Below are 288358 nucleotides of genomic sequence, written 5' to 3' on the forward strand. Positions count from 1 at the left end.
AAGAGTCAGATTTCTTGACTGATGGATTCCAGAAATACAGGAAAATAAAAGGTATTTGAATACAGATCATCAAATTATATTAAAAAATCAATTAAAATATATGTCAGAGTTGGTTCTAGACTGCAGACAAAGATTTGAGGGTGAGGAAAACTGGGAGGGTAAGACATACCATGTGTTTATCTGAACCTAACATGCAAAGTAGATTCACATCTGGTATTTCCATCTACTAATATAACTCCAGTCTAAAGCTCACAACACATGCACAGTAGTCAGCACATGTTAAATGAAAAAGTTTCTGCTCTATACATTGAACTGACTACATCCCTCCACCCAAGTACCTGGAAGTGTTGTTAACTAAAGCAAAGCATGCCCTGAATAAGGAATTACTGTTACTGGATCTGAGCAAGGCCACTGGGATCTTTTGTTTTGAATCAAACCTAAATTAAACCATACAAGTGGACCATATTATGATGTTCATTTCAAATACCTACAGATTCTAGATCTTAATTCAGAATACAATCCATTATATAAGAAGACATTAAACATGCAGCTTTTGGACCATACATGCTTTGATTGCCAGGTTATACTCAGTACTTAAAGCTGGTAAACCCTATCAGCAGAGATAAACAGCATGGGGGGACTGGTGGGAAAAGGAAACTCTACTGTGAGCTTTTCCCTTCCTATCCTTTCTGGTCACGTCTTTGCAGCTAAACAGTTCTCTCTTTCAGTAAGTCACATGACAGATGTTAGCTGTTAACCCAATTTAAACTATTTTTCTTTCCTTTCCAGTACATTCCAATCAGCAGCATGAACCACAAAGAGTGCCCAGCAACTGGTGAGTGGCAGATGCCCGAATACCACGTTTTTCATCTCCTTTCAATATCCTTGACTCATGCATCCTGTCTGAGCTAATGTTAGTTTCCTGATTGCAGTGTGTCTGTACCCTTGGACTCTAAACAAGGACCTGGACCATCCCAGAAAGCTCACTCTTCCTTGCTAGACTTCAGCTACACTGTGCTTTTTGTGACTGTTTCAAAACTACCTTGTTTTGCCAATTCACATCTGTAATTTCTAAGTTTGCATTGATATAGCAGTCCATTTCTTTTCCTCTAATTTTAAAGTAATCCTAAGTCATCGTATAAAAAAAAATACTATTCAGTTCTGACTTTATTTGGCCTCTAAGAAGACAATGAACTGCCACCACCAGTTATACTCACCACACTCCCATTATTACATTATCACGTTATCACATTCTTCCACTCGAACAAAATGCCCCCAAAACAGATCTGAACCAGAAAAAAAGCATTCCTTGTTTGCAATGTACTTGTGCCTTTATTTGACCAATACTCTGAAATTCTCCTCTCCAAGTTACTGTCATTTTCTAGGTACTGTAGCAGTGATTTCACAACACTTAAGACCATTTAATATTTCTATGGGTATGAAGATGAAGTGCAATGACACCTAGTCCAAGGACCTGAGTTTTAAGGTAAAAGGATGCCTTTTAGAACAGAAGGCAAAATGGAAAAAAAGGGGGGAAAAAAGGACAGGAAAAAAAGTAGCTTTAATTTTAACTCTGATTCAGGAATATCAGCCAGGAACAGAAAGAAAAGAAGAGAGTTGCCGAGTACTAATTTTTCTTAAGTACCCTAGCTGTGATTAAAGTACAAAGAGTTACAGTTCTGTAGCAAAGTCATTAATAGAATTAACTAAGGGTGCAAAGCAGTTGTCTTTTTTCATCCTTTTATGCCACACAGTTAATACAAAACTCAAATTAGGGTCATTGCCTTTATTTTTGCATGCTACAGCAGCAGGCCATATAAATTATATGACAGTTGGACAAATGCTTTATCAAGCTACTAATTTTAAACTTCATCTGCATACATTTCCACATTCAGTTATTAACCATGGAGTCCTTTTTCTTTCACATTAAAACTTGTCACTATTTCCTTAACATTAAAAATATTTCCCCCAGACCTTGTGACAGGGAAATACTCTTACCTCTGTTTTACAGAAGGAACCAAGATACAAGGTCCATACAGAAAGTCTGTGGCCCAGCCAAGACTCCAGATTTCCTGAGACTCAGTCCAACACTTTCTCCTCTGTAGCCTTTTGATCTTTTCTTTCCTTCGTGAATGACTAAGCTATAAAAGACCTCTGTCTGAAGAATAGGCTTTAAGAACAAATACACACTTTACATTATTTAGAAAAACTGATCAAACAAGCTTTTTAAACAAGACTTGAGTCTTACCCAATTCCAACTACATATTCAGCACGTGCAAGCTTATATTGCACCTAATGTTGCAAACATGTTCAAAAGTTCAGCAAATATGATTTTGTGGCCAATGAATTGTGCTCAAACAGCCTACAAAAAAGCACATAGCCATCTTTAGTTCTCAAAAGATCAGTGCATGTACATTATTTGAGCAATGAGAAAATGTACAAGGCCAAAAGCCTGCAGGGTTCCAATTCAACTGTATTTACTCAAGTAACATCTAAGCAGTAATTGCCTCAATAATTAGTGGATGGAGGACAGTGTCTCACCTTAAACTATGACAACAAAGGAAGAAATAGTAATAACAGCAGCACCTGTATAATCTAGCACTTTGATCAGAAAGTTTAGGCAACAGATATAGATTTGTTTGGTCTGTTGTGTTTTTAAAATCAAGAATATTGCTATCATCCCAAGGTGCTGTCCACCCAAAAGAAACAAACTCAAAAGATGAGGAAAGTGAAGGATAAATGTGAAGGCAGGAAGTGGCAAAGCATATTTTGCAAGGTATAAAATCATACCTTACTTCTTCATAGACTTCCGGTTGGGAAAGAAAGTTATCATATTTTCCTTTTTCTGCTGATTACTCACAGTGTTTATTCTCCCTACCAAATGGCTCTGAAGGCATTAACCACTTTACCACCAGGCAGAGTGGTCACACACAAAGTAGAATCCCACTGCAAAATTGTGGGTGAACAAGACTCTCTTCTGCACCAAAATAATTCAGTAGCAATGCTACTGTTGAGACATTCAAAATCATCTCCTGGTGATTCTATGATGACCATGAAAAGTAGCTTTTTCCTCATTTCTGTTTTAAAGCACTGGGCACTCTCCTTTATTTGTGAAAACAAACAAGCACGTGACCAACCTAAGCCCAACTTTTAAATAATGGCATTTGTTTCTGATTGCGTTAGCTTTATAAAATAATACAAAATTACTGATGTCACAGTTCAGTTTACAATAATGCAGTTCAACACTGAAGAAATGCTGAGCAGAGTAAGGTGGTAAGTATCACAAGTTCACCCCAAGAAACTGTATAGGTTGTGCAATGCACAGCAGATTTCTATTGTGATTTTCACACTGTTGATAACAAAGACAGTGAAAAAAACCAAATGAGTGATTTTCATTCTGATTTAAAATTGTTCAGAAAAGTCTATAGTGGAATCCATCCTGTGAATCTGCATTATTCAGATGGCATTTAATTGCTCAATTTGTGGAAGGAAATGATAGCTCATAGCCCTTTTGATAGCTGCAAGGAAGCCATCGAAGATGTAGGAGACAGAACTCATTATACTCCTCACAGTATTTTTAAACTTCTCTATTCTTGAACCAAAGCATAGACTGCTCTTGATTATCTGTTCAGCCCATTTATAATGCATATTGTGCAGATTAAGACATGAAATCTCTTCTTCCCGGCTGTGCAAGCATTGATCACAATAGCAGTCCCTCAGACCCATAATTTTCAGCCTCATTCACCAGTTTTTTCCAAGCTGTATTTACAGATCTCATAGTTATGCACATCAAAAGTTGATTCTCTGCCCTCTGAAGTGAGCACAGCATGGTGTGCAGGCAGGGAAGAAGTCTTCCTAAAATAAGCATTTAAGAAAAAAAAAAGGTATTTTACCTTCACTGAGAAGTAACTATAAGGTTAAGTTTATAAAAAAGTGCTTTAACATTGGTGTATCTACACATCTTATTGTATAGGTTTATCATGATAGGTGTGATACCAAAATGGATACAAAACCTATAGAAATTAAATATCTTGCCAGCTTTTGTGGTTTTTTGTTTTGGTTTGGTTTGGGGTTTTTTTGTTTGTTTGTTTGTTTGTTTTTGGGGTTGGTTTTTGGTATGGGTATGTGGAGCTGGTTTGGTTGGTTCATTTTTGCCTCTACTGACTGTAATCCTTTTTAAACTATTGCTACGCTTCCTTGACAAACCTTTGCTGAAGATGCCCTTTGGATGTAGAAGTGTTTTGAATTAAATGTAAGAATTAAGTGATTAGGAACATCACAATTTTACTTCTTGGACATATTTGGCAATCATATTTCTTCAAATCAAAGGTCAATAGTTTCTTCTTGGAAGCTGTTTATAGTCCAGTGCAGTTTTCCAGGAACTGGGTTGCGCTGATATTATACAGATATTTCTCCAGTATACAATATGACTTACTAAGAACCCAATTCAAGTATCCTGCAGTTGCAAATGCAAAATGACAGAAGGTGACAGAAGTGTGACATTTCACATAAGCTAAACTCACAGTAGAGAATAAAGTACTACTGAAATTATTCTGAAACAGTCTGAATGTTAGAACTGACCACAGTTATTTGTATTACTGCTAGCTTTTAAAGATATATTTTATCTTGCACTTATCAGGGAATGCAAAGGTAAAAAGATACAGAATGCCCACATTCATGATATTAAAAGAGCTTAGAGTATATCTTTCTGGGGGTTGTTATGAAATATTTGTATGTTTCCAGACACAGCTGATCTGATTGTTGGTAGCGAGTTGCACTGATGAAGTTGTGGCAGACTGGTGGCAGAAGCACACGTCAGACTGAGAAGAGCTTACTGGCCATGTATTCACATGGTACTGCATGCAGCACTAATTCAACCAGGTGTAGCCCAAGCAGGCCTGAATATAAACTACTGTTTTCAACTGAGTCTCAAGAATGCAAAGAATTTAATTTTTAAGATTTATACCTTGTTCTTGTCCACAGGGAGCAGGAGCCCTAACGGTCTATTGCTCTGGATTCCAAGATTCCTCTCATATCATCTTATTAATAAAACTGTGAGTCACAAAACTGGCTTACATTTTGTTGCAGATTTCTTTATTTTACCATGGCAAGAAGCTCACAAAGACTATTAATTGCTTTTATTTGATCACCTACTCTATTAAAATGAAACTATATCTGTCTAAGGGAAGAGTGCATTTAAAAATCCAGTTACATTTTAAAATCCTGCATGGAAACAACATGAAGTGGTTTGAGACAGTGAAAGTTTCTAGCACATAGAAGACTAATTTGTGGTTGGTATCTGATATGCATTCTTCACTGCTTATCACCAAATTCAGAAGGACTCCCTCTAAAAATGAAAGTCACCATGTGAATTTCAGTAAAGTCACACCAATAATCATCTTTTGGAGGAACAAAATAAAGGTTTGTTCACCATTCTATAACAAAGGGGATTTCTTTGGCAAATGGAGTCAGGCAAATCTGTCAGACACATGATATGATCCTTGGAGCTGTCCTGTGCAAGGTCAGGAGTTGGTTGCTTCCAACTCAGGATAATCTATGATTCTATTAAAAAAAAAAAAAAAAAAAAAAAGGAAGGAATATTGATTTGCATTTATATCTACATTTCAAGGCAGACAAGGGAGGACTGCAAATTCAAGTGCCTTAGTCACATCACATTTTACTAAAGCTGTACCCCGGCTGATCATGTATGACACTGTGCAGCAGTACTTAAAAGTCTAAACTAAACATCTTGCCACAGTGCCTTCAAATTATTTATATCAGCAGAGTTTGCATCTTCATTACCTCTCTGGTTGTTATGCTGCAGGACAATGGTGATCTCTCCCAATCTGCTGGAAGGTTTTGTAACACTGGTGGTGAACTCAGTTCAGGCTTATTTTTACCAGCATAATTCAAAATATTTCCTGGCAGACTCAAGTTTGCTTGCCAGCATTTTTGTTTTGAGCAGTCTTCCCACTAGACTTGAGAACCTACTCCAGTAAAGCCCCAAATCTGTACAGATATCTCCTTTTTTTTTTTGTCTGTTTTGCATAGACTCACTGAATTTGAAGAAATCTAAATTTCTGCTGTTATTGCCACATTCGCACCTCAGATATTTTATAACCAATTCACCCATCATTTTATTTTCTTCAAAACAACATTCATGAACTTTTAATTGGGCTAAATAAAATCAATTGGTATAGACAACAGCACAGTAAGCCTAAGACATTTGTTATGGCAAGAAAAGAATTAGAGAAAGTAAGAGGATATACCCATTTTTAAAAATGTCCAGGTACTTCAACTAGGTTAATTCAGGAAGATATCCAAATTTTAATATAGGAACAAACTTATGGACAATAATGGGCGTTTGTTACATATGTCGTCCCTGTTACTCGGCTGGCACGTAGACTTAAAAGTGTAACAGCAGATTTGAATCCAAATAGGACAACAGTTGTTCTATTCTCAATGTTCTGAACTATCTTGTCTCCCATATCTTCTACCCACAAGATTTACAAATCATTCCATCAGAACCTGCCTCATTTTGGGGAGAGGGGGGGGAAGGGAAGGGGAGGAGCAAGGGGGAGAATGAGGAAGATGTTTAAGAAGTTGCCACTGTTTGAATTAGCTGCATCTCACACGATTTGCTCATGAATTTGGCTTGTGAAACTGAAGTGACTCCTGCTCCCCCTTCCCCACACAGAAATGATTGCCTCCTTTCCTTACTCTGTGTGTGTATGCAGAGTTTCACAGCTCAAGCCCCAACTACCCTTTGTACACAACCCAGCCTAGGTTCACAGCTTCAAGGCTTCAGTGACATCCACTGAATAGTTCAAAATCCAGAAGTACATGCAATTATCATTCAGCTACTGTGAGGAAAGACAGAAGATTCAATTCACCATAATTTATGAGTTTCTCAAGACAGCATGATGAAGTTACATAGACATCTTGGACTGATTTCTTTGGGCGTGAATGCAGAACTTCCTTAGGCATATTCATAGGGACTGGCAGTTACCTGCTGGATTGGCCCTAAACCTATTCTTTTAATAAGTAAACCTTTTTTTTTTGCATGTGTGGATGAGCACAGAGATCTAAGCACATTTAGAAGCTTACCCCCAATAATCCAAGATTTGTTCTCAGTACTGGTTATCTACCGTTTTTTTTACGAGAAGAAATAGCATCATTATGTATGATGAGGAAAGGAACTCTTCCTACCTTAAAAATAGTTTTTAACCCAATAGGTACATGAAAATATTCTGTAGATGTGATTAGAAAACATGTCCTGACTCATTATTTATCACTGCTGGACTTAAGTCATACTTTTTTCCTTTCAAGCCTTAAAGACAGTGTTGATGCCAAAATGTTTTTGTTGCTTAAGAAATAATTAAACCATCTACTCCCTTAATAATACATTGCTACTATTCTGAAGAAACTGAATTTTAATTTGAAACCAGCTTCGGATGCTGGGGTTTTTTTCAGTCTAGTGCTGACACTAGCAATTAATCCATTCCTGTTCTTTTTTATTTCCATTCTCATCAAAGCTCCCAAGCTCCTGACTATAGACTCTGAGTAATTTGTTATTGAAAAACTGCTTCTTATGCTGTTCCTGTGACTTCTGTGAGAAAGAAACATTAGGAGTTTCTGGGCAAGAACTGACCCTAAAAGCAGTGTTTATTCTAATTTTTAAAGTGGGCTGCACCAGCATTATCAGAATCTGTCTAACAACAAAGTCTAAACACATCTTCAAGAGAATAATATAATTACAAAAAAATGGCTACAACATTTTCTGTGGAGTTGCCAAATTATAATCCTAGTAAGACATGTTTACAACACTTGCTAAATCTTCCAATTATCATCATATTGTTTGGGGGGTTTTTGTCTTGTGTGCTTTTGCAACCATATGTTTTTTATTTGCAGGTGAAACTGTAAAGGCATTTACATACAAAGTGCAGATTATCGACAAATAATAGAAACCATGAATTCTATTGAAGAAATATTCATGAGAAAGGATTCTGTCCTCTTAGCTCAGCCTACATACTGTAGCCGAACTCAGAATATAACACAATTTGAAGCAATGGAGATTTTTTATACTATCTTCTCCTAAAATGTTGCCAGCCTGGAATATTCCTTATAACAAATGTAATGATTCCTATGCTATTCCTTTTTATATGCTTTAATTTTGAGCTCTAAACATTAATGTTTTCAGCTGGTCTGCAGTTTCTTGCAGTCCTTTTTGCTGCACATAATATGCACCTTTAAAGTCTCAAGCCTTCAGCCACAACACATCATCAAAACTAGCAAGACTACTGTTGATCCCACACATCTGGAAACCATAGCTTCAGGACAAAAAACAAAACACAACAAAACCCAAACAAAATGAAACAAACAGAAAACCACACAAAATGTCACCGCAGCAAAACCAACCAGAAATTCCCACTGCTAGTTTTACTTGGTCATACACAACATATGTTTAAGTAGTTTTATATGTCAGGATTGCACAGCTAACTTTGCAGTTCATTTCCATTTTTTTTATAGTATGCATAATACTGATTTAAACTGTCTCTCTATTGAGCAATCTAAAAACCCACAATTTGCCATCAGAAAAAAAGTGTTTTGTACAACTAAAATGGACTTCAACTTATGATAAGAATTATGATTTTTAGTGATTCTTTACAAACTAAATTTTTGTAAAAATAGGTATTTTCACTTAACTTGTAAACAACAGAGGAGAAATGAACTCAGACAGTTCCCATACTCTTTTTGGTATTGTTTCAGAGTATGCTATATTCCTAGATCAGGATGGCAAGAATATTTTGATTTCCATTATTAAATAATGCAATTATTTCTGATAGCAAATGCTATCACTGAAGAGAAAGGGCACTGATCACCAGAGGAAAGATTTGCTCCTGCAGCATTCTGCATGTCCACAGTTCACTAGTCAAATGTCTGTAGCAATATGGATTTGATTAAGTACATTTCTGGGGAGTGTTTTGATATGCATGGTGAGAGGGATGCTTGTGAATGGCCGAGCAAGTGCTGGCTCGTAAATAACCCTAAAATAGAGATCTGTCCAGAAAATATATACAAGTAGCTATTTCTGTATTTTTACTAAATAAACAAGCAGTTGGTTAGCTCCTGACACCCCAGTGCTTGGTAGAAATACACACACAAGTAGTCTCTTCCACCAAAACCCAAATATATATATATAAAATCCATTTATCCAAGATATAAAACAATGGACAGATGCATATAGGTACATTCCCTGCTGGCTGTCATCCAGGGTTATTATGTGGGGCAGGAGCCAACCTCCAGAGCTAGTCAGCTCCCCTCACTGTACGCATTCAGTAACATCAGCCCAGTGTTTGAGCTGGGAGCCTCTGCTGTGGCAGCAACCGTGAATCCTTAAATAAGTCAGGCAAGGTTAATTACCAGTGTGTTTATGTATAAAGAGGATCTGTGACAAGAAAGATTAAATACAGGTTGTTTGTTTAAGCTTTTAATTGCTGTAGAAGTAATTTTCTATCTCATGATCACAGCTATCAGAGCAAAGCTCTTTATTTTATTTGAGAAGCCGATTCCCTCAATGTTGCTTTATTTGATCAAAAATCAGCATCCACACAGCACATATTTCCCCCCCTCACAGGCTATCTAAGTCGCTAGGTTGGGCAGTAACTGAACAGCTCTCACATGCAGACGTATTGCAGACCTATAAAACATTACCACAATTTACTGAGCCTGGTAAGGATGCTTTTGTTACAGCTTTTGTTTTAAATCCAGTACTGTGTCTGCCTCCTAGGGTCATAAAGTAAGTCTCTTTAAAAAGAGCTAGAGATTTATTCTTCCACTTTGAATAAGTGAAAGTGTGTTTTGTTGAAAACTCCTGCGAATAAATGGATTTCCTATAGAATCCCCTTTTGTTTATGGCTTTGATGAAAGCATTTGGCACTTGATGGTTCCCAGGCTATCCCCAGCTTAAAAAAGAAGAAATCAAGTGGGCTGAGTGTTAAAATGTTTTCAACTAACCTCAAAGCAAGTGTAATATAAAGACTTGCATCAGGTGTCAAATTAGTATGGAAGGGTGGTGCCTCCTGTCTTGCCTCCCCGATATTTACACTCAGTATACTGTCCAATTTTGTTCTTAAAGGAGACCTACGGGCTGAACCTATTCAGGCAGCCACCTGAAAGCCAAACCTTTTCCTCCCAGTTTTATCATCTACTACTTCTTCCATTTCAATTTCTTCACAAAACTATGCAAAAATTGTTGAGCTTACAGGCAGGTGCTGACTCCCCACAACCAGCCCCATTACAGAAAGAACTGCAGAGTGAATAAGACTGAAACTTATTTGAACACAATGAACTTCTATTAAACTCCTCATAAGAGATTATGTTCCACTAGCAGAGTGGTTCAGAATAAAATTTCTAACAGAGAGCTATTGACACTATAAATACACAGAGGACACAATAAATTGGCACATCTAAGAGGCTTTCTGTAGGATTGGTTAACAGCAGACCCAGCTTTTGGTGAGCAAACATTATTTACACTGAAGCAGAGAAATATTAAACAAATCTACATAAACTTTTGGGACAATACTAATTATTCATAATAAATTACCATGAATTAGTAAGATCTTTAACCCATAATACATCACATGCAAATCTCAGAACTACCTATTCCCATTTGGAATAGCCAGGACTTTTTCCATTAATTATTTTGAGAAAAAAAATACTTATAATTCTAATCTAATTCATTGTAATTATAACATTGAACTTAACATTGTCTCTTGTTTCATTGCACTTTTTGTTACTGTTCTTTAAAATAGATATGACGCAGTCATGGTAAATTCATCCTAACTAGCAAATATCCACCTGATTGGATCAACTGTCACTGAATGGTCTAAACAGCATGGTTCAAAGTCATTGGTTTTAGAGTAATTTGCAAAAATGCCACAGGCTTATGACCTCTTGTTTGATGCACGTTTCTATACTTCATTTATCCCCTGCTCTATGTCTAAAATAACTTCACCTTTCATGTGCTTTGAAACACAGTAACATAACTGAGCTCATAATAATTTCTACACTTCAAGAAATAAGCAAATTAAGCATCATTTCCAGTCCATGTGATCTCATTTCACCCTCATATCTCCTATGATACAGTTTAAACCTCCTGCCCAGAGACCACTACCAGCCCCCAACTTCGGTGTAAGAGATGTGTGAAAAATAATCATGGACACAGTTTTTTCAGCCCAGTTGACAATCAAAAGGACTTCATCCTTCCCTTCAGAGAGCTTGGGTTCCCAGTGCTCCCTTCTGTGAATCACTAAGTCAGATATTGTGTAAAATAACTATTTCTTCAGCTTAGTTTCCTGTAGTAGCAAGTAACATCAGCTCACGGGAAGGGCCTGTATCCCAGTGCCAACACAGGCAAGTGATGCGAGTAGCACTTCTTATTTACAGTACAGTGAAAATGGTCCATAGCATAACTCTGCAAAATGCAGAAAGAGAAGGAAAGCAAGCCAGCATCTTAAAGATACAGTGAATAACCCTATGAAGACATCAGGTCTGTGCAAACACGCCTATATTTTCATTTTGAAGCACAAGTACAAGGGAAGCACAAGAGTATGAAGAGAGTAGTAGAATTAATAAGTGATAAAGTGATTGCAAAAAAGATTTTCAGTATTTGTTTCCACATAAGAAATTACTAAATCAATTGTTTTCATCCTGGCAAGGATAAAATTGAAGGGTAATGTGGCAGAGGCTCATAAAACCCCCTGTACTGTGACAAAATAAGGGGAAAAAGTAATTCACTGCCTGTTTTAAAATAAGGGTTAAAGAAAGATGAGACTAGGATCAGAGCAGTCAAAACAAACCAAAATGAGGCTTCTTCTTAAAATACAGTGTATAGTTAAGCTTGATGTCACCAAACTAACATGTATGTTTGTTGTTGTGCTTTATTGCTTGGGTTTTTTTGGTGGGTTTTTTGAGGGTTTTTGTTTGCATGGGTTGGGTTTTTTCTTACATTCATCTGTGTAAGAAAATTAATTAAATCCAAAACCACTCCCTCTGCTTTGGGTAGTCCCTGAACCAGGTATTTGCCTAATCTGTAAGAGTATTCAGAGAAATACCACGTCCACCAACACTGTGCTCTGCCCTGATAATTTTTCATAATAACATTTTTAGGGAGAGAAGAATAAGATTAGCACAGCTCTCATTGGTCTGAAACACTGCTCACTATTGGCAGGCCTATGCAGAAAAAAGCACACTTTCACTGGAGGACATCCCCAAATCTGAAAATCAACAAGCTGAAAGTTACTTACTGAAGCAAAGCTCTTATGGAACATGAATTATTTGCATCATCTTAACAAACACTTATTAACAATGGTTCCTTTTTTCTTCTTTGTTTTCTCCTACCATTTTCTCTTAATCATCAAAAAAAAAAGATGGTTCTTCCTACTGCAAGCTGAAATAAGGGGCATACTACATGCCCCTTATTGAATAAGGAGCGTACTAGATTCCTAGATTACATTTCTCACTTTAATATGTTTGGAGTCTATTTTATATGCTTGCCAACAACCCTTCCCTCCTGCTCTCCTCTCACCATAATTTAATCCAAACTGGGGACAATCCAGAGATTTGCTTCAAAAGCACATCCCTAACTTGAAATGCTAGTGCAGTCCAATGTGCCAACAGCATCAGGAACATTATAAGATAAAACTGTAGGAAAATAAGGAAAGAATTTAGAGAGTACAAAATTGGACTTCTTAAATAACAATTGGACTTTTAAATAACAGCTTAGATACCCAAGAGAACCCTGTCAGTTCTGTTCTGTTGCCTCGTTCTCATACTTTATGTTCAAACAGTCATGAAGAAGAACTAGGAGCAGGCATATTCTGGGGATGCATGAAAATATCTCAGGCAAACAAAGTTGGACATTCAAGCGCTGCCCCTTTAGGAATCCTCTTACCTGTGGTAGCAAAGAATGCAAGTAGGTAGCTGCCTCTCACTCACTCACTTGTCCTAATGTCACAGAGGACAAAGACAAGGATAAACACAAGGTGAACTTTTCAGTTCATCTATTCTTTTATGTTTTGCATTAAGGTTAATGTTTTAAAGAAAATTGAATGGAAATGTTTTTCCTGTACTTTAAGCCAGTACTGAGTAATATTTCAATCTGTGTACCTGCTTAACCATGGTCTGAAAGTATCTGTCAGTATAGCTTTAAACAATGTTTAACAAATATTACCTTCATGAATCAGGCTCATAGCCAGAATATTTTATCTAGTGCTGACTAAAATTGGATATTTCTGAGGAAGGTACAAAATGGATACTTACAAAATAGCATGTTCAGAAGACGACTTTCCCTGGGTTCTGTTAACATCTCACCACTTAAAATCTAATCCATTTCTGTTCTGTGCCCCTTTGCCAAGTACCTCTGGCACTTTCATACTTGAGTATAAGCTAAAGAAAAGCTACTGGCTACTTTCTGGATTGTGTTTCCAGTCTCCAAGGAAAAGGCTAGGGAAAAAAACTGAGAAATGCTTGCAAGCAACTCTTAGTGTGTTACACTAACTACATCTGCTTGGAGAGCAGCAGCCATCAGACCACATTAGCCTTTTTTGGCATCCCATCTCTTCTGCCTCCTTTTTCCTGTTGCTTTTTCCCACCTAAGAAGAATGCCGTCTCAGCCTAAGTTAAAAAATTAAATCCCATTATATCTTCTTGCCGTTTATGCTGTTCCTGTCTCCTCTTTCTCCATTTGGTTCTGGATATCAACATGACAAAGCAGCAGCTGTATACATTAGCTGAAAACATTTCAGTTGTAATTGATCTGAGACATAACTATACTAATGTTCTCATTTGCAGTGCTCTCATCAGAGCTTCAGGTACAAAAAGATTTTTGCAATTTTACAGATTAATTCCCTTCAATCTTGGTGCAACTTTCCAAGTGGCTTCTGAGAAGTCAGTCTGTGCATTCACTGAGGTAAGTCCTAGTACATAGCAATAGTCAGTAGTTATATGGGAAGGAGAGCCATTAGAACAAAGACAGGAACAAAGTGAACACAGATATCCCATATGGCAGGAATTCTCCTTTCCAATACTGTCACGGACAAAGCACGATGACCACAAGTTTTAACAGTCCCAAAATGTAAATTGCTGTTTGTAATCAACTTCGTGCTCACTGATATAAGGCTTTCCAGGCAGTTCTTAGTTTTTGATTGTCATTCTGGGCCTACTACATGTGTAAGACATATTAAAACAATTTTCTCCTAAAATCACTCCAGTGACTTTAAATTTAATACATTCTTTATTTTGTTACATTTATCATTAAGCACAGGTACTGTTCATCCTGTATGGGCACTTACCCTCTTAAAACATTATAGCTACAGGCTATTTACCAGACTACTGCTGGATCACTCAAGTTTGCAGTCATTACACACAGCTGTCATAGCAGAACAAGTTCAAGACATAAAGTGTGAAGGTATTCATGTTCACCTCTACCAGGATGCAGAGTCCAGCCAACAGAAACGCCTGCAGTTTGGGAAATTATAAAGTGAGTAGGAAAATCTCCTCTCATGCTCAAGAGTGGCAGCAAAGCCCCTATTTTCTCTGTTTTAAAGGACTCCTCTCTCTCCTTCTGACTGTGCCTATCACAATCCTACCTGAACGCACTAACAGGATGGCCAGGGACAGCTCAGTGATGAAGACATTCACTTCAACAACACTGAATCCGTTCCACTGTCAAAGAAAATGGACCAGATTCACTCTCAGAAAACCTACACCAGTGCCTAGGCCTCCTTGTCCAGACATGAAAGAGAAGTGCCACAGCTGGTTAAATAATTCTGCTCAGAAGATTAAGTACGTAAGGCAGGCTGTCATGCTTCCCGTTGTCCTGATAGCCATGCACTTCACAAAAGATGCCAAGCGCTATTGCAAACACAGTTTGTACTTCCATGACAGTAAGTGCTTCTCTGTGTCTTTTCATTGCCACAGACCAGTGCTTTTGATCCATCAGCAGTTCTCAGGGCACATTCCCAAGGGAAATTCTTTGAAATGTACCTTCATTTTGATCACTGACCTCAAGCTGGTCTGCACCGTAAGCACTAGTGCAAAGAGCTGCAGTTGCTTTGTGCAGAACTTTATCTGATTACCAGATTTCAAAGAAGCTAAACCCAGGCTAATCCACCACATAAAAGAGTCAAACTATTTTTAATGCACGTTCTCTCTTTCAAACCTTACAAGCGACCTAAAATTCAGACCGCAATTTAGCACAGCTTTTTTTTTTTTGTCCCAGAGCCAGTCTGCTACAGTTTATCACAGAAGATTATGCTGTATTAAGAATATTATTCTAGAGATAATAGAGCATTAGAAATACTTAGAAAAATCAAACATACATACAGATCCAAGAAATAAACCCCCACAAACACATAAAGAAGATGAAAATGTAACAGCTTAATCCATTCATAAACAATTAGCTGTTATTACGTTATTCTGATATTACTAATATCTCTTGCAAAGACATATATTTTGCTCAAATTAATGACTAACAAAGACTTCATGTAAAGACTAATTCGTCTACTACATTTGTCACAGAAGTTCCTTCATACTAAGTTGTGTGGATGTTTTTACACATAACATCTGCAACACTTTAAAAAAATATAAATGCTTATAATATATTGAGAGGCCCAGCTGTTGTGAGAATGAAGAAATCCTAATGATATCAGAAAGCAGGAATTATATTTCATTCACCCTTTTTGCCATGGTGAAAAGTCTGCCAACATGATCCAGATGTTTGTTCTGGGTGTTAGAGAGTGTCTATGTGGTAATTGTTGTGTGACACACGAGCCTTTGCTTTATCGTGCTGAAATAATTGATTTAACCCAGAAGTAAAGAATTCAGAAATACAGCAGCCCTCTTCCATTATTTTTCAGAGTGGAGGACGTGGTTTAACATTTTTTACACATTTTGATACTTAACATGAAATCTCATGAAATTTTCCAGTGCCCAAACAAATCAAAAGGATAATGATAGAAGTAAAGAATGAAGTATTAGAATGGCAAGTTAGGTTTCCTAAGAAGTTGAATGAAATCCTAATTTTTGGTAATACATGCCATTTGTCACTAAAGTTACAACTTTTTTTTGTAATTCTTTTCAGTTCTATATGACAATGATTCTACTTTTTTTACTGGGGGGAAATATTGAAGTTTAGCTATTGAAAGCACACTGTTCCTCTAGAGCAGCTTAGGCTTTTGGAAATTCACCAAACAGTCAGAGATTTAAATCAGCCATTAGTATTAACATTTATGGTGACATTACAAAAGAGCTTTAGCACTGCTACTCTCAGAAGCATCAGGTGAAGTGACAACTATTCCTGAGTTCCAGAAAAGAGAGGAGCAGTAAATAGCTATACTTGCACTTGCATACAAGTTTCCATCATTACATTATAATGGACTGAAAGAGTGTATATTTACATCACATCCCCTTTCTTAATCTGCTTTACAATACCAGCTGTATAAATAAAAAAAATTTACAGAAACCACATAACATTTTCCATTGATTTCCCCAGTTGATGATCAATGCTTCTGTGACAGACAACCATCACGTTGCACAGCCTATGCAAAGTCAAAAGCAGCATAAAAACAATTGTACTTGCAAAATTATTGGAGCTCTTGAGGCAGGAGAAAATGCAGTATTTTTACAAAAGGTCTGCTTCCCCTTGAACAGGCTTAGGATAAAATGAATGTATTCAACTGCAGGATCCAGAGAGATCTACTAAGAGAAGCACCCAGGGAATGCTCTGGCCTTGCTTCTTTTCGCTTTAATCTCCTTGCTGTTATCTTAGCATCACAGGCATAAATTAAAAGCCTTTTTATTATTATTTATTTAAATTAAGGTGGCAATGATAACTACAAAACTATCCCCCTCGATAGTGGACAATCAACTGTGATGTCCATAAAGTCTTCTCAACTGTAGCATAGTGACAATACAGTGCAAATATTTAACACAACCCACCAGAGTGATGCCAATCTTATGTGCAACACCTGACTTCAAAGACTACACCAGTTGGAAAAAAATAATGTGATCCATAAAATGAAGAAATTTACAGCTGCAGTTAACTGAGTATTTATTGACAAATACTATTTGCTTCTTGTGCACCTGTGTTATGCACCAGATAGCAATTAGTCAGAAATTCTGGTCTTCAGATGCTACTTAAGTGAACAAGTTTGGATTGGCTATTTATTTTGTAATGCATAATTTATTGACAAATGCTTCAGATCCAAAAAAGCTGCAATGGTGTTTGCTCACATCCAGCTTACAGTATTGGAATTAATCACACTTCTGCAAAGCCAGACACAAGCCTGGTTTCCTCTGGAAAGAGTTAGCATACATGGCGCAAAACTTAAAATCCTCTCAAGCAAGTCCTACTGAAACTTCCCTGAGGTGATCAGGAAAACTAGAAACTTACAGTGAAGCTTTAATCTCTATCACACATCACATTCATGTATTAGCAATGAAAGGAGCTCTCCTAGGAAGATAGACAATGTCTGACCTCTTTTTTGGTACCAAAAATCTGTAACACCACACTGAAGTTGGACTGGGGGCAGTGTAGGTATGAACCCAAAATACAGACACCACATTCAGAAAGCTGGCTGGAGAGTCACAACTCAACTAAGATGCAGAACATTTCAGGAAAGTAGCTAAAACACAGATGAAATTCAAGCAATAAATTTCATTAAGAAGTTGGAACAACAGTGTCCTTTGCAAAAAAAGGTCTTGAATAAACTTCCAAAAAAGAAAGACAGGCAAACAAAACACATTAAACACTATTTATTTTTGAGGTGTTCCTTGACTAGTGATTTCTTCAGAGCTTCTTAGATGAGGAAAACTTTGGGTTAAATCTCTTGTTATTTACATTAAAAAAAAAAAATCCAGTCTGTAACAGCCTTTGCATATGAATAAGATAAAGAATGAAGGGAAAACCCAAAAAGAATGCAAACAAAACCCAATACCTAAAATTACTTAAACTACTAAATTGCCTAGATTATTCTAAACATTTCTAATATTTTTATGGAGAATGGAAAAAACAGGAACATGCCAGTTGGCTAGAAGACTGAAATTTCTAAACAAATTGTTCATGTAAACACTCTACTTCCAGTGGTAGTGGTTAATATATCAAGACAAAGTTTTCTGTCTTGATAAAATACCAATTTTATACTTATTTATTTATTTATTTGTTAAAGTAGCAGCGAAGGATCCTGGGTGTCTACAATTGTGTCACTAAATGTATCAGTCTAGTTTTGAAATAATCTCTCTTTACAGACAACAGAAAGAAATATTTCTGGGTAATTCTTTTTTTTTTTTTTTTTTTTTTTTGCCTTGAAGAAGGCATCTGGAACAGGTCAGAAGAATCACACCCTAAAGTTTTCTCTTTCTCTTCAAAGATTTTTGCAAGAGCTTGATGAGAAGCTGAGGGGTAGGCACCTACATCAGGAAACTCCTATGCCCCATTTCTGACAAAGCCTCTAGGGTTGGAGTCACCCCAGCTCTTAGGTGCAAGGTTCACACCATTATAATTTTGGGATTTTTTCCCTCACTATGCATACAAGCCATCTCAGTGCCACTACAAACACCTTGTATCCTGTTTCTCTCACCAGAAGTGCAAAGAATAAAAAGCTCAAAAAGTAGAGCATGACAAGTTTGCTCAGAGGACATTGAAATAAAATAAAAACTTCCCAGAAAAATAGGACTCTCTCATATTGTTTCCTCCCTGTTAAAAGACCCATAGTAACCTCCAGTTATTCTGTCATAATAGTTATCTGGAAGTTTAGAGAACTGTAAGTGTTGCAAAATGGAGATTCTGTTTCAGCACATAAAACCATCTCTGAAATGAAAGAGGCTAAGGATCTACTTATGCTAATGAAATTCCCCAAACGAATATTTACACAAGTGAAGATAAGTCTTCATACAGGTTTAGCTTTGCAGGAACCTGGGGAAAGAGAGAAGTATGTTTTTTGCCAAACTAAAGACATCACATTTTGCTTTTGTGGAAATTTTCCCCCAGATTCCCCACCCTGACTGCTAATATAGGGCCTACATACGTTGGTAGGAAGAGAAGTCAAGGAAAGAAGGCAAGTGACATTTGGGCTCAAAGTGCAGCAAGTTCTTGTTCACTTCAGTGGAACTGAAATTCATCAGGATCATTATTCTTGTGTCTCATATTCTTGACAAACCACATTTTCCTTGTTTAATTGTTCAGCATTTCCTGCAGACCAGCAGGCACACGAGACAGTCAGGGAAGCTACATGGTCACAGTGAGCTGAGTCCTTGTGAATACAGAGCTGATATTTTATTTTCATGGTTGTGAAGGCCACGTACCACAGCCTGACAGTTCGGAGCATGCGAACCACCATCCTAGCCCTTCATTATAAATACCACAGTTATCAAATATAGCCAGCAATGAAGTTCACAACAGACCACAAAATGATACTTTCTACAAAAGGCATAGTGGTCCTCCATTTCCACTCACATCTGGTTTTGATCAAAATATTTGCATGGATTTTTGGCTAGTTGAAGCCATGTACTGGAGATGATACTATACACAGCTCACAATCCTGGAACAGGGGACCACAGAAGCAGCAGCCCTGCCAGCACTGCACTCCCCAGCTATTTTTCTACACTATTAGCTTTGTGCCTATACACAGGATTTTTTCCTCCCCACATTTTTATAGGTAAAGACTAGGAATTCTGCATTTAAAAGTCCAAGGTAAACTAGGTCATGATAACTAGTCAACTATCAAGGACACTATGATGCAGGTTATTATTAAAAATCTGATTAACAAATAAGTATTGTCCTCAGGAAAGAAATACTAAACAAAAATAAAGTGAAATAAGCTGAGGTCAAATAAGTCAACTCACTAAAATTTAGACGTGTTTGCTACAAATATATTTTAACATGGCTTTTGTGCCTTTAGGTTTTCGCTGTGCAGAGACAGATCCTACAGGGGGATTCATTCAAAAAAGGTGCATCTTAGTTCTTACAAAATGTGGTTGTAACAGATTGCACCAGGGGTGGTATAAGAAAAAGAGGAGAAGGAGAAAGGAGGGAGGCAAAACTCTGAACTGCTACTAAAGTCAGGAGAAGTCTCCACTGCCAGCATGACTTGGGTCAAACAGCAAAGGGTTCTTCAGTTGCTGACACAGGAGCAGCCTGAAGCCAATGTGATATAAATGTCAAGGTTACCCCAGGCCCATAAGCACCCTCTCATGGCTGTTGACTAATTTCAGGACCTTAGCAACCTCTGTCCTGCCAGGGAAATGGTTCTTTTCCCACCTAATGTCCTGGTTGGTCTAGAGCTTCATGGATGACCATAGGTCTTGTTGTGACTTAGTCACACAGAAAAATAATCTGCATTTTCACCCATACCCATCCACTGTTTATATGTTGAGTGGGCAGTGCCAAATGCTTACATTCAGGAGAGGACAGCATTAGACACATTAGTTGACCTCAACACTATTTTAAAAGTTAAAAGTTTGGTAGTGTTTTCTCTCTTATGCATTTTGACACTTCCTAATTGAAGGAAGGCAAAAATAAGTAAAAAGAAATTGAAACCACCTCTGGTGGTTTTCAAACTGTGTGATATTTTACTGTTGCAAAAGCTTTTGAAGTTTGATTGCCAATTACATACATCACTGACTCCTGCAAGACTTTGTAAAAGAAGACAATAAATTTCCCTTTTCCAAGACTAATAAAAATTGTAACAGTGTCACATAGGATTGCAGATGACTTTTCATACAAAGTATTGGAATGTTGATTTTGGCTCCATAGAATATATAGCTGTATCATTATAGTTTACTAGAGCATGGAGGTGGAGGGCAAATCATACCCCACTTCATCACCCTGCTGTTCAAGGGGTTAAACATTTTTTTTAAGCCCCTTTGGCAGGAAAAGCAATAGAAGGCAAATATAAAAGCATCTCTATAAAAGAGGGGAGTTGCTTGCTTAGGAAGCAGACTGAACAAGCTTAGTTCTTCTATTCTTCTCAGTAAAATAGCCATATATGCATCTACTTTGCAGCTGATGTTAAAAACAGGAAAAAAACACAAAATCCCTGGTTCTGAACCTAATTGAACCATGTTAAAGAGGAATAACATCCCAGGCAATTACAATCTTACTAAAGTATTGGTCAGTTGAAGTGATAGTGAGAAGTACTAACTCAGCAAAATTCAATGCTCTCTCCATTTACTTAGAAATAGGTATTATCTTTATTGCCCACCATTAAAAAAGCAAAAACAAAAATGCCTTATTAATGGACAATTTATAATTTAAGTTTGAAGTGTTGTCTTTAAATATTTAAAATAAAATATTTCTCCCAGTTTTGATATTAAATAATCAAAACATTTTCTTCAATAGGAACCTTTTTTTGCCAATTTATTTGTCTCATTTAAATAGTATTAAAGTAATGCTTGTAAATCGTTTTTCTTGGTGTCCCTGTCATACGGCTACGGTGTCCAAAATGCAATGACATTTTGCCACCTTAAAAGAGAGGAATTTATTTTGCCTAATATGTGAGTCAGTAGATAAATCTGAAGACAATGATTGAAATGGCTAAACTTGAACAAGAAACCATTTGCAGTTTCAACTGTGATTTATTGCTTTCTTCTGAAATACAGTCAGACAAACCATTCCAAGTACCCGATGCTGTTCGTAACATGACACATCAAATCTGTGGAGGTAGAAATACTTTCCTTGTAGAACAGGAGTAGCTTAGAAATATTCATGCATTTAACAGGCTCCAAACCATTATGCTGGTTCCTATGCTTAACCAGTAACTCACACAAAAAAACCCTGTTGAGCTGTAAAAGGCTCCTGACAATAGTAAAGAAGCAAAGGTTTGCAGAAACACTGTTTTACTCACCCACTTCTATGCATTTACCTCATTTTAGAAAGCCACAGTTTGTGGTATCAGTTTAGAAGAAGCATAAAGATATTCAGGCAACTTGACCACACCAGCCTGAAGGTTTCATACTCAGAAATCTCATTTGGCTCCTACCTTTCTCTGTGAAACCCATATTTCTCGAAGGGGTTAAAGAGGTGGCTGACATTCTTTCTGCACAAAGGGAAAGATCTTCTGGGCTTGCCTGTAACTGCCCAAACCTTGGCAAAGCTAAACAAAGAGCATAGACCCAAGCCCTGCCAAGATCTCTGAAGGTGATCCCCTTCTTTGCCAGGTTTTCTCAGCCCATGATTGGTCTTTTTTTCTTATCATTCTCACTTGTGTTCTTAAAAAAAACCCCCACCAATTCTCTAGCGAAATCCCACGTATCTGGAGAGAAAGGAGGGGCATTCTCTACACCAGAAGCACCCTTACTGGAACACCTGGCCAAGGAAAAAAACATGGCTCTAAATTCCCATCTCTGCTGAAGGTGATAGAACATGAAAAGTAAACTCTACAGGTTTACAGTGCTCTCTGACATCTTTCTCCACAGAAGTAGCGCTTGTGTGGGAAAAGTACTTCACTGAAAGTGAAAAAGAAAGATATTGTAATTCATTTTATACTCAATGACTCAATGTCAGAAAACTGGGTCCATGGAGAGCAAATGTACTGGCACAACCTAAGAATTAGAACATTTATTCAGGATAGGGATAGCTGGCCAACCACACTTGGTATTTTATATTACATATGCCATTATTTAAATGGCTAATTGAACAACTCCACAAGCAAAACTGAGAGTGCTTTATCACAAAATACTTTTCCACTCCATGGCTTAAAGCATTCCCACTGGAGACAGTTACGTAGCGGTCAAACATTGCCATTAAAGAAGGAATTTCAGCCTGATAAAATATTTCAGCTTCTACCTAGATTTTTAAAGGGTTATTGTTCCAACAATGTTTTCTTTCTGAGAAACTTATTAAGGGTACAAGCCACTGACAGGGTGGATATGCTTCAGTCACATTTTGTGGGAACAATTAGTCCGTTCTTTTAAAACAACCATCTGTGGTTTTTGTCTTGGGAACAGAACTGAATTTAAACACAGCTTAGTATCCCACTAAGTATCTGATTGGCTGTACTTCCCAGATTATCACATTCACTGACATTGGATTTATTAAATTTGATGAAATGAAATAAAGGAGACTGGAAAAGGAGTGCCAGAAAACAGTACCTATCTGTGTCTTACAGTGCTTCTTCCTTAAGGGCAACCGGAGGTTGCTGCAGTTTCAAAATTGCCATTTCAAAACCTTCTGGATCTTGGCCACAGAACATTCTTTTCAAAATTGCCACAGACACAGATCACTCAGATAATATGGGACACACAGAGACAAAACAAAAATCCAGAGAGATACAGAGCCACACACAAGCAGCTGCTGACTTTTTATACAGGGCACAGGTGGACTGCCCGTAGGCCTAACAATGCTATTCCTTGCCCCTTATCCCCCATTAAACTACAAAAACATGAAATAATCTCTTAACTTTCTCAAAGGCTACTTTTAAATGCTTTAAAACATTTATATTCTACTGGTTTTTTTTTTCCTAGCCTTTTCAAACTGCAGATTTTCTTAATCTAAAGTGACAATGAAGACATTGTCACAATCATTTGTGACAACGAAGATCCCAGTTCAGCAACTTGTTTCTTCAAAACAAAAATCCCTCACTGCCACAGGAAGGCAAAGGAGAAGACAAATGCAAACTTCTCAGTGCTGCATCTGCTGGAAGGTCTTTGTGCTTGTGCAAGGACAGGAAAATGCAATGCCGAGGGCTTTGCAGGAGCAGGAAGCACAACAGGTGTTTGCAACTTCTATCAGCTGAAGAGCAGCACCAAAATGTCATCGCACCCAACAGCTAAATTACTCCTCCAGAACTCCCACCTGCCTCTGTCTGGCTGCATTTAAAAGAGCAGGCCTCCAAAAATGATAGTCCAGCAAACAGGGGGAGAGGGGAGCATAGAGAGGGAGAGAGCATCAATGCCTTGTCTTTCTAGATTACTATATTAATTACTATTACATCAGGTGCTCACCAGTTCTAGCATCAATTTTGCTCTAAAATCAACCAAAAAAAGAGCATATATGTCCTCCTAAGCTGAGATTTTGTCAGTACCTGCAGGCAGTCCCTGTGTGCATATGCAACAGATCAGCAGGATTGCCAGGAGCTGTGTAGCCAATGCCCAGATTTCAGAGAAGCTGAAAATGCCTTGCTGGAGCTCCCCAGACCAGGTCAGGCAAGCCAGGCATAGAAACGAACTGCAGGGCCCTAAGAAACACCTGTGGGGAGCATGCAGGTGTTGCAAATTCGAGTTTAGGTGCCAAAAAAAAAGAGGCTTTTTAACATTTTGATAAATATTTTTAACATCTTAAATCCTTCTAAGATCTCCTCTGGAGTGGACCACAGTTAGAAAACTTTACATCACTTTATTTGTTTTCCAACTGATATAAGTAAGGGGAAATATGAACTGCAGAAAATAAATATACAAACATTCTTACCTGTCACAGATGTGACAGGAAATATACATGACACTTTTTTACTACACAGAAAACTAAGTTATTTACACAATACTTACAATTTTTTTTATCTTGCAAATCCTGACAGTGTAGCAAGCAATTCTTAAAATTAGATTTGTGAAAGGGAGAATTCCGCTTCACAAGTAAATTATTGACAGAAATACAAATATTTCATATAATGCTGTTATGTTCTATTTCATGAACTTTTAGCAAACAACATTACTATATCTGTCCTCCAATTTCAGATCATTTACATGATCCGTGTGTCTTTATGTATGGCCACTAGGTGTGCCTGTTTTAGGAGTCTAATGAAGTATTGAGCCATTCACATATTAGAAGATGCCAGACTGCCAACTTTTAGGAAATGAACGTATCTATGGCTTAGTATTGGAGTACTTCAAATAGTGATGAGATTCAGATCCGTCAAATCTTACATCACACACTAACCAGCAATTGTAAAGCAAATACTTGAGTTTTCAGCTTAGAAGTGGTGGAATTCATAACTATTAGTTTCACAAGTGCTTAGAAGTGCAGAAGATGCATATTTTTGTGACAAATTTTTGACAGTGATTGATGGCTCAATTTTCCATTTGAAAATTGAAATTTAGTTAAAAATTAGCTGAAATTTAGTTAAAACTATACTATTCTGCATCTTCAAAATTTGGTAAATTAACCTACTTTGTTACTGTTATGAAAACGGTAAGCTCACACAATTTTGCAAACTGAAACATCTGATACAGGAAAATTTTTACTTCTTCACAATGAAACAGTAAAACAAAACAATAAAGCTGATTTTCAATAATAATTTTAAAAATAACTAGTGTGTATAAACATCAGTTGTACTAACTTTTAAAATACTGATGCAAGAAGCAAAATTAAAACCCAGAAATTTTATTGTATACTGTAAGTGTATTTCACATTGTTATTGTAGGTTGCCAGGAGGAACAAGAGATTAATTTGGTTGATTTTTTTTTCTTACAATCATTTCTATGATTTTAAGAACTTGGGAAGTTTTTAACTTTTACATTAGATTTAATTTTTTTTTAAATCTTACTCTAGCACAGATAAGCAGCAGGATTTAATTTTGATCACAGGATCTTGGTCTTTTCTCAGCTCTTATTCAATAAGACAAACTGGACATATAGAAAATCATGTGCTGAACACAGCTGTGCATTTCTGAAATCCTTCTTCTATAAAGTGGAGTAAACCCAGCCTGTAGCGTAATTATTTTCAAAGATGATGGGAAAAAATCGGGGGTCACTGGGTGAATGGAAATTCATTCACCTTTGTAATTTGGCCAGTAACCAAATTCAAAAAGACAACACAGAATCTTGCAGAACCAAACAGAAGACCCGAGTAGCCTGTAAAGCATGGCAATGGCAGTGTCAAGGTTTATCAAGCAAAAATCTGAGATCAACACCTGATCCACAGCTCAGGGAGTACTATGTTTTGAGGAAAACATTATTTTAAAATTCTCTGTTGTCATCATAGCTCTCTGAGAGCCATTGAATTAGAAATTAATCTTACTGGTTGGAGTTGTAATATGTGTCCTCTCTGAATAGGAAGTGGGTCAACATAAACTGGTGGCTTTTGCATTCTCTGCTGCAAGAACAAGATATTAGTATTACTTTGAGACTGTATACCTTGCTGTCCAGTATCCCAAAAAATGAAGGCAAATTTATTTTTAAAGCAATCTTAAACTCACACCACTACTTCTTAGATAATCACACTTTTCTGAAAAAAACAGTATAAACAAATCGAGTCTATTTTTAGCTTTTAAATTTTTCTTTTTTAAATTTGTGTGATGTTCTATTTCAATTGTGATAGCATTAGGAAGTCAAATAGAAAGTTCAGTTGTCCTTGCTGATAAAGTGTCTGTCTGGGTGTTTTTTGAATGGCATCCTAAAAGAGAAACTTGCACTTCTGAAGCACACACAGAAAGATACGTACCATCCTTGCCTCTGAAAATGCTTAACTGGTTTTCTGAAGAATCAAAAATACTATCCATTGAAATATTAGTTCATCAGATGTCTGGTAGGAGCCAGAAAAAAAGCATGAAGCAGCAGAAAAATATTAACTACTGTGTTGATTCAAGAAAAAAATGGAAAATCTTAAAAATAGAATGCCCATTTACATGCAAAAGAGTGGGAGTATCTTACTCCAGAGACAGTGACTGGCAGTGGATGGAACTGTTCCAGAGAGTAAAATTGCTGCTGAAGTAAATTAAGACTATTTTGAGTTACAGACGAACCAATTCTGCAGGTTAGGGTAGCACAGGTAGAAATGTGGCCTGACATGGTGGCAAGGGACACAGTGTGACACATGGACTTTTACATATTCGCTGTCACCTATCCTACAGCTCTCTGCTGTGGTCAGTGGGGGATGTGGATAGACCATCAGGACCACTCTTGCTGGCTCCTGTGCCAGCACACGCGGAGCACTGCTTGTGTAAAGGCACAGACAGCGCGCAAGGAGAGACCTCTGCCTGTGCCAGGGATCCAGTTACAGCCTAAAGCACCAAGCTCAGTTCCCCTTACCCAGCTAGGTATGCTCTTTGCAAGACCCTTTGTATGAATACAAAGGAGTAAACAGTGAAATACCCACTCTGTGCTACCAAGAAGAATTTGAATGAGTTTTCCTAACATGAAATCTGCTACCTGACATGTCTTGCATGGAACTTGATTAAACTCAACCAACTTGGGGTCAGGGTCTTGGTTGAAATGTGGCTGGGTTTTGCCACCCTGCACTGCTGCTCTTCTCCCCAATGACTGCAATCAAGGAGAATTTTAAACAAGCCTAAATCAGGGCAGTCCTCAGGTTGTTTTATGGCTTGTGGAAGGCAGCCCAGTCTGCAGGGGACCACACAGCTGGAGAAATACAGGAACTGAAAAAATAGGCCACTGTTTAAAAAAATCGGCAATTCTGAGCATGTATGAGAGTAACTGCAAACTGCCTTAATCTGGAGCCATCTATCTTCACTTATCCATTTGAAGAATCAAGGAATTTAAGGCATCTTTCAAAGTAAGGAAGAACTTGACTCTTTTCTCCCTGGGCCTTCACAGTGAGTAGCTCTGATGATTGGACTTATACTACTTCACACTTATGGTGGTACAAGTAAGCAAGCAATGGAGGCTGGCTACCTGCCCCTTTTTATTTGCATTCCAGAAACTATTTTTGCACCATCTGTGATCCTGTTGCAATATCTATATGGGGATAAATATTTCCTTCAGACTTCATTGTAGATAAGACCACACATGGCAGAAGGCATGAAGAATGAGCTCCCTGGGGCCTTATTCACAGATGTGGCTAAGTCTCCTCCTCTCACAGGTAACTGGCTGATCAGCTGCTGTAAGGGCAGCTCCCCCAGTTCCTGCTCCCCACATATCTGAGGTCAGGAGGGATGTACTTATTTTCCCTACTGAGGGAGGAGCTTTTTATGGTCAGCCCTCTGTAATACATGAATAGATTTCCACACTCCCAGAAGAGAGATAAATTGGCTATACAGCCATTTTGCACCAGACCAGAACAACACAATAAATCATCAATGCTTTGTCAGGGATGGGGATGTGAACTGTGGTGCCTGGTTCAGGTGTTTCTCAGCAGCTTTCAATATAATCTGTAAAGAAAATGCCTGCCTGGAGTTGCCTCTACAAAGCCATTCAATTCATTGCCCATGGGAAGCACAAACTTCTCACAACACCCTTCTTCCCCTCACAGTGCTTTGATTTTAGTAGTATGGCAAAACACCAGACCTATCTATATTCAGGCACAGCTTTTGCATGGAAGTCTCTGTATAGCGGGCAGCTTTCTGGCTTCTTTTCCATCACAAATCTTACAGGAGAAGAGCAGCAGTTTCAAAGACTTTTACAAGGAAGCCTCAGGGCTTCTTTGCCAGACTTCAATGGGTATGTTTAGAGCCTGGTATATGGAGGTTGAACTGCCTGACTCTCATTAACATTAATAGAGTCAGAAGGCTAAATGCCTGCGCACCATTCTGGTGACGTACCCGCAGCATCTGGCAAGTAGCCTGCTGCCATTTCTAAGTCCTTTTGGATATGATGTTTCCTTCTTGAGTATCAGGGTGGCAAAGTAAAACAGAGAGAGACAGCCTACTTCCCTTCAGCTAAGATTTTCTGAAAAGTAAAATAACTGTGAGGGTTCTGCCTGAATTTTAGCAAAGAACCATCCACTTGCACATCAACTTACATGAACTAGCAGCCTTACAAAAACTAAATTTAAAATCCCATATCAAACAGACAACAAACTGCTGTCAACCTATTTGTTGATTACAAAAGAGTAGGGTAGCAGTTACACAGGATTCATGGTCTCACAAAAATTCTAGGATGTTTGGATTATATGTGCTCTTTGAAAATTATAGATAAAGGAGTTACTTTTCAGACACGAGGCTGTTGCACAGCTGAAGCAAGTAGCTAATTTAAAATGTAACCTGTATTAATATAAAAAATCCTTCATTCCCTGTTTATGAACACCTGCAGGTTTTATCACACACATTTTTACTGGAAACAATCTGTTAAAACTGTAAAATCATTATGGTGTAGTCCCATAGTATGTCACACTGGCAGTACCTTTGATCTCAGCCCCTGGGAAACATTTTTCCATGTGGGCAGCAGCAGCAGCTGTAAATACAATGTTAATACTGTTGAAGTATTAAATTTCTCTTTTATTTTGCAGGCTGAAGTCTGAGTGCTTATGCAGTACTACACTTCCCATATAACATGCTTTCAAGTTTCTGAAGTTTCAAGATAATCTAGTGTCCGAGATAATGGACTGTCTTAGATACTTTTATAATGGTGCTACAAGTGAAAAAAAAGGACCTCTCAGTTTCTTTAAAATCTGGGAAAATATACTTTGGTGATAAATCTTAATCTCTCAACATCTTGATCCCCCCTTAGCTGCAGGACAATTCCCAGCTTTTCTGCTTCAAGCTGATTAGAAACAACCTGTTGGCTAAATTACTTTGTTATAACCTACAGATAGATTACTGCATGTTTTTTCTCACATGTGTAGTCCTACTTAAACAAAAAAGATCTCTTTTTACAAAGAGTTCTCTGAATCCCTGGTGATTGTCTTATCACAACACTAAAATTCTAGATTGTGTACCGACTTTGCCATACACAAAGAAGACAAGGATCCACCCTTATCAGCCACCACACACCCATCCCAACTATTCCTGAAGCCAATGGTATAAGGACTGGATAATGCCCTGAGCAGTGTAAACAATAGCTTGAGCTAGATGAATGCTACTTGAACCCCTACAAACTTATCCTGGTGGAGTTTCTTTGCAATAATATCTTACTCATTCAAGTTTTATACAGGGAAAATTATTAAGATTGGGTACATCATTTATTGTTAGTGTACTGAGTGCACATCTTCAGTAAGAATATTTCTTAAATGACATTTTAATAAAACAAACAGCACACACATTCTGTTAAGTAAAAATTTACATTTATATACATATCAGTGTTTTAAGCGCTTTTGCCTTTCAAGGGCACTTGCAATAAAATGTCTTAGGAAAAGTGATTCTACCAAATAACACTCAAACAATCTTAAGTGTCAAAATTATCTTGATTTAGCCTCTTCTATTGACTGCATTTGATTCTGAATGAGCACACAAGCCACAAGGCCTGTTCTAGTTTGTATGCTCTGTACACACTGCCATCAAATATGCATAATAACATACATTTTTGTTCATTTTCAAATACCACTGTAATAGTCAGTTGTGTGCACACAAAGCTTTTTAAATGCATACACTGGGGTTTTGTGCCTTAAGGCAAATCTCATTTCATGCTCCTTGGTATCAATATAGCTTGGGAATGCAAGGACTGAAGCCTATATTCAGGGTCTAAATCCAGAAAAGATATAAAAGACCTGGTAGAAGGAGGTGGGGATGCAGGGAGGGTGGGAGAAAGAGGGGCAAGCAAGAGAGTACACTTCCTACAAAGGCAGGTACATGTCTTTCTTCTTCAACCTGTGGATAGAATTAGGCATCCATTTGAGACTTAGAATAGCCAGGAGGCTAATGTTCCTAATTTTTTTTGTTAATCAGGCATCAGGTAAAGCTTTTAAATAACCACTTGCAAGGACTGGAAGTCAGCCTTCCCCTTTTCCCAGGCAAGAGCTCTAACTGCCCCAGGACACCTAAATAACATGACTATTCTGTGCACACTCTCCCCCACCTCCTTCCACTAATGAAAATAAGTATTCCTTTTATTCCTACATATTCTTTTTAAATTTGGAGCTTTTCACAGAGGAAAGCCATATTAGAATAGCTTTTACATGGAAGATTGGGGTGAAAGATGGATCTAAACCCATTCTGCCAGGCAGAGATTGAACCCACATTGCATACTCATACTCCTGAACGAATGGAGACTCCCATCACCTTCTGCTGCTGCTGTGCTTCATGCACAGCCTGCACCATTAGTCATGCTAGGAGGATGCCAGCTGGATAGAGCCCCTCAGGTGAAGGAGACTGAGGAATGCCTTGCTTATGAATTCAAATTAAGCTTGAATGTAAATTATAGTCGGGTCACTCCACACTAAGATATTTCAGGGATGCCCAGGAAAGAGAGTTCAAAGCCTTCAGGAAATACAGGGATTTTGACATGAACAGGTGGCTAAAGACAGGTTCAGTCTGCACTCCCTCCAACCCAGCTCCAGCTAAGCCTGTTCCATTTGAGAACCTGGGCTGCCATGTCAGTGTGAAGGCTCAGAAAAATGCATGACAACTAAAGAATTCAGGTGGCTGCAAGTTTACATGGCCCTTTTATAACTTCAAGGAGTCATAAACACTGTCGTTTGGAACACAGATCCTTAAAGCAAATATTAGGCAACTTTGTTCTTTCCCATTCATCCAGTCCTGATTTTCTTCAGATTACTTATATGGTGGAAAATCCTAGTTAAAGAAGTTCAGAATTTTAGGGAGGAAAATTTCACACGACTTTAAATACCTCAATGGAAAGAATTACACAACCGCCCTGCAAAAGATGGTGGTGTGTAAGAGAACAACCTGTCAGAAGTGAGCCAAGAATGGAAAAGAAGGACAACCTACATGACTTAGATATGCAGGTACCAGGTCTTGTTTGAGGGGCAGGGTTCCAATCACATAACATAAGGGGCTCAGTATGACTGTATCACAGCCTCCAGTGGCCTAAATCTATTTGCCTGCGCTGACAAAGTTGGTTCTTGGGCTGCTCTTTGCAGCCTGGTTCTGGGTCACAATTGCAAGTGCCTATAACTGTAGTGGCAAAGAAAATTGTGCAAGCATGGAGATGCTTCCTGAAATCTAACAGGAGCACACATCTGTGCATCCTTGACACCAAATCAGTTAGGGATGGCACCCATCAAGGATTTAGGGAGGAGAGATGTCTATAGCTTGGAAAACCCATCTTGCCTCATATCAAATATTCTAAGGCTCCTACTTCAAAAACTGTTAAGGTCTCCCAAGCACAAACTCCCATTCCCTGACCATTTTTGTTTTGCACACACCTACACAGTTTCACAGACTACTAGAGGCATGAAATATTTTAATAGAAATCATTCTCAAAAAAGCTGTGATCAGTGACAGGATGATGCATTTGTTATGGTAGATTTAAACTATGATAAGAACAAGTTCTTTGAGTAGTTCTGGTATTTCTCACTCATGTTGCTATACTAGATAGAGAAGAAACACTATTCTATTTACGGTATAGAAATCAACAAATTGTATTATATACAATGTGCAAAACATAAAACTACTTTTGTCAGAGTAATACTTAAAGAACTGTGACTTTAAAATATTGCAGTGTTGTTTAGTAAAGAACTTTTCCTGCAGTTTAGAAATACGAATTCTGGTAAAAAAAAGAAATTCAGGAGGTACATTTTCCTTTCCCACAGCATCCTGATATGGGTGGTGGGTCTGGATGGGTGGCCTACTAGATGGGTGAAAACCTGCCTGGGCCCTGAGGCCAAAAGGGTGGGTGGTTAATGGCACATGCTCTGCCTGGAGGCCAGTTGTGATTTTTTCAAGACCTCTCTTGTCGAACACCATTTTTCAGTGACCTGAAGGAGAGGTCAGAGTTCATCTTTACTGAACTTTCAGGGGACACCTAGTTGGTGCATGCAGCCAATCTGCTTGAAGCCATGGCCACCATCCAGGAGTATGAGTATGCAATTCCATCCATCCAGCTGGAGGGATGGGCTGGGAAGAACCCTAAGTACCAAAGCAAGGACAATTGCAAAGTTGTATCCCTTGAACATATGAAACACTTGCAATGGTACAAGCTGTGGAGCAGCTCTGTAGAGTAGACATTGGTGGACTATCATCTAAAGATGAACACGCTCTGGCAGTAGGGAAGGGTAGCAGTGTTTGGGCCTGTATAATCAGGAACACACAGTGGCAAGGGAAAAGTCTGTGCCCTTTAATTTCATCTGTCAGCCCTATCTGGGAGACTGTGTCTCGTTTGAGGTCTCTTGAGCAGTAAAGGAAGGCATTGTTAATGCAGCAAGTTCCATGGAGGACTGCCAAGATGGCTGGGGCTGAAGCAGGAGTGCAGGCATCCTGTAAGGAGATGCTGAGGCTTGTTCATCTGGGGGAAGGAATGGTGCTTCAGGGGACCCAACAGAGCCCATGGTGCTTACAGTAAATTTAGCACGAAGACACAGCCACAACAGTCCATGTCAGCAGAGTGACAGGCAACAGACACAAACTGAAACGGGGGAGGTCCCACTGAAAACAGGAGAATACTCTTTTACTCTGATGGCAGTCCAGCAGTGGAACAGGCTGCCCAAGGAGGCTGTGCAGCCTTCAGCCTTGGAGGCTTTCAAGACCCAGCTGGATCAAACCCTGAGCAGCCTGAGCTGACCCCAGGACTGATTCTGCTTTGAGTGGCAAGTTGGACTAGAGATCTTCTGGGGCCTTTTCCAGCCTGGATTAATCTGTGATTCATTACATGTTTTAAGACCTTTCCTGGAGCTTCCTAATCACTATCTTCTTTAACTTTCTTTTGCTTTGGCATGAAAATCTTCTAAACTATTTCTAAAAGTACATCTAAAAGAACATCCTTCAAAATAACTGTTCTATTTTAGGTAAGTACTGTCATTATATATATAGATATATATATATTCAAGTTCTGAATACTGCAGCTTATTTTGAAAGGCTCTTCATAAAATAATGAAAGCAAGGGCAAGCTCTTAAAAATTTAATCTAGATGAGCTATGTAGGAATGAATTAATGCCTAAGGATATGCTGTCATATTTAAATGTAGAAAGGTATAATTACAAGTGCTACAAGTACGAAACACAGCTTCTTAGAGAAATTAAGACTTCTTTAAGAAAAATAAAAGGAATTGCAAATGTCTGTGTGGCTTAAGTTTTCTTCTTTTGTTACTATGGCTACAATAAAGAATTACCAAAGGAGAGAATTGGACTGGTACAGTATTAAAGATTTGGAGTGCTAATTAGTATTCTCCTTCTATTACTCTGATAGCCACATAATCCAGAGCCATTTATTCTAAATCACTTAACTCTGAACGCTTTTTAGCATTGTTTTGAAAGTAAATGCCAACTTTATTTATTACACATTTGTCTGTATTTAAAAAAAGACTCGGTTCAATTAACATATTTTTGAAGTCTAGACTTCTTCATTTTTTAAATACTCCAGACAGCCATTTATTGTCAACTTTTAGGCATATTATTTTCTCTCACACAACTGTATTACACAGTGTAGTTCCTTTGATGTATAGTCATTTATGTGGTGCCTCTATACTTTTGGCCACACAAAACTGTATGTGTATTTGAACATAAGCTTTCTCTATCCCAAAAATAGCCCTTTTAAACTGAAACACATTCGGATTTTATACCATTTTAAGTGAACGTTCTTATTTTTTTTCTAACATTATAGAAATGTCTTTAAAGCCAAGCTGTCTATTGTGTACTTGAAAACTTCCATGCTGCTTTTTAAATCTGAATACTTACATTTATCTCTCATTTTGTAATCTAAGTTTCCATTATGTATACACACAAATTAAACCAAAAGTATATAAAGCTGTTTGCAAATAAAAATAAAGGAGAGAAAGAAATAAGGTACTTTTTGTGGGCACAGTTCAAGTGTTAAACCAGTTAGTGAAAAAGACCACTAAATGGAAAACTCAAGAAGAACGTTAGGCACTGATCTTGATTCAGATTTTGATTCATTCTTCACTCTGTTTCAGACTTGATAAGGGACAAGCTATCTAATATCCTTCCTGCCTGAGGTGGTGGATCCTGAAGCTGATCTGCCTGCTGGCTGCTGCCATCCTCCCTGTCTCAGCTCTGGCCCTGGCTAAGGCATTTCAGTATGAGAAGCTGTATGAAAGGGTTTTGTTCTCCCCTCCCTACTTTCCCCTGCTTTTTATAGCTTTAAGGCACAGAATCAGCCAAAATCAAGGCTGGACAAACATTAGAGTTAGTGTGAAGAGAGGTTTGCTGGCTTTCCAGAAAAGACAAACTGCTCTAAGTGAGACTTAGTTACACTGCATGGGATAGCAGCTTCAGTTTCTCTGTCTGTAACATTGTTTTAGTGTTGGTCCCCTCTTTATTTTCTCCTTATTTATCCTAATTTGTTACTTGTAACTTTTTTTTTTTTTTTTTTTTTTTTTTTTTTTTTTTAGCAGTGAGACATATTTGGGAACACTTATTAGCTATACATAAAGAGCAGATGCATAAAAGTTCTAAAGGAAAGATGTTGAAAGCAGCGAAAGGAAGCAACAAATGGATTTCTGCCAATAATGTGTTATAGTTAAAGGTTTCTGGGAAGGTGTTTCAGCAGATGTGTAAGATTTAAATAAATATAAATATTTGAAAGCATTGGAGGACATTTATACTCTTTATCATTACTATTAATAGGTATTTTAATTGATGAATTAATAGCACAATGTGCAATAATAAGATCAAGCAAACCACAGGGCCTTCCTTGAAAACCTTACTGACCCAAAGACAGAACAAGGGGTCATCAATGCTTGGCCACATTTTTATCACAAAGTAATTTTTTCACTGTTATGTCTGGTCTGGAAAAAACATTCTGCTCCAGGCATGGTAAATTGGACAAGATTACAGCCTACTATTTGACCAGTCAATGATTTTGTCTGTGTCTAGGTGATAGTAATTTTTTTTCCAAGGCAAAAGGAACAATTGAAGGCTTAACTGGAAGTAGAGCAAGGCTGACTTAGAATAAGCTAAGGGTTAGAAAACTTATGGAGGGGAAAGAATTGGAAAACATTTAAATCTGAACAAAATCTCACTGATTCCCAAGAAAAAATGGTACAGAAGATACTCTTATTTTTCCTTTTTTCAAACAGTCTGGGAACACCAGGTATGAGGTAGGACAGTGCTACTGATCATGTGTGTTAGCATATGTGCTAGTTTGAAAACAAACCAGTGGGAGGCACCAAGTCAGAATAACAATTTAATGGAAATTAAAGGAAAGGAAAAGAAAGTAAAAGAAAACACTGACAGAGTCAAGATACAACCTGAGTCCCTATTAGGCAGGGTAGTGGTAGCAGTCTGGTGGAATGGTGGCTGCAGTCCTTTGAAGTGGTGATCCTGTGGTAGAAGGGGTCTGCTCTTCCTCAGAAAGTCCAGTGGTGGCTGTGTAGCTCCTGTCCTCTGGAAATCCAGTAGCAAGAGTGTCTCTGGTGCTCAGAGTCCCAGATTATATCCACGATGGGATGCTTGGTTCCTCCCTCTGGGTGGTGCATCTCACAATGGGGTAATGAGTCATGAGGCCAAGTGTTGATTAGGCTCATTAACAGAAGATAGTCCGGAGGGAGTTATCTCTGAGTAATGCAGCAGGACAATGATGGGCCATTAACAGCAAGATAGTCTGGGGGGAGGAGGCAAGGAAACACTGCCCCACCTGATTTCCACAGCTCATGAGGATGGTAATAAAGTACACCTCAACCCAGGACAGCATAATGCTAGCTTTTTAATACAAGGTGGATAGGTGCAATTGCCTAGAAATCCCAAACCTATGGACACGGAAGTCCATAGTATGTGTGACCTGAGCATGGTTCTTAACCAAGCCCATCCACCTTGCAGAGCTCACAGAAATATCTCAACAGCGAGGAGGCACAACTCACTCATCTGCACGAGTGGACAAGACAAAGATCTGTGAGAAAAAGCACACAGATAACCCAGGGCTCTGTGTAGCTTCCAGGAAGCAACATGAGCCAGATAATCTCCCCCACAGCAGCAGTCCTTGGAAAGTTCAATGCTGTGTATAAAAACACGTATATTTAAAGATTTTTTAAGTAATCTTCCTCAAAGGCTTGTACAGGTCCTTCATGAACATTAAGAGGTCTCATTGACTGTAGTAGGACTAGTTACATATGTTAAACTGAGCCCATCTCTAAGCCTTTGTAGAAGAAAGCCCTTGGCAAGTACATGAAATGTGCCAGTGACAATGAGTTGCTGACAGTGAAGTTCTTTAAGAATCTCAGATCAAAACTGAGCTTTAGGAGGAATTCTCTGGGGAAAGGACTGGATCAAATGCCACACCACCCAGCTGCTACCAACAGATGGGTAGCAGCCCTGGCACACTGAGCAGCTCTTACAATGGTATAGTGACAACTGGGCAGGAAAGGAAGCAAAGTGGCTGGAGAGGTTGGTATGATTTTTTGCATAAACAGCAAGGACTTCATATGAGAGGTGTTTTTTCATTCCTTCACAATTTGCTAGGAGCTAACAGACAGAAAAAGCCAATGATTGGTACAAAAGACAGGTCTTTGGCAGCTCCTTTTGTAGTGTCAATCACTCAGCATGCAGACTGAAATATCAAAAGAGGAGGACACAGACTAGACAGCCCTATAAATATATTCTTCCATTAATAATGGCTTTGTACAGTTAACACAGCTGCAAGAATTCTGCAATATTAAAAGGTTCACCAAAACATACATAATCCTTATAAGGAGCTTAAAATAGACCTGGGAATTTTGATGTCTGGCACCTTTGAATCTCCTCCGCCTTGGGATAAGCTGATACAAAATCTTTGAAGAAAACCAATAAATATATTAGTAAAGCACTAGAACTGAGATCCTTAGAGAGACTATACACCAAAGCAAGGTGGATTCATTGTCATTAGTACCATTATCAATGCTCTTGTGTGCAGGGGATGAAGCACAACCTCTGTCAGAAGACAACAGGCAGATCTAGACTTGATCTCTTTTGGAAACACATCACAGCCTTCTTTGAACAAGCCTTGCCAATACCAGTGATGTTCGCAATTATAATACTACATTTAATACCACCCTGTGACAACCCTGCCTCCCTGCCCTATGAAAAGAAAGAAAATGTAAAAAGTAGCATTCTGGAACTGTCAAAGTATTTGAATTATTTTAAGGTCCACATTAGACTTTCCTATTAATTTTGTGTGCAGGACACTCAAGTGTTAGATGGATTATCTACAATGAAAAATGCAACAGTCACATATAAACTTAATTTCAGTGATTTACAAAAAACCTAGCACAAATAATACTAATAAATTTCAAAGTAGAAAATAGATGTAAATACACAAGGATGTTATAACTCACCCGATGACACATCACATCTTAAAGGGATACCAATAATTGTTATTTCAACAATCAAGCATTCAGTCTTAATTTGATGCTATTGTTGGGAATGAAATGATACTCAAGAAGAAACATAGTCATTGTTATGTGGCATTAATTATTTATACCATATATTGATGTTCCCTACAACAGAATTTCAAGAAACTTCAATGCAGATCCTGTGCTTTCCATCCAATTTCCTCAACCCATGTAAATCTGTGAATTCTTCACTACGGGTGAAGTATTCACATCTAAGGCGTGCTGTTCACAGTTATGAATGAGTCAAGAATTCTCCTAAGTCTTTGGTGTAGGTGGGATTGTCAGTGCCTGGTTGCATATTGAAACACTGCAGTGGGAAGAAATCTGTTGTCTCTGGTATAATCACTTTGATAGGAAAAAGGCATTGGCATGGCACTGATGTATCATGTAGGGGCAGCATAATCTAATTATAACTCGGAATGATTAAAGCATCTTTCACTCCTGAAGCTAGAACCTTTTATAATTAGGATTTTCTGTTTTCTAAATGTATTTTCTCCTAAGAAGTGACAAAAGCAAGTGTGAGAAGAACAGAGAAAGATCCATCATAAATTCTTATCAACTTCATGTTTGCAAATAGAGTTTTCATAATTCCAATCTTTTCACAACATGATTGAATGAATATTGACTCATAAAAAATAAAATAAAAACCACAATTTCCTCCATTTCCCTTAAGGCTTATTTCTGAGTTACTTTTCCATTTTAAAGAAAGAAAAATGTATTACATACATTAATACCCAAACAAATGTTAAATGTGAATAAATAGAATATAAATACTAAAAGCTTTATTTTGTGCTCATAATTACAACATAAATAATGTGCAGGATTTTCAGCACTGGTCTATTCTGGTTTCTTAAGATAGGAATTTCACATTTTTAGATGTATAATTTTATGCGTGATAGAAACTTCTACAGACCACATTCACATGCATGTTTACCTAAATAATCTACTCAGCTATTAAATTACTGAATATCTCTTTAAAATTCCTATATTTTCAGTGATTATATAAGTTATTAATATATAATATACATGCATAAATTTTTTCATCTATATTTTACTGTCATTTAACCTTTCTCTCAGTTTCCCTGAGGTATCAATCTCCCCTGTCCCCTCAACTCATTATTTTCTGTTCCGAATAAAGCAAACATAAATAGAAAGAGAATCTGACATATGCATTATTCAGCCAGCTTCCTGTGTTGTTTTTCCCTTGAAGTGGTTCACTGAAATATGCTCCACAGGGCATACGAAGGTTATAGCACCTAGTCAAAGGAAATACATTTCATAATAACTATTATTTCTTTCCTGAACTTCCCACCGAGACCTTCACCTGAAACAGTTTGCATTTCTAGAATCTATCTTTTTAGTCTGATTGCCTACAAATTTCCTGAAATACAGACAGATGAAGAATCAGTCTTAAGAAATCTGACAGAATAGCATTTAGACAGAACACAGACACAAGACATCAATGACAGTCTGAAGAGGCTGGTCTTCAGTAGCTTGAAGGATACCATTATAATATCCCTCCATTTATTAACAAACTGAATACATCAGTTGAAAACTCTGCATGACCATCAAGCTTTAGCACATGTTAAACCAAGACCCTACATATTTTACTACTGTTCCCTGAAATTTCAGGACTATAATAGTTGAAATAGGGAATGTGCACAAGTGTCCATGGAAATACACTTATTGGATATTCTGAGGGTTATTACATCTTCACAGTGCAATCACATCATCCATGTAACTTATGGTGAACTTTCATTGTTCAGTTACCATGCCTGCACACATAAATGGGAAAGGGATGTGTATTATGGAATGGTGAAAGGAACACTGTACTTGCCAAGTCGAACAAATACAAGAGTTACTCAGTGAGCTAAAGATGGCCTGCATGTACCACTCATAAATTGTCAGCTGTCTGCTCCTAAATAAATACAGGCAGCTCTCACAGCTTGGAGTTGAAGGCTTGACCTGCTTCAGTATCAGACCAGTGATCTAAACATCTACGCCTTCTTCCCTCTTCTTCTATCCTAAGTGTAAAAGAATATTATTTATAGCTCAGTGCTTCCTAAGTTGTTTCCTAGAATAACTGCTAAAAAGGGGATGCTGGGAATTAAAAGCAGCAAGCAAGGACACTGCCTCCATCTCCCTTCTTTGTACAAAGTTAACCCTCTCACATGATTAACAGCCATAAAAAAATTCTCAGAATTCTCATTGAAGAGGGAAACTTAACTAAGGTCTTAATCAATATAGCAACTTGTTGCACTGTCACCCAGTGCTGCATTTGGCATCATACCCTCCCCTTGTCTTCTGAGAAGGTCATCACCATGTCCATAAGATACTTTTGGGTCCATTAAATAACATCCAAACAATTCCTCAGACTTAATATCTTGTCTTGTCCACCTGATATACCTGACTCCATGTAGATGTTTGAATAACTTCAAGGACACCCAATACTTACAGAAGAACAGTTGGAGTTTTTATGATGCATACATCACAAATTCACAGTTTCTTAACAGAAATTTCGTCCATGACTAAATACCCATACAAGAACATTAAATCCTGTCCACCTGGATCTTTCTGCTAGTATTTGTGAGATGTCTGAGGATTTTTTCACTTTTTCTTGTGAAGATTCAGGCTATTTTATAGAAATATGTATATATACAATATGGCACAATACAATACAATACAACTTCTCCTCCAGCCTGTGCCAGTCTGACAACCAAATTGAATCTACAGAAAAATATGGGGGAATCAAAATATTCTGTTCAGTCTCTTTCCTGTAATGTGAAATATATCATATGTTTTATATGCTAATTAATGTCTCCTATGATTTTCTGCAACTGCAGACATGATAAGAATAAGAAATACTTACTTCTTGCAGTGACTGATACAAAACAGAAGGAATTAAAGCTGTACATGTGTGGGAGTTGCTTTTACGCATAGTGAAATTCTTTGTGGGTGAAAATGCATATGAACCCTTCAACAAGGTGGTGCACCATGATTTATATAAGAAAGACAGCTCACACATCTCACCTATTGGACTCAGAAAATAATACAATATTAGAAATATCACACATTTGTGAGGTGGATCAAAAGGTGCTATTCAGACAAGGATTTTGTATCTTTTTTCCCCCAAAAACTAACAATAAGGTTATGACAAATTGATTTTCTTTTCCAAAAAAAGACAACTTCAAACAAATCAAGTTATACTGAAGCCCCACTGTCTGGACAAAAGGAAAATATTCCTGGAAAAAAAAAGTAACACTCCAAATCATATGCTACTTTTAAGTAATAACTGAGAGGAGCTTCTGTGATAGTCTAGGAATTCTTTACTTCATTTGCTTTCCAGAGACTCCATAGTCTATAAAAGGACTGGAAATTCTTATAATGAATACTATAATAGAATTTATTATGCCAGCAGAATGAAGCCTGTGTCAACACTTCCAATTTAAAAATCTTGGTTTTAAGAGTTTGTAACTTATCTCTATAAATACCACATGCCCCACTGTATAATAATAGTCAAACTATTATTTTCCCACAGCATAAAATTATTGCAATGAAATCACTGACTTTAACTGAACAAAGGTCTTGATTAACAAAGATGAAAATAGAAAATAACCTTATTGCTTTATCAATAAAGTGTTTATTTTTGTAACAGTATGTCTGAATCTTAAAACATTCAACACTGGTTCATAATTGGGTTAATGAGACTGGGGATAGGAAGAAGTTTCCCTGTTGTCACTGAGTGTAACTGTAAAATATGCAGCACTGAAGACATTTCTTTCTCTGTAATTTGCACTCTTTACCACTCATTCTTTTGTCAATATTATGGGTTTTTGTTTTCAGGAAACTGCCAACATGATAGGAAGACAGCATAGCAAATTAATAAAAATATGTGCATAACACAAGAATGTATGGTAAGAAGGCAAAGCTAATTTCATATAAAAGGTAAGAGCTGAAACAGACACACATGCAACCAGGGATGTTTTCACTCTAAATGTGAAGTCTAGCCTATGAATGCACAAATAAGGAAATACACATGTAAATATATATATATAAAGAAATATCACTTTTCATTTTGAAACATTAATACTATACTCCAGAGATTTTCAACAGTCCGGTGCCAATCTGGAGCCACATGTTATATTTAAGCTCCACAGTTATAGGCCTTTTTTAAAAGTATGTTAATTTAGATAGTCAGCCTCAAATTTTATATTCTTGCTGATAAGTTTTTATATTTGTAGTTGCCAAAAGAAATATAAATTTGGATTTCTTTCAATAGAAGGAGTGAGAAAGAAGAAAAAGATTGTCAGAAAATAATTTGAATACTGTAAGATGTTTTAGGTTAGAGAGAAGCTTTTTCTATGTCTATCAAGAAGACTAAGAAGTGTAAAGTTCTCCCAGTTACTTCAGAAATGCTCCCTAAAACAGGAATAAAAACCATTTGCAAATTCATCCAGAAATTAAAATGACTGTTAGTGACATATTGAACATGGATTTCTAATATATCACATACACAGTATAGTGGTGAAAAGGCACCTGACCTAATGAAAACCAATTTATTTCAATCCCATTAATGCTCACATTTCCAAATAATCCATAGAAAGTAAAGTGATTTCTGTATTATCCTTCAAGTTACAGGTGGTAAGAAAAAGCTTCAAGGAAGACAGAACCACTGAAAAAACAACTCCTGAACTCCTGGCTTTTCAGGTAATTCACACTTTAATTAAATTTAATTTGCTGGGCTATTATTGTGTCTGAAGCAGTGCAGACACATACCAACCCAAAAGCTGGAATCCATTGCAACCTTTAAATGGTGCAACACTAGTTCTGCTGATTTGGAAAGAAACTTGCACTAATGAAGATGTACTTAAAAAATCCAACCAAAACAAAAAGGTACCACATTTCCATTTTAATGCATGACTGGGTTACTGTGAGAACGCAGAAGTTTCAAAATTATGAATGCTGCATGCAGCATCTCAGCCCTTTGTGAAATAATTACCTGGGGAAATCACTGTCCTCCCCTTATGCAGCAATTCAATTACACGACAAAAATTTCTGCAGTTCCATTTCTTTTTCATTCTGTATATCCCTGGGTTCATCTACGTGGTATTATTCCAAACCAGCTTATAACAAATAAAGTTGCATTTAGCATGGCAATTCCATATTCAGAATTCAAAGTGCCTTGCAAAGAGGCACTTCATCCGTCACCTACATCCAACAGGGTAAATTAAGGAAGGGAGAGGGACTTGTTCAGCAATTCACCAACCATCAGTGGCAGCACCAAGAATATAATGCTGATTTCCAGTCTGAAACATTACCATTTGCAGGCAGAGGAGAAAAAGATGTTATTACATTAATCCTGGAAGCACAGACTTTGCTTATAAAAGCACAGAATCTGTAGTTCAGACTCACAGTCTCAATTTTTCTGTTTTCTTGTAATGCATGAAATAAACATTTCTGCTGTGTTCTGCTCTGGCAAAAAGATAAACTTTCCCATGCAAACTGAAAGGGCAATTCATTACTGTGTAATCTGCCAGCTCATTAAAGGTGTTTATGGAATATCACAAGAGAGAAAATAGGCACACAGCTTAGAATGTGTCTTTGTCATCAAAGAAAATTTGATTTTTAAAATCACTTGGAGCTCATAACAATCCAGCGCCAACCTTGGCAGAGAATACATCAAGCAAAAATCAGTATTAATTTGAACAATTTTTCCAAAACTATAAAAAGTGAAAGAAAAGATTACCATTAAGAGGATCTCTCTGTGACAAATATCCAAACTAGTAGCCTTCCAGCGTTTGTGCACATTCATTTGTAAAGGAGCTATAAAGGTGTACGGTGTGATCTGCTGTACACAAGCTGTGTGTCTAGGTATTTACATGCATTCCTTCTTCAAAAGTGCACTCCTGCTCTAAACACTGTGCAGATATATCCACAGAAGACCATGTGGAAAACAGGGCAGCTGACAGACTGCTTGATGGGCCCCCATCCGCTTCTTAAAAAGAGAACAAAATAAGATGATTTCAATATCTCTACGCTAGGAAAAATATCAATATAAAGAGACATCAAAAGCATTAAAAATGGAGAAGAGAGGTCTCCAGCCCAGCTCTCCCCAGCTGAAAGAGTGCATGGTAATAGCACTGAAATTTCCCTTTGCTTCAGACTTGTCATGCACCAGAGGTGAGGAGGCACACAGGACAGGCAGCTCGGCAGAACACACAGCCCTGCCCTCAGAGGCTCCCCAATGTGCCTTTGTGCCTGCCCAGCAGGAAAGAGGGTCTGTTTGTGTTTGTTATTGGGCAAATGAATCCATACTCAGATGTCTGATACAACTAAATTGACAGTCACTAAACTGACAGGCAACATACTTGGAAATAGGCTTAAGCTCTCCATTTCTTCTGAAAGGACAAACATATTAGCAAAAAAAAAGTACATGTCAAAAAGCTTTCTAACTTTATGTAGAAAGCTGAATATTCCACTGGAAATAAAAAAATACTTTTAAAAATCTCTTGTAGAGTGAATGCATCATGTTATCTTCCAACATGAAGCAATTTATTTCACCCATGGGAAACTCGGGAAAATATACTTCACAGTATGTACCTCTGGTAAACAATTTTGCTGGAGCTCCAGTAAAAAGAAAAGTTTCAAATAATAGAAAATTAAACATAATACCTCTGATTACTGAAAATACTGCACGTAGAGTAAAAGTGAAATCAAGCACAATAGGCTGAGGGAACACCAAGGAACTTAACACAGCAAACAGAAGACTAAATTATCAAAGTAAAGGTAATTCTTGATTGCATAGGGGGAGAAAATGTCTAAGAGATGTATCCAAGCAAGTTTTCTTTTTAAATTAATTTCCCACTTGCTAGATTTGAGTCTCAAAGTACTCATGTCACATAAATGGAAATTGCAGCAGCTCATTCCAGCTGCAAAGTTTCAGGTTTTGCTGAATTAAATGGTAACAGACTGAAGCTGAAGAGGACATGCCCCAATAATTAGGAAATAGCCAATACATTGAAACATTTCTTTTTTCTGTTTAGAATTAAATATTAGCCAGTTGCTCAGTCACAGTAAACTTAAATCATAGGTCTGATCCTAAGTTTTTATGCATACTGTATGTTTTAACCAAATGCTCAGCCTCTTGAAGTCTTCCTCAGCCATGTGCAACCACAACCAAGCTCTTGCCATTACAGTCTTGAATGGCTTTTCAGCAAACAGCAGACAACCTCTCCAAATCCCTGCTCCTCCTTACAATCTTTCCCTCTAGGCTATGCTTTAACACGAAATAGGAACAGCTGAGTATTTGGCTCATTGAATTTAAACACAATGCATGTCTCCTTTCAACCTATTAAATGCACATTCCTTAGTCAATGTGTTGGCCAGGCCTTCAAGAATCACAGCCTACCCTCTCCATAGTAGATTTGCTTGCACAGGACAAAATGTTTTTGCTCAGAGGCTGTGAAAGCTTTACACCTCTGGATATCCTGGACTTCTATACCTCCCCATCCATAACAGTACCAGTGATAAGACCCATGGATAAAACAACATTGCTATAATTATAGAAAAGATAACTTTTTAATTTACTTGGTCAAAAGCAAGGTGCAGCAACCAAATATCAAAGAATAAATTTAGTGTGCAATTTTACTATATAATCCCAGAGCGAGAAATTTGCGTTACGTGACAAAATTAAGTATTTTAAAGTATTTGGGTGGCAGTAAATCCCACTATTGCATTTCTTTAAGATGGAAGTAACCATCCACTGTTTCATGGATGGGGTGACAATCCCAGGCTGTAGTCTTCCCCTCCACGCCCTCTCCACAGTCCAAACTTGCTTAGTGATGTCTCTGAGCCACAATCTTTGGCATTCAACTCCAAAAGCAATTGCCTTCCTGACAGCTATCTGAACTTCCCCCCACCATAAGAAGCACACCACAGCTTAGTTTCACCAATCCCCCCACTTTGTTTCACTGTATCAAGAGCTCAGTCCCCCTGTATCCCAGCTTGCAATTGCCAGCACCCTCTGCACTGCCTGCTCTCCCTCCCACACTCTCTTTACACTGCCTTTGAAAACAATCAGGTTTTGACTACTGATCAAATTACTGGAGGACAAAATAAAAGCAGTCAACTAAATTAGAATGCACCCTGAGAAGCACTGGCTCAAGGCACAGACACAGCTGAGGCTCTCACCACTGAGAACTGCAGCTCAAACCAAAGATGTACTCTTTCTTATGGCAGAATGGCAAAGAGAGCAAAGCATTCAGTGAAAAGAAGGAAAGGACGGGAAAATATTCTGACAAAACCTTCATCTTTTATGACTTCACAAAGTAATGACAAACCAGACAGAACCTTGGGAGAGGAGTTTCCCTCTACAGCCTGAGAGAAGCCATACCTCACAACACATCCAAAGAAACATCACCCAGAACAGCACATTTGGTACCCAGGTGTGAAGGCATGGCAGATCTCTCCCAGTATAGCATATTCCCTGCCTAGACCCTCTCTGTCCCTGATGGCATATCCTTGCAAGGCCAGTCAGGAGTGCTTCTGCCTTTGTGGCCTTTGAGAAGACTTCTACATAGGCACCAGTGAGACCCCTTCAGCCTGCTGGAGTCAAGGTGCCCATTAACAGGTCTCTGCCATGCTTGTTTTTGGCATCCTACACTGTCAGGCAGAATCAGAGCAGTGTAAAACACAACTCATCTTCCTGCAATTGAGATACCCACCCTATTCCTTCAGAGCTCCTCAAACAGTGAACACCACCAGTTCCCAAACACAACCAGATTCCTTGGTAAACACCACCCCTTGCCTTGTGCTTAGGTTCTTCAGTCTTCCTACATCCCAGTCCCTTTTCAAAGCTTAGTTCCTGATGCCTTTTTTCTTTTGCTCAAAGGGGAGATTTTTAAAGGCAGTAATAAAGTCAAACCCTACAGCCCACTGGCTCTCAAGAGGTGCTTACCTTATATTTGTGTCTGTAAAGGGTTCCTCTGGCTCTTCCATTTTTCATCTGTAGAGATACTGAGCTTTAAATTTTTTTAGCATGGACTAGCTGCTCTTCTCCACTTACTAATTCTATTTCATAACTACACTGACACTGATGTGAAACATCCAAAAAAAAGACCATTTCTACTTTCTGAGGCCCATTAGCATAGCTTGAAGGCAGGAAGAATATGCTGAGGCTCAGGCAGTCCTGATGCACTGTTTGCAATACAGAAGAATGTGCACAAAAAGAATATATGAAAACTAATAAAGTTAAATATTTGATTACAAGTTTTTTTATTTTTATCTTTTTACATTTCCCTATTAGAGGGAAGGAAATTTAAGTTTGAAGAGACAAAACAATCCTAGCTCAGGAATTGGAGTCCCCTTTTTGCCAACTAGGAGTGGTGTCACTAGCCATCTTCCTGAAACTTAATCTCCACGTGACCTCTTCTCTTGCATTTAAATAAGATTGCTGTCATGATCTCAGGGTTTAAAACTGTCCCAAAAGTCACAAAGAAACTTTTCACTGCGGCCATCACTTAGTGACCTCCGAGGATTCTGCGAGGGCACCCAAAATTCTAAAATCCATTAAGATTACTTAAAATAGTTATGAACTATGCTACCATATTTAAGGCAAGAATTTTAACCCACCACACAAAGTGCTTTGACATGGTTGGTTGTGGTTAGTATGGCAGTGATACGTTAATTCGGGTACTTTTATAGAGTAAATTATTTATATAGAGAACCCTCTTCACTGCTTTCACACTGGAAAGAATGTTGCCTTTACTGATCTAAACGCCACCTTGAGCATGGGCAAGGGGAACTGCAGCATTGCTTAAATGCTCTATTGTTTTTCCACATTCCCATGAGGCAAAAAGAATTTTTAAGCATTAGGATAGTTCAACAAGCTCTTTTTTTTTTTTTTTTTCTTTTTCCAGGAAGACTAAGATGATGTCATTTGCCTTTACATATTCTCTCAAAGAAAATCAAGGACAAGTCAGCTTTGAAGAAGAGCATCCTTTCCACAGTTGACTCCCAGGGGTACTGGTCCCCAACCGTGCATCCTGTGGGTATTTACACAGTGGCCTATCTGTGAGTGGATGGTTATCATCATCCTGTGTGGCACCATTCCTGGTATTGCTGCCCCTGGACAACATGCCATAAAATTGCTCTGATGTCATTTACCAAATGACTAGAAACTCACAGTCTCTTTTTGCTCCTATGAGGTACCTTTTGTCAGGGCAAAGTACTGCTAGCAAGTATGAGAGGAAAATGTCTATGTTCTTATGTGCTACATAAAGCAAAACTAAAACACAGAGATGCTCTGTAAGAAATTCTGTAACAAATTTTCTGAAAGAAATTCGGTAGGAGTTCAAAGGCTATCTCTTATACAAGAAACTTGATCTTGCTTGAAAAATAAAGGTGTGATTTCACACAGGATATTGGCCTAGATATAGGCCATTTCCTATCACATAACATTCTGTTATTTCACATCCTTATCTTCAGATTTTATCTTGAAAGCAATGATTAACAAAGCAGACATAAACCCTTAGAAGCTTTTTCTGGGAGAAACTGAAGAATTTATCAGATCATAAACATTACAAGGCAATTCAATGCCTAGGTATATCCTTTATAGCATAATAAGACTCTGTGCTTATTAATTCTTTGTTCTATGATGATTTGAAAATTTTGGTGTTAAGACAAAGATTTAATGTTTGTGGAAATTAAATGTGTGCTACTCACAGAAAGGCTGAGCTTGGAAGGGACCCCTGGAACTCATCTAGTTCATGTCCTTTGCTCAAACAGGGCCACCTACAGCCAGCTGACCACGTACATGTCCAGATGGCTTTTGAATATCTATAAGCAGGGAGATTCTTTGTAAAAACCCTGCTAGTGCTTTGTCACCCTCACAGTGACAAAGCATTTCCTGATGTTCAGAGGGAAACTCCTGCTTTCCAGTTTGTATCCATTGCCTCTGGTCCTGTCAATCACTGAGCAACACTGAAGAGAACCTGGCTCCATCCTCTTTGCACTTACCTTTCAGGTATTTGTACAAATTTATGAGATCCTCCTCGAGCCTTCTCTTTTTCAGGCTGCACATTCACACCTCTCTTAGCCTTTTTCATACAAGAGGTTCTCTAGTCCCTTATTTAACTTAGTGGACTTTTGCTGCACTCTCCCCAGTACATCCACGTCTCTCTTGTATGGGGAGGCCCAGAACCGGACACAGCACTCCAGGTGAGCCCTCAGCAGTGCTGAGCAGAGAGAAAGGCTCAGCTCCCTTGCCCTGCTGGCAACACTCTTCCTAATGCAGCCCGTGACACCATTAGGCTTCTTTGCCACAGATGCACGTTGCTGGCTCACGTTCAACTTGGTTTGAAGGACCATCAAGAAGGACCTTCAGATCCTTTTCCTCAAAGCTGCTTTACAGCTTGGTGGCCCCTGGCATGTAGTGGTGCCTAAGGTTGTTCCTGTCCAGATGCAGGACTTTGCACTTCACTTTGCTGAACGTCATGGGGTTCCTGTAGTCCCTTTCTCCAGACTGTCAAAGTCCCTCTGCACGGTAGCACAACCCTCTGGTGTATCAGTCACTCCTCCCATTTTGGTGTCATCTAAATTTGCTGAGGGTGTACTCACTCTGCCCCAACATCCATCAATAAAGATACTGAACAGGACTGGACCCACTACTGATCCTGGGTCACTACTACTGACCCACATACTGCTCTCCAACTGGAGTTTCTTCTGGGTTGACCATCCAGTTTTCAATCCATCTCACTGTCAGCTCATCCAGCCCACACTTCATTAATTTCTATAATATAGTGGCCTAGTTTAGTTTCATTAATTGCATGGAACAAATCCTTATTTTTACAAGTAGAAAAAAAGCTACATTACTTTGGCATTAACGTGCCAAACTGCTAAAGTACTGGAAATGTGCAATTGCCAAGGCGACTGAAAGGAATTCTTCACAGTCACAGACTTCCACTGTGGTTTAGGCCATAATTTTGTCTCTTTTTTTTGAGATGTTTATATATCATCTCTGTTTAGCAATGGCTATGCTTTAAAGTTTGCCTTCAATACTTGAACTATTGTTAGCAATAGTCAAAATTTCAGCACCAAAAAAATGCTAATATTTTAATTTATCTGAAAGTGATGGGAAAAAAAGAATATGACAAATGTATGAGGAAAGATTTTTCAACTTGACTGATGCCTTGGGTATAATGAAATTCACAGAAGGAAATGCGTACGCTAACAATGCTTTGTAAAAGAACAATTAGTAACTTTTTTCTATCCTTCCTGAAATTAATTAGTCCATATGACACCTTTATTACTTTTCTTGTACACTTCATAGTGCATGCAAGAAGTGTGTTGCTTCTCCAGTGTAAAAGTTACTTCATGATCCCCCTGTCTTTTTGGTAGTGAAACAGCTGATCTGCTCATTTTGAACCTGTTCAGCTCAGGTGTGACAAAGGAAATCAAGTTTAAGACACTTATGATAACCATCTCTCTGTGAGGCAGAACCTGCACTGAATTTCAGCACTCTGTGATCACATCATGCAGAAGACATCCATTTATTTAAATGGGCTGTGTTTTACAACTGCTGCTGAGGATGTTACTGGCTGTAATTCAAACTCTGGCTAAAGGAGTCCTAAACTGCTGATTTATGGAATTTGAAAAGCATAACATACTTTTATGCTTTCATCAATGATCACTATGAATAGAGACAAGAACACTGAACTAGATGATCACTTGGTCTAAGGCAACACAGGCCTTTTGCTTGTTTTCTTATTCACAGACTCCTAATTCTTCATAATCAATAATCAGTTTTCTAAGTGGAAGCCAGCCTGTCACCAAGGACCAAATATGCCAACCATATCTCACATATATGTACAGACTGCTTCCCAAAGAGGCAGATGCCATAAAATTATCAGGAAAGGACGCCCTCTCACCCTGCTCCTCAGCCAAGAGGAGATTGCTTCTGACTGTATCAGAAGTTTTTGCTTAAGCTCAGAGATTTAACTACACAACATAACACAGAGTAAAATTGTTGTTATAGTTCGTTGCTTAACGCTCTGGATAAAAAAGCTTCTTATACCTCAGATGTGCTTTGTCTTTCAACACTTACCTTCAACGTGAGACATGAAGACTAACTAAACAGGTAAACAGATTTGAGGCTTTGCACATGGGGCTCATCCTTTCTGGAGAACAATGGTGAAATTTTGTTCATTTGAATTACATACACCCTTCAGCTAGTCTGCTATGACTTTACAATTATGTGAAGGCACCAAAAAAGCCAATTCCTGCTTGGCACCTCCTCTCTGCAAGTGTACCAAAAGTCTGCTCAGCCTGCAAGCATAAAGATGCTATATGGTACAAAGGTCACTGATTTCTCCTCACTGAAAAGTACATAAATCACAATAAAGGAGATGCCACCTTGAAGGCTGAAAAAATCAGGTGGTCCAGACTTTCAAAACCTGAGGAAATAGAGACTTATGTGTTTACTTTACTGTTTTTGAGGGTAATCACTCAATTTATGACAAAAGGATACAGAATAAAAACTATTAATGAGGGTGAAAAGCAGCCTTTCTTCTGAAATTGTGGAAAACCTCTAAAAGAGTGAGATCAAAGTTTAAATATTTTCTTCTTCTCAGTCTCTAAATGAAGCCTTTTGAACAAAGTAGTGAAGTTAATTTTACTATCTTTTGAGTCTCAAAGTTGATAATTGTTCTGATCACTGTGTGATGCTGTTTTTCAAAAAAGAACCCTAAACATTATGGCCTTCACTGTCCTTCTCTCTTAAGTAAGTTTTAGTTTCAGGTGCTGAGACAAGATCCACTCCACAGATAGGAGTGAAGCAGGACAATATAAACAAGTTTTCTTGCCAACCTTGCTAATTTACTGGGATTCTGCACAGTGAAAGGAAAGCAAGTCTACTGAGATGTGGTTTATCACTCACCCTAAACAGGAGAGACACCAGACCCAAGCTAGCTTGGATCTGTCTTCAGTGCAGCAGAATCTGATGAAGGCAACAAGGGCTTGAGTCAAAGTGGCACTTCTGTCTTTACTTCATTAGGCAAAAAAAAAGCTGGCCAAATCAGCTATCTGGAAATCCATTCCATACTCCAGAACTCCTTAAGACTCTTTGAGAAAGCAATGTATTGTTCAGAAAATAGGCCTGTATATGGGGTATTCCTGTTGATGAACCTTATGCACCTAACAGAGCTGCCTCATCTGGGAGGGCCAGACTTTGCCTCTATACTTGATGAAGACAGACCAGCTCAATGAAGGTTGACACGGAGCAAGATTCAGAGAAGGAATATAGCTTATGTGCTATCACAATTGCAAAAAAAGCTGTCACCTTTCTCCCATGACTGAGCTGTAAACTTATTTTACTTTCAACAATATAGAAGAATTCCAGTGAGGCAACAGGCAAACTGTCTTCTCCAAAAAGTTTGCCCAATTTGTGCTGAAATAAGCAGCCATACTTTTTACACTGTGATTTTGGCATACAAACAAAACCACTGGGCTTAAGAGGTGCACAAAAGGGCTTTTGAAGGCAAATTGATAAAGCATCCCATGCAAAAAGTGATATAAAGAGCAATCTTGCTTAAAGTAATTTAAATATATGACAAACAGAATCAGAAAAGTTGGTCTACTTAGCTTCAGCACTTGGTTTGAACAAGAACCTTGCAACCATGATTCTTTAGCATTTCTGCATGAGGTTTCATGAGAGAGCTTTGAACAGGTAGCACTACCATTGTATCTTCAGAAGACAAACAGAAAGTAAATGTTTACAATTTTTGTTTTCAGAGTTTGGAGTAATCAAAATGAGACTATTTAAAGAGCTAGCATCTGAATTGCAAATCTTTAAGAGTTTCAACATAGTTCTTTGTTAGAAAGGAAATCAGGTAACAGCTTGCATTAGCTGATGCACTAGCTAATAAAAACCAAATCTTTGTGCTTCTGTCTGTCTTTTTCTCCATACACTGTTGTATCATCCACATTTTTTTTTCTCCTCTTCGGCTGAAAAGGAGCTGAAAGCCTGTTCAACCAGGCAGACATAGAGCAAAACCACTTAAACTCATTTAAGAGCCAAGAGATCTGCTCTCAGTGAGTAAAGATATGGTGCTTCTCCACATGACTCCCATGATGGCCATAGCTGACAGAAGAGTTTCAGGAATGTGAGTATCTACAGAATCCATAAAAACAAGGCTCAACATCAGTCATCAGCTCCCCCACCTATTCCTCTGGGGGGAACAATTACTTTTAACAGAAGACATTTATTGGGCATAGGATAAAACCTACAAAATCCAGACTATGCTCTTTGGATTTTGTCTGTATACAGGAGCTACTTCATTCTACTCGATTGTTTCCACTGTTCAGACCCATTAGAAACAGCCATTATTGCCAAACACTGATGCTTACATTAATGTAATTCAGGAATTCATGGCTTAAAATAGACAGCAACACTTTTAAAAATCTCCACAAAGATGTAAGATCAAAACTTGCAACTTCTATTCCTCATTAGAAAAATCACAGGCTTATGCCCATTTTTTGTCAATCTTTTTCCACACATCCTTGCATTCAGCTGCCATTTCCTGTAGCTGTGAAAGGCATTAGTTGCTTGTTAGTAATCAATGATTAATATCTTCAGTCAGTTTTTACCACACCTTTTGCTCAGATGTCACCCATGGCCAGGGGCAGCTGCTCTGCCTGGCAGGACCCAGGTTGCAGCACCAGGCAGGAGAACTGCACCCTTCACTGCTCCCCTCAGCTGGCGCCTTTCCTACACCCCCTCCTGCAAGAGAGATGAGCCTGTCCAGACTCTTTCAGCTAGGGAAGAGGGGAGTGCCAAATCTCCTGAATGTCTGAGGAGAGGTGGAAAAACAAAGTCCAGGCAGAAGTGGTGAGAAGACAAAGCTTGAGCATGGAGCCGAGGGGGAGGCACAGAGCTCAATGGTGCTTGACAAGAGGGTGGCAAACAGAAAGGATGCTGATTTTGGGTCAGAAAAGAGAGACAGCCCTGTGAAGGGGGATACAAGGAGCAAAGGGGTGAGGAGCTCAGATGCAGGTCCATGGAAAGCAGTTGGGAAGGAAACTGGTTCAAGAAATTGGCAAGGAAGAAAGTAGCCAGAGGAGGGCAATACAAAAAAAACTACTTGTGACATTTGGAAAACATTACTCTCCATAATCCCACATGGTTCCAGAAACTCCCAATTACTCTTCCGCCACCAAATATCTACCCCAAAATTCATGACTGGACTTCTTCTCCTACCAAGTCTACAGAGAGGATAAGGCCTCCTGCATTTCCCCCAGCACAAATTTCTGTAATGGAATTACATTTTTTGATTCTTCTGCTGAATTATGATTCCAGAGGCTATGATTTCTGTCTTTACCTTGACTTGCTGTTCAAAAACTTTTTAAATAAAAAAAAAAAAAGGGACAACATTAATGCAAAAACATCCCAAACATCCCTGCAACACACTTCTGGTCGAAGACTCAAAACTCAAGTAAACCAGGTTTCTTGTGTGACCATAATTCTGAATTTTGATACAGGTTTAATATTCAGACTAGATAATTATATGTCACATTTACACCAGATATTTTTCTTATTGAGTAGGAGTTTGAGGGTGGGGACAAAATAAGAAGCCACCTGAGTATTTTCCAGAACTGGTATCAGAAAGTCATACCAACTTGCAAAAAACCAAATTTTCATCAGAATTCATTTTCACTATGGAAACAATAACAGAAGATGTTATTTCAATCTGATGGCTTCACATCCACACAATTTTGAACATTTTGAATGTTTATACAAATAGCATCACATTAATTCCTCTCCTTTCTCTTCTTGTGGATTTACAGTAATGCAGAATTAATAAAGCAACAGAATAAAGTCTTGGCAACAGAAATCTTCTGTTTCAAGAGCTGACTTTCAAAATGGTAAGGAGAAAATCACCATCTCAACTTTTCCCATTAGATTGTATATTGACAGGTACAAATACGCGACCACACTGAAACATTTATTCTCCCAAAATTAGCATTATTACTTTATTTTGTGATTCATTACAATCTGAAAATCCAATAGTCAAAAAAATAAACTAGGCATAATATTAAAGCATTTTACAAGCAAAATACTTTATTGTTTCCGTTTCAATTTGCATAGGGTGGGATAAGTGTATTGGTTAAAGAATATAACATACAGAAGAACAATACCATAGTTCATCAAACTGCACTGCAGAGTGTTATGTTCCTGTGAGTGAACAGTACTTAAACAGCTATTTCTGCCAATGGAAAACCATACACTTCAACAAGGCTGCCTTCCCATGACCATGATGCATCATGACGGCTGCAAGCCACTGCTTTCTTGTCTTACATTGTAGGTCATTCTACTTTAAAGAAATTAAAGAGTTAAACAAGCCAGAATGCATCTATCTATGCTCATTTCTTCTCTACCTGAACAAAGGCCAGTAATGGAGAGAGGGAATTTTTAAAGTCAGCTTCTGAAACCGGTTATAGTAACCTCTGTCTCTCATATTTTTAGTCTCATGGAGCTAGCAAGCTTAGAGCTTCATCCACACATCTCTGTCTACTATTACTGTGTATCCAGGTAAAGAACTGTACTTTTCACTATGTTGAAACAAACCACAAAGAGATCACACTTCTTTCCCACTGCAACCACATCTCTGTTCCTCCAACTGTATAAATCTGGCTTTAAAGTCTCACAAAACTAAAAAATAGTTGATCTAGATTGTAATTAAAAAAAAAGAATATTAAATACCTTTGGTAAAAATAGATATATTTAACAAGTTTAGAAAAGCAAATAGTTATATTGTCAAAAGGAGAGTATAAAAATGTACACAATAAAAAATAACAAACACACAACAAAAAATCATCAGCCATAGTAGTAAGAATGAAGGCGCTGTTCTTTTCAATGTTTGCTTCCTCAGCTCACGTTATTGTCCAGTCTTCCTTCTAAAAGGCAGGAGCTTTACTATAGCATATGGAAAAATCCAGTCCTTCCTACCAGCATTAGACAAATTAAATTTAATTTGGAAAAAGACAGTCTGTTTTAACCCAAGTTTATACAACAGAGAACGCTTTGATTTAGAGTACGTAGGAGTAGCTGAACACAGAAAGATTTCAGGTGTTTTCAACCAGAGGCCAGATGTACTCGAGCTGCAGAAATGAGACAGCCAGCAGGATCAAGTCTCCATGATGTCAGCCTTCTAACTCTATTTTTTACTCCTAAATTATAAATCCATGTATTGCCAAGAAAATTGTGGGGAACAACAACAATACATATATTTTAAATCCCTCATTGATGCCTTTCTCCCATCCTTTCACTGGGCCTCCAAACAGAGCTGTCACACAACATATAATCCCAGTTTGGCTTCTCCTCTTTTTAGAGCTCACTGTAAATCTTCAAGATGGAAGATCCCCAAAGCAAACAACTGAGATTACAGAAGGAGATAATGCACAAGCCCCATAATAGAATCAGCCATCGATTGAATGTGCTTTGAAAGAAAACAGCACAATTAAATCATGTTTATCCTTCAGTATTCCCTTTGCACACACAGTCACACTCCTCATGGTGTTCCAAGGGTACATCTGTCAATGATTTATGCAATCCCCGGACACCAATCCTTGGCTTCAGCTGAAGAACCTGAAGGAGAAGAAGCCAAGCATCAAGAAAACAGCAAGTGCTTCATCATACACCTAGACTATGAGCTAGATTGCACTGGAAACACACTGGATGACAGGAAGTGTATTAAAACTGAATTTCTTCATTAATTCCACCCACTCGTTACTATTTTTGCTTTTACCTCAAGCTGTTTACAAAATTTATTAAATCATGTTGAACACGATTAAATCATGTTGCTTTACCAAAGAAGGGTCTTACAGTTTCAGATTTTCACTTAATTTTATTTAAGAGCAAACAGTAGAGTTAACCCAATTAATAATTCTATCATAAATAATTTTAGCTATCAATTTATAGCAATGGAAATGAACAAATATTTATTTCTTCATAAAGTTGATATCTACCACTACAGAAAGACGAACAAAAGGTATGGTTGTGATGTGTCTGAACTGCACCAGTAAATACCTCAGAAATAAATTAATAGTTTCACAGAAAAGTATATTAGCAAGGAATATTTTACTTTTTTCAATGCAGTACCTAATTAAAACGCGAAAAATATATTTACTAAAAGTGTAATATATAAAATGGTAAAATATTAATACTGGTGCACTGATTTTATTAAAAATAAACTCCTTAATTTGCTTTCAGTATTTCCAAACATGCAAATGCAAAAATAGTGCATACCTCATGGTATTTTTTGGTGACTTTAGTTGGCACACATTGGCACTCATTGCAGCTCTGTTGACAACAGGCACAGTTTCCACCACAGCGTTTCACCAGCAGGCACAGTGGCCAGAAGATGGTGTCAGTTCTCTTCAGCTCCTCCCTCAGGGACACGGAGAAGTTGCGAGGAGTGCAACTGTACAGCCGCGCCTCCTCCTTCAGGAGGTTCAGATCCACCACTGCAAAGAGACAGAGAAAATGGTGCTGTCCTGATTTGCAATCCAAGTTCATTTGTGGTAAGGAAACTTCAGCAGTGCAGAACCCATGAGGAAGGTTCACCTTTGTGAACAGGTTCAGCACAAAAGTACAATACTGCAGTTGCGTGAATACCAGGAAACTTAAATGGAATGATTGCTGCACAGTAATGTTCACCAATTATTTTAAAACTCTGGCAAAGTTGGTTCAAATTAAAGCAAGATTTGACTACTATGTTCCAGTACGTGTTTTATCAAGTCAACGCTACTGGGATTCACTTTGTTCACACTAATACTATGAGCTCCACTGTTGCTATACTAGAGTCGTTTTGGATTGGAAAAACACACACAGAGCAATTAAGAATCCTGCAAAATTTCAGCAACAACTTTAATTCACTTGCATAAAGCACTCAAACTTCTTCCGTGTTAAAATTTCAACTATTGCTTCTTTGCTAAGGCATTGTTAAGTATAAGAAAGAATGAAACCATTCATATCTAAGCAGAAGTCACTTTTATGGACTAAGAACTTCAAGAAGTTGTCATCATCAGGGAATTCTGCACAGAATAAATAAGTGCACAAGATTGTATATCTATATAACTATTAGTAGGCTCCATTTCCTCCTCCCTCTTCATAGCAGCATATATATGAATTTCTGTTGCTTCTCTAGGTTTCATTTTCTCTTGATGTGTCCTAAATAAAAGTTCCTCCTTGTAAGCACCTAACTCGAAGTGCAAGTTAAAGATATTAATATTTGGCACCAGTTTCCCTATAAACTGTTTCCACTGTATCATACCATGCCAATGGTTGAACAGCAAGTTCATGAAAAGATCCAAAAGAGAACAGGCTCCCTTAGGTTCATCTTAGCTGCATAGTCAAGAAATAACAAGCCTTGAAAGAAGCAGTTAAAATTGAAAAAAAAAAAAAAAAAAAAAAAAGACTGGGAAAAAAAAGTGAAAAGCAATGTAAATTGAATTTATTTCAGAAAAGTCAGACTATTATGATCATGATCTAGGATCTTTTGTCTGAACTGTTTTTCTCCACATCTACCATTAAGGAACAGAAGTGATGTCTAATTCACAGGGATACTACTCTCTCTAGTACAAAAAAAAGAGAAAGAAAAAAGATAAGGTCCTATTGAGATGACTAAAATAGAGGCCCCGAACAAAGTGGCAAAGATCTTTAACCAACCATTTTTAAGCTAAATCAAGAAAAAAACTAGGGGGAAAAATATCCCAGTGTATTAATATTCCTTAAAAAAATAATCTATTGTTATTCATTCACAAATAAAAATATATACAATAAAGATAAAACAAGTTTCTGCTCTGAATTACCCTCTAGAGAAATACCTTTTTTCCCTCTCTACTATGTAAAGAGCTTCAAGAGGTCAAGGAGAACTTCAGCCTATCAAGGCAAGATAATACCTCTTAATTCTATTTAAACACATAAGACATAAAAAAATCTAGACGCTGTATTTCTTTAGCACAATTGCTCACTGGTGGTCTCCCAGGAGCAGATCTTTGGGAAGGAATTTCAATCCATGTTCCTTCAAACATTTCTTTTGCAGGCCATATCCATATACTGGCATCCATAAGTAAGGATTTATTGTTGTGAAAGGTCAGTTAAACACACTGAAGCCTTTTCTTTGCTTGCACTCACAGTGAATGCCAAGCTGGGGCACTTCATTCCATCACTATCGGGTTAACATAGGGTCCTAAATAAACAAACTGAATTTTAAGAGGAAGGAGTGTGTAATAACTCCAATAAAGTTACTGATAGGACACCAGTCTGCCTCCCACACTGCAAGAGCATTCCTTGGAGAAAGTTGAGAAGGGAGCAGAGGAAAAGAGAGACAAAACTTCCGGGGGAGAGATTCACTGTGAGAAATCAGAAATGATTTAAGCCCTTCTGATCAGCTAATAGCTCTAGGCTGAGTCACTCAAAGGATGGACATGTCTACTTCCATGAATCAAGGACTGTGGGCAGGAATGGCGTACTTCTTTCTTCTGTTACGTTTTCAAACATGTAATAAGTGAACTGTCTGAATGAGGATAAAATGCCTGAAGCACACTGTGAGAAGTGCTAGTTCTGTTAATACTTTCTACTAGAAGATTGTTTCTGCAGAGACTGATATGCTTGGTGCAGTGAGTTTGAAGAAGCTAAGCTTATGTGCTGCTCAGCCCTCCACCGTGAGATACTGAAAGTGGAACCTGGGCACTGACACCTCTTCCAGCAGGCCCATGGAGCAGAGGGAGAGAGATTCTTGTGTGTGGATGTCCCTCTCTGCTGCCTCCTGCCTTCTGGCAGCAGCAGAGAAATGCATCAATTTCCATACCTACAACTAGCTGTAGTTATAGAGAAAAGGGCAATGCACTAAAAGAAGCAGCATGTTATATATTTTGTCACAAGAAAGGAATTAATTTGAACTCAACCCCTCAGACCTGCAGACATTAATTTTAAAAGGGATCTGTTGGAGAACACACAGTCAGCTCTTAGCAGATACCTTCCAGTGTGCTGTACTGTTAGAACAGGCTTCAGGAGAGATGAACAAATGTCATGTTTGATTTCCATGCTTTAAAATGTACTAAGGTATATTGCTATGATACCTCACAATGAACCCTTGCCCTACCTTATGTAATTCAATTTCATTAAAAGGTCTGTGGCAAATTTATCTAGTGCTTATATAATCACTTCTTTGAAGTGTGTGAATGAAGCTGTTATTTTTTCAAAGAGTAGCTGTCTGTTCAAAATTTATTTTAACACACTGTGGGCATGAAGCTAGATGAGAGAATGTATATATTCCCCTAAAAGTGTTTACTTAACCACAATAAAAGGTTATGTGGATTTCCCAAGTGCACTGAGTTACAGTACCTGTTATAATGTGAACATTTAAACACTCCTTCAACTCGGCTTCCACTCATGTATCATGTTTGACACAACATTCAGGGTTCTTTTGTCTAGCACTAGCTCAGGAGGAGTGAAAGGCTCTGCAGTAGCACATAGATGGGAAACACTAAAATAAAAATAAGAGAAGGAGAAAAAGGGAGAAAAAATGTAGACGAAGGTATGCCTACAGTAAAGTGTATTTCAAGAATGTGCCTTCACTGGCACATGCAATTGAACTAATCCATGTTCACATGAGCCTGAAATTAATTGCATTATGCAACTGGCAATGCAATTTTCTGGCATCTTCTGGGATGTGTATCGAGTACCACAGGGAAACTTCTTTCCCAAAACATTTTTCCAGCTGGATACTGCTCTCACAGTCAATGAAACAAATTAAATTCTGGTTGGGGCACTTGTGTGTGAGCACAGATAGCAGCAGAATGGTTTTCATTCCTAAGCACTTTGGAGATGTTCCTGGGAATGTAAGTTTCTTCCTGGCTTCTACAATAGGAGCTGTCACAAAATCTCAAGCAAGAAGTGGGGTATAAGAAAAAAAAGTCACATAACTGTATGAAAAACACAACTGCTAAGGACTATGCTTTGATTGTGACTGTTTTTTTCCTCTTTAAGGAGATTTCGGAATATGATCTAATGATTATACATAGGTTCCAGTGGGAAGTGATGGGATAATTTTTTTTGCACTGCAAAATATATTTTATTTTTAAGCATTTTTAATAGTATAAAAGGATTTAGGACTACATTTAGACATCAAAGCCTCTGAACTCGGTATTTCTTCTTTTTTGACTAGTAGTTTTTGGAAGCATTTTATCCAGAGAAAACATCAGAGACAGAAGTTCTCTGGAATTTAGGTTGTCTAAATATAGTCTTTTTCATACAAATTATTAAGTAGGAGTAGAGGATAGTTCTTTACATAAAGTAAGATACACTTTTAATAACATGTTTATGAAAGCAGGACAGTAATTTAGCTTTTACACTGAAACACTGTAAAAATGAAACTGATCTAATCATGAAATCAAAGAGTTTGAATAAAACCAAAAATTTTAGGACATGCTGTTCTCACAAACATTTCTTAAAAAGGTTTTGAAATACGGCAAACATGCTGCTTGAGAGAATAACATTGGAAAAAAAAAAAGAAAAAAGAAGAAAAAGGTTTTGCTTTCCTATCTATTGAATAGTCCTATGGCATTTCAACTGGACATATTTTCCACCTCAGGCTATTATATTACAGACTCAGTAATGCAGTCTGAGGGTGGTCCCTCTAAGACAAGTGTGGCAATACCATGATATGTTTATTCAGTGGAAAAATCTATTTCAGCATCTAATTAGAAGTCTTTAAAAGATTTACTCTGATAGTTTCTTTGTAAGATGTGTCTTGCAGGGAGTTGCTTTTGTCTATATAGATGTTATCCAAAACTTGCATTTTGTTTTTCTCCCACTTACTGTGTGCTTATGGCATGCATTTGGCAAATACTGAATCTAATTAAGGAAGTGTTAAATGACTATCTGAGGGCTTTTAGAGATACTTCTTCCTCGCTGGATCCTAGTTTAGCTGCTCTATGCACAGCTATAGCAATACAGATAGGGTACACAACGGATGATTTTTTGGCTCTGATCTAAGAATTAACTGTCAAACCCTTAAATTTCAGCTATGAAAGGTTCTACTTCCTCCCTTTTCTTGCTGATCAGATGATAACCTAGTTTACACCACCAACAGGGAAGTCTGTTCAGTTATGCTCATATGTCTTCCTTTTCATGCTGTATGGTGGGCAAGGAAGGTGGTATTGCCTTCATGCTATTCATCCACATGGAACCCATTAACATGAAATAGTGGGTGGTATCTGGATGCCATGTGGCAGGAAATTCATGAGTGTCAAATGTAGATGGAAGAAAATGACTTGCTGATCAATAGATCTACAAATTTTGAAAACACAATGTGCTTTACTTCTGATTAAGTTGACAACTGCATGACCAACCCAGACATAGACACATGGTACCTCCTGCGGTGTCATCAAAGAGAAATGTTTAGGTAATTGCTCTCAATTCATTTTGTGTAGAGACTAGAAAAATTCTAGGGAAATAAACAATTGTTCCCATGATATAATAAGTGTAAGACATTACCTACCCCAAATAAAAATACAGTTTTTGCTCTCCATAAGAAAAAAGAAACCCACAAAATTCAAATATGTTACCCCATCAAGATGCCCTGCTACTCTATGGAAATAAAGATCTCACAGGTTCCCTACAGTGTTTGCTTCTTTTCTTTTTGCCCCTTTGCTGCCTTATCCTGCTAAGTTCCTTTGAGTTTTCAGTTTAGCTATTGTCCTTTTTTAAATAATACAATGGTGAGGACAGCTAACAACAGTGATATGTGCTCTCTTTCTAACATATTCCTTTCTTGGAACCAAAACTCAAGGTGAAGAATGCTCTTAATTCTTTGTCAAGAAATCATACCCATAGAAAGCTGCAAGGCCAGACAGAAGAGTAAGTTACCTCTTGATTTCCTCCCATGAATATATGCTTTCCCAAGAAGTTGCCACGTTGGCCTGTACAAATCTTCCAAATCCAGTTGCCACCGATCTGGTTCAAGGTACCGGATAAGGTCTTCCACAGTGCTAAATCCAGCAACAGCATTGTTTAAGACATCCAAGGGCAAGGCTGATGGGGGTAGCAAGGATGGGCTGGGTGCTTCTGTGTGGTGCTGCAATCAAAGCCAAGAGAAGAGCACCAGTCAGAGGGTTAATGGATCTGCTTTGACAAAGTGCTGTTCTTTACCAAGTTACATAGCTGGGAAAGTTTATAAGCGGATAGCTTGTTTCCAAAGTACAGTTTATCTAATAAGACAAATGACAAGAGTCAAAAAGTACCTAATTATTCTTTAGCAACAATTGTAAACAAACTTCCACTACACAGTTTTCCTACTTCTTACATTTCCAGCCTTGCAGCCAGCATGCCACTACACCTGTCCTTTGAAGATGTTTACTGAGTGACGGATGGGACTTTAGAAATAGAACAAAGGGTGATTTAAAAGTATGGCCCCATTACAGGCATTTCCCGTACCCCTCTAGGAATCTGAAACATTCCACATTCTGCCTTTCCTCAGAAACTTAGCCACAATCTTTGTCTTCTTGTCCTTCAATGCAAAATATTAACATACCCCAGTATGAAGACAGCAAATATTCTTGCTCTCATCTATAGATAAAAAAAAAGCACCAGATGTGTTTCATACAGTAATAAGAAATGGGTTTCTGGTTAAACAATAATGAACAGAATAATAACAACATCTGGCATAACTAAAATGATTTCTCCTTACAAAGAGAAAAAAAATGTTTCAAATGAAATCAAAAGTATTTAAATGTTGAAATTTAGTCCTGAGAAAGTACTTTACCACAGCACAAATCTCACTGACAAACTCACTGGACAGGAATACTTAGTCACACACAATGCAAGCAAAGTGAGGCGTCTGTTTTTGTTCACTCTAGTCTGTTTTAAAATTATCCATTAATTTGTATTTTCAAAAGAATTTAAAAAGGCAGGAAGGAAAGCCTAAATAGGAAGCTGTTTCTGCAGCACTGTAAGTTTCTTTAGCCTTTTCTGTATGCAGACATCACTGTAGACATTAATGTCCAGAGTACTGCACCAGAGCAATTCATCTGGATCATGTAAGACAGATGCAGAAAAATTTGAATATGCTGTCAGTTTAGGGGATGGGAAGGACAAGAATATGTGTTTATATAGATATCTATATTTAAAAATTTTCATACCACTTAGTGTCAAAATGGCACTCTCAGCACTGTAATGTGCAGTGTATACATACTATAATTTTTTCAATCTGTAATGTCAGATCAATGGTAGGTAGTCATTTACCTTCACAAAATGATCAGAGAAATTGATGAGAAATGTTAACAGTTATGCCGGAAAAAAAGATTTAGTAAAATAATTCTTGCAACATTCCTCACTCAGCCGAAGTTTTCTACAATATATATGCCTGTGGTAGCTGTATTCCACACCAATAATAATATTTTATTTTCTGTCCCCTAAATTCTATTAAATATGCAGTTTTGGTTTCAGCTAAATGTGTGGTTGAAAGAGCAGCAAATGGAAGTAACCACCACAGCCTTCCTATTTTTTGCTTCAAGGCTTTCCCTCTCTACAACCTCAAGAAATGCAGCCACCAGAACGATTTGTGCTGCTTTTTAACTGGAAGTCTTGCAAAAATAATACAAAACATAGATTAAGTGTGCTGCTACTATTAACTTTACCATATTTTGATCTTGCTAATCTTTTCCAATAGAGTTGGTGAAACAGTTGTTTCCCTCCCATTCTGGATGAATGTGGTTTTAAAAATATTAAAATATTTCTTTTTCTCTTTTCTCCATTGCCCGCATTAAAAATAGCAACATGTTGATTCATCTATTATGTTATGATAATAAAGCAACAGATTCTGGTCTATAATTTAAATAGTTGCTCTTAGCAAAATATGCTACTCAGCAAGCTTCAGAACAGTGCTGTGACACTGTAACTCAGATGGTCAAAAAAATAAACATTCCAAAATTTTTCTTCCTGTTTTTCTCCACAGTGGTGTAACAGTCACATTTCCTGGTTTGAAGGTGCAGGGTTTTACTAAAGTGAAAAACAAAATCAGTGGTAGAACTAATAACTGAAGCAAAAAAAAAAAAAAAAAAAAAAAAAAAAAAAAAGAATCCTCTATTTTGTTTCCATCTGAAGAATTTGTCTGAGTGTCTTACTTCTGGTGGGATTTTTGTTGCCAGAAAAACAGATGGATTCTAGAATAAAATGCATTGGTCTAGAATCTATTTCCATATTTACAACTTACAACATGCACCACTAAACAATACATTTGTAGCAAGTAATCGCTCAGTTTATGGTACTCTGGGTTCAATGGTCATTTGCCTGAGTAAAAATGTTGTGAGGATATGGTGAATCATTGCACTTAATGGTAACACAAATAAAGTTGCCATCACTTTCTAGTCATTCTCATGGCAGCCCAAAACAGAAAGAAAAAGTAATTCAAACAGCAAAATTATACAACTTTGAAGATGAATGTTTTAGAATAAAGTCATTTGAATCTCAAGATTAAGAATGTTTTTTCCAATAACCTTTACAGTTAGTCAATTAATATGACAGTTAAAATGTACCAAAGATTAAAGATAATTGATATAATAAAGCTATAAATGCTGTAAATTGTATTTGTGACATAACCTTTATGAAATCTCAATTCAATAAGCTGTTCAATATAAACGGTACTTCTAATTATATTCTACATTGTTTTTACTTGCTAGTAGATACTACTTATTTTATAATTTAAATCTTTTGGACAGAACATCCAGGGCAGCATAAGTGGTACTCCCTTCCAGTGACTAAAATTGTACATTGAAATTCTATACAATTTATGATCTCACTTGACTTTCTTGAAGTTTGTCATCTATAGGTAGAGTTTACACATGCAGTAAGGTTTTACTCTCAGAGAGGAAAGGAGAAATGACTTGATACAAGAAATGAAAACTCAACTTCATTGATGGTACACACCTTTTAGAACAAGCAAGAAAGAACTTCAGCGTAACTCTGAAACGTAACAACATAGCTGCAACTTAGAAATGCTGAAATGCTTCTCACCTGAAGCTTTCATTCACTTTATAGGAAGTCCATCACTCCTGTTGCAATTTAATCTACATCTCTCTAGGCAGTCCTACTCGGATGCCTCACTCCACCTGCGTGCCTGACACACACTGGGGTTTTCAATGCACTCTCTGTGCTGTGCTATGACATCAGTACTCAGTGGGTGTCAGAGAGAGAAGCCATTTCACTGCAGAATGGTGGTGTGGATGCCTCCCAGGAGGACCACTGATAATCTCTAGCTGTTTGGCTGCACAACTTTGATGGAGATAATGAAGATGATCTTATAATGAAGATGATCTTATAATGAAGCAGCCATCTGTCAACTGCACATCTATTCTATAGATGGCATCACCTAATTTAGTCCACAGAACTTTGTCATGTCGCCAACTAACAGGTCAGCTAGAAAATAATCAGGCTTTGATTTAACAGATTTATTTATCTGACAAGGGAGATATAACCCAAGACAAAAGATACTTCTGCTGTCCAAATATAGCAGCTATCCAAAATATCTTTCCTGATGGAAACCATTTTCTGGGAAGTGATGTTCTCCAAGCTCTGCTATAATAAATACTAATTGACAGTAAACACTATTTCTGTCATAGCAACACATTCTCAACTCATACCAATGTTTTAGGTTTGAGATCACCTTCCTTATTTTTTTTTCCTGAGCATGAATAATTTCTGTCAAGATAGATTTGACAAATGCATGAAGTTCTCTATGTGATTCCTCTAGTAAAAAAAAAAAATTCTGTGGTTTGTTTCTGTTTTCCTACCCAGGAAACAATTTCAAATTGCTTTAATAAGCATAAATATGCTTAAAAGCAAGATAGAGACAAACAGCTGCATCTTTACTGTTAGTTAAAATGATTCAGGATGAAGACCAGAGCAGAAAACACTGAGCTTCTGCTGGCCTGTAAAACAGCCAAGAATGACAATTAGTGTTGGATCAAACAGAATTTTTGTCAGGTTTGTTTATATTGTATTTCTGTACACTTTGTGCACTTCGCTCTATCTTCTGTGCACTTTGCTCTATCAAAACAAATACCATACAGAAATCCCCTAAGTTGTTTACAAACATACAAGACAGGCCAATAGACAAAATTTAGGCAATAGTTTAAGATACAGGCTTGGAAAAAAGGACACAAATAATACTGACTAATGTCACAAGACTATACAGCCCTGAACATAACACATAACAACAGAACCCCCCAAAAAATTTAGGGACTAAAACGCATCTTAGGGTGCTCACAATGTTAGTTGTGCCCTGTTAAAGGAATCAAAGCTACCCCATCTAGCCTCTTTCTCAAGGGGAAAAGAGTAGGACACTACCATAAGCAGAATCAGAAGTCAACCCTCACTGAAGCAGCAGATCTGAACAAAAATGTCAACAAACAGATTTAAAATCATCTAGCTGAAGTTCAGGTCTGAAGTATTATTTAGTATGTAGTCTAACTTGAAGGACTATGATTAATTTCTTGTTTTGACATGTATTTCTTTTGTTATCCTGAGCACAGTATTTAGGCCAAACCTTCATAATGTAAAGCATCTGGAAGTACTATCTCCTTGCATGACTGTGTATGTGGCTGCATTATAAACAAGAGGTAAACTTCTGAAAAAGAAGCACAGATCTGCAACAGCTAAGTCATCACAACTGAAAGCAGAGCAGCTGCTAACACAAATACAGTTTTAGAGTCACTCTGGCACCAGGAATTTCACAGCATACAGGTTTGTAACACTTGATCTCACAAGTTCTGTGAGAGAATGAATACAACCAATTTTTATTAGATATTCATTATCGGTTTACTTTGAAGAATCTAGAAGTGTGTTAGAGTGATACCAGGTATAAATTTGGATATGAGACTGCATATTATAACCTTTTCTGTTTGCCACTATCCTATCCCTCTGTTCTTTCCTTGCACTGAACCTGCTCCAAGGATAAACAATTTAGAACATAACAGCAGTGACCTACAATCTACACAAGATCAGCTTTTAAGCACTATCATGACCTAAGAAAAGCCTTTATATTGCTCCTGTTTCTTAGGATAGGACTGTCAAGGTACTAACACTACCCTCTTCCAGTTAAAGGAGAGGCAAGAAATAGTATTGTTAGGTTGCTGCCACCAGGAGTAAGGAATTTCATGTTTAATAATGCAAGCACTAAGTTAAGACTGGAAAAACAAAAACAAGTGAGTCAAATACTTGGCATGACAGGACACTTACAAGTACTGAATAATATGTCTAAAATAATTACCGCCCCACAAAAGAAATCCCCACTTTTTTTTTTTCATTTCTTGTCTTGAAGAAAACATTGTCAGGCAGTTTCTGAGTGATGACCCATTCATCAGTTGGCACAGTTCAGAGAAACTAATAAACATCAGTGTAGTTTAATCAAACTAGAAGGGACTCTATAGGAAACCTCAAAGGAACCTACTCATTTCTGAAACCCAACTAGGATCAGTAATTTGAAAGAAATACCATATTTCTTTTAATGAAATATCCTTAGAGATTTTTAATTATTATAAAAGAACACTTCAAGTCCTGCTCAGATTTAAAGATACGCTTTTGAAACTTAGAGTACATGCACATTCTTGTAACATGCACAATAAAGAGCCTGTTTTCTTCCTTTATAATCACAGGTAACCCTCCTACTAGCATCATTAGAAGCTGTGAGAGAAAGCAGATATCCAACTCTTCTGAGTTTGCCCTGAGGACACAAATTTCTCTGCGTAACAATAGCTCTTTCTTTTCTCCCGTAAGTACATGCAGTAACAGGTGTGAAAAGCCTCTAGAAATCCTGACCTACCTGAAAAAGCACACACTTACATACTTGCATCTATGCAATACAAAAAAAAGCACTTGTGAAAGTCTCTCATTTGTAAAGACATCTCTGTACAACATTAACCTGCACCGCCGCTATGAAATTATTAGTCCTGTTCAAGTTGCAAGGCAGAAGGAAGTGAGATGATCTGTAGCTGGGCAAGTTCCAGGCAAAACCAGGAAGAAGGCAAGGGTGTTTATCGCACATGGCGGAGATGGGAGTCGGGAAGGCTGCCACAGCTCCCATCCACTGCAGCACTTTTTACTGCTTTAGCTGAAGTTACTGTCACAGCAGCAAGGATAGTTGCATGGGAGGCACATCACTCTGGAGCTGCTGAGTAGGTAGATCTGGTGAAATAAGCTCCAGTGACACTGAATTAAACATCCCTCTCCTTCAGTTGCCCTTGCTTCCGGGGTGCAACTTCTGCCAGCCAAATGACACACAGGTAGGGGTACCAGCCCTCCTCAATTTAATCAGCTTCTGCAAATGAGAACCAGACTGCAGGATGACAGCACCCCTCTTTTCCTGGGCCTCCAGCTCTCTGCCTTTCACAGGCTCCCTAAATTTTCTGTTCCTATAGTGTGTTACAGCCTCTTACCAAAAGCTTGTTCAGGCTCTCTTCACCTGCGTGCAGGGTTTTCCTTTTATCTCACTGAGGACCTCATTTGCTGAGAATCCATGCATGCCCTTGCACCAATTTACATATTAAAACCAGAGATGGCTTTCCAAACTCTACATCCGTATTTTTATTACTGCAGTTTGAGGGTTGCTTTCTGAATAGTGTGTAGTTTCTACTCTCCAAAACCACCAACAGGAGAAAGATCACAAAGATCACAAGGGAAAATGAACACATTTGTGCCTTTCTGGTTTTGCCTGTCACAGGTGAGAATAAAAGAATAAAGATGTGCAAAAGTCACGTTGGATAACAGTCTTATAGCTTAACTAACAGCATAACATTTCCTCAGGCTTAACTTTTGAGATAAAAAGTTTTTTGAAAATGTTTAAATATTGCCCTAAATAGAGTTTCTCTGCAGTTCACAGAGGAGGCCTGGAATTCTAATTGTGCTGGAAACAACTGCAAGGTGCTCCCAAGGAAGCTAGCAGCATGGAAATAGCACAGGGTGTCACTAATCATCAGTGTTCCTCTGGCAAATTGCAGCTTTCTGCCTGAAGTCTATGCGTACTGACACCTTTTGAAATAGACAGTACAGGTGTGAGAGACACTCTGTGAAGACAGAGATGACACATCTAGAGCTAGTTCATTAACTCTCAAAGGATGCCATCAATAGCAATAATCTCTGGAAGCCGTTTTCAAAGAACTTTAGTGATTGCTTAGTTATCATAAATTTCTATAATTATGTATGTATACATAAATAGGCGTGTTTATATATGCATAAAAATACATTTTGATTTTTTCCTGTGATCACATGTATCAGTAACAAACCACACTAATTCATTTTAAAGGCAAAAAGAAGAAAACTAATGCTCAGCACTGTATGTATGGGAGATCTTATTGTCAATAAGATCATCATGCCAGTTTTAGAGGTTTCTATTCCTAGGAATAATATACAGAAACAACTATCTTTCTTGGATGCAGTTGCATGTTACTGATTTTTTCAGTGCATCTGGTAAGTCTCACTGAAGCAGCATGTGCTACTTCATGAGTATTTCATAAGCACTACAAAGTTACCTGTTTCTCCTTTACTGGAAGTATTCATTATTCTACAAAATGACCCAGTGATTCTTGTATTCTTTTGGGTAAGAGCTTTCATTTGCTGATTTATGCCTTCAGCTAATTAAGGAGAGAAGAACTGTATAAACAACTCTGCTTGAAAGCTGTGTTGCCAGCATCTTTGGCAACTGCAGCCATCTCAAACCATGAAGTAAATAACCCCTGCAACCCCCAGAATCCAGAAAGCTTGCAGATTCAACCAGATACGTGCAGCGGAAGTCAGATTCTGATGCCTTTTTTCTACCTTTGTAATGGGTTTTTAATTATATTTGCTTGCATTAGGAATTTCTGGACATGGTAGTGAATAGTATTCTAGATAGAAGACTCAAATAAATGCAAGAAATCTCACAACTTGGACGTATTTTGACTCAGTAGGCAAAGACTCAGCCTTACTATTCTGAAAGCAGGACCTGATGAAGTTGAACTTCACTGGGTTGAACAGGAAGCATTTAAAAGCAAATACTTAGCCTGTGATAACAGTATAGAACAAGTTATGGCATAGATTATCTCCAAGACAAGAAGCTTCAAAGTCGAATCAGTATGTCAGTTTTAATCTCAAGTTACTTCCTGAAATAATTTGTCTTTTTTATCATTTTCAAATTGCTGTAGTTATACAAGCTAATTTAAGTTTATTATCCCAGAGTCTGGGTTCCTATTAAGTGTACTTGTGGCAGAGTAACATTTAAACTATACCTACTTCCAAAATCTTAATTATTAGTGACCACTCTCTCCATTTTATATATTTCTCTCTTCTAAATGAGACTTTAAACAAAATTTAGAGTGAGCTCTCCCCACTCCATGTAACTATATATATATATGCCACAAGAAAAAATCTACCTTTTGCATCCTAGTAACAACTGCAAAATATTTTGGTTTCTGAACTTCCGAGTACCTCTCATTATAACATTTTCAAACCAAATTTATGGAATACATTTAAAACTATCTGGCTGTTCCTGTCTCATGCATGAGCATATGGGAGGACTACAACTGCAACTTTAAAAAGCTAAATCCCAGTAGATGATGTCTTGTACAATTTAAATGCTTAATAAAAATATTTAGTCTAATTCAGACCATGGGCAATACTAACATGTATATGCACATTTAAAATGGCATGAAGTGTATTTGTGTGTTTGTACAAATAAAGTACCTGCTGAAAATGACTGAAAGCAGACTGTGTACAGGCAAAATGAAGTACCAAAACAATTTACTGAAGTACAGTTTCTCTCATCACAATCTCATAAAATCTTTCTTTGGAGAAAGATCTTGTCTTGCGCTTGCAGCAAGGTGCTAAAACAGGCAAATCTCCCAATGTCTAAGAAATCATAAGCTTCATGTCTGATAGCATTTTCTTTTCTATATTCACAGGACTTTCCTAAACAAATTAAGAGCTGCAGTGAATCCTTACAACATGTGGAACGTGTGAGGGAACATGCACCTTCTGTAAGTGCTTGCTACAAGTTCGGTCAAGTGACCTGCAGATGTTGGATATTGGCTGCAGTCTCCTGCCTCGACAAACCTCTGTGCAGGACAGGTGGTTGATATTCACATCTTGTGGGACTGCTGCTGATTCCTGCAGGCTCAGTTTTGCAAACACGAAACACTTTCCTAAGTAGTAACTCTGTCCTCCCTGTCTTAGAGCCTTCCTTTTAACTCTTTATTAACTACTCATCACAGTATTTAAGGACATTTAAAGTTTATTCCTGGCTCAATCTAGCTCATTGTTAAGAAGTCACTGCAGTCTTGTAACCATTTTCAGGGCAGAATTCCATATTGATTACTTGCTGAATTTTCCAATAAGTGTGATATTTTCTCCTCATACTGCTCTCACTGAGGAGTTAAAGTAGAATACAGAGACCCTTCTAAAACTACATCAACATTTCATTGCTTTATGACTTTCTGGATATACCCGGAATTACCTTTTTATGTTTCAAACATAAGCTCTTAAGGTAGCTTTGTTTCTGTTTTGTGCTTGAGCTGTCCTTGTGATTAAAGCAGTAGGGTATTTAATGACTGTTTTAAATAGTAGTGACATCACTTTGCACTAAAATATTCTTTCATGGACATTCAAATGCATGAGCTGACATCAAAGTAAGAAGTGTTTTTTTCAAATGCTGCTATAAATAAACCCTTTACCTTCATTTCATGAATATAAACTTAAATGTAATTTTCTAGGTTGTCCTATTTTGATGAATGTTGTATTATACCTGCAATTCCCTTCTAGAAGGGAAATTTTATAAAGATTTATATATCAAATACTAAGAGCAAGAAAGAGGATCTCTCTTCTCAATATTTATAATGATACCCTAATATTTTTTTTACAGTTTATATTTAGTGTACCGAGACCCTGGCTCCAAGACTTAGCTGAACATCAGCAGAGCAGGATTCCACCACAGCTTAGCTTCTTTCCCTGAAACTTTGATACTACGCAATTGCAGTATACATACCTGTTGCAGGCTGAAATGTGGAACACTTTTTACTCAGTAAGGACAACAGGACAACCTGAATTTTCCTTAAAATGTGAAATTATCATCTAAAAGGAGGAATAACATTTTAGTTGAACTAACAGTAAATTAAGATCCTCAGTGCCCAAATGACTCAATGCAAAAAGAGATTCCCACAATCAGATTGCAGTGGGCATGTAGATGTAGTCTTAGGAATGTTTGCTCAGATCTTGTTGCAAATGGGCTTACTGTGAATATTAATCACTACATCTATAGACACACCTAAAATTCAAGCAGGAAATGCTTGTGTCTGTTACATCTATGATTTACAGAAGCCTTTTTTAAAATTTTCTGTACACAGAGCTCTAGGTCTTACTTGACTGACAGTAGCTGACAAGGAATAAAAAGTCAACATAAGTGCAGCTGTTCTGAATAGAAAAAAGTTTTTGTACATTCTTCTATGACAGGGGATATGGCCAGCCATAGTAAGAGGACATCATATCTGCAGATCTTTTTTAAAATTTCTCATTTTACTCAAAACACATACGAAACAACAGTAAGTGTTTGGAGTCAGGGAATGAACTGCTCTTTAAGTTCCCTCTAGGAAGTTCTCCACTGGAAATGGGTAGGTGTTCTTAAGAAAATGTTTACTTATCCCAGCACATTCACAGGAGGTTCATCAAACATTGAACACTAGGAATAACCATTTATTACAACTGGAAAGTGTATTTGTGAAGAACAATGAAAATTACTTCTACAGTGAACACTACTTTAATTTGATCCTTCAGTATACATGTTAAATTGCATTCCACAACAGCTTTCAAATCACAATAAAATGAACACACCCAACATTCCTGTACAGCAGACACTGCAAATCAGAGCTTGTCCTGCCTTGAAGGTAAAAAAGTCCTTGAACAAAGCATTACTTTACAGGGAAGGAACCTCATCTCTGTCCTCATGTATCCATTCTTAGTGTCATCAAACCCATTAGAAATGTAAAATATTTTAAGATTTATGAAGGAAAATGTTTTGCATTGTGTACTTTCCATATTTAAATTTGTTTTATATATAGCACACACATCAGAACCCAAAAAGCATGGTAGAGACTAGGGCTACATTGCCCACATAAAGATTCTCACACCATTTGAACATGCCAGATTTATAACTTGTGAGCTTGCTGTTATTGTCCTATACTGCTAACCATAATGTTGTCCTGACATACACTTAATTTCCAGCTGTATCACTTCTACCTATATATTTTCTACTATATATATTTCTTAAATCTCATTTCATGTTACCTCATTATACTTTGATATATACTATCCACACAAGTAGAGTAATGTGATTATACAACAAGTAAAAGGCAAAATTAATTGGGAAAGTATGCTTAATAAGAGAAGCTTAAGAAAAACATTTTGAAATCCCTTGCATTTAGGAGTAAAATATTAAAAGCATAAATACAAAATCATAGGTAGAGTCTGAAGCAGAATGAAGTGTCACAGTGGACCAAAACCTGAAAAAGAGACGATGGGATCCTCTTTGAAAAAAACCAAATCTCATTCAGATATTTTCAGAACAACCTCATAAAAATAGATATTGAGCTGCTAGAGAGGTCTCAGCTGAAATACAGTGTTCAGATTTATCTCCAGCACTTGTTAGATACAGGCAGAGAGAAACAGGATATTCACATGAAAGAGCAAGATGAAAACAAAGTGAACCACGATAAAAGATTGAGTGATAACAACTTTCTTTCATCTTGGCAAGACCAGGCTGACAGGAGACAACAAACACATAAAAGAGCATCAGATGATCAGCTGTTCCCTAGTCCATCAGTGACAGGAATTATTTATGTTAAGTGTTAGAAAAAAAATTCATACAATGTGAAAGAGTGCAACAGATGACTGGGGAAATCTCTGAAATCTTCATTCCTGGAGTTCAGGAACAGCACTAGAATCTAACAAGAATGAGCTTAGTGTATCTACTCCCTGCTTAGAATAGGACAATGGCTCAGAAAAGGTCCCACTGAGTTCCTTTCGAGCCTTGCATCTCTGTGATTGCATTACAAAGCATCTACCTGGTAAACTCGATGTTTCTAGAAGACCTGTTAAATTATGCTGAGGGACATGCTGAATTTTAGACACAAATTAATTCTAAATAATTTTAAAAACTGTGTTGACTATGACAAAAGCTCTTCTGGATATGTAACCAAACAATTTTTTTCCTCAGTAACTATTTGTCCATTTGAACATTTTAACCCTTTGGATTTGGTAAACTAATGGTGTAATAAAAATTAATAACTGCATGCCAGTATACCTAAACATAGAATAGCTGGTGGAAAAACATGTTTGGTTTTTTAGTTGCATGTCAAACTTAACTAAACTAAACTAAAATGTGAATAGGAAAACGAATGAAACTACTCCAATTTTGGATTTTAATTTAGCTACTTTCTCTTGAAGAAATTTAGGGAGTCACAGTTTTTTTATTAAAAGTTGGTTCCTAGGGAGCAGCAGAAGTTCCTTTGACAGTATCATTTACAATTTCTTTGAAATCTCAAAACAGTATGTAATATAACACACTTGAGAAGATGGCTTTAGTATCAGCTATAAAATAAATGTAGATGCATTTCTGCCATGCTCTACTTTTTCAAAGCTATTTAAAACTGATCCTTCAAAGATGGTTTGAAAGCAGACTGCTCTTTTCTAATAGTCTCCCATTAAATTTGGTGCTGCTTACAGCACGAACAAATCTATTAAAATAGAATAGGTTGAATTTTAAGGCACCACTATAAACAACTGCCTCAGCCTGATGCTTGGTATTATTAAAAATGAAATAAATCTTTGAAGCAGCCTGATTACTTTTACTATAATGAATAAATATAGATTTTCCTTTGTATATGCAATTCCTTCTCAGCCCTTTCCTTGACACACATTAAAAAAAAAGAAGAAAAGAAGGAAAGTTGGCATCTGCCAAGTAATGAACCTACAGTATTAACAAATCCAATATTATGCAGAGAAAATACAATTCTCCTGAAGACTGCTGGTTAATCAGTTGTCTTCCATTAAACCTGATATCTTCAGTTATAACAATGTCACTGTCCACAGATGTGAACAAATTCTCTAATTAGTCTGATGGTCAACTAGCTCAAGTATCTCAAAATAGATAGATAGATATTGATAGATAGATTAGATAGATAAATTATTATATTCATTTGGGCTTGCTAGCATAGTATGGATATGGATACTCTTTTTAACAGCAATGATAGAAAATTATGCTGCCTTATGTCCTCAACCATGCCATTAATCTTCCTTGTAACATTTGAAACAAATCTATTCAGGCATCAGTTATGGCCCCAACCCTGCCACCAGAACTGTCAGCAGTCACACTGACTTAAAGGGATGTCCCCATGTGCACAGACCTTCCTCTCCTTTCACACTACTCTGGTTTTGCAAGTTCACTCTGCTGGAAAGCTACAAATTCAAAACACCTGCACAAGAAAGGAAGTGCTGCACACTAACACTGCACTGATCATGACCCATTAACAAACTGCTGCTATCTGCTCTACTGTACTGTTATTTTTAAAAGAGCTGAGGGTTTTCTTTAATTTTGTGTTTCAAAATCATAATTTCAAAAGAGTTGCAAAGTCTTTTAAAGAGGCACCTCTCACTCTACTCCCCTTATTAACACCCTTTTGAAAAATTAATATTTACACTCTGAAATATACCTTTCTGCTTGTATATATACTTAAAATATCCCTCTGTCTCTTATTTTTCCTGTTCACTGGTTCAGCAATACTGTCAGTTTCTGATGATTTAATGTAGAATATATGGGGCTAATTACAGAACACAAGACATCAAAAAGTGTGGTTTTCTAAACTTTAATTAATTGTGGTTTCACAGGCTGCTATTCACTGCAATCTTGGAAGTGGTTAGATGTGAGGCTTATTATCAGTTTAAGTAAAAAGCCAAACTGTGAGGCACTGGTTGCACCTGATTTTTCCAGCCCGTAAGAAATATGACTTTCTGTGAACTGCAGATATCATGTAACATGGGGTTCAACTGAGAGAAAACAAAGTGATTTTTTGCCTTAGCCTACTGGACTGAAAGATACTGTCTAACCACAAAGTTATCCTTTTACCAAGTCAGAAAGTGTTCTTCACAGCCATGTCATTGAAAACACTCATTTGCATCCCCAACAAAGCACTATCTCAGAAATAAGCCAAATAAGAAGGTAAATTAAGATGATATTAAGAAGACATTTTTACATTGATGACTGAATATATATTGTGGTATGTTTTTTCTAGGGCATGATGGACAGACACTGCAAGAAGAGAGCAAAACAAAGAGGGAGTAGCAGAGGGGAGGGAAGGGATTTTGCAAGGAAACACTGGTCAAGAACCCTCATTGATGAGATCTGCAGGGCTAATTGTGGTGAGATTTCTACCACCTGCCCTACACAGTGAAGCCCCATGAGATGATCTGTTTGTTTAAATAAGAATAGAAACCCATTCTGAAGGTTCTCAACACCAAAAATGAAACATAATTGAGATGTTCTGCATGAAATACACTTATGAAGCAATGTTAAACAACTTGGGTAAAGTGACTGTGGTGACTGCCACGCTTTGCTGAAGGAAGACTCAGTCATATATATGGAGAAAATGTTTTCTGCATTTGTACATTTGAGATATCTAATTGCCAAGAAGATAGTATTATCATGCTCTTAGCCTTCTTTCACTATTTACTATTTAATTTGAAGCTACTTTGCATCTTTCAGATTATCTGTGCAATTCCAGTGGACCAACAAGGATTTGAATGAACAAATTAGGATGTGTGAGCACTAACCACTTGGGGAACAGGAGGGAAGACAAATCGTCATTTCAGCTACATCAACATAAATTTAATGTAAATTGCCTGAATTTAGATGAGTATAAATTCCTCTTGTAAGTTATATTTCAGTTAAGAAGTCAGAAGAGGACATTTTGCTATTTAACAATTCAGGTTATATTCGCTTCTCAAACAATATACCAGTATCAGATATGGGTTACCTTAGCAACTATTGTGATCTCAAAGAGAATTCTGAGAAAAAAGGATGCTTTAGTAAGCAACTAAAACATTGACAACTCTTTTCTTTTTTTTCTCCTACCATTCAACTTCCACAGAAAATTAAACCAAGTTTTTGGGATAACCACTGACTGTAATCTCAGAATGAGAGCATCAATACTGTTTTTAACCTGATTTGCATCAAAGTTTAATTCTTCCAAGCAATCTTTACTTCATTACTGAATCTGGTCAATGATATGTAATTCACTTAATTAGGAGATTAGAGGAATAGGTAGCAGCAGGGCAGAACATTAATCTCATTGTAATAAATACATATAAGGAAACAAATATTTGTCAAATAATTTATTAATATATTTTTTAAAAAATAGCCGCCAACCAAAATCTGTTGCAGTTTGAATAATGTGACCATTATTTTGATGATATGTTCATTGTTTTTCAGACTCACAATACCTAATATTTCATGTTGAAGGCAATGGGAATTGCTTGTTTAAAAATCTGACATCAGTCACACTGTACATGACAAAAGAACTAGAATCAAATCTTCCAAAGATTTCAAGCCTATAAATTGGAAAGTATATGATTATTATTGCAATTTCAGTGGTGTGGTATATGAATAGAAATAACATTAAATTGTGTGAAATAATAAATTCAACTTGGTGCCTTGTTAAAGTAACTTTAAAATACAATTATTCACCCAACAAAGACCAAAGGAACACCATTTGTAAACATAATTATCTAACTGTGACAATTTGGCACTATAGCACTTGCCAGTTATCACCCCTTGGGTAACTTGACTATTATTTTCTCTTTCTCCTCTGAACCTCAATACTTGGCAGAAAAGAGCTGTCATCCTTGTCCTGCAGAAAGAAAAATAGTGGAAGCTGCCACACTGCAAGAAGCCATGGCCTATGGCAGACTGTAAGTGGGGACACAACACTGCACATGACAAAGTCAGAGCAGGGTATAAAAGATCTAAACCAAAAAGTTCACATGTTGTGCCCCATGCAAGATGTGTTGCTTCCTAATTCTCCTTGGGGTTTCTAATTCTCTAATTGCTCGATTAGGAGATTACCTTTTGTAAGTATTTAACTAAGGAGAGGACAGTGGAGAAGTCTTTCAAAAGTAATTGTACTCTCATAATTTATTATGGAATCAGATTGAGAGAAAAATTAAAGTAATGGTGTTATTAAAATCACTTTTCTCTGGTTTCAGATTTTCATGATGACTACACCTTAATAGTTTGCCACTCTTTCAAATATGAACCACAAAATTTAGGCCAGTTCCATTGATGAAGTATCCATTGGCATTTTTGCATAGCACCAGTTTTGTAAATTGTGGCTTTGTATAACTTGTTTAATGATACTCCTTAGATGGGCATAAGTGTTTTAAAATTATCATCAACTTTTCTTGAAATGGCCTACAGAGAAAAGTTGGTTCTGTTCACATTGATAGCTTTTAATGTGTTGATTTTCCAAATTCCCTTGTCATTTGTAAACAGGTAATTTCAGGTAATGCAATATGAAGCTTTATAATGGAAATGTTAAAGATTTTTTTCCTCTTTAACAGCAAGTATATTTTCCAATTTAAGGAATTGAAAACCTTTCTGAAAAAATTTTAGTTGCCTTTTTACAGATGATTTGACCATTTATCTTTGATTTTTGCTGAAAAGCTGAGCTATACTCTGAAGTTTCTATACCAGAAAACAGTTTCAAAAAACTCTTACTAACCGTAATTCTACACTAATTTTGCATCAAAGATATACTGCTGTTTTCGGCACCTAATCACAAAGGGTTTTTTTCCTACATGAAAGGTGCCTATGACTTTCTTAAGCAGAAGGGCAATTAAATAAAGTAAATACAGTATTTAAAGTTATATATATGTTGACAGAGTGCAAACAAGAGAAGACCAATGACAGAATTTACTTAAAATAAAAGACAAGAATTCCAAGCCAAAAAGGCATTACACAGATGACTTAAGAAAAGGAAGTATTTTATTATTAACTTTTGATTACCCAGAACACCTCTTATTGAAAAGCCCAAAGACAAATATGCACACACAAATCAGAAGAGTTCAGTGAATCAGAATAATTTTCAGAAGATAAGCAAGGGCAAGCAACCCTATTAACAACTTACATATTAAAAGCTTACATATATGTGGCTAACTGTCCTTCCAGTTAGAAAGTTAAAAATTATTTGGCATTTGATCCTTTCCCCTCAAGAAATATAGATGATGACTGAGAGGGTTTGATAATTTGGCTCAACTCAGTTATCTTACTCTCCTTGGCTACTAGTCATTTAGGTTGGCTCAGTCAGCAGGGAAGTTCAGAGTTGGTTGCATGAGTTGAGTTAGCAAAAATTTGTTTTCAACTAAATTTTAAATTTTAGTGTTTAGCAAGTTTCAAAAACAGTGGCCTTTTTAACACTCACATGCAGGCACAGTAAGAAAAATAGTGAAAATAAAACATTTGAAAATTCAAATTCAGGAATTGCATTTACTATGCCAACCATTCACAAAACTATGAAGATACTGATTTCTAACAAAATTACCTCAGAACAGCATCTGTCTTTTTAAAGATGGTGCTTGTCACACTCTCAGGCAAATATTTAGAATAAGGGATGTCTACTGAGAAACTCTGAAGCTAAGTGCTACCAAAAGACACCAGAGCTAGATATTGAACAATAAATCACCATATTGATTTAATTATCTACACCACTACACTGAAAATCCCTTATCCTCCTAACACAATCACTCAGATGAGACCAAGAACTGCTGTAAGCGATGTCAGGGTAGAGTTATGACAGAGTTCCCCTAAGAAACCCTTTTGCAGCTGAAAGGGAAAGGCTACTAGGATCTACCAACCTCCACAGTGCCTGTAGGATTATATGCAAAATTTCTTGGAAAGGCTGTGTCATCTACTTTTACACCTCCACCTTTCAAGTGCCTTTAAACCTGGTCTTTCATGTATTAAAACACACCCTTCAATAAGAAGCCAGCATTCTACTTCTCCTCGTAAATGATCGTATTCTATTTTTCTTCCTGTGATTTATTGCTCAGCTCAAAAGAAGAGTGAAATGAATAGTCAAGACTCTAGAAACGTCATTTGCCAAACAAACTGCCTTCCATTTCCACATGCAAGGTTTTTTTTATTTCATTTTGTTTCTGGACAATTACAGTCCTTCAACAACAATAGCCAGCTAGGAACAAACATGGAAGCAGCTTTCCTGAATTCCTTGTCTACCATCCTAGCCTGAGATAATTGCAAGAACAGATGTTGACAGCTTTGTGATTTTCTAGACTTTCCCATGAAAACAAAACTGAAAGCTTTTCAACAACAATCCTGGCTTTTTCAGCCAAACCTTTCATCATCATCATTAAAAAGGTTTTGAGCACTTACAGAAACTAACAAATGACAGCTCATAATCCCCATCTGTAACACCAGAGGCCAGGTACTGCAAAGACAAGACAGGTGCAAATTTTGGTATTCCCATAGTGCTTATTATCTATCCCTTTTTAGAAACAAAAGGATTTGTCTTAACACCACTACCAATATCCCACATTAATCTTCCCATGAGCAAATACTTACCCTGAAGCTACTATACAGTGTTATTACTCTGTCAAGAATTTTTCTCCTGAATTTAAAGAGGTGCTTCTACCAACCTGTGGAGCTAGACTGTGCTGTAACTCATCTACAGAAGCTGCTCCACAGCTGAGTTCATCTCAAATGTCTAGATCTACCCCCATCAGAGCTGTACTGTGTGAAAAATAAACTTAAAAAAATTGAGAAGTTGCACCTTTCTATCCCAACTTCTTTCATTTCATTTCTGCTCTAGCCTTTTCCTACCAGAATCATAGTAAGCAAATTTAGCAGAGTACACACCACTCTAATTAGTTACTGCCCTAGTTACACACCACTCTTATTAGTTAGTAGTTTTGCTGGGGTGAGCCAATGGATAGGATTGTGGCATGACTAAGACACTAATGATGGATAGGGACAGAACAGGAATGCACCTAAATGGCACAACTGAAAACAATGGTGGTGCCTGAAACCTAGTACATGAAATGTGCATTTGCTTACCTTTTTTTTCAGTTAGCAACCATGTCAGACACAACATCTCAGTATTTGAAAGAAAAAAAAATTAGGACAGCGCCAGTTACACAGGGGATTACTTTGAGAATGGGAGAGAATCACTTTGCTTTGGAACTTGTAGAGAAGCCATCAGCATGCTTTCTCAAAAATGTTGATCCTGAAATTCGGAAAAGGGTTAGTCAACTAGATGACTCTGTAGTACTTAAAGCATAAAAAATAGGGGTTGATAAAAAAACTTTGGAGAAGAGGAAGATGATGTTGGGGGTTCTTTGGGGCTGTTGTTTGGGGTTTTTTGTGGGATTTTTGTGTGTGGACGTTTTGTTGCCTTTTTTTGTTTGGTTCGTTTTCTTGGGGGGAGGGTGGTTTGGGTTTTTTAAACTAAACACATGAAGTGAAAAGAAGCTAATAAAATATGTAGGTAAAGGATTAAATAAAGAAATTGAACACAAATAATTGAGACACTTCATTCTTTAGGATAGCTATGTACAATTAGATTGAACAAATAAACTTGAACCATGACTATAGAATAATTTTGAAAGACTAAAGGAACATTTGAATATCATGCTGAAATACTTCTGTTGAAGTAGCATCCAAAGCTCCAATTACATGACATCATTGGGTTTACAGCTGAAGAATGGTGTTTTTATATGAATACAGACTGCTCTTAAGTCACAGCCTTGGTTAAAGGGTTTATTTTCTTTGAGGAGCCTCATAGAAAACCTTTAAATTTTTGAAAACAGTAGAGCACACAACATTAAAATTTACATTAGAATACTACAATTAAGTAAATGATAGAGCACGTAAAACTCATTTCCAAGTTAAATATGCATACATAAACTTCCATGCTGAAATGCTATGAGACACACTAATAAATTTTTTAAATACTAAAAAAGAGTCCCTGATAATATAAATATTCATTACTAAATGGAAATCTAATAAAAGCCTTTGGGCAATTTACAAAAAATGAAGAAAAGAGATCATCTCCTGTATTTGAAATGTTTTTCCAATATGCTTTCTAAACTTTTTCACTTTTTAGGGCTTTTTAAGTGTTTTGACATTGTTTCCACTGAATCTTCTATGGTCTCCACTTGTGGAAGGAGAGGGCTAATATGTGATCAAAGACAATTTGGGACAAGGAGCAAAGGTTTCCTGCTTTTTTGTGACAGTTGCAGTACCCCATCTATTGTTTATGGCAATAATTTCTGCTTGAAACAAGTTGACACAGACTGATCTAACTTGGATATAATACTCTGGACAACTAAAAGGAGAGTAGCTTTCATGAGCTCTTGTCCATGTCTTTTGTTGTGATTGCCCCTCAGTGCTTTCAAAAAAAAACCCCTCAAACCCAAAAATTAAAGAGTTTTAAGACTTACGTAAATGTTCCATAGAAAAACCCACTTTGATACTTGTTGAACACTCCTGAATTTTTCAGGAAGAAAAGTTGTACAGAACTTTTTGAATAGAAAAAAAACCACCAAAGCAAGACATTTAAATGCAATTGGATTTAATTTTGAAATTACTGCTACTTACATAAAAATAAGAAAATTAGCTGGTTTTTATGTCTTGCCTCAGTGATACTGGATGTGATGTTCAAAATACTCCTCAAATCAATGAATTTAAATCTTAGTCAAATATATGACAAGCTTTTAAAAAAATTTCATCCAAGGAAACAAAATTAATTTTTTCCACAGTCATTGAAACAATTTGTGATTCTTTTCAGCCTGCACCACTGCAAGACTAAGATCACAGAAAAATACAAAAGAAATGGTTTATACTACATGTACCACATAAGAAACTGCATTCAGATTTTGGCCAAAGGGAGAGGAGCCTTGTCTTTCATAGTACAAGACTCGCTATCAGGTAAGTATGCTCGTTCCTTTTAAGAACTAAATGACAACACCAAAATGGTTCAAAATGTCACTCTTCCTTTTAGAGCCTAAGAAAATCCTCACTGACATCTCAGGTTGTGGAGAACAAAGACACACTTCCATGGACTTCTATGCAGGACCATAATTTTGATAGACTCCTGTCTAACTGTCTCTCTGTGAGCCTGCTTCACACACACACATCTTCAAACTTTTTATGACATCCTTGGGACGGAATGACATATGGTCACAGGAAAAAAAGACATGATTTCATTAGAAAGTTTACTTTAGAGGTTCTTTTGCCTCAAAGGTTTTTTTCCCCACCACTTATTTTAGTCCCATGGATAATAGCCATTCTCAGTTTGTACTCAGCTTTTTTTTTTGTTAACTGAAGCATTTCACGCCTATCTATGTATTTTGAGGTAATATTTATTGTCTCATCTAAGAAATTATCTCATCTAAGACGTTAAGCAGAAATTTAATGTAAAATTGAATCTCCAAGGAAAGAATTAGGTCAAAAACATCTTTGATTTCCAATGAATTTTTACCACACAAAAGAAAATTAATAGATGGAATTTGTACACAGGAGCATCTTTAGTAGCCTGTTTAATTATCTAGACTAAGGTTTCACAGTACCTAATCAGTGGACACTCTGAACACAGAGTCTGTTTTAGAGTCCTTTCCACCACCTGAAGGATTTTCACAGTTCTTTTTCACTCTATGTAGTATTGCAAAGTGCTGCATAACACTCATCCACTCTCCTGATTCTTCACAGCACCTTGGCTTAAACAACCCTGAAATAGTTTTATTTCTAAAACCTTTTGACCACTTCTAAAGAGAGTGTAGAAAACCCCTTGTTTAGGAGATCCCTAATGTCCCTTAGGATGTTTCTGGATGGATTTCCAGTTACTGCAGACATAGTTAAGCATCTCTTGGGTTTCAGTAGAAAAATGTGAGAAACACACCTGATAGCTGCAAAATCTGTAGACTTGTGAAAGGAAGGGAAAGTGGGGTATGAGCTTTCCTCTCTCTGTTCTAGTTTTATGCACTTTTTCTATTAGTATTTACATTTTATTTGCCTGTTTCAATCAACAAGCTCTATTAATAATGTTCCACAAGAAAAAAAAAAGTAACATGCTCAATCCTTAAAGAGCAAAACTTAGCCAATTTGGATGAAATAAAGGAAGAATGATTAGATAGTCCTAAATATCTGTTTAAACTTTCATTACTGTCAAAAGCAAGAGTGATACTAACAAAATCTCTGCACTGAAAGGGGAAAAAAGAAAAAACAAGGCAAACCAAACCACTCTTGGATTGAAACCCAGGAAGTCAAACAGGTATTGCACCAAAATCCCAAACCACCTACTAAGTCACTTTTGAAGCAGGTCAGTCTTTAAGCAGCTTCTTGGAGTTTCATCTTTGCTTGCATAAAAGAGGGTTAAGTCTGTTCTTTTCAAAGATCTTTGGCATGATCTTTGATGACAAATGACATGCTACCATATGCCAAAAAAGAAGTGGAATACAGTCACCCCCAGCTTCAACTTTAACTGGAGCTGCTTTGTTCTGAGTGCCCTGAATAATTAATAACTACTTTGGCAATCAGTCATGCATTCCTTAATGGCACCTCAGGCATCAAGTATCCCATTCACCCACTCCCCAACTAACAATGGACTTTATTACATCGTTTTCTCTGCCAAACTTGTAACTGACATAGTTTAAACTAAACAAGTCACTAGGAAGACTGAGGCCCAAATGTATATTACAAGAGTTTATAAGATTTCCCTCAATATCATGTGGCCATTATAGGGGGCAAGTGAGAAGAAGGGGAAAAGAAATGAAATATGGAAGTTTTTTGCAATAACGTTCTAGGAGGGTTTAGGTGGCACAGTGCTGCCAAAATCTTGAGTTTAAATAAATGGATAGCTGGTCAAAAATGAGAACCATCACTAGGCAGCCCTTACTGAATAAAGCAGCCCACAAGTAAGCACAGAGTAAGTGACAGGGTAGAGCATGAAAGAGTGACTGAGACTAACAGCTGCGCTGAAAGGAGCATAATAATTTTGGAATAACACAGACTACATTTGCTTAATAGGAATAAGCTTTTTCAACACTTGCTTCCACTTTATGGTACTGCAGGCAAAATGAACTTGCAGCTATAAAACAGAGGAAAGAAAGTGGGAGTAAGACCAGAATTCCAGAAAGTTCCAGATGCAGCCAGGGTACTCAACTTAAAATGGAAGAAATTCAAATTATTAAGCTCTAATTAGTTAGAATCTGAAGACAAGCATCATGTTTTTCTTGGGGAGCATTCTGCTTGTATACAGTATGTGCACTGCTTTTATGCAGTGCCTTCCAATCCCACAGTAAACCTTTCCATAGAATGGTGTTGCATCCACTGACACTGGAATGGCAGTGAGTCCTTTCTTTAGAGTGACTAAATCCTAGAAGAAATCAGATCAATAGCCTACTTATCATGTGAAAAGTTGGTTTGAAATAAAATATACAAAGTAAAAAAAGAAAAAAATCTAAAAAAACCCTAAAAAATAATATATATATATATATATATGTATATCTGTATATATACGATAAATTACAGCAGATCTAAACAAAGCTATTCCTCTTGCTCTTTAAAAGACCTGAAAATGTGTCCGGTGCCCCTCTCTGTGTGTGGCCTCCAAATACAGAAACAAGCTTGCACTGTTTTATTTCAGTTTTGCTTCATTTCTCCCCAAACAATCTCTCACTGCTAGTCTACCAGGCATCTCCCCCTCCCCACTACTTGTCAAAAAAAAAAAAAAAAAAAAAAAAAAGAGGAAAAAAATTAACTGTTTAGGACCAATTCATTGAACTGAATCTCTTAGTGAATTAGTTTGATTTTGCAAGCATTATTTAAAATTTAAGCTCATTCCTACAGCTGACATCTTTTTTTGTGGGCATGTGGGAAGGTGGGCTGTAAATTTTATTTTCTCCTGAAAAGGTGGATAAGATAACTTTATAGTTGTAAAGAAAATGACTTTGTTTGGCATCAGTTTTCAATTGCTTTAGGTACAAGAAGCAGGTTTAATCCTGGAACTAAACAATATATATTTAATTTACAATCTGCGGTCTGAAATGTATAATTGTATTCTGCATGGCTTATTAGGACATACTTTTTGTTGAAAAAGATCACAGCCCTTTTAAAGGGAGATTTAAAAATTAACTGATAAGCAGTTTCTATACTGAACATTTTGGGACTCACTCCACAAATTCTTGTGACAGCAAGTGGGCTGCTCTGTCCCTTGCATATGTTAGGGGTAAGTATTTTGAACATGAAGTCACTGTTTTGAGGGTACTAGTAATTTAAATTTTATAGCCGGTTTTCCCCATCAAACATTAAGGAATAAACTCAGTCCATTTTTACAGCATGACATAAAAATAATGATACATATATTCCTATTTTCAGGTGCCTTTGTTTAATCAGTTCCACAGAAATGGGATCATACCTAAGTTAGATGGACACATAGCAGGTAGGGTGTAATACCAGAGCTGCGACAATGGAAGTTTGGCACCAGCCCCACAAATACATGTATTTAGTGATTTTCTTTTACCATTTTCTAAAAGTAAACACACTTATTACATTCTGCCCTCGGGTGTACCAAAGTTTAAACCTGGCTTTATTTCAAGTTTGGAGACTGACATTTTATTTAATTTTAAAATTGACCATTATCAGGTCATAGTGTTCTACTAAACAAAAGTTATTCTAACTCATAAAAGAGTCAATTATGCAGATCAAACCTTTAGTCACTTTAGGAGTAGTTCTTCCTTAGGCATAAATATTTTAAAATATTTCTAGGAAAACAACACACATATATATACATACAAACATCCCACCCCCACTACACTACACTGGCACCATCATCAGCATGCTAAATATATTCTTCTCAATAACTGAAATTTTGCCAGTGGGGAGAAGGAGCAAAAATGGCAAGAAAATGAAGCCAGCCAAATGCATTCTGAGTGAAGCGCATGTCAGTGGGGTTACAACATGGATTCTTTTCATCAATTTTTTATGCCTGGAGATATTTTCCACCAGCCAAATACCACAGACCATGAGACTACTTTAACAAAAAATACTCCTTACTCTCTTTAAAATGGAATACCTATTCTAAAACAAGTCAACTCCTGTTTTCCTCCATTCTAATATTTCAGGACATTATATCATCCCTAAAATTCTATAAACCATTTTTTGATATCACAGATCTTTCATTTAATGAAAAAGTAACAGAAATTTGTTGACAGTGAAATTAGTCACATTTTAGACATGACTAGTTTAATACCTGTGACTTACAAGCTTTAAGCAATATTCAAGAGAGGCCTAAAGTACAGTCTACAGGGAAAATGCAGTGGAAAATGAGTATTATGGATTGTCTGCTTTGTCTCTATAATAAAACTATCCAGAATCATAAGAACTCTTCTGTTTGGGAACTAGGTGTAGTCATCTGGTTGATTACGTCTAAGAGCAGCTGACTAAAAAAACATTAATTTCTTCAGTTTTGTTCTTGTAACTTCCCAATCCACTTTCAACATCCCACTGCTGATTCATAAACTGATTTGTCTTTGTCTCAAAGCTGGAATTCTTTTTTTTTCCACAGTACAGTATTAGGAATGCAAACATTTTACTGATGTTTCCACACAAACAACCGAGCCCACAACTTCCCAGTCCAAAGCCATCCAAAAGGAACCACAGGAACACTTAGTTAAAAAACAGAAACAAAATGTACAATTCAGGAAGACAGATTGCACACTGCTATTATTATTAAGAAATAAACAGTAATTAATCTTAAACTATTAAAAGACTCTTTTGAGCTACCACTTCAAAGATTTTGTATCCTGAAATGTTTCGAACTGAAACATGTTACTTACTGGCATAAGAAGTGTATAATGGATGCAGAATCCAGGTTCAGAAGGAAAATATTCATCAGACACAAATCTTATTCTGATCTGGTTTCCTTTGGAGATTTGTCTGCTTGGCACAGTACTGGAACCACACCAGCGCCCTAAAACAGTGCCATCACTAGGCTCTTCAACTTCTACAAAGTCATACCTGAACAGAAAAGAAAATAAAGTGTTTATTTACTGACAAAAATTCTATAAACTTGCTAATTTAACCAATAAACTGACGCTGCAATTTTTAATTTTTTTAAATGCTAAAAGTATGCTGCCAAAGCTAGCTATTTTAAACTTAGCTCCCAAGTTGCTACTGACTTACATACACAATAAAATCATGCAGTGAGGTTAAAAAAATAAAAGCAGAGCTAGCATTTTGAAGAGACCCAAGTGTATGGTTTTGCTTCTTGTGCAGAAAGCAATTACTACATGTGTGACAGGGTAGAATAAAGTCAGAGAAAAAAAAGGCTGTAATTGCCTGAGCGGCACAGTAATTCGTACTGCAGTGTCACCAGCAGTACACTGCATGCCACCAGTGAAAGTTCAGGTGCTTTTTGGTATGGAAAACTCACTTTCCTGTAATGCCAGTGGTGAATAACTTCCTAAAGGTTAAGGTGGCTTAGGGAAACTTGGAAGGAGTTTATACATATCCCAACAAGACATTTGTTGAGCAGAGACCTAGATCTCACTGCATGTCAGAAAGAACCCAATATTTTAGAAATATGGACAAGACACATATGGGCTGGGAACTTTGAGAGAATGAAACATATTAAGTTTAATTTTATTGTTTTTCATTGTTTTTAACATGTGGTCTGGGTACCTCTAGGGATCTGTGAACAACTTCAATTAGATCCATGAAAGGTAACTAAGACATGCCAGTCAATCATCAATAAGCTTCAGTATGGTAGGCAAAGGCCCTCGTTTTCACTGGAAATGTTTAGTGGGTTCCCAAGTCATAAAAACATGGAAAGCCACTGCTCTAGAAGGTACATCTGGTTTCAGTGCTTTAACCTGCTTCATGTCAGCTCCCCAGCTGCCCTCTGACAGAGTAAACACTAAGCATTTCAGCTGCATTTTCCCTGCTTCAGCTTGAAGCCCCCAGAGCCCCAGTGGCAGCACAGCCCAGTGGTTTGGGAAGGTGAGTGTGTGCTGGATAAAGCAGGGCAAGCTCTTGGCTGTTTTCAGCTGCAGCTTCCCGAGCCAAGTTTTTACTTTTAAACCACAATTTGTAGCCTAAGCATGAGCATAACAAACCTCTGAGAAAGTTTTGAGGTTTCTGATATTTTTATGTTCTCTTGCATGTGCAGTCATGTATTAAATACATCTCACATAAATCTAAATTCGCAAATAGCAGAGCCCTTTTCAAGGGTACAAACAGTCCTACCTCTGATGATAGCAAAGGCTCATATTTTAAAAAACATGCACACACACACTCTCTACCAAATATGCCAAACTATATTTAATGTGAAAATTATTACCTCATAAACATTTTCTACTAAAGCTTTTTCTGGATTTTTTTTTTCAGTAAATCTAATCTTTATAATGATTCCCAGTTCCCTAGTTAGACAGCAGGCAATAAATTCTTGTGTTGCATGTTTGTGCAAGACTGACTTGCACATTTATTATCTCCATTTAAAGGACCACTATTTTTTCCACTTAATTAAAAATGAATGTAATGAATATGCTCATTAACTGTGTTCAAAATCCATTACTGCCATGTACCACAGTTTTAAATCTTTGTTGAACTTACGATACTAATTACTTTATCATTATCTTTTTTCTTCCAAACACGAACTAATTCCTTTAACAGATCCACCAGTGTTTTTACTTTATGATCAGGTATACAACTTATTACAAAGGCAATGTGTACATTAATTGTGCAAAGGCCTCAGGGTTCAACACATTTATCAAATTTATTTGGAGCACTGAGCTTTTTCTCTTTTCAAGATCAGCTTATGAAGTTTATAAAGATAATGTTTTTTATTTTTTTAGTTAAGAATATGAAATAATTACCTACCTTTCTGATTTTTAAAGAGTGAAATAAGCTAATATTTACATTTATTGACTTAGGTTTAAGATGCTAAGGGGAGTCAGGGGGCTTAGTGCTTCTACCTAAATTGCAGTATTTTTTTATTGCACCCTTTGGTCTTCTGGTACACCTGAAGTAAAAGAGAAACTCAAATTCCACAGTTTAAATCCTAGACCCTTCAAATAAAAGCTAATTAATTCCATTAGTAGAGAGGTAAATTTGAGGGAAATAAGTATTCTGAAAAACTGAAGAAAATTCAGCTTGGATAGTGACATTTTTAGCCAGTAACTTTATTCCTGTCAGTTATCTAGGCTAAATGTGCCACAAGAGGCTGCCAAAAGAGCCTCCTCTGCAACTAAAATTCCTCTCATCACACATGTGGACTGATGGCTGAACTTTCTGTAAAAGAAACAAAACAAAGTGGTTCAGATGCTTTAGCATTTACATTATTGTGCTACGTAACTTTGCAGCTGATGTCACGGGGGTAAGGAGTGGCAGGGACAATAGTACACCCATGGAAAATAATTTCCCCATGAAGAGAAGCTTGTACTTGAAACACAAGAGAACTAGGATAGATAACCAAGAACTGAGAAGCCATTTTACAACTGCAACGGAGTAAAAAAATGTTAAAATGCATGTTAAAATTAACAACACAGAAGCCTTCTTTTCTTTGGAGCGTGCAAAGGAGCAAACACAATCCTCTTTGACAATGACTAAAGAAATGCTCTGGTGCTGTATCTGTAATATTTTTTATATATACCTAAGTAAAATTTATGCCCAAAAGGCAGTCCAGTCTCCTTTCCTGGGTGAAAGATGCTCTTGCTTTTAGGCATGATGCCCACAGTGCCTTCTGTTATACATGTTGCAGAACATGTTCTCCCCTCCCCTAAGGCCTGGGTGCCTGGGAACATGGATTGAATTAACAACCTGAACAAAAACAATTTACTGGAAAGGCGCAAGGAAGCAACATAACCAGCTCAAAGCTCCAACAGCTTTCCAACCAGGAAATGTATTTTCCAAGGGTATATGTTTTCCTCTCCTTTCTATATGTTTTTCTGTGGTTTACACTGTCATTTCCTAAACATACTCTGACAGGCTGTTTATCTTGGCTTGCAGTTTTGTGACCTTTCTATGGCTTCCCTCTGCCTCCAGAATTCCACAAATGTATCAAAAAATGTAAGATGCAAAAATCCACCAGGTAAAACCCTTCGTCATATCAGTGGTGTTGAATCTTTCCATCTGTATACATATGCATGCTAGACAAAAATCTAGGAAGCCCATTAAAACAGTTTGTGACAGGTGAAATTTATTCTTCCTTCCCCTTTTGATAAAATCATGTTTCTTTTTTTTTTAATTAAGAAATAAGAAGTTGCTAACAATCCCTATCAAATCTTTTCCAGCATTTTGTGGGGTGATGTAATATTTCTGTTCCAACTTGTTTTTAAAGCACACAGAATTCCAAAGTTTTCCCGGTGTTGGCATAGCACACCCACCTGCAGACCCAAAACATCCAAGGTCCTCTGGCAGTTCATGAGACAAACTGTTGCAAAATAGTACTGAGATGGTTTGGACAGTTTGGATGGTTTCAATTTTGCAAACACTGAAAATTACTAAAACTGTCATCATGAAAATATAATTTTGATATTTTACTAATCAGAATTTTAACCTCATCATTCTAAAGGAAACTTTACTTCCCTCTTCCACCTCTATTTGAAATAATTTTTATTTCTCCTATTGAAATATTTATATTTCCTATGGAACAAAATTCTTGGTTTCCATCATTTGACATAACTGTGCATTTGTATAAACAAAAGTGTGAGGTATTGGTGATACCTCACATATTATTCACTTCTTAGATCACATTTAAATCACATCTGTAAGTACTAATATTGGTCTTTGTAAAATAAACATATTTGCTTATGGAGGGAAGTAAGGCCAAACATTTAGCCTGAAGACATTTTTTTCAAAACTTGGCAGATTAATATTTATCTGAGTGGAAAAGGGAACACTGGAGCATGACAGAGGCACTCAAATCCATAATATCTAATAGCAGCTTTGTTATTCCCTGCAGGCCAATACACAGCAAAAATACGTGATAGGACAACAGGAATGCTGGGTTTATGACAAAGGGCAGGGGGAAAATGGGACAACCCCAGGACAGAGTGAAGAAGAAAAGAACAGAGTGGCATGCTGGACTGGAGAAAACGTATTTCAGGCAAGCAACAAGCCTACAGACATAGCAGTACAGTTGTAAAAAGAAAAGCATACTCCATCATTCTTTCAGCAGGTGGAGAACTTTCTTTTCTATTACCAACACTGGCCCTTTCACTGAGACAAATTTAAAGTTTCCTCAAAGGCACAGATGCAAAAGATACATCACGTGAGATGAAAATCGAAATGACACAAAATTTAAGTGATCAGTAATAATGAAACTCCAGGTACTGGTGCACTACTTTTCAGCTTATGTAAGAGGAAATTTTACTTCTGGTGTTATTTTTTTTCTTTACAATGTGACCAGGACAGGCAGTACAACCACCTGTAGCCCAAGTCTACAAGCTTCAAAGAGCTGTTTAATTAATTCCATTGCCTTTCAAATGAATTAATTTACACCACACTGTTTTGTATTTGTTGCCAGACAGAAATATCTATATGAATGTCAGACTGGGAAAGACTGGCCCATTCAGCCCAGTCCCCATTCAGCCCAGTCCCCATTCAGCCCAGCCAATACAAGGTTCCTGAAACTGCAAACCACTAGTGGTGCACACCAATAAAAGTCACCTATTAATAACATCACTTGCCACATGGGCAGCAGAGAAAAGAACTCAGAAAGAAGATTTGCTAGAGGTACAGAAGGGACATGGCACCTTGACTGAAATGGTGGCTCTCTGACAGGACCAGCAAGTACTCCATACAGGGTAAAAGTTCAATAAAAATGATTCTGCTCAACATCATCAGAAATATTTAACTGGGGCTACTTTGAGAGACAGTAAAGTCAGGATACTGGAAGAAAACATTTTTCAAAAACTAGACAATATAAAATTTTAACTATTTAAAATATTCCCTCTGGATTTTGTCTTTCCAATATGAATTTCTCAACAAAGTTACCCAGAGTCATTCAAGTGCAGTTCCTGAGGCTCACAACATGGGTAATTTACCCCTGGGACTCAACCTCTTTAGGAGGATTTGGAGTGCCTTCCCCTGTAAGAGGAAACTCCTCTGGATATCATTACAGATTATCCAACAATTGAGAAAAGAGTTATGTTCTATGATTTCTGTAATGAAATCATCATGCTTGATGTTTTAACATATAAAGAGAGAAAAGATGATGGAACAGTAGTGATTTGATAAATAAATAATTAAATGAATAAATTCCCATAGTAGTTTCTGTATTTGCTGATCTTATGCACACTGTGTCATAACAGTCACTGGAAAGAAACAGCAAACCCAGATATAATCCAAATAAATAACTGATGAGGTCAGTTTTTGTACTCAGAAAATTATGTTTAATTATATACAAACATCACTTCTAGCAGTAGACATCACTTCCAGCCAACAAATGAGCTTAAAACCCCCAAGTATCCTGCCATGACTACATTTTCCATGAAATAAAGATACTCAAGGTATAAACAGAGAACATTTCTAACTGCCATTCCCCAAATATGGATTGTGGTTTCTGTGCCAACCTACTTTGAATAAATCTATTAGAATCTGCAGTACTGTACATTAGGAACTGCCTTATGGAAATACAGATTCATTCACAAATGTTACGTGGTTGCCATGGTTCTCCCTGTTTAATCTTTTCTCGTACTGATTAGCAACAGCCTGAGGCTTCTAACACAACAGCACAACTTTCTCTGTATTCCTACCTTGTTATTTAGGATACATGGAAAAAAAAAATTTAATCCTTGGATTTAAATTATCTTCCCTTTCATTCACTGTAAGCCATTTTGATCATAAATATACACTTACCACAAGTGGGAAGGAAAAACAAGACAGAGTTCAAACCCCCATATTCTACTCTTCAAACTTTCAAACTGATTTCATGAAAAGGATGCACTGGTGGTTTGATTTGGAGAAATTAACAGCTGTATTACTGCCCTCCAGTCGACCAGAAAATATATTTCCGTTTTCTGTGGATCTGTATCATGTGAAGCTGAGAAATATACATTTTGCAAAGCAGCTTTTGTCCCTTGGTGAATGCATTTTGGCACTGCATGCAAAAATAGGAAACCCGAAGAAATGTGTTTCTTTTCCCCAAAACTCCCATTTGTATAAAAAGTTTACTTCAATGCCAGTTAATAAACTGTGTATTGCTGAAAAAGTCTCATTTCCCTGATGACTAGGAAGTTGGCACACAAGCAACTCTAGGACATAAACTCTCATGACTGGTATCTAGGTGTGCTGATAAACACTTATCTATCTCCACCATAAGCACATGAATATCCCATAGCCTCTGAAAGTGACATCTGCCTTGTGGGGACAAAGGAACATTAACTTTTACACAAGAATGACAAATTGCAAACTAGATACATTGGTAAATATACTTCAGGCTCTGAAACAGAAACAATTCTATGTTCAGACAGCAAGCTTGCAGCTATTTAAGCATGTATTAAACTACTGATATGGATTAAGAACATAAACAAGTATTTTCAGGAATGCAGAACCACAGAATTCAGCCTCTTCTACAAACTAATTTATACCTGTACAACTTCTATTGATACAGCATTTCAAACATTTGAATAAGAATCTTATAGAAAGAGACAGTATAATCCTGCAGATCAGAATTTGAGGCAAGGAAAGAAGATGGTTTCCCAAACTCTTCCTTTTAAATGACCGATTGTCAAATTTCTTAGAAGCTACCTCTACTTGTCTTCCTTGTATTACAGAGTGACAGTATTTGCAATGCCAGTCAGAATAAGAAATATTGTTAAATTTTTTAAAATATGGATTACATTTGGTCCAAAAATGGCATGTTATCAGTAGAACACAGATATAAACCAAAAAAGTACATGGCATTTCATACCCTCACTACTATTACTATGTATCAAAGAGGAATTTGGGAAAATTGGTGAGCTTGGAAAAAATGTACACATACAAATCAGCCTGCAAATGATGTCCCAGTCCATGTCCTTACTTTGGCCTTTATCTTAAAATACAAAAAAATGATGTTCTGTGAAAATGAAGGCTCCAAAGATTTCTGACGCTCACAGTTAATACGCTACACTTACCTTTTTCCTATTTAACTACAGATTCTCCTGTAGTTATCTAAAATGCATTAAATAAAAAAGATTTTCCTCCAAATTAGAAGTTACTTGGAAAGGTTATTTTTCGAGGACTAAAAAATGGGTAACATTTACATGAAACCCTTTCTTGCACTGTTTCACCTTCAATTGTCTACTTTGTGCTATTCACTGCATATGCAGACCACAGATCTCCTTAGTACTCTGCACAAGTTATGAATCAAATAATAACACACCTAACAAAAAATGGCAATAGGACAAAGTATTCTTATTGTTTTGTGCAGTAGCACTTCTATTACTTGTCCTTGTCTTCTGCCATGCAAAATACTACTGTACTACTATTATTATTATTATTATTATTATTATTATTATTATCTTACCATAAAACATCATGTGGAAATGACCACCAAAGTTCAGGGTCCTGCTGCACTGGACACTGCACTCTCCAAAGCACTTTTGCCTTCATAAAGATGCAGCTGCTGTCTCTCCTCAGACAGTGAATCTACTCAGTTAAGTATCCTGCACTGTACAGTACCACACATTCCACATTTTGGAGAACTAAATGCCTCACCAACTTTTTCCCAGGACTCCTCCGTAAAGTCGGGTATGTTTTATCTTGGGAATTACAGTGCTCATAATAAATCCCATGTTCCTACTGTACAGATCAACATTTTGTAGAAAACCAAAACCTCTAATGGACCTTAGAGTTCACATTTACAGCCGAGGCTGTAAAGCACTCTTTCTAACCCACTATAAAATTTCTTCCTCTACTCACACTGCTCACAGTGGTCAATGTATCTGTTCCAGCTTCTGTGAACCCACAATCACATTTTTACCATCGTTTTTCAAGCAGCATTAGAAATACTTATTCTAGTATCCCAAAGAGTAATTTCTTCTTTATGCACTCTCCAAGATATTCCAGGATATAAATCCTGGAATGCAGCAGTGGCTCCAGACAATGATGTGCAAACTATTGGCTAAGCAATTTCCTAACAATATTCAAAAGTATAGTTTGGGGTGAAAAAAACCCATAAGGAGCATGAAGGGCATTTTTAGCAATCCAAAGATTCTTCCAGGGCAGTGCAGGCAGCTTCCCTTCCCCTGAAGCAGCCTCTGATGTTCAAACACTATTACTACCTGGATAAGTTTCTCATTTTCCCTTCCCTCCCTCCTGCCTACTTCAATGGAGTCTGGAGCTCTATCTATGTTTATTTTCATGAAAATACCTTTTTTTTTTTTTTTTTGGCTCAGCAATACAATAGTATGTGGCTTCTTGGCAGCTACACCTGCACACAGGATTTACCAATGCAGGACAGACCAGTTGTCACAAAGTCTGATATTCTGCTTCACAACAGGCTAGTAATTGCTACTCAAACAGAAAGTGAAAAAATCCTATAATGTAACTGAACAGTCTGCATGAGCCAGAAAAAATATGTATTCCCAATCCTAGTAGGAGATCACTTTTCACCTAAGGAGTGTAAGAAGTTTCCTCTCACTTCAGTTTTACTAGTTATAAATTGATGGTCATTAAATTAAGCAAATCTGTTTTTAGTCCAGCCTCAGTATATGAGTCAAAGGCTAGTCTTAATAGAGATATGTCTTAATAGTTCGTGCTACAGTGCTGGTCTCCCTCTTCACATGATGCTTTCAGAAAATGAGATCTATTAATTTTACCTTATAAAAGCTCTATGACACTCCCACATGACCATCTAATATTTTTATAATAATGCATCTTTCTTACTGTAGTTTCTGATGCACATGCATCTTCTCAGATATCCTGATGATCATCTGAGAACAGATTAATGTAAATTGCATTATATTTTACTTCCACTTTATCCTAATGGAACAGCATCAAGTTCAAGACTGGATTGTTACTAACTTGTCTGACTGACAACACTTACTGGTAATGCTGTCTAACTACAACTGCATGTGAGAAACATACTTTGATAAAATGTTGATGACACACTTAAAGAAGCATCCACAGCTTTTAGTGAGAGGGAAAAAAGAAAGGAAGAGGACAAGTGGAGAACTATCAGAAAGAAAAGCTGCATAACAGGTGAAGAAACACACTGTCCATCCAGGAACAGGACAGTTGGAACACCTGCTATTCCTGTTTATAACCTGATGGTGAGCCTAACATTGTAATGGTACTTAGACTTTCAGTAATTAGGAAACACCAGGAAGGGAGCCTATGCTATATTTGAACTGGCATATTTACTGGCATACTACACAGGGTAAATTTAGATTATCTTGCTGGGCCTGACTCTGCAGCTCGCATTTGTCTTGACATCAGGACCTAAATTGAGCCACGCCAGAAACTAGAGGTGGCTACAGGGTCTGTGTCCCTGAGCTCAGGTGGTGATGGCTTACAGTATGTTTTTCTGCCCCTGAAAGTAGAGATTTACTTCTCTATTTTAGTAAGTGGTGGGGTGGGAGCAGGGGAACTCCAGCAATAACAATTGTTCCCAGAGCACCCTAGAAAGAAGCAAGATCCAGCAGTTCCATATTCACATTCAAAGAAAATAACTTTGGTCTCCACCATTAGAAACACTGCCAAGTACGGTAACATAAAACAATTTTAGAAGCAATAAATTAGGATTAGGACAGTTTACAAAAATATTTTGATAGTGGAGACACAGTTTACTTTATTCAAACAGCTTGCTTGAGATTGAGAGGACCAGAAAGAAATTTTAAGGAGCCTAATTTTTTTTTTTTTTTTGTCAATGACAGTAGTCTCTGGTGTGAAAAAGGGACTATGTCAACTGCCCACTCATCAGCAATCACTCTCCTACACATTCATCTGGGCTCTGAAAAGAGGTTTCAAATTACTTCCAAAATAATATCTATAATAGTGTCCTCTGGCAACAGTGGATACTAAAAATGAATGCTGCATTTACTGAAGCTGAGGGAAAAGTGGGTGGGCAAGAATGCAGTCCCTAAGTTTGTGCAGTGTGTTCTTCTGATCACATCACCTGTCTTCCCATTCTGCTCAGAGAAGCATCTCCTTCACTATTCCTTTTTATGTTTCATTCTGATTTGCTTAGAGAATACAGTTTTGCAGCTATCATCCCTTCCTGTACAATAGAAGAGTTTACTCTTCTTGAACCTTAGGAAATGCATGTTACAGAGTAGCCTCAGTTATAATCATACTGAGCTTTTATTTTCTGACTTGTTTTTATCTTCTTTTATTGCCTGCAATATCTGCTTTGTCACACTTGTAAATCTCCTATCATGAGAATGGTATAAAGCAACATTTAATAAGCAGTAGAGAACCCAAAAGAAAGGATATACTTCTGGATACAGTACACACCTCTGCCACAGTGTGAACAGTGGACAGCAGCTCAACCAATAGGATGGGACCAGCTGAAAGATGAGTTAATATTTGAATTATGTGGCAATCAAAGAATAATGGTTTTTTTCTGGAATCATGCAATAGCCAAAAGAAAAATATTTCTAAAAAAACCCCAAATAAATCAATCCACCAAAACCCAACAAGAAAACAAAAAAAATTCCACTGCAGTTTTTTTCAAGAGAAGAAACATATCCAGAAATTTCTTTTAATGAAAAAAACCCACTCATTTTTTCTTCAGGACACTAAGAAAGCAGGAAGCATAAATCTATTGGATTCTACCTTAGAATTCCATTCATTAAATTGAAACAATATTGTTACATTTATTGTTACATTTCAACTCACATGAGAGAAATAAGTATACAACTTTTTTCTTTATAAACAAAAGAAAAAATTTTAGATAATCAGAGGACACTAGGCCTCAATCAATATAACTTCTTACGAATTTTGATCCCAATTCCCCACTCTCATCCATCATTTATATCCATTTAACATTCAAAGCTCTGTTGTACTAGCAATAGTTTTTAGTTGTCTTGCAAATGGATCGAACAATTAAAAATCAAAACCATAAAAAGCCACTCCACAAGCATCAGAAGAAATTACTCCATCAGCCTGTATTAACACAAGTTTTATGCAATTTTCTATACACTGTTCCTAAAATGCCACCTTTCTGCCACTGATAAAATATCTATGCTGCTACAAAGGACTTCAGATTAAATTAGGTACTTCATACTAATTCTCTGCCATCAGTGTTTCAATTAAACCAAGGCACTTGAATGCTAGAACTCATTCCAACCATTTAAATTATATATCCCCCTTTCAGACTTTGAATAGAAATGATTAACAAGTAATTTATGTGTTGGGAAAAAATTAAATATTTTGTATTGAGGAATGAGAGTTTATATGCTTTTTATAACCCTGTATATTAATGAATCATTCCTTTCCAAATGGATCTGAGTCACAGAACAGAGCTATAATAAATTTTAACTCAGTTATGGTTTCATTTTTTGCAGAAGTTGCAGCCAATTATGAGACACTTCAGTATCGCTGATGTCACCTAAACAGAGCCCTGCCCACCCAGGTATCGGATGTCACAGAATATTCTGAGTTGGAAGGGACCCACAAAGATCATTGAGTCCAAATCCTGGCCCTGCACAGGACACCCCAAGAGTCACATCATGGGCCTGAGAGCATTGTCCAAATGCTTCTTGAGCTCTGTCAGGCTGGTGCTGTGACCACTTCTCTGGGGAGCCTGTTCCAGTGCCCGACCACCCTCTGGGGGAAGAACCTTTTCCTGATATCCAACCTAAACCTCTCCTGACACAACTTCAGGCCATTCCCTCAGTCCTGTCACTGTAAGAGAAGAGACCAGTGTCTCCCCTCCTCTTCTGCTCACAATGAAATTGTAACTGCAGTGAGGTCTCCCCTCAGTTTCCTCTTCTCCAGGCTGAACAGACCAAGTGATCTCAGCTGCTCCCTATATGGCTTCACCTCCAGAGCCTTCACCATCCTTGTGTCTCTCCTTTGGACACTCACTAACAGCTTAATGGTTTTTTTTTTTTATATTGTGGTGCCCAAAACTGCCCCCAGGACTTGAGGTGAGGCTACCCCAGAGCAGAGGAGAGCAGAGTGGGACAATCCCCTTCCCTGCCCGGCTGGCCATGCTGTGCCTGATTCCCCCCAGGACACGGCTGGCCCTCCTGGCTGCCAGGGAGCTGCTGACTCATGTTCAACTTGCCATCGACCAGGGCCCCCAGCCCCCTTTCCATGGCACTGCTCTCCAGCATCTCATTCCCCAGTCTGTCTGTACATCCAGGGTTGCCCCATCTCAGATGCAGAATCCAGCCCTTGCTCTTGCTCAACATCATACCAGTATGGTACATATTCATATCAATATGAACATCATATCATGTTGGTGATTATCTCATAAAAAAACAGGTGGTTAAAACTGAACATGCTGATATTCCAAGGCAACAGCTGTAAGAAAAGAGTTTTAAGGATTAGTCCTCACTATAACTTTCATCCCTGCTTTTAAGCCTCTGCAGGTTTTGGTACTCAATATTTTGGGGGTTTTCCAGTTTGAAGCCTTAAAACTTTTGGGGACTCTTTTCTAAATTCTCAAATAAAGGTGGCAGCAGCAACCCCTTCCTCTTCAGAAGTATGTGGACAAGCAGTAAAAATCCCAGCAGCCCAGCTACTTAGCAACATGAGTCACAGTGAACATTGTCTGCACCAATTCCACTTTAAATACAGAGTTCACATAAAGGTCTTTATCCAGTTATTCAAAGACAACTTGAACTTTGTACTTACTCAGGAGAGAACTTCATCCTCTGTAACCACAGTCAATGAGAAGCATTTAACACTGTCTGATAGGAAAGACAGCCCACCAGTTGTGTCCAGAAAACAATTTTCTTGGGAACTAGACCTTGATAAAGAACTTGTTGCCCTCAAAAGCCCCAGAATTAATACTTACTTTATATGAAGGGGTGTATTTCTTTCACAAATCTATGCTTGATATTAGTGTGGTCTTCACGTACGTACCAACATTGACTCTATAATGCACCCAAGGTAAAACAAGAAAAATAAACTTTTTTTTCTTCCCTAGGGAGGAGGGTGTGGAATGGAATTTCTTCTGTCTAGAAGAAAATGATGCTGACATTATCCTTTCGTGCATGCACTCTCTTGATGTCGCAAGGTGCTTCCATAAAAAGGAGCAAAACAGAAGCAAAATTTCTGTTGTCTTTTTTACTGAGGCATTAGAGTCACAGTTATGCATCTATATTTCACTCCATTTACTAGATGTTCAGATTTGTAATAATAACAAGAAAGGAAGCTCCACAGGGTGCAAATAACTCATTGTGTCTTATATTACACAGAAAGGTCTCTTTGGAAAATTACACAACAAAATGTTTAGTCTTTTTATTGTGTTTACTATAAATTATCACTGTCTAGAACCCATTTGAAACAAATTATGAAAAAGAAAAAAAGACTGCTAAGTAAATATTTTCCTTCTTCATAGCCACAGATGAAAGACAGTGTCTGTATGTTTCCTCTTTAATACACTTTTTTCATTGTTATCAGACAAAGCTAAATCTTCTAATTTTTTAATTCTTATCAACAATTTCCTTACAGCATGTTCATTAGGAACACGTATGACTGTTTGAAGCAGTCTGGATTACAGCTTCTACCACAGAATCTCAATGTTCCATGAATGGAGGGCAATAGCTCAGTCACAACATATCTGAAGTGAAGGCAAGTAGCCTAAGGAAACACGGAGAGGGGAGGTAGTGAATGAATTTAATACACGTGGAACTGAGTAATAAAGCATCATCCTCAGAATCCTCAGAGGAAGAACATTCCCAGGATTAAAAATTGAGTACTGAATTTGAAATAAAGAGGAAAAACAAGTTGCACAGATTTTAGCCTAATTTAATACTGACAGCTGCCTTCACCTTAACTAATTTTCTGCAGAAAAAAGTTCTACATATTACAAATATCAAGTAGACAAGCTTTTAAATTTCTTTCAAGACATTATAGATTAATGCTTTACTTATACATGTAAATGAACAGATTCACATCTGCACCTGCTAAAAACCTCCTTCCCCCCAAAACAAACAAACAAACAAATTATAGATGATAATTTAAATTATTAGAGGACTAAAGAGAGTTGGAAATCAGTGTAACCATCCTAATATGAAGATGTTGGTAAAAGGGTATTTGTTATTCTACTATCAGTTAATTCCACAGCCTTTTACTCATGTATTTTATCCTTATCACCTTATCTACAGTAATTGCACTTTGGATTTGTGACACATTTCTGTGTTTTATTATATATAATAAACGTCAGACTGTAATCATCTGATGATTAGAAAGAACACCTGCAACCACTACTAAGATGAACAGCTAGAGCCACTCCATGCACAGGGAGAGAGCAAGTTAGACACATGCTACCAGCAGAAGAAAGATTCTTTCCTTTTCCTTTCCTATTGCAGCCTTCCATTGTAATGCTCCAGTGTACAACCAACTCACATCGTCAGACTTGTCTTTAAGGGCAACTGTAGCATCCACGTTCTTCCTGGAAGAAAGCTAAATGTGTGTCTTCCTGTCACAGAGGAGTTCATCATAAAGCTGTTATCACTTCATGTTCTTATTGACAGAAAGCAACAAATTCAAACAACAAGCAACAACTGAGCAAAATTCAGGTTTTGGTCAAGAAGAGTTATGGCAGCTCCCTGGCAATAGGAGCTGTCTGGCACAGAAGTCTAATGGTTTTATGATTAAAACAGGATTTAGGGGCTAGCATCATGAAAATAATGACCTATCATATCAACTACCATATCAACAGCAGAAAAACTCCATTTTTATTTCATCAGAAAGGACAGGCATACACAATCCAAATCCTAAATGCCTCTCTTTGCTAGAAATTCACTGCCACTTCTAGCACATAAACAGTGCTGCACAAAGCACGCAGGAGCTACATAATTCTCCTTTTTGTTTGGTTGGTTTGCGGGGGGATTTTTTGGTTGCAACATTTTTCTTTTGCAAGTCACAACTGAAATCAAACAAAGTGTATGAAACCGAAACTACTGCAATATTGCAGAGATTTATATATCCCTACTGCCAACCAAATAACCTAAATCCCTTCTAGAAATGTGCATGAATCTATTTGCCAAATAAAGTCGAGTTTATGTTCATTTTGGAAAGGACACAGTGGGATTCTTAAAATTTGTCCATAGGAAGGATCAAGTGCAAATGAAGTTGAACTATTGTAAGAAAAAAAAAAAAAATTACTGCCTTTAAAGTAATGCAAATGTGATCTGCATGAATTTCAAGTACATCACCATTGTAAAACAAAGATTAAAATCACCAGGTGAAATACAGGCAAAATACCAGAATTTTATTCTAAAAAACCTGTAATTTAAACTGACCCAGCAATCATGCTTCAGACTGTTGTGAATTAGCACAACACACACGTTAATGCTATTACAGGTGAGGCGGAGTCAGGAGGGCTGGCCTTAAACATAGAATTTGTTGTGATGAAAATTTGCTGTATTGCTAAATACTGTAAGTTGAATGGCAAGTAAAAACAGAATGAAAAAAAGCCATGCAGGATCACTTTGATTTGCATTTGGGAAAATATTAGAAGTAGAGGCTAGACTGGTACCTGCAATATATCTGTAAAATGTGATATTTGTTCTAGATGAAAATACTTCACTGAACAGCTTGAAATTTCAGGAGCGACTTTGAAGATATCCGAATGTGGAGGTCAGTGAGATACAGGAAAAAACTTGCCATAACTTCAGGATACATCCATGACATTTTTTAGTCACCACTACCATTGTGCAACTGGGTATGTTCAAGTTTTATTTTACTCCAAAACATGAGCAATATTTGAATTACTATGAGATTTAAAAACTGCTAATTATCTTAAGCTGATGTACTCCAGCATATTCTCTCATTGGCCCTATGAGCTGACACTGCAGGGCACCACAGGCTACAGTGATGATGGAGAAAGCTCTGGCATTACCCAGAATAAGCAGCTTAAGAAACAGGTGGAGGAACTGAAAACTGTGACAATGACCATGGCAGATAACCCGTGAGGTTGTCTCCTTCACTACAGAAGGGAGACAGTGATATCCTGATACACACTGTGCACTGTTACATAGAAAGTCTAATGTTTCCTGGATGCAGTTTTTACTTAGTTTCAGTCATATGTCAGAACTAAAGGTATAGAGTTATAATAAACTTCATGTGATATTTCATTCTCTCTTTTGTCATATAAACTTGCTTTTGGAGAAATTGCTGAACAGTCTACAGCAACAATACTGATTTGTGTGTTTCAAGATGGCAGAAACACAGTGAAGTAATAAATACCGTCAGATCTAGTCAATAAAAAACCCCTTAATTTTTCTACAGAGAGTATTGGAAGAAGTATAAATAATTTTATTAGGAACTCTAGGAGGTAAGAAATGCAAAACATAACTCATAAAGACATATTACTCTGGTAACTGGTAACCTACTTGACCTGTGTAGAATTATTTTACATATTTAATCTCTCTGTGTTTTACTTATTTCCTCAACTTGTTATTTATTTATACTCCACATCAAATGAGGTGCAATTTCTCTTCCTTCGCTGAACTTGTTACTGAGATTAAAGTTCAGAGGAATCCTAGCTATGCTTTTTATTTTGGTTAAAATCAAAAATATAAATCTTTTTCAGAGAGAAATGTAACTCTCTTTTTATTCTTCCCAGATGAAAAGCCCAGTATTTTCTCAGTAGGACACATATCAGGAATTGCATTCATACAACTTCCTGGTATCCCTGCACAAATACGAGCACGATAAGATTACAACTGAGTGAAGATTGAGTAATTTATTACTATTTTTTGTCAACACTTTTGTATTTTGCACACTGTTTACTTAAAATAAATGTAGTCCAATTAAAATACAATTCTAGTTATAATATTATAAAATATTTTAACTTATCTTACTTCTCTTTGTGCAAGTGGAGGCATGAGTCACCCTACCTGGATTTTCTGTCACTTGCCACTTCACTCTGCCATATGCACAGAAAAGAAAAAGGAAGCTAAGTTTTCACTTAGAGAATTATTGCACAAAGGGAGTACACCCATTCAAGCAAACATATATTTATAGTAGTTAGTCTAATACTGACATGGCCTCGGTAATTACTCCCTTTAGAATTATGAAAGGAAGATGTTTATCCATCTGTTATAAACACCTTCTCCCAAATTAAGGACAAGTGTAAAAATAACCTTTAAAAGTTCAAATTTGTCATAAAAAGTTGACACAAGATGTAAAACCAATGGAATATCAGTTAATTAGAAAAACTGAAAGCGAGAATCAAGTCAAATGTGTATACGAGGTACAAAGAAATAAAGCTCAAACCAGAAAAACAAACAAAAAATTACTTTGAAACAAAAATCTTGTGTGAAGTACCTCTCCGCGAAAGCATTAGAGGAGAACATGCCATTGAAATGACATATTTTATCTGCTACTTAATTTACCAAAGAGTCCAGACAATGTACCACGATTCACACATCAGGATTTTTTATGAAGTGTTGCTGCGATGACAGACAGATACAGGATACAAGAGTTTAGGATCTCTCCTCTTTCACCCTCCCACAGGCAATATACATATCAGTCCCACTGCCTCACAAAACGCCCAAAACATTATCAACCACATGGCTTGGTTCAGAACTACGTTCATCCTGATGCCTCTCATGTCAACAATTGTTTCTGTCCCAAATTACAAAGCCTTCAGCAGAAAATCAGGGAAGAAAACAGAGATTCCACCAGTCCTACGGAAACCTTTGCCAGTGACTGAGCAAGCAGATACTTACTGAAGTCAGGGAAAATACAGTACCAATAAAAAATGTCAATTAGCACAGTACTTTAAGTGCTGTTTTTCATAGACAACTTGACAATTTAAGGCCACTGAAATATTGTAGAGTAGCATGTGGGTTTGTCTTGAACAGGGATGTAGTACTTCATGTCATGACCTGAATTCTGCTTCAGGTAACTTACTCATCAAAATTTTCTCTGTAAAAATTAGACATTCATAATTCTAACATTGTGTCAAGAATATTTTCCCAGATGCCAAAACTTTTACTTGAGAGGGAGAATAAATATACCATATTTTTGTGTTGTAGTATGTCTGTGGCCTAGATACTGAATGCAGAAGTAAAAATGGGAGCACCCCAGAGCTTTCAAGCATGAAAACCTCCTCTGGCACTATAAAAAAAACCCATAAACCAACACTTTAAAAGATGCATTTTATAAATAAATTAATGTGCAAGTGTCAATTTTTGCAAAACTCAAGCAATATATTTTTTTTTCATACCCCAACACCTCCTTTCAGAATTTCCTAAGTGAAAGGGAAAGTAACTTACTTGCAAATGTCATCTTCTGGGTCCTCAAGCCCAAATCTTTCATCAAAAGTAAGCTGTATCCATACATTTTCATCAAGTGCTACTAATCTCCACACTAGCACAGTGTTGCGTGGGTATGTGTGTGGAAACTTGGGGCTGTGAATACTTCCATTAGTAGTCACAGTTATTATCTTCTCATGGTGAGGATCCTGCACACCTACAGTAAGGACAGAAAACAGAGGCATCAATACTCATTCCTTCTGCTTTTCCTGAAGCGTTTCTGTAAGTATGCACACATAGAGACACTTTCGTTTTGTTTTCCTTTCTTCATCTTGCAAGAATTTCTCCTTGAAAAATCCATACAGTAACAACACAAGAGTCGCAAGTATTACTTTGCTGGCAAAAAGTTATTCAAACCCAAGTTTCAGCTGCTCTTTAGAAAGCAGAGTTCAAGTGGAGATAAGAGAAATGTGACTCTAAAGTCCCGACTACAAGACTGGACTTCTCAAGTCCACCAGCCCAAGGGCTACATCATGCAGCCTGCTGACGGCTTCAGTTCTTTATTACTGGAGATTGCAGAGATCTCACAAGGCTACAGGGAGAGGTCTGCTCAGATCTACAAGAAAAGGGATGGTTCAAATTTGTCTTTTGTTAATGGAGACTGTCTGACATTTATTTGGTCCAGTTTGATGACTGCCTCCTTCCTGAGGACTGTATCAGAGCAAAGTTGTCCCTACAGAGGACTGAAAGTGGGACATGCTTGGGGAAATTTGGGCAAGTCACCAAGCATAAGAAATAGGCCATTTACAGACAAGCCTCAATCAAGGGCACTCCTCAAAATTGTTCACAACATTGTTAGATTAAATACATGTAAAATTAAATGAATGTTTCACAACATGTCAGGAAATTAACTCAAAAGAAATAAGGCAACTATGTTTGATTTGTAAAACCCACAGTAACAATGAAACTACTGAAAAAACCTCTGCAGGTTATGGATTCGAAAGTGTGAGGAGTTAAGCAAAAGAAAAGGACTCTGGTGAGCAGCAGCCATGCCTTTCAGAGTCCCAAGAATTATCTTCACAATAACTCAAGAAACCTCATTCTCTAAAGCATCCAATACTCACAAGAATGCATATTCAGCTTCTGGAATCATCTCATATTGGGTATTTAGCAATAAAAAAAAAAAAGGTATTGACCTAATACATTTTAACATTGTGACATACGATGATGAGATTGCTAAACAATGAAAATTTATTTCCATAAGCAAATCAAATGAAAACCATCTCTTTTTTGCTATAGCACATGACTTTTATTATTTTCATATTTTTCTAATACCTGTATATGGTCAGATTGATATTTCACTCAGTAAATTATAGGAATTCTCAGTGGAACCTATTAATGACTTTTGTAACAAAATAAGGTTGTACTTTTGTACTGGAGAGTTAATTTTACTTTCTTTCCAGCTAGTCATTGTTTTTTTCCAGTTACATGTTTTATCTTATTTTTCTGACTTTTTTTTTATAACCAGCATTATGATAAACATTCATTTGAAGTTATGAAAGACATACATACTTCAGTCTGCTATGAAAATACATACTGCAATTCTGCCTTATTATAGCCACATATAAAGCTGGATAGCTAAATGAATGCAGTGCAAGAAAAGAAGGCCACAGAGACTACATTGCTATTTTAAAAGAATTAATCTATACTTAAATATAATTTAAAGTCTGACAAACTTTTGCTTTCTATTCTTCTGGATTTGTACCTTCTACTTGCGGTATGAAAATGGTAAATTTTCTTTTGAGTAGAATGTCTTCCTATATAAAACTAATGGAGTGTGGTTCTGCCAGTACCCACACACACTTGCAAAGGACTGACTGCAGTAAGAGAGGACAGCAGGCAGTAATAAAAAAAAAAGGCACAAAACCAGAATTCCTAATTTAGATACTTCATTGGGTTTTTGTTAGCTGAGTCACAAACATTTTTCTATAATGTACAGTCTGTCAGCTGAGAGCTGCATGCTAAACACAGGAGCTAAGAATAATAAAAAATACTTTCCCAGAGATTAGTGCACCAGAGTTCTATTTCCAAAGTATTCAAAGGACCACCATTTCAGATAAACATGTCAAAGTGTGGTATCTGAAGGCACTACACTTAGTGGTACATATTGTCTTTAAAAGCACAAACAGGATTGCAAACCATGATATATTTCCCAACATATTAAAAGGTGTTTTCTTTTGCATCATCAGGGCACTGATAACAACAGCACTGCAAGTAAGGACTGTAAATAGTCTAGGCATACCAAATGAGAAGTCAATAAAAAGGGGAAAAGGAATGAAGAGATATCTACTAATTTAGTGAACTGCATCTCCAGTACCTTCAAGCTCCTCCGTTTGCAATGGAAAAATATCTATTTACTTTACACACAACAGTGTTACATGAACATATCCAATTGCCACACACACCACTTGCTCCATTTCAAATATTTGCTTTTGCACAGTGGAATTTCTTCTCTTACAAAAGAATTACTTTGTATGACTACAAAGGCAAGTAATTGCTGTCACTGGAGAATGAAGGTTGTTATTTCTCTTTAGATAAGCTGCAATATCCTTTTTTATCTGTTCTACATAAATTGTACCAGTGTACCTCAAAAACGCTAGCCTTTTTCTACTGAGTTCATGGATGGTCTGAAAATTTGTTTTGAGTAGACTGCATGAAAAGCACAGCTACCTGTGCATGGCTAAGAGGAAACTATAGTTTCTGTTCTTTGTGGAACGACTTTGCAATTCCTGGCTTTATTTTAGGTATAAGTCAGTCCAAGTTACACTAAAAAGGCAGTAACAAGCTCACTCAGATTTACAGCAGTCAGCTGTAGAACTCTGAAGCTATATTTATAGCTGCTGTGGTCTGTCTGCCTTTCTAAGAACAACCATCCACCCCACCCTCACCCTGATCTCCCTCCACTGTCAAAAAAATAATAAAAAAAAAAAGGAAAAAAATACAAAAAAAATATTAGTGCACAAACAGCATTGTATAAATCTGAAGCATCAGTTTAGGTGAGGATTGAGGTAGACAAGGCGCCATCTCAGTCAGGAGACAACAATACCACACTGGGAAAATGGGGAGGGCCAAAACAACATCTTCAGTATTTACATCTTCAGTAAAAAGCTTCAGCAGACGATGAGCAACTAAGATCATCTTCAGGAGAAAGTCCTGGAAATGAGTCAAACTAGACAGGAAAAATCCCTGAGTTGACCCAGAGATATGACATGGTTACACTTATTAGGAAAGGACAGAACACACTTAATATAGCCTGAAGTTGAAGAATGAGTCACCACAGTTGTCTTTGATGTGGTACAAGATGCTATCACCAGATTTATACATCTATCAATGCAGAAAGTCTGCCCCTGAAAATTACAAGATTCCAGGCATTCTGAAAGCACGGCAGTGCCTAACCCTTCCACCAATGTACTTATGCAGATGAAAAACCACAGTATCACCAAACAGATCAGCAGATGCCACTGTAAACTGAAATTAAACCCACCCACTAGACATGCTCATTCCTGTCTACTTCAAAGTAAGTCTCTTCCCCCATGGGCACAACACATTTCACAAAGATCAGCACTGACACTTTTTAAATATAGCAAATACCTCCTTCTTTGTACATTGTAATCTCTACATTTTAGCAAGGGTCATGGTTAAAACTCAGACAAATTGCATGCAGTTCAGGAAAAGAGGAACTGTAGAAGAAGAGTGGAGCACCATGGGTGGAATAATGACCTCAGCACTGATTCACTTACAAGGTCACAGAGTACTGGTAAAATTAATTTTTAAATCCTTTTGCTACAACTACACTTATTTCACAACAGGACAACAGTACTGCTAATCACACAGTCTTAATATATATTATTTGGTTGATTTAATCTGATAGCCCTAAATTATGAAAAAAACCTTTTAGGCCTTCAGAAAGAACATTAGCTCATGCGTGGCTATCACTGCTTAAAAACAATAAAGCCAAATTCAAACACAAAAAAAGTCTTAACTCCAAATATTTACCAATAAACATTAGAAATTTTTCAGGTATACAGCAGTGTTGCAGTTTGTGAATTTTCTGTTTTAAAACTGAGAAACAAAAGTTGCCAGTAACTCATTGGTCATTACCATAGAACTTCAGAGGGAAGAAAGGTTTTTAAATTAATTGAAAGGATTTCCAGACAGCAATCCCATATAATTTTTACAACACACCCATCTGTACAAAAACTGAGACTTTGTAGAATGAATTCTTTGAAATGTAACATAACATGCTATTTCCTCCTCTTTCACCAGACTTTCAAGAAGCACCTGCTTTGAAAAGTAGTAACTCAAGGTATACAGGACCTTCTGTTCTGTCTCTGATTCAGTTGCCTCCAGGCACTTCTTAGCTATTATCTGAATACAACAGCCAAAAGAAATTTAACTCTTTTGCCAGGCACAAAAGAAAAACTGGGAAATCATCTGTTATTGGCAGAAAATTGAAGACAAATACCTCTGTTCTATATTGTTTGCACATAAAATGGCTATCAGAGCAAAGTCACTCAAAGTCATACAAATGCTGCTGTGCAGAGACCTCTGAGACCTCCAGTCCCAGCTCCTGTTTAGGTTACAGTTCCCACTCACACCAGAGCAGCACATTCATTGAAGAGTTGGCATTTTCTAGACAATGCTCAATGCCCCTCACAGATGGAAACTCCACAGCACCTTGGGATAACTTATTCCATTGCTGCATTACTTCTCTAGGTTAGATGTTTTTCCTAATGTCCAATCTGATCCTCTCAAACAGCAATTTTTACCCATGATTTTTCTGTTGGTTTTGAGGAGGTTTTTGTGCAGGTTTTTTTTGTTTTTTTCTGGGGGATGGGGGGTGGGGTTTAGTTTGTATTGGGTTTGTTCTTTGGCTTTTTTGATGGTTTTTTTTTCAGGATTTGTTCTGGTGTTACACTCAGTACCTTCTCCCAGGAAGAGTTTAACTTGTCCACCCCTTGCAACTGCTCTTCAGGCAATTGGGGGCCTGCTATGCCTGCCTCACAGCCTTCTCTTCCTCAGACAAAACAAGCCCAGACTCCTCACTGTCCACTCACCACCTGCCACCAACTAGCTGAGCCTTCAAGCCTGGCCATCCACCCAGTTTTCAACCTATCCAAGCAAGCAGTCTATTCTTCCAAACATTGCGCCTCAAGTAGCACAAGAAATGTTTTTGAAGCACACATTGTTTGCTTTCATCATCAACCTTGCCAGTACTAAGAAAAAGAAAACTTAATACTGACTTGCTCTATCTCATAAGAAAGCTTCCCTAAGCAGTACAGTCTGTGGCTTTTCTGGGATACACTTCTTGAGACAGATCTTCTGTGGATTTCTCCATTTTCACTTGCTTCTATGATACAGCTACCTATTTTAAGTCTTGACATGATTCTTCAGGTATTAGTAAGAAATTAGAGAGATAAGCACTACCCATAGTACACACACACACACACACACACACACACACACATAATATACATGTGATCTGTCAACTATCACAGCATGATAAATGCAACCTCTAACTAGAAATATGCTAATTTGCACATTTACTAAAATTGGAAAATGTAACAAGTACAATTTATAAAGTATTGCATGGATATAAAGTAACAAACTAGAAACATGTAAGAGAAATATTACATTTTATTTACATTACTCCTCCCTCTGACACGTACTTAACTCACACACTTGGAAAGGCATGTGAAAAAATTCTAGTTCACACGAGTCAAGATGACTGTATGGAAGAACTGTATATTTTTTTTAATCCTACAATTTAACCTATTCCTTTTTTTCTTCAGTTACTATTTTGAGTTCAAATTTGTACTGTTACCTTAGGCACTGAATATCATACACTATTTGACTGCTGGCTAAAGGTCCTTCTGCCTTTCACATTACGTTAAGAACTGAACACAGATGAAGTGAGCAGAGAAGAAAAAGCTTTCTAATTGATCTTCAGGAACCCTCAGTTTTGGCAGCTGGCCCAACAAGGAAGGACAAAAGGAAGAAAGCAAGGACAGAGAGGTGGAGGGGGGAAAGACATCAATGGGCAACAGAGCATGGAACTGCAGTAACAGATTTAATAAAGCTCCAAAAGAGCTATGTGACTTAATGTCTTGCAAAAGATAATAATGACTAATCAGAAAGTAACAAACCTTTTTTGATTCAAAATTCATCAAGAAACAGAAATGAATTTCTACTTCTACTTTACAAGTTTATACTATATAACTTTCAAATATTCTGCCAGCACTTTGCCTAGTACTCTGGCTTCTGCTCAAAGAAGAGAATGGCAATTAAACAGGGGTGGTTTTTTGGTAGGGTTTTTTGATGGGTTTTTTGGTTGGCTGGTTGGTAGGTTGGTAGGTTGGTTGGCTGACTGACTGCTGTCGTTTTTTTTTTCCTGCTCAGTAGATCTTCTTCCATTAAAAGTAACCTCTACTGAGATCTGTTTTCAGACCAAATTCTTTTGGAACACAGTCTTGGTCCTGAACTTCTCAATATCTTTTAAAACTAGATAAATACTACATTTTAGCCAAGATAAAGAATTCCTTTTGCTAAATGTTAGATGAGGTAACTTTTTGCTGTTATCACATGCTTAAAGATCTAATTATTGTAGAGTGTTTCAATAAGCTTTTATTCCAATGTCCACAGGTAAAGCCTTGGCTACACTGGAACTGATATTAAAGCCCCTGCTGACTTGACTATGAAAGGAATTTCAACTATACTAAATACATAAACCTGCTAGAATTATGGTATAATGGACTGATAATAATATGATTTGCTTTCTTCATCCTGAAATAAACAGCATTATTACTACATTGCATATTCATAAGACAAATACATATTCTGGTCATTCAAAAATTAACAAAGAACTCTGCAATACAGCAACTAGCAGTTAATTTTTAATAATTAATAATGTAATAATAAAAATAATAAAAAATAATTTTAATAATTAATAATTTAATAATTATTACAGCAACAACCTTCTTTTCTCTTATGGATAAAATAAATACCAAGCTTGTCCTTTTGATATTTTTTGGGCATTTTTTCTTGTCTCAGTGGCTTTTTCCTAGAAAAATTATTATTCAGTAAGTAACTATCACATAATATACAGTCTCTAGTCAAGGATTTCTCCCTCTCTCTGCCCTCTAGCTTGAGTGACCAGAGTCATCTCGGACAGAAAAAGTATCACTTAAGTAAAGAAAATCCTGTCCTCTTTCCACAACCAATATTATTAACATATTTATCAAATTAATCCAGGATTATGATTATTTTTCTGGAGGTGCAAAGATATAAAGAGGAAAAGATATCAAATGTCCCTCAGAAAGTGTTTTAGAAGTTTTAAAGGCACTATTCTATAGTTAATTCCATTCCCAGTTTTCTTCACTTTGAATGATTTACAATTGATTTACATTTGCAGTATGGTCTCTGAATGTCAAAGAAGTACCTGAAGTGTGATAACAAAAACAAAACCATAACAAAATAGAGGGAGAAAGAGTGGAAAGGAGAGAGAGAAAGGAAAATGAAAACATGGTGAAAGCCATCATTCTGAGTAGATCACTTCCCCTACCATTACAAGGATTGGCAGATAGCAAACAGCTGCATGATCAATAGTATCCAGGGCAGACAACAAATGCAATCAGCCTAAATACCTGGCCTTTACTCATCAACATGAGCTCTTTGTGCCTTCCTCATCTTCCTACAAGACCACTCTTAACATTTTTCTTTTCTGCTATCTTCCAGAGCATCAGTATGCTACATAACATTTTTTATGTTTTCTGTTTACTATTTTCTCTTCCCCTGGGGAAGGGGGAAGCATTTTACATAATCTCCACTCACAAGTCCCTCTATGCAAAATGATTTCAATAGATACTGAAAATTGTTGAAGCTGAAGCAAAGCCTAACTGCATACAGTGATGGATCCATTTTCCTGGTTCATCTTGTAGAAGGTTAGAACATCAGATTCAGTCTTCTTTAATAATGAACAGGTAAAATGGGCAGTTCTGAATGATAACAAAACTCAGGAAGGGAAAAGCTTTTGAAAGCTACTCACCCAGGTTTTAACACACACACGATTAAATGGTGTGGGATAGAAGGAATCGCAAGTCTCCTTGGAAAAGTACAACTTGCTATACATGAAAAAATCTCAGGATAAAGGTCACGCAGGAACATTTAATACTGAGAGGGACCAGGAAGTAAGCATAAACAGTTAACCAGGAAACCAGGAAAAGGTTTGCCCAGCTGGAGATATTTATATCTACTAAGAGATAACAAGGTCATTTATTTACTTTATAAAGAAGAAAAAAAAAGTATTTTTAATGTCTTACGTGTTTGGGAGGTTTGTGTGAAGAAATATTAGTATTTTCAAATCTGTAGTCTTTCCCATTCTGCTACTAAAAATAAGTGTTTCTTTTTTCCTATGGGAACTGATTTAGGAAAGTTTTGAAAAACATAATTCTGAAATGTAAACAAACATCAACAGGAAGTATAACTATAAATAGTATCTACAGCAACAACAGAAACTCAAGTGAATGTAAAAATCATCACATATAAATGTTCAAGCCCAGCACTTCCAATTTGTTTTCAATTTTATTACAACAGCGCTTACAAGCTACATCCAAAATTAGCTTTGTTAGTATGGAGACCACACACATGCCCACACAGTATCAGTCAGTCTGTCTTGAAAAGCTGTACATACCAGCAGAGATAGGAAGGGACAGGGAAACAGAGCATTACCCTGAGTATTACCCTGATTTTCCAGACTGTGCATGGCACAGAGTGGTTACAAGTGCAAGAAGATAACTTCAACAAAACAGTGAAATGAACCTGGATTTTCTTTCATCTCCATTAAAAGCATTAGTTTCAATGCCATTTATTAAAAGCTACTTGTAGCTCACTTTCTAATACTAGCTATGGCTCTTCATATGCTTTTAAATGCATGTGATTCATGTCCTTTATAGAAAAAATTCTTTAAAATCCAAACCGTTTGAAACTTTCACTTCTGAAGTCAGACCTTGCTGAAAAGCAAGGCTTAATTTTATTGTGTCCCTTTTCTTTATGGTGCCTTCAGTTTATATTGTGCAGTACTTGTTAAGAGCAAATACTAGTAAACATTTGGGAAAAAGATTATCCATGGTCCATGTGGAATTCAGTCTGGATAAATAGACTCTATGGATACGGTATGTGTTAAACAGCTCTCTCTCATTTTAGGTATTATTCAGAATGAAAAAAATAACCCCAGCCTGATCATGTTTCAAGAGGTGGAAAGAAGAAAAAAAAAGATAAAACTACTACCCTAATCCTTAGAAATACCAGCCCTGAAATGCTTTAGTTTGCTGTTTGCATTGTTCTGCTATTTGCATGGATTTTATTTTTTTAATTCCTCACACTGTGGAGTATGTTGTAAATATAGCAATGCAAACATTTATAAAGATCATCAGTCCTATTCTAAGTTCTGAAAAGAAAGTGCTGCCCAAGACTATTTTGAAAAGCATTACTGCAAACACTTTTAGTCAGAAAATTACAGTGATGAGGTCATGTATGAGGGGATGTAAAAGAAAACCAGAGATTTAAGAGTTTGTGTGCTACAATTGAAGGCATGAATGCAGCACATGTAGGGCGAGTTCTACCTACAGAACAAGAGTAACTATAAGAATGAAGCCCATGAGTCCTTCAGTTCAGAGGGTCCTAAGCAAAACTCTTATTACAGAAGTGACATTGTTACTGGAAACCTCCAAAAGCAAAACCTCCAAAAGCCAGCTGAAAATTATCCCAGGCTTACCTCACATATACACAGTATGTACCTCCAGTATATCCTCAAGTTAAAAAGGCAAGAGAAACAAAGAAAGTATTATAAATAAATAATATAGCATCTCCTTACATATTTTCTGAACTGGACTACACTATACTTCCAAATTCAGAGACAAAAAAATTTGCATCTTTAATGTCCATTTAAGCAAAAAATCTTTTAGCAGGTGTTATTGTGTTAAAACAAAGCTTCTGGAATAATATGGTGTCTTTGGCTTGCTAAAATTTGATTTCTAGCAGATGATTTTGCAGGAAGTGATCACGTCCTATCAGTACATATCTGCAGAGACAAATGCAATGCAACTGTTACTGAACTGGAAGACCTTCAGACAGACAGAACTCAGAACAAAATCAAACTTGAAACACTCATTTCTAATATCTTTGAATGGAAGGTTAAATCATGCAACACTAGAAAAATACTCTTCCATAACAGTATTTGCATGTCTAGAAGAAATTTAGAAAGGAAGCACAAGTCCAGCTACAGAAGACAGTCTGCTGCTCTGCAAGGACAAAATGAGAAAGTTTTGTACAGTATAAAATCACCATATGGAGAAATAATATTTTTTACAACGCTGTTATTATGCATCTCTGATCCTGCTGGCTATGGAACTCACATATACTTGAAAACCAGGGATCTGCTCTTACAGACTGACCACAATGACAAGCATCTGATATTCAGACAAACTGATGAGAATTTTCTTAGGACAGCGAAATTTTCTAGCTTCAGGGAGAGAACTCTTGCCACTCTCTCTAAATAAGTAAAACACTTGCCATTTTCAGGTAATTTCAGGTGGTACGAGCCTAACTGATCATTCAGCCTTTACTCTTCAGGGAAGTCAGTTGAACAATAACCTCACATTTGCAAATAATTTATCCTTATTTTCCTGTGACCTTTGTATTTTTCCAAAGACCATAAAGGCATAATAGAGCATCCATAAGAAACCTGTACCCCCTAGGCTAGTGTATTGCACATGGTATTTTATGTAAAAACACTTTCAAAAGACCCTTTTGCTAATCTAGTATAGCAGGTGTCTTCGAGGAGGACTGACAGCAGGGCCCAAGCACCATCAGTCACAATTTATGCCACTGAAAAGATTATATGCAGTGCTGCAGTCCTCAGAAACCTACTGAAATACTGATTTAGGCTTCATTCCCCAAAGCTGCCAATGTTCACCTTATTTCCCAGCTTATGATTTTATTTGTTCACATATAATTTATGATTTTTTTCATACAATAAGCTCAAGCTTGTATCACTAGATGATTTAATGTTTTTTTCTGCTGTCTTTAATACAAAAATCTTCTCAGAGAGTTATGTTTAATCCAATATCAAAAAGCTCTATATAGGTTCACCTCAGAAAAGCTTCACAGTTATAATATGAAAAGTGACATTTGAAACTCTTAAGTCACTCAGATATCCCTAGTTTCAGATAAGTTTCCCATTTGTCCGTTTAATGTTTTTAAAACTACACAAGTTTTAAAATTTTGAAACTTTTAAAACTATGATCTCCCCAAGGGTCTTGGCAATGCTGTACAGAGCTACATTCCTTTAACATAATTTGGTCAATCAGCACTGCACCAAAAGCTACTGCTCATTTTGAAATCCAGCATGAGAAGTATGCTGCTTTCCACAACAGTCTTGTCCTCAGTGTCACTCAGGATCAGAACGCAGCCAGACCTGTAACTTTACCTTTCTAAAGACTTTAACCTTTTCCAAACCATCCATATCACCCTTCAGTATTCTTCAAATTCTTTGGAAAACACAGACAGGCATAGGGGAGGGTTGGGGGAAATCAATGCCTAAAATGGATTTTGGTTGCAGTGTCCCTGCAGTTCTGGAGAACAAGCAAACAAAAAAGAAAGCAGACCCTTAGCAGTGAAACTCAAAAACTGCTGGAGCCAATTGGCTTCAGTCTGGACAAAAAGGCTTTGCCTTAAGAGTCAGTGGTAGATCAAACAGTGATGTGTGATGGAAGCCCATCTTTCCACCAATAAATAAGATTTGCTTTCCTGATAATTTATCCTAGGTGAACAGTAAACTAGGTTAGGATACTTGATGAAAACCACTTTCCAGTTTTGGCTGAGTTTGTATTGTCATTTGAACTCCTTGGGGAGAAAGGTAGAACTATTAATTTCACAGGCACAGAACTGCATTTCTTAAGTGCAGTTTGGACAAGTTGAATTCAAAGTTCACATCACATCACATGAGTCTCAAGATAAGAAAGAAATTAAATGCCAGAACTCTGTTTACCAAAAAGAAGTTAAATAGAAAGCATTTTCCCCTAGTTACACTTGGAGTCACAACGGAACCTCTCAAGTGTTAATCCCCATGCTGTAATTGCAAGAGTTATATACATTTTAAAATAGAAGAAAACTACAGTAATTTCAATTAAATGAAATTGTGCCTTATATTAAGGCACTGCCTTTTTCCAGGGCATAGCAGCAAGTTACTGTAGGAAAGAGAACAGCTTTTATATTCACATTTTGATGCACACTTCATTTATAATTTTATGCCTAGGAATTCCAACACATCCCCAACAGAAGGAATTTATCAACAGCTTCAACACTAGTAGGTGAAGCTAGTAATTCAATTGCAAAACAAACAAGGTAGGAGTATGATGCCCTCAAGCTTATGCCTTCATGTAAATGAGAAGGAACAGAACAATTAATACATGCATAATCTAATCCAGCACTGCAATTAATGGGATGGCTGAATCACTTGGTGATAAATGCTCTGCAATAACTAAACATACATATCTTACACACGATGGCTGAAGAAGAAAGGAAATATTTCTCATATCTAATCAGTTTCCCTCTGCAGAATTTTAGCAATATCAGTGTCTACAAACTTTGATGGTCCATAATTTTGTTTACTCAGTCCACCATAGCATTGCACGAAAAACAATTCTATACATGTAGAATGCCTAAGATGAATCTGAAGTTTGTTAATTGATTGCTTACTGAAATTTTTAGCCATGTTAATATTTTCTTCTTATTTCCAGGCACCTTAGCAGAAGTCTATTTTATTAAAATCTTGCACAATTAAAAAAAATAATAAGTAGAAAGGTCCAAAGTGCTATGGCAGCTGTTCTGTTTGAAATTGAAAGCTTGAAGTTAAGATTATAATGTGCCACAGGTAAAGTATTATCTGCTCATCAAAGCATCACTCCTATAAAGAAATATGAAGCACCAGATGCCAAATGTTGACTTACCTCCACTATGAACCTGAATAAGAACCAAAGACTGCTGAATGAAAATCAACTGAGAATATGCTTAGGGCTTAGGGGGGTGAGGGTGGTCTTGTTGTTTCAGTTCCTGGCTGTTTTGGGGTTTTTATAAACAGCATATCAACATGGTTTAGATATTTTGGGTCTTCTGTAAAAGCAGATAAGTTACATTATTATACTGGTAAATCTGTCTTGATGTCTGTTGATTTTACTCTTCTAGGACTCCTTCCACACTGACTGAATTTGAGGGAAGTAATGGATTTTCATCTTGCTGGTTGCAATTTAAATTAACACAATTTGGATTTGTAGTCTCAGAGTGAAGAAGTTAATTTATGAGAACATTACTCTCCCAGATTCTTTTAAAACATGGGTGTCATATGAAAATTTTTTTAGGATGCTCGAAAAAGCAAGGGTCAGGAATTTTTTAATTACAATCCAGAGATGTCTTAAGTTCACGTCACTAAAGTTTAGGTCTTCAGAAGCAGCAGAAAGAGGAGGATTAGTATTTCATGGTACCACCTATTTGCATAAAACTAAATGTAAGTGAAACAGTTGATTTCACTGCAAGTTTAGTAGATTCTCTGCAGTGAGAAAAGTTTTCAAAATAACCTTTAAGTTGAGGTGTTACTGTTCAAATAACAGCACTGGACCATGAGTGCTAAAAAACCCCACTTTAAAACATATCTTCTCTTTTAAAGCTAACAAATACAGACTTGCTAACAAATATACTTTCCTTCACAGGGTAGTAACTTTATTCTGGTTTCAAATTCATTATTTTACATATTTTAGAGAGAATTAAAGCTCACTCTATTAAAAGTAATTAGATTGACTCTTTTTAGACTATCAGTAGGATACACATGATAAAAAGAACTGATGGCTTTAATTCTTTTTTAGAAAAAAAAACCTATGTACAGAACTTTCACCTAAACCATTTAAACATTCTTAGATAAAGAGCAGGAGGCATTATGAGTTGCATTGCTGCAAACCACATGCATCCATATACAGGCATTTATTGAAGAATAGGTGAAAAAATAGAAATTCTTCCATAATTTAATAATATTTCTTACTTCACAGTTCAGCAGAAGTAGCTCTGTGATGTCTTTTCAGATTTCACGCTGCTGTTTCCAAAAAAAAAGTTTTCTTGGAAGGCAATCTCATCCTAATCTTTTCATTTTTTATGGTACGTCTAATTACTGCTGAGTACACTTCTGGAAGTAACATCAAATCTACTTGTAAGAAAGACCCAGGGAGTTCATAGCATAAGGGAAAGTGAGAAAATAATTAAAAGGAGCAACAACAAAATAAGTCATCATCTCATTTCAAAATCGGCCAAATCTGATGAAGGCTAAAGAGATCACATACTCTCAGCTCATGGGAATGCACATTTGCCTCTGGAAGATTCTTGTTCTAGCAAATTGGAAGAGGAGAGCAGAAACTGTTTCTGCTATCTTTGAAGCTGCAGGCCTAAAACTAATAAAGATGAAAGTCTTTGTGCCCACTTCAGAAGGGATGGATGTGAAATATATCAAATATCAGAGGCATACATGAAATCAACAGTGCTAACAGCTGTATTAAAACAAGTCCATACCATTAGAATCATTACTAGCAGAAAAGGCAATTAAGGGTAGAAATTAAAAATGTGCCAGATTCAGACTAGCATATTTCCCAGGATTTTTCAAATTACAACCCAAGGATGCCCTCAGATCAGAAGTAACCAGTCCTGGTATGGAAACGTCAAAAAAATGCTCCAGTTCAGCAGAGACTTTGAGAGATGTTAAACAGACCTTAAGAGTAACAAAAAGAACGGGGGAAAAAATCTCATGGCCAGCAGCCCAAGTGATTCCATACATCAGGAGAACAGAAAGCACCCCCTTCTCCTCCCACAAGCTGCATTTCCCATTTGCTCCATCACTCCACCACATCTTACTGCAGCTGTGAGGATCCCCACAGCGGGGCCTGTCCGTGGGGTGCGGGAGGCGAGGCCAACCCCGGCACAGCTCTGCTCCTGCTGCTTTCTCTGCCATCCTTACTGGAGTCAAGCCTGGCACCAGCTGCGCTCCAGGGCAATTCTGGCTTCAAAGCAGTTCCCATCTCTTAGCAACACCATCTATGCACACCATCAGAGAGCCACTAACATTTGGGTCAATATCTTCCTCTCCACACACTGGTAGAAAGCAATTCCTTTAGGTTTGCTGGCTGGAGTTAACAGAACCCCTCCTTGATACAGGTATTCAGCCTCTCAAGCTCAGAGTGTTTCAACTGTTCTGGGTGCAGTTTTCCACATCATAATCACCTAATATTCTAAAAGAATAGTAGCTTAACTGTGAGAGAACAGATAGAAGAATGAAGGTGTAGTAGGGCATTTCAGACATTTGCTGTACTGATAAGATTTCCCTTAGGAGACTTCCCACAAGGACTGGAAGTTTCCACAAGGGTCTGCATTTGCACTTTGTCCAGTGTTGCTTATTGCCCTCACTACTCCTAGAGACTGGTCTAGGAAAATGTTAGGCAAAAGCCCAATTGAAACAAAGTAACCTTTGTAAAGTAAAAATAGTATCGACTAATAAAGAGGCTAGAAGCACAGTGTCTTTCTTTATTTCGGCAATTCTTCATATACAACTCCCTCCAACCCCCAACAGCTGGATGACTGGGTTTTCATTCCATTTTCTGGTACATCCTGAAGACGACAGTAAACCCAGTTTATCCATTTTCAAAATCACTTGCTTTCCTTGTGACTGCTGTTAAAATTCAAGCTGATAACGAAACCACCCTCCTACTGAAGGAGACACACAGCATTCCCCAGCACATACCCCTCAAGCGCTAGTGCCTGGTGCAGGATGGGATTACTAGGGATCAGCAGCTGGCAAATCTGGGTATCTACTCACAGCTTAGCCCGAAGTCATTCATGAAGACAATACTTTGGTTCTCACTGAAGGCATTTAGTTATAGCTGTTCTTGTTTTCAATTCTAATAATTACCTTCACAGGACAACTTTTTTTTTGTTAGTGCTACCAGAAAACAGTGCCACATAAATACTAAGTAACATCAGTACTTATCAGCAATTCCCAATTAAATATCCCAAGGGTTTGTTTAATTCATCCCCTAAAGTGTTACAGTTACTGTATGAAGAGGAAAACAAAAGTCACGTCCTTATTTGTGTTATAAATTTATTTTTAATAATATTTATTCAAATTCTGATTAAAAGCCAAAATAATTGTGTATCAATGTAAAAATGTAGAAGTTAAAGTAAAAATTATAAATGAAAAAACGCAACTAATGATAAATACTTACTGTGCCTGTCTACTCATGGAGATAAATCCTGAAAGATGATGAGAACTGCATCCCCTTTTCCAGCAGAGCATGTAATTATCTTTTCACCCAGCTCATATTACCAACCAGTCTGGGATGGAAGACCCATCTTATATTGCTAATGTAATAAAATCTTACACCTTTAGTACAATGGAATTTACCTTAAGTCAAAGCAAAAAAACCCAAAAACCAACCTAAAAACATTTAATGACCTCTAAAGGTAAAGAAAACCAGAAAACCCATTAAACAGCTTTTTTATTTTAAGTGCACTAAACAGTTCCCCATTAATGTCTAGATTTTACTATGACCTTAACACGAGAACACCAGAACTTCATTTCATCCTCCTTTATCACTGTCATTTATTACTATCATTATTGGGGAGTGAAAGCAGGTAGATGTTTCCTTTTTTTATTTCCTTTAAATTCAAAATACTGTACCACTATTAATACCTAAATGTTTAAATTAGTCATAGTCATTTGATGACACAATCTACTGGAATTCTTCTCTTCTTCTCTTTCCCTCTTTTATTCCATGTACATTACAGCTGGTAACGTGGATGAAATCCAGATGTTATGTAAAACAGCTGCAAATATGTGCTTCTATTTAAGCCTCCAGTACTTTTACTCATACACAGAAAATGCTTATACACTCACTGTCTGTGAGATCAGTTCACTGGAAAAAAAAATTAAGTCAGCTGCTATGCCTTGTTAACTAAAGTCAAAAAGAATCCTCAGTTAAAGTCAGTTCTTAAAGCTGAATACCAGTTGACTTATCAAGTTATTCATTCAGTGACAAAATATACTATTTTGTGTGTCAGTTTTGTGGCCTTTTTATTCCCCCTTTAAATTCACCATTCATTCCATTTTATTTTTTTTATTTTCATCTACACATACATAACAACACTATACAAAAAGCTGATTATCTGTTCTCTTCCAAGGTTTGGCAAAGTTTTATCTAAATCTGCAGTCCTAGTTCATTAAGGCAAATGAAAGCTCTAATTTTTCTCCCATTTGGTTGCTTTAAAACAGAATCATATTATTTCTATTCATAACAAAGTTTTTAGGTAAATTAAGTGAGGAAGTAAGGAAATATTGATCAATCACAGCAGAAAAATCAAACAAACAAAAAAAAACCCCAATAAAACTCCAGTACTAATACATGCATAGAATAACACCACATTAAGAACAGTTTAGAGAAAAAAAAAAACAAAGAAGCAGACATTGATTAATTTTATTTTAGTCTCACATAAATATCAGATTTGTGGAGTTCAATATAAAGTTATCAAATATCAGTGCTTGTATACTTGCAAATATATCAGCAACAAAAGAAGGGCTATGGAGAACCTCCATTTTTATGGATGCATGGGGAAACATAATGAAAAAGTATAAAGAAAAGTCTAAGGAAATAACTGCCTTCTTTGCCTCAGACTTAACAGCAAGACCGATACCCAGGCCCTGAGCTGGAAGACAAAGAACAGAATGATGCCCCCATAATCTAGGAGGGAATGGTCAGCGACCTGCTCTGCCACAGGTATGCACAAGTCTCTGGGATGAGATGGGATCCATCCAATGGTACTGAGGGAGCTGGCAGAAGACACCAGCAAGCCACGTGCCATCATTTACCAGCAGCCCTGGCTAGTCAGGGTTGTCCCAGCTGACGGAAGGTTAACCCACGTGATGTTCATCTACAGGAAGGGACAAAGGGAGGATTCTGGGAACTAAAGGCCTGCCAACATAACCTCAGTGCCAGGGAAAGTCATGGAGCGGGTCATCCAGAGTGCCATTAAGCAAACATGCACAGGACAAGCAGGGAATAAGACCCAGACAGCATGGGTTTATGAAATGAAGGTCCTGCCTGACGAACCTGGCCTTCTATGACAAAGTGACCCACTTGGTGGATGAGGGAAAGGCTGTGACTATTGTCTACCTAGAAACTGGTTAAGTCTTTGACACTATTTCCCACAGAATTCTCCTGGAGAAACTGGCTGCTCACAGCTTGGAAATGTGTACGTTTTGCTGTGCAAAAACTGGCTGGAGGGCTGGGCCCAGAGAGTAGCGGAGAACAGAGTCACATCCAGCTGATCACTAGTGGGGTTATCCAGGATTTGGTACTGGGACCAGACGTGTTTAATGACTTCATTGATGACCTGGAAAAGGGGATCAAGTGCACCCTCAGTCAGTTTGCAGGCGACACGAAGCTGGGTAAAATCCGCTTTTGATTAATGGAACCCATCGTTTAACTACCTTAGGAGGTAGGCAATCAAACTTTAATCATTAGTCATCATGCCAGACTTTTTCCCAAGACTGGCTTCTTTAACGAGGAAAGGAGAGTCAGCAACGAGGAAACATTCTGCCGTTTACTATGCAGAATCCAATAAAATACTTTGGCCAAAGTAAGACATATTACTTTTATTTATTCATAGACATACACACACAAACACCCCTGTGCACAATTCTGAACAATCATGACTGTGAGGATTCCTGTGGGTATGTACTCTGTGTCATGAGAAAAGCACACAGTTCTGTCTAAATATCTCAGGAAGGATCACCTACCTGCGTGCTGCACACTTAGACCCCGATGAAATTCTGAGCGAGGTATCACGCAGGGACTCTCCATAATACAACAGCTAGCTGCCCAACTCTGTATTACCAATTCTCATTTTTTAATGCAGAGTGGTCTTGCAGAATTTTAGCATAAATAGGCAGCTGATCATAGCCTGACACAGCTGAATAATAAAGGTGGGAGCACAAATGAAGGAACAGTAAACCAGTTGCCCTGTGCGAGGCTACAGAGAAGTTCTGAATCCTCAGAACTGGTCTAAGATTACAGGAAGAAACTGTCAAAACCTTTTCTGCAAATGGAGAACTGCAGCAACCTTCTCCTGTATGAATGACCAGGATCAGACAGTGCGTTAAAGAAAACTTTGATAGGTTGCCATCTCCTGATTTTCTTAGACCCTGGGGATCTAAGAAAAAAGAAACTCTTCCAATGAATAAAGACAAATAATGTGTGTCAAAAAGTGAGGCTGACAAGGCAGTGTAACAGCATTACCCTGACAGTGAAATAGCCAGGGCAGCAAACACCTACAACCACCTTTCCTATTTCCACATGTTGCCATGCAGTAGTCCTGTGCAAAAGAAAACACAGATGTAATCTTTCTCAAGTGGTTTCTCTTTTTTCTTTGTAAAATCATAATTTTACTGCATTTGTTTGGGTTTGCAACAATAGTAGATTGCAAAGGTTTTCCAATCAGAAAACTATTTCATGGATAATGAGGGTTCTCAATCTTCTCACTGCAGCAGCAAAACCAGGCACTGCTTAACCAGTACTGCCTGACAACACGGTTGGTTATAGACAGGATTACTATTGTATTTCACACTGAAATGTAGGTGAGATTATCAAAATGGCCACCTGCTTAGTTTGTGGAGTAATGGTTTCTGACTACTGCATTCAGAAAAAAAACTGGAGAAGTGTGAAAACATAAAACAACATTCATAAAATTCTGAATTAATGACTGTTCACCAGTTTGAACTGGAAAAAATAACTTGCAATTTCATTCCATGTTATCCTACACTTTTTGGTTCCTGTTTTTTTTAGAACAAAATACCATTTTTACAAGACATATTCAGTATCAACTGCAGTCGGCCACTGACAATAGTGGTAAAACTTTTCAATACATGCATTTTTAATAAAAGGCCTTTTTACTCACTGAATTATATTCCTTCATATCCCATTACTCATACTTTCCACTTTCATTTCCAAAAGCAGGAGTTTAAATTTCTTACTTAACAAAGATGAAGCTTTACTCTTTCTCCTTATTTTATTGTTTATGATTTACCTCTCCTTTCAATTTTGAAAAATGTTGAAGTGAATTGGAAACAAAAAAAAAAGTTTGAAAAAAGAAGTCCCTGCTTTCTCTTCTGGGGAAAAAAAAAGCACATAACTTAGAAAACGTTTTCAAACACTTTTTATTCTTCCTTTCCCAATAAATGAACAAGAAAATAAGTACAAATATTTTAATCAGCAATTAAAAATTTTTACAAGTTGAAGCATTTCTGGTTTGTAAGGCCACAGCTTTAAAATTTAGGCTTAAAACTAATTTTCTGTTTTCCACTTACGTGTGCAAATTAAGTTTTATACCTGGGAAGAAACCATGGAAATCACAGATATTCTCATTTAAGGACACAGGTTAAAGGTGGTTTTTTTTTTAAATTTAACCAAACTTACACAGACAAGAGTTCTACTATCCTACTTTTTGCAGATTAACTCTATTTTCCAAAATAAGACCTCCCTCGAGTAGCTTTCCATTGTTTTAGCAGATTCATTTAAGCTACTTTCATCTCTCTTGAAAGATAAAAATCTAGTCAACAGAAGAATATAGATCAAAAAGCCTTTGCCTTCAAAGGCAAACAACTTCAAATTATGGCTCATAAAACAATAACACTCCAAGTTTATTCTCCATGTCTTTGTTTCAGAAAGGTGTTTTTAGATATTTTTCCTACAAGTTCACCTTCTTTCCTCCTTCTACATAACTACCTCTGCTACTAGTAAGTCTAAAAATGCAGTGAAACCAAACTATTTCTGGGACTTGGAAATATCAGGATGGAGGATTACTACACACGTGCAAGTGTCCAGGTGTTCAGTATTTCTTAAATTAGCATTATCTGGGTGCTTCTGCAGCCGCCAAGAGGGTGCTGGGAGTGCTTTTTGAAGAGATACAAAGATGAAACATTTTCATACCAGGTGCCTCCCTCCAGAAGGACATGTGTGTAGTTAGGAAGCAGGCAAGCTAAACAAACTATTTTTGCAGCTTATTCTTGCAGCTGTCTCATTCTCTTAATACAGCTGTGCAAGCCGTGAAAAATCTACGTCATAATTAACTGCTATGTTTTCACTTCTCATCTCCTCTATAAAAGGCATATAATCAGTCACTTTTATGCTGAAGCTTGTAATATACATCAGTGTAATTACTGCTATAGTGTTTAAACAAAACTTAACGAGTGCTATTTAGTCAGAATCATAGTGGCGCTTACAGTGTTAACTAATGTCTGCTGCTAGTGACAAATTACTTTCAGTAGATACTTTATACAGCAAATGTCATTTCTCTTTTGGCTGTATTATTATCAGATAATGAGATGGCTTGTGCTTTTTGGGTTTTGTTTTTTGTTTGTTATTTAAATAACTCCCAGAAGAAAAGCTCCTAAAATTTCAAGGTTAATTATAGGATACTTACGTCCTGTACTGCTTTGGTGCTGTTCCTATGCTCTAACAAGGGTAATCTGGCAGGACTGCAGCATCCTGCTGTTACCTCATTTTCTCTGTCAGACTATAGGTAAAAATCCATAATTTTTGATAGCAGTATTATATAAATACACTTTTTAAAAAAAGCCTGTTTAAAATATCTGAGAGCTTTTCCAGTCTAAATATTTATTCTCACTACTACTTTTGAGGTCTCCAATTTCTGTAGTCACTCTCACAACTTGCAACTTTCACCGAGGTCTCACTGCTGCACAGAGTCAGCTTCTGCCATCTCCCTGGGGGCTACTCTCAGACTAACACATTCTTCATAGTGATTAAGTCCAGTGGGATGCGCTCCTCAGGAATATCAGACAGTCTGAATTAGCAGCATCTTCAAAGAAAAAAGGTCTTCAGAGTAAAACTACTTTTTCAGGCTACATCTATCCAAAGCGCAGCATAAGTCTAAGAAAATAAAATAGTTCTGTATTTGCAGGGCTCACAAATGGCAAGAGCCAACCTTTGTCTCACAGAATCCAAGTTACAGTCAGGAACATTATTATGAGCACACTTGCCATCTGTACTCAAACATTAATGGCGCAACTGGATTGACTGTATATGGACAGAAATGGTCTCAGAAAGATTTGGATTACAAAACAGATAAAATATAACAGATGTGCCCATCAGCAGGCAGGCTGGCATTCGCTCTGCAGCAGCTGAAGCTTCCAAGAATAAGCATACTGGAGTAATTCATCTCTTTCAAGCTTTCAAGTCACAAAAGGCACAAGTTCAAAAGTACCCTAAATATATAAGAGAAGAAAAAAAAAGGAAAAAAAAGACTTGTTCCTTGAACCATGGGTTATAAACAAGCTCTAGCTCCAAGCCCTGTAGTATTGTTCTGCTCTGGATCCAGCCTCAGCCAAGTCATTCTGCAATTCCCGAGTGTGCCTCAGCTCCTTGGTGAGCTGGGCAGAGTGGCTCCCTGCCCACAGGGACTCCAGGCACTTAAGAAATGGGGTAAAATGAGCAAACACTGGTGCAAACCTGCAACAAGAACTCCTGCACTACCCACTTGACTCAAGTAGGTTTAAGCACTGCAGTGCCCACAGTCCCCAGTACACCCATGCTGAGCACCAGACTGGAGAGCAAAGCAGAACGTCTGAAAGAGTTCTTCCCCACGAGGAGGGCACTGCCCAAAGCTTGCTAAGGGAGGCGCAGATTGCACCACTACACAGCCAACTCTGGGCTTCTGCTTCAACTGAAGGCCAGCATTACACACTTTCAGCAGCATCAAAGGGCCACCTTCCTCATGGGAAACTGGAGATGTTCGAAAATCCTGGGAAAATCTCTTCAGGCTAGGAACTGATCAGTTTCCTAAATCCCAGGCAAGTTTCTTAAGGGAAGGGGAAGGAAACAGCCACCATCTCTTCTTGTAATCTTGTTTCTAAATTACCAAAGCCAGTGACAGATTTCCACTAAAATTTTTTTGACAGTGTGTTCAGATGGTGTTCCACTTTCAAAGACCATAATTTATTGTGTATGTCACCATGTTCGGGGGGGGGGGGAATTTTTAAATCCATCTTTTAATATTTGCCAAGCTTCTACCAGAGTGGCAGGCACATCTGACAGTTTTATCCTACTTTACTACTTTTGGGAAAAAAAAAAAAGCAACACAGAAATACTGTTTCCAAATCGCAAGACAGAATTTTGGAAGAATCCCAAATTTCTTCCACTCTACTGATCTGAAAATGACATAATGACCTGATGAAGTCAATTGCCAAATACTTTTGAGGCAGACTTCAGGAGCTCCAGATGGCATTATTCAGAAGTTCTTACAGTCCTTGTCCTACCGGCTGGTTCAACAGCATTAAAAAATTGTTATTTTCCACATGAAATCCTACTTCTGACCACAGTAATATTTCCACAACAAAAAGCATACATGCTTAGAGATGATATAAGGCAGATTGTATTTTGCCTATTATGTCTCCAGCCTTCAAATAAAATTAATATGTCATTTGATGGCATTGTAAGTATTAAAATTAATATTGTACCTAAATTAAAATTCTAAACAAGTACACAGTTGAAGATCAGATGTTGCAGATTTTATGCATTCCAATCTTGTCTTGCCAGTTCCAACTCTGGAAAATTCAAGTTCTCAGATGATTCAGGTTAATGCCAGCACAGCTTCTAGTTTTATATAAGAAAACTTTATTATACTTCTACAAAGGATTCTCCAGAGGTTATCAGAAGTACTGTCTGGAGAAGTCCTATCCTCAACGTCCGAGTCTAAAGTCAGAATTCAAGTACTGTAGAAATTGGCATTAAAAGCAGCAGGTTTGATCAACAGATCAGGACATAACCAAACTGATGCTAGTATCCTATGTAAAGGAGGCATTTTCAAGGTTTTTCTTCTCTCTTCTCAATGCCAGATGAAATAACAGTATAATTCACTTTGCTGGAACTGAAACTGGGCCGGCAAAATGAATGCCAGGTAAAAGAGCTGCAGCACTTGATTTCATGTGGTTTTCTTGTGAGGTCTGGTAAATTACTTAGAAAAAAAGTTAAAGACTAAGAGCTTTAATAATGCTGCTGGCTACTACTACTCCACCCCAAGGACTGATGTCCTGCTGGACATTATCTTTGAGAATCACTACATAAATATACAGAATAAGAATGCAAGTGCATCTGATTTACGAAAGTAATGAATTAGCAGTTGTTAAATTAAATGAACCTGTTATGCAAAAAGAAAGGTTAATGACAATAATCTGGCTGTAAAATAGTTGATCTCCTACTCATCTTTCTCTTCCCCCTTCAAGTTGAGCGAAAATTTTAGTTTGACCTTCCAGCAATTCTATTCTCATTGCTACAAAATCTCCTGATCTTATTTCAACATTCCTAACTTTTCTTTGCTCAGATCTCAAGTGGCCATTTGTGAAATAGCGCAGATCAACAGGAAAGATGAGAATTAGCAAGCTAGCTGAACAACATGAAAATATCTGCTAGCATATGGTCTCCAGGATGTGCATGTGAGCACAACTGCCATTTCCCACAGGGGTCAGTGGAACACGAGGCAGATTGCACTTCCATAAGAAGCCCAGCATCAGACCCTTCACAGGAAATCAGCAGTGTAACTACTCCACTACAAAATAATGATGATGAGGAGACCAAAGCACTGACAGAGAGAAGTTTGACCAATAAACTCCTGGAAATATTTCACCTATTCATATGAAATATCCAACAATGCCTTTGAAAGGTATTGAAATAAATTAATATTGAAGGCATGCAGCAGCTGGGGAAGTCTGGTATTTAGTAAGGGATCCTCATTTGCAGGTCTTATTTCTCTGAAGTCAGCATAAGCAAAAAGTAGTGCAAGTTTTTGTTCTTTGAAGATTATTCTGTGCTCTTAATTTTGATCATTCTGAAATAAGAAAACACTGTTGCAATGCCTTGGTATGTTAATGGCAACCTTACTGAGGTATTTATGTGAACTGTAAATTTACAAAATCCTTCAAAACAAACAAACAAAAAACCACATCAATGAGACACATTTCTCCCTGTGAAACAGCTTATTATTTACAACCTCAATTTTGAAAATACTTATTCATGTGCTCGGTGTTAAAGACTGCAGTTAGTACCACAAGGGTCAGTGAAATCATGCAAGTAAATTTAGATCTTCACAAAAAGCAGGCACATAAATGAATAAAGTGGTTTTAATGGAAATTTTTGTTTTGATAGAATTTATGTACAAACCTTTATTTTTTATTATTTTAGATGACATTTATAAGACTGCCTTAGGTCAGAAGTGGTTTTCCCAAAGATTTATAACTGGTAAAATACAGAAAAATGAAGGGCAGGTATTTCGGGGGTTTGGGGGATATTTTGTTATTTGTTTGGGGTTTCTTGCTTGTTTGTTTTTTAATTAAGAGACAACCATGTAGTCCCTCAAGAAACAGTGCTGAAACTACTGCTGCTGGTGTATTAATTAATTTTTTTAAGTATCAGAAAAATGAAACCCCAAAAAAGTTAATTAGAATGGGCCTCTCAAGAAAAAAAATACATGAGAAGCTGAGAGAAGAGTTCATAATAGCAACTGATAAAACTACATCCCCAACAAGCACCAAGGGACCAGGACCAAAGCACCAGTGTCACTACAGAGACCCTCTGAAACCATCAGATCAAACACCAGCTGGGAGCAGAAACAAAACTAAGATCACTATGCTGAAATTCCAGGCAAGGATGTGGACCCAGAGAATGGCAGTCAGTCCTAGTTCATCTCCCAGTCAGCAAACAGAGCAAGTCCTGACAGAACTTACCACCCCAAGAGCAAGGAGGTGACATACAGAAGCCAGACCTTACTTGCTCTTGAGCAACCCATCTTCTAAAACAGCTGCCTTGCCTCTGTGGATGGGCAGACAGAATTCCATTTAATTTACCTTGATTTCAGCAAGGTTTTCAACACACCCCAATATCAAATACCCAATCAGTTCTTGTAGTCATGCTGAGGAGATACAGACTCATTGGGTAGACATAAGTGGGTAAAAAACTGGTTGGACCATGAGGCTCAAAAGGTAGCAGTCAATGGTTTGAAAGAGCTGGCACTGGGGCTGACACCCAACACTGTTACCAGTAACTTGGGCAAAAGGAAGAAGGGCAAACTCAGTATGGATGAAAGGGGGAAGGAAAAGGGGGACACTGAACAGGCTGGAGGGCAAGGCTGCTGCACAGAGGGACCTCCACAGGCCAGAGGAGCTGCCTCTCAGGAACATGCAAGGGAAACTCACTGGCCTGCAAGGCCACAGCAGGCAGGTGGTGGCTCTGCAAGGAAGGTCCTGGGGGTTGTGGTGGGCAGCAAAAATGGACAAGTGAGCAGTGCACCCTTGCAGCAACAAGGGCTAAACACACAGCTGGCTGCACGGGCACCTGAGGATGGGACTGCTCACTCCCAAGGCTGCCCCAAGAGATCCGTGCCTGGCACGAGAGATGGGGACACACTGGAGGCAAGACAGTGGAAGGAGGCCCAAAGTGCTCCCGTGTTTGCAGCAAATGATGCAGAAGGTAAGACTGAAGGTTTGTTTAGCTCAGAGGAAAGAAGGCAAAGGACGCATCTCATAGCAGTCTTCCATAACCTAAATGTGGGTCACATAGGTGTAACCTGGGACACAAGTAACAGGACAAAAGCCAGTGGTGGCCAGCTGCAGGAAGACAAGCTCTGGCTGAACATGGGAACAATGAGGGTTAACAGAGAGCCATCAAGCATTGGGACAGGTACTCATGAAGGCTGTGAATCTTCATCCTTAGAGATTTTGACAATTCAGTTGTGTAAGGCCCTGAGCTACCTCATCTAACTTTGCCTTGCTGCAAGAAAGAGGCTGGACGAGGTGACCTGCAGAGTGCCCCAGCTAAAACTTCAGAATAACTGGCATGGAGCAGCTTCATTATGCTTCAGTGAAGCTAGAAAGCAGTCAAATTGCAAGACCAAAGACTACAAATGAACTTGTTGAATCTATTACATGGTGATTTCTTTAAACTCCAAATACTCCAGACAAAGCAACTCAAGCATGGTCACACCTGAAGTCTGTTCTTGGTCTACAGTCTGAAGCACATCTTACCTCCATGCAGATGCAGGCTGGCTCCTAACAAACTCAGTGCTCCAGGCACAAGGGCAAAGACTGCAACATTTGACAGTCAAGTGAACTTCAAGCCACACCAGAGATTTCTTATGTACTCCTTTAACTACCTGGAACACTGAGGGTAATCCAGAGTACAGAAAGAACATTCAGAAATAATATTTTTGGATGTGTAGAACTACCAAGAAAGATATGTTTAAGATTAATATAGAGCTTACAGAGTTTGACATTAATCCTGTGAACTTTAAAATGATTTCCACTTCAAATTATATAATTGCTTCACACAACATAAGACTACAAAAAGTAGAACTGCTTGATAAGTTTTATGCTACCCTAAAACACCAAGATAACTTCACTACAAAAAGAAGACACATTTTCTAACAGGTGATTCTAAATCCAACAGGAAATTCAAGTCATGAATCCCAAAAGCCAAGGCACCAAAAAGACCATGCTTCATGGGTACCAATTATTCTATCCTTATCAGCCATATTAAGTTGTAATTGCTGCATATAAATAGAAAACATATGCCTATGTATTAATGATGTACACTATCAACTATCAAATGCAGTTTCTTTCCAGGAACATGCATTCCAGCTTCTCACTATACAGGCAGACTGAGTAGAAGAGATAGCAAAACATTTCCTGACGTATGCAACAACATTACTTCCATTAAAAAAAAAATTTACAAAAATATCACAACTTGAGCCCATACTAAAGGCAATCTGCTAGAATTATTATGTGTTCATGAGGAAAATTTTAAGTTTTTAATAGAACTGTACTTACCATAAAACCTCATGTCCAGTTTTGGAAAAAACAAAATCCACAACTTTATTTGCGAAAAAGTAATAATAAACAACTAGAGTAAACAAAAAATTTAGGGCATTTTCTTTCAAAACTTCAAACCCAATTCTCTCTCCCTCTCTATTTTAGAACTCTACACAACAATAAATTTTATTCAGGTTTTGGAACTAAACTAAGGATAGGAATGTTCTTTTGCTAAATATATATATATTATAGTAAATATACCTGTCCCCCTAATAAGAAAAGCAGGCACTGCTTATGCTATGTGGAATGAGTTTTCCTGCATTAACAGCATTTTGCTTAATTGTTGGTGTCTTTAATTTTACACAAACAGGATTTACAATAAGACCAAATATTGAAAAAGACTGCAACAGTCCTTCCCATTTAAGATGATATTTCATGCAGCAACATGCAGGAATGTCCTGCAAGATAATCTGTAAAGTTCTCCGGAATAGTAAAGAAACAGACAAAACAATTATTATTGAAAAAGCAACAGCTTTCAAATCTGCTTCAGAAACTGAACAAGGTAGAAAGAAACTTAAATACAGAGAGGTAAAAGAAGAGTAAGAAAATGTTTCCCATGGAATTTCTGCTTTTAAAGCTCTAGAATACATTTCTGGAATTTCACACACAGGCTTTGCTACAAAGTGAACAGAAGCCTCATGATTAAACCCCACAGATTTTTTAAGTAAACAACATTCTGTGATTCAGAATTGTGACCAGTTCTGCTAACCAACACACTCATCAGTGTCAACGTTACACTGAAAATGTGCCAAAAAGTCATCCTTTAAGTATACAATTCTTTGCCTGAAAACTACAGACTTACTGCAAGTTGCAAGAAATAAGTGCTCCTTGCACCAGCAATGTCCTAGAGCATGCTGCTTAAAAATGAAAAAGGCACATTCATGAAACATTTACAGGACAAAGCCAGGACAAAGAGGGAAAGTTCCACATCGTATGGAATTCAAAAATGTAAGGGCTTTAGAAATGTATCAGTGGGAAGTCTGTACCAATTCCATCAGCCAAAAGACTTCTACCTACACAATACTAAAACATTCCCTGAATACTGGTTGTCCAAATGGGGATACAGTAAGACTTCAGAAGAGACAAATATCCCTCACTTAGCCTTACCTGCCACTGGTCCAACTCCACCCAAAAGAACAAATATGTGACTGATTTTACTTTTAGCATGTAATGTCAACTAATTCTCTTTTTTCTTTACTTTTAAGCTATCGTATTTTTGTAGTCTCTCAATACATGGCTTTTGCCTTTAACTGGGCCTGAGTACAAAAAGGGATCATTTGTTTGCATCCAAAAGCATATAAAATGAGACAGAATAACTCTATTTCTCTCTGTTTCCTCATTAGGCATGCCACTTCTTGAGCTGAAATGAGGCAGGGGGAACCTTAATTTGCATAAGCTGTCATCATTCTATGCTCAGATTTTTCTGGAGAAATTGGAAAGTGAAATTGCGGGGCAGATAAAACCTTATTTCATATGGCCTCTAGCAATGACCAAAGTTTCTGTGCAATTTAGTAGATTCTAAGTGAAACATCTACAAAATTCAACTGTTCAATCAGTTTCTTGAACTTACCTTCTCTGTCTCATTCCATTTATCTTATTTCCTCCAATCACTGATACAGTACCTAATTTAACACCTATCACTACAAACATTTACTGCCAGCAATTGTTGCAACATGATAAACTGTAAAGTAATTGTACAGTGCCACAAACTTTATGACTCTCTAGGCAATGGTAGGAAAGATTAATAAATGAGTGATCACAAGACTTACCAAAGGCACAGAAAACACATAGAACTGGGTTGAAGAAAGATGAAAATGGCTATAAAAATACTGAGTGACAAAGATTCTCTTTGCTAATTCAGAGGATTTGATGTTGATGGTGGCTGGGGAAGTCCTTGAGACTGGCCATACTAAATTAAATCCTGTGCAATCCCAGCTAGAAATTTTATCCCTCTTTGGACTCATCTCTTTTCCTACACAGTGCCCGGCTAGCTGGCAGTAAAGCAGATTTATAGAATAAAAACAAACTGCTATTATTTCTTCCTGACTCTTGTTTTCTTCTGATTATCTTCTGAAATCTTTGTAATAGAGCCAAAGGCAATTTATTGCCAAAGTTAAATGAAATGAGTAACAGGCAACTGCAAAGTGTTAGATTTCTTAACAGGGTAGCACTCCAAAGAGTAGACAAAACAAGCTGGCCTAGGGAGGCAGCAATAGTAAATTATGCATCATTAAACACATGAAGGCTTTAATTCTGTTCAATAAGCTTTTGTTAAATTTCTGCTTCCTTGAAATTAAAATGGTCATAAAAAAGGAAAAGTGAGGTAACTTTAAAGGATTACAGCACGGAGGCATCTGTTGTCCCACAGACACTCAGTGCATTCATGCTCTATTAGTGAAAGGGCTGAGAAAAGTGATGGAAATGACAATTTTGCAGCACTAAAAACTACAGGGCTCTTCAAGCCGGCCTCAGTGGGATGGTCAAAGAAGGTTAGAGATTCTTTCTTTGAGCATGCTTCCCCAAAACTCACGCTGTGATCATTGCTCCTGGCATCAGAACAGAAAAAAAAAAAGGCATTTCCACCAAATTTTATGCTATGAATGACTGAAGAAGTGGATCTGACAACACATCCATACAGCAGTCTACAAAAAATTCACATTCTCCACTTTTTAATGCATATGTATTGCAAACACAGGAATTTCCAAAATTAGTGCTTTGGCCATTCTCACCCAAGGTAAACATGAAGTTTTCAAGGACATTTACTCCTGCACTCAACTTTTACAGCACTTCAATCTGCTATTCCACAAGTCAGATTTCTTACATTAATATATATTTTCACTAGCCTTACATTCCTTCCCACAAAAAACACTCAGTTATATCTTCATGTGTAACCAGATTGATAAGTATGACTGGAAGAAAACCCACACACACAGAAAAAAACCAAAACAACACAACACAATTGCAAAGAATGCTTTTTTTTCTTTTTTTTTCCTCTGAAGGGCCTCAGAAAGTCAGTCACTTGTAAGCTGGAAGTGACCCAAATTTTGCAGATCAGGGCCAGTCACAGGAACACCCACAGGAACACCAAACTGGCAGCTAAGAGGATGGCAAGCTTTGTGTCCTTCAAGTTTTCCATTGCCTTAGGATAAGACTGGCATGAAAAATGGACAGGCTTCAGTCATAGCATGAGGTTCACAGAAAAAAGTGAGTGAGGAGAGGTCCAATCGCTGAGCAACTGCAGGTAGTAGGCTCAAAAAAACAAAGAAAGCAATTCTTTACAAAAATACATGGCTAACCTGTAAACATCTTTACAACAGTGTTCTGTGGGTGCTGAAAATATACAGAGTGAACTGGAAGATGGACATGTTACCAGAATGGAAGTCCACTATGCACAGAAACTGCCTCTGATTCATGAGCTACTGCATGGGAAAAAATTAGTGGATAGTTTATGCCTATTCTCTTTCATATTTACCAATCTGATTACCTTTAGTCACTTCTCAGGGCATATAGAGGCCTCTGAACATGCCTATGCTCATGTTTAACAGAAAAGAAAGTTATGCATGTATTTGCAGATTTTTCTTTTAATTTCTTCCAATATTTCACAGCTCCATCATCAAAAAAGTCTATCCTGTGTGACAGACTAATGTAATGGATAAGAATGTATTGATTTTTACACTGTTAATTACTTCAGACCAAATTGTATTTAAAGAGTATCTTTTCCTCATTCAGTTAAATTTGGCACTATAACATGGGAAGATTCAGAAAAATTAAAATACTGGGTTAATAAATAATGTCTTTTAAACTGCATCACTGTGTGACAAAGTGATTTAGCCATGTTGCAGTTCCTCCAAGGCATGCAAATCAGTCTAGTCTAGAATTACCAAAATATCTTGCCAAATCTGTTCACTATTTTTTTTAAAACAACCATAGAATCATAGGTTAGTTTGAGTTAGAAGAGACCTCCAAAGTCACCAAGTACCAACCCCTCTGCCATGGGCAGAGATGCCTTCCACAAGAGCAGGTGGATATGCAGCCTGGATATGAACACTGACCGGGATGGAGCATTCACAACTACTCTGAGGAACCTGTTCCAGTACCTCAACACTCAGAGTAAAGAATTTCTTCCTTATATCTGATCTAAACCTACTTTCAGTTGAAAGCCATTCCCCCTTGTCCCATCACTACATGCCCTTGTGAAAACTCCTTCTCCAACTTTCTCGTAGGCTCCCTTCTGTCTGTCATCATAGAGGAGAGGTGCTCCAGTCCTCTGATCATCTTGGTGGCCCTCCGGACTCACTGACAGATCCATGTCCTTCCTGTGCTGAGGACTCCAGAGATGGACACACTACTCCAGGTGGGAAGTGAACTATAAATGCAGTGAAGTAATTTAAATATTTAAAGCACAACAACATATGTTGCTATCAAGAATAAACCAAGAATTTGTGGTACTCTGACACAGGCTGCAGCTTAGCCTACCAAACCTGTATAACATACACTCTTCAACACTCCAAAAGAGTATTTTGAAAGAAGTATCTTTCTATATAAGCTTTCTAACACAAACATTGGATGTTTTAATAGCTGAGGGGGGCTCATCCTTCATACTTGGATGAATACTCCTAATAGTAGGCAACCATGGTAAAATATGACAGTCAGGACCACTTCTTCCAGACTTCTCCCTCTCAGGAAGAAGTAAAATATCTTGCATATAAATAAGGCTGCCTCACATGCCAAAGCAGGCTTCCAACCAATGCTAAATTTTATACAGGACCATTCCTGGAAGGTCAAGGAACTATGTTTTTTTCTCTGGTGAGAAAGGAGATCAGGAACAGTTAGAAATAATTTTTTGGTCTTATTTTTACCCAGGCAGGCCAAACATTGTGCCTATTCCCTTTCAGCTCGATGAAGATAACTAACTACATTTTTTCTGCTGCCTATGATGAAAAAAAACACATTACTTAACCACAAAAACACATTCAGTGTTGACAAGAAACTGAGATACAATTTACAAATAAAATGCAACACACATGACTGGTTTTCTTCACTGACATTTAGCTGACATGCATGAAAAGGACCTAAAAACCAACTAGAGAAATTGTAGGCTAAGAAACATCTGTTTAAAGAACCACTTTATTTATAGCCTATTAATTTTAGGCAGATGTCCCCAGATCAATATTTATAGTATTTTTAACCAAGAGTTGTTTAAAATAAATGATTTGATTCAAAACCTATTAAAAATAAATCCTACAGGCTTGCAATCTCTGCAGTTTTATTACTGCAGCACCAATCATTGATAGTAGTGTGAGTAATGCAGGTGTTGAAGAAGAGTGCAGATAGAAATACAGCCCTTCAGAGAGTTTGCCTCAAATCTATTTCAAGCTTTGAAGATAAGAGTATTTCATTTCTCCTTCAAATGGGGGAAGTGGGACAACAAACAATCTTAACTCTTCTCTTTCAACAAGTGTTTGACTAATAGGGGTAGTGGTCTCCTGTGCAAACAATATTTGAGCCTGGGTTCAAAGTATTCTCAGGAATACATGGGCTCCTTTTATAAAGGACAGGGTAGGTCTGCTCTGTAGTTAAGCACACAGAGCCCTGTATTAACTTCTCAGAAGGGCAAACTAGCCCATGCAGAAAAATCACAGTCCTGAGATTCTGGGATAACACTGTACAGGGCAGAAACCAAGCCCTTGTAACTCTACTGAAGTGCACTATAGATTCAAATCCCTTTAAAACAAAACAAAGACCCCCAAAACTTTCCTGCCATCCAACGACACTTAGCTCTGCCAACATGCACAGGGAGTTGTGCTTTCTCAGTTTTAATTTTCTCCTTAAAAGGAGAGTTTGCCTCAAAGAACATTATCTCCATGTCCCAAAGAAGCACAGAAACCAGAGCAAAATATTATTTTGGATGTTAATCTATTACTTTACTTTCTAATTTAAACAGTTATAAGAAGCACCAAGCTCAGATTTGGTTTACACACATCAAATGCCATTTAACATAAACATCTTCCTTACATCCAGTAAGGATTGCCATGTCATTTTCAAATGTATCAGGCCTGTGCACACTGACCACAAACAGCCATTCTTAGCCTCAACTACTTAAGTCTTTCTTCCCAATGTAGCAGTGACTACATCACCGCACTCCCTTCGAACAATAAGCTCGCCCATCTCAGATACTTCTAATTAGAGGATAAAACTAAGCTGCAGTCTAAATTTAACAGGGAAGGCCAGAGTTGGGGATCATAACCCTGGTCTCAAGGGCATTCCAGTCATGTCCACTGCCTCTAGCCAGAACCCACAACTCTCACATTCTCCAGTTAAGTCAGTACACAATTTTAGAAAGCTCTGTCTCCTCTGTCTGCAAGGTACCATTCTGCAGAAAAACTCTTCTCATTAGCTCTAAGACAAGCAATAGAAAGCCAAGTCACCAGACCTCTTATCTGAAATTTTACTCATCATCTCAAAGAATCTGGAAATTCCTGAGAGAATCCCTGCAGAAGGAATTTTCCAGATTTGTTCTACCCACCACATAGACACGTGTAATTCAGAAAACACTGAATGTCAAGCATTGTATCCCCAACCCTAAGCCCTTTATCCTCAGCTGCAGCAAAAATGGGTGGAAATTAAAAAAACAATTGTCACCAAAAAAAAGCAATTAGTGGCAATCCCTGCATCTTATTTTAGATGATTTGCAACCTATCTGAAAGACAGTTTCCAAATCTCTCGGAAACATTTGTTAGTGGGTATATGCTAAAACACTGAGCTTATGCCCCATCAGCACGATTTGTGATATACAACTCTTAAGAACAGTGCCCTAGCTGCCACTGAATCACTCACCACGTATCAGACAAAGTATTACGTAAAAAAAAAAAAAAAACTATATCAGAAATAAAGAGCGTATCTGCAAAACTTTTAGGTCTGAACAAAAACCAAATATGCTTGAAAAAGACTGACTGCTTGAGTAAGGCAGGGTACTTGAAACATGGTTTCGGTCTGTTTACAGACAAATCAAAGAACAGAAACACAGTCTCATCAGAAGGTTTAGAGTTGGATTATCTATTCTGAACTATAGACCATCACAAAGTCTCAATTCACTCCCTTTTAAACTGCTGGTTTCCACACTGTCTTCTTGATCTGCTGATAGCCCAGAATAATTTTGTTATCAGTCACATTGCTTATCAATATTACTTCATCTACATTTGAAGAAGTGCTCCTCAAAAGATGCATTTTTCCAAGGGAAAGGTGTATTATTCATCTGTATTAAAAAAAAATTGTCAAGAATTAGAATCACAAATATGTTGAGGGAGAGTAAAGATTTTCTTTACACTTTTTTGTTGAAAAGTATTACCTTTATTTTTCAAAATATTTTTTAAAAATTCTACACGGTCTAAAATAGAAGGAGACATTCACAATAACCCAGGTTTTGCCCAACCTGCACACAACCATAACACACTTCTAAATGGAAAAGGTAAGAAGCAAAGTAAATTTCTTAAATTGAGTTGCATTATGATTAAGCATGTTGAGCAGTTGTGAGAAAAATATTGGAAAGACAGATTGATTTATAGTTATTAAAGCTCGAGAGGAGGACAAAGGTTGTTCTTTGAAGTTTTAGGGAGGCAGGTATCATTTCAATGTTGACTTAAATAACTCCTGCTTTGAAATTAGAAGTCATATTTCTTAGAAGTCAGCCTTAGCGTATCTAAGCATTTTACTGATAAAAGGTAGGATAACCTGAAATCGTTCAAATTAAATTTGAATGGTCCACTGAACCCTTAATGATGTCTAATCCCTTCCTTTTTTGAGATTGTGGATGTATTTCCAAAAGGCTGTTGAAAAGACTATCTTCAAATAAGCCTGAGAAGCTTCTTAAGTCTCAAAGAGATTTAGAACAAGAGAGTAAGCAGATCCAACACACAACCAGGAAAAACTGGAGTGGATAAACCTACTTAAACCTGGTAGAAAACAGTAAATTATGTAATGAAAATTAAACAGTATGGTTTACATACATGATTTAAATAACTATTTCACAAAATTTTCCCCTGCAACAACATCTTTATTAATTAGTATTACCAGAATCTGAACATCTGGTATAAGTAATAAAAATGGTTTTGGATTGCAAACCTTTGGAATACTTTTGCTGATTTTGCTGACTACTATGTCAAATCACCAAACCCTCCTAGTTCTAGTCACAATTATCTTGGTACTAGTTATTAAACAGCTTGTTTAGAAAACTTCACACTACAAAAACAGAGAACCATTAATTTGTAGATGGAATTGAATCCACATTTCTGCTTGGATATGTAGCATAAGCAATAAGCTAAACATAGCTTTAAAGGCAAAACATAAATGACTTTTCTCCACCAGTTAACAGCTCATGAGACTGAAAAGCACACAGCTGAATTAATCCAACATATGTGTTTTACTACTTAATAATATTACATGATAGCATCCAAGAAACTCTTATTTTAATGTTCTTGGAGAGGCAATTAAAGGCAGCATTGCTCAAAAGAGGAAAATACAATCATTCCCTGTGAGTATTTGGGTGCTGAAAGAATAAACACATCAGAATATATTCCAAATGACCAGGAAACTCAACTATTCTTGAAAAGAAAAAGAAAAAAAAGAAAGAGATAATCTCAATATTGATGGTTGCTATTATAGACATAGACCTTGCAATGAAGTTTCCTACAAAGGGAATCTTCACTAGAATACTGACACAAGTGCCTTTACTGAAAGCTTCAGTTTACTTAGCAGATAGTAAGAGAATCATCTGATACTTCAGATAATGCACTCTACATTCTAATGCATACCTACCTACTTAGCTTTTTATCCTATATTATTAATTCACTCTTTTTTAAAGGATTGTGCTTTTAATAGCTGTATATAATGTTCTACATGCAATAACGCCTATATTTATAATTATATTTTTTGCTATAGGTAAAATGGCTAATCCTAGTCAGATTTTAAACATGCAGTAATTTATCCCATGACTTTTGAAAATGAGTTTGTGCAAATCAGCTCAGTTACTGCTGAACTTTCACGAGATAAACATATATTGAGATTTCAAACATTACTGAAATCATCTTACAAAGTTAGAAAATGGGATTGACAGTAGCCACTTTCCCTAGGGGAAGACTCCTTGTGGTGTGAATTTTAGCATAATTACATTCAATAAGCAGTGCAAATGCACCTTACATTTGGTTCAGTGCACAATATACAACACATCAATATATTCTCCTTGCTGCCAGTTTCCCTACAAAAGGCAATGTCTGGCTTGCTCAGATCATGCCTAGTCCCAGCACTATCAGCTGGTGACTACTGAAATTTCAGCAACCACTTCAATAGGTAAATCTTACATTACTGTTGTGAAAATGTGATGACTTATCATGAAACAAGGATGAATACCAAAAGCAGCAGCACAGTATTGTGCATTTTCTAACTAACTGTGTTTTAATGTTAAGAGTAACATAAGATTTAAGTGAAAAAATTATTGTAATTCCTTCACAGTGCCCTAGGGACCAAAGCCTCAACAGACATGATTTTTACTACTAGGAAAGCTGTTGGTTCTTCAGATATTGCGCTTGTTGCTGCTGCTTTTCTTTTCTTTTTTTTAATACTTGGCCATCTTATATTCCTTTACTGGACTCTAAAAAGGATGCTTAAACAGATGCTCAGCTTCCAGTACTGCTTACACTGTACATGCAAATACCATTCTGAACTGCATTTAATAAATGTGATATATTTCAGATTTTCCTCACTCTAGAAATGTATTGTTTAAAACATCCACCTTAGAACAGATCTTGCAATATTGCTGTTCAAAGGACTCAGAGTGATTGTGTATGGGTTTGCATTCATGAAGACCATCTCATGCTCTGCATTTCAAAAATTTACACCAATGTAGAAAACTAGGTAATTTCAACTGCTAAGCTGAAATTCTTGAGTCTCAAGGGAATCACATAAAACCTGTAATCTCTGAGATGACATAACCCCATCCTACTATTAGACCCTCAAATAATTATCAGCAGCTTCACTGAAAGCAACAACTGATAAAAAGGGAAAGCCGATATAAAGTCATGGAATTTACAATGGGAATAAATTCTCTCTGTTAAGTCATGTTACAATATTCATTTTAAATCACTCTTGAAAATGGCATTCACAATTTTCACCATCAGCTTAATATTCTTTAAAATTATTTTTAAAGAATTTTTAATAGTGCAGGACTTCCTAAACTTCCAAAGAATAAGAGGCAACCCTGAGAAAATGGATAATTTTCCCCTTTTAAGTTCATGTAAGATTTTCTCAGTGTTTGCAACTCCCTTAATTTTCCTTCTCCTTATACTGCAGCTCCCCAGGAACTTTCAACAGTCAAACCTTGCAATGCTTATCAAAGGGGTTAAACCAAAGCTTACATTGGAAAACTGAACTAAGAATTGTCTGTTGTACCTCTAGCTGCCTCAGGACCAACTCTGAACAGCAGACATGGGAGAAGAAAGCAGCATTATGGGAACGAACATGCAAGTAGGGATGCTTAAAGCTTTCACGGAACTACTGCTCTGCAATTTGAAAAAATACATTAAATTATTGGGCAGTTTTCTGAGTGAAATGAAATGTGCATCTTCAACCCATCAGCCAACAACCTCAGTTCTTCCCAGGTGCATTCAGCACACTAGCTGGACAATTTGTCACTTTTCAAGCTGCTGTACACTGACAGCATGAACCACATTTGTTTAAAGCTCTCAAGTTCACTAAGCCTTTTTAAATAGCTATGGGTTATTCTGCAGACTAAGAAGGTGAAGTGTCAAGTATTAATATATCATTACATTTTGAGATAAAGACAACTGAACTTGTCCCTCTGCAAGTTCAGAGGACAGGACAACAGCTGTCCTCATACTTCTTCTCAGGCAAAATGGAAACAACAAGAAAAAGCAGGAGAAGAAAAGCATGTGCGGTTGCAAATTTCTCCAGTAAATAGATTTTCCACTTCACTCAGAAAACTACCACATAATTTCATGTATTTTTTCAAACTGCACTTTATCCCTCATAATAATGTCTCATTTTTTTTTCCTTTCTTCCTGTCTAGCTACCATTTCTTCTCACACTCACCTAAATAAATTTCCTTTTCCCCTAGAACTGAAGCAATTTCAATTGTTTTAAGGTTTATTACATTTGCCTTAGGTATTGCTTAGTTAAAATACATATATTCCACTCATAATTTGCTATAAATAACTCGGCAACTTTCCTTTGAGCTTTATCCAAGTCGTAACAGCACCTAGCTCCAAAACCAAGCTCATTGGAGTCCCATATTTTAGACAATGGAAGTTACAACTTCCCAGCATCTCCAGAAGTTGAAAAAGTCTTTCTTTACTACCACATGGCTTCACAGTCCTCTCTGACACCACTATTTTCACTAGTTCTTCCTCGGATTTCCATGTTCTAGAGCTATCAAAGTGATGTTTTCATCTTCTATCTTTATTTCCTGGTTCTTGGCTTTCAGGTACTCATTTTTCTTTATCTGTCTATGAAAAAAATATTCAGAGAAATTCTTCATTTTTGATTCTACTGTAAATATTGGTTTTGTGGTCTTTGTAGTGTGCAGCACACGTTTTCCACCTCCTTTTCTGATAACAACACCAGGAAACCATAATACAATCTTACCACTGCACTTCAGCCTTACCCTTCTCAGATATAAGTGAACTGAAGTCAGCACTTCTGAATTTGAGTTGCCTCCTAATTCAAAATTGCATAAAGTAAACTCAGCAGTAAACATCTACTCTATTTCATTATGCACCTACTCACCTGCTCTACACTTTGCATGTCCCTCTGGTCTTCTAAAGGAATTTCAGAGACCAGAAAAAAACCCGTATTAACCAAAAAATTCTGGTGCCTTTAAAAATATAGTTTGATTTATCCAAAAGATTATGCAATTTCAATAGAACAATCTGAGGCACCAAATTCCTTACTTCTATAAAAATAAGCTACTTTTTAACCACTAGAACTTACAATGGTAGAATATTCAAAATTGAGACACAGAACATCCAGTCACAGAGACAGTGACGATCTGTCTGACTAAAAATACTTTTTCTACTGCTCTATACCATGATGTGAGTTAAGGATCCATACTAAAAGTCATCGTGGACAATCCCTGTTTCAAACAAGCTTCAATTTAAGGTAGAGGCTCTGAGAATTGATGTAAACACTGCACATTTAAAACTGAAGAATCCACACCACACACAAGAAAAAACATATGTTTTCTTTTGCCCTGTCTCTATTTTCTCTCCCAGTTCACTATCTAAAATGAATTGAAACTTTTAACGGGTATGGATTTGTGGGGCTGCTTGACTTATCCTTCCATTACAGACCCACTGCAAAAGAAAGTGAACACAGCATGGCATTAGGACTGAGCTATACTTCAACGCTCACCATTTTAAAACTCTGTATTTAAAACAACTGGATGTGGCACTTAGTGCTATGGTCTAGTTGACAAAGTGGTGACCAGTAAGAGGTAAGAGGTGGGACTCAATCTTAGAGGTTTTCTCCAATCGATATGATTTTGTAATTGCTTCTTACACATAAGAAACATGCACAGAATTTCTTGTTATACATATTGTACGAACATAAAGCAACAACAACATGACACCCTTAACAGAAATTACTACTTTGAAAGAAAAGTCATCCTACGGAAAAATAACTTTTTTTAAGGAAGACTTAAGATACAGACATATATATTAAGTCTTCCAAATCCTTCTTCTGCATATAAATGTTTCAGCAAAATGTTTTGCCCCAGTACAGAGGATTAGTTTACATTATATGAACTTTGGAGCCTCTCAAGAGTAAAAGGAAACGTGAATGTAACTCTGAGGTAGCATTTTGCCATAATCCAAGATTGTGACTTGGAAGATACAATCTTTAATACCTCAGAAATTTGCTCAAGTCTCCACATTCTTATTTTATTGCAGTAAAGTACTACTTCATTATCAACAGTTGTCCTACAGTTGTTACTTTTGTAATCTCTAAACTGTGGACCTAACCCACAGGAAGAAAAATAATTGTCAACATAGTAGAGAAAAGCTAAATCACACAACCCCCTTGCAGTGTAGTTGTATTTACTGAGTTTCCAAAAGAAAAAAATATTGTTGTTAAAATAATGTGAGCACTGGACAAGAGCAGATAACCTCACAACAAATATCACTGCTACTTCAGGTGTGTTTCCCAGTATCCCATGTTCCTGGAGATGTTGAAAAAAATGCAGATTAATTCAAATGTTTTCAAAAAGCAACAGTGCCTCCAACAGCAGCTATGAAAGGAAGGAAGCTAAAGTTTGCAGTGTCACACAATGCTACACAAGCACATTTCCCCCACACACCAGGTGTGTCTAGCACAAATACAGATACATTGGATTAGCAGGTGGTCTGCATTGGGGAAACTTTAACAGATATTCCACTGCCAAACAGCCACATTTTCTTACTGCTCAGAATAACTGGTTTGTACTTGACATTCTGAGGAAATTATAAACTGTATTCCGTTTTAAAAATCTGTGTTATACAGAAAATCTATATGTATATACCACAACACAGAGCCAATAACATTGTTTAAAAGTACTGAATAACATAATAATAATAATAATAATAATAATAATAATAATAAAGTAACTGAAGTTTATGTCAAATCAGTCATAGTTCTTGGTTGGTATTTAATTTCTGAAAAAGGGTCTAAACAAAAGAGAAAAAGCAGACTTGATTGTATTTGCAATATGAAGACATTGAAGTATTAAACAATATGTAAAATGCCTTTTTAGTACAGCAGTCTAGTTCATCTTCTCAAAATTAGCCCTAAAAATGGGCTGCTTTGCAGTATAGCAACATATCTGCTTTATCCAGATTAAATGTTTTGACTTATAGTAACCACAGGTTAAGTTGAATGACACCAAATTATTTCAATAAATTGCAATTTTATCTTAGTCATCCCAGTTTATCCAGTATTTCCCAAGGTGGTGTATTTATCATCTTCTGCATCTGTGCTTCGTTATCTCCTATTTCTTTCATTTTGCCATTCCTCCACAGAACAGGAACTGAAATCTTCCCTTTTCTCACACTCCCTGATTAGTTCTTACATTCCTTTCCATATCAGTTTCTCACATATTCCCTGTCTATATCTTTCCATACACGAAGGCATAGGGACCACACTAAACCACCACAGTATCACTTGCTAACTCACTTCTATCTAGAAATTTGTCCTGCCATGAGTTCAGCCTAATTCATTCTAAACACTTTGAGATTCAGAACCAAACCTCTGGTAAGCAACCACATAAAATTTTTCAAGTGACTATGCTACTATATACCAAATCTTCCCAGTATATTACCTGAGAAAAATAATTTTTGTGGTGTTGTTTTTTTTTTTTTAAGTTTTATTTTAACTTTCACCTAACAGAGCAAAGAGACAAAGATATCCTTCAGTTCCTGTGCTCTTGGCTGCTGGAAAAGAGTAATGAGAAGCTGGAACAAGGATGGATGAAAATACAGTGTTACAAAGAAACAGAACACATTATTTTGCAGCTTAACCCTGGACTTGTGACCAGGCTAATGAGGAACACCACAAAGACACACCTCACTGAAGCACAGCAAGAGAATCCTCTGTCTGCAGGAGGACAGCACAGAGCTGGAGCTTAGCCTACTCTTAGCTGAAATGTTTATCTACAGGGCTTCAGATTTATGCAGAGATTAAATCCATTACTTCAGAGCACTCAACCACCGCTTCTCCACGGGGGGCCTGTTACCAAGATGTGCGTGGTGGGTCTCTGCCGTGGAAACAGCTGATTACAATACCCAGGTCAAAGAAGTCACCTCCAACACACTGAACAAGGTAGCTGAGCACCACTACCTATCTAAGGCTACCCAACACACGCAGAGATTAAATGCCAATGTTATCCTTCCAGCTTTGTTTAATGAAAAAAACCCTTAGGATTTTAAGGGGAAAATGTTTCCAAGAAACATATTCTTTGTCTCCGTTTCCTGAGGCGTACACAAGGAAGGGCTCCTGGGTCAGAGCCATGTTCTGAGGTCCAAAGAAGTATAACAAGGATCACTGCTTCACTAGGGTCAAGGGGATTCCCAATGACTTCAGCAGGCACCAAGGTGTATTTTCTATGTTCATAACCATTGTACACAGCTGACAGAGTTTTTATTTATTTATTAATTTATTTGGTTTTTAAACTGCTTGTCTGAGGTTATTCAACCAAACAAAAAGCACAACTAACCAAAAAACTGTGTGTTCCATAGGTGTAAGGTAGGAAAAAAAAAACAGAGCCCAGTGAAGCAAAAGGCAGCTTTTCAGGCCAACACATTCATGTGTTACCACATTTTCCAGTAAGAGAATTAACTCCAATTTCACATGAACATGTGAACTAATATGTGAAATGCAGGCTAAAAGCAAGAGGTATATGTCTCAATAGTCAGAAGTTTGTCATTAATACAACAGTCAAGTATACAGAATTCAGAGCATTTTATCATTAGCAGGAGATATAGTACAGGCACTGTTACAGTGAGTGACACAAATTATCTTATTTGTTACTTTCAGGAGAAAGCAAAATCATTACCAAAAAAGAAAACAAAGCACTGCAACTGTGTCCTTGTAACAAGCCTGAAACTGTGTCACCAGGTTTAACTCTAATATGACCCAAAAAAAAAAAAAAAAAGAAGCTTTAAAGCAGGATACTCATGCCGGGTTTTATTCTCCAAAGGTGACAAGGATGCTGTCTGTTTACTGCAAGTTACTGAGACAGAAAGGCTAAGCCAGGTGTCCTAGACACTGCTTCTGGCCTTTGTCATGGAAAGCCTTCAGAAAGGGCTGCTGAGGAGCTAGAGCAGGCTACAAAAGTACCGGGCCAAAAAAGATAAATATCCATTATTATACCTGCCGTGCTTTGCAGATTTTATGTCACAGACACTAATTAGGAGACCAATACGTTTCAGGGCATCTCATTAAGCCTGAAAATTAACAAGTCCATCGTGATGATTATCTGACAATGAAGCAGGTATTCTGAAGTCTTTAAGACGATTTTCACGCAATTAAGAGATCCTCATGGAACCCACACATAATGCAACCACAGCCAGTACATGGAGTGGAAGAAGTGATCACTGCAGCCATTGGCAAGAAAATTAGCTTTATATATAATACCTGGCACAGACCTGTAACTCTTTTTTGTTTCCCATAGCTCCTGAGACTACTTGTGTCAGGTCAGACACAGCCACAGAGCTACAGGATTCATGCCGGTAAATGCTGAAAATGCTGCTTTGTGACTGCAGCAATCTTACACAAGCATAGCAGAGGACCAGGAAAAAAACCCTACGCTTTTATTTCCTGGGAAAGAGTCATCTCTGTGTTTTCCACATCAAATCAGTATGGGATCTAAATCCTAAGTAATGGAGTACATAATGCGACAACAGCACTTTAGTGAAAGCTGAGATTAATACTGACATATAAAAATTTAAAACCAGTTCAAAATATTCTTAGCAAACCTTTCACTATTCTGCTGGATTTTTTGGGTTTGGTGGGTTTTGTTTCCTTTCTTCCCTTAAAAAAAGGCAGCAGTAAGCCTCCTCGTATATTAGCTTTTGGGAAAAATGTTTATGGGATTCAATGCTGGCTGTCCAGTGTGAAGTTTTGAATAGCACAATGTTAAGCTGATAAACGTGTGACTAATTCATGGATTATTTAAATAGCATGCACAATATTACACAGACACTGCTCAGATTTCCAGTGCTAAAGATTTGCCCATGTTCCTTCAGCAAATTCCTGCTTTTACAGGGATAGGGATTAGTATTTTGTAACCAATCTGGAATGGAATGGTTTAGGACTTTTAATTTCAAAAGGATTGCTATAGTTTTGTGTGTTTACATACTTATAGGACCAAAGATTCAACCATATGCATAAATTTATGCATCCCAAAATTTGTAGCACATTGTACATAACCTGTCACTCCACCACATTTATTTCTAAAAACTGCTTGAGTCCAGACAGGTCCAAAGGCTGTCCTTCAAAATCATCATCTAAACCCCAAGTTTTGCTGTTACAGCATTGCACAGAAAAATATTTTATATACATACATATATATGCTTTTTTAAAAAATACATATACAAACTTGTATGTATACACACACATACCCTCCTCTCAAAGAAAAAAAAAAGAATCCAGGCCTTGGATTTTATAAGTTTATTACAATTTTGCCCAAAACCCAAGCCTTGTTCATACTAACAAACTAAAAATAGATTTTTTTTTTTTCCAGGGCATTTATACTTCAGTGTTTGACTTTATTTTCTGTTGGGTGTTAGCTTCAAAACTAATCTGTATTTCTCAAGGCCCGCCAGAGTCAGGCAACGGCAACAGTGCCTCTTGATGGACCAACAATCAAAACAAGGCTGTGCATAAAACAAAGTAGCAATATCTGCTACTGTTGCCAGTTTCATGGACTTTGAGCATCTGCAGACTATTATTTTTGATTTTTCATTCATCCACCCTATTCTACATTGCAAGACCACTCCATCAGCAGTTTCTTAATTTCCCATTACTTTCAGCGCTTATGAAGAATAGTTTTCAGAACATGTCCATTTTAAAAAATATAAACTTCGCTGACAGTAAAAAGTAGAAACACAAAACCCCAGATTTTAACACAAGCCCATGGGCCACAGAATATACATATTAAAAATTTGTCCCACGCATTCCCTTTAAGCAGTTGCTTTAATTAGTAACATGCTTAACATATCTCTGTAAATTTCACTTTTTTTTCTTCCAAGTCAGAAAAGCTATGGGCTGGAAACAGAACTCCATCAGCCACTGGTTACATGATCCTGAGGACTGTTCAACAAACTTTACCCCAAAAAATAATATGTAAAGTAAACTGTCACTGTTATTAAAGGGTAAACAGGAAAGATTGATGAACCAACTTGCCAGACACCTTAGAAACATACCACTCATGGGAAAAGTTTTGCTGCTGACTGATCTTGTATCCCATGTGTGTCCCAGAATGTTTTACAAGTTACATATAATTTATTGCTCTCTTGCATAAATCCTATGTAAGGGTTTCTAAGCAAAATCAGTCCTAAATGTAAAAAACAGCATTATTCAGGCAGTCTCTTTATATTGGTCAAGCAACTACTTTTATAGCCTGACAGGACCACCTGTGTGAGCTTAAGTAATAAAAGTAGCATTAAAAAAGAGAGAAAGAAAAATATGAAACATGAAGAGGTGATGGGACAGACACAGGAGGGAAGATGACAGCCTAAGATTTATTTTGTAGGTGCAAAAAACATTGTGTAATTTGTAATCAGCTCTACTTATTTAGTGGTTTGTCACCAAAACAAGGGATAGAGTTTCAGGACTCCAGTCACACTGCAAAGCCTACCAACTTGGAAAAGGTAATAATCAAGTTAACAGCAAGCACCAAACATAACAGTTCAGTTGTATGCACCTTCTTGTGGAGAAAAAGAAACTCATAGGTAACATCACACCTTTTAAGATATGCAGGTGTTCTGAACTATTTCTTCACTTACCACCCAAGCCTGAAGGGTGGGCGTGACCTCACAGAGCACAGCAGATGAGGTACCTTCTAGATTCACAGATCTAGAACACGAGCACAATTTACTAGCTTAGCAATTACATGTGAAGACTGATCCTGTAAGTTCTTGGCCAGACACTTCATTGGAATTGACTCCACAGGCTCTGAATGATCCCACAACTTGTGTAAAGCTGTCTTCAAAAGATCAGAAGCTGGTTCTGCCAAAATATGCATGCCCAACAGGGTCTCATTCCTCTTTTAGTATAGAGAAGAACAAAGGCTGAATGGAACAGTGCTCCACTGCTTCACATGCAGAGGACAACGTCCAACTTCCTCTCATGCCAACACAATATTTTAATGCTGACAGCACGTCTTTGACGATAAATTAAAAAGCTTTTAGATTTTACACCTCCTTATCTCTCTGGTTTAACATCTCCTCAATTGAAAGCAAAAGAACTCTCCTTTTATGGTAGGATACAATGGGTTTCTGTTATAGATGGCTTCCATGAGAATTCAGATATAATGGCCTTCAAGTTGATTATGTGAAAATCTGACTTTTCCATACACTTGTCAAGCAATTAGAATTTTGTGGACACTGAAAATCTATGTATTTATCCCTGCTCCAGTTCTTAATAGGACCATCATAGTAACAGTCCACTTTTCTACTTAAAAAACAGACCAAACAAGACAACGGTGTTGGTACAAACTTGTATGTTGACAAAAAGTAGGAGAAAAAAAAAGGCCCATGTAAAATACCTCGGAAGTCAGAGATATTCACATCAAAGGAAACTCAACAATATGAAAGCAACAACTGTAAATTGGAGCTACCCATCATCTTTATGAGAAGTTGCAACTCTCATACAAATAAAGACTGAGCTTTCAAAATTTTTAGCAACTAAATTCAGTTTGAAGTTGTGATAACATAAGACAGTCAACCCCAACTCTGACTTGGGTGCATTTCTAACATCACATTAACTACAAAATCCTAATCTCAAAAGCCACAATTTAGAACTGCCTCAGATAACTTTCCTCCCACTTAGATAAGGCCAAAAAATTTTTGGGTTTTTTTCTTTTTTCAGAAGAAAAACAGAGCAACAGAAAAGCCACCAAGTAACAGATTTCAAAACATCCTTTTTATAGATCTGTCCACTAGCTGCTATGAATATTGAAGTTGATAAGGTATAATACTGTTTATTCACATTTAAATTTGTGAGTTTACAAAACTCACACTCAATATGTTCATACAACAGAAAAGTAAGACTACATTTGTTGCTTTATCTCCACCAGATCTCTAAACAAGAGGGTTTCATTTTTACATTCAAATCTATAATACCTCTGGAAAAAAAAGTTATCATTAGATCCTAATAAGTACAGAACTATTATTTCATACTGTCACAGTACCATCCAAGCTGTGATACTCTATTTCATAGATTTGTTCTGCTTGCTTGTTTCTAGAAACCAAAGCTGTATCAAATTCTCTTGCAAATTTGATGAGTTCTTGAAACAAATAGCAGAGTCTCTGAAGATAGTAAAATACTTCAAGTATTAAGCTGTAATTGTATTTATTACCTGTTGCACAAGAAAAACTCTCTGAGTTTTGTATTTTAGCTTTGCTCTTAATAAAGCACAAAGGGTCAGCTGCAAAACATTTCTGGAAATCTCACAGTCAATAGGCCTCAAGTTACACTTCACTGTAGGCTTTATGCAAACAAGAGAGGGAAAAAAAAAACAGGCTGGAGGAGAAGAGAATAATGGTGAAATGAGGTCTAGAAGTTGAAGTGACTGACAATCTCTGAATAGAGTACAGCTACTTTCTTAAATTTGTATTTAGCAAATGGAGTAAGATGATAATAAATGTATCCCACCAACAGCAATACTTACTATCTACTTATACTGAAATATGAATTATCAAAGACTAATATTTTAAATACTATAAACCCATAAACCTGACTGCATTTTCTTAAGCTCCTTGAAAACTGTGATCTTAAAGCCATGTTTCGCAGATCTGTGCTTTTTCTTCCCTCACTACAGACTGTTCTTTCAACAGATTAAAGTTCATTTATAGAACAATCTAAATCAAAAGTTTAAATTTTACTTTTACCAAAAATAATGCCAGACAAATGCATGTGCTTTGTTTTTTGGGGTGGCAGGGTGTGTTCATCGGTTTTATTTGCTGGTTGTCTTGGGTTTTTTTAAAAAAAAGAAATTACTGTCAATTTTTAGAGGAACCATACAGAAATGATAAATTCAAAGTACGAAAAAATGAAAGGAAAGTTAAAAAAAAAAAAAAAAAAAATCTCATGGGCACTGTCATACCTAAACGTTTGGCACATGGTTTGGTTTCCAAACAAATCTGAAAACCTGTATTAGGCTCCTGGATTGAAAGACTTCATTTAAAGAACAACAAACCACACACTCATCCCAGTTCAAATCAGTTGTGTGTACCATGAAAAGACTTAAAGCAGATTCAAGAAAACCAAACACCATGGTGGAGGAAGATGTGCTTTTTGGGAGTTTTGCTTTGAAAGAAGACCCTCTTCATTCAAAGACATCAGTGCTCCACTCAAAGCTGATCTACTCAGATCTGCAAGTCATAATCTCTTCCTGAAGGTCCTAAAGTATTTAAACATCAGGACTATTTAAGTCATATCTTAATTCTACTCAGTCAGAGATGTGTTCAAATTTATGAAATTATATATTCCTGGAGGGTTCCTGAAATGCCATACTACAGCTTTTCTCTGAGAATATCAGGCACAAGGGTTTGAAATCCCTCTGAAAAAGGAAAAATCCTGTGTCTGTCCCATCATGTGCTAAGCTTGAGGAAAGAACAGCAGATTTCTTTACTGCAAGCAAGAGGCACTGCCACTGTGGTTTTCTAAGCGCATATGTATATAAACGTGAATAAAGTACAGACTAATACTCAATTAAAAGCCATCTGGAAAGTTCAGCAAAAAAAGTCATCTGCATTTGGAGACAGCTCATAAGATGAAAAAGCATCACCTCAGCTTGCCAGGAGCAGAGTATTTCGCGATATACACACAAGCCAAGTTTTTGGGTAGTCAGCAACTACTAATAGGAAGAGTATCAAGTCATCTTAGCTCTTTTCTGCTCTCCTATCTCAGCAGGAAAAAAGATAGGACAGTCATTTTGTGATGGTATAGATGATATGCACAAATGAAAATAATTACCTGGGCCAGAACTGCAGGATAAAAACCCTGGAAAACCTTGAGATTGAAGTAAACTTTCCAGCCAAGGTCAAATGCCTTAAAATACAACAAAACCTCACCTTTCCTCATGCCTATTATGTGAACTGCATGCACTTTAACAACGGAAGACAAAGAAAATGTCTCCATCAATTACTTCAACTTTGAATTATGTCAGCTCCAAAATATTCTTCTGTTACATTACAATTTTAATAAATTAATAACCTTAGCCCTGAACTTGAACAGTAACTGAGGATACTATTACAAATATAAAATTGGCAATAAAATCAACTTCAGCTGAGTCTAACTTAGTAATACCAAACTCAGTGTCACATTCCCTGCCTCATCAGTTTAAAAACAGGACTTCAATATTCCTGTCCAAAAGCTTTAAAATCCTATTTTCATATCATTTTTCTGCATCCCATTAAAAACCCCACACATCGTAAGAAAAAGCCCACCCACACCACGAAATCCCAAAACAATCACTATCCAGTGGAAATGCAAAATAGGTTGACTCTAAACAGACAAAACTGAAAGGAGTTGTGAATGCAAAGGATGCAATAGCTCCACAGTTTTGACCTTTAGAAGGACCCAGCTTTTCAGCAAACATGATTTCCTTTGTATTGGAGGTGAAGTGGCAAGTATTTCCTGTTATTAAGGAAGGTTTTGGATTACCTTTTCCTCACTCATATACAAGACTTCTGATAGCTAACCACAATGACAATAAAAAGACTGTTAAGCTGAAGCTGTACTTAAAAGCAGATCATGTTGCTATTGGGAAGAACAATAACACTGCATACAGGGCCATCACAAAAATGGTATTAAGCTTTTTTGATGCTGCAAACAATTTCAGGGCTCTGACAGCTAGGAATTATTCCTCTCCTAATTTCAGATATAAAACCAACAACCATGGAACATAAAAACTAATGACCTGCTGCCTTAAAGGTGAAGAGATCCAAAAATAAAGACTGAACTTTAACCTTTTGGTGGCATCACAACCACATCTCCTACAAATAGCCCAGGCTTACAAATATAGCCTTCCTATCAGCTTAGTTGGAAAGAGTCACCAGAACTTTTAACAAGGCTTTGAGTCACAGAAGGGTTTTGTCTTTGGAACTTTTCATTGATGATTCCACAACTGCAGAGTTTTGTTCCTTTATTCTCTACATACCAGGTTTTCAGCGTCAGTGGTAAAAGAGGATGCCATCTGCTTCATTATCACTCAAAGCAAGAGGTAGTCTTTAAGTAACCGAACAAATTTTTGTGTAGTTCAGAGCAAAAACTGATGTTACATGCAGAGAGACCATTAAAAAAGCACAGATAAGATGCAAAACAACAGGGCTCTTCAGTTTAATATGAAATTTGATATTTTACATGGGTAGTCAGGTTCAAGTTACTATTTTGTAGCCGTATTTGAGCATGCAGTTGTAATGCACAGGTTGTTATCTCAAAACACCTTATTTTATCATACTTTTACAGTTTAACAATCACTAGTCCCTGGGGCAGAAGAAATAGATCAGAATCTACAAGATACTCCACACTTTGACCCCCAATCTAGCAATGCTCCAAAGCAGCAGCTGAGCTTTCAGCACAGAGTCCCTCTGAAGAGTTTCCTGATCAGGATCAAAGTACTCACTACTATCTAACGTAAGAGAATCAGCTCCTTTCTAGTAAGTCATGCACATGATTCCCACCTAAAACATGAATCAGCTCAATGATACTGTATGGCTAACTGAGGAACAAGTTTAATGGGCAATCATAGGAAAGAGAGGTCCATAAGACCTTTGAGAAGTCACCTAGGTCATTCCCCTGCCTTCAACAGTGACATCATTAACCAATATCAACTACAAAATCACACAGAAGAGAAAATAACTCACATCATATAATGATACCAGTAACAACCATAGGCAGCTAGAAAACAGCACAAAAGGTAATTAAACTGATATAAGGAAGCAGAAGAAACAAAAACTAAAAAAAGTGTCCTGGATATTAGAGTAGTACTTCATAGAAGACATAGTTAACATCAAAAGGCAGCTTTAACTCAAAAATTTGCAGATTAGTTATTTGTAACTCCAGCTAATTGCACATGGCATGCCCTGTGAATCGAGAGATAATTAAACACATTAAGTGACAACAATTGAATTCTAAGAATACACTTGATCCCCTTAAGGCCCAATTTTCTCTGTTTTAATCCTGCTCACTTATTTCCACTTAAGTAATAGCTTTGCTTGCCTCTGGCTGAGCAAAGTTCAGGATTACACCACTAATTAACTAGTGGCACTGGGATTTCTAGGCCTACACAAAGCAGTGAAGACTTAAGTTGAGAAAGTGCCCTAGAAACTCTACTATGCCACTGATTTTTACTTCTTTGGAACAGGAATTACTTTCCTGGTTCATCTGTGGTAGGGTTACATATTTTCAAAGATTACATTGCACCAGTTAATGCAAGAACATGACCTCGGAGAGAAAGCTCCCCATATTATGAAAGCATCTGCAAGGTTATCTTAATTGTCTGATTTCCTACTTGTATGGACTGATTAAGAGAACTTACACACATCCCCCTTGCAAAGTTTTAAGCCAAATCCTTTATGGATGTCTCCATTGACTGCAAATTTAGACCTCTGTGAACTTAGCTGTACCAATTCTGCCTTTGCAGAACAATATGACTAAAGGCAGCCTAAGAGAAAGGGAACTGGCTATTACATGCAATTCATCTTTTCTGAGCAGAAAAAAACCAAGCTTCCCAAAGACTTCATCTTGATTTGAAACTGAGTATTTAAAACACCTAAAAGCACTATAATTGAAAACATATTCTTATCACATATGACACATACTGCTATTACAACATTCAGCTAGTTGTCATTTTATTTTGACCTAATTAAACAGTCCTTAAATCAAAAACCACTTCTACGGCAACTCTCACTGCACAAAGATGAATGTGGTACAATGTATATATGGGAAACTAAGTGGAAATTTTGAAACCTATCTCTTTTAGTATTCAACAAGTGATTCTTCTTCCTGTAGGCATTCTTCTTTTCCAGAAAGTATTAAAGGGTTTTTACCTGATTAGTCTGAAGACAGCAAGTAACCACATTTAAGAAAAGCTATTTTAAACGTTTTAGTATAAAAGCTAGAGCAGAGTACTGTGTCCATTATGGCATAACAACAAAAAACAGTTCCAATAGCTAAAAAAACTACAGCTCTTGTAGCATATTTCAAGTGTTTCCAACTGTCCACCTTCTGACTATTTGCAGTTTCCAAAACAGTTGATAGAAAATTAAATCCCACCTGGACATGTTTTGTACTGCAAATTACAACTTCCCTAAACACTTCACCATTTCACATAAAAGAAAGAACATATTTATTATGCTTTCTGCAGCTAAATTGCTATGCAAGTAAATTATTTTAGTTGTGCCTTCTTGAGACAATGATACTTTCTGACAGTGACATTTAAGTGTTCTGCATTCATCTTACAGAGCTGGAGGTCACTCAAACTGAATCAAAATTTCTTTGATAGGTGAAATAGGCCTGCAAGAAACCACTATTTCTGAAATACTTCCATTTCATCTAGGTGAATTTTGTTGGTTTGTGAGGTTTCTTTCTAAGAATCTCTGTGCTAGATACTATTGATTCATTATGATCAACTGACACCAAGAACCCAGAAAGTGTTTTAGATATTTTAAAAAGACATTATTCAACTGAATCTCTTGATAAATAGACATTTGAAAAGAAGACACACAGTCATGAGAGCTTGATCTTAGTGCTATTTTTATAAGTAAACCTGAATGACGCAACTTAGGTTAGCAAAAACCATCAACTTCAAAACCTATTTGTTTATCTTAAAGTATTTTACTACTGGAAAAAGAAAAAAATTACTTTTTTGCCTTTAATCCCCCAAACTTCTTTATTTAAACTGAAGTTTACAAAGTGTTAGCTGTAAGTTTCTGAACTGCATACTTGGAAATGTGTAGTTCTCTGGGCAGCTCACAGACAGAGGGAAACACCCCTTCCTGACCATAAAAGGTCCGAGTGCATGTTCTCAAGCGGAAAATGTGTGGGATCTTATTTACAAACGTATAAATACATGCCATTCCTTTGCGCTCACAGGCACAGTTGAAAGCCAGCCAGAAAAGGAAGTACTAGCAACTCCATCTGAGATTTCTATTACATTTCATCTGGCATGGTACCACTTCAGCCTCTATTTTCATAAATGTCTAATTATTGCAGTGAATAAGGCCAGACAATATCGCCCAAATACGAATTGCATTTTTCAGTTTGTGCACCAAACATCCATTTCTCTTCATTCCTCCCCCAATACCTTTACAGCCTCCTAAGGCAGAGACAGGAGACCTGAGGAAAAGGCTAAGGAGATTGGTACTGGATGCAGCGGCAACCAAGAAATGAGTATCACAGCATGCAGCTTTTCCCTTGGAAAGGGTTTCCAGCAGACAAGAGCCACTGGTGAGCAGCATGGCACTGGCACTGTCCTCAGGGACACCAGTCCCTGCTCTTAGCACTGCCCACAGAGAACCAGGCTTGGCTCACTACAGCCTTAACAGGGTCATCCAGATTCCAGCAGAGCATACATTAGGCTGTTCATGATTGCAGAATTCAATCATTCTCCCAAAATCCATTAGTCTTGAGATCACAGCATTATATTTAACCTTATCTCTTTCTTTTGGCCTCATTACCATTTGATGATATTCAAAATTTACGTATTATTCCATATCTTTAATTACACCTTGCCTTGCCTCCCTTTAATAAAATTGTTTCATCTTAAATACAAAGCACTTCTTTTTCAATCAACAATATTCTTTCTTGAATTCTCCTCAGCCTAATATTAATTATATAAACTACCTACCACTAAGTATTACTTCTTTAAAGATTTCCATATTTACAAGGTAAATTGATAATTCTTAACTCATTTTTTTCTTGGTAAACAGGAGTCATATCTGACTGAGCTTTGTAATTTTTCTGCCCATAATTCTGTTCCATTTCCCTTCTCTTTCTCAAAGATTTTAGTTATGTTTTCAAGCCCTAGTTCCTACATTTTCCCCAAGTTAAAAATGAAATTTAACAAATAGACATTCAGTCACATATTCCATGTAAATATCTCAAAAAATACTGAAACAGATCCAAAGTTGTGTAAAGCTGGGCAACAGAACAACTACATTCTTAGAGATGCAAATGGTAGATAAGAACCTCAAAGTAGTTAATAAAAGGTTGCTCTAATTGCAGGCATTATTGTAAAACAAGAAAATTAAGTGTTTAGAAAGGAATTTATGGGGACCAAAAGCAATTCTGTAATTTGGATTTGGTCAAAACAGTGTCATCCTGCAGCAAGTGATAGGTGATCTCAGTCACCATCTCAACCCTCCAGCACGGATGGGGGGAGAGAGAGGCAAAAACATAACACAACAAGCAACAAAATCCCTTACAATTACAGAAGAGCCTTCATGTCCCCTCCAGTGCCAATACAGATGGAAGATGAACACACTGTCTTCAAACCTTCTTCATCTAACACTCTGTATTTCTTTGAAAGCCTACTCAAGTAGTAGCCAAACCTAATTTCAACTAAGATACAAGAACAGAACCTCAACCTTGTGTTTTCAACTACTCATGCTTTATTACTACCTGAATGATGTCATAATACCAAGAAATATAACCAAAGTGTTACACTGAGAGACTGTCATTAAATGAAGTCCCTGCAATATTTTTGGATCAAGGCAGTAAGAAAAAGGTCTTCATGATCCTGGAACATTTCTGCAGGTGCTTCAAGAAAGTTGTTGACACTATCTAAAGCCTAATATACAGCTACAGCTCGAAAAGTGTATACCTAAATTGCATATAAATCCAATTGTTGGAGGTGGCATCTTCATCGTTAGATAACCCTCTGCAGACAGATCAAGATGGTAAAATTTTAAAGGGCATTATGAGAAAGCTATGAAAAGAAAACAGAATTATACCTAACCTCAGAAATTAACAACACAGAATTTTTTTTTTCCACCTTAAAAAAGGCAAGTAGCTGTCTGAAGCTATTTATAGAGTTATTTTCTGGACATGATCTCCTTGAATGTAACTGAACTTATCTGAACTGGTATTTGTAAATAGAGGTTTGAGTAAGTAGGGAAATATTATACCTAGAACCAATGTACCAGATACTCTATTTATAAAGGAATAAAATTCAGAAATGCTGAATTACATACAGAAGGCTTCAGTTCTGGAGCAGAAGGAAATTCCAGAGCAAGAAAAATTTTAAGGACAAGGGTACCCACCTTAAAAATAAAACACAAACGTAATTGTCAGAGGATGAAAGTTGTTTCTTTGAATTACATCTTGTTTTCTTACAAACATTCTTAAAATCTGCATAATATTACTATTTTTGCCTTGCTACTGTCATTATTTTTTAAACACAGAATTTATGGAACTACAAAAGACAGCATCTCAGCAGCATCTCTTTCCTGCTGGAGGGAAAGCATTTATTCTCACTACCTGGCTAAAAACCATCAATATTTTTCATGGAAAAGAGCTAGAGAAAAATTATTTACCAGATATGGCATTTGATTGGATGCCCTTTTTTCAAACCATCTTTCTTTTGGTGCTTCTCTACTGTTCGCTGCCAAAGGCAGCAGTAGCAAACACCTTGGTCCTTTGAGCAAATAATCCCACTGTGTTTAGGGGGTGTTCTTTGTTATCAAGTCATCTTGAACAGAAGGACTGATTTTTGTTCCATTCAATCTTCAGGAACTGCAGCCCAGACAAGTCCAGTAGGATGCAAGATCTTTCCCTCCAGCCCTTCTCTAACTGTGACAGAAAGCAGATGTGAGCTGAGCACTCAAAGCCTAATGCTGACCATTATAACTCTTATTTCTGCAAAAGGTGATTCCAGAGGCTCCAGGGCTGTTCACAGGCAAAGAAATTACCAAAGCTCCTCTTTGTCCTGCTTTCCCCATCCATATATAAATACACATCTACCCATTTCTGATCAAAATCTTTCTGGCAGGTGCAAGCTGTTGACTTTTCAAATCAAAAATCAACCCTTTAACCACTGTCTGGATCATACACTTTTTCCTTAGGGCTCAGCTTATTTTTAAAAACGTGCATACACACACACAAAAAAAAAAAAAAAAAATCAGGAAGAAGCCTTGAAAGTAATTTTATTTCTTCTCAGAAACATTTCAGGCATTATGAAATCATTCTTTGGAAAAGTGCCAGGAATAACAAAACAAAACAACCAAGAAAACAAAACAAATAATAAAACAAAAACAAAATAAAAAAAATAAAAATAAGGAAAAAAAATTAAAACTAGTTGCACTGAATCTATCTTGGCACCAAGGTGCCACTGAGCAGTTTGTTACATTCTCTCTTCTGGCTTTAAGAATCAAGCTCCTAGTGGCAGCATAAGCATGTGCCAGAAAAGTAAGTATATGGATAATTATCAGAGAGACATATGATTTTCCAATTGTCATTAGGTTTCATTTTTTAAATGCTTAGGTCTTGATTTTTAGAAGCATTATAGTTTCCTCTTATTTAAAGTAATGACAATTATTGGTACAAAGCTGTCCCTTAAAGCCACACTTACTGACCACATAAAAGACAAGCAGTTTGAAAGGGCATGTCTGATATTTTAATTTTGGTGCACCAGAAAAAAACACAGTAAAATAGAGATTGCTTATGTTAAAAATCCAATATTGATAAAAAGCCTAAGCATCAGCTATTTTATCTGTACTTCATCAGACATATACAAATGCTTGCATGACACTGAAGAATGTTTTAGCATGAAAAAACTGTAACAGCTGAAAGAATGTTTCTCTTCATTCCCTGGATATGAACTCTGATTACCATGAAGTGAGAGAGAAAATGGCACAGTACTCATGTTTTTCTCTGAAAAAATAAACTACTACTCACTTTGATCATTACAAGCTAAAAACATAAATACAAAGCCAATGACTTACCAATACTGCCTTGTTACAAGCAAGCCTCAGGACACAGTGAATGAAGCATTAGAATGAAGCACCTTGCCTACCAAAAGTTTATCTGAAGAAAGATCTACCTGTTCAAACCACCAACAACACTATACACACCCTATGTTTTGAGGAACAGTGCTTCAAAAAGAGATGTCAGTAATGCTGAGGACTGAGAATAAACCAAGCCAGTGTTTATGCACTGATCACTGTCTTTGCTGTTTACAGCTTCATGTCCTGTTACAGTGAAAAATCTTCCAAACTCCCCTTTTAAATACCTTTACATGGTGGAAAAATTAGGTGATATCAGTCTAGCAGTATAAAATAAGTTCCTCATGTACAACAGCATGAAAAAAATAATTAATCCCATTTGGTAATCATCAAAGAAGAGCTCCTGTGCTGGAGCCCTTTTGCTCATTCTCCTACTACAGAAAGGAAAAAAGATACAGAGAAAAACAGTTTCTATGCAGTGTTGTCCCAGCATCTTGGTTTTTTCTCTTGTTGGCTTTCAACACAGACTTCTTTCACACTTCTGTCTTTAACTCTCAACATTTACCACTTCCTTATGCTTTAATGCATTCAACGTCGTTCAACTAAACTGCAAAAAAGAGCATTTCTCCCTTGCCATAAAGGCAGAAGCATGGGAGGGTTTGTTACAGTTTTTATCAAATTTTTATCAAGAACACAGATTTTCATATCTGTCCATCAGTGTTTTACTCTAAATGGAGTAGAGATCCTGTTGTTCAGCATACAGCTTGGATTCCCTAGCTTGGTGAGTATAAGAGAACTATAAAAGAAGATAAAACGCAAAATATGAAAGCACGATTAGCTTTTATCTTTCAAGTACTATTTTACATAAATAAACTTTATTACACTTTAACCATTATTAGTTGGGGTTTTTTTCAGATAACAAGTAATTCAGATTCAGTAAATGCTTTTTATAGCTAGACAGGCACAGCCACAGCCTGTGAACACAGCAAGCATGAACACAACTGCTAAACTTTATTTCACATTTAATGGACATCATCAAAAATCTGAAAAAGAAGTCATCAAGATGCTTCCCTTTCCCAGGCTTTGAATTAATGACAAGGTCTTGATCTTGTAAATGAGCATCACGTAATTTTTTTCATTCTAACTAGATCAAATCACTTCCCAACTTCAATGGGATTCCTCAAACAAAATCAAGCCTATTTGTGTATCTTAGGGAACAACTCTGCAATATATCTTTGCATCTTTTACATCTATCCAATCCAAAGTACCGTCAGTGGGGAAGTTCAGGGATTAGAGCTAGTCAGCTAGTAACACACTATTTATAAAAGAAGTATACATACTTAGCACGCATAACAAATTGCTAGTAGACATAATAGCATGTGTCATAGTAATTCACAAGTTTAGAACTGCTTTTATGTTAAGGATTTGCCTAAAGCAGGGACAGAAGCTAACTAAATGCACACCGTTATAAAAAATATTATATTACAATGTATCTTTCAAAGTAGACTTTGAGCTTCAAACTAATGAATATTCTTCAAAACAAAGGAAGAATGTAACTGAAAAAAACAGCTACCTCTGAACATAATTATGTTTTAGTTGACTCTGAAGTCTTAAGTCAGACAAGGGAATGCGGTAGAAGTAACAATAAAAAATTGTTTTAATAAATTAGTTATTAACAACTAAGTGCTCATTCACTTAAAAATAATTAAGAGAAAAAGTTTTTTAAAATAAAAAAAAGAAAATTAAAAAAGCCAAACAAGAAAACTACTACATATTCCAGAGCTGGTTTTGGAGATCCTGAAGTAATGCTGGGGTATCAGGACTCGAAAACCAACAGCTCCTATATTCTGTATTCAGTAGCAACATCTGGGTACACATGCAAACTCCAAAACCAGATGGTGTGAGCCCTCTGCAGCCACACAGATGAGACATTATCCCTCTGTCAAGCACATAGCTCAACATGCAGCTTGGATGTGGCTGATGATACACGTGTTCAACAGCCACTATTGCCTGGAATTAAATGATTTCAAGAACAGTTGACATGTAGAAGAGCAGGGAAGACTCCATTCTTCCCAAAATCAAGAAAATGAAGATAAAATGTAAATATCATCACATTACCTAGCATTAGTTGATCTCCATGTAGACATAAAAAACTACTATTTAAACTCTACACATTTTATTGAATGTTTTAGGACCTGTTTAATACATTGATAACCCACTTTGAATTCAGTCAAAATAGTTTTAGCTCCAATATTCACCACTGTTTGCCCAAGCCAACTTAAAACAAGAGATTCTCATTTTCTGAAAAACTACAGAGAACACATTCTCATCTGAAATGCAAATACTGAATGTAAAGTTACCAAGCACTTCCTAAAACTGAAAAAATCTGAACAGGTCAATCTAGCCCAAGAAACCTCAAGAAACAGAAAGAGAACAAACACACGTTAAGCATCCACATACATAAAAATGTCAGAATAAACCACATACAAGTGCACAGAACTATACATTTGAATAATTAACAACCATCTACAGAGCAACTGCTCAGCTGGGCTATTAAAATTGTAAGAAAACTAAGCCTCCCTTCTACAGTGAAATATTTTAAACTGTTTCAGATTAAATCAGAACCCTTAACAAGATGTGGGTTTTTTTCCGTAATGAGCAAGAGAAATCAGCTTTATGCAACGGCATTGATCCAACCTGGAAACAGTATTTTTAAAAATGCATAGAACCTCAAACTTAAAGAGAAGCTAAAATCCCATAAAACCCATGGTCAGTGTTAAATATACCACCAGCACAGCATCGTTTCTTTCCTCAATGTGAGACTAACTTGGTCCAAATTTTGGTAATGTAACTATGTTAAATGCAATAACAATTTGGAAATATTTCACTGGTACTTCATTGGATATTACCACTACACTGTACCTCCACATGCATCTTGACAAATGAGGACAATCAGAGTTTTGTAAGATTCTTGCTGATAAGGCAAGCACATGCTTTAGAAACATGTTTACCTTTCTACTTGACAACTATACAAAACCATCTTTTTCCCTACAAGCAATATGATAATTTTGCAAATCAGGTAGGTATTTAAGTAACAGAGCTCTCTTTACTGGAATACTCTGCTGAGGTGTGGCATTTCTGAGGTGTTAGCTAAGATCAAAGACAATCTCAATGGTCTCTCTTCCGATGCAAATTATTGAACTCAAAATCTATGCCAGTCCTGTTTGGACTCAGCCTAGGACACCCACTTCCCTACACACATACTAGTTCTTGCAGGTACTCAGAACATGTATAAAATAAAGATTACCAATGAAGAAAACCAGAAAAATGGCTGTTCTCAGCATCTTATGCCAATCTTCTTTATAAAGGATCTTAGGCAGATAGGTAAGGATTGCTGAAAGACTCAACTGTCCCAAATTCAATCTCCATTTCAAAAGGAATAACTACAAGGCTGCACTAGCACTACAGGCAAGTACTTTGTGACTCTTAGAACAGCAAGTACTGTGAGAAATACAGTGAGTGCTTAGCAGAAATTTTTAGAGTATTTAAAGTTTCAGACTCTAGTCTGCCGATAAATATGCAGTGCACCTTGGGCCTGGGATTTCTGAATGACACAAAGAAAAGAAAGCAAGGCCAGCAAGAATCTCTAGCCATATTTTGAAACAGTAGGCAAGGTCATATACAATAGTTTCAGCTCCTTTTAAAGAGATAATGTTTGTTTTGGAGCCATTACTTGTTAGCTGTCAATTAAGAGGTTTTACCTCCCTTTCAGACCTATAGTTTCACAAGCAACAGAAACGTTGGTAGATATGAACCTCCCTGTGTAACAACAGGCCAACTAAGTAGTAAGACACGGAAGCCTTGAAATATTAAGATAGACCACTTCCCCAAAATTTATTTTTGAAACACAAATTGCCAACGATATACAGATAAACCTATTACACTTGTGTCTGATGCAACATTCATTTGAAACCCTTTCTGAAGAGCTTTTTGAAATGCTGTATAACATATATACACTTCCCAGGTAACAGCTATAAGTTTCACAAACACATTATCAAGCATATAAGAGATACATCAACAGTTCATTTATTAGTGCTGTACATACAAATAGAGAGCTTCACCCATGTATAGTTAATTACAACTAACTCCAAACTTGTACTTAGCAAAGACATTTTCATTCTGAAAGGACTTTCACGCAGATTTTAGTGCATGAAGAGTTATGAAAGGTAGCTGAAGTTGCTTTGGTAGTAACAGAGCAACCACATCTCATGAGAAGGGGAGCATCCTGTAGTAGCTAACTCCAATGTCCCTCCCCCAAACGTGAGAAAATTGTCCATGCTTAAGGTTACATTTACATCAAAGCAAGTAAATGACCTACAGAATGCATCTTAACATGCAGAAGTCTTAGTTTTATTATTTTTCATTCCACTTTTTCACCCCTCTCCGACAAGTGATGGAAGTGAGTCAGGAGGGCCTTGTGAGCTGACTCACCACAGATATAATGTTCAGTGCTTCAATGAGATGTGACACAAGTTTCTGTGACTAGCACAGCTGAGCTTGGATCACAGTCACTGCTGTTCTGAGCAAACCTATTTATGCTAATAGAGCAGAGAGCCAAAACGGTTGCTTTGTAATTAGTTCAGGCATATTTGAATCCAGAAGGGAAACTCTTTTAGTTGATTTTCCCTGGGAATACTACAAAGTTCCACTACGGCTTCACAGTGTAACCATGCAGATCAAGAAAGGCCCCTCATTCACCTAGAAAAATAACATTTCATAGTACTGAATTGTTCTCTTGAATCCTGGCTTTACTCTGAATGCACTGAAATGTTTGAAAACAGTTTTTCTGAAAATTTGTCATCTGTAGTGTCAAAGGCATTCCTGGCAGAGAAAGAAAATCCTGTTGAGGGCAAAATTCAGTCAGGATGACTGTAAAACCCTAATCCACACCTTTGAATTTGGACTGAATATCCATCACTTAAACATCTTGTAAATGACCCAATTTGTTTACATGGCCCTGTAGCTTTTTATGACTTTTCCATAAAGAAGTTATTACATCCATTCCTTTTATTTTGTTTTAGAGCATTTGAATGAGCCCCAGAACCACAAGCAAGTGAAACAGATTCTCTGCAGATGGAAGTGGCCTCATATAACTCCCCACTACCGGTGAACTAGTCAGAACAACATTTTCAGTTTGGATATGCCATACCTTCACACACAGCAAAAGAATTTCCTGCACCATATGTCTTTTTTAATGTTTAACTATTGCGTAAAATGAGTGCTGGTTTCCTGTCAATCCAAGGAGGAACATGGAGCCCCTAGGACTAATGCCTCAGATTGTTTGGAACAGGGGTGAATGCAGTTGGATGGTTACACAGAGAAGTACACTGGGGGAGAAAAAGTAATAAAATAGAAAATAATAATAAAAAAACTTAGATATTCTAGCTGCTATCATACAATAGCTCATCCATTTAAGCTCCCCAGATAATAGTTTAGTAAAAGATTGGACAACTGAGTTTTGTGGAAAAGGCTATAACTAAAGATAATTGAAACAAATGATATTATGCATTAGTTCAGAAATAAGTACCTCTTCCAGCTAAGTCACTTTCCCACTTCATGTTCTTTTAAACAAATAATGCTGAAAAAAGAGGCATAGAGAAATTAGGAGATATGGATTGACAGGGAAGATGTGCTAAGAGCATTTCCAAAACCATTTTTCCCGTGTAAACTACTCTTCAAACATGATACTCCCTGGTATTTTACACACCAGCTTCTTGTTCACAGAAAGTTACCACTTTGCTGATATGTGCCAAACTGAATAATGGTTTAAAGATGTGGAATATTGAAACTACAAAAAGGGCACCACTCCTTTACCTTTTACTGCCCGAACCTAGTTTGAAGCCCATTTATTTGATTACAGGACCAATTCCTTAATTAACTGCAGCATCTAACTCCCTGCCCCCCACCTTCTTACATGATTTATTGCCAATTCAAAATAAGAATACTACAGCAGCAGCAATGCAAAAAGGAATTAAATGTACAGAAAACACAAGCAGCATTGTTTCCTTTTCCCAAGACATACTTTGCTTTTTCTGAGACAGACAGACTTAAGATTTCAAGAAAAGCCACACAAGGGCAATAATGAAGTTTAAATCTAGCACTCAAAATCATCACTGGCTATGCCAGACATTTGCTGAAAGCTAGGAAAACCTTCCCTGTTTACTTTTAGCAGAACTGCAGTATCATAGGGAACATAAGAGGATAGGTACCCAACCAACAGCACTGTTCATCTAGAAAACCAAGCACCAAAAAATTAAGACCAAAGATTTTTAATTCCAGCCACAATGCTGGCAAGGTGCGTGACCAAAGGAAAGCCCGGGCCTCTCTGCCTTTGCCAAGCTTTATTCAGGATCAGCGGTACCCTCCACTTCACAAGGAGAAATCAGCGCAACAGTGATCAAACTGAGCCATGCCTGTATGCTGTTTTAATGCAGTTAATAACCAGTTTTAACTAGCTCAAGGAGAGATTCCAGTGTTTTCGGCTTTCAGGCAATGTAGGAACAGAGGTGATCTTCAGCCTAGAAGAATCTCCTTAAAACATCCATGTTTATAATGATACCTTGAATGAATTTACCATAAAATGGCAAGATAAATGAATAATTTATGAGGATTAATTCACTAAAAGGCACATTGCTACAGACAAAAAAGGTGTTCTTGATTGCAACTTGCAACTCTCATTCTCAGTAGTATAAAAGGATGCCACTTCATGGGAAATAACATTTGAATACTTTCTTATTTCATTTCTCTTTCTGCCTGGATTGGATTGCACTGCAGGGAGGTTAATTTGTCTCCTCTTTCCCCAGATCCACATACCTGCATATGAAAACAGCAGAAAGAAAATTAAATTCAAAAAACAAAAGCAGCAACCGTCACCGTGAAGATCCTCACTGCAGAGTTAACCTGCATAGCCTTAAACTAGCCCACATGAATGAGAATAGCCACACAGTGAAATAATAATCCAGTGGCTCAAAAAGACTTAGCTAAACAGCTGAGGAGTTCTTTTAACTTCAGCTGCAGCCAGCTTACATGAGGGTCTAGTCAGCAAAGGTGAAAGCACATTGCCATGGCTTGGGGGTGGCACACACTCACAGGACTTGTGAGTTCCACAGTGGCAAGAAGCCAAGCAGCCTCCAAGCCCAGGGCAAACACAAGGTCATGCCTATGCAAGGTGAACGCCAAAATCCAAAATCCAAAACCCAGGGCATGCTCAACAAAGATGGAATAGTTGGAATAGAACTGATTAAGCTCATAAAAAAGACAGCCCTTGCAAAGCCTAATGCCGAAGGCCTGCAGGAGATCAAGGAATTAGCTGGGCTTTCTCCTTTTGTTTACCTTAGTTTTTAATAGTTCTTATACTCTTTGTAAGACTTTCTCCCAGAGCATCCAGAGTCCTGCCTTTTGTCACCCAGCTGACCGACCAAATGCTGTGGAAACTGATTAAGTTATGAAAAATCTATACAGTTGTTATTGTACACACGCTTTGTAAAGATGAAGTACCTTCACACATAAAACTGCTCAGTATGCTGTAGGATGATGAAATTAAACAAATAGCCCAATGTAACACTGGAGATATGTTTAAAAAAATTTCAGGAGAATGATGTCAAGAAGAGGTGATCAGAAGACAGATGAACCTCAAGGCTAGGATGTCTATGGATGGAGCCAGGAACAAATTTCCAGGCATTGCCACCTTAAAATAACATCATCTAAGAAAGCCTCTTCAAAGCACCAATTTATATTTTAGCTTGACAAGAACACATTATGAATTTTCACCTACATACTTGAATAAAAGCACTTCACATTCAAACACAAGCTGAAAAAGTTCTCCCCAAAAGGGAATGGCAGGACTGAGTAAATTTTAACATGCAACTAATTTATCAGAAAATCTGAAACAACAAAGCATTCATGAAGACACTAAAGTGCTACTAAAATAACTATGTTTCTATGTTAGCTCTATCCACTTTATGTTCTGCAACTTTTTGTAAGTCCCACTGGTTTCTGCTGAAATGCTACAACTGTACAGGCCAATTCTTAAGATGCTTACACACCAAGAAGTGTATTTCCCATGGCATGCACTTTGTGACTAAAAAGCAGAGGCATGGCTTTCTGGTGAAGCCAAGAGCTATCTATAAAGCAATTGAAGAGGCTCATTTCCCGATAAGGGAAGTGGGCTTGCTCAGCACATCCTCTTTCTAGTAATCAGAAACTGCCAGACACAGCGAAAACCAAAAACAGCAACTACCCAAAAGAGACAAAACCCCCAAAACCACTGCTATAATGCACAACCACTGCTGTATATGATGCAAATCAGTACTTTGCTATTACCTGTTGACTATGTAATAATTAAGACTCAAAGGGTTTGGACAAAATTATAAATATAAAAGGCATTATGTTTATGTGAAGACAAAGTTCAACATAAGCTCTTTGGCAATATTGCTGTCACTGTCTCAAGGTACGCCTCATGTTTCTTCTCCATTGCAAAACTATGACTGACAAACTAAAAACCCCCAAACAACATGACATAAAGCTTTGAAATCCAATCTGCAAACCTAATAACTAGTTAATGCAAAAATAAGATTTTACACTAAATTCCAGTCACGATTCCATTTTACACTAAATTCCTTCCAACCCTAAAAAATACATGGGGAGGTTGGAATGACTACATATTTGGGACAAGAAGTAAATGCTCTGTGCTTTTAAAACCCTTACTTTTACCTAACAGAAGAAACTGAGAGGAGCAACAGGACTAAGGGAAAGTCCCAAGCAGCACTCTGCTGAATGGCAAACAATATGCCAGAAGTCAACTACAAGCACAAAACCCCAGTTTTAAAAACTTTCTTCCTCTCCAATTTATTGTAGCGTTGAACAGCTTCTCTAATTTGCCACAATCTTTTGCTTAAAGTCAAAAGAGAATGTGCTGTAATTCATTCATCCTGTAATTCAGGAAAACAGCTTTAGAACATTTCAAAAAAAGACTTGGACTAAGCAGAAATAAATTTAACTTGAGAAAAGTTGCACCACTATCAAGCTTCCCTTTAAATGACACATGCTTACCTATTATACCTCCTTATCTTCTCAAAATTAAGAATTGCTGCTACCCAGCAGTAGTCAATAGGCTGTGCTGGCTCTCTTCAATTCAACATGAGCCAGTGGAAGTGGCATCACACCACAATAAAGTATGTTCAGTTATAAGAGGTAATTTTGCAGTCAAATGACTGCCTTCAAGCAAAAGCACTGACATTCCCATCCATAAGGATTCAATGTGCTTTTTTTGTGATGTTCAGCCCAAGTTAAAGGAACTTAACCAGAAACTCTTTGTTGCTATGCTGTCCCCCTCCCTGAATAAGCTGTGAGCTCTCTTTGGAGACACACAAATCAGGGAATCCTCTATGTGGTTTAGAGTAGGTGTGGCAGGCCACACACACGTTGAGGTGATGAGAGAATCTTCCTCTGGCATTTCAGCTACTCACTCAGTTCCAGCTGCATCGACCAACTTTTCCCAAGGATGGCCTGAAATATGCAAGTTTTGAACTCTGTCTCAAGGGCACAATTTTGGGTTTGGGTTTTTTGAGCTACATAAATCTTGCCCATTTCAGAAGATTTAAGAAATAGATTATGAAGTGTTCAGTTAGTGAAACTTATTATTAGGGGTTTCCATTCATGTTGAGGAAGAAAAAAAACCAACTTAATTCCTTTTGAGATCTGTGAAAAGACAGATCATGACTGACACATTACCTGTGCTGCAAAATTGACAGAAATCAAGTCAGTGCTTCAGTTTTCTAAGATTTACTCTACTTACTGCAGTTCATTCATACTTGAAACTGACTGCAGGAAAATCAGTCTTTCTAGTTGATCCTGGTGAGTTTCTAACAGACCTCAGGTTCTCAGCCTTCTGAAGTCATTCAGTCCTACACTTGAAATGTACAGGCCACCTAAGCTGTACACATCATTGCTTATGGCACCCAGTAGTAGTTTTCACATTATGTTGTACAGAGACACTCATATTTCTCAGAGAAAACGTAACAGCTGATAGCTTAGCAAAATTACTTTAAACATTTATTCCATCTTGTTTTAATGAAGCCAAGAAAACAGATCTTAAATTCTCCTGCCATTTCATGTTGTAATCAAATCCAGATTAATCTAATAACATCACATAAGCAGGTGCACTCGAGACTATCAGAATGCAGTCTCTAGAATTGTTATTCACAGTACTCAACCTCCCAATAGCTCCCTCAGACATTTCTGAAGCTACTGAAGCAGCATGAAGATACTATGTCAAAAACAGCAGTGAAAAGTAGATAGAATTGAAGCAAGAACTGTAACAGAAAGAAGAAAAAAGTAAACCATCCAATTAATCAAATTCAATATATGAGATTCAGTTTTGCGATTGAAAAGAAACCGAGGATTCAATTGTTCTTGACTCTTTGCTTCAATATGGAAAAATGGTAATAAATACATCAAAGAGCCATAAGAGAAATTATAAAGCCACCTAAGTATGAAAAACCCTTCAAAGCATAATCTGTTTTTCAACATGACAAAGAATTGTAGAAATGAAATCCATCCAGATAAATGGGAGCTATCACTACATGCACCATTTACCGCTACTTTACTTTCCAGAAAACTGTTGCATAAACTTCTTTGATCCTCCAGATGATTATTTACTCAGTGGAATAAAATAAAAACATTAAAGATAAAGAGGATTTTTTCACAGAAATCACATAAAACCCCTTACTGTCAAGAAGAATTACAAATAAAACCTGTTCTTAAAGAAAATCTCACTATAACAGAGGGCAGGCAAATAAAAACATGGAGGTAGTTTTAAGAGGTTTCAAATGGAGCTACATTGGCCCCACAACAACCAACACACTGAATTTCCAGGAGGTACCAGCAAAACACTGTGTTCTAAAATATTTAATTTACAACTGCAAAAAACCATTTACACTAGGAAATTACCACCTAAAATAATATTCACTGTGCAGCAAAAACAAGAGAGCTTCTTATGCCCACAATTAGCAAATAAATTGAGTCAAATTGTGATTTTGAAGTTAATAATGATTTAGTTATTAAATAAGTAAATATCAATTTATCCTTAAGCACATGCTTACCCTTTGAAACACAAGTAGTCCCACTGAATTAATAACTGGTCACAGGCATCTTCAGCATCACCTTGAAGCAATAGCTTCAGCACCCATGCGTGCAGCTGAGTAACACTGTAATCCATTCTACTGCAAAACTTCTTGGCCACTTAGCAGTTTTACAAGTTGAGGACAGAATTTTTATTTGTAGACTGCGTGAGTAAAAAATCTCCCTCTCTCCTGACCAGAGATTATTTGGCATGTGAACAGCAATATCTCATTCTCGTACTCCAGGGAGTTTTAACCTGCCTCTAGCTAAAAGCTATACAATCTTTAGATTGCAGCAGAGTGTAAAAATCACTCTAATTAAATCAAGTAAGAACTGGTTTGACTAGTGTTACTGATCCCCCAAGTAATTAAAATCAGTTAAGAAAAGTTAGAGGTTGGTATTTAGCTATACTTGAACTTGTGCTAATTTTTTCAAGCAAGTTTTGCAATTGAACAACTATAAAGCAAACTTAAAGTAAGCTACAAGAGGAACCTGGATTTTTCTAAGTATAAACTACTATATAATAGAGTTTCAGGGCACTTTTTTTTTTTTTTTAATAAAAGTTCTCCTGGCTTGCATTTCTTCTAAGATGCAGTGACTGTATCTTAGGGCATGCCAAATTTCATTCCAAATCAGTTGAAGCCTGACCTAAGGCAGCTGCATTTCTGATATATGTGAACAGAATCCAGCTTGTAATGTCACATATACTTACACCTATTTACATCAGTTTTGTTTCTGTGCTGTATGATCTACCTTTTACACTGTTGTGCTCCCGTTGTTGCACCCTGGAGGCCTTTCAGGGCCCAGCTGTGTTATCCTGGAACAAACCTTTTAGAGGAGACTGACAGCATAGCAGGTTTCTTTCCAGTCCTGACAAAGTTAAAGCAAAGCAATGACAATACTATGTGTGTTGATAAGCTCCATATGCACACCATGCAAATTTAAGAGAAGGCAGAATAACAGCACGAGACATTAGTATATAATTGCCAAGCCCATACTGTCAAAAACTGGTGCCCTAAAGCCTCCAAACACCAGCTAGGATGGGAAGGGGTAGAAAGTGAGTGATTTCTCACATAGAGCAGATAATTTCCTGTACTGTGCACAAAGTCTGATTGGTTTCCTGTCAGAATAGCCCGGTCTCTGAGTCTTTTGATCACTTTCCTCTGGCCCTTCACAGTTGCTCTGATTAGAGATTGATCCCCATGCTGCTCTTTGATCAGCAGCTCCAGCAGTCTGCAGGTGCCATATATCATCACATTAACAGGCCACAGCAGTATTAATCTCCCCCTTTTAAATTTGTTAGTGCACTACATATTCCACCCATTCATGGAGCACTTGCAGAGGTCTCTGAAACTTTGCTTTCTATTATAAAATATGTCGTAGAATACTTTTATCTGGGGAGTCCCAAGTTCAAAGTTGAGAGAATTGAATTAGCCTCGAATCTGCGTTTCTGCTTTATTTCATTACTGTTCAGAGAGTTTTGAGAGCTCCCAGCTTGGCCTTTTATGTTGGTTGGTGCCCAGGGAGAAAGCTTGTTCTAGCTGACATGCTAAGTACTAAATTTTTCAAACACACCCCCGTGCCCCCCTCTCCCCCGCCCCCCCGCCCCGCACATGAAACACCAGGGTTTCCATGAATGTATGCTAACAGCCTTAAATTTAGATATTCTACAGTAACTGTGGTTTCATGCAGTATAAACGTTACAGTTTGTAAAGTATTCTTTAAAATGACTTCATAATAGCAGATCAAGAGGAAAGGCGCTTAAAAATCTGAATAATGTAAATCATATGGAGTTCAGAGGCTAAGCAAATTACACACCCCGAAGCTGCCCTTGCTGTATGAAAGGAGTCTTTCTCCAGCTCTGCACAGCCCCAGCCCAGGGGAACTTGCATTTGAGAGTTTTCTAAACATTTCAGGTACACTTGAAAGTTGAAAGTAATTCTCATTTCCTATGCAGGATTAGCTCGTTTCCAGCCCGTACAAAATACCACTCATTCACGCACAGACACAAAAACCCACCCCCCGAGAGCGAAGTATTTAGGGTAGAAAGGTGCGCGGGTTGTTGTTGGGTTTGGGTTGTTGGTTTTTTGTATGTTTTTTTTTTTTTTTTCGCAGGGCGAGGGGGTGGAGGGGAAGGGGGCACATTTTGCACCTCGAGTACCATAGAAGGGGGAGCCGCCGGGCTCCCCCCGCGGGCGCCGAAGCGCTGCCCTTTTACCCGGAGCCGGCGGGCAGAGCCCCGCTGCCCCCGCGCCCTCCACCGCGGGGCCGCGCTCCCTCGGCGGCGCGGGGCTGCCCGCGGGCAGGAGGAGAGGAGACGAGAGGAGAGGAGAGCAGGCAACAGGAGAGCTCCGCTCCGCGCCGCCGGGGCGCCCGCCCCCGCCCTGCCCCGGGCTGCGCGGCGGCGGGCGCTGCGGCTCCTTACCGTTCTGCTCCTTGGCGCCGGAGAAGGCGAACTTGCTGCTGAGATCGGACTCGGCGACGGCCCCCTGCCTCCGGCCGGCCAGGGCAGATGTCAGCAGGAGCAGCCCGAGGAGGAGCATTGGGCCGGCGGGGCGAGGGGCTCCGGCACAGCAGGCACTGGCGGCGCGGCACCGAGGCCCGGGCGTCTCTCAGCAGCGCCCGGCGCGGGCTGCGCCGCTGGGGAGAAGGCAGCACTGAGCCTGCTCTGGCAGCGGAGAATTGCAGGGTAGTTTCCACATAATCCCATCCAAAACTTTTTCCTAGAGCCCTTTTCTGTGTCTCCAGGTTTTGTTTTCCTTTGGCTTTTTTTTCCCCCCTCTCTCTCTCTCTCTTAAAAAGAAGGAAAAAAAAAAAAAAAAAAGGATCAAAGGAAAATCTGGACCCAGACCAGCTTCCCAAGGACTAAACAATCCGTGGCCGTGGCGGGAGGGGGTCGGCGGAGCCGGGGCTGGTGCGGGGCCGCCGCTGCCGCCGCGGAGGAGCGCGCACCTGTCAGCCGGCAGCAGCGGCGCGGGGGCGGGCGGGGGGCGGGCAGCCCGCGCTCGCACACCAGCACTTTCCTCGCCCGCAACTCGGCGGCCGCGCTGCCAGCTCGGGCCGTGTCTGCCGACTCCCCCCTCCCTCCCTTCCACGCCTGCCGTCCCATCACGGCGAGGGCGGCACCTGGCGCGGCCGTTTACGCCCCGGGAAGTTGTCGGTGGGAAGAAGGAGGCGAGCGGGGCGGCCCCCGCCGCTGCCCCCTCTCTTGCGGCCAAGTGGCGGCGCAACAGGTACTGGGGAGAGAACCGGGGGGTCTCCCCCCAGCCCCGTCTGCTTCTCGAAGGGGGCTCTATCCGCCGTCTCCCTACCCCCAAGGGGGAACCGAGGTCACCGTGGTCCGGAGTCAGTTTGTGTGTTCGGTAATTAGGGCGAGGTGCTGACTTACCAGTATTTGTTTACTGGGTTGTTATTATGGTAATTGGGTTTGTGCTTGAAAACTTGATGCTGGGTTAAACATTTCATCTAAACGATGTCCTTGGTAGTGGGGACTAAAACACTTAGAGGAGGTTTTAAATAGTCTCTTTTTTTTTCTTTGTTTGTTTGGGTTTGTTTGTTTTGTGTTTTTTGTACTAGAAGTTGTTTTGGTTACCCTGAACTGAGACATCTAACAGTTACATAAGCAGATGGAAACACAGGTTCAACTCTTTGTGACTGTCCCTGGCTTGTTGCAATGCCGTGTGGTACTTGGTGAGGTGGTATCCATCTATAAAGCAGACAGGATCGGGTTCCTTTTTGCTGTTTCACCAGAAAGCAGAACTGAGATTATGTCAAGGAGTAGTCCCCTATTAATGCTGATGAGGATTAAAAGGACTGATGATGTTCAGCACCCTTATAGATCTTTGCTAGAGATGGCATTTCTAGTGTGCTAGAGGACTTAACTGTGGCAGTGTGGTGGACCTGGGTAACAAGACAGAATGCTAACTGGATACTAGGAGGGCAAAAGAAGCAATTAGGACAAATCTTTGTCTTGACTGAGAGGTTTTGGGAGGGTTTCCTAAATTTTTTCATTCAGCCCCCATAGTTCTAAGGTTAATTTGGGGATGCATGGAGGTCCTGTACAGCCATACGTGTTTTGGGGGGCCTATATAGCCATGATATGTGCAAGACACACAAGAGAGAAACTGAGTCTGCATTGCCAGAGTCTTGAGCACACACTACATAAATTTCTTATCCTTTGACCCAGCTCTTTCCATTATATAACTGAGCTGTTTCTTCGCCTCAGCCAAAGTAACCCTTGAGACAGTGATAAACAACTCCTCTGTTCCTAGTAAGTGACATATTTCCAGTAGCAACTGAAAGCTGTCCAGCCAAGTTGGGCTGTCTTCTGAAAAGCAGACTTGGAGCATACCGTAAATAGCAACCCTTCGCTTACAGAGCATGAAGACAGAAATGTACTGCACAAAGCAGACTATGTAGTTACTTTTATTATTGTTATCCTTACAATTTTTTTGGCTTCACTGTTGTTATTTTTAAATGGAAATAAAAATAACATGTACAACGTTCCAGGTCTCCTACTCTGATGATTACAAGCAGTGTTTTTTTAATCAAATAAATGAAGTATTACACTGTAGCTTAACCTTCATTGCCTGAGGATTTAGTGGGATTCTTTGTATTTTGGAATACTGATGGCAAGTTCACTCTGAAAAATATGGACCTAATGTCTTACACTGTGTACATGAAAAATAAACTATCCATTGAAACATCTAGGCTGCATCAGACCAGGGTTTCATGTGGAGGTGCTGTAGCATGCCCAGAGAAGGGCAAGGGGGCTGGTGAAAGGGCTGGAGCACAAGTCTTATGAGGAGAGGCTGAGAGATCTAGGGTTGTTTAGCCTGGACAAAAGGAGGCTCAGGGGAGAGACCCTATTGCTCTCTTCGGCTGCCTGAAAGGAGGCTGTAGCAAGGTAGGGGTTGGTCTCTTCTCCCAAGTAACAAGGATAAGATGAAACAGCATCAAGTTAGGTCAGGGGAGGTTTGGATTGGATGTTAGGGAAAATCTCTTCATAGGAAGGGTTGTGAAGCATTGGAACAAGCTGCCTGAGGAAGTGGTGGTCATGATTCCTGGAGGTGTTTAAAAGATATGTAAATATGTCACATAAGAACATGGTTTAGTGGTGTACTTGGCAGTGCTGGGTTTGTGGTTGTACTTGGTCATTGTGGTCTTTTCCAACCTAAATGATTATGATTCTATGGGTCCGGGCTCAGACTTTTCAAAGGAAAATGCAAGAACCCGCATAGCGGCTGCATATGGAATAACACTGCCTAGGGAGGAAGCTTCCATTCTAAACCTCCTGTAATTAAAGATCAGGGTATAATTTTGATCATTAAGGCTTTACTTCTTTAAAAAATGCTTTTGCTGCAAATTCCACACAAAATAGCATGTGCGGTAATCTCTGTCCTTAAAAATGTCCAATCTTCTCTGAAATTCATGCTAAGCATTTATCACCAGCTATCTATTTTTAATATTACTGCTCTCCAGTTTCCTCAGGTGTATGTATGTGCTTGGATTATGAAAATAAATCATTTATATTTGTCTTCTTTACCCTGTCCATCTTCTGTGTTACAGCCATATCTCGTCCTTTCCCAGCTAGGCATTTTTACTATGGCTTGCACATAACCACCTCTATTCTTCTAAGGCTTCTCCAGTGCCATCTGGTTTTGCTGAGTTTTATTTGGGGTGAGACAAACCGAACATGACACTCCATGTGAAGGCCTAATCTAACATTATACAGTGAATAAAGATAGAATGTTTCATTGTACATAGTATCTCTTGTTCATGCCTTTAACTTTTATATGATCTACTCATGTAATAACCCACGGAAGTATTGGCATTAAAAAAGTAAATGGCTAGATAATTATGACAAACTAATGTGTATGTAGTTCAGATAATTCCTGCCAGTGCATAGTGCACTGCCTATACTGAATTTCACTGGGGACCATGATGCCAATGCAGCTAAGAGTTCTGGTTACTGAGAGCCCAGTACAAATTTCTCTGGATATCATTCTTTCCTACGTATATAATACATATTTTTAACTACATAGAGCTTTATGTTCCTAAGTTTTCTCCATGATTAGAATTACACTTCAGTTTTTGTCTTTTTTATCAGTTACCTCACCATAACTCATCTCAGTTATTTAGTTTACACTCTGTAGTCTTTCAGACTTTTTTTTTCCCCAAAGGTTTTGTAAAGTAGTCTATAAAGTGCATATCAAGTACTTTTCAACTTAAATATTGCAACAGATGTTTCTCTGTAAATTGGGATATTCAAATAGTCTGAGATGCAGACTTTGCTCTGTAGAATAGCCACACTGATTTGACATATTTTCAGATTGTTTTATGACTGTTTTTTATCATCCTCACTTAGAGCTATTTTTGAAATGTATTTCTTTTGCTTGAATAAAATTTGAACTATCTGCATTTTCCCACAGGAATTTATTGTATTGAGACACAAGAGAAGGCAACAGAAATTGTCTGTTAGGATATCAGAGACTTACTGTGATGCTGTATAGCCTTTGTACTCCTGAACTATACATATCCTTGAAATGAAAAGGCTTTCTCTGTGATTATTATTAATTGAAAGAGTTACCATTATACATATATAATGTATATATACATATATATATGTACCATATACATTCATCACACAATCTTCAAAACCTTCACTTACATCAGCAAATAGAATTCCCCACACCAAAGTCAAAATAATATGGTCACAGAGCCAACAGAGGTGGACAGTAACATGTGCTCCACACCTTGTCCCTTCACCACTTCGCAACAAGAAAGGTTCCCCATGCTTTGGAAATGGGCTGGAACTGGCAAGGTGCATAGATGCTCACAGACTGCCCTTTATGGTTTGAGCTGATGCCAAGAGATGGATGGATTTCAGGGAGCTCTAAATATCCCAAGCAATATCTGTGAGGAAGTGTACTATTTCCTTTTCCTATATGCTCTTTCAGAAAGACTTTTTTCCCCTCCAAAAGGTTTGCAATGACATAAGAATTTCTCTCCTGAGAAGGAAGAGGGTGAGGAATACAGTGTTTGGGGGGAAAATAGCAAAATGCTGAGATATAAACCCATTTTTCGGCATGATGTACAAACAAAGGAAAATGCTTCTGGAGGCACATACCTCTGGAAATGCAGTTACTTCTATCAAATTCCTGTCTCAAAAAGTTAGAGCTAGACATTTATGTACCTTTGAAGACTATGACCCACTGTTTGGAAAAGCAGATTGATTGATTCCCTTTTCTCTCCAAAGCTTGTTTCACATCTTAATAAGAATAGGGGGAAAAAAGGAATTAATACATACGTACTTTTACATTCCCATATATTCCAAATGTACCTGTATAATCCTTTTAAGAGGCTACTAAAGGCAAAACAGTATTTTGCAAAACTTAGAATATAATTTAGAACTAATAAATATCTGCTCATCTAGCCACACAGGCAAGTGTCCACTTTTGTGCAAAGTGCTCCTGATTTCCATGTAGTTACACATGAACTAGTTGCTGGTATAAAAGGACTGAGCTTTAAATGCTTATGTTCACATTATGAAATTATTTTTAGTTATTAAATTAGCTATTAAATATTCTATTAATTTTTTAATGGATGAGTGATAAATATGAAAGTGGAAATTGCATTACCAACACTGATTTCCTTGTAGAAGAGCAAGAATAAAATGTTCTGCTCTCATGATCACCGAGCAATTAGAAAAGAGGCATTTGTACAAATAAACATGACTCTTGTAAGCTTACTCATGTGAGGTGGAAAGGCTGTGTATGGAATTGAATACAATATCATTCCTGTATTAGAAAGTACTCCCGTAAGTAAGGTAACAATAAATTCTAGTGTTTCAGTCTTATTGTCCATTCCTACTGAATTTGTACATGAAATGAAGACTTGCTGTCCCATTTCCATGCTACATTCGAAAATTAAGAAAAATGTGAAATCCAAAGAGGCTTCAATTATGTTGATGCTTGTATGATGTGGACTGCTCAGACACAAACAGAGGAGAAGGAACTCCAAACACACCTCTAAATAAAAGGTGCCATTTGTATTTTGCAAATCCTAAACTGAGACTTGGGTCTTAAAATACACCTTAAAAAAAGCATTTGAAAACAGACTTCTAAGCATATCAGTGCTGTTCTGCTTGATGGTGCATAGCTTAATCATTTTTCAAAATGACTCAAACACTTGAGATCAAAGTCCTTTCTGTACTTTTGTGTTATTTCCACTTATAAGCATTGTTTTAGAGCAGTCACATACAAGAATTCCAATGATTTAATCAGTTACATACACATACAGAGTCCAAGTTACAATGCAATTTTGCTTTACGTAGGCTGTGGGAGGTACACCAGGAGACAAGGAAGGAGGCCCACTAGAGGTCTCCCAAACTGTGTAAAAGAACACTATCCACTTCTGGCACCTGCTAGCTCATTTGGGTCTTGATGGGCTTCCAAAGTCAGCATGTAAAATGTGGGGTGTTGAGATCACTTATGCCTCGTAACGTGTTTGCCAAACTTCAACATGGACTACACCCAGGCCTGGAAGGGCAGCAGTTGCCAGTCTGAAAGTCAGCGTTTCCCCATGGGATATGTAGGAGTGTTCTGGGTGCTAAGGTCTCTCTCTCAAAGCATTCACTTTCTTTTGCATGCTTTCAGAGCAGAATCTCCTGTCATTTTACACCCCCGTTCAGATGCACCTCAGTATACAAATGCCTTGTGCTCTTAGGCACACACTTGAGCAAGTGCATAAGGACTTGAGTAAGTGCCAAGACGAGATGCTTGCTCAGGTCCTCATGAATGTTTACCTATTTAAGACTATGTGTGTGATGACTTTGGTTATTCATGTCAGAAGTAAGCTTTCTGGCTCCTTTTTAATCAGATGACGTCCCTTATTGATCACTGCATCTTTGGTTCGATCAACATGCATGAAATCCTGTCACGATCACAACTGAAGATGGCACATCTCTGTGTCAGCTCTAAAGAACTATGGAATTCTGGATAACTTGGTCTTCCTGCCTGTCTTCTTTCACTGAGCATTGCAAGATACAGATGTGCAATCAGAATACAAATTTTGGTTAGTATTTCTAAGCATTACTAACCACTGCTGTTTGAAAAAGTAGTATGCATCATGTAGTTATAAAGTTGCAACCTCTATACCCAGATTCAGTAAAATTAACTATATCCAAAACACATATAGATATAAACATTATTTCAAACACTGATAAAACCCACTTATAACATTACAAGCTTTTTTTTTCATACTGAAATAATTCTAAGCTATTTATATGCAAATATTTAATGGCTTTGAAACTGCTCTTCAGAGAAATGAAACTCAGCTGAGAGTATTTATGGCACAGCAGCATAATTTTGCTACCAATATTTGCCATTTATCTAGAACATAACAGCCTGAATGCAGATTGTCTTTCAAATAGTGATACTAAGATCTGTCACATTTATTTGAATGGAATATTTATATCTATTGAGTTTGAAGTAGAAAAATATCATGTCTTGATTTACTTTATGTTGTAAGCATTTTATGTTTATGTTTTTTAGGATAGTATTGATACTAAGAATTTTGGTTGTTGAACATGTTTAATTGAACCAGATTTTTTTGTATAGCTGTTGCCCTTCAGCTTTAGTCTTCTGGTGCTTTAGTCCACACAGAGCAGGAGTAATGCTAAGACAATTACATAGCTATGAGCCTTCATTTAAGTACAAATTCAGCAGAAGAGAACAGGAATTGTATTGATGACATCAGCTTCCAAACAGCATTGTTTAAAGGCTAAACTCAGATTACAGTTTAATTGGTTAATGAGATCCATCTAAGAAGATATGGCAAACAAGTCCATAGGTTAGAGAACATCAGGAAGCTAACAGGAGTAGAGTAATAGTGAACTGAAGAGCAGGAACAACCACCCAGGAATGATGAGCCACTGGAGCAAAATTTCTACTACATATCTGTCCTCCCTAACCCTGACTCGGCAGTTTACATTTCCTCTCATTTGTCCCTTTCCTGTCTCTTCCCTAGTCTTCTTCTCTTTCACCTCCTCCCTTTCATCCTTCTCAATTGATTAGTTACTACTTCTACTGTGCTCATTATTTAATTAAAGTATTGTCCTCCTAATTCTACCTCTCCACACTTGATTTAAGTACTATCTTTCCTAATCCACCTCCTTGCCTTCATAACTGGTCCACTGATACTCCCTACCACTGAGATTTCCTCTTTGGAGTTTGCCTTGTTTTATTTCTTGTCAATCTCCAGGCCAGATTTGCTTACCACAGCAAACCCTTTTCTCTGCATTTTCATCTCACAGAATGACTTTTCCACACCATTACTCAGGCCTTCATTGCATTGATTTGTTCAATATGGGCTAGTGGAGTGAATCAGTTCGGGCTGCAGACCCAGCACCCACACCATGCATATATTGGAGAAGATCTTTCAGTATGCTTCCATAAGAAAGTTCTAATTCTGCAAGACAGCTATGAGATGATAATCACTGGTAAAAGTCTCCAAAGGTGTCTTTCTTATCAAAACTAAACTGGTAAAAGTCTCAAAAGGTGTCTTTCTCATCAAAACTAAACTCCAGTGTAAATATACATGCTATTTTGTCTGCCCCAACTGCTATGACACTTTTCCCAGGTCACTCTTATTCTAACTTACAGTACATAAATCTCCTTATTGGTGGAGTATCTCTGCCTCTGAACAGCTTCCCTGTTCCACATTGCACACAGTCAGCCAGAGAGAACGTGTTCTAACAATTCACCTGAATCTAGGCTTTGGCATCATCTACAGAAGCACACTAGAGTTCTATTTAGGCCATCTGGAGCTTTTCCAGAGAAGAGATGAAGAGCTTCCAAGGAACTGATCTGTAATATTTAAGAATGTACAGATCAGATGCAAAGTTTAATTTTCCAAGTTTCTTACAATTGATTAATTTATGTAAAAAAAAAAAAAAGGCATAAGGCACATGTTCAAAGTAGTTGATATCACTTCCTAAAACATGAACTCATCAGAAATTTTTTTAAAAGCTTTAACATGGGAGACAAAATGATAAACACAGTTTCTCATCAGTTGCTGCATTTACAGAACTATCAAAGTTATTTTGGCAGAAATAAAGTTCAAAATGGAACATGGAGGCTTTCATCCCATGTATTTTTCCAAGGTCAGAAATAGTAAAAGTCTTTTAAAATATCAGGTCACTTTAGTAAACAGCAACAGTCCTTATATTTTCAGAACTTTAAAGAAGATCTAATTTAACTCCTCCATTCATTAATATGTTTTAAAAGCAGATATAGATTCTACAGGATTTTTTTTCCCATAAGATAGATTGTTATTGCTAAGGACTGAGCAGCTTAATTCTACCAATTTTTTTCTACCCCTTCCTACATAAATATAGGTGGACTTTCTGCATATTATAAAATATTAGAATAATCTCAGATACCGAAGCACAGTTAAATTTTTACTTAGGTACCCTGGAAAAGAACATAGAGTAAAGCCTACTTTAGTATTTTAAATCATACATTAGTTTTTGTATCTGTAAATCCAGGTAATGCTGCAGCAACTGGACTGCCAGCTGGACAAGAAGAATATACAAATGATGCATTTTTCATATAAATAAATTCTCATTGTTATTTCCTTGCCAATTCACTGAATGGAAATACACTACAAAGGAAAATAATTTTAAGGCTTTTTGCAGTAATTTTTCAAAGCTATCCCACAACTAACCAATGGAGTTCATGTCATCCAGTTAAGAATGCACAATATTCCAGAGTATTGCCAACATTTTTCTTTATTGATCAAACACTAGCATCAGTCTCTCATTCCCACAGCACCATAAAAAAATAAGAACTTCAGCTTCACAGCCATGTGGATCACAGATCATCCCATAAAATATGTTTAGGTTGACAGTAGGTCTTTGAACTACTTATTTCATATCATGTTTCTAATACTGTTGTATGTTATGCCCTGTCACAATCCATTTTGAAAAGAATACCACTCCATTAATGTTCAAATTTATAAAAAAATACTCTTCTCCTTAGACTATAATCTGTGTCTAGCTAGGTATTTAGAGTGGACATAAAGAATGATACTGTCATTTCCTAGTGCTCCTTCAGCATGCTGGTTACTGTCAATAGCCCAAAATTTAACATTTAACAGGAGTTGGAGGAACTGAAGATGCTGAGGTTGTCAGCATCTTTTGTGGTGGAACTCAGTACCTCACAGGATCATGCCTCCCCTCCGAATGCTTATCAGCAATGCCCAGAATGAATGGTGTGAATAGGGGTGGACCTGAAGAAGCTCTTAATCAATGCAAAATATGAATGTTAGTACAAGGACATATTTTAAAGTGTAAACCAGTTTTGAGATGATAGTTCTTAATTTACACAAGGGCTCCTGATCTAAATGGATTTATAGGACCAGATTCCTAGTCCTGCCCACTACACTATTGGATGAGAGCCTAAAAACTCTTCTGCACGAGGAGTCCTATCACACACATAGAAAGGGTAAGCCTGTTCATGCCTGAATAAAGCAAATATGACTTGATCCTTTGTAGCTCAACACATTTCTGCTCAATCCTGTGAACCACTGAACTGAGTAATGTTAATTCCATTATATTCATTAAAAAATCAAAAACGAAGCTAAGAAAGAGTGCTCAGTCCTTCATGTAATTGGAAATTAATGAGAAAGATAGTTCAATAGTGGATTCCCTGCATTCAATTCAGCTGTCCTGTTTACAGCCTGATGAATGGATTTTGATCTTTTTTTGATGCAGAAAATAATGAGAGCTCTATTTTCAGTGCCACACCTGGTCATGACCAGCTAAGTCACACTAAAACAGAGTGATCACTGAGAGGGGGTAAAGCTAGAGAAGCTGAGTTATTAACTTTTTGGTTGTCCAGTTTGTATTCCCCTCCTCAATTTTCAAAACTCTGTCATTTCTATTTGTTTCCACCCATTTTATTATTAATTGCTTGTGTACTTATTGGTACCTACAAAAATATTTTGTCACATAAAATTAGTTGTTATGGCTGTATATTTCAAGCAGAAAAGTTTTGTGCACAGTAAGTTTTAACAAGTGATTATAGTAATAGCTTGCTTGTGCCTGTTGTGTATCTTATGAAAGCAGAAGGAATTTTACTTTGGCAAAGACAGCAGATAATTGCCAATAGACTGTCCTTTTTTATTCTGTTGTAATGCAGCAGAATTCTGCTTATGGAAAGATAAATCAGTGCTAGTTTTGTAGTGGAGGCTAGTTATTATTTTAAGGGCATTGTAAATCTCTTCTACCAAATTTATAGTCATGCACCATATTTATTCTTCCAGCAATTTCCAGGAAAGCTGTTTGTGAGGATAATTCAATCAAACTGGGACTACTCTAGCCACTGAAAGGTGATCATTCAGTCACCATGCCCCATCACCCCACAAACTATGGGCCGTCAAATATCCTTGTACTCACAAATACCAAGATATTTTAAATGTACTTTTAACATCCAGTTTTAGTTACAAGTAATATATGGCTCTAAGGTAACTCAAAGAAATTAATGCTAATTGAATAGATGAGAAGAATGTTATTCATTACACAGACTAATTCAAAACTGCTAATGCAATTATCAGATGGAAGTCAGATTTGTTGTATCAGGTAATTCCTATATGAATATTATGGTATTAAGAATAGCTGCTACATGTTGAGACAGTGGAAAACTCTAAATGCTTTTTGCAAACCTGTTCCATTTCTTTTTCCAAGGTTGCTAGCTTTGATTTGTAGTTATCTTCTACTGAGTGAATTTTTTTCATGCAGGACCAAGTGCATTAATAGCTTAGGGCAATATTATGAGTTATTTTAGGTAAATCTGCCCATAGAACAATGTTTACAGCTGCTAAATAATGCCATTTTGGTTCTCAAGGTTATTAAATCAGGTTCTAACTTGTAAGGACACTATGCAAGGAAAATAAGCAATATAATAAACTATATAATATTTTGGAAATTAATGAGTTTAAGAATCTGTCAAGTATTCAGTGTATAAAATAAACATTCATGCCTCACTTTGCAGATGTGAACTTGTTCATTTTAATGTATAGCAGATTACAACATCCTGAAGGAAAAAAGAAAAAAAACCCCAAAGCCTTCCAGCAACACATTCCCTTTTCTGTAGTCACTCATCACTCATCTCTGGTATATCAGGGAGAGAAAGCAAAGGGAGTAAAGTATAAGAATCACCAAGTGACATCTGACATTTATTCATTTGGAACTGCTGAAACAGCTACAAAAAATGAAAGCAGAATGGAAAATTTCACTGCAGAGGAATCACTGTGGGGATTAAGCAAGGTCTAACTGATTTGCATGCGAAGTTGTGCTAGCATGATCATGCTACTTTTTGAATGTCAGTGTGTGTATTTTTGCAGTGCTGCATTCTGCCTTCAGGAGGTACCAGTCCTCTCAAATAGCTAGAGTTTTTTCATCTGGCCGAGCTCAAATCCAGCTTGATCTTGTTCCTCCCCATGGTTTGTCTGGATCCTCAGTTTGACAGCACCATTGTGAGGCAGTCCACAGGCCCCCCTGGTACGTGGCAGCACTGTGTGGTCAGGTGACAGCTTATCTGCAACCAACTTAACCAACACAGGATTTTGAAGCATTATGCTAAGTTACTATCTAAAATTCTGGGCAAAAAAGACTTGGGTCAGCTTAGCACTTTGCTTGAGATGGAAACCATTCCTGTACTGAGAGTGCTGTGCTCATATGATGTATCTGTTAATTTGTGTAGCTGATTTTTGGCTCTAGTTTAGGCTTTCCTACATGATGCTCTGTTAACGGGATTTTAGAATCATAGATTTTGTCCTTTTGATTATAAGTTTACTTTACCATCATCTAAGTTATGCTTCAGAATCCTTATATTCCAGCCTACTAAATTCTCCTGATATTCCCACCAGCTGAAAAATAAATGCGTTTGCAGGTATGGAAAAGTGTGTTAATACAGCATCTCCAAAGAAGACTATATACTTTCTATTTCCAAATTAACTGAGGAGACTGGTAAGCAGCAGCTACTAAAAATAACCATCTAGGTCTTACTGACTTGTGCCCAACCCAAGACTTGTCTCAAGGGAACTTCAGTAGTTGTGTTAATTTTTCTTAAGCCTGGACTAATAGAGGAGATTTATAAAACTGGAAAAAGCAAGTAGTTATAGTTCCACCTTGATGGGAGTGGGATATAACATAATCATTGCCACATCACGGCCTGTGGTAAATAAAATTCTGAAGCTTTCTGTAAATCTCCAGTTCCTTAAAAAGGGGGATTAGAATGATCCATGTCATAAGAGATGTGTTAGCTTGACTTTGATAAATTAATAGAGAACTATGGGTGATTATATTTTTATCCATTAATTGAAATCATTCAACACTGTTTATGGCAGAAAGGATTAGATGGCTTTTTATTTTTTTAATTGAGCATGCACACTTTGTTGCTAAGAATAATAGTGTTGATAGTGTTGATGTAAAATAGAAATTTGAGTGTATGATGTGGTACAACACAACATCTTGATTAAAAGACTGGCATGTAAAATCAAGAAGAAATGGAAGAAAGAGCTGTTTGGAGCCCTGGGGGCTGAAGGCAAGAACACTATCTTAGAATAAGTTCTCAGCTTCATGATTCAGCAGATGTATAAGAACTCAGAAAAGCAATGTTACATGATGCTGTTTAAAACCTGGCCCTTGAAAGGCTAGGTGAGGAACACTACTAAAAAAATAGAATTGATTTATTTACACCTGTGAAATGAAAACAGGATGTGTCCCAGTGCACATTTACAAACAGAACATAACACAAACATGCAGTGAAGTGGGCTCGTATCCAACCAGCTGGCAAATTTCATTTGGAATCACATTTCTCCAAATTAGGATAATATTAAAATGCATCAGTTCTATGTAATTCAGGAGAGTGAGGCTTCCTACTGAAGGTCTACTCATGAAAAGAGTGCCCAAAGGGCCATCTGCCTCACCAGTAAATAGAAGGTTTACTTTGATGAACTGCTTCTGTTACCCCACACACTCAGTGAAATCCTTCAGACCTGACTTTGACTCTGTGACTGACTGTGGTGCTCTGGATCTTGCTGGTTTGGACTCAAAGAGTGAACGGACAAAATATGGGTGTCCCCCCCATATTTTTCAAAATACCTAGAGGCCTTTTAGTCCAGTATACAGATTTGAACCCAACCCTCAAAAGCACCTTCATGAGAAAAAACACGCCCTTGCCAAAAAAGCACCTTGCCTACTGTGTAAAGCTATGTAGCAGGAGGCACAGATCAGAACCCAATGAGGCTGAGAAGCGTGGTGAGCCTTGATCTCCATGTAGTGTATGGTAGCAGTAATCACTGAGGTAATGAGTAGAAAGTAGAGGCAACTGCTCTTCCATCTATCATTTAAATGTATGTGCAGTTAACCACAGAGATTCTAGGCCCTAAGAAGACTTTATTTTCAGCTATAAGCACACCTATATAACAATCTATGTACAGGCAGAGAAGAAATCTTCTGTGGCTCTGTGGATTTACCTCCTAGCTATCTATGGCAGTTTATTTCCCAGAGCATGCACTGTTGAGAATCCAAATTTTATGAAGCAGTTCTTCTCATGTATCATGCAAGGGAGCCTTTGTACATAGCTCCATGTGTGCTGGTTTTGGCTAGGGTAGAGTTGAATTTCTTCACAGGGGCTGTGTTTTGGATTTGTGCTGAACACAGGCTGATAACATAGAGATGTTTTTGTTATTGCTGAGCAGGGCTTGCACAGAGCCAAGGCCTTTTCTGCTTTTCATACTTCCATGCTGGCAAGGAAGTTGGATGTGCATGGGAGGTTGGGAGGGGACACAGCCAGGACACGTGATCCAAACTTACCAAAAGGATATTCCAGACCAAATGGCATCTTGTTCAGTATATAAAGCTGGGGAACATGAAGGAGGGGGAGATTTGGAGGGATGACATTCATCTTCCGAAGTCACTGTCACATGGGATGGGGCCCTGCTGTCCTGGAGACTGCTGAACACCTCCTTGTGGGAAGCGCTGAATTAATTCCTAGTTTTGCTCTGTTTGTGTCCACGACTTTTGCTTTCCCTGTTAAACTGTCTCTATATCTTAAACCATGAGTTGTCTTGCTTTTACCCTTCCAATTCTCTCCCCAGTCCCATTGGTGGGAGAGTGAACAAGAGGCTGTGTGGGACTTGGTGGCTGGCTGGGATTAAACCATGACACCGAGTTGTAAGGACCACCAGAGGACAGAACATTTAAAGAAGGTGCTTCAATACTCAATTCTGTTATGAATCTTCTAAAAATAGTGCTTTTTTTGATTACCAGGTCATTTTAAGTTACATCACAATGTGATCATGGAGATTAGACATCATGTACTTATTAAAGCTGACATCTGAAGGCTTTTCCAAAAATAACTTCTCCCTTTGCAGAGAGGATTTCTCAATCACCTTAATCTTTTGTGGTATTTGAGGATAAAAAGATTCTCCAATGACTGGAAAATTTCCAAAAGGATGTCTGGAAAATTGCAAAATAAAGACCTATGTATGATTCATGAATTGACCATTCATTCATGAGATTATTTTACCATACTTTCTAGCTGAGGACTGAAGGAAATCACTGCATCATTTGACTTTCAGGTTCTATGTCTCCATATATTAGATCCTTCCCTGCTACATCAGGAGGTGCTCTTCTACCATGTGAATCGCCCATAAAGGATGTGCCTGCCTTGCCTGCCCCATAAGGAACCGCCTCCTCTGCTGGCTTAGTGGTTTGAGTACTTAGGAAACAGAAAATCTAGGTTTAATTATCTTTTCAACCTGATGGTGGCCTAATTACACCTACTCCTCTGAGAGGCTATGAGGAAAGAGATGTTCTCTAAGTGACCTGGTAAAGTGATGTTTGTGTTCAGTAGCAAATCCCATTTTCACTGGATGACAGAAAGAAAGCATTGGCTGCCTAAATCTAGCTAATCTTGCTTAGTGTGGGCAAGGGAATACTGAATCCTTATTTGCATATTTCTTTTTAGAGTTTAGTGGAAACTACGAACACCAAACTAGGATTTTCCAACTCTGTTTTCTCTTTCCAGTGCTGTAACAAATAGAGAATAGAATCATGTTCCTGGTTGTTGTTTTGGGTTTTTTCTCTCTCTTATAATCTTGCATCCTTTGTAGGGTAACATTTATTCAACAGGAGAGGCTTCAGATATTTCTGTTGTTTTGTACTGGACTCATATTTTGTGTATAGACTGGGAATTCCAGGAAACTGTTCTATGTACTCTGCCCTTTCCAGTTTTGCTTAAGAGACATTTAATCTCCTGGCTGTTTTGGGAACCCAGGAATCTTCCCAGTCCACATTGGTTCTGAACAAAAACAGTGCGCTGGGCATCTGAAGAAATTCAAGGGTTCATAAAAAGAGACAACAGTAAGTTTAGGGGCTGCTAGTGTCTGCATTAAAGCTACATGGTTTTGTTTTCTTTAGTTGTAGTAGCAGGTAGAGTCATAAGTTGTGGTACTGGACAGAGACAGAGCAAAGTGCTTCATTAATCATTCAGGCTGATGAGTATTTAATTAGTTTAATTATGTTTATAGAATGGGGTAAGTAACGTCATTGTTTCTCAAATGGGGAAGCTGATGCATAAGGAAAATAAGGAGCTATTTTAATATAAGTATTCTCTGCTCCTAGCTCAATTGGAAGGCCAAATGTATTTTTTTCCTGCTTTTTCTGGTCAGGCTTTTAGTGAATAGTAAATAATGAATTTATACCGTGAAGTTTGCCAAGAGGTGTAGAAATGCATACCTAGAAGAGCCTTCCCGCACCACTGACACCTCCCTTACCTGATAGCTGTGTTTTCGAATTGTTTTCCTGGAACATTGCCTACAGTATTCCAAATGAGATTTCCACTTGCATTAATACTTCTCCATCACTACTTGAAATACTAAATTAGTTGGAAACTGCTAGTCCTCAATGCCACTAATGTGTTCCAATATTTTCTGCATTGCAAATCCTACTAGGCCTAATTCTTATCGTTTCTGCTAGAGCAGAAATTCTTATTAGTATATTTTTCTCTGAGTTTAAATTCATATTATTTTCCATTTCACTATTATTTTTCTAACCTCACAATCATTCCTCATGTATAATAAGCTATTCTCCCCTTTCTTCATAATTCCCCTCAGCTTCACTGTCAGAAAATTTTGCTAACACAAAGTCATTAAGAAAATAAACATCACTTAAGGGAAATATGAATTAAAAATCTAGATGAAACACACCTCCAAAGTTAGTTTAAGACAGTGTAGAATAAATAATTATCTCTTTAACCTTTTGCCCCTCAGCAGACTATATTCCAGTTGTGGGATGGATTTAATCAGGATGGTTACAACCATATCTTGGAATCTTGAAATAAGCTACATATAATCAATATTCCAGAAGCTCTGTGCTGCTGTATGCTTCTTGTTTGGGGAAAAAAACAAACCCAAACACAACAGCATATACCAGATTAATATTATGTAAAAATCCCACTTATAACTCCAAACACAGAGGAAGAAAAAATTGTTGGTCCTAAAGTGCCGTCATTTCAATAAGAAGGAAACCTGGGTTAGACAGAAGTCTGGAAAACTAGTGTCATAACTACTGAGTGATACAGTCATTCTTAAAAAACCAAGCCAATAATGAACTCATCTGCTTTACAGCTCACTGCTTATGCTACTGAAAAGGTGTTTCAGGGAAAACTGAAAGAAGCTGAGAGAAAGGTTCTGAGAGACCACTTTTCTTTTTTAATCCAGTATTTTGGAGAGAGGCGCAAACAGGATTTAGGTACTTAACTTTCATTTAAGGTGGGTTGATATTTTCTCACCCAAACGAATCAATTTCCCTAACTTCTTTATAATGAAACTATACACACTTTACTGAACTTTAATCAAGTAGGTAGAGTTAATTGAGTTCCTACAGGGCTTGCCAGACAGGCAGATTGGCAGCAGCAATAGCTATCCCTGATGTTTTCCCAAGGGGTTTGGGTTTTCATGGCCCAGAGATCTGAAGCAGATCTGGCCAGGCTGTGTTTATGGGCTGCAGAGCCATAAAAACCTGACCACATCTCTTAATATTTTAGCTTCAAAGAGGGATCTGGAAATCTGTGTCTCACTAATGCAGGTAGGTTACATTGCAAACCAGTGCCAGCTTGGGTTCGCCTTCAGTTTTCATCTGCAGTAGCTCAGAAGCAGCTCAGCATTAAGGTTCAGCCTCTCTCCCTGGTGTGGAACTGAGGGGTAGGTGGACACATTAGGAGAAAGAGACTCTGTTATCTCTGCCTGTAAGCAGCCGTTCTGGAAGCTCAATCTCACATGTGGGCTCAGTCAGGGAACAAAAGATGGAGGGAGTGCAGCTGGCTCACCACACATGCAAATGCAGTTTCCAGTAGGGAACATTACTGGAATTTCTGGTTGCAGGTCCCTGGAATGATATTAAAGTTACAAAATATTGGAATTTCCCAGTTTTACTCAGAGTATGAGTCAAAAGCAGATCCCAGAATTAATTGCAGTTTGAAAGAAACCTCTTTCGCAGGAATTGTTAGTAAAAAACAACTTTCCACCCCACACCCCAAGAATGTCAGTAAATAAAAATGTTACACAGAGACCTGGAGCTTAAAGTTTAGTGAGAGTTAGGGCCTCACATTGGCATCTAAATGGTGCATTTTTACCAAGCTCAGCCTTGAAATGGCATTGCCTCATATAAGATCAATCTCCATTCCTCCTTTCCTGGACACACCTTCTGATGTTTTCAATGTTTCTTATTTCTCTGAACTAAAGGAGGTTTGGTTTGGTTTGGTTTGGTTAGGATAATGTGAAAAACAACTCATAACCTCACAGAACATGTAACTTAATACCTATAAATAATGCAAAAGTAAAATAGCTTAGCTTATTTGACAACGTTATGAGGTAATGTTTGAGGATGTTACCTGCATTTCAACACCTGTTCTCATCACAAACCTTCATGCTCATTTCAGAATGACTAAAAGCAAAAGATAGATAGATAGATAGATAGATAGACAGATAGATAATGTCCAAAACTAAATTTGCTTAATAATGCTTCTCTCTCCCTGCTCTTAAAAGCTTTTTTTTAACCTTTTTTTCCCTCTTATTAAACATATCTATGTTTCCATTTCCTTTTGAACTGAGATCCAAGTTAGTACCAGAGCTGCAAACAGAATGCAGAAATCCTGTATGTTGTTTCTGTGGTGCTGCAGCCAGAAAAAAAAAAAAAAATCAGTAATTGATTTAACAGTCATAACATATGTTGGTAATCACATCACTTATACTCTGAACCCTATACAATAAGGCTAGAAGAATATACTTTAAATAAAATACTTTTAAAATGTTTTCTAGATTTCCCTCTCTCATTGAGATCTTTCCTAAGCTCTTTAAAAGATTTCAGACAGGAGACAATAATTGGATTTCCAGACCTGTCTTTATTAGTTGAACTAGAAAGAGAGGTCCAGAATGAATGATCTAACTTTTTGCCAGAATGGATTCATTACTTATATGAACTGACTCTGGTTTTGCTCGTCTAGGAAAAGGGCCCTCTCACATTTATGCATTTAAAGGGAGTCTGCTGCTCAGTCTTTAGAGATGTAACAAGCAAAGTACTAGTTTTAATTGCATACTGACCTGCAACATTTACGTAGATGCTCATTCAAAATTAATAAAAACCCCACAACAAATCAAAAACAAACTAATAAAAAGGAGAAAGACTGAGAATAAAACAAGTATTAATGGCTTTTAAAAATGTGTAAATTTTTTTTGTTGTTGTTTTTAACATGATATCTTTCTAAGCTAGAAATACTGCCTCCAAAAGCATACTCAGCCTGCTCAGTCTGACATTCTGGTACATTGTTTTTTAGCAAACTTGCTGCTGTTTCAAGGTAGCAGAAATCTGTCTTGTTCTTTTTCCATCAGAGGTTTCTTGAGATATTCCTAAGAACTAGGAATTTATTTTGGAAAGAAACACCAGCTCTGTTACAACAACAAAAAAATAAAAGGATGAAGAAGCATTCTTTTCTATGTATACAAAATAAATTACTTCCTTAGATTTCCCATACACTTGACTGATACATATAGGTGATTTTTAACAATGCACTGCTGAATGTCTGTAGGTTCCTTCCTGTATTGAGAAAGAACAAAGAATCTTTTCAGACTGAGCTCGTATTCCTAGCTCAGGAAGTTTCCACTATGTCCACTATAGGGCAATACCGTCAAGGGGAATGGCTCTGACATTTCTGTGATTCTGTAGAGCTGGACACCTGAATGGACTCCAAAATATGTCAGTGAAGTGCTCTGTCACTGGCTTCACATTCAAACTCTTTGCTAATACAGGAATTTCCCAATTCAGCCTCTCATCAGACCCTACAAGGACTGAAGTTGACTGGTATTTTTGGATCAGACGTCATCATTAGAGCATGAAGCAGAAATCTCTCCCAGTTTAAAGTCTTGGTAAATATGACTATATTTTTAAACTAATTCTATACATGTAATAGGTGTCAGAGGAAAATCTAATTTACTCTCTCAAATTGGTTTGTTATATTAACCAGATTAACATGCAGACAGAGAAGTAAATGTATGTTTTAATTCTCATTGCAATGGGGGATACATCTTCATACCAGATAGTGCCAACTTTATATGACTGTAAATACCCTCTGAAATTACAAATGGTCATAATATTGGTTTCAAATCTATTTTTTTACATATTTTTTATACCTTGTTTCATATCCATCCTTATATTAGAAATATATATTTTTAATATATTTCCTAAGGAAAGCCTTAGGAAAGACATACTCTAATTGTGGCAGTGAAATGTGGCATAAATGCTGGATAGGTAATGAAAGGTTTTCACAGGTTTCTAGCCCACATCAATTTGATGGCCTTTGACTAATTCAAGTAAGATTTAAACAAACCCCCTTCTTCAAATTAAATGCAAACTTCAAACCTCCTTAGAATTGCCTAGAAAAAAATATCCTGAGAATTCATACTACATGAACTTGTATGTGATGGTATTATTTGCATTGACCAATATCCGGGGAAAGGACTTTTAATCTGCTTTGCTCCAAATCAAACATAACTACATTGAGAGTATTGTGCTTACTAAAACTTGAAGTTAGCATGGTAGGTTAAAAATATCTTAAGACTTCCTTCTTTTTTCCACCCATAGCCATGAACCTCATTTTTAGTGTCCTTAAATCCTGTCTGAATCGTTGCTAATTTTGCCAAAAGAACTGCTTATAAAGCAATATTAAACACTCTTTATATCTAAGGAGCTGTTACATATGGCCACAATTATGTGCTGACCCCTTCATGAAAGAATATGGTCATATATAAAATGTAAAATGGTATCAAAACTTAAAAACAATGCACTAAGAGAAACAGAGGTGGCAGTAATTTCTTTTGCCTTTCTTGGATCACAATGTTTAAATTACTAGAAAATGCATTTTCTTCTCTTTGGGATATGTCTGAATGGTGCCTGCAAGCCAATTGTGCTGGGAAAGAGAAACTTGGCTGGGATATGACAATCTTTGCATAGTTTACCTAATTTAAACATAAATTTATAAGCGATCTTGATGATGTCTTTCATTCTCTCTTAATCTAGTTTCATTGTTAATCTGTTCCCTATTTTCCAACTTTACCAGGTGAAGAGTCACTTTGCATTATAGAACAATTTAGGCTGCACAGAATGAATGCTTCTGGGGACAGTTGCAGCCAGGTCCACCTACAGAAACAAACTCCCTGCCAACCATAAGGGGTTTGGTATTGGATCTCAGGTCCAGTGCCTTGTTTTTAGTTTCCCAAGAAGGAGATTCTATTCCAAAAAGAAATTAAAGGGAAAATAATATCTGCCGTGACTCAGCAGATATTAACGTACATTGTAGGAATTCCTGGCTAAGGAAACTGAACCTGTTCAGTTTTTGTCATGCCCTTGAACTGAAGGAAAAAAGGAGAGGGATGTTTATCAGTATGAAGCCTTGCATTTCTAATACCAGGCCTGAGCTGAAATTCTCTAAGCCAGAACAGGTTTGTTTTATATGAGAGAAGGATTATGACTCCTCAGCTTCCATACTGGCATTTGTTCTTCTATATTTGAAGATCATTTCATTCTTTTTGCAGTGTTTTATTTTACTCTGTCAGGTTTTGTAATTCAAATCCTCAAAGGGTCTTGAGTCTGCAACGGAAAACAGTAAAACTACAGAAAATGAATTTCCTGCTAATTAAAACTTCGGTGGGGAATGTTTTACCTCGTTGTAGAACAAGGCTTGCCATTCAGTCCATCACTGTTAAAAGAAAGTCCTGGTCTTTCCTTCATTCATTGCTCGCTATTCAAACCAGGACTGTTCTTTTTGGAATTGACTGAGTTTTTTGTCCTCTTTTGCTTCTTGTGTATTCAGAGGTTACCCTTGGACAAATCTCCCCAAGGAAGAGGCCTGTGTGACAGCAACCTGAAACTGACCCCTGGAATGAAATGACATTTAAAATTAAATTATGTACTTGTTTATAGAAATGTTGACTGACTAAATGCCTTAGGACTGCCAAAGTTCTCCTGTGTTGCTAAAATGATTTTAGAAAAATTGTGGTTGTGTAACATTTGCTTGCTCCTGTTCATTCAAGTGCAGTCTGGTCTACCTGGAAATCCCTCCATGACCTCCCACAGCCAGTGCTGTCCCTTTGTCAGTTAATATATAAACTGTTCATATATAAAACAGTTCTGAATAAACACACAAGGCACTTATCATGGTATAGGAAGGAGCATGACTGCTGGTGACAGACACGGCACCAGAGGAATCTGTGTTGTTCTTGGCTACAGTCACTTCTAGTCAGGAAAATAATACCTTTTTTTTTCCTTCATAGCACAACTTCCAGCTTTCAGGGCAGTAATTTCCTTATACTTTGGATGGGTGGAAAAGCTATAAACACATGCCTGTGGCAGGTAGGAAGAGAGGTTGCAACAGGCTGTCAAAGCAGTAGAAACAAAAAACCACCTTAAGGTTTCAAGAAAAACAAAAATTTTTCAAAGTGTGTTTTAAGGAGCAGCACCTATTCTAGCTTGCTCAGCACTGTCAGGGTTGATGACTCTGCAGCCATCCCTGCTGTCAGGAGAGAAATGGGAAGTCAGAAAGAGCCACTAGCTATGTCTGTTGTGAAATACCAGGAATAAACTTCTTCTTATTCTGAAACCACAATGTCAAATATTTGTTTAAATGAAAATGTAGAAAAAGTGAGTGAGGATTTGCCTCTCTTAAGTAATCTACTTTAAGGTCTTCTAAGCATACCAAACAGTTTGTAACTGTGAAACCCAGCGAGAATCAGAACAAGGCATGCACTTAAATAGAAATGCACACACTAGCCTTTGGTTTGGCTTGAAAGCTGCTGGTAGGGTCTTGCCTTATGTTTATTTTAATTAATATTTTCTGTTCTTAGAAACATCCTAACTTTTCTCTCAAGCAAAATAATAGGCAGCAAACTTGAGTAGTGAAACAAAAAGGGAAAAACCCCAAACATAACAGCAGTTAGTAACACTTGGTTGAAAGTGAGTATTCTACACTTGCTCATATGTGGCTTTGAGCATGGAGCCAAGAGCAGGACTGATGCTTTTTCACATCAGCATTCTCACAGACAAGCCTCTGGAGAAGAAGGAAGTTCTGCATCATGCTCTCTCAGCTTTCCACAAAGCCCACAAGAGAGTGGCTGGCTCTTCTGCAATCCCTCCAAAAGCCTACTAAAATAGAAAAAGACGAAAATCCTTGGTCTTCATTAGAATTTCAGCACAGTTATCCCATTGCTATGCAGCACGGTAGAGGCTTCTTCCATGACTGAAAGTCTGTAAGCCTCTGCTGAAAGAACATAATGCTCTTGCAGATATTTTGGGTAACAAGCATTTCTAATGGCAAATTTTATTTTATACACGTCTTTTTAAAAAAGTCAGATTTCAGTTGGTTGAGATTATAGTTTTGAAATCTTGAAAGCAGAACATGTGAGTTGCCAGTGTTCCTTAAAGAACTAAAAGTCACTTACATATTTTAACCTAGAGGTAACTTCTCTGTCTTGTTTCATATAGACACTGTACCTCATAAGACCTAGGTCTGAAATTATGGATAAGATTTGTATCACATGCCTTAAAGCACATAGATAGACTGCAGCCAGACCAGTCGTTCAAGTTTCTATGTAAACAAAAATATAACAGCATCCTTATTTAGATGGGAGCCCAACTTTCTCATTTAATCCTTAACAATCCTCTGGACACTTCTTTGTTAATTCCTGTTTCTCCTTGAAATCTATAAAATACTATAACTAGGAGTGAGTTGGGGCTGTGTTTCTTACAGACTCATAGAACAGCCTAATACTGACCTGTGTATGTGAGCTGGTTCATGTAAGTAGTCCCACCGAGGTCACTACTGAGGACAGGAATATGCTAACAGCAGTAAACGCAGGACAAAGGTATTCTCACAAAATATCTTACTTCTCTGATTTAAATACACTTGCTAAAAATGCACTTCATGCTTTTATGTAGAGAATCACTTTTACAAGTTTAAATAGTCACAATCATAAATATATGATTCAGTAAGAGAAGGAATAACCATGACCCAAACTTTCATAAAGAATTTACCATTTTAGTCTGAAATCTTACTCCTACTTTATCCCCTTGAGTTTCTCTGAAGCCTGTACTTAAATAAAAAAATAAAGAACATGCATTGCACTACCTTTTCTTCCAATACAGAAAAAAAAAAATATTCAGAGGATATCTGAATGTTCTTTCAAGATAGTAGTCTAAAGAGGTAGTTTCCAACAAGCTTTCTTGTCTGCTTATTTGCCTTTATTGCTCTACAGTGATAAACTGGTTTACTTTTAGTAACTTTTACAATTGTTTATTCTGACTTCTTATGACGTAATTCAGTCTTCAGGAAATTAATTCAAACCAATGGGTTTTTTTTCATTTTGTTTTGTTTTGTTTGTTTTTTCCATAAAGCTTCCGAAAAATCTTGTTGATCAAGAAATTTCTGAAGTGTTGGGTAAGGTTATGAAGTCAACAGCCTAAAGAGGAAACTGCAGCTGGCAGTTCTGGGTATATTGAGCAATTGCATTTTCAAGAAATCCTTGTTTGTTTTTAGCTTTTATGGTAACTTTTCATGAGGCTTCGTGTGACTGGTGTTTCTTGCATAAGGGAAGAACCTGCCTGAGAGATTTATTTTTGATGCTTTCTTCTTTTGGGACTGGAAAGTAAATAATAATTACTTTTGTAAACACAATGATGCAGGAGCTCAATACTAAGAGTAGGGAAGTGCAGAGTACTTATGCACAGATATCAGGAATATATGCAATTTAAGAAAGTAGTTATGGGAATTTGGCAAATATTCATTTTTCTCACGTCCTTCTCCTTTCATGATGTTCCTTTGGGACTTGTTCATAAAGAACTCCAGGCAAAATCTCCCTGAAGCCCCTCAGGGACTTTCTCTGAATTTTGGTTCAGACTAAAACTTGTGCTTGACACCAAGGGAACACGAGGCCAGAGAGCAGCTCTGCAGAAAGGGACCTGGGGGTCTGGGGGTCCTTGGCAAGTTGAATGTGAGTCATTGTGGCCTGGCAGACAGGAGAGCCACCCGTGTCCTGGGGGGCATCAGGCACAGCATCAGCAGCAGGGCAAGGGAGGGGATTGTCCTGCTCTGCTCTGCACTGGGGCAGCCTCACCTCGAGTGCTGGGGGCAGGTCTGGGTGCCATGATATAAGAAAGATATTAAATTATTCAAGAGTGTCCAAAGGAGGGCAACAAAGATGGTGAAGGTCCTTGAGGGGAAGCTGTATGAGGAGTGTCTGAGGTTACTTGCTCTGTTCAGTCTGAAGAAAAGGAGACTGAGGAGCGACCTCATCACAGTCTGCAACTTCCTCAGGAGGGGCAAAGGAAGGGCAGACACTGATCTCTTCTCTGTGATGCCCACTGACAGGACCCAAGGGAATGGCCTGAAATTGTGCCAGGGGAGGCTTAGGTTGGATATTAGGAAAAGGTTCTTCACCCAGAAGGTTGTTGGGCACTGGAATAGGCTCCCCAGGGAAGTGGTCACAGCACCAGCCTGACAGAGCTCAAGAAGCGTTTGGACAATGCTCTCAGGCTCATGGTGTGATTCTTGGGGCTGTCCTGTGCAGGGTCAGGAGCTGGACTTCAGTGATCCTTGTGGGTCCCTTCCAACTCAAGGTATTCTATGATACTGTGGTCAAGACCAATAATGAATACTAGGACGGACTGCTCTACAGACAACACTATTTATCAGGCTTACAAAGTCAGCCAGGCTCTAATATTACAAAAATCTGAGATTGTACTTTTACCTACCACTTTCAATTAATATAAATTCATAGATTATGCCAAGGATCATCTCTAAAGTGCATGTGTGAGAGAAGTGACCTTGGGTTTTTATTTAAACATAACTAATTCTAATAGAATTTAAGCATCAAACAGTTATTCCTTTTTTTCTGAGGGTGTGATCTAAACTAAAGATAATCTGGAAAATACATACTAAAAGACACTTTGAATTTGCGTAGCAATAGAAGCTGGTTTTCAGAATTGTTAAGCTTTTGAATAAAGAAAATAATCAAGTCATATTAAATAAAAATACCATATCATAAGGTATATATCACAATGCAATCTTTAAAAAAATCAAAAAATATCTAGCCAAACTATTTGTGTGCTTTTTAAAATGTTGCCTCATATCTTAGAAAGCACTGGAATGAGTTAGTACTTCCATACAGAAAAGTTCTGTCACTGGTAGGGCCTTGCATCATTCATCACTTTCTTTTTTTTACCATGGAAAACACGAGGTAAGGAGGGTTAATAATGAGGAAAGGATAAGTGTAATGCTCCAAATAACAAAGAGACGGAGCATGTGTTGATGAAATATGTACTGTGTATTAAACATGTGCAGCCAAACTCAGGCCTAGCAGCAAGCAAAATGTTTTTAACTTTGAGCAAAAAAAATAGGTTATAAATCCAGTTAGTAAGTCAAAAAAAAAACAAAAAACCACAACAAAAAACACTATTAAAAACGGTATTAAATGAAATGTATTAAATTGTCACTGTAAGAATTAAACTAGCTGATGAAACATAACTCTTGTACATGAGAAAATCCATCAGCCAGCCTGACAGCCCAAACAATAGTGCTTTCTGACTAAGTAGGACTTAGCTCTAATTGGGGTCTGGTTTCTCTTGAATTCCATTCAAGATAGAAGTCAGAAAATTTGGTAACTTTAACTAGTAAACTCCCATTTTGGAGGCCAAAGACATATCACCATAATGACAACTGCCTGAGAATGTCTCCCTCAGCCTGCAGCCCTGTAGATAGGTATTCTGTAAAGTATTTCTAAATTGTGTTTCTATCAAAGCTTTTTCTCATTTTCTTCTTGGGAAAGGTATGTATTCTATACTTCTAAGGTTTATCCAACTAATGATTAATACCCAAGGAGAGAAAAAAAATCCTATAACTGATTTCATATTGATCATACTGATGTTTGTGCTGCTTATTTAATTATTATAGCTTTTGAAACACGACTAAAACAAAAATTTCCAGGAGCTTCATTGAACATGCTCTGACCCTGTAAGTCTCTACCAAGCATTACAGCAGAGCCTCTTGCACAGTCACATTTTCCAAACTATTAAAATGTGTCTGTGTTTGTCTTTGAAATTATGCAATTGTGTCCACTGAAGCCTGCAAGTTTTGAACTGAACCTGTGCAGAAGATGGGGACTGCCCACTGGCCATAGGCAGTGCCAAGTGTCAACAGTGGAGTCAGGTGAATGGCACTGTGAGCAGGCATGGGTTTCTTTAACACTACCTGTTCTTCCAAAAGGATGGCTGCAGTTGTGAAAGGTGTTAAAGAACAGGTCTCTGTGTATACTCCTTCTGGTTGCTCTACTGATACAATGCTTATGGACATCAACAGGAGTAACCTGCTGGCTCAAAAGTGGGGAACGTGGTAGTGATAGAAGAATTAGGGGTGTACTTTTATTTTATTTCATTTATTCCTGCTTAAAAATGGGACCTTATCATATATTTTTTTGAGAACACTTTAACAGATAAATGCAGAACAATACAGGTAGAATCTGTTGGTGGTCATATGTCCTTAAGGATGGAAGGAAGTATTTGTTTGTGCTCTTTGCCAAGTGAAAGGATTGCAAGATTAATCAGTGCCTGCCTACCTTGGAGGCCTGCTCTTCTCTGTCTGCTAATCTCCCACACCAGTTTGCATTTTAGCTGTGATTTCTACCATATTCATTTTTCTTCCTGTAGATCGTGGTTTCTTTAAACTCTTAACCATTCCTCTTTGTATAAGCTGCACATTATCCAAGACACGGGCAAAAAGGATCTCTCTTTCTTCATATATGGTAGATACTTTAGAAAACAGAGTACATAAGTGCCATTATTTTTCTGTGAGGTTTTTTATGGCAATCACCCTCCTTTTCAAAAGACAAACTCAGAGAATGAAGAGAGGTATTGAAACTACACTTTATCTGTCTGCTGCGAATGATTTAATCTCATAAAGTTTATAAAGCAGTGAAAGTTACTATTTAGCTTTCCAGATCTAAAACACGAGAGCTAAACATTTCCTAAATATGAGAAGGAATTTTGGCAGAGATTAGAGGAGAAAGGAATTTTACCAGGTACTGCACTGTCTTTTCCTATTTTCTGAGGTAACTGTAATGAGGTCATTGGCAACCATGTTCTCGACCACAGAGGGGTTTCTGCCATTTTTATGTGTGAGGAATTGTTTAGAAAACTGCCATTATTTGAAAACTAAGCAGACTGTCATTCTTGCTTTTAAAGCTGTATGCTGTTTAAGCCACTGTCATAATCCACCTGTTTGTCAAATTCTGGGATTGTGTTATGATATCTTTACATACATGGAGATGCCAGAGACTGTGCAAAAATCTCTTTACTTTGCCAAAGCAAATAAATGAAGAAAGTCTCCACGGACAAGGGGTGAGCAGAACAGATGTGATAGCTTTACTTTACATTCGCCTGCCTCGTATATAGGTGCCACGTAAGAAATATTGTTTGAGTGTTGTTATACTCAGCCAATAGTCAGCAATAAAAAAGGCTCTTTTAGTATGTGGGCAGCCACATTTAAGTCAGATCAACCCCAACACTGCTGCAAATTATTCAAGATGCTGAAATTTGGGTAATTTACAAGTCTCCTTCTGAGCCGAGGCATACAGATCAAGCGTTACATCACTTGAAAAGGGAATTGCAGTTTCATCCTTGTCATCTTGTGCTTCTACCTTTTTCACCCTAATAAAGTGGGATTTTTTTCTGTTGAAAAACACAAAAGAGAAGGAAAGAAAAAAGAAGTTGCCAACTGGCTGATTTCCAGTTTGCATGGGTATAACAGAATACAGAATCAGCCCAGTATTTGGCTTTATTTAGAAACATGGGCCCTTTTCCAGATCCCATTAAGACTGATGAAAAATGCACTTCATTGATTTTGCTGACAGTGGATTGAGTCCATTAAGAAAAATGAGTTTGGTGTCAGGATAGCGACAGTTTCTGTGTAAAACAAAGAATGTAATCATTTGTAGACCAAAAGAACATATTTTCCCAACTTTAATATGAATTCCAAACAAATTTTTTGAAAATTAATTCAACATTAAGCTAGTGCCTGTGCACAGATAGGTTTTTTTCACTGAGAAACAGTGGTGGAGGAAAGTAATATGTCTCTTGGTTATCTATCAAGAAGACAGTATTCATAAAGACTGTGAGTATCTTCCTGACATATAATTCAGTGTGGCTGCAGTAACTTTAAAGAGAAAACCATTAGCTGTGGTACACTTCATAGAATCATTTCGGTTGGAAAGGACTTCTGAGATTATTGAATCCAACCATTAACTGAGCACTCCCAAGTTCACCACTGAACATCCATGTGTCTTTTAAATACCTCCAGGGATGGTGAGTCAACCATTCCCTGGGCAACTTCACAACCCTTCCTGTAAAGAAAATTTCCTAATTTCCAATCTAAACCTCCCCTGGCACAACTTGAGGCTGTTTCTTCTTGTCCTGTTGCTTGTTATTTGAGAGAAGAGACTGACCCTCACCTGACTACACCCTCTTTTCAGGTGATTATAGAGGGCAATAAGGTCTCCTCTGAGCCTCTTTTTCTCCAAGCTAAATATTCCCAGCTTCCTCAGTTGCTTCTCATAGGACTTGTACCTCAGACCCTTCCCCAGATCCATTGCCCTTCTCTAGACACACTCCAGCACCTCCAAGTCCTTCCCGTAGTGAGGGGCCCAAAACTGGCCACAGGCCTTAGAGTGTGGCCTCACCTGCTCTGAGTAGAGGGGGACAGTCACTTCCCTGGTCCTGCTGGCTGCATTATTGCTGATCCAAGCCAGGATGCCATTGGCCTTCTTGGCCACCTGGGCACACGTTGGCTCATGTTCAGCTGGATGTTGACCAGCAGCCCCAGAGTCTTTTCCATTGGGCAGCTTTCCAGACACTCCGCTCCCAGTCTGTAGCCCTGCACAGGGTTGTTGTGACCCGGGTGCAGGACCCAGAAGTTGACCTTGTTGAATCTCATAAAATTGGCCCTTGAGCCAGCTTGTATATATCCCTCTGTATATCCTTCCCACCTTACAGCAGATCAACACTCACACCCAGCTTGGTGTGATCTGTGAACTGACTGAGGGTGCACTCGATCCCCTCGTCCAGGTCATTGATAAAGATATTAAACTGGGCTGGCCCCAATACTGAGCCCTGGAGAACACCCCTGGTAACCAGCTGCCAGCTGGATGGAGCTCCATTCACCACCACTCTCTGGGCTCAGCCAATCCAGCCAGTTTTTTACTCAGAGAACCATGCACCCATCCAAGCTGTGAGCAGCGAGATTCTCCAGGAGAATGCTGTGGAAACAGTGTCAAAGGCTTTACTGAATTCCAGGTCAGCAACATTCAGACCCTTTCTCTTATCCACCAAGTGGGTCACTTTGTCAGAGAATGAGATCAGGCTGGTCAAGCAGGACCTGCCTTTCATAAACCCATTCTGGCTGAATGCTAATAGGTTACTCATATCCCACAGTCTTGGGGAAACAGATAAAGAGCTGGTATTTTCTTTTACTGACACTAAATGGCTAATGTGAAGTTAACTCGAAATGACTGTTTTGCTCTGGGGGAAGAATAGCTGCACATTTGTTATTTAGAGTACCAGAGGGGTCGAATATGCCTTGCACTTACAATTAGAGTCTTGCAGGATGTGCCAGAGTGTGTGACCGCCGTGCTGGGAAATGCTTTTTCCCCTGGTGGAACTAAGGTTGAAGCCACTTATCAGAGTGCCCTTGGCTCACCTCATTTGCAGCATTACCTCTTCATGCGTGTGCAGTGCGTGCCTACAGTCAGACACTTGCACAAATATAATTCTTTGAAAAAAGACATACACAGTCCTAAGACCATACAGAAATGCAACATATCTGCACCACTTAGTAATGTCAGTGCAACACCTTAGTGTCCCTTAAAGTAGGATTTTCACTTCAGCCACCAGTCAGGAGCCACACGTCTAAAGAATGTCTCCAATTTGCAGCAGCCTAAGAGTGAAGCCCAAATCACAGCCTGGTTTGTACCCATGAATGGAGATCTATACTTGGTCAGAATCAAGGAAATTCCTGAGCTTCTTAAGAAGAGCAAGAATGTATGGACAGATGTATTATGGGAAAGGTAAGACTTAAAAGTTTTTTCTCCAGCAAGATGCTGCTCTTATGACACACTGACAGTAATAGCTTTTGAAGACTTCATGCTCACCAAGGCAGTGAAAACAAGGTGAATCTCATGGAAGTCCTGGGGAGATTTAGTAAAGAAAATACTAATAGGAATTTCCCTGCTAGCTAATCTCACAAAACAAATGAACAAACAGACAGGACTGGGGAGACTCTCCCCATTGATGTGGATAGCCTCAGTTATCAAGTCAAGGGAAAAAAGGGCATGTATAGGGGCTCCATTTATATTCCAGGGTCTGGTCTGGGAAGACTGATTTTTTTTCCTTTGTCTCTTTCCTCTTTGTTTCCATTTTTTCTTTTTTCTCCTTTTTTCCTTTTATGTGCTCCCTTCTCCCTCCCCCTACACCCCATAGTTGATTTTTTGTTGGTTTGGTTTTTTTCCTTTTTTCCTTACTGTCTAAATCAGATCCCAGGCAGTGTTTGAGTTCATTCAGGAAATGACAAAACCTGACCTCACTTCTGAGCTGAAACCACTGCTGGGATATATGAGGATTGCAACTCTGTCCCAAGGCAAAGTCAAACAGCTTAGCTTTGTGTGGCTTTCCCCTTTGACAAAGGAAGAAAGCAGTGCTAGCAGAGCTAGCAATCATCTCTTGCTAAACATCAGTGGCCAGCAGCACTGTCTCCCAGCAGATCTGGATGGGAGATGACTGGGTGGACTGAGTTGGGACTGCTTTGGATGGCTGGATCTCCTTGCACACAACTGACATGTGGTCAGAGCAGGCCGAGGTGTGGGCGAGGTGTTTTGTCAATCAAATTGCACATGCAACTCATATTTGGACTGAATCATCAGTAAACATCAGTGTCTAGTTTTACAGAAAAAATACATTTTTTAAATTAAGATTTTTTTATGTGACCTTTTTTCTGGCTAAGCTAATAAAAGTTTTTGGTTACATTTCTTTACACTTTAATGTTTGCATTTGTTTATTTCCCACCACTTTAATAACAAAACTCTTGCTCTGAACTTGTACTGTAAATAGCTGACTGGCAACAAAGTTGTTTTGAAAGATAAGAAAAACAATTTAAAAATCCTTTAATCTATACTGAAAAAAAATATTCCATAACTAGAGCACGAAATCCTGGTTCACATGTACAAAAATACATGTACTAAAAGGGATTTTTTTTTTATTCACTGTGGCTGAGCAAGGGCTGTCCATGCTTTTGAACAAGTCGTCAGGTCTCTTTTTTTGTTTGGTTTGTTGAAAAAGTTAACTGGAGCATTTCAGAGATAATGATAACATGTTGCATAGAGTAATATCAGTTACATATGTCTTTTTCATTCTTAGCAAATCACAGTGAGCATCTCAAGATTTCTATGTTTTGCTGTGATCTATATCTCTGCAAAGCTCCAAGCCAAGGTACTTATTAAAGGGGACTGTTCCGTTAATTTTGATATATTTAATAAAATAAACAGCAGAGTTATTGTTATTGGATATAAGTAGCCTTATATCCATTTTATGCAAAGGGTACAGTATTTGAAGTAATTTTAATAAGACCATAAAAAAAAGGAAGTCACGTCATTTTTGGAGTGACTAACCTAGCTACTGATCTGAAAATTCAGAGAATTTCTATTAATCTGATTAATAGTATTTGTGAAGTTAGCCACATATTTAAAGACAGGAAACAAGACATTGCTGGAACTGTGAACCTGATGCTGGTTCAATTCTATTCAACTATCATGCCAAGAGAGCAAAAGAGGAATGTGAAATTCTAGGAAGAAAAAGGGCATACCATATTTGTTTCATCAAATTGTGTACACCTAAAAGATGAGGTGCTAAGAAGCATACAGTATGGGCTTTTCAAAACACACCGAGGCAACCATTCACTGACAGCACACTAGCCTGCACTGTAAGTGAATAAAGCAGGAGTGAAATTGTTCAACTTTAGTAAGGTTGGGCTGTGCTGTCTATCTCAGCATAAGCAAACAAGGAAATGTGGTCTAGTTCGAACCTTATTAGTGCTAATTCAACCTCCTTACCATCAGCTCCTACCTCAATATAACACCACAATTTGTTCCCTCTCCCCTAGGCAGTGTTTCTAATGCCCAGTGCTGTTCAATCACCATTCAACCTTCCTAGTTTGTGACTGCCAGCCTAAACATCTAACTTAAGCAGTGTAACTCATCTCCTTTATGCCTGTTGTCTAAAACTGTTTTATCTAGAGGTCCTTAATTCCAGTCGTGGCTTCACTGATGAGCCCACCCAGGCAGTTTGGAACTGAGTTCCCCATGCTGGCAATGGGTGAGAGAGTCCTGATATCTCCCACATGCTCTGCGTTAGTGTTCAAGCCCTCAAGCAAGACACAGAGAGTGGGATTGGATAGGCTGACAGTAGTCATTAAGATTAGATTAGAGAGGGTGATGAGAGGCTGGACTGGAAACTCCATAATAGGAATAGAGAGAGGAATATAGTGAGATCATAGTGACTGAAGCAGAGAGTAAAGCAAGGACAGCTTGTGTGGTAGACAAGGTCCAAGCAATCTGAGGTCAGACAGCTTGGGGTATGTGCCTGAGATCTATAGATGGAAAGGCATGAAACTGCTCTGGACAGCAAGATGCTGTGTTTGCATCACACCATACTGTAGCATACCACTGCAGCATGGCAAAACATTCAAAAGGAGGCTGAATGGCAGCAAAATGTCTCTTGTAATCTATTTTTCCTGAGTTTCATAGCTGAGGAGTGCAACTGCAGCACTGATAGTATTTATTCCTTGTGTAATTTTGAGACTATCTGCCTCAGATGTATTTTATTTATACTATCACCTTTCCATCAGAAAACATCACCCTCAGTATCTAGGCCATTAAGTAACCAGTAAATAATGTCAGTAATTAAGAGCCTCCAGATTCTCACTGACTGTAAGGAGCTAGATGAGATGAGCCATCAGAAAAGAGGCCTCCCTGGATATTGGTGAACATTAATGGGATTTATAAATGTTGTAAAACCCATTAGAGATACACTTCTGCTTTCTTTCCTGCTACCAGCTATATATAGCGACTACAGTGGCTGTCCCTAAAGGCACTGTCCAGTTTGCTGACATCTTTACTGGTTCATTATGTTGGTATATGATCCCACAACTTGGTCTCAGCTTTTGGTTCACATGCCAGTCATGAAGAGATTGACCAGGTCCTCTGTAAGTGTGGTCTCAGCAGATTCTGTGGCCTTTTGCTGGTCAGCTGCACATCCAGCAGCAAGGGACTCTAATGAGATGGGAAACAGGTTCTAGAGGCTCCTCTCTGAGATGTGCTCAGGGCAGATTCAGAGTTTCATTCTCCTAGTCACTGGAAAGCAGAATAGTTACTGTCTGGTCTGTCTTGCTGGAAGTCTGTGTGTTTGGATCCAGATGCTGGCATGCTAACCTAAGATCTTTCTTCACAAACTCACTGGGCAGACCATAGGAGAAGCAGGGCAGGATCAGAATAAGGATTGAAAATCACTTCTATTTGTGAATCTGAGTTGAGTTTGGGTTATGAAACAAGAAAAATAGGGAAAAAATTGAAAAGCTGGGGCAAGTACTTATGGACATGTACTGGTAATCAAAAGAAAACAATGTCATAAAGACATTGGGGAATCCCAGGGGATTTCTGGCTATTATCTACCCAGTTTTTCTGCCCTGTGGGAATTTATTTCTTGGAGCAGAGCCATAATGCTAGACTGGACAGTTGCAACAGCCAGTCTCAGACTTCCTCTGCAGTCTGACAATTCCTCTCTGCACCCAAGCTTCCCCATATTCTATCCCTAATCTTGGAGTGGCAGGGCAGCAGTGCCCCTTGTTCTAATATACTAAGGTCTATGTACTTTCACAATGGTATTAAGAAATCCCCTGAGTTGAAAACAGTTGGAATTTAGAAAGATGGGATAAAAAGTAACATCTGCTTGTCCTGTCCATACTCTTCCCTAGGCACCTGCCTGTGGCCATCAGTGCAGACAAAATGTTGTTTTATGGGGCCCAGTGGTCTGAAGTAGCATGGCTGCTTTTATGAAGTCATTTGATAATCTTCATCAAATATTTAATGACTGCATGGTCTTTGTATGAACACTACTGAATTCATTCTGCATACAGAAAAACTGAATGGTACTTTGACAAAATATATCTGTCTGGGCAGACAAACCGCAGTCCTAATCTTTTAGGTGCTCAGAACTGGATATTTTCATTTAGTCTGGCATTTAGAGTCACTGCAGGATCTATGATTTTAACTGCTATGTTCAAGATAAGTGCTAACATAAAATACAGATCATTAATCAAAAGAAGCATTTCAACACACACTTAAGGATGTGAATAATTACACTAAAGGTAATGGCTCTGCTGACTGGCCTGAGTTGATGTAACAGTGAACCTATGCAAAGGCAAAAATGTAACAGTAATCAGATGCAATCTGGAAATAAGAATGTATTTTTTCTAGCATAAAAAATAGTTCACTTCAGCAACACTGATGTCAGATCCACTAGCATGTATTAAGTCTCTCTTACCTCAAGACAGGAAGGATAACGTCTTAGAGGAGAGAAAATTATGTTAAGGATGCATTAAGAGGTCACTATGTTCTTTAATATCAAATGACCACCCATACTAAAACCTCTGGCATCTCTGTTTACAGTTAGACATTAAAAAAAAAAAAAAAGCAGTTCAGCACAGTTTCTTGAAGTTTCTTGAAGTGCTAGATTTTTAATATTGATGTAAGGTATGTAATTTACCCTGTACATTTCAGGCATAATGTGTAAAATACTTGTTTCTATAACAAGCTGTCATTTTAGGATGAATGGGATATTTCTACAGGGATTTCTGGGTAGCATATTTTTGGAAGTTTCTACTTTGGAAATTATTAGTTGCTATTATAATTTCTGAGAAACCATGAAGTGTAATAACTAGGCACCAAGTATATAATTATTATTACTCTGAAGTGTGTTTTTCAAACCAGAAGGACATGGCCTTTCTTCTCTGCTTAATTGTATTCAAGCCTCTGAGAAGTATGCTCAGCCAAGAGGGTTCATATAACAGTTATTGTTCCAACCCCTCATTTTGTCCAACATTCCTATTCTCAAAAAATATCTCCTTAAATAGTGTGTCACATACCTACATTGGTGCCTCAGGCACCTGTTCTCCTTTTTGAGTTCATTCATTCTCCAGGACTTCCACTGCTGTACAGGTAATGGTTCTACTACATTTCACAGTCCTCATTTCACTCCTTACCCAAACAATCAGCAGTCAGGCATAGCTAGTTCTCCTTGTTTTCTGAAATAAAACAGCAGAGCTTTAATTCCAGGGTAAATTTAAGAGTGCCTTTTAGGATCTCCTAAGGCAGATCCTTTAACATGCATGGATCCTTCACACTGGTGTGAAAACCCAGACATTCTCTCAATTACTATGGTAGTGTCCCTTTTCTGAATTGCTAAATCTGGATGAGGGGACAGATTCTAAAGTTCAGACATATATGTCAGCACAAATATAGAGAATATCAATTTTTTAGACTAAGAATCAAACTAAGCCCTTAGAGTGAGATTCTGCTGAAATAGGTCTCTTAAAGGTAGAAAGGATCTGTTTTCTTTAGGTAGCAGTTTTGGGGCTCATGTCCAGTTTGGAATTGGAGCCTGGGATAGGTGCAATTCATTATAACACCATGCCAGCGTGCTAAAAGTGTTCCAAAGACTGCAACTGAGCATCTTGTGGGTTGTAAGAAATTTGCCCAACGGGCCTTTGGCACCATATGTCTAGCAGGTAGCTGACAGCTGTTCAGACTGAGTGCAAATCAAGAAGAATTTAAGTAAAGAGCAACTACTACAGTAAAGCACATCAGCAGTGTGATTTAGGTAGAATACATATGCTATGGTGGGCAAAAAGGAAATCTGAATGTGATATTGCACGCTGTCCTCACTTTTGTCCTCAGGAACATCTAGATACCTTTCCAAAATAGTCAGCCAGGAGAAATACTGAATCATGCTTAAAACTCTTATCAGATGGAATTGCCATGTGTCCAACAAGGCACCTGTCTCTTCTTTTTATTATGTAAGTAGAGGAAATAAAGACAGGTACTTAATTTTGTATAGCACTTTGCATGCAATAAGTGCCTTTAGAAAGTGTTTATGTGGCAGAAAGTATAGAAGGTGATATTGAATGACATCTCAATAATAACTGTCTTCTTGATTCTTTTCAAGGTCAAGCTATATTCTTTATCAATTTGTATAGATATAGTTGTGGCATAGTTATTCATGAGGCATGCAGTTCATGCCTGTAGCATGTTGATAAGAATTACTCATCATGCATTAACTCTTCACTAGTCATTTACATCTACCATTTATGCATGAACAAACACTGCCTTTAAGAACTTTGAAGCTGACAGGCTAATCCTTTTCACCACTGACTTGTATCTCAATTCCTCAATGACAGTATAATCCAAAAAAGAATCCACAATGGCACTAAATGTGTTCAGCCAATTAATTACACCATTTTATTGAGACATAGGGGTTAAATGAGAGCATATGAGTTAAATGTGGATGCAGACAAATAAGTATCTTTTGATTTAATTTTTTTTTCTCACAAAACTGGTGTGACAATCTCAACTTTCTAAAATATTATCTTACAGGAAGAAAATGAGCCTCTGTAATTTTCAAGAGACATTTAGTTGTTTTTTTAACACTATTATAGGTATATAATTGTGTTCAAAACTTGTTTAAAGTTATTAACACTGTGAGTGTTATAATGTGCAACAAGAGTTTACAGTCTTTAAAAATTTTAAAGTTTAGGGGAGGAGGTTGGGCAGGAAAAGGATAGGAACGGGTAAGGGTAAAGAAGAATACAGAAGACCCTCCTGTTGAGTCACAAGTTTCAGAGTAGACCCTCGTGCTAAACTGAGCCTGACCTTTACCAACAGTTAGTACCTGAAAGCTCAACAGCCATTAACCTTAACAGCACTTAAATTTAACAGCACTTAATCTGTAACTTAGGATCAACAACTTAACAAAGGATTCATATAGAATTTGCTATAGCACAACAGTAACTCACTTACAGGCCTAACTTACTTTCAAATCTAAAGTACTTAAGAATCTAGGTGAGCAACGTTCCTAGTAATTTGCTACAGCATATTCACACTTGCACGCAAAGACAGTCTGTACAAGGTACCTGTGAAAAATTACCCTTGAGTTCAGTGAAGTAATAATTTCAGATGCCTTTGCATCTTCTCAACAGGCACAGGGTTGAACCTCGGGGAGCTGGGCTATGAGCCCAGGATCCATCATCATCGTTCAGTGATCCTCTGCACAGAGCAAACTCAAGAGTTCACTGGCTCTGAGAGCTGTCCCAGGCAGGGGAGGTCACTGGTCACAGCTGCTGTGGTCTGGGAGAGCTCAGAGGGTCTCACTTTGGGCTGCTGTTTTTAGGATCACAAGAGAGGTGGCTTTAGTCATAGTAATCTTCCATCTGGGCCACAATTCAGGTCAGAAACTTTCTTTGAAAATTTGATAATGAAAGTATTATCCCACTTGGGTTGTTGTTCAGACAAGAAAAACAAGTTTCCACGGCTGTTTGTTAAAGTCCAGGTGGTCATTAGACAGTACTAGTTCCTGGGAGCAGTGTTCCTGATAAGCTCCAGGTGCACCTCCTCAAGGCAGAGGCCTAGGGAGTGTTTCTGGGATTGTAGCGTGGCCAGGGCTGGGGGAGTGGTGTGTGCACCACGGCACAGGGCAAAAAATCTTGAGGTCCTACAAACAGCTTGACAGTGGTTTGCACGTGGAGATCTGTCAGCAAAGGCATAGCTACATAGTAAATGTAAGCAATAAAATGCATAAGGCTGCAAGGAACATGTTTTCAGCATCTTGTATGATCTCGATTTTCTGTAAATCCATGACAGCAATTAGACATGTGGCTGCTTCCTGTGAAGTACCAGCATTAACATGTTTGATGAGGCACAGGTTTCTAATAATTTTCTCATTTAATTTTAATAAATGAGACATTTCACTGTGTGTGCAACTCTGTCAAAAGTCTTAATTTTAGAGCCTCCACCAAGGCATAGTAGTCTGAATTTTCCAGTCAGATTTGCCAGATCAACCCTTTAAGGATCATCTGTCATACTCAGTATCTGTAAAGGAGAGAGAGATGAGGGAACTGGAACATTAAGGAGGACAGACCATAATTTTCTTCATCTGATGGTTCATCTGTTTGCTATTTTGTTTGCTGCTGGGTTTGCTGCTTCAAATTCCCGTATCTCCAAATGAAAGGAAAATCATTAGTCTTCATTTTAAAGAAACAAAATCAGGTTACTTCCACAGTTTTTGTGCCAGATGGGAGGAACCTTTCATACCAAATACCTATTTTGTCCGTATTTCCTACAATGTCCTGAGGAAGTATACCCCTTTTTACAATAATAGAGAAGGAAGGAAGAAGAAAGAGTTCTCATCATCCTTTGGAAATCAGTCTTTTTTAGGTGCCCTGTAAATCTCTAAACCTTCGGGGTGATTACCATAGCCATCAAGATGTGACAGGTGATTGAAAAAAACCTTTTTATAATTACAAAGGTTGCAGAATATGAAATCTTTTCTAAAATTGTGTTTTCTAATTGTTGGAATTAAATCAAATTAATGTATAAAAAAACCCCAAGTTTGGTGAGCATTGAAATGAAGGAAATATGATTTTCATTTGATTTGGGTCTTTTGTCTCCCTGGCTTTTTAACTGAATTAATCTGAAAGCCAATGCATGGGTTCTTGTGTTAACAGAAATTTAAAAATATATATTTGCTTTCCTGAAAAAGCTTGGTAAAGGCTCTAATAAAATTTGGTCAGCTATTTGACATTAGAAGTTCTGGTTTTCAGTCATAATTCCTCCTCTAGAAAAGTAGATGCTTTATGAATTACATACTTTTGTGATTAAAGAACTTGTAATCACTTTTTCCTAGGTGGTTTTTCTGGTGTCTAGTGACCGCTCAGGCCAGTCTGCTTGTTTTCCTACTTTTCTTCCTTCTGCAGGAACATAATCTGTATTTTAAGACAGGTGCCTTTACAGAATACATAGGACTAATCTCTGAGTCCTCTGCCTTTTTTTTTAATGTTATTGTTATTATTTTAAATGCAGTATCAATCACTTAAAAAAAACCCCCAGAAGTTTGAAACAAGCTATTTGAAATATATATTTGAAATATATATAAATAAGTGTTATTACACAAAATTCAATACCTTAATGAGACTTAAAAGAGCAATAAACCCATAGAAATTCTAACTTATACAGCTGCAAAGTATCTTTTGTGTGATTGAACAGCAGAGCTGGACCTTCAGATATGCATGTTCTACTACTGCAGACTAAAGACACAATTAATGTCCCTGGGCTGATCACAAGGAAATGTCTTGTTACATTTTGTATTTGGTTTACACAACTATTTTCTAGGGAATATTGTCTAAGATCAGGAATTTATGGGAATTATTCCTGAATTAGACAATTTAACATGGTCAGATAGTTCCAGCTCTGGACAAGGCATCACTTGCAAGCAGAGGAAAGATAGTTAAGTCTACCTCTGCCCTCTGAAATACAATGAATATTGAGACAGACGTGTGTCTGTCCCTATACATTCATTTACTAGTCAAACTTAGATATCATTCACTCCTCTTCAATAGGATCTCTGAAATACAAACCAATATGACCAAAACCAATCAGCAGAAGCTGGACTGTTACTCATGATCAGCTGGCTTGGTGGTAGAAGGCTCTCTCGTGAGACTGTTTTCTCCATTTCTTTCCATTTGGGCATTGCCAGCTCAATCAGCACTGCAATAGGACATTTGAACAGCGTGCGGGCTGTCCTCCAGAGTCTTGCATTAATGACAGCTCTGGCTTCCTCTTGCAAGTGTGGAGTGAGGGGGTGGAGCGATTATTCTGTCCCTGCTGGCCTGCCAAGACAGTGCTGCCAGGTAGGAAAGCAGTTGTCTGTGACCTTGGACAGCTTTTATAGTGTGAGAGGCATTAGAAGAGGCCTTTTCCCATAGAATCTTCACTGCATTGCCCTGTGTCAGGAAGCTCTTGCCAATGCCTATACCTGATGGATCGACATGGATCCTGCTGCCCAAAGCAAGCTTTCTTCTCTGCTCCCTTCTGGCAGCTTGGATTTGCCCCAGTCCTGGTTTTCCTGAGTCTGTAGCAAGTTGCTCTAAGCTAACAGGGTTAGGAGCACATTAACTTTAGAAGAACTGAAATAATAGTAAAACATCTGGGTCATGAGAAGTAATGTAGTGCACGTTTGGGTAGAGCTCTGCTTAAAAGGCAAATGAACAGAAGTGGCAAGGATGGAGGGAGCAAGTGAAAAATGAAATAAAATGTTTCTGGAGATAAATGGAAGCAGTTCTGTGTCCCCAGCAATGGGGAATAAAAGAAATTATAAGGAAATGCAGGCAGCAATTAAGAAAAAATCCATCTGCCTGGGAGCAGTGGAAACCTGGCAGGGCAAGGCAGAGGGATGAGTGCCCTGTGGGTCAGGCTTTCCAAGCTTCTGAAAAGCATCCTGTGCGCTTTGATGGAAGAGATTGCCCTTAGCAGTGGGGTGGAGGCTCCAGAACCTGCTCCATGGTGCCACCATGTCTGGCTGGCAATGGATGGGGCCATGGTGGGGCAAGGGCAGCCAGGCCAGGGCAGCTGGTAGAGGCAGATCAGGCTCACAGCAAGTCAGGACAAAGAGCTGGTGTCACTGCTGTGGCAAGTGGAGGGTATCCAGCCAAAATATCTAACTTTGGTTGTTGCCAAAAGTGGAAAACACTTGCAAAAAACTCTTTTGCTTAAGAAGAATAGAAAAACCAACTCTCTTCTTTTTCTTTTTAAAATTTATTTTGTCCATGCATTCCCCTGCCAGGAAACATGCCTATGGGAGGTTGGGGCTGACCTGCTTTTTATTCCCCTTTCTTCATGGGAGAGCCTATCTCAGGATGAACAGCCTCTGTGGGACTTGGTCAGGTTGGGTTGAAACAGGAACTGTTCTGGTTTGGGCTGCAACATATACTTTTTTTTTTTTAATGTGGTTTCTTGGTATTAGGAAACAACCAACTGTGCAGCCCAGCATGTGCTGTGACTGACTGTTAGAGGAGTGATTCCTTTGCTGAAGCTCACATGGAATGTTGTGAATTGAGGGGGGTTTTATGGCTTTGGGGTACTAACCACCAAAGAACAGGTCCTGGGATCTTCCCTGCCAGCAGGGCTGGGGCTCTGCACCTTCTGAGACATGCCACCTTCTCCTGTGTGTCCCAATGCATGGGGGCAAGCCCCAGCCAGGTTTGCTGTAGTTGGAAGAAAAAGCTGGAGTTTCCTAACAGAAAACAGTTCTGAATTTAATCATCAGCCTTCTCCACTGCCATCTGCTTCCTGGTGCCATGTTCCTCTCTTCAGATGTGTGGGTGAGGGATGGATATGGAACTGGGAGCTGGCATGGGGGCTTGTGGTGTCTCAGTTCTGCATGGGCATTTCTGCTCCAGAGTCAGCCCGGGCACGTGGCTTAATTGCAGCCTGCCTGGCTGAGGAGATAGAGGCTGTGAAGGGTGAAACACTGGGAATTGCCATCCCAGCTGAAAGTGGAACCAGGAAGGAGCTGCCATTCTCCTTCATGTGCCTGATCTTGTTGCAGGCACAGGGAAGCTGCCAAAGCAATTGCCCCTGTCCTCTAGGCACTCCCCAGCTTGCAGGTGAACAATGACCTGGAAGTGGTGCCGAGCCCCAGCATATGTGGGACAGGACAGCAAAACTGAGATGGACGGGGGGGGGGAAAGGAAGGGAAGGGAAGGGAAGGGAAGGGAAGGGAAGGGAAGGGAAGGGAAGGGAAGGGAAGGGAAGGGAAGGGAAGGGAAGGGAAGGGAAGGGAAGGGAAGGGAAGGGAAGGGAAGGGAAGGGAAGGGAAGGGAAGGGAAGGGAAGGGAAGGGAAGGGAAGGGAAGGGAAGGGAAGGGAAGGGAAGGGAAGGGAAGGGAAGGGAAGGGAAGGGAAGGGAAGGGAAGGGAAGGGAAGGGAAGGGAAGGGCATTCCTTGGGGTGTGGTGGGTGCTTTGGGCTGGCAGAGGCTGGGGAGCTGGCCAGGACCCCAGGGGCTGCTGCCCACGACTGGTCCCTGCCTCGCCCCAGCATGAGGTGTTACAACATGCGTTGCTTCAAAGAAGTTGCGATAGAAAAATACTTCTGCTAAGCTCTTCTCAGGTAAAAGAAACTGTCTTTAAACAAAGTCATGAAAGAAAGGTTACAGGCAAGTGTGGCATAGAGCCATAGAGCCTTATCTGTTCCTTGGGTAAGTTTTTGGTTTGGAGAGGAAACATTTCCAGGGGAGAGTATCACCTGTGGCAATTGCTAGTTTATTCCGTGGGTTTGTACCTAGAAAACAAAGACCTTGCCTGTGAGTTCAGCTGTGTTGGGACTTACAGGCACTCTATGGTGGATGCAGTAGCCCTTACAGCAACATCTTAAGAGTCCAAGACAGAGTCTAACCTTCCCATATTCAGCAGCCAAAAAAAAATTAGGCGGAGTGCCCGTTCTGGTCCTCCTGGTACTGCTGCCTTTGTCCCCAGACAGCTGGAGCCCAACCTGCCTGCTCAGCTTAACATTTGTGGGCAGGGAGCTCATTGGAAACAGAGCAAAACCAGCTGCTTCTTCACATCTCACTGTGACAGCTCAGGAATGTGGGGAGAGGGAATGAGTGGAGAAGCAAGGAGGGGACTGAGGAGAGAAGCCATAGCTGCTCCCCCAACTGCCGGAGGGGAATGAAACCAGGGTGTTGGCGGGAGGCCCAGGCCATTGCTGGGGTTTCTTAGGTGCTGCATTACCCCCTGTCTGGCTTCCTGAGCCTCAGCTGCAGTTCCCACCATCCCTCAGGTTTCACCTTCTCTCTTTTCATCATGAGCTCCTGGCCTCAGCTGCTCTATGGATGTTCCCCAAACTGAGGAAATCCCACCATCTCTTTTTACTGCCACAGGGACCACAAATGCAGCAAGTGTTAGTGCTGGTGCTCCATCACATAGGATGCTCTTTTCTGACCAAATCATGCCTTTCCTTCCCCCACCCCACCCCATCTGCTTTAAAGCTCCATTGGCTTTAACATAAGCCAGCCCCAAGCAGGGCTGTGCTGTGGTCCTGCTCTACAGCACTATCTCGGGGGGGGGTGGGAACAATCAACCCTCAAATGGGGTCTGCAACCTACCTTTTCTGCAGGGATCTCTGAAGGTAGGAATCCCCATCCCTGTGGGACAGCAGTTCCATGTGCCTTGTCCTGGGCGTTTGGGAGAGGGAGGGCAAGGTTTTAGTAGGAAAATGCTGGCAGTGATGGAGAGGTGCTGCTGCATGCACAAAGTGTGGATACTAATGTCTGAGTTCAAACATCCTGAAATTTTAAATCACTCTTAAACTAGGTAGTCCTCACTACATGCTGATGGCAGCACACCTTGTCCTTTCCTGGCTAGCTTTCAGTGTGTGTTGTGTGAAGGTTCTCACATGGGCTCATCCTGTGACATGCCAAGCCAGAGCATGTGGCAACTCAGCCATGTCCTACTATCACCTGCATCCAGAGGCCAGACAGGAATGACTTCCACTCTCATGGCCGTATCTGGAGAGCATCAGCAATGCTAGGGTCATCTCTCTGGCTGCTTGTGGGACAATAAAAGAGTGAAGGAGGTGGACCTCATCCCAGGAAGATGGGCCTATGCCCTGGCCCTACATCAGCTTGGATCTGGTAGGTGCATCTGTGCTCTTGCCAAGATACAATGGTGGGGAGTGAAAGGTGTGCTGTCAAGTTCTCCCTGCCCACCCTGATGTCCTGGGCCGCCTCTTGCCCCTTCCCTGGGCCTCTCAAGGGGCTGCTGGAAGAAGAGACTGATCCTCACCTTTAAACAACCTCTTTTCAGTTAGTTGTAGAGAGCAGTAAAGTCTTGTCTGAGCCTCCTTTTCTCCAGGCTAAACACACCCACCTCTCTCAGCTTCATAGGACTTACTATCCAGACCCTCCACCAGCTTTGTTACCCTTCTCTGGACTCACTCCAGCACCTCAATGTCCTTCTTGTAGTGAGTGGCCCAAAACTGAACACAGGATTCAAGGTACAGCCTCACCAGTGCCAAGAACAGGGGGACAGTCACTGCCCTGGTCCTGCTGGCCACACCATTGCTGATACAGGCCAGGATGCCATTGGCCTTCTTGGCCACCTGGGCACAGCTGCTCATGTTCAGCTGCTGTTGACCAGCACCCCCAGGTCCTTTTCCACTGGGCAGCTTTGGAGCCACTCTGCCTCCAGCCTGTAACCCTGCACAGGGTTTTTGTGACCCAGGTACAGGACCCAGCCTTGCTGAACCTCATAAAATCGGCCTTGGCCCATGATCCACCGTTCTACTAATCTGTGCAAGACTGTACTGCCTCTTCCTCATCCTACTCAGCCCCTCTCCACTAATGTTCTCTTGTTCCTGCCAACTGTAGTAGGTATCTCTCAACACCACCATCGAACGCATTCCCCTCCCGCCAGAGACCAGGAGATGCTTCGCTCCGCCACCCCCTTCTCCACTACTACCGCCTCGCCGCTGTCCCGTCTCCAGCGGCGGGAGGGCCGGGGGTGCGGAGGTCGGCCCCGCTGCCCCCTCCGGCCGCGCAGTGCCCTGTGTGGGCGGGCTCCGGGACGTGCTCGCTGGGGAGCGCCGCGGCGCCGCACATGCTCACTGGCCGCGGAGGCACCGCCGGAGGTAGGGGCTCGCTGCGCCGCTGGAGGAGCCGCGCTGTGGCTGCGGCCGGGCCGCGGCATGGCCCGCCCGCTCCCGGGCCGCCGCCGCCGCTGCCGCTGAGCGCGGGGGGATCGCAGCGTCCGGCGGTGAGCGCGGGGCGCGGGCGGCGCGGCTGTGGCGGCGGCGGGGCCGCGTGTGCGGGCGGGGCCCGCGCCCCCGGTGGGGCGGGCGGGGGATCGAGGGTCCGGCTCGAGGGCCCCGTTCCGCCGGGCGGCACCGCCGAGCCCCGTCAGCACCTCGGCCAGCGCCCGTGGGGCGGCGGCGGGCGGCGGTGGGGCACAGCCCGGGGGTGCTGCCGGGGCCGCGAGGGGAGCCCCGCTCGTCTCGTCCTGCCGCTCCCCGCGGAGCGCTCGGCGGCGCGGAGGCCGCTCCCTTCCCGGTGCCGGTGGGAGGCCTCGGGCCGCGAGGCCGGGCGAGGGGCCGGTGGCGGCAGGGGCAGACCCGCGACCTTTAGCGGCCGGGCCGGGGGAGGGTGGCGATGCTGCGGCTCCCGGGGAAGGGAGAGCTGAAGAATCCCGGTGTCTCTCGGAGGTGGGGGAAGAGAGAGAGAGGCACAGCTCCTTAAAAACAATGGGGAGAAAAAAATCCAAATAAATAAAAGTGGAAAATGCAGCAGGTTCTGAGGCATCTGCGAGATTTCTGTTAGCCCAAGGAAATGCTTGGGAATTATCTGTGGGATGGCAAATAAATGGAAGATGCCTGGGGTGCCGCAGTGCTGTGGCCAGGGGCAGGTGAGGCTGGCTCTGGGTAAACACAAACTCAGCTCCTGGCCTTTGGGGTACATGCTTTTTGCCCCACAGAAGTTTAAATATTAAACTGAGCACGAGGCAATAAAGCATAGTATTGCAGGTTGTGTTTAGTCATCTTTGCAAGGCCCTTTCAGTGCTGGCTCTGCAGTGGAAATGCTTCATGCAAAACAGTTGTGTTTAAATTCTGTAGATAAAATTATGTTTGTACTCCTTCTCATAACCAGCATTGAAATGGTTGCTGTTTTATATGTGCAAGGTCATAGAGAGCTTGCAGTTCTTCGCCGTGCTTCATGACTGGTTGACTTTGTATTTAATGCAGTTGATGTATGACATTTCTGGTGAGGAATTCTGTTTCCAAGCTTCTGAGTATTTTGGGTTAGGCAGTCTTTGAAGGACAGCACATTTCTTAAACGCACTGGAGCAAACTTGCATTTGAATCTGTTCCTCACTGTCAGTCTTAACTTTGGGAAGCTACTTGACTCTCTGGAAATTGCCTAAGTCAGTTCCATGTCAGAGATACACCTGAACAAATTCTTTCTACCAGGACAACAAAGAACAACAAAAAGCCCATTCCCCATGAAAAATTTGTTTACTTTTTGCAGGTGTGTGTTTCCTTTTGCCATTTCCAGCCCTACTAACATAAACCTCTTTCTTTTCTATTGCTACAGACTGAAGATTTCTCTGAAGCATAATCTTCAAGATGAAGTTCTTACTAGCAATTTTATTTTTCATCTCATTCTCCTTATGGGTTGAAGAAGTCTATTCCAAAGAGAAGTCTTCAAAGAAAGGAAAGGGGAAAAAGAAGCAATATCTATGTCCATCGTATGTTCCTGCTTTCTTTTATGCTTTTGTATGATGGTGATCCTGCCCTATTTTTAACAGTGGAAATTATGTGGCAATTGAAGTAGAAGGTGGTGCTTTCTGCTGAAAGGATGGGGTCTGTGGTGGGAATGAGTTTGACCAGCATCATAGCTAAGGGCTGTCAATGTGTTCCTTCTGCAGCAAGTCCTCTGTTTCAGTGAAAGGGAAGATATAATCCATAGTAATCATTCCTTTTCTTGTGGTGGATTTCAACCCAGTGCCTTGCTGATTATGGGGACACAGTAACATGGTCCCATGTTGCAGGTGTATTGAGGAAAGCAAGGAGGGTGCGAAACTGTTGTGCTGAAATTCAGCTTCTGGTTAGCTAGTTCTGTAAGAGAAAGCTTGTTCTACGCATGTTCTTACTGCATGTTGGATAGAACTAAGGTCTTCAGCATCTTTCATCAATCATTTACAGTTCTATAACTTTTATGGAGGTGGATTGATTGATTGTCACTATAAAGTATGTCCTTATGGAATAGTCTCCGTATAAAAATACAGAAATTAAAATCTGTGATTGCCCAGTTGAAAAGGCAATGTGTTCTGGACACCTATGATTATTTAATGTTAAAAATACTCCCTCTTCCTAATGCCTACCACATTTTAGGTTGTGATCCATATGAAAATGCAAAAGTTTTATTTGTGGATGCTGTTTTTATCATTTTCTTGGCCAGTCTTACTTATTTTTTAGTGTTACATTGTAAATATCTGAGGGAAAGATTGGTGGACTATGATAAGTTACCAGTAAGTGCAGAAAATCACTATGACTGAAATAATAAAATTGTTTAGACAAATTTACAACATATTTCTTCTTTGACCATAAAAGAAGAGGTACAGAATGTTAGACTGGCTATTTAACATTAATCAACTTTTTCCAAAGAAAAAACAAAGCAAAACAAAAAGTGGAATAATCAGACAGAATCACTGTTCAAGTGATATTTTTTAAAGTTACCACTCTTTCCAAATGCTGACAGTGATGTTTGTTTGTAATCCCAGATTTTAGAATGTTTCTACATGTAGTGCATGTTTTCCTTCTTTTTTTTATATCAAACCTAAAAAATTATATCTGTCCTTAGAATACATTAAGATATGTCTCAAATGTGAGCATGACTCATCTGAAATGACCCCTACCCATTTTTTCCCCTTTTAAAAGTTAAGTTGAGTTCTGAATGATGAGGCTTTTGGTCTCAGCTACTGGGAGTTTATAACAAGGAGGGAAATGTCAGGGTTCCCAGGACAGGCATCAAAACAGAAGCCCTTGCAAAGTGAGTTAGCCAGCTGGGAACAGAATCCAGGTCTTCTGTGGTCTTGTTTAAATAGCCAGGCTTTCCCTCTGTTCTTGACTTAGTCTTAGTAGAATTAAAAACAGCAATGTCATTTTGTCTTAGTAAGTGAGTGCATTTTTCTTGTTTGGTTCTATTTTAAGCCCTATATTTCTTGGTACCATTAATTATGATGTTATTTGTCACCAATGCACTTGAAAAAACATTGAATACATGCTGTCATTGAAGCTGTCTGCAGAAATACTGGTGGGATCCAGTACTTGTCTGATGTTCCACTGTACAGTGTTGCTGGCTAGAGTTGCTGTAGCAATGAGTCCTGTTCGATTTCCTGAATAATGACCAAGTTACCCATACCTTATTTGGCTGAAGTTCACAGCTTGAGAGACAACCACTTGTAGTAGTGGGCTTTCTATTTCTGTGGCTGGCATCTAGAAGACCTCTCATGTGAATGAGCAGTGAAAGACAGCTCTGTCTGGCAGAGAAATTGCCTAATGCTCTCTTAACTCAGGCTTCTGTTGGCAAACTTCCAATCATCAGCATTTTTTTAAATGATCTTTCACCAAACTTCTTGATTTGGTGACACTCTGTGTTATAAAAGAGGTTGCCCACTAGTAATAATTTTTCCTTTGTGGAAAAAGCAAAAAAAATCTTTCCTCACAATCAAACCAGAACATGATGAAGTGGAGTGGGAATTAAGTGACAGTATAAGGGTTGACTAAAACTACTCAAGGAAGTGTCTAAATAAAAGATTTCCTAGTAAAGCATAAGAGAAATATTTTAGAAGAATGCATTTTATTTTTTCACACCAAAAAAAATAGGATTTTTCTTAATTTATAAAATTGAATGGTACAGATTCCTGATGTAAAGGTACATTTATAAGTTAAACTCTTAATCCACTTTTAATTTGAATTGGTTACTGGTGCAGTAAAATTTAAACCTTAATTGTAACAAATTATTGCCTTTTATTTCCTTGCAACATGTGAAAAGCTAAATTTTACTTCTTCAAAAGAACAAAAACTGCATTAGTAGTTGTATACAAAACAGTCAAACAGTCTTCTCTTGCAAACTTTGTAATGAAATTCAAATCTATCCAAATCATTATCCAGGAAAAATTTATACTGAACCTGATATTACTGCCCGAGTTCCTTAATTTGATGTTAAGAAATGGATGGCTAGAAGAGTGGTTTGGGACTTTAGCATGAATTTGTTTGTATAAAACCTAAGAATACTTGAACTTTTACTTTTATGGCTCTCCAGAATACAAGCCTTTCGCCAAATGTGCCCCTCCGGCATGAAATTAACTACTGCTAGGATAAGATGAAAACAAGTTGATTAGAAGCCCCATAAAAAGTTCATTATTGTCTCATAAACAGATATTTGCTTCCTTAAATTAGGAAAATTCTATTTTGTATCTTAGAACAAACCCTTTTACTTGTGATTATTCATGATGCTGTACTTTTCAGTGCATTGGGTAATAGTGGCTTGATTTGCCATATTATTTTGTTTATTCTCAAACTGTTTTTCCCTGCTTTTTTATTGAAGGGTTTCTTGAAGCTGATGCTTAATCATTTGGTTCTTACTTTGATTTAATGCTTGCTCAGAACAGATGTAAGATTTCACATCTTACATTTAGATCATTTTCCTTCTTACCTCAGGCTTTCCAAATGAAACATAGAGTAATTATACTTCTGTCTGATTCCTGAATCTCTGTTGATTAACAAAGAAATTGACATATTGGGCCTAAAATGTGATAGTTTTGCACCATAAATCTAAGAAACTGGCTTCCACGGATGCATAGTACAATGAAATACAAAGATTTAATAGCAAACTTTTGCCTTTTTTTTTCCATGGAAAATCTTAAAAAAGAAAAAAATCAGGCCCACCCCTTCAAGAGAAAAAAAATTTTGTATTACATTCTTCTGTTTACAATGCTTATTGTGAAATTTCATATACTTAATACAGATGATTTTGATACAGCTACAGGTGGATTTAGTCACTTGATCTCTTTCCTTCTCACAGACTGCCCATATTTGCATGACCTTTGTTACTTAGTTCTTATTAACTTCTTCATAATTCCTTGTAATACCTGCTTCTCTTAAATATGTGGGACAGTTAGCTGTGACTTAGAGCACTGCTGAAAAACATTTTTACTTTTGTTACACCATAGTAAATACTTCAGTTATTTTATGATGTTTGAGCTGCTGCTGTCATCCCCACAGTCCTTAGTAGCCTAGGAGGTCTCTACTCAAAACTACTTGGAAGATCTCTAGACAAATGAAATTATAAGGAAAGGGAAGTTTGGTTATTAGTGTTAGAGAAGGCATAGAGAAGTAAGAGTGTCACATAGCAGCTAACAAAACCAATAATGACTGTGATCATCATCACAGCTATCCCTGTTAATTTTGGTTTTAGGATGACTCAGCTGTTCACTTGCACAGTGTTCACTTCTGAAGATCCGTCGGTGTCCCTAATGCCATGGCAATGCTGAGAGCATAACCTCAGTCACTAAATCTCATCCTTTTGTCTGGATAGCAAGACTGTGCCTTTAAAACAGCATCCCTCTTCACCTTTATGCATTTGTCCACATGGAGATTTATATTCATGTAGATGATTAACTAAATACTGTATAATATCTATAGAGACCTTTTTTACCCATGAAGCAGGAGTACAAAGCATATTTGGCTTGTATTCAGTAAAGCATATCAGCTACTTCAGAAACTGTGAAATGGCCCTCTAAGCCCTCCAGAAAACATGGCTTGTGCCATCTGCCAGGGCAGAAGCTTAGAAAGGTCACAGATGCAAAGGTTCAATAAAAAGCTTCTTTTAAGAAACAACAACAAAAGACAGTGGAACTTGGGGAAAAAAGCCTTTGATGTGTTTTAAGCATAGAGCTGTGTGAAACTCTGTCCTGAAATTTCCTTTAGTTAACTTTAAGCTTCTGACATGCTCTTCCTATGAAGACTAAAGTAAAAGTTCAGAACTTATTTTATACCTTGGGCCCTCTCCATTTCTTCATGGACTAGATTTTTTTATCAACTGTTTGGGTATACATCGCCTCTCTATCCGTAGTATGTGATCAAGCCCATTTTTGTGATCAAAATGTAAATGGTGGGAAAGTGGAATCACGTCTGTCTTCATTCCCACTATCTAGGAGACGCTGTTGATAGTCTGTGAACATTTTCATTTGTAGGTGCGGTGGAAGGGTTCAGACAGTTTGTGGGAGGAGGTGGAATGAAGTTGAAAGGAAAGCCTGAATTTGGTTGTGGAGGAAGATACATCTGACAGTCATTCCAATGATAAGTACTTTGCAGATCCTAGGTCTTGTTCCTATAAAAATTCTTCTGCCCTGTAGTAACAGCAGTTGGTCGATGCTTTTATTATTCTGTATCATGTAACTCTCATGGAAAGCCGTGATCCCAGACAGATAGGGCCGCATTCCAGAAGGTTTGCGAATTTGTTTTCAAAGTGGTTAAATGTGGTAGGCAGTAAAAGATAAAGCAATATAAGCAAAACCTAAGCTGTCTTGTAAAACAGTAATTAACCACAATAGACTGGTTCTCGTTCAGTAACTTTCCCTCTCAGTGAGCAGCGTTTCCTCCGTTCTCAACACCACCGTGATGAGACACTATAATTGTGTGGAAAACTTACGGACTTTGTATTTCATATACAACCTCCTGACTGAGAAAAAACTTGGATCTGTTGGTTAAATTGCACCACCTTTACATAAGCCCAAGGAAAACCATAGGTCTAAATTCTGTTGTCAAGACAAATTATATAGAATGTACCTCAGCTTACGCTTTCCTCTTATAACACCACTTATACCACCATGCAGTTGGTTAGATTTTACCAAGGTCTTTCTATTGTCTCCATACTTCCAGCATTTGGAAAAAAAAATACTGGGACAAGGAACTGATGTGGATAAATTTAATTAATTTTATTGATTTAATTTTAAAATGTCTGTAGTTTTGTTTAAACATTTGGATGCTGGTCATATTTTATATCTGTGTGCTATATCAAGACACAGCAGGACACTCATTATGCACAATGGTCACAGGTGGTGACTTCAGTGGGGTGCAGAGATGCCTAAGCTAGGAGCCAGCAAGCTAATTTTAAGAAACAGAAACATTGCTGTGAGCAGTGGTAGTTCAGGCTGGGTGAAATACCATGCTAACCTGTTTCTCCTGGTCTGGGGGCTGTCAGTTCTGTGGCAGGCAGATGAGCCAGCTTGCTTTTCTCAAGTTTAGTGAATAATAAGGCACTTCTGATTACGATATAAACACTCCTTAAGGTGTCTAACCCTGGTAATGTTGAATGTGAAACCAAAGCTGGATTTAAGAGGTTTCTTCTAGACAAGGAGTGAAGTAGTGCCACTAACAGCTATTGACACTACCTAACTGCAGGAAGGTTGTCTACATGTCCACATTAGGAGACTGTTGTCTTTGGTCTATCTACAGCGTGGTTCACTGCAACACAGCATGAGATGAAAGACAAGCTGTTTCACCCCCTCAACTCATAGGTCACAATTCAGGGTGCCTACTCTGGGTTTCCATTTCAAAATTAGCTATGAAGGAACCTTTCTCTTTGTTCACCACACTGCATTATGTCCAAATTTAGGTACTGAAGCTACATATCTAATTTTAGGTGTTTAGCTGTCAGCTGCTTTCGTAAAGACATGTAAACAATGACTCAGAGTTCCATAGTTTTGGTGTAATTAGTGATACCACTTTTCATTGAAGTAATTGTAATTAATCTTCTAGGAATAGACATGTCACCTCGCACAGTTTGAAAATGTAGCTATTAAACATACTAAACATCAGAGAGATCACTCAGAAGAGTTATATTGTATGTCATTGATATGTATTAACCTGTTTTTATCCTTACAGTTATTGCACTCAGAAAATCAAATGCCTGCCAATCAGAACACTGACAGTTTGCCAGGAAAATTGTACTTAAAATATATGCTGGAATAATAGATATTATGTTTCCCAAAACTTATTTTTACCTTTCTCCCATGTACACAGCCATGTTATATGACTAAAATGTCGGTTTCCATCATGTAGATTAAATAAACTGCGCTGAAATCTGTTGCTTCAGCATCATATAGGAAATTTTACTGGAGATAATTAATATGGAGATACATATTTTTATCTGTCAGTAATCTAGAACTGTGGAAAAGTTTTCTTCCTGTTTGTGTAGAATATTTTTTATATTCTTTCCTCCTGTAGCACTGCATGTGGTAAGGACTCCTTGTAACTTCAGTGAGCTCTGAGAGAATAAATGTCATGATGACCTGTAGAGACATAATGTCTTCTGACACATTTGCCTAACACAAATGTAAAGCTATATAAATTTCAAACCAAGTGTAATACATGCTTCCTTTTCTCATGCATATCTACTTATCTAAACTTCTGGATTTTGATTAATGAATTATGAAAATAATTACCTGTTGCCATCAACTGAAAAGGTTGGTCATGATCTTCAAAGGCAGTGATAAAATGTGTAGAGCTGCGGTGGAAGAGGAGATGGACACCTTACTGCATATCCTGTGAAATACAGTTTGTAGAGTAATTCTTTGATTTGTTAGCGATACCAGATGTAACCTCTGAAAGACCAGGCATTTCACACAGAGATGTTACAGCAAAAGACTGACTGTACTTTGTTTTCTCTCTGGATTGTGAGGACACTGTAGAAATGTGGATACTTTTGTGTATACAAGAATAGTGCTTGTTTTCCCTTTTATTTGTTCAGAAAAAGAAAAATCATACTTCGGGCTTGGGTATTTTGTATGTTGGTTGTGGGGGGGGGGTTTAATTGTTACTTAGGTAAAATTTTTCATAGGGCAAGTTCTAGCTTTACAATTACTTGCTTTTAAATTTCCTCCATAGCAACTGGAGGCTTCTGTTGCCTTATCCTTTGGTATTTACTATACCTTGCTTAGAACTCAGCAATTACTGTAAAGAGTGCTTCATTCCCGTTTCTTAATGCTTTCCATCAGCTCTGCATGCAGTCAAATCAGGTTGAAATAAATGCATTAAAATTAAAATGTGTGCTGCAACTGGTGAAAATCTAAGTTACCGGCTTTTTACAAGTGGGAAAATTGTAGGTTGAATTAGAAAAAGTGGTAAGTAACTTCTTGGTGTGAATGTTGTTAGGTGGGACTCAGCCTTCAGCACACTGAAGTAATGATTCTTCTAGGAAGGCAGATCTCAGCTCAAATCCTTTTTCTCTTATGTAATATACAAATATGCCTATAATTAATTCATTCCGTAACGGCCAATTAAGCAGGGGTGGTTGTGGCTCTAGATAAATATCTTCCCTTAATAGTCCCAGCCTCTTTATCCTAGCACCTAACACATACCATATATTGTCTCATTGAGTCTTTTTGCTCATCTGTCACTTTGAAAGTGTCCTTAACTTCTTAACTCACCCCAAGGAACACATCTGATGTATTGAGTTGCAGGTGAAATTTAGGCATTTTGGTCAGCAAGGCTCTCAGAAGGAAATCCAGTCATTGTGATGAAGTTCTGTGTGTGCTATTGAATGATGGTAGTTCAATGACAGCATGCAGTAAAAGAACCACAGTGAAATTATGACTGATACTCAGCAGAGCTTTTTTTCCCCAGTAGCTATTTAAACCACTTCATTCAAAGTGACCTTTAAAAGTAGCAATTACTGAATCTCAATGCTTCTGCTCCTAACTCAAAACAGCCAATGCCATTATATTTCATTTGGTTCTTAGATAAGCAAGGACACATGCACTTACACACTTGTGTAAGTTCAAAACACAACCCAGCAACTTGTGGAAGATGTGATTGGGTTATTCTTTACCAGCAGGCTATTCTCCATTGTTCTTCCCATCACTGTCTTTGCAATGCAATAAATCTCCTTTGCCCAATTTTTGGATGGCTCTTGAACAAACAGCCTGAACAGACATTTGTATTAATATACTTCTGCAGTGCAGCTCAGATCTCACAAAACTACCACTTTCTTTCTCTTACTTGAAGAGACAGATAAACTTGTCAGGTGTATTTGGCTTTGTTTTGCTGTTTGTTGCTCAAGCAAACAGCAAAAAGGGTTCTCAAACTTTTTCCTCTTTTCCTCATTACTTTTTATGAGCATCTGTATTTCATTTATGTGTCCATGTTATCCTGTGTGGTTCAGGTTACTGTTTTCACTATTTAATGAACTTCTTTGTATAACCCACAACTAAAATAAAAAAAAGTATTTAAGTTTGTTCATTAGTTGTTGCTTGGGTTTGTTTTCATATTTCATTGTACTGGACATACATAATTTAGAAAGAAATCTTATTGTTGGTATTAAGGAGATTCTTTTATAAATGGATTTTCGGTAGGTGTCTGATGTAGATGTTTTCGATGTTAGTATGTGTGGCTTGCAAGGAAGCAGTGCCATGAACCTTTCTGTATCAGATAAAATGCAGCATACAGAGTGTTTGCTGCCTTTTTAATGAACATTCTTTTCTGAATTGCTCTTTCTAGAAAATGGAAAATAATCTTAACCTTATGTTTCCCTTTTGTCCAGCTAGTGGTAACTGCAAAAAAAAAAAATCATACAGAGCTGTTTGTGGTATTTCTGTAGCAACCTCTTTATTGGTAAAGGTCATCACTAAAAACTGAACACATCTCAAAGTTACGGAATTGGAATGGAATGGAATGGAATGGAATGGAATGGAATGGAATAGAATAGAATAGAATAGAATAGAATAGAATAGAATAGAATAGAATAGAATAGAATAGAATTTCAGCTGGAAGGGACCTACAATGATCATCTAGTCCAGACCAAATGAGGAAATAAACCAATTCTGTTGCATAATGATCCAATTCTAAGTAAAATATAAAAACTTACAAACTCAGCCCTGGGAGGATTGTGTGAAAGTGAATTTGTCAATTATTTAAAGGTGTTAGAACACATACTGCTTTTTAATTGCTCTAATATTAAATTAGCAGAGGCTTATTGTATACAGAACATACGGTTCTATATACTTCCTTGTTTTACTGGAAAACCAGTTATCTCTGGATAAGTTCTGCTGGAACAATTAGTTCACCTATGTGACTGCTACAGATCACAGAGGTTTTAGTGTGATTAGTGCAAGAGATGGGTGGGGAATTATACTGCAGCCACTTAATGCTGCTCCACAATTCTTTTCCTGTATGTTACATTTTAAGCTATCCTCTTGGATACATACGTCTTGGTATGTAGGTACATCTCTGTTTAGTCTTTGGAATGCATATTTATCCTGCTAATGACTGTTGAGTAGTCCAAAATTTCAAGGAGGATTTAGTGCCATATTGTTGCCATAATTTTTTCCTCATTTATAACATCAAGCAAATACAAGAAAATAGCTAACCAGATATGCAGCTTTAGGTTTCCGAAACATCCTGAACACAACAGAGAAAACAGGAATCTGTTTTTTTTCTTGAAGAATAAAATGCTCAAAGGGTATCAAGGAGATTATGATATAATAAAATGCAGTTATGTTGTCATAAATGGTTGACATGTTTTTAATAATAGCGAACTCCTTCCTTTATTTATAAATGTTTTAGCTGTTACATGTTAACCGAAGAGATTAAATCTCATTGGGAAAACATAGTGAGTGCTACCAAGTCAACAGATCTGATTCCCCCTGTTTCCCTTATGGTTTTAGTTAAACCAGTTGTTTTTAAAGGTGAGGTTATTCATAAAAGCTCTTCAAGGGCTAGGGTCTGGTCTCATCTCCAGTTTTTTGAACAAATAGTGATGTCATGCTATGCTGGCAGTTATTTATTAATTAATTAATTTCCCAGTAATCAATAAGGAAAATGCTGAACAGAAGCTACTATAATGGGACATTTTAAAATCAGGAGGTCTAATACATTCATGTTTTCCTTTTTTTTTTTTAACTGGTCAAAAGCCTTCTGTAGAGTTAGTGTTTCCTTCAACAAATGTTTGAATAAGGCAGACATCCCAGAGGACATGAAGGAAACTGAAGGATGAGAAGAAAAAAAGCAATGAACTGGGATGTTACAAAGAATAACCTATAGGTCTGTCAAACTGACATTGGTATGGGAGAGAATAATGAAAAAAAGAAATTACAGGGTGAAGAAAGCAACAGCATCTGATGCTGATTATGGAAAAAATTTAGGAAATAAACTTGATCATTTTGTAAAAGACATTCATACAGTTGTTTGCAAGAGATGATAGTGTTGATGCACGACTTATACCTCTGTAGGGTGTTTGTCTTATTTTTACATGGTTACTGAACTATAATGACAGAAAGCGGAGCAGTCATAAAAGGGATGGAAAAGTGATTATGAAGTGGAATTCAAAACTGGAAACAGTCACTGAACAGGTTCTGGAAACATACAAATTAATTTACATAACATTATGAGCCTGCTTGGTGTTTAAATTACCTGGGGAGGGGACTGACTCACCCGTATTGCTTTTTATTACACTCAATTTCATGTACTCTTGTAGCTACATTTACCTGTCACAGGTTCTTTTTGATTGTAGCAATGGTTTTCATTTAACACCCAGCACAATAATGGCAAGGTAATGAAGATGTTTAAATTCTCCCTGCAAAACCAGAGGAGAGTCCAAGGCCTTGTTTTCTGTAGCAAAGCTTTTATTAGCACTTGACAATGAGATTATGCAATCCTCCAGCTCTGGGTAGAATAGCTGGCACAGGCATGCGAGAGCAGGAGACTGCCAAAAGCCTCTGCATGCTTTGGCACCTACAAAGTGGCTGTCAATTTACTAAGGTTCCTAATCTGACAGTCACTAAAAATAGTTCAGGTGGCTGCTTTCTACTGATGAAGAAATCATGTCCCTCTGGATATTTATGTTAGGAGGGAAGGGAACTGCAGTTTATTTGCTTCCAAGTTTACAGTTGAGAGTATATCAGAGAGCATTTTTGTTTATTACACAAATAGTTTCTTGAAAAATACTGAAACTTCTCAAGGAAAGGAAGACTATACAGTATGGCACCTGAAAATAAGGAGCACATTTTGCTTGTGAAATGGCATTTATGGCATTACTTTAAAATTACTTCAGTTTAAGCACACAGTTGTTTCTGTCTTGATAGTAACTAATGAACATTTTTTACAGGCAGCAATCAGCTGAAGACCTTGCAAGAGTACCTGCTAATTCCACCAGCAATATCTTGAATAGGCTATTGCTCAGCTATGATCCCAGGATAAGGCCTAATTTCAAAGGTTTGTCAAAGCCCTTTTTTTTTACCTTTGGATTTTAACTTTTACTCTTGTCACATAGAGAAAATTTATATAGAGATAATATTCAAAAGCTAAATTTCTGTTGTTGGGTTGTTGATTTTTTTTAATGGAAATTTCCCTTGATAGTGTGAAACTACAGAAGATACTTGTCCTTTTGAGCTGGAAGATAATATGCTAGGATTTCATTGTCATAGTAGTATGTGATGCTTTATTAATATTGGTCTTATTTTATAAAAGACTTTTTAAAAATAGAAATAGAATTTATAGAATAAGTTTTTAAAATATCTTTTTATCCCTACATTTTAGTTAGACTCTGCTTTACAGTATATCTTAAAACACCAGATTTCTCTATAGACATCCTTTAAGATGACTATAAAAAGTTGGGGTCAGCAGTATCACTATTAGGAAACCATTCAGTTATTCAATCCTTTAAAGATATTTTGGTTGGAAAGCTTACATGCTTTGGGAATTCAAATAGGTAATGTATTTAAACACATTTTCTGCCTTTAAAACATCTCCCTGTAGTCAGATGTTGCAGGATTCTTCTGTGTAGGCAAGTGTGACTCCTTATATGTGCAGAAAAACATGGAATATATATTCTCTGCAAAATGTCTAATAACTCGCACAAGTTAGGCTGTAAATTAGGCTTTCCAGGAATTTGATTATTTACCTTCTGAAAAAAGACTTAAACAACTTCATTACATGTAGGCTGTGCAGTTTATGTAAAACAGCTCTTTCATTTTAGAACTCCCATATAATGTGCATTAGGAGATATTTTAACATGAATATCATGAGTATGAAAAATTTGGAAATCTTTAATTTTTATTGTGCTTTTGAAGAGGCTGTTTTCAGATGTTCTGTTTAACTGTTTTATAAACATATTAAACTGAGTTCTCAGCAAGTGTACTACTTCTTATTCTCTGTAGAACCATATTTATATGTTTTCAGCACTAAGCCTTGTCACAAAGAATAAATGTCCAGCCTCTTCTCTACCTGTTCTTCAGCATAATCAGCTTGTAATCACAAGGCATGTTGGAGATTTCTTTATATTTTTGATAACCCTTCTGGCAGCCTGGTAAGAATCAAGATGGAAGGGAAAGGGAGGACATGTAATGTTAGCTCAGAGGGAGGTGGAAGAAAAAGAACATTTTCTGACAAGTGGTTTGCCCATGTTAAAATGTTCCTCACGCATGAGTGATTTTCTTGGACAGCACTTCCTATTCGAATCTGGAAGAGAGAGTTCACTCTTAGCTACCAGTGATGTGATGGGTGCTCTGTCACAGGCATTAGAAGAAGTATTACGCTTGTTGCATAATCAAAAGCATCACACATAAGTAGTCTGATTTAAAAACCCCAAAACCAAACCAAACCAAACCAAACAAATTGGTTTAACTGGAATAAGTGAAATTTTATCTTCATAAATTTCTGGTGACCAAGAGAATGAGTTTGAATTTATGTATGAAATGTATATAAAAGGATTTTATGCAGACAAACATGCTATTAGAAGAGTCATATATTACTTTGTACTGTATTTACTTAGTCTGTCAGAACAGTCTTTATATATTCTTATATCTCTTTTGTTACTGAACGTAGGAAGAAACCCACTGAATATTTGTAACAGTGTAAATGAGATCAGATACCTGTATCTAGTGGACATTCTGACACTCACACCATAGAGATACTAAATAAAACTAGTGGCCCATAATTAGTTCTCTCAGCTATCAGGCCACTTCTCCTTGCTCTGTGATAACTCTCTGTTAACACCAGATTAAATGACTGCCAATCAATTCCTGCAGGGTGACAGAGGGCAGATGTAGCAGCTGTCATACCATCCCTCTTCAACTACAGGAATCCTGGCTGTGGAAAAGAGAAAAAATCCAGGCCATCTTAATATCTTCACAGCTGCTGACTTCTAGAAATTTTTCTTGACCAATTGGTAACCATTGTAAAATGGAACAGCTTTCCAACTCTTTCATACCAAGGCTAGATAGCCATGAAAGATGCATGCACTAATCTTTATCTGCCTGCATTCTTTACAGTTATGTACTTGACTTGCACAAAGAGGTATCCTCTTAAAATATAAGGAAATATCATAAATCATAAACAGGTAATTTGGGATGATAAATTGTCATTATGACCTTGACAGTTAAAAGTGTCTGCTGCTGGAAATGTGAATTGCCTCTATCTCGTATACTGTGTGCAAAAGTAATACTGGCTTGTGCATTCTGTGATAACAGAAAATCATGGAATTCAAAAATTATTCATTTAGATATATGGTCAGCAGAATTCTTTAAGATTAGCTCTCTGGACTAAGGATTTTTATTTTTTCTGTTGTCTTATCACTAAGTTATAAAGAGGTTTAGTGATTTCTATTGACTTTGAAAACTGTATATATGCTAACTTGAAAAGATAAAGTTGTATGACCATATAAAAAAACATTTTACATTGTGACATTGTGATAATGGTATAAAGGAGCTTTAAATGAAGGATAATGTACCTTTACTGGATTGTGCAGCTCACTAGAATTATTTTTTTAAAGGAATTCCAGTTGATGTTGCAGTCAACATCTTCATTAACAGCTTTGGGTCAATTCAAGAGACAACTATGGTAAGAGTGAAATTAAATTCTTGTAGTACACATGGAGATGTTCTTATTAAATTAAATTCCAGACTGAGGATTATGAACTATAAAATAGAAATAATTGTTGTGGTTGCAGACACTGAGACTTAAGTTAATGGCAGTAGTGATTGACTGGCTGTGCTTTATGCCATAAACCTAAACCTATTCATCTATTGCACTCTATATGTGTCCACAGATTATTGTAGCTTTTCAAATCTGATTTACATGAAAGGAAATCCATGGTTTCTAAGATGCAAGAGAGAGACTAATTTCCATAAGTTTTTAAGTGCATTGGAAGAACCCATTTGATAGTATGAATTAAAGAATCTTCCTGAGAGTTATTACATAGGTTGCTTGGTGTGTTATTCAAAAAACCCCAAACCACTAGGACTGTGTATGAGAGAAAAAGAACAGACAAGGATGAAACATATAGGTTCTTTGTTCTATGTGGATCTGAAGATGTAAGTAAATAACGGAGGATAGAAGGAGGAGTAGTAAATTAATGGACTGTCAATAACCATAGCCTGACTCCTGTTTATTTACTGCGTGAGAAAGATAAACTAGGGAGTGAAGTTTCCAAAAATGTGTTTCCAGTTTAGCCAGAAAATTATCAAAAAAAACCATGTCAATAACAGGATGAATTAATCCTCATTGCAATTTTGACTTCTTTTGTTTCTTTGGGAAATAAAATCAATTTCAAAATATGAGTTGCTTCATCAAAGCTCTTTCTGATATTTTGGGACTTGCAGATCTTTTTTTGTAATTGTATTTCCAATAAATACTATCAAAAATATTGCCAAAAAATTGATTTAGTTATTGGAGATGTTCTGACCAGACCAGGTTTTTCTTTTGCATAAAAAAGAGGGGAGTGCACCATGTTGTGCCAGTACATGGAAAACCACAGCCAAGACATGCACTGAGTGGGTTTTCTGAGGCATTCCCCGATTGCTTTGGTGACCTGCTCCATCTAAAGCATTGAGGCAGTTCCCAAAATCAAGTTGCTTTTTTAATTCTGTGACTAAGTCAGCATTCTGACTCAAAATGGCAGAGAAGTAATAAGCCACAATAGCCCTAATAAGCAATAAAACACATTTTTTTGTTGTTGGAAGTAAGTGCCCACTTAAAATTCAGAACCAGTTTACATGTTACCCTAATGACACTTCAATAGGACTGCAGAGCCACTCCAAGATGAGCATACTTGGTGGCTGGAACAGTTTTGAACAGCTTGGCCAGAAATTTCTGTTTCTTTAGCTAGCAGTGGATAAAGATTTGTGTTTGACTGCAAATGATCATAAGTGAACTAATGGCATTAGTGGAAAGTAGTGTTAAAACAAAAAAATGAAAGTTTGCCCAAAAGGCCACGAGATTTATTTCTGAAAAGAAAAAGAGGACTTTAGTTTAAAGGAGGGCAGGGAGGAAGAGCAGGAAAGTAGGAGTGAGATAAGTATCTTAAAATGTCAAGTATGTTAGGCCAGCCGGCCCTTTCAAGTTTCTGAAATGAATTGCATGCTTTAAAAAGTGAATTTTAAAGATACTTTTTTACAATTCACCCAGATTCAAATAGTAACAAAACATGAATGTGAGGGATGTGCTTACCCCCACCCCCTCCAAAAAAAAAGTAGCATGCTCTCTGCAGCCATGTATGTATGTATGTCTGTCTGTGCCTTCCTGTTACGGTCACTCACAAATTTACTGGTATGTTCTGTAAGTCATGCACTCCTCCATAACTCAGAACTTCAGACACCATCCTTACTTTAGTTTATGCTTTCATTTAGATTTCCATGTCTAGCTGATCACCGTGATAGCTAAGCATGTTTATGTGGAATTTGAATTACTTGATTGCCTTAATGTAACACAGGAAGCACCAACAAAATAAACAGTCAGTCTGTTCTTCCATGTATTACTTGGAAAAGTCTTCCTGCTGCAGTGGGCAGTGGACATTCAGGAATCACTGCTCTCTTGAAGATAGGTTTGTACTAGTCTTCAAATGGTCTGGGTAATACATGAGACAGTAGAAAGATCCCTTAGACTAGGAAAAGACTTGTACCTCCAGAATCACAGGAAAAATATTTCCTGGAGGTGAGGCACCAAGTCTGTGAAGGATCAGAGGGGTGTCTTGTGTTCAGAAGAGGAGGCATTTGCAGAAGTACCAGAACTGCTGAAAATGTTCCTTTGTGTTGGAGAAGAGAGTGGCTGGCTACATCTCTACTGTCTCTGGTGCTGATGAGAATAATGAGGAGTATTGATTAATACACTGTCTCTAAAATTACCAGAAGCTACTAAACTGGTTGAAATGATACCAAAATTTGTGAAAGTATATATTTCTAAGTATTTCAGTCAATGAATTGTTGGGATAATACTTTGCTCTTAAGCCACTGCTGGCTGTAATAATTGAACTCCTACATTTTTGCAAAATCTATGTGGGGGTAAAGCCATGCCAAAGCAATGATTCCTTCTTTTGTGTAATGGAAGTGTGGGAAAAAAAAACAGTGGGGGCCAGATGATTGGAAGTGAGGTCATGGTAGAAGGCCCAACAAGCAAATGTGTAGAGTACCAGTGAGAAAAGGCCTTGCTTGCTGTCCTTCTGGTCCTGAGATAATTATATTCTTAGCTATGCAGTTGTCTTATCCTCAATGAAGAGTTGAGGTTACCTCCCTCTGAGTTAGAGTTCACTTAGATTTAAGAAAGGAGGGAATTTCTTTATGGAAAAGCATCAACATGTTTGTTACACTGTTTACAAGATAGTACCCATTTTGTGGGTCCTATGCCCAGAATCCTGTATTGCTTTAATCAAGCCCTTGTGAAGAATCTGAAGGGCAAATGTTTGCTCTGTGTCTAGAAATGATGTTGTTCATGTTGTGTTGTGTAATACTGAAGAGCACTGTAGTGTTTCCACACACTTATCAAGCAAGTCACCTGGAAAAAACTAAGCAAAAGAACTAGTGAACTACAGAGAGAATCAGAATTTGTACAGATAGAAAGGAAAAGAGCTTATGCTGGAGCTGCTACCTTCTAGTAAGCTCCCTTTATCTTGAATCCTGTCATTTGTTTCCTTCTGTATCGGTGGACCGCTTGTCTAGGATCCCATGTTAACTCTGCTTCTGAGTTTGCACACGTTTTTTCAAGCTGCAGATTTGTGGTATAATATGGTGTTTATGTCACATTTAGAAACTGTTTCAAACTGGATGACCAGCCAAGGATTCCTAGGGATAGAGAGTTTCTGGTATAAATACCCATAGGGCTATTTTTTTTTCTATGATGATGATCTGACTCTGTCTACAGAATCTATGTTCAAAGTTTTTGCTTGCAGTATGACCTTTCTTCACTGACTCAAATGACAAAACACCACTTCTTCCTTCTCCTTTACTTTAAAACCTTTCTGAAAGGTCTTTTTAATATTCATGAATATAAACAAAAATTCAGTTTCCTTATTTTAATCTTAAAAATGACATTTTCTACTTCATTAAAAGGAAGCATTATTATGTTGCCTTTCTTCGTGTGAGTGCAGTTTATGTAGTAAGTCTTTCATGATCTTCTATGTACTCCATTTTGCAGAGAGATGTATAGGCTGTGCTTGCTTTCTGGCCTGAGGTGATTTTCTGGCCACATGCCCACTGTTTAGTAGACTTTTGAAATATTTCCTAGACTGCCTCCCAGCTTCTCTGAAAACAACTTGCCTTCTGTTGGAGTTGCATGGGAAAACAAAGCCCTGTAGAATACTTCTGTGTTTCTACCTGACAGGTCCTCCTAGCTCTAAAGCTCATGAACATCTCTTCCATCCTCTTTCCCTAGTTTCAGGCTTTTTTGTTGCTATTTGACTCTCCTTTACTATAAAATGCCAATCACTTTGCAATATTAAAAAAAAATTTGTAAAATGTACAGTAGGAAGACCATGTGCTCCAATGCTGACTGCTTCTTCAGCCCCTGTTCAACCTAATTGTAGTGCACTTACTAAATCTTAAAATTTATTGTGCAAATTTGAGAGGACTGGTTACAGACTCTTTTCAAGACAGATTTATACCAGATCATTGTTTTTACTGCTGCCAGATGCTATAAGGGTCATACTCTTCTAAGAAGCAGCCCTTTTGTACATTGTTGTCTGGCTAGCCAGAGTTTTGTATTGTGACATCTCTTTGCTTCCTTCTACATTTTCTGTATTGCCTAGAGTATATGGTGGCCTTCCTCTCCAAGTGCCCCGTCAAGGTCTCTACTTTAGGCCTGAACCTCCCCATTTTAGATTAATGGCGTTTTTCTTCCTTTGAGTTAAATGGGAACAGACTCAAGTTCTTAAAATGTCGAAACATCTGATTGTTTGGTGTTTAAGTTCATTTGTAATAGAGCAAGGCAGGAAATAAAATAGCATCCACCTGATCTTACTTCCAATTCTTATTTTGCCAGTGCATTCTGCTTTTCAGTGATGTAAGCATCTCCTTCTACTGAATGGGTAAGCTGAAGGCAAGTGTTGGACAGTGCTTATCCTTTGCCTATGGCTTTGAGAAGGCATCTGATTTTGTATAAAATTAGGGTAATGCACTTGTTTATGGGGAAATTGAATTCAGTGTAACAAACAGTGTAATGCTAGTGAGCATGAATGGTATGCAGTATTTATCTCATATGGTTTAGAGTATTTTTTTTCACTGAGACAAGAAGTGCATATGGAATGGGAACTTTCAGCAAGAAGCAAGTAAAGGAAATTTTCAATTATATACATATAATTGAAAAGATGCTTTCTGAGATAATGACCTGAATTCCCTCCAATTATGAAGCTTCTCTATGAGAGCCTTCCAGTACAAATTCACTTCATATTAACCATTATTTTTTACTGTTTCTTTACTTTGGCAAGGCATTATTGGTCTTTGTATGAATATGAGTCAGACTATGTATATTTTTTCCAAAGCCAACTACCAACAAGTAACAAGTACTTAGTTTTGATGCTTTGCTTTTCCTTACAATGCAGTAAGGAAAAATATTAAAAAGTATAGTGTAATAAAGAAATACATGGACTAATTTTGCTGGTGGAATGGACGTGGGAAAGTGGGCACTGTACTTAAATTTATAGAGCAAATCAACAGAACAAATTACTATGCATGATGTTTTAGCCAAGTGGACTCCTTCTGGTTGAAGTTAGCATGACTGTCTCAACATGGCACCAGCTTTGAACTGTAAGTGTAGTAAGTACAACAGAAGATAATTCAGTGGTATCAACAAAAAAATGTGTAAGAGTCATTGACATGTAGAATAAAAAACTTTATAAACCAGAATCCATTGACAAACCAAAAATATGTCGAGAACCTTCACTCACAGATTTCTAGCATTTTGCTATAATTGTAGAGAAGTGGCAGTGTTTTCACTGCTTTGAAAGACACAGCCCTTATCTCAGGAGGCTTTGTACCTAACAGACAATTATGAAAAAACAAAGCATGCTATAGAAGGCAACTAGGAAGACTGGAGATAGAAATTATCTTACATACAGAATTTTGGCTCATTTTTTTGTGTTTAACTTTACTTCATCAATAACTTTATTCTTTTCTGTATGCGATATACCTAGTTTACGTATACATCAAAAAGAGGCACTGGCTTAAATGTAAATGTAAAAAACAAAAAGACTTTAAAGATAAGACTGAAAAATCATAGCTGATATTCTAGGTCAAATTTTTCCTTCGGATGCATACAGCTTTTACTAAGGACAGAACACGTGCAGGGTATCATTTTGCCCTGAGACACATGCTACTCCAATTCCGAAAAGTGAAATTAGGTTCTCATTGAGCATGGCTCTGCTACTGTCTGTCCTTCAGCCAGAGTCCTTCTGAATCCAGAAGGAGATTTCTTCTGTAAAGCCTTGATTTTGTCTCTTTGAGACTAATTCTGTTTCTCCTTTCATACATGCTACCTCAGTACTTAGGTTGCAAGCTGGCATCAGTTTTCCTGTTACCAAAATAGTCCCAGACCACAGTTAGAAGGTCTGAGGCTATATTCTGGGTGTGTAGTATAAAATCCGTTATCTACCTGGTCTGTTTACTGCTTTTATTGTGTGATATTTTGCCATCAGTGTGCCATGTAACCAAATGGAGAGTAAACTGGAATGGGCACTCACAGGATATCCTGATAAAAGTGATATAATGCCTGCTGCCTGCAGCCATTTAGTGTAGTCAAGCTATGGCCTCTCTCTTCCCTGCTGCATGCTTTTCTCTATGTCTGGGTAACAGGGGACTGCTACTGAGGGGATGCAAAAAATGATTCTGGAGTGGCAATTTGGTCATTTGTTTAAGGAAAGTTGCTATATTCAAAACGTGAGTGAGAGGTAATCTAACTGTAGTAAAGTCTGTTAAACATAACACTTCGTAATGTGATTTGAGTAGTGATTACTGTGTGATAGAAAAATCAGAGAATAAATTTTTTTCTCTTCTGATAGAGTGGCTTTATTTCTCTGTGGGGTTTTTGCTAGACTTTTGGCTAGTCTAATACTTGTTTATTCTTCCTATCAGGATTATAGAGTCAACATCTTTCTAAGACAGAAGTGGAATGACCCCAGACTCAAACTGCCCAATGACTGGAGAGGTTCAGATACACTGACAGTGGACCCAACTATGTTTAAGTGTCTTTGGAAGCCAGACTTATTCTTTGCAAATGAAAAAAATGCTAACTTCCATGATGTCACACAAGAAAATATCCTTCTTTTTATATTTCGAGATGGAGATGTCCTAGTCAGTATGAGGTATTTTGTTTATATATTTCCACTATTTTTTTAAAGTGACTTTGTGAAATATATATGCTGTATTAGCCTTAGTAATGTAATGCAATTTATGACTAATATTTAAATTTATATGACAATTTGTAAACAATGCTGCAATTAATTATGTGTGAAGAAATCAGATGAAGGTGTTTTGAAGCATGTCAGCCGATAAAACTGCAGCTGTGAGAAATTTGAAGTGTATATACATTTGTATGTCATGTTAAGCTGACACACTGAACTTGTATGGTTGGAAACTAAATTTAAACTCTTTCACTAGTTGTTTAGGTTCCTAGAAGCATACTGGAGTGGATAGTAATCTGAAATGAAGCCTTCAGTAAAAGAGTATAATGTTGCACCCTACTTGAAATTCTACAGCAACTAAAGTAAATGATGATTACTTGATAAAGATGTAGGAAAACGCAGAAATTACAAAATTGTGAATATGTATGTTTTGTAAAAGTACTGTGAAATAATCCTGATTAAATTCTATGCCTTACTGGATGTAACTTTTTTTCAGAAGTCCACAAATTGTTGTTCAATTTAATTGCAATTAATTTTTTTTTTGGTGGTTTGACTTGGTTTATCAAAGGTATACACAATGCCACAAAAATAGTCATCCACTGAAACCAGCAAATTAGTTGATTAAAAAGGAGTCGTAGTGAATTACCGATCTGGAGAGTTTATAGTTTGTAGGGATTGGGCTCAATTTCCTAACAGGAAGTGAATTTTCTTCTGGTGTGAGCTGTAACATATTGCCCTGATAGATGTAAAAATGATTATCTGAATATACTGCAACATTACCTTTAAGAGGGAGCCCCTTCAGAAGCTAGGGTCATGTGAACTATTTCTTCCTGCAGTAGAAATGGATAGAGAAAAGAAGAAACAATATGAAAGAGGCAGGGGTTTTTTTGCCCATTTCCAAACAGGATGAGAAAAGTCAGTCTCAAGACTATTGCTGGCAGTGATCAGAAAAGAAAATATGTTGGGCAATCAAAGCATTTCATTTGGCTTGCTCTGAAGGTCTTGGTTTTGATTACATGCTTCTGTAGGAGGCTTTGGGTGTGTAGAAATTAATATTTCTAAGTGGAAAATAACTTCCAGCTATGAAAGAAGTTTCCCACCTGAAAGAATAAATGTTAAATGAAACCTTGAAACATTTCTCAAATATTTTTTCTGGGTTGCAGCTATTTATAAATGAGCTCAATAGGTATGGTTAATGGTTAGTGAATATTGAGTGAATACTAATAGAAGTGTTTCTGATGGAAATATTACTCTCTGAAAACTTGCAAATAAGAAAACCAGGTTCAATAAAGTTAGAAATTATTGTCATCCTCTAAAAATATTTGGTTTATTTTAATGGCACACTATGTTCTTACATTATATGTATACAGGTAAGATGAATTTTTTGAGGGAGTGTGATTTGGTGACATTTTTAAAATATATAATTTCTATGTCTTTTGGTTTTAGTTTACAGAGATATTATGACATATAAATGAAAGATTCTCCAGTTATCAAAATACTTGCATGAAAAAATGTGTATGAGGGAAAGCTCTTGCACAAATAGTTGAGAATTAGGAAACTGAATGCAGGAATAAACAGCTACTGCTCACATCAGAGGAAGTAAACAGTAGACTCCCACTAAAAAAAAAATCTCTTCTGTGTTCTGTGTTTTTCAACATAAATCAACTGAAAAACTGAATTTGCAAGTGCATTTGATGATACCAAAATATGCAGAATGGTAAAGATAAGAGACAACAGTGAGAACCACAAATTAATCTAATGACTAGGCCACAAAGTATGAGATGAAATTCAATGTCAACAACTGGAAATGATGCATGAGGGAAAAAATTATTTTAGCTTCACATAGAACCTGATTGATTTTGAGGTGGTTATTACCAGTCAAAAAAATAAGCTTTGAGTAGTCATGGCTAGTTCTCTGAAAATGTCAGCTAATAGCTCAGTGCTGTTTGAGAAAGTGAATTGAATTCTTGGAAGTATTAGGGGATTAAAGAGAATGTTATGCCACTGCATAAATGTACACTATGCTTGCATCTTGAATGTAATTCTGGTCTTCCAGCTGTAGGAAGGGAGGCAGGGATGGTCAAAGGTATGGAACAGCTGAGCAAGGCTGAACTTTTCACACTGGAAAAAGCAAAATAATTGAGGTGGTGGCATAGAGGTCTCTAAATCACAAATGGCACAAAGAGAATGGATGGACATTGATTTTTTTGCCTTCTTTTACAGTAAAAGACCTTTGAGACAGACTGAAGATAGATAAAAAGGTGTGATTAGAGTGTGTGCAGCTTAGCTATGGCATTCTTTCCTGCAAGATGCTGTTCATGTTAAAGTTTATGTGGTGTCAGGGTTTAACCCCAACTGGCAACTAAGTACCACTTGCTCACTTCCTCCTGGCCACGGTAGGATGGGGAGGAGAAGCAGGAAAATAAAGCCCATAGAAGTTGTGGGTTGAGAGCAGCTTAAAAATTGCAGCCAAGTAAAACAAAATGAAAGTATTAATGCTAATACTAATTGTAATAAAAAGCACAGGGGGAGAGTGACATAGAACCCAAGAGAAACAAGTGATGTGAAATAGAATTGCTCACTACCTGCTGAACGATGCCCATCCCTTCCCTGCTGCCTCCCATCTCCCTGTGCACCTGCTCACTGGCAGAGTATGGGAAACTGAAAAGGCCTCGATTTAGAGTAAGCACTACTGAGCAACAATTGAAACATCAGTGTGTTATCCACATTATCCTCACACTGAATCGAAAACACAGCGCTGTGCCAGCTACTAGGAAAAAAATTAACTGTCCCAGCTGAAACCAGGACATCTAGATTCCAGAAAGCAGCTGAAAGCAAAACATCTTCTTGGAGATAAAAAAATCTGTTGATGTCCCTTAAATACTGAAGAGTAACTTTTGGTTTAGGGAGCCCTTGAGGTGCAACTTTTGGGTGCTGCTGGATATCTGGCAAAATAACATTTCCAGATTGCTGTAGTGTCATGTTCTTCTTTAGAAGTCTGCCACTGGCCAATTCTGGAGACAGGACTCTGTTCTCTATGGAAATTTGGTTTGGTTATGCTTATGAACTAAATGTATTTTGTCTTATATTAGTAGTTCCCTAATTTGTAAACTACTATGTGTTTAAAACCCTCTATAGAATTTTATTCTCTTATCTTATACTAGTGAGATACCCATTTCAAACTGCTAATTATAACTTCTAAATTTTGTTTGTGCTCTTTTAGAAGATGAAAATCAAATACCTGTGATTTTTTTTCTTTCTCATGGCCATCTACTGCCTACCTGGCAGCTCACACTGTTTTTAAATATAATTTCTGTATTTTCAGATTGTCTATTACGCTGTCATGCCCTTTGGACTTGACCTTGTTTCCTATGGATACACAGCGCTGCAAGATGCAATTGGAAAGCTGTATGTAAATCACTCTTGTCCATAAAAACAGTTCTCTTTTAGGCATGCATGAGAATCAAACAAAAGTTATCAATTCTGTATACTTCATCTCAACATTTTTAATGAATCATGAAATTGATATTCACTGGTTCCTACCAATGTACATTTCCCTATCAAAGACGTTTCTTACTGATATGGCACTGTGCACTCTTCATTTTAGCTTTTGCTATCAAGCAAGATCATAACTGAGGACTTTTATAAAAGCATTTACAATAAACTGAGATAAATGGAAACATATCATTTGGAAAAAAGGAGGGTTTTGCCAGGCAGTTTTAACTTCCACAACCTGTGCTGCTTTGTAGGTTGTTGGGGCCCAATTTATCCTCTTGCATTGATGATCCATTGGTATTGTTTGGAACTCCTTTGATACGGTACCAAAGGAAAAGTGTTTGATGTCAAAGGAGTGAGATAATTTAGTATCAAACCTTTGGAAAGTGGTTTCAGGATGTGTTTTGGATGTAGTCAGGCATCTATTCCTGGTCTCCAGGTGATTTAATCTTACAACAGGGCAGACAGGTCACATCTCTGAAGGGCTTCATGCCATGCTGGAAGTTGCAGACCAAATGTTTCTGAAATCTATCTTCCTTCCCATGCCCCAAGTACACAGGTCCCTACTCAACTACAGCTTTTTCCAACACTTTTATCCCTGGTGATCCCACTTTCTAGGTAATTCTGTTTTCCTGAATAAGGATGAGCATGAAGCAGAAAGAAGGAAGGTGACTTGTTCCAGTCTGGTCCTGCTGTAACACAAAGCTTGTGCAGCTCTTAGTCCAGCAGGTTTGGTGGGAAACGTGAGGTTAGGGAAAGGAAGTCACAAGTGAAGAAAAGCAAGGTTAACCAAAGCTGGGCAGGGTATCACAACGGGGACAAGGGTAATAATAATGATAATTATAATGATGACGACAATAATAATAATTATAATAATTATAATAATTATAATAATTATCTATTATTATTATTATTATTATTATTATTATTATTATTATTATTATTATTATTATTATTATTTTAGGTTTTGATTGTCAGCATTTACATTTAGAATTTTAGTATGTCCATAGCAGTTTTGCTCATCATTACTATATATGTACATCAGCTGAAGTAAACTCTTATTGGAACCCCAAATCAGTTTGGGGTTAAACTGGATTTAGTAATACTAATGGAAGCTCACTCAAGATTTCTCAGTCCAGGTTGCTTCACAAGTGTTGCAAGGTATAGTCACCCAAGGATAAACTACTCATTAAAAAAATTGTGTTAAAATGATATACTCACATTCAGTGAATTTGCTCCTTTTGAAAGAGTCTGCACTAAACTTTCTTCTACCTTTTAATTCAGTTATCAAAAGTAAGACAGGTACCCATGACTTCCTATCTGTCCTCCCAGTTCTTTCCCTGTTAGAAATTGGCAGTTTTATTCTCCTTAGGTTATTTTCAAATCAATATTTTGTTTTTACTTGCTAGACTTCAAAATCAAAAAAGGCCACCAGTTGTTACTAAGATGTTCTTATAATCCGCAGTTATGATCCCCAGTTGTACATATTCTCTACAGACCGAATTTTCACTCTCCAGTTATTGTTATCATAAAGGATCTTGGCAGTTTTGTGATCTGCTGTGTGTTGGAACAGGGTGAAAACGATTTTATGAATGAAACATCAGAACAACTTTTTTTAATAGTGTATTATATTATGGAGCTTTGAAACATTGTGATTTTTATTAAATTGTCGTGAATCGTAGAGACATCATTTATGAACAGCTTCCCTTTCTTAATCACAGCTGTTTTTCAAAAATTAAAAAGAATAATGCCTTCAGAAAAAGAATGGCTCTTTAAACATTTTTCCCAGGCTTTGAACTGCAAAATGATGCATTCCAACTCCATCTTTTTTATGTTTCCTCATCTCTGTTCCCATCTAACACATATTATCTCTGTTTGAATTATGTTAATCTTTAAAGAACAGAAGGTAGCAAAAATATGGCATGTAAAATCATGATTCCGATTATGCATATTTAATCATTATTGCTTTATTCTTGAATATTGTGAGTCTAACTTGCACTGCCTCTCACTTGGTGGTGGTGTATGTATTATTATTTGGGCACTCAGGGGTTTGCTGAGATCTGTCTGTACTCAGGAGCTCATGAAGGCACTGAGCTGATTTCTGTCAGACTGCACGTCTGCTATAATTCCTGGTCAGGTATTTCCTGAATGGCAATGCTTTCATGAATCAGGGCTTTTAGACTGAACAAATAAGCAGAGCAGTTGTCTTACACAAACACCAAGATTCATCACAGTAATTGAGTTGTTAAATTCTTTTGAAGTTACTTAGACTCATGAGTGCTATTAAAATTCAGCTTTTTCATATTTTGCTGGAGTATGAATGAATATGGAGGCTTGAAAGCTGTGGAAAATACAGTTTTGCTTTCTTTGTTTGAAAAGTACACACTGTAACAAATGCCTCTTAGTCATCCTAATATTGCTGATAATGTAGTGTTTCACCCACTAAGTCCTAACTTAGGCCTATGTAAAAATGCAGCTGTGGATTATTTAATTTTTGTATTTATTTGAAGAGGAGATGAAAAAGAATGGAAGATATATAATACAAATATATTAGGTTTTCTTGCAGAGTTTACTGTGATTGAGGTGGTTCTTTAAACAATTATTTTGTTCTTGTAGTTGGTTACACAACTGATGACTTACGGTTTATCTGGCAGTCTGGAGATCCTGTACAGCTAGAGAAAATTGCTCTGCCTCAGTTTGATATTAAAAAGGAGGATATTGAATATGGTAACTGTACCAAGTATTACAAAGGCACAGGTAGGTAATATTATTTTCTTGGTTAAAAAACTCTAAGCTTCCTTCAGTTACTGTTTATAGTTAATGGTTAATATTCCAGTCCATGTCATATATTTCATTGGATAAAACAGATTACTTTTAACTAATCTAATGAGCAGTGCATATAATGGCAAGTTTAATATGTGATCATTACAAACTAATTCAAATATAGAAATAACCAAATTGAAGAAGGGATTAAATATTTGTCTTGGTTTTGCTTATACATCTCATGATCTTACTATTACCATTTTATTTCTATGGTCCTGATACTTGTTTATGCTTATAAATATCTAACTTTTCTGAAAGAATGTTCATGCAGAATCATGCCAGTTGCAGCAAAGTGGGTAAATTTTGATTTTCTGTTTAGGCTTTTGTTCCATAAGTGGATAGTATTAGAGTGTAATTCCAAATGCTTCACCCTGCAGGTTCTTCCTTCCTCTAAGTGTTTCAGAAATTCTGTCATTTTTGAAAGCTGCTTATGATCCTCAGCCCTGTATTTATTTATTCTAATGATTATTTTTTTAATGTGGGCACAATTTTTTCCAACAGTTTCTGTACTCTGGCTTTTAATGATTTATCTTTTTTACCATGCCTATTACCATTACCATTCCTGCCTATGGAATTGATTCCTGCCTATATCCAAACCACTCATGCTGTGGCAACCACAAGACTTTCTACAAGAGCAGCTGTATTTTAGTCAGTGCTTTTACATCACAGGAATAAATCTCCCATTAAAACTCAACTAGGAAGGCCGTGATGCTGCAGCTTCTGAGGACCCTCTGCAAGTTTCTTGTTGCCTATTCAGGGGAAGTGGAGAGTCTGTTACTTGCAGTTGCTCCTGTGGTACATTCCAAGCCTGGAGAGATCTCAAGGAACCTTAACAGATCTCAGAGTTAAAAATTTAACTTGAAAAGGTGGTGAAAGTAAAAGTGGGCTTTGTTTTTTAGCTGCATAATGAGTGAGTTCTTAGCCTAAGTACATAATTCAGCATCTCAGGTGATTTATAATTTGTAAATAATAAGAAACTAGCTCTCTTCAAGTAAATTCTGCTTTTTTGAAAGCATATCCATCAGCTAGCAGTGGTTGCATTCAGGATATGGTAAAACCTTGCTTAGCAGTGAGAAAAATATTTTGTTCTTAATGAAACAATGAATTTACTGAAAAAAAAAGTCTATAAACTAGTGAAAAACTAAAGGAATGGATCTTGCATTTTCCCAAATGAAATTCATACAGATGGGAAAATTGTAAACCTTATGTGCTATTTGTGATAATTTTGAGGTGTGCCCAAAATCTGAAATTAAATGTCAAAAAAACTTTAGATATTTGAGATATTTTTTGGAACCTTAAAAAAAAATATTTAAGAATTATGCACAAAGAAAATCAGTGTTCTCTCAAGTTTCAGCAACTTGTGACCACAAATGACAGTGTGCAAAAGGCTCAGTAACATGTTCACATTCTGTGTGTGTGCTTTAAACATTAAAGAAAGAACATGAGAGAACCATTTTTTAAAGTTTTCACAATTCTTTTAATGCAAATCCTTTCTGCCAAGAACATCTGTTCATTCTCATAATCAAACCCAGAATTAATACTTCAGTAATGTGAGTGGAATATTTCAGTACTCTGAAGTATGTTTAAAGGCTGGCTTCAATACTCAATTTTTTTAATTAACTTGAAAATTTTTATGCTGAAGCTGTTTTTTTAAAAGCAGATTTCACACACAGAGCTAAAATTAATTCAGCTAAGGATTTTGTCAGATAATCAAGAGAAGTTTTGCATCAAGGAGCAGATTTTCAAAACTACGAATTTTGTAGGAGTTCCTTGACAATTGCAAAAAAACTTAATCTTTACTGCCTATTTTGCCAACTGATGTTTTATCATACCTACCTAAGGTGAAAGAGGGTTAGCAAATCTGGGCTGCTTTTGTGGCAAGACTTTGAATATTTATATTTGCAAATTTCCTATTGTTCATCAGTTTTATGACAGATCAAATAGGTCCTTTCAAGCTGAATGGTGAGGGCAATAGATACTATGCTCTAATGGAATATTATTCAAATGAAGGCATGCAGAATGCATTTCCTACATAACACAAACAAATAATAATTTTGAAGGTCATCTCTCATTTGAAAATAAAACCTAAAAGAATCTGGAATCCATTCATAAATTATAGAGGGAAAATATTTCAGCCAACAGGTCACTGAAGATGATAGAATGAACTATAAAACACAGTATAATGTCTTCTCCACAAGGATGTTTATGTTTAATGTTTTATTGTTTTGTTGTTTTGGTGTTTGTATGCCCAAACAGCACTTTTACGATATCTTATCATTGTACAGCACTTAACTGATACAATATGGAAGATAAAGAGAGAACTTTTTTGACGCATTCTATCTTCTAAATCAGTTTTGCACCAACTGGTTTGATAAATATAATCTGATTTGAATTTTGAAGTTGTTGTAATATAACGTCGGAATGCCTTTTCCTTGTGATAGAATAGTTTGTGAAGTTTTCAGGGTTTTTACAACACTGTTGTGTTACTATTACCATAAAAATTCCAGTTTTACTAATGGAGTGAAAATATGGACAGAAATTATTTTCTGGTTGTCAGACTTCTTGATACATTTGTTACCTCCAGCAAAAAATGTAGTAACTTCAACTTTGTTCTTTGTTGAAATCATCTTAAACATCTTCTGAAAGTTTGTATGCTTTAGATCTTAATTTTAAAAGATTTGATACTTTATTCCTTGTTTGCAAAATTCACAGTTTCTGTGAAATGTCTGTACCAATTTTAGAAGCCGCTTGTACCAGCTTTCAGTACTGGGGAAATCTCTGCTTAGAGTCACATTCAGATCACCTCTTTCCATTCTAAACTTTCTAGACTAATATTTCTTAATTCATCTTTTGCACAAATTAATGCTAAGTAGGATTTTCAGATGAACTTAAGCAAGTAGGACTGCTAGACTCCATTGGTTTTATCTGGACTACATCTTGAAGCCAGCATCGAGCTGGGAGTCACTTCAGCCTCCTGCTACTGGTGTGTTTTGAAAAGATGAAGGATTCCTTACACAGCACAGAATACTGCAGCCTGACCACATTTGGTGCTTAAGTAGATCTGAGTTTTGAATTTTTTTTTCAAATTAAACTCTTTACCTTTATAAAGAAAATCAAAGCATTGAACACTTGTTCTTAAACAGAAAAAGACCTGGAAGATGTGGATCAGAGGTTCACCTGCAAACACATTAAACATTAATGCATTTATTTCTTTAAAGGTTATTACACTTGTGTAGAAGTGATCTTCACTTTAAGAAGACAAGTTGGATTTTACATGATGGGTGTTTATGCTCCTACACTGCTAATTGTTGTTCTGTCCTGGCTGTCATTTTGGATCAATCCTGATGCAAGTGCTGCAAGAGTCCCACTGGGTAACCTGCGTTTTCACGTACTGTCACAATCCACTGTAACACCATTGAGCCATTCTCAGTTGCTTTGGCTACATGACACTGGACCCTGAAAGCAACTCCACTTCCATTATCTGCTCATCATTTTCACTGAAATCTGCTCATTCCTAGTCCTGTAAACTCCACCTTGGCATTAAGACTTCACTTGATAGTAGTTCCAGCATTTGTGTGACAAACACACTGTCTCTGCTCCTCTCAACCTGGACAAATCTGATCCATCTATGCACAGGTGATGCTGCAAACACTGTGGCAATATGCAGTCTACAGGAATTTCAACATTTGAATAATCAGTAAGAAAGCAGGATGATAAGTAATAGGTACCTATTGGAACAGTCTTTCTGAAGATTAATAGAAACAATGATGTTTGGAAAAGAGCTAGCATTCCTGTTACCTGACTGGCTTTGTTTCATTAGAGACTCAGTTTATGAGAGTACTTCAAGCTCATGCAGTCATGTTGCTCAGCACAACATGGTAGGCAGGCCCTTCATTTATTATGAAATAGCAGGACACAGGGTTAGTAGAAACAGTACTGTCCTGACTACGTGTGTTGTACACAGCACTACAGCTCTGGTGTGGCCAAACCTGTTGACCCCAAGAGCTCAGTGACATGCAGAGCCAGGCTCTTTCATCCTGACACTTCTCCTATTTGGATTCCATTTCCCATGTTCTGGCGTCCCAAGGCTCCCATTTTCCCTAGCACTCCCTCCTCTCCAAGCCCATACTTTCCAAATCTTTGCCATGTCCCAGGAGGTTTAGTGCACCTGTTTCCAATACCCAAGTGGTGCAGTTGCAGAATCCCTCCCGCTGCCTGCCTTCCTCAGAAACCTCTTATCCACACTGGAACCTCCACATCCCCACAGAACATGGCTCCTGTGCAGACTTTTTTTTCTTTTTTTTCCTTTTGATCTTTAAAAGTAGTTACTTGGGAAGGAGTCTCAAGCTTTATTAGTTTCATGGCAAGTAACAAATATAATCTTTCACCTTGAAAAGTTGCAAGGTTGCATTACATGATGCAAATCATTAAGAGAACATTTGAAGACAAAAAGGGTGGGGAAAATATAACACACATTAAATTAAAAAGAATGAAAGAGGAACTGGAAAACTAGAATCAAAATCAAGCTGTACTGCCAATTTTATTATCCCATGCTTCAAATAGTGAACCAGATGGGCTTATTAATGATATATTAGATTTATAAGTGTCTTAGATTTAAGTAACATGGATGTCTTTGTAACTAAATATGCATGGTTATTTATTGTTTATTTATTTCATTCATTGTAAGTGTTTATTGGCTTCTATTATGTATTAGCATTTCTGAAATAATGCATTTTCAAAGATACTAGCCATTGACCTGGCTATGTGACTTTTCCTTAATCCCCAGAAAAGCAAAAAACCTCTAAATCTGACCATCCCTTAGCTGAGTCAGTGTTTGGTGTGACAGTTATTAACACTGTCACTGGGGTAAGAGTTGTGTTTCTCCAGTTTCAGGAGAGCAACGAACTAACTCTTCTAGCGACATCCTTGAGATCCTTGACCTTGAAATACAACAAGATTAGCATTTGTGTGTCAAGTAAATGATATCTAGCCCCAAGAAAGTGTACTAGTGGCTACTTACAGATCTTACTAAATGAGAAGCTACTTCAGATCTTTCAGTTTATTTGTTCATGCTCCTCACTCACATTTGAGCCTTAAGCTTTGGATTGTGGTAAGTAGGCACCTAGTGCAGCTGCTGCTAGAAGTGCGACTTACAATTCTGGTACTAGGGTCTCCAAGGCCATGCCAATGTTCATCAGGCAGCAAATGGTTGCTGAATAGAATATTTCTGTGCTTCTGTCTCACTTTATTGTTACCTTGAAAATCTAGACATTTCTTAGTCTCTTAGAGTGAACCTTTCCATTGTAGGAATTCAGAAAAATGGAAATTAGCTGCTGGTCACCATGATCTCAATTGCTCTACTGAGCATGTTAATGAAAACTCCACAAAAATCTTTTTGGCTAGAATTTATAAGTTATTTCTGTAGAATTCAATCCAAGATTGTAAGGTATAATACTTTAAGGTCTAAAAAGTGGGTATACAAATGTTTTTGGCACCAGATATGATATAAATTATCACATATTAAAACATTAAACACTTTTAAAGTCAGCAGGGACAAAAATACTGTATCCAAGATGTTGAGCTGGTCCATGTCATTGGCTAGTTTGGTTATTCAGGAGAAGGATAGAGGCTGCCCTTCAGAAGTCAAGCATAGACATGCATAGTACTTGGTACAGTACACTGTTAGAGAATGAACAGCATGCTGGGCACGGGCAAATGAGGCGGTATAGCCTTTTTTTACTTGTTAATGCAGTTCCTTGTGATCCATAATTAGTGTTCATCCCCAGTCTGCAGGTGTTGGTAAGTGAAAATAATTTTTTTTAAGAGAAGTATTCTATGCTCACTTTTTATCTTTATGGGAGCGTTTGTACTTGAATGTTTCAGTTACAGTAGATGGAAAATAAGCCAGAGCATACACTGAGGATTTTGTTCAGTATTTGCCATATCATTCTGCTTCTGAGATAACACATCTGGTTGTTCTTTATTGTCCCCATGGACAAAAAAATAAACCAGCTTTACAGTGATACATTGATACTACACATTTCTAAGTAAAACATCATAAAGTTTTGTGGTTTAAAATCGCATGACTGTAAACATTTTTTTACACTTTAGTGTTTTAGGAGGTAGTAAATTGTCCATTTGAGATTAATGCCAAATAAAGTATCATATCAATCTTATCAAAATTCAAATAGGAGCAGTAGCTAAAGAATGTGTTGTTTGTGATCAAGTAGAAATGAGTATTTTCATAGGCCAATACAGATAGTTTCATTTTAATTTACATTTTCACATCCCGAGTTATTTAAAATGGATCTGAAGGAAATCATCTCTCTATGAATACCAAAATTTTTCATGCAATATAAGAAACATAGTCGAGACTAACTGAATATCTCCTTTGGCCAACATTTTCTATAGACATCAATTCTATTTCATTAAGCTGCCCACTCATAAATAAAGATTTTTATCATTAGCATTCACAAAACCAAAATGGGACATTCTGAACTTGGAGATTGAACTAAGTTTTCCCCACATGACAGCTATTTCTAAAGTTAGCTTTTTCCAAATGTAGCTGTTCATGCTACTATTTTCACAGGAGCCTGTTAGAAATCTTTCTTTGGGGTCAAGCTTGTATTTTGTCTCTTGTGATAGAAATCCTGTGTTGATGGTGACATTTGGAAGCCTTATTAGGGGAAATGCTTGGTGAAATCCACGATGAGTGTGACCTTTCAACAGAGCCTTTGCACACATGGGCTTTTTTCATCATAAGGGCTTTTTCAAATGCTCTTTGTCTAGAAAGCTTCCTCTAGATCCTGGAAACTCAAATGGGGAATGATTTAGACCCTCAGTCACCTCTACATTTTCATCTTCTCAATGAATCAGGAACGCAGGCTTTTTGATTTGCTCGTGCAACTTTGCCCTTCAGCAAAAACTTCCCTTTCACCTGCTGAGGTCTGAATATCACACTTGTGAACAGGTCATTCAGAGAATTGTTCCTGCTATAGCACAGTTTAGATTTCTATGCTATATATATATATATATATATAAATTAGACAATGCCAGTCTAATTTAAAGGACTTGGAGTTTTTTGGTTTAAGTGTCACATATTTCTCTTCTACCTTCCCAGAATTAGATGCACATTGTAAGATAAGTCTCTTTGGAAAGCCCATTTCCCAACTGTGTGATGTGTGATGGGACAGGGAAACCATAACAACCAGTTTAGCCTCATTTATTTGTTTCTCTGTTTATATAATGAAAGTCCTGCATTATTAATAATTCATCATTAACTGCACTATCCTACCTAAGTGTTTAACTTGTTCATTAGCTGAAGGCATGTGCACTTTGTACATCTGCTGCACCGACCACATCGTGAAGTCCCATTCACTGTTACAAAACATCATTCACTATTGTCTTTTTCAGAGGAAGAGCACAGCCAAGACCATTAAAGGGAAGTTTTCTTATTCAATATGTTGTTTTCTCTTTTTGTAGGTATTTTCTCAGTGCTCAGCTTGGCATCTGAATGTACCACTCTTGCCGCTGAACTTCCCAAAGTGTCTTATGTGAAGGCCTTAGATGTGTGGCTGATTGTTTGCCTTCTCTTTGGGTTTGCATCTCTGGTGGAGTATGCTGTGGTTCAGGTAATGCTAAACAATCCAAAGAGAATTGAAGCTGAAAAAGCAAAGATTGCCAAGGCAGAGCAAGCAGAAGGGAAGGGAGGAAATGCTGCCAAGAAGAACACTGTGAATGGCACAGGGACTCCTGTTCACATCAGCACTTTACAGGTAGGAGCTGCAAAACTTTGTATGCAAAATCAGCATTATTGTCTTTTAACCCAGTTCCAGGAATATACTGTTTGTAATATTTTTGAGTAGTGCTTAATCTTGGAAGCGGCCAAGACCTGAGAAACATGCTGGTAACTAATGGCTACCAATCTGAACAATTGGTCCCTAGTGATTGGGGCCAGAAGTTCTAAGTGAAAAATTTGTCTTTTAATATCGTAGCACCATGGCTGCTGCTTAGCTTCAGGTAAATAAAGTAGCAAGCAGCTTTACAGTTGCTATTTTTCTCATAATAAATAGCAGCTGTCAAAGTGTAACTATTCAGAGGACAGAACTCTCAGTATTTGCTGAGAACGTACTCAAATAACACCCAGCTTGTTGCTCCCCCTGGGATGGCCACAGCTGCACTGAATTGCATGCTGATGAAGCCAGGAATCCAGAAGTCTTCGCATTTGTAAACAAAAGATAGGTCTGTTTGTGTCAAACAGTTCCTGCATTTCTTGTGTTGCTAGATAGAGTTTATGTGTAAATCAGTCAGATTTCATTATATGGGTAAAGATGACACATACATCTTCACTCAGGCCAAAGATTTTCATGTTACTGAATTCCTGACATTTTAGAAGCCCCTGTTTGTGCTCCAAGAGTTACCAGATATCCCATGCCTTCAGTCCTAAGTGATATTTGATATTTATTCTGCAGAATAAAATACTTTTTTCTACATGTCTAATATGAATTTGGCTTGTCCTTTTCAATGACTTAGCAATTCTGTTGTATAAAATAAAGCTATTAGGCCAGATCCAAGTGGTAATATTGGTACACTGTGACTTCAGTGTTTGTTTAGGGAAGGAGTAGTTTATGCCAGAGTGGCAGAAACCCTGTCGTAATATCAAGTTGGGTTTATGCCATAACTGATTGCCCCCAATCCAGAAGAGCTGCAGGCATTGCAGAGCAGTGCACTTAACTACCATAAGTTTCATCTGGTAGAAGAATCTTTGGGAAATGTTTTGGTAGGCAACTACTCTCAGCTTAGAGTAACCCCATGATTTCTTTGACATGTGTCATGAGTAATTCCCCAAGCCTAGGCAACATGAGAACTGAGTAGAAGAAAATGGCTCTGCTGTCCCTGAATTGAATGTGATGATTTTGTGTTCAGCAATCTGCAGGTCCCAAATTCAGCTGTTTCTTCTGACAGAATAGTTGCAAAAATCAAGCAGATCAGCATCAAATATATTTTTCCTATTTCCAGTACTTAAAAAGTGTTAAGTGTTCAGCTTGATCAATGACAAGTTTAGCAAAAAAAAGTAGCATGAACAAAACCAATTGCTGAATTACTGACTCTCCTTGGTATGCACACCCTCTCAGGTACATGCCATTGTCATATCCATGTGGAAGACTAAATTATCTATTACTACCTATGTTGTGCTTTCATATTTTAATTTTTTTTCAAGAAGGCACTGGTATTCAGTATGATTTATGACTTAGAAGAAGAGGAATCATTATCCACAGACGTTCAGGAACGTTCCCCATGAATGATGTCTAGCAGTAGGCTGAAGGTTTTAGAATTCAGAATTCAGTCTACCTTCCTCTTGTAGCATCTCCCCTCCACGATCTTGAAATGTCAGCCTCAGTTTCTCATGTTTGACCTGCACTTTTCAGGGTCTTCCCAGTTTGTTATGAGAGACCTTTAACATTCCAGTAGCTTCTGATGATCTTTATACAGAGATTAAAAAAACCCATTATTTAGCAAGACACAGTGGAAATAGGTATTCATTGCTGTAAAAGCTGTTCATGTGTCTGAGTGGCTCATGGGTGAGGATCCAGCTTGAATTAATCCACCTGCTTTGAAACACAACCTACCAGAGGAAAGGTATCCTGGTAATTTCTGGGAAGATGACCAGGCTGCGATAGAAAAAGCTCCCAAACCAATGAATCATCTGACATCAGGATGTGGTAGGACAGTGGTGCTAGATTTTATATATTTGAAAGCTATAAATCTGCCTAGCTGCAGACTCTCTCTCTGAACCCGCTACCGCGTAGGAGTACTTTGAAAGTTCTCAGCCCTGGAAAAGCCTGTTCTAAATCAGAACAGGTGTAAATCTTTTGGTAGCTCTGACTCCTAATCCAAAACTAGGCCTGCCCCACAAAATTTGGATTGCTCCCATACAGACCTAGTTATGATCAAGTAGAGAATGCATTTGTCATACGGAAAATATGCAAGGGAGAGAAACATTAACGAAGCAGGTAATGGAAAAAAACCCTGTATGTTGAAAAGCATAAAGAATACAAAACAAAAGGAGGCCAGAGTGCTGCCCCAGAATTTCAGGAGCTGTTTCTCATCAGGGTCATGTAGGATTGTGTGGGAGGCAAGAGCAAATACTTTGCTAAATGTCTGGAAAGACTTAGATGACCCAGTGTATAACCTTAGGAGAAAAGGACAACTTATAACTGCACCCCTGATACAAGTATATGTCCTCTAGAAATGTTTATGGATGTTCTTTTTCCACTAGGAGGTGATACTCAGGCAAAAGTGACTGAGGGTGTAGCTGGAAATGTCAGCATAGCTAGGCTTGAAACAGTGGATAGACCAGATGAGACTTGAAGGTAAAGCCAACAGAAAAGACGTGGAAGCAGTTAACTCCAAGTGGGGAAAACAGAGAACATGAATAATTCCATTTGTAAGTGTTTCTCCTGTTTAAATTAAGCTATTAAATATTATGAAATATTAACTGAATGGTGCTGATATATATCTGTAAGTTATTAAAGGGTAATCAAATTTAAAAAGAGAAGTTATTTTATTTCACTTCAAAATGCCCCGGATCCTGATGCCATGGCAGTTTGCATTCTCTGAGTAGCGAGTTGTGCACTTGCTGCTTTTGCAGTGTTGCAGCAATGATGTTTCTGCAGGAGATTTGGGCAAAGGGCCTGCATGCAAGGTACAAGGGAGCTGCTAGGTTGAGAAGGTCCTTGGTGTGGGGAGGATCAGAGGGAAGCAAGTGGGGCAGTCAGGCATCCCTGGTTCCAGTCTTCGTGGAACAGCTTGTTGTCGTGTGCTTGCTCCATTTGTGAAAGTTAAAATGGCATCTGGTTTGGAGACCTGGCATATTTGATTTAAATAAAAAACAACTGTAACAAAACCATATGATAATTCCTAAAAATACAAGCAGCTATTGTTCCATTTTTATGGAGTAAAGGGATAAGCTTTTCAGTGTATCCTAAACATTAGAAGTTTAATGTAATTCGTAATTGCAGGCTAGGAGAAGAGTTCCCCTGTAACAGAACCTGCAAGGGTCCCCTGAAAGTTTTCAGCAGAAAGCACTTTTGTCACTCTGTCAATAGTCAGTGATCACGACCGATAGTCACCAACAGGGACAGTGAAGATAGCAGGGTGAAAAGAGTTTGGCTCACAGTTTGCCAATCACCCAAAGACAGAGAAAGACTTCCATGCATGTGTAGCTACTTCACCAGATCCTGGGAACTGGCTGATGTAAAAGCTGCATGTTGCTAGCATATGCCAACCCCTCAAGTCCAAGCTTTATGAGTCATGCTCCCTCCAACAAAAACCCTTGAAATGTCAGTGCCATTTTAAACCCAGAGGTTTATCAATATGACTGTCTGATTAAAGCCAAGTGGTCTGTCTGTCAAGATCAGCCTGAATCTGTGGGGAAGAGAAGAGAAAATAAGCACTTCTGATGTGTTTTTCTAGGAGAAGCAATGGCTATGCACTTACAGGCAAAAAGCCATGAGAAAATACAGCTTGGCTCCCTTAGCTCATAGTGGCTGCAAGTAGATGCTGTTCTAAGCAGAGGAGAAAATTATGCAACCTGGTGATAACTGCTTGCACTGGCTTTTTATTGGGAATCCTCAGTAGGAGTTTGCATGTGTTTCCTAGCAATGAAACATCATACAGTGAGAAAAACAAGCAAAAAGGGAAATGTTTTGAAGATGAATCATTTTTTTTTGCTTTCATTGCTGACGTGATTACAGTGAGAGATTGCACTGTTAACTATAACAACACCCCTTCACTTGAAAAGTCACATTTTCATCAAGCCCATTTATAGAAGCTGTCCCCCACAGATAATGTGCTAATGACTGGAGAGAACATTTGCTAAAAGAATGGTTCTGGCAGATGATGAATAGCACTATGCAAGTGGTGGTAATAGCTCTAATGCCAGTTATTTTTAAAAAGAAGTGGTGCTGTTGCTTGCTTTATCTTGTCAGAGCCACATCTAGGCTCTGAAATCTGAGATGAGTTATGTTCACCTCTACTGAGTTATAATATACTTGACCACTGGTGGTGACCTGTTGTGACCTGGTCTTCCCAGGTTTTTTCCCCTCAAGTGGAACTCCAGACTAAAATTTTTATTGCAGAACCATCAAAAACCCAGCTGACATTTTACCTTATATACAAAACCACAGGTTGCAGCCTATTTTAATAGTTCCTGACAGCATTTCAGGTACAGAGTAGGTACTTTCTGCTCCAGTGACTCCTGTGTTCATCCTTGGAGATAATTCAAAACATGACTGTAAAAAAGGCCCCAAGCAGTCTGCTTTGAGCAGGGGGTTGGACTAGATGATCTCCAGAGGTCCCTGCCAACCTCAGCTGTGCTGTGATATTGTGATATTTTATGTATTAATATTTTTTGTCTTGTACATTGCAAGGAATATTTGGAGTGTGGTAGCATATTCCTCCTGAGCTGCACCAGAAAATATACTCAGTCTGAGTACAGACTAATGCTAAAAAATCATCACTTTACTGATGATCTACATCTATCATGGCAAGAGCAAGAGAAGAGCACAGAACAAGTGCAAGAGAGATTAATAACAGCTTGTTAGAAAACTCCTCCTTTGTCTTGTATGGAAGCCCCTTATAGAACTGGCAGCATTAGTGACAGATATACATGCCAAAAGGAGGTTGGGTGCACAGCAGCAGAGATGGTTTTGTGGCAAGGAGGATGTGCTGTGTAGGGCAGGGAGTGCAGCATTACCATGGAGAAGCTCTTCAGCCTGAGGGACACGTGCAGAGTTTGAGAGGCTGCCAGTGCTATAGCACATTTAAAGCCCTGCTAGAGGTTATGGACAATACATTTCTGCTCTCAAATATGATGACTTTTATATGTCCTGATGGATAAAGAGGACTTGATCACAGGATGAACAGTCAATTGACAAGGATCTTTATTCTATTTGCACAAAACAAATTGAGTCAAGTCCTGGTATTTTTGGTGTTGTGAAAGGTCAGATTTCACAAATTTGAGAACTGTCTAATCTGGATAGAAGAATTTAAACAAAAATTATGAATTGGTGCTGGTGAGCTAATAATGTTAAAATAGTTACAGACCAGAAGTAAAGCTATTCTAATTTAAGAAAAACCCCAAAACCTAACAAACAGCACAATTGAAAACAAACTTCCTAAATATTTAAAACTATCTGAGCTTCAAGCATTTCTCTTTTCTTCTCACTGGCAAATGGGAGGTGATAGCAATTAATATAAGCTGAAATCAAGAAAATAATTGTAGATAATAGGTGTAAGTAAGAAAAGAGATATATACTTAGCATAACTGAGGGCAATAGGAAGTTACTTTGCATATACAGCAAGAATGGAAAACCTTGTAAGAAGAGTAATGGTACTATACTAGGCAGAGGTGCTGTAAGTATCAAGAATTAGCTGAAACAGGAAAAATGTTGAATAAATATTCTGCTCTGTGTTTGGGGAAAAGCCAGATATATTAAATATGAGGATGAAATAGCTCTCATTCACAGTAGCTAATGAGAATGTTAAAGGTAGACATTTTACAATCAAGATTTTAGCTTAAGTTGCATCTAGAATTTTTTACAGAGCTGGTCTCTGAGTGCTGCAGAACATTAATGTTGATTTTTAAATAAATCCTTTAAATCTGGGAGGGTTCCAAAATACAGCAAGAAGCTAACTTTGTGCCAGTACTTTTAAAAGCTAAGTGGTGTAACAGGAATAATTATGAGCCTGACATCAATCAGTGGAGAATATTGCACAGCTTACAGGGTGCTGACTAATAGTTATTGTTTGTAAGTATTAATTATCTTTAATATTGCTCATAATTCAGCTCCATGTTACCTAAGGAATGGGCCAGTGAAATTAAAGTTGAGCTGTGAGTTTATTGATTTAATCAAACTGAATATGACTTTTTTAAGTATTATCAGTTAGGTTGAGAGAAGTAATGATGCAAAGGTAAGAAACTCTTAAGAACATTTTTCTTGGCTTCATATGTCAGCCTGGTTACATCATCTGAATTACACAAAATCAAGGTTAGATTTGTTACCATCTCTAAGTATGAGCAGTTAATCACACTAACTATAGTCATGATTCGTGTCTGAATATTGAAGCCGAATAAATTCAGGTTTGAAATAAGGTACATATGTTTGTGGGGAACAAGGTCATGGAAAAAATTCTCCATCCTGGATGTTTTTAAGGAAAATCTAGTGTAACTAGTTTGGGCAGTAAATGTGGAAAGAGAGGAGGAGCACCAGAAGCAGCAGAGGCAGAGATGGGGAGTTAGTTGCTCCTCCCTGCCAGTCTGCATGCACAGGCAGCACTTATTCTTTCATCTCATTCCCCATTTTCTTCTGACATTATTTCCCTAATTCTGTAACCAAAGGCTTTCTGCAGAGGCACACGTGCTGCAGCTCTGGAGCAGCAGCAGGTGCTGAGCTTGGCAGCGAGCACCAGTCAGTCTGAATTTTGTAAAAGGTGAGAAAGGATCATCACAAGGGGCCTTCTGGATTCCAGGAGACATTTTTAGGTACTTCTGAGCTGTTCATCAAAAAGACAGGTGTTCTTTCCATCCTACCAAACCTAGACAAAATGGTCCAGTCCTGGAAGAAACAGGGAACTAGGTCTGCGTTTCGGGCCAAGCCCCAAGAGTTGTCACCTTACTGTGCTCTCCTTGGCCCCCCCCACCTCCATGCCAGAGGGACAAGGAGTGGCTGCCCAGCTCCCTCGGGAGTGTGGGGTGGCCCTACATTATCCCAGAAGCCTTCCCTTCCCAAACAGCTGCTCCCCATCCCCTGCTGGGGAAAAGCCATAAATCTGGTGGAAGCATGCTGTGGGTTGAGTCTGGCCCACAGGTCATGATGCTGGAGCAGGATAAGGCAAATGATATGAAATATTTTTTGTGCCAGGATGAAGTCAAAAGGATTTAACATTTAACAACATTTTACTTTTGTTTACACATCTTCAGTGTAGTACTCTAAAATCAAGTCCTGCAATATCTTTTTTTACAAAAACGGTTCCTGTAGCCTTTCGTAAGTTTTTTGTGCAGTAAATGTGGAAAATGAGGAGGAGCAGAGGTATTGTTAGGATTATTTTAGGGTCCTAGCACAAACCAAGACAAAATTAATAAAAAGCAGATAATTATATATATATTATATATACTTTATATTATCTCAAATTGTTTAGGAAAGCTGTAGGTCAATTGAAGTGAATGTAGATTAAAACAACAGAAACATTTGAGAGTTGAAGAGATGTATGAGAAGAAATTTAAAAGTATGTTTAGGCAGCAGCTGACTATAGTAAATAGAAGAATGTCAGATTTGTAAAGGCAAGGAAATGGATGAAATTGTTTTCAAAAGTAACATATACTTATTAAAGAAAAATTTGGGCCAGGTTGCTCAAACAAGGAAAATTGTGTCATCCTGATAAATCAGTACTCCAGCTGACACTGAACTAAGCAGAGCTCTGCGTGAACATGCTGTGAACAGTTCTCTGCTTACAAGGCAGAGGTGACCTAGAATCCACTCCCAGTCCTGAATGGGAATGAGAACCGACTTGTAACAGCCTTTGGGGGAACACTCTAGATACTGCAGTTGGAACAGGAATATTCTATGCTGTGAATGAGAGAACTTAGGCTCCAATTAGTGTCACTGAGTTTTACAATGTATTGCTGATAGTATGAGGAATGGACTACAAGTTTTCAAATACAAAAAGAGGCTTATAATTTCATACATGGTTCTATTTACTCCCTTACTAAATCTTACTAGCTTTAAACATAGGAAAAATGTAATATTCCTGTGACTCTTCAGTTAACATGCACCCCTGTCCTGCAAGTTCACTTTTCATTGCAAAAGGGTCTGCTTTATATCTTTATTACCTGTGTCATTGGGTCTGATCTGATTGGAAGGAATGTCTCAGATCAGTGAATAACAGCATCCTGTCACCTAGGGTCACATAATCATGTTTATCTGTGTCTTAGTCACTGCCTTGCTAGACAGTTTGCCCCTGCTACTCCAGTAATGAACACTGTTAGGCTGTCAGGTCTTTGAGGACTGGGAGACAGTTGCAAGAAATTTGTATGTGTAGTTTTGTCCTACCGTCAGGGAGCACCTATCTTATTTTTCTTTTTTATACTCTGGAATCTTGATTTTGTGGTGGCTTAGGAATGGTATTCTCCAGTGTAGTACTCCCACTAAAACCAGGTGCTGCTCTGTCTCCTCACTCCAAGAGGAGGCATAAAAGGTAGAGATAATGGTTTGAGATAAGAAAAATTTACTGAAAACAGCAATGAGATAAGAAAATGAGCAGTTAACAGTAATAATATTAATAAAGAAAGGTATAATAAAATAAATTATTCGCACAGAGAAATTCCCTGACAATAGACAATACTGGATGGCTCCCTCCACCACATTTGTTTTACCAGAAGAAACCCCCCACCCCAGAAGAGAATCCCTCTCTCCAGCCCTGCCAGTGACATGAGGTGGTATAGAATAACCTCTGTGCCCTGGCCATGCTCCCTCCTGGCTACTGCAAAAATTAACCCTGTCCTGGAACCAGGACAAACGGGCACCTCTGTTTTAGTGCATCGGTTTCAAAATTTACTGCTTTCATGAGAAATATAACTCTGGCAAATTTGGGAAGGTGTATCCACTGTTTGCAGAAGGAGTAGTGCCATGCTTCTCTTCCACCTTGCACAAGAATCAACTTTGCCAATAATGGGAGTAAAAGCCTCAATCAGAGTTACATCTGTGTTACTTGTCTTTAGAGAGGCACCAAGCTCCACAGGTACAAATAAAAGGGCTTCTCAACATGCAAGGTGGTCACCCTAGGGTGAGGTATAGGATACTGCCCTGGCAACTCTTTAGAACCAGAACAGACTAAAATTAATTGCATCAAACATTGAATTTTAGGGTTAATTCTGACTGTGGCTTTCAGAGCTCAGAAAAATGCAAGTATTGAATAGTATCAAGCCTGCAGGTTCATCAGCACAGAACAAATATCCAAAAATATTCCCCATGAAAATGTTCTCTCCCCTTTCTATCATCTTAAAATGAAGGAGTCTAACTATAGCAGATTGCAGAGCATGAGGCACCTTGTGCATGAAAAATTACACAATTATGAATGTTTGGATTAGTTTATATGATTGACTGATCATCCTTAAGTACTTTATAACATAACCATTCCACAAATTAGTCTGATGTAATGTATCCCTATCAACAAGTAATTTCCTATATGTTTGTTTGCAGTGTTCTTTAGCAGATGCATGAAGTTTGCTAATGAGTTGTGGCGAGTAGATCATGATTCCCCTCACTCTTTATTTCATAGGTTGGTGAGACCAGATGCAAAAAAGTTTGCACTTCGAAATCTGATCTGAGATCCAATGATTTCAGCATTGTTGGAAGCTTGCCAAGGGATTTTGAATTATCAAATTATGACTGTTATGGGAAGCCCATTGAAGTCAACAATGGGCTCGGGAAATCTCAAGCCAAGAACAACAAGAAGCCTCCTCCTCCCAAGCCTGTCATTCCATCAGCAGCAAAGAGAATTGATCTTTATGCAAGAGCACTGTTTCCTTTTTGCTTCTTGTTCTTCAACGTCATATACTGGTCCATATATTTATGATAAATCTTTTATTTATTTTTTTCATATGTGTAAAATATAGCCCATTTCATTATCCCTTCCCAGTCATGAAGGCCACTGTGTGAATTATTTGCATTTGCAAAGCAATATGTTGCATCTTGATGCCGTGCGATTGTACCGAACATATGGCATCTGAAATTTGAATGAAAGCATGACACTGCAATGTCTGTGCTCTGACCAACTTTGTATATAAATGTACAGCATACATCCTGCTTTAGGAATATATATGAAGGACAATGCATACTACATTATAAAGCTGATTAACGCTCTTCAGATATTAGTAACATACAGAAATTTCAAGTGTTTCTGACAATGAAATGGATGTGCACGTTGAGTATTATTAAAATCAGTATTCTAGTATATGTAGTATTTAACAGCTTTTCTGCTGACTTCCAGAGGAAAAAGAAACACCCACCAAACATCTCGTTCTTGTATAATTTCAGCTGGCACTGTTGAAGAAAAAGCTAAGGTGTAATTATTATTATTTAGACTTTGTAAGTGGAGGCAGGCTCAAATAAGCAGATCTTGTCTATGTGGAAAAATAATGATCAGAGAAGTACTAAATTTGTAAAATCAGCTCATTTAGGAAAAAATCCTCAACAGTTGTGTCCCTGAAGCAGGCACACTTAAGTATTTTAGAATATGCTGGCAATAAAACATTGGGCCAAATTTTAACTGCTGTTTCCTTAGGCACAAACTAGATACAGTACATAAAAAACAAACGGGTCACTTTCTAGACTAAAGGTATCAGGAGTTTTGGAGAGGCATCACAAGGTGCAGCTCAGTATCAGGTTTGTTATACATTTTTACATTACTTTGTCCTCTGGCTCAGCTTCTGTAGCATCTGGCAAGCCTGCAGTATGTAAGTCACAATTTTTTTGTTGTTGCATTGGACACTTATTATTTGGTTTGTTTTGGTTTTCCCCTTGAAATCTTTAATTTTAAACAAACCAGTTTTCAAGATGAAATCCTATTTTGCCCACTAAAATTATACCTTTTCTGTTTGTGTTCTAGCTAGCACATAGCCACCAGTAGGAGTGAAAACATGTCCAAAGGTCTAAGGGGCTGAGACTGTCATGAGCCCCAGTGTGCCTATGTGTTAATTAATGGCTGCCCACAGCTCATTGATTTGGCTTCTACATTTTGGAGAATAAGGTCTTGTGCATGAAACAGTTCTGATAGGAGACTGCTTTCCATTTTCCAGAGGAAACCCTATGGCATGGGGACTACCTAAACATGAGCTCCTTGGTGTGCATAGGGCAGGAGCTGTGGTCTCCTGTGGATGCCAGGGTTCATCCCTTCGTAAGGGCAAATCATGAGAAGAAATGCAGCCAAAAAAAAGCTGCATGTAGGTAGGCATGTGAGAGAGAACGGGAACTTGGCCTCAGCTCATGAGAGCATGCCATACAGAAATACATCTCTGCTTGTAAAGCTGGGGCACCACAGCTAATTACAATATGGAAATAAGGCAGTTCTCACTAACTTTGTGATTCATAAAAAGAAATCTGGACTATTGGCCCCTTACAGGCTAGGAAGGGACTGGTTTAAATACATGAAACCTTCCATAGTGTGGAAACAAACAATCCCGCTTGTTGTGCTACATTTCTGGCATGTCCAGGATGTGTTGAGCTAATGCAGGCCACAGGTAGACTGTTGGATCACTTGGGAGTTGCCCACAATGAGAATGTTGTCCACATACAGCAATCCTGCACAACCAAAAGGTCAAAAGTGGGAATGTAAGAAGAGGAATGGCGTGCCATGCTGGCTTCACTGCACATCTGGTGGACCTGCATGCCCAAGGGCTTTTTCGAACCACTGCCACTTTGTGATCAACAGGCTGGCTGCAACAACTTGTGTTTGGGTTCAAGAGATCTGCTCTTCACAGTATGGTCACATGCACTCCACCAGCTCCCTGGCCACTGTCTCATGGAGGTTTCAGGCAGCCACTCTACCAGGTGGCCACAGTTTGTCCTTTGGATTTCTTTCTGATCCAAAGAAATTGAAGGCAAATCCCAGATGTTACTGAGCTGTGTTCAGTGGGGGCTGAGGGAAAGGATATCTTTAAGGTCTAATTCAAAGTTTGAATATTTCTGTTAGTTGGAGGTAATTGCAGAATTGTCAGAGACTCTTAATAAGCAATAAGGATAAGTGAAAGAGAGGAAGGAAGGGAGGGGGAACTTTTATACATACAGAATGGTATATTTATAGACATTATTTATTCTCATACTTGTATTTTTTCTTACAGTACTGGAAGGCAAAAAAATAATTACCTTGTGTTGGAAAATATATGAATTTTGGAAGATAATTTTCTTGTTAGAACTCTTATTAAATGATTTATCTGTAATTAGTGTCCACATTCTATCTGTAAAATCTCAATTATAGATTTTATTGTTAAAATAATCTTTGTTCCTTCTTGCTTTCCTGCTTACTTGACGGCTTTTGTGTTTTATCATAAAACACTTAATCAATAATACACTGTAATTGCTTTCCAACTCACACAAAGGGAAGCAAAAGGAATGTATATTGTTCAGATAAAGGGTTTTTTTGTTCATTACAGCACAAAAACTAAGGCCAGAAGTGAAGTTTAACAGCAAATTTGAAACTAAATTTAAAATGAACCAGTATCAGCTATAAAGTATTAATTTTCTTTTTACTTACACTAGATAATATTGCAATATTTTTATTATCTTGGAATACATTAGCTTGTCCTACTGAGCAACAATAATTGATTTATTTTGTTTTTCTTCTTTCCACTTAAGGTCATCAAGAGTTTTGCATACCATCTCACATTATGGTCCACCAGCACCCTCTAGTTGTAAAATTCAGCCTAATGACTGATTTCCAGAATAAGGTGCAAATATAAAAACTGTATACGAAATATAGGATCCTAATTGATCGTGATAATATGAAAGAAAAAAATATTATTAAATTAAAAATAAATGGGCACAAAATCAATGTACAGCTATAGAAATTTTCCCTGCAGTTACAATTTGAAAGTATAAAAATGAAGACATTCAAGTAGTAGCAAAGGTGAGGTTCATGAAGTGCAGCTTAGTAACTCAATTAACTAGTTATGATGCCTGAACAAACCACATGACAGCGAAATCTGGTTTTGAGGGAGAGCCCATCTGTGTTTCAGCTGACATTTACTTCAAGTTCTGCTTAACTGGTAAGAAGTTATAAATTTTTGTTCTACCCTTAAGGTAAACCTTGGTATTTACTTGGTTCTTAAGCATCCAGGGGTAGTATTCAAATAGTTAATTCTGTTCTTTTATAGTATCATCACCCTTTAGATATCTTTCGACATTTTTTTTCAGGATTTTAGAGCACATTCAAACATTGCATCAGGAATTTCCATGGAGATTCGTTAATTCATTTCTCAACCACATCTACAAATTTAAGGTAGGCAATAAGTAAGGATGTAATTTGAGAAGTGTATCAGCTGCTATGCATTAATTCCTTGTAGTACACAGCTCATGTTTGACACCCAGTTTTAGGAGCAGCTCTTCAGCATGTAATGGCATCTCTTCTTCACTTAATTCTAGCTGAGATGGTGTAAGGGAGCAGTTGGTCTTTTGAGGAAAGGAGTTCATTTTTGTAAGTGCACTGTACAGAAGATTGACCACATGGAAACACTGCCAAGCAGCTTTCATTCTTCAAAGTCTTCAGATTAATTTGGACTTGTTAACGGGGTAAAGGAAGATGTCTTTAGTGCCCTATTCTCCATTAAAGAGAAAGCAGCAGCACTGCCTTCTGGGCTAGTGTCAGTGGGCATGACCACAGTGATTGATCTGTCTGTATAATCTTTTAAAGGAAATGCACTTACAAGTAATCTTTATTTAAAAATATTTTACTCTGAAGAGAGACAGTACCTTACTTAAGCAGTCTGTTATAGCTGTTAAGGGAATCTCTAAAGAGACGTTGTAATACAGTTATAATATAGACCATGGTCTCTGCTTCCGTTAAAGCAGTTTATCCTTACGGTTACTGGGGGATTGCAATGGGGGTATTTGTAGAATAGGTAGCCTTGAATTATTTATTTCCAGCCTAAATAAATGCAGTGTTAAGTGATTTTTCAGGCGATTGAGATATCGTAGTGCTGCAATGAGTACAAATGAGGTGTGTAACAGATAAGGGAATGAGAGGACATTCTTACTTGATGCTTTCGTGTACTAATTCCGGGATTAGAGATGGTAACGTGGAAAGAAATTCAGATACAGATCAATTGAATAATAATTTTGTTTGTGTCAACAATTTAATTTTTGTCTAGAAATTTGCTGTGTATATAAATGAGTTACCTTCTTTTTATATTACTATAAGGAATTTTTTAAAAAAACAGGAAAATTAAGCTCATCTGTGGTTCCCAAAACATAAGGAAATTAATTCTTTTCACATGAAGCTCTACACCTAAGTAAACAGTGGAATGTAAAGAAAAATTTGAGGATATAAATTCCTCATCATAGTGGTTTTGTCTATGCCACTGTATCAAATCAGTCACAAGCAATCTGGGCTGCTTGCAGCACTCCCTTGCACTTTGCCTTACTCAAGAAAGTTGCCCACCCCTGTACTCCCCCTGCACCTATCCTCCTTCCATCAGTGGGAATGGTGTCAGCAGACATCTAAAATAAAGATTACCTGTCTATTTTGAAATGCTTCTGAAAGCCCTTCATTGCTACAGTATGTCTATGCTGCAGTCACTGAAATGTCTGCAGCTAGTGCAGGCTTATCCAAAGTAACCTTAAACTGGTTGTTTTGGGGAGGGCTGGAAACATCACCATGGTGATGGTGAGCTGTGGCTGGGAAGCCTACCTGCTGGCTAGGGCAGGAGAAAATATGCTTGGAGTTCAGCCCCATAAAGCTTTGTGCTGCCTTGGCTGCTGCGCTCGAGCAGTTGGTTTAAAGTTAGCTCGTGTGGGTGTTCAGCAGCCCGTGCCTGTGAACTGTAGGTGTGTGCTGGGTGACGCACGGTGTGCTAGCACGGAGCGATCCTTCCTACGGCTGATGTGAAAGATGGCTCTGTAAAACATTCTCTCCACAGCTTTTGATCACCTACGGGATTTCTGACATATTTAATTTTGTGCACTGACAAGAGAATTCAGTGGCAGTGACAAAAAAGTGCCAGTTCGCTTTTTTCCTGGACCAATGCACGTGTAAATGAATGAGTTGGATTCGCCCACCTGAGCATGAACGAGGCTTCCTCCTGAGTCTAGGTCATAAGATTATCCTTCTTATGAGCCCTTTTGTTTAAAGTCCCTACCTCTAGCAGTGGATATTAGATCACAATCTTTTGAATGAGTAATGAGACTAAAGAAACTAGTGAGACTAACAAGAATGAGACTGTAAAAGTCTTTTTGGCTTCCAGGTTGTCCATAGAGGTCATCCCTAATTTTGAGGGACGCTGATTGCTTTTCACCATGGGATTTCTCAACATGTCAATGCCTGTCAGGTTCTGGAGAACAGCATCCACTGACTTCCTCTTAGCAGGGGAGGTATTTGAAGGGCCTTCCAGTTTGTTAGTCAACTCATCTTTTGAGTATTGAGATAAATCTAAAGCTGCCTGGCACCATTAGCTGTCACACAGAGGCAGCAGGTACATTAAGCACACGTCTTTTAGTACAAGAATATTAATGGCCTTTCATCTTATTGCGTGAAAATATGGTTTACTGTGATGGAGACCAACCAAAGAGACAATGTGGGTTACTAAGGATTTCTGTCCCATCAGGCAGTTACTTAGGCCACATAATGTGCTTTGACAGGAAGAAATATGAGGATTGTGGAGTACAAAAGATAAGGTATTGTATAACTCTTTTCTACCTGATGAGTTCTTTGGGCTGTGACAGTGGGAAGTGTAGGATTTTTCATATATATCTGTGTCAGCTTGTTTCTTTCTATGAATATTCACAGTGGGAGTCATTTTTTCACTTGAAGAAGCAAACTCAAGAGGTTTTTGGGCCAAGGAACCCTTGTGAGTATAGCAGGTCAAGTTGTTGTATTGTTACCCCCTGCAAAAACCTTTCAGCTCAGGGGAAACCTTCTCTAGCAACATAAACTGCAGGAAAAACCTCTGCTGAAACTGTGGCTGCTTCTGAGAGGAAAGTCTGTGTAGGCAGCTCCTGTGCTTCCACCTTCTTTTGCTGTAGAATACATCATGATAATCAATAGTACTGTTTAGCTTTTCTGTTCTGCAAAGCACTCCTTTTATCAAGCCTGAGTTATTCCTTGGCAATACGCTTTAAATATCCTACCTTTCATCTCCGTCCAGTCAGAGCAAAGACTGTGTGTGGGACTCTATCAGAGTTCACAAAGGCAAGCCAGTGGTGATGTTGAAGAACATGAATGCTAATATATGAGAAGACCTGAGACCTTCTTTTTTCTTTAATTTTAACGTTACATGTGTTAAGCCATTTCAGTTCTGTCCCTATACCTCAAAGTATTCTGATATTTAGATAAAATTCCACTGCATGCATTATATTTTTAAGTTTATGAATTTCCTGTGAAAAGCAGAATACAAAAAGAAAGTAGTCAATGTGACTTTTTTTAAATGTTGATTTCCTCTATTAACCTTAAAACTTTCATCTGACCCAGAGGCTAGGGAAATAATGTTTCTCAGTGTTTAATAAGCCTTACATTGTCATAACAGATTTATCAGTGTCTCAGGCAGGCTCGCTCTTCCAGATTAATTTGTTTCTTTGACTCTCAAAGGCCAGCTCAGTGGAAAACATTAATTTGGAGACTGGCTATTTCAAAGGCATAATACTGACAGGAACTGACTGTAAAGAGTAATGATTCTGACCAGTACCACTCCAGCATCAGCTTCTGCTTTTGACAAAGCCTGTCTTGATACCTGCTCCCGCTTCTGACAGATCCTGTTTAGCCTCAGCCTACTGGAGGGGGTAAAATCTTTGTAGGCTTTTTAAAATATTTGTCTGATTGTGTCAGCTTCTGAGACAACCCTGCTTCCATTTCCCCTCTGTATGTACTTCCAGACCAGGCTATTACAGAAGCAATCTTTTTTCAAGCAAATTCCAATGATATACAGCATACACCATGAGATAACTTCTACTTTGTGACATTAAACTTTAGGCTTTATTTAATAATTCTTCATATTTTCTAGTTGCTTCCCCAAGGTGAAAGCTTCTTAAATACATAATTCTTACATAAATAAAACCAAATGTGCATGGTGGCAGGAGAGAATTAGAGCAGCTTTGTTTTCTCTGGACTTAAAGCTCTCACCTTGCTGTGGTCTTTAAGCCAAGGAAGTTTCAGAAGATGTGCTGCAGATGAAGTCATTTTGGCTGCCCCACAGAATGCTGGATCAGGACAAGACCCCTCCCTGCACAGGACCTGCCCTGTACAGCTGAATTCAAAGCAAACAGGCCAGAGGAAAACACAGCTACGTTTCCCAAACCCTGGGCCATTGTAATAATGTGTTCATCCCATTCAACACTTGATGAGTTTTCTTGCAACAGAGAGGCACTTTCTTGAGAAAAATAGCAACACTGATGCCACAGTAATATTCCCAGGCACTGCAAATTCATGGGAGTGTTGTACACCACTACTGTAGAATACCGAATGCTACAAATTTTACCATGGGAGATTTTAAACAGCAAGTGCACATCCAAGCTGGCAGCACTTTATTATCTGTTACCCATAACCACGGCTTTATTGCTTTATTTGTCATATGCTTCCATATTCTTCCTATTTCAGGAACAGCATTTTAAAATGGATATTTTTCTAAGCATGCTAATTATTAAAATATGTTGTGGTTTACCCTATTTTTTCCCCACAAGAACATGAGGAAGAGATAGTGTGTTTTGCATTACAGTGCTCTTGCAGCAAGTTTGCTAGTGTCTGTGAAGAAATTTTTGATGAAATTAAATAGGTGGAAAAAAATTCCATGGAGTGTGCAAATGAAACAGCCAGGAATAAACCCATTTATGCAAGACTCATGCTGAGAGTCTGATGAGCTTTGACAATTGGAATAAATTATTTTGTCTGAAAGGAGATTCCAGCCTTAAACATTGAATCTTTCAACAGTTTTCATTTCTCAGATGAAAATAAAAACCAAAGCTTTATAAAATAGACCAGGTGGTCTTGTCCGTATTGACCTCATATCTGCACACAGCCATCATGCTCTTCTTTAATATGGCCTTTCTGCCAGTTCCTGCTGCTAGAATTCAATCACTGGGATTATTTCTTCTCTGACCAAGCAGTAGTTGGCTGCTGTTGGCTGAGTGCACACGGGCCCCAGCTGGGGACAGCTCTGTGCACAGCCCAAGTCTGAACATCGCATTTAAGTGATGCTCTGTAGCTAAACACAATATCCAGTAAGCACAGCCAAGTGTCCCTTTCCCAGGTCTCCAGTGCAAGTTTGGCAGATTATTTCTTGGTGCATTCCTCTGCACCAAGTGACAGAGGACAATAAGGTGGCTTTCTGTTGTGCCAAGGGCCTTTTGTTTAGATTGGATGTGGCTGGGGCAAAAAATATTATCTTACTATATGTTGTACAGTGCCTTAAGGCACTACTGTAATGCACATAAATAGCAATAAAAAATATTTCAGTCATTATTAATCATAGATTCAGTGGCATAAAATAGTGATATCTCTATTTGTCTTCTCCCAGTCTTAACATTTCTGGAAGTTGTCTGTCTGAGTTCAAGTGCCTGATCTTCCCTCTCATCTACATTGGCTTTCCACTGTAGTTCTTTCTGATTTATTGTCAGAGGAGAACCAAATCCCCTGCACACAAGCATGCATTCTTTCCTTTAATATTTCAGATTTCTTATATCTAAAAAATATTCTTAAAATAACCTCACAGTTCCTTACTTGGATCCAAATTCCTCCGAAGACTCTGCAGAGAAACAAAGGAAGAAGTTGTAGCTTTTAAAATGATACATTTATCCATTTATAATTTAATATGCATATGCATCAATATTTATATTTAATATAATGGCATCCCTAGGACTAAGCCTTCTTGAAAATGGTGTGTCAGGATTTAATAAATTACCAGTATTTTCCCCTTCCATTATTAATATTATTTTGTTTGACAAACATTTCCAAAGTGCATGCATACCAAACCATGTTTTTTTCCAGTTCCCTGTAAAATAAATCATCCCCTGCCATGGCACAGAGTGAGCTATGTGGGCCATGGGATGTTAAATCATGACAGAATTATAGAATATTCTGAGTTGTAAGGGACTCATCCGGATCATGGAGTCCAACTCCTGGCCCTGCACAGGATATCCCAAGAGTCACACCATGTGCTTGAGAGCAGTGTCCAAATGCTTCTGGAACTCTGTCAGGCTGGTGCTGTGACCACTTCCCTGTGAAGCTGTTCCAGTGCCCAACCACCCTCTGGGTGAAGAAACTTTTCTTGTTAACAACCTAAACCTCCCCTGACACAAGTTCAAGCCATTCCCTGAGTGACCAGTCTGGTCACCAGAAAGAGGAGATCAGTGGCTGCCCCTCCTCTTCCCCTCATGAGGAAGTTGTAACTGCAATGAGGTCTGTCCTCAGTCTCCTCCAGGTTGAACACACCTGGTGACCTCAGCCACTCCTCATACAGCTTCCCCTCTACAGCCTTCACCATCCTCTTTGGACACTCTGTAATAATGTCTTTTTTATATTGTGGTGCCCCAAAGTTGCCCCCAGCACTTGAGGTGAGGCTGCCACAGTGCAGAGCAGAGCAGGACAATCCCCTCCCTTGTCTGGCTGCCGATGCTGTGCCTGATGCACCCCAGGACAAGTTTGGCCCTCCCAGTTGCCAGGGCACAATGACTCACATTCAACTTGCCATGGACCAGGACCCTCAGGTCCCTTTCCATGGTACTGCTCTCCATCCCCTTGTTCCCCAGTCTGCACACATAACCCGGGGTGCCCCATCCCGGGTGCAGAATCTGGCACTTGCCCTTGTTAAACTACATACAGTTGTGATTGTCCATCTCTCTAATTTTTCAGGGTCTCTTTGCAGGGCCTCTCTGTCCTCAAGGGAGTTAATACCTCCTCCCAGTTTAGTGTCCTCAACAAACTTAGTATTTCTTCGAGTCCTGTATCCAGGTTCTTAATTAAGATGTTCAAGAGAACTGAGCTTAGGATGGAGCCCTGCAGAACCCCACTAGAGACAGGTTGCCAGCCTGATGTCACCCATTCACTGTACCCCTTTGTTCCTGACCCATGAGCCAATCGCTCACCCATCACATGATGTGTTTATCCAGCTGAGTACTGGATATTTTTTCCAGAAGGATCCTGTGAGAGACAGTATCAAAACCTTTGCTGAAGTCCAAAAAGATTACATCAACTGGCTTCCCTTCATCAGCTAGGTGGGTTACCCTGTTGTAGAAGGAAATCAGGTTTGACAAGCAAGACTTCCCCATCATGAAGCTGTTCTGGCTGTGACCAATGACTGCCTTGTACTACAGATGTGTTTCAATACTTCCCAAAATAATCTTTTCTGGGATTTTACTGGTATGAAGTCACATACTGGAGTAGCTCCTTCAATTACAAATTCAAAGCAAATGTTGTCACACAGAATGTACAATAAGTACTTTTCTTTAAACAAAAAGTGTGATTAGTTGGTATCCAGTATTTTATTAGCTCACCAATGCTAGTAATGATCAAGGGTAATTAATAGGTATGTTAAGTGAATTACTAGTAAATGAATTAATAAAAGGGATACAGTAAAATATGGATATATTTCTTGGGGTTTGTTAGCTAAATCCTTGAGATGGGAAGTTCCTCTCAGGCAATACTATGTCATTTAAAGGACGTAATCCAAAGGCAGCATAGATAGAATCACCTGAGGACTGGTTTATACACAGGAAGTTAAAAGTGTGTGCCACACGTCTGTCTGACTCATGGATTGCTTGCTGCTGGGTTGTCTTTCATAGTTGACATTCAAAAGGAAAAGATTGCAGGAGCCCGTGGAGGGTGGTATTTTCAATTCATTTAACTTCACTGTCATTTCATGGGATATTACTGTAATTGATTATTCATATGTATCACACAATCGTTTGTCAATAACACCAAATTGTCTGTTCATCTAATGAGGCACTGAATTGAGATGAGCTATAATTAATAAAATTATAAAATAATCAGATGATGAATGGAGAAAATTCCATTCTGAAGCATAACATTTCTACAGAATTTTTTATGTGCAGTGCTGCAAGAAGAAAGCAAAGAAGCAATATTGCAGTCTGCTATCTTGTTCAGCAGTAGTGCTTGGAGTGCTAGTGTGATCTGCGATTTTTCTTAACTGCCTCAAATAACTGAGCGCTTCTTGCTGTGAAGAAAATCTGAACTATTGCTGCCTTTATAGTATGAAAACATCAGTAAGAACTGGATGATTCTGGATACACATTTGAGGAAAGAAGTTTCTGATCTCCTTATGTTTCCCTAGCTTTTTCTAAAGAAAGCCTGTGTGTTTTGTGTAAGCCCATTTCATTGCCTTTGACGTTTATTTGCTACAGCTGACCAACCTCTAAAATTAAGGTCCTATTTTGTTAGTTCCACTAAAACCACAGGGAGCCCAGCAGAATGAAGGCAAATGTTGGTGAGGGTTCTCCTGCAGAAAATGCCTTTCAGTGTGCTTATTTACGCCAGATACCATCAGCAAAGGCATTTTTATAGTTTTAGTTATAGAAAGTGAATTCATTAGATCACATCAGAAGATCTGCTTAATTTAACAGAAAAACATTAATGCTATTTTCACAGCAGCTACAGCTGGTACTGACAGGTTGGGTGCAGTCAGGATTTGGGAGAGAGGATGTATCCCTGTCATTGCCCCATATAGTCCTAGCTGTAAATCATCTCTCTAGGCATAAATCATCTCTCTGTCCATGTTTTCCTTTGTAGCTTGTTTAGACTTATGACAGTGACGTTTTCAAGGTCAAGGTTAGGTTTTTATTGATAACTACCATTTTTGAACTGCCCTTGAGGTCCCACCAATTCATCTCTTTCTTTTGGAGCCCTTCATGCATTCATTCCTTCATTCATTGTGCTGTGTATGTGTCCCTGTAGTGAAAGGAAGCCAGAAATGTAGAATTGTTCAGAACCCAGCTACATGTGTGTATCACCTCCATGCATACAATGCAATTAGCAAGGACCATGGTCACTCTTAGGTTAAATGGCAGCTCCACAGACCACAATAATGACTAGCAGTTAATATGTATAAGATAACAGTGCAACACAAATGAAGTTTTGGTAAAAACAAGCAAGCATCATTTATGTTTTCTTTAATGCCACAAATTCTATAAGCAGAATCTTTTCTATGATAAGCTCATCCATTAAACCCTATATTTAATTCAATTGTGCAGTTAGAAGGATGTTATTTTCTGCCAACTTACTATGAAGTAGATGTATTTCTAGTCCAAAGTATGAAATTAAGTGCCTCATAAGAATTTTTTGGTTTTCTCTTACGTTTCTGGTTTGGTTTTTTTCCCCATTGTAAAATCTTGCCATTAACAGCACACTATCACAACTAATCTCTGGGAAGATATGCCAATGCAGAGGTGAAAGTAAAAATATCTATGCTGTGAACTAGTTCTGGGACTGAACAACTGAAGCGGTTTTTCAGAACTAAAAATAAACTTCTGTTGAGCAGAACTCTGTACATTTCCATGCTAACTTGAGCAAGCTTGTCTCTTGATGGAAAAAAATTTAAAATAAAAATTATTTTTGTCAAACAGGTAAATGGTGAACCCAAAAAGATTTCTGTTATGGAAAGATCATAATAATAAGAGTAGGAGAGCTGATGTTTCAAATCATAGAAGTCCTTTTAATCTTATGTCCTATTTTTGATGAGGTTTTTAAATAGTGTAAAATAGTCTGCAATGGGTAATTGGACAAAACAAAAACTTTCTACATTTTGGATACTTGAAGAAAGGAATTATTATCTTGTCTCATGCAATTCTATCTATTCCTACAACTTAATTTATTTTTAGTGTTGGTAAGGGCTTGAAATCCATACTATAATTTCTGCAACAATTTTTCTCTTACTTATTTGTGTCATAAAATAAATTATTTTAACATTTTCTTTATGCTTTTTGTGTGATTGATATATTTTTTATTTTTCTTAAATGAAAAATATAATTGGGACTGTTTGACTGATAGGTGTTTAAACTCTTACTCACTATAACTTAAATTTTACTTGATTTTCCCAGTGACAAAAGCCCTGACAAAATTATAAAACTATTAAAGTGATCTAAATAAAATGCACTGCAATAAAATAACCATTTTTTAAACTAAATCCCCATCATGAATGTATTTCTTTTTAAAAGATTAATAAGGTTTTTTCACTTTTAAAAGCAAACTTTAAAAAAAAAGAATAAAAAATTCACACTGTGCAGCTTAGCACAATGTGCTTATAAATGAACCTATGCCCTAATTCTCAGTTATGTGTGGACACATTAAAACCTGCCAGTTTAGTGTGCAGCAGTGGCTGTGACCAGTGGTGTTGGGACAAGTGGAACCTGATGCCTGTGTGCCTTCTGATACTTCTGTATGGCTCCAAAGGGAAGCACCCCTGTGGAAGAAGAAAGATGGAGCTTTCATTTACTTGGTGACTGTAGTGGATTTTGTTCTCCTTTCCTGAGGAAGGAGCAGCAAAGCAGCCTGTTACCATCATCCACCTCCCCACGCTGACAGCTGGCCAAATTGCTCCACCGAGCAGCCTGGCGCGGGGCTCCCCAGCTCCAAGGGGTGGAAGGAGGAAATACACTGCCCTCTCCCCCTCCCCTGCTTTGGCCCTGACCACCTTGGTCCCCAGCCCAAAAGCAGGATTAGCACTGGCATAGTCATTGCAGCTTTCCTGCTTGTTCAAAAAGCTCTTGGCCTTGAAGCCTTGTGCAAAGGATGTGAACAAGATCATAGAGAAACTATTCCAGACAAGAAGGAGAGATTCAGTCTTGCAATGTGGAATGTTACGAGAAGCTGTCATCCCTGGATTAAGGAGTTTAGCTGTTAGTTCTGCTGTGGTGGAAGGCATCTTTGCAAAGCTTATGTGAACACTGTCCTGAATCCTGTGCGAGGTCATAAAGCAAATTATAGTGTTGATTAGCATGGAAAACCACTGTGAGAATTTCCATTCTCTGCTAGAGTTCAGTGTTCATGAACTAATTTTATCTGTTGGGATATAAAAAGAAGTCAAATCTCTGATGGTCATCAGCTTTGCAACAGGTTCAAATTTGAAAAAGATCAGCTGATTTCTCCAGGTTTCTAAGGTAAATGGAATAAGCATATATGTTATGAATAGTTTTTATGTCTGGGTGAAATATTAAACTGAGAACGTTTAATACATTCTCTCCATGCTGAGAATGATGATTACACAGTCCATTTCCCATGGGCTGGTATTTGTCCAGTGTCCTTGTTTGAAATACTACTTCTGCCTACTCACTACAATGACAGAATCAAATTCCTACAATACTCATAAATTTAACTGTAGAGGAATATGTGACCAAGCATATACAAAGGTTTTACTATCACTGGCACATATTAGCCTTGGGTTTCAATGTCTGTGATTTGCAGATCCAGAGCTGCTTCTCAGTATTATTGCTTGGGATTCTGAACTTGTGGGATTACCACATGGTGCTGTGATTGCTGAGGGAACAAGCACCTATTTTTAACAGAAAAAAGGTCCGAATCATAAGTGAGTAGAAATTAGAGAGTAACACTAAAAGTGTACCCCAGATATGTCAATAGAGAGCAGACTATAACATTCTTGTCAGCTCGTATTTGCCTTTTAACTTTTTAGCATGTTGTTTATGAATGCAGGTAAGTGAGGTGGAGAGGTGATTTGACAAGTACTGGGGATTTGACAAGTACCATACCTCAGCAGGGAACAGTCCACCAGTATATGAAATCTGATGTCTTCATCATCTCCAAAGGGCTTTTCATTCTGCATAACGAGTAAAACATTTCTCACAGGTGACAGAAAAGGTGCAAGGCTAGAGAGGAATTTCAGTGATTAAGAACTGACCTGAAAAATGGGTGTAGAGTTGATACTTCAAATATAGACACTGGCATGAATAAAGGAATAAGAACATGATGAGAATAAAAAGCAACACTGAAGTCAAGGCTGGCATTGCTCATGGAACAGATGGAAGAGGTGGTAAATGAAAAGAGAGGATCAAGGCTGGCTATTATAGTCTAAAGCAACAATCCAACACATTTGAATTAGCTGTGCTCCAGAGAGGGAATAGGGAGTAAAATATGAGGGTGAAATCAAAATAACCATATAGAAAAGGAGATTCTGATGGCAATGCATTGGAAAACCAGATGGAAATCAGTCAAGAAAGGAGAAAGCAAAGAAGAAGAGAAGTAGCAGGTAGGCAGGGGAAAAATTAGAACAGGAATAAGAAATCCCTTGGGTCTGAGACAAAGCAATGGAAGTTTTTTATACCACTGGAAGAAAAAGTCACTGCCAGACAAGAATCAGGGATTTAGCATGCACCGTCTAATCTGAAAGCGTTCCTTTTATATTTTTCCAGGGGCTTAATAATGTAATTTGCTATAATCTCAGTAGAAAAAATTGAAGTAATCCATAGCAAATTTTCCACACACATGGTTTATTTAGCATATACTTAAGTGATTTTATTGGCAAAATAAATATAAAATTTCTTGCAAAATAAGAAGAACACAAGTAGCTCAAATAAAAATGGTAAATCCCAAATTGCTATAAATTTCTCATAACAGTTAGCTAAGCTGGTAACAAACTGCACTGTCACAGCTACTACCCAGCAAAGGGAAGCAAGAGCCATATGATTATTACTAATTATTTTACATCAGTTGTACCAGAAGGGTCATGATGTTGCTTTTTCCATCACCAAAATCATGAAATAGAAGGCAGCCTAAGCAATTCCTTAGAGCGTGTCCTCCCTGGGTGTGTGTGCTGTTAATGGGAACAGTACGTGTTTGCTAATCAGAACAGGAAGCCGAATGAGCATGGAAGATCAGGACGTACTTTTTATTTTTAAAAAGACTCTTGAGATCCAGAGTGAACATATGGGACTACACACTTCAAAAAAGATTTGGAACTTGGAACCTTCATTTGTATTTCCTCTTTATTTACATTTACTGGTATTTGAAAAAGTTCTGCAGATTACAAAAATCCAAAGACAATAATCTTTATTGAAGGGAAGTATTTCTTGATCAGCCATGGAATCAAAGGATTCATACATTGGTACAGCATTCTTGCATCCTATTAAATCTGCACACTTTAAGGTTTTTTTTTTTTATAATGAAGAAGATATTGAAAATAATTCTGAATAGAAACCCCAAGGATTGATAAAAGACCGGAAGGCCCACTATAACCTTTTAGTCTGAGCTCTTGCCAAGCACCTTCTCAGAATTTAACTTTTTTCAACTAGGATATGTAGAAAAGAGTCTGGTTTTAACTGAGCATTTTGCACGGCTGAGGAATTCATTACACTGCTCAGTATATGCGTGCATCGTCAATGACACATTCCTAAACAAAACGAGAAACTTAGTTTCTAATCTGAATGTGATAAATATCAGCATTCAACAACTGAGTTTTTGACTCCATCCTTCTCCTCAAATGTTTTATATTGTCTAAGTTAGTTTCCTGTAGCATCTACTCCATGTCATCAAGCCATTCCTGAACTATGTTTTTGATAAGTATATGGAGTGATCGCTAAATGTTTCTGAGCACAAGGCAAAAATTTCCAGTTCTTCAGTCTTTTCCAGGTTTCTTTCTGCATCTCATATTCAGCTGGTGAAACATATGAACATTTAGTTGAACTGCAGCCACTGTCTCAACCAGGATTGTGCCAGGATGAATTGCAGAGGAAATGTATTCCTGATAAATTTTACTTCTGAT

General features: G+C 37.9%; 2 protein-coding genes across 2 annotated transcripts; one reads left to right on the forward strand and one right to left on the reverse strand.

The window, feature by feature from the left end:
* Positions 1 to 55111: 55111 nt before the first annotated feature.
* PDGFC (platelet derived growth factor C) lies at positions 55112 to 179635 on the reverse strand. Its single transcript, XM_069013567.1, has 6 exons — positions 179004 to 179635; positions 107633 to 107828; positions 89081 to 89261; positions 63032 to 63239; positions 57404 to 57621; positions 55112 to 56743 (listed from the first exon to the last, which is right to left on the reverse strand). The coding sequence occupies exons 1-6, from the start codon at positions 179119 to 179121 to the stop codon at positions 56627 to 56629; spliced, it is 1038 nt and encodes a 345-aa protein (XP_068869668.1). The 5' UTR covers positions 179122 to 179635; the 3' UTR covers positions 55112 to 56626.
* A 45431-nt stretch (positions 179636 to 225066) lies between these two features.
* Positions 225067 to 273876, forward strand: GLRB (glycine receptor beta). The gene is made up of 9 exons (XM_069012122.1): positions 225067 to 225148; positions 226480 to 226633; positions 238057 to 238163; positions 240721 to 240788; positions 247286 to 247515; positions 250880 to 250962; positions 253666 to 253806; positions 261355 to 261647; positions 271213 to 273876. The coding sequence occupies exons 2-9, from the start codon at positions 226512 to 226514 to the stop codon at positions 271507 to 271509; spliced, it is 1341 nt and encodes a 446-aa protein (XP_068868223.1). The 5' UTR covers positions 225067 to 225148; positions 226480 to 226511; the 3' UTR covers positions 271510 to 273876.
* Positions 273877 to 288358: the final 14482 nt, after the last annotated feature.

Source organism: Aphelocoma coerulescens, chromosome 4 (assembly GCF_041296385.1).
Source record: "Aphelocoma coerulescens isolate FSJ_1873_10779 chromosome 4, UR_Acoe_1.0, whole genome shotgun sequence".
NCBI lineage: Eukaryota > Metazoa > Chordata > Aves > Passeriformes > Corvidae > Aphelocoma > Aphelocoma coerulescens.

Bases quoted from the DNA above. Each gene is read 5' to 3' on its own strand.
- PDGFC (XM_069013567.1), bottom strand. From the start codon at position 179,121: ATGCTCCTCCTCGGGCTGCTCCTGCTGACATCTGCCCTGGCCGGCCGG. The intron at 107,829-179,003 runs GTAAGGAGCCGC...TCCTTACTGTAG, and splicing joins CGGCGCCAAGGAGCAGAACG to GTGTGCAGGATCCTCACCAT. The intron at 57,622-63,031 runs GTAACTTACTCT...GTCTCTTTGCAG, and splicing joins TCATGGGAGGAAATCAAGAG to TGGTGGATCTGAACCTCCTG.
- GLRB (XM_069012122.1), top strand. From the start codon at position 226,512: ATGAAGTTCTTACTAGCAATTTTATTTTTCATCTCATTCTCCTTATGG. The intron at 238,164-240,720 runs GTTTGTCAAAGC...ATTTTTTTAAAG, and splicing joins GATAAGGCCTAATTTCAAAG to GAATTCCAGTTGATGTTGCA. The intron at 261,648-271,212 runs GTAGGAGCTGCA...TTTATTTCATAG, and splicing joins TTCACATCAGCACTTTACAG to GTTGGTGAGACCAGATGCAA.